The 288,358-nt window shown below is 39.9% G+C and overlaps 1 protein-coding gene across 4 annotated transcripts; it reads left to right on the top strand.

The window, feature by feature from the left end:
• Positions 1-116,385: 116,385 nt before the first annotated feature.
• On the top strand, positions 116,386-286,128 carry SPTLC3 (serine palmitoyltransferase long chain base subunit 3). Of its 4 annotated transcripts, XM_057502722.1 has the most exons (13): positions 116,762-116,877; positions 160,597-160,718; positions 165,962-166,147; positions 194,632-194,786; positions 195,391-195,539; positions 220,483-220,607; positions 222,585-222,678; positions 234,267-234,372; positions 241,843-242,062; positions 251,027-251,153; positions 270,780-270,915; positions 275,993-276,122; positions 280,333-282,176. In XM_057502722.1, exons 3-13 carry the CDS (start codon positions 166,031-166,033, stop codon positions 280,444-280,446), a joined length of 1,473 nt encoding a protein of 490 aa, XP_057358705.1. In that variant the 5' UTR covers positions 116,762-116,877; positions 160,597-160,718; positions 165,962-166,030; the 3' UTR covers positions 280,447-282,176. The 4 variants fall into 4 exon arrangements, with proteins under 4 accessions (XP_057358703.1, XP_036748148.2, XP_057358705.1 ...); XM_057502720.1 differs by lacking the exons at positions 160,597-160,718; positions 280,333-282,176 and adding an exon at positions 285,966-286,128 and having other exon boundaries at positions 116,386-116,877; XM_036892253.2 differs by lacking the exon at positions 160,597-160,718 and having other exon boundaries at positions 116,388-116,877.
• Positions 286,129-288,358: the final 2,230 nt, after the last annotated feature.

Genomic DNA, 288,358 nt, shown 5'->3' with positions numbered 1-288,358 from the left:
GGTGGTGGGGTGTGCGCAGCTAGGCAAAAAGAACACCATCACATTACAGAAAAACAACGAAGGAAAATGTCCAAATTAAGATTCTAAAGTTGTGTTTGTTTTTAGAGGCTTACCAATTCTGGCACTATCGACTTAGCACAGTTACCTTTGCCTCTCAGTTTTCTCATCTGTCATATGGAACAATAATTGTGCCTATATTCCAGCTTTGTGAGAATTAAGTTGAGATAAAGTGGGTTAAGGTATGTAATGCCATTAGGATAATTAACCAGGAAAGGAGTAAACTTTCAAGCTGTTAGATCTAACCCCAGACTGGTTGTTATCACTATTAATATTATTATTGTCAATGTTTTTCTCCACTAAGGACGTGTGAGGTATAATCACTTGTATAGGTATCACTAAACTACACCTAAATGTTAAGCTGAACCCCATGTATAGTTAAATAGTGCTTCTGTTTCTGGAGAATAGAATCTTTTTCTCTAAAGATGTTTATGTTCATATGGTCTAAAACAAGCTGCTGTGTCTCAAACACCTCTCACTTTCCCTTTCCTCCCATTTTCTGAATGTCATCAGTTTAGTTCACTCATTCATTTATTCATGAACTTTAAAAAGCTTTTTAAATGTATCAAGTGCCTTCAAAGAGCCAGGCCTTGTGCTAGATTAAGGTGCTAAAAGATGCCAATCAAGGGGTTTACAGATCCTCTGTTATGAATGAAATGAACTACCATAAGTACAATAACCTACAGTATACAAATACATTAACACACACACACACACACACACACACGGTAAACGGGTGTTATTATCTCCATGTTACAGACAGAAAACTGAGGCCTAGAGGAGGGAAATATGCCTCAAGCACTCAGCCTTAGGATCAGTGCAGACAGAGCAATATCCAAGCTGCTCACACCTCACTGCAGGACAATCCGTGCAAGGAAGGGCTGACTCATTCTCACCACGTCCCCTTTCTCAGGACTCTATGTAGGAAGCCATTCAGGGAAATGGGGTGACTTCGGTCAAAGATCCCAGTGAAGGACAAGTTTCCAGCTACTCCCCCTTCCCCATGAGACACCCTGTCAGTGGAATGAGAACTAAGAAAAGTCTCTGCAGTCAAAACGGGGTGAGCACAGCAGATGAATTACCCCTTATCTGAGTTCCATTTTCCATCCTAATGAATAAATGAGTAAATCAATACATCCCTGAGTCCTATACACCCCTTTCTTTTTAACTCCAAGCAAGTGTTGTTATTGTTTTTTGTTTTTTAAGCTAAGCAGCCTAAACAACCAGAGGCCATTTTCACAGTTTACCATCTAACAAAACACGGCAGTGGTAATTAAAACAATCTGGGGCTAGGGAAAAGTGGAAAGGAAATCTGTCACTACTGAGACTATCAAGTAGGAAAAAGAAGGTTCTGGGGAATGAAGCAGAAATAGCGACAATTTGTTAGATCTAACCCCAGACTGACATGCTGTGAAAGGGTGAGCAGAGATTGTCGCTGGGGGAAATGTCAGCTTTATGTGAGAAACCCATGGAAAACTCTGTTAAAGGTGCCCATAGATTTCATCTTCCAAATCCAGGGCTAGGCAAAAAGGTCTTAGAACTGATACCAAAAGCACGATCAATAAAAGGAAAATTTGGCAAATTAGACATCATCAAATCCCTTAAAACTAAATGCACAACTATCATACAACCCAGCAATTGCATTCCTGTGCATTTATTCCACAGAAATGAAAATATGCTTACACAAAAACCTGTAAATGAATGTTTATAGCAGCTTTATTCATGGTAACCAAAAAGTAGAAACAACTCAGATGTCCTTCAATGGACGAACGGTTAAACAAACCATGATACATCTATTCAATAGTTCCTACTCATTAATAAAAAGGAAAAATCTTCTGATACACTCATCAGCATAAACTAATTTCCATAGAATTATACTGAGTGAAAAAATTAGATCCCCAAAATTTATATAGTGTATGATTCTATGTATATGAAATTCTTGAAATGACAAAATTATAGAAACGAAGCACAGAATAATTATTGTCTGGGGTTAAAGAGAGGGTAGAGGCAGGAGGGAAGTTGGTGTGCCTATGAAAGGATGGATTCTTTGGTGATGGAAAGAGTCTGTATTTTGACTGTATCAATGTCAATAACTTGCTTGTGATATTTTACTATAGTTTTGCAAGACACTGCCATTAAGGAAAACTGAGAAAAGAATTATTTTTATGCTTTGTGTTATTACTGTATATATTTATAAGTATATTTCTTCTACTTATTGTATTTACTGTGGATTATTTCTTGCAAGTACATGGGCATCTATGTTTCTCTCCAAATAAAAAGTTTAAATTTTAAAAAGTCAACATGGGCTTGTTAGTTGTCGTTCTGCAACTACTCTTCAAAATGTATGTGCTCAGTTCTACCATAAGCTGTCAGGGTAAGCTGCTTCTCTGTGAGCTCACTTGGCATAGGAAGCAGATACGCTGCCATCTGTACAGGCACCATTCTCCATGCTGCCCACGCTCTGGTCTTCCTTCCAGACCCAGAAAATTCTGACTCACCACTTTATTTTGATCTTTCACTCATCCTAAATATATATATACAAATGCTGAGTCATGTATACATGCATATAAATGCTAAGTCACCACAATTCCTATTTTCCACTCAAAGTTTTAAATCAGAAGTATGCCACTGCCAAACACTGAGCAACTAAAACAGCACATATGCCACAACAGATGGCTCACAAGTCATGGTTTTTACCCTCAAAATTCTTCTGCCTACTAAACCTATCAGTAAGTATGTTACCAATAAGTACTGTAGAAGAGGGAGAAAAAGACAGCAGGTTTGATTGGATAATGGTATCTCAGAGAATGGAAGAATAGCATTCTAGAAAGTTTCAACTGAGGGCCAATTTTACAGCATCCGTATCCGTTATATGGCTCAAGAATCCTTAGCTTTTGTTCTTGGGTTTGTTTGTTTGTTGTTGTTTGGGAGGTGGGGTGGAGTAAAACAACTGCAAACACTTTTGAGAATCAAATAAAAAGTTTGGACCCTGTCCCCTTCCAAAATACACACATCTGTCAATTGATGAAAAAATACAATCACTGCTGAAACCAATTTCACTGACCTGTTTTAGAGAATGATCAAATATACGATAGGGTCCAAACACCTACATAACAATTGTCAAATGCATCTCTGAAATCCTGAGCCTGTGATTGCCAGATTTAATGCTAGGAACTTTAGGGATACTCTTAATTATAAACATCTCTGCTTTATTGTATTATTTTCTTCCTGTATTCAAATTGTTGATCTGCTTTACCTAATATGTCAATGATAGCTTAGTGAGTGATGTCTTCTCATTGTATTTTATATTAGTCAGCTATCCCCACAATTCTGTTGCATAAGCCGTCATCTCAAAACTCAATGGCTCACAACCAGGATGCGTTCTCATGCTCACAGATTTGCATATCTGCAGGCTATTCTCAGCCAGACAGCCTGCTTCAGGTTGCACATCAGCTGGGCTGTGCTTGGCTTAGGTTTGTGTATGATCTAAGGGTCTCTTGTATCCTTGGATGAAAAGGAACCTTAGGGAAGGTTCTAAAGGCAAATGAAAGAAGAGTAGAGGTAAACCAAACCACCAAGCCCAGTTAAAGCTTCTACTTGCATCAAAACTGCTAACATTCCATTGGCCAAAGCAAGTCTCGTGACAGATTCCAGCATCAATGAGGTGGCCACAAGTAGCCAACAGTAGAAGAGGGAAAGGGAGTGAGCATCTGACGAACTATAATACAGTATTTCATATGCCATAACTTTGTTCCTAGTATTACTATGAGGCAACAATGATGCTCTAGTGATATTTCAGCATAATTAAATGACTGAATCAACTGGTCAAAAAATAGTTACAACTGAGACCATTTTGTCTGACCTGACTATGTTTTAGAGCAGGGTTCCTCAACCTTGGCACTATCAATATTTTAGACTAGATAATTATTTGGGATATTTTTCAGGGATGGGGGGTGCTATCATGTTCACTGTAGAATGATTAGCCACATTCCTGGCCTCTATTCACTAACTGCCAGTAGCATCCCTAAGCAATAATAATAAAAAATGCCTCCAATCATTGCCAAATATCCCCTTGCAGTCAAAATTATCAGCATTTAGAATTACTATTTTAGAGAAATAGTCAAAAACATTCATGGTATGATAAATGTTGTCAATTGGCAAATAGAAAATGTCAGTAAAACATTATTTTTCTATACCAGTATAACTATATTTGCATTCAAATAAAGTTGATTAGGTCCTTTCATATGGTACACACTAGCTAATCACCCTCAAATTCTTATAACCATTCTGCCAGGTGGGTATCAATTCATGCAATTGATGTTGAAATTGAACTGCAGTTAAGTGAATTGTTCAAAGACCCAAAAACATAAAAAAGCAAATTGAAATTTTTATAGGAATATCATAATATTCTACTTTGAAATTAGTGGGTGAAAACCCATGGGGTTTTCGTATACGCTTGTTAAAACATCACCACAATCTATGCCATAAATATATCCTTTAGCTCCAAAAGTTTCCTTCCACCCTCTTATTATTTTTGTGTGTGTGTGATAAGAAAACTCAATATGATACCACTTATATGAAGAATCTAAATAAGTCAAATTCCTACAAGAAGGGAGAATGATGGTTGCCAGAAACCAAAGGGAGAGGGAAGTGGGAGATATTTGTCAAAGGGTATAAAGTTTCAGTTATACAAGATGAATAAGTTCTAGAGATCTACTGTATGTACAGCATAGTGTCTGTGATTAACAATACTGTTGTGTACTTAAAATTTTGTTCAGGGAGGGAGAAGCCAAGATGGTGGCATGAGTAGGGCAGTGAAAATCTCCTCCCAAAACCGTACACCTTTTTTGAAAATACAACAAATACAATTATTCCTAAAAGAGAGACCAGGAGATACAGTACAACAGTCAGGCTACACCTACATCTGCGAGAACTCAGCATCTCATGAAGAAGGAAAGATACAAGCTGTGGCCCGGCAGGACCCCAGCACGTCCCCCACCCCAGCTCCCAGGCAGGAGGAAAGGAGTTGGAGTGAAGAGGGAGTGGAAGCACAGGACTGCTAAATAACCAGCCCTAGTAATCCGCACCCAGAGCGCAGACATACATTACATGGTATGCTGGATACTAGAGAAACAGAAAAGTAAAATCTGTGAGCGGGTCCCGGCAGCCAGCTCCCCTGGGACAAAAGAAAAGTGAGTGCTTTTTGAAAGTCTTAAAGGGACAGGGGCCTCATGGCTGGAAGGAATCATTCTGGCACACTCAGCCCAGCAGGCTGGGAATCCTGAGGATCTTCAGGCACCCCAGCCCCCTGGATGGCAATGCAGCTCTGAAGCCCCTCACAGTGATAAGCAGTCTGCCGTACCTTCCCTCCAGCCAGCGTGGCCTCATCCACAGCGGCAGAGCAGCCGGAGAGCGACCTGGCCCACAGCACCTGCCCAGAGTCTCCTCCCAGCCTGCAGCCACCCGGGCCAGATCCAGAGGCCACCACCAGTCTGCAGCTGCCCAGTGCAAGCAGAGGAAGCAGGGGCAAGGCACAATGGGGTGCCCTTCTCACAGGAGAGCACACCCGGAGCTCCTGCCACTCCCCGCAGGGCTATGGGCTGACCCAACACCTGCCCACACACAGAAGCTCAGGGGAATAATGAGGATGATGCTCCAGCTGTGCAAGTAACGAACACAGGCAGTGGAGAAGGGCAAGGTGACAAGCAAGCAGGAAGGAACTTTGTTCTCCCAGCTGACACACACGCTAACTGCCTAGAAATACCTCTATCACCATGAAAAGGCAGAAGAATTGGGTCCAGTCCAGAATTTCCCAGACCACCCCTGAGAGAGGGCCTGGGAAGATAGATTTAACCAATCTCCCTGAAAAAGAATTCAAAATAAAGGTCATAACCATGCTAATGGACCTGCAGAGAAGTATACAAGAGCTAAGGGATAAAGTCAGGAGAGAGAATACAGAAATAAAACAATATCTGGAGGGACTTAAGAGCAGACTGGATGAGCTGCAAGAGACCGTTAATGGAAGAAAAATCAGAGAACAGGAATACAGAGAAGCTGAGGCAGAAACTGAAAAAAGGATATCCAGGAATGAAAGAATATTAAGAGAACTGTGTGAACAATCCAAACAGAAGAATATTCGCACTATAGGAGTACCAGAAAAGAAGAGAGAGAAAAAGGGATAGAAAGTGTCTTTGAAGAAATAATTGCTGAAAACTTCCCCCAAATGGGGGAGGAAATAGTCCCTCACACCATGGAAGCCCACAGATATCCCAACACAAGGGACCCAAGGAGGACAACACCAAGACATATAATAATTAAAATGGCAAAGATCAAAGTATAGAGTATTAAAGGTAGCCAGAGAGAGAAAAAAGGTCACCTACAAAGGATAACCTATCAGGCTATCATCAGACTTCTCAACAGAAACCTTATAGGCCAGAAGAAAATGGCATGATAAATTTAATGCAATGAAACCGATGGGCATTGAACCAAGAATACTGTATCCAGCATGATTATCATTTAAATATGAAGGAGGGACTAAACAATTCCCAGAGAAGCAAAAGTTGTGCGAATTTGCCTCCCACAAACCACCTCTACAAAATATATATATATACTTTTTTTTTTAGATAATTATTTTTTATTGAAGGGCAGTTGACACACAGTATTACATTAGTTTCAGGTGTACAACAGTGATTCAACATTTATATACATGATAATTCTAGGTACCAGCTATCACCATACCAAGTTGTTACCATATTTTCACCATATTCCTTATGCTATACATTACATCCCGCTTATTTATTTTACAATTCAAAATGTGTACTTTATTAATTTATTTTTTATTTTTGTGAGGGCATCTCTCATATTTATTAATCAAATGGTTAACAACAATAAAATTCTGTATAGGGGAGTCAATGCTCAATGCACAATCATTAATCCACTCCAAGCCTAATTTACATCAGTCTCCAATCTTCTGAAGCATAATGAACAAGTTCTTACATGGAGAACAAATTCATACATAGTGAATAAGTTACATGGTGAACAGTACAAGGGCAGTCATCACAGAAACTTTCGGTTTTGCTCATGCATTATGAACTATAAACAGTCAGTTCAAATATGAATACACATTTGATTTTTATACATGGTTTATATGTGGATACCAGATTTCTCTCATTATTATTATTATTATTAATAAAATGCTGAAGTGGTAGGTAGATACAAGATAAAGGTAGAAAACATAGTTTAGTGCTGTAAGAGAGCAAATGTAGATGATCAAGTGTGTGCCTGTAGACTATGTGTTAATCCAAGCTAGACAAGGCAATAAAACACCCAAGTATGCAGAAGATTTCTCTCAGAACAGGAGGCATGAGGTTCTAAGGCTCAGCTCTGTTGATCCCCAATTTCTCACCTGATGGCCCACCTGCAACTGTGCCTGTCTTAGGTTGTTCCTCCCTTGAGGAATCTTACACGTCTCTGGCTAACCAGTCATCTTCAGGAGCCATACAGGGAAATGTAAAGTTGGTAAGTGAGAGAGAAGCCTTATTGTTTGAAAAGGTTAGCTTTTTACTTCTTTGCATGTTTATGCCCTGTGGCTTCTATGCCCAGCATTAGTCTTGAGGTATCTTTACCACATGGAAGAATTATGATAAATTTGATACGAGGCATGAATTCTACTTAAGGGTTGTAATTAGGAAGGAAGAAGAAAAGCTATCGAAGTAGCAGGCAGAAGAAAACATGGGAAGATTGATTATTTCTTTGACATATCTTTTTGCAGAGTAACTTCAGCATGTATAGGTTTTAAACTACTCATTAAATTGTGCACACACATTAACATAATAGGAGTATAGTTACATAACCAAAGCATACCTGTAATTACCAGCCATCTACAGTGAAACCAAGAAAACCAGTTAGGCACCTTAGGCATTTGTGAAAACATATCTATGATATGGTGGATATTGTCCAACTGAACTTGAACAGTCTGAGAGAAATCAGACAAATTAAAACAACCCATTCCTGGGGATTGTTCACATCCCATATGTTCCTTTAACAGTAAATAGTCTGTAGTTGTAAGATTTTGGAGCGCTACGATTTGCACTTCTCCTAATTCTTGGTTGAGTTCCAACAGTATAGATTCAGTCAAATTTGTTGTTTTACTATATGCACAGGCCAGCTTAGATATCTCCTTCTTCATTCCCATGGCAAGTCCAGGAACTGGTGGGATGAGTGCATCTACACCTGTAGCAGTGCGTGGATCTTTGTTGGGGTTTTTTGATGATCATCTTCTGGCATGAGTCTTCCAGAGATTGCTGATGTTGGAAGTTATTTTTCATATCGTATCTTGGTTGATTTTCGGGGTAGCCCAAACTTGGCTTTGATCCACTGTTAGTCCATTCTTGAGTTCTGTGATTCTGCTGCTGTTTTGTTCCTTCAGTTTTCCTTTGTTCTTATATTCCACAGATGAGTGAAATCATTTGGTATTTCTCTTTCTCTGCTTGGCTTGTTTCACTGAGTATAATACCCTCCAGCTCCATCCATGTTGCTGCAAATGGTAGGATTTGCCCTTTTCTTATGGCTGAGTAGTATTCCATTGTGTATATGTACCACTTCTTCTTTATCCATTCATATATAGATGGACATTTAGGTTGCTTCCAATTCTTGGCTATTGTAAATAGTGCTGCGATAAACATAGGGCTGCATTGGTCTTTCTCAAACTTGATTGCTGCATTCTTAGGGTAAATTCCTAGGAGTGCAATTCCTGGGTCAAATGGTAAGTCTGTTTCGAGCATTTTGATGTACCTCCATACTGCTTTCCACAATGGTTGAACTAATTTACATTCCCACCAGCAGTGTAGGAGGGTTCCCCTTTCTCCACAGCCTTGCCAACATTTGTTGTTGTTTGTCTTTTGGATGGCAGCCATCCTTACTGGTGTGAGGTGATAACTCATTGTAGTTTTAATTTGCATTTCTCTGATAATTAGCTATGTGGAGCATCTTTTCATGTGTCTTTTGGCCATCTGTATTTCTTTTTTTGAGAACTGTCTGTTCAGTTCCTCTGCCCATTTTTAATTGGGTTATTTGTTTTTTGTTTGCTGAGGCATGTGAGCTCTTTATATATTCTGGACGTCAAGCCTTTATCAGATGTGTCATTTTCAAACATATTCTCCCATACTGTAGGGTTCCTTTTTGTTCTATTGATGGTGTCTTTTGCTGTACAGAAGCTTTTCAGCTTAATATAGTCCCACTTGTTCATTTTTGCTGTTGTTTTCCTTGCCCGGGGAGATATGATCAAGAAGAGGCCACTCATGTTTATGTCTAAGAGGTTTTTGCCTATGTTTTCTTCCAAGAGTTTAATGGTTTCATGATTTACATTCAGGTCTTTGATCCATTTTGAGTTTACTTTCGTATATGGGATTAGACAATGGTCCAGTTTCATTCTCCTACATGTAGCTGTTCAGTTTTGCCAGCACCATCTGCTGAAGAGACTGTCATTTCGCCATTGTATGTCCATGGCTCCTTTATCAAATATTAATTGACCATATATGTCTGGGTTAATGTCTGGATTCTCTAGTCTGTTCCATTGGTCTGTGGCTCTGCTCTTGTGCCAGTACCAAATTGTCTTGATTACTATGGCTTTATAGTAGAGCTTGAAGTTGGGGAGTGAGATCCCCCCTACTTTATTCTTCTTTCTCAGGATTGCTTTGGCTATTCGGGGTCTTCGGTGTTTCCATATGAATTTTTGAATTATTTGTTCCAGTTCATTGAAGAATGTTGCTGGTAATTTGATAGGGATTGCATCAAATCTGTATATTGCTTTGGGCAGGATGGCCATTTTGACGATATTAATTCTTCCTAGCCACGAGCATGGAATGAGTTTCCATCTGTTAGTGTCCCTTTAATTTCTCTTAAGAGTGACTTTTAGTTTTCAGAGTATAAGTCTTTCACTTCTTTGGTTAGGTTTGTTCCTAGGTATTTTATTTTTTTTGGTGCAATTGTGAATGGAGTTGTTTTCCTGATTTCTCTTTCTGTTGGTTCATTGTTAGTGTATAGGAAAGCCAGAGATTTCTGTGTGTTGATTTTGTATCCTGCAACTTTGCTGTATTCTGATATCAGTTCTAGTAGTTCTGGGGTGGAGTCTTTAGGGTTTTTTATGTACAGTATCATGTCATCTGCAAATAGTGACAGTTTCACTTCTTCTTTAACAATCTGGATTCCTTGTATTTTTTTGTTTTGTCTGATTGCCGTGGCTAGGACCTCCAGTACTATGTTGAATATCAGTGGGGAGAGTGGGCATCCCTGCCTTGTTCCTGATCTCAGAGGAAAAGCTTTCAGCTTCTCGCTGTTCAATATAATGTTGGCTGTGGGTTTATCATAGATGGCCTTTATTATGTTGAGGTACTTGCCCTCTATTCCCATTTTGCTGAGAGTTTTTATCATGAATGGATGTTGAACTTTGTCAAATGCTTTTTCAGCATCTATGGAAATGATCATGTGGTTTTGTCTTTCTTTTTGTTGATGTGGTGGATGATGTTGATGGACTTTCGAATGTTGTACCATCCTTGCATCCCTGGGATGAATCCCACTTGGTCATGGTGTATGATCCTTTTGATGTATTTTTGAATTCGATTGGCTAATATTTTGTTGAGTATTTTTGCATATATGTTCATCAGGGATATTTGTCTGTAGTTTTCTTTTTTTGATGGGGTCTTTGCCTGGTTTTGGTATTAGGGTGATGTTAGCTTCATAGAATGAGTTTGGGTGTATCCCCTCTCATTCTATTTTTTGGAAAACTTTAAGGAGAATGGTACTATGTCTTTCCTGTATGTCTGATAAAATTCCGAGGTAAATCCATCTGGCCCGGGGGTTTTGTTCTTTGGTAGTTTTTTATTACCACTCCAATTTCGTTACTGGTAATTGGTCTGTTGAGATTTTCTGTTTCTTTCTGGGTCAGTCTTGGAAGGTTGTATTTTTCTAGGAAGTTGTCCACTTCTCCTAGGTTTCCCAGCTTGTCAGCATATAGGTTTTCATAGTATTCTCTAATAATTCTTTGTATTTCTGTGGGGTCCGTCGTGATTTTTCCTTTCTCGTTTCTGATACTGTTGATTTGTGTTGACTCTCTTTTCCTCTTAATAAGTCTGGCTAGAGGATTTTCTATTTTGTTTACTTTCTCGAAGAACCAGCTCTTGGTTTCATTGATTTTTGCTATTGTTTTATTCTTCTCAATTTTATTTATTTCTTCTCTGATCTTTATTATGTCCCTCCTCTGCTGACCTTAGGCCTCATTTGTTCTTTTTCCAATTTCGATAATTGTGACATTAGACCATTCATTTGGGCTTGTTCTTCCTTTTTAAAATATGCTTGGATTGCTATATACTTTCCCCTTTTGACTGCTTTTGCCGTGTCCAACTGAAGTTGGGGCTTAGTGTTGTTGCTGTCATTTGTTTCCATATATTGCTGGATCTCCATTTTGATTTGGTTGTTGATCCATTGATTATTTAGGAGCGTGTTGTTAAGCCTCCATGTGTTTGTGAGCCTTTTTGCTTTCTTTGTATGGTTTATTTCTAGTTTTATGCCTTTGTGGTCTGAAAAGTTGGTTGGTAGGATTTCTATCTTTTGGAATTTACTGAGGCTCTTTTTGTGGGCTAGTATGTGGTCTATTCTGGAGAATGTTCCATGTGCACTTGAGAAGAATGTGTATCCTGTTGCTTTTGGATGTAGAGTTCTGTAGATGTCTATTAGGTCCATCTGCTCTACTGTGTTGTTCAGTGCTTCCGTGTCCTTACTTATTTTCTCCCCGGTGGATCTATCCTTTGGGGTGAGTGGTGTGTTGAAGTCTCCTAGAATGAATGCATTGCAGTCTATTTCCCCCTTTAGTTCTGTTAGTATTTGTTTCACATATGCTGGTGCTCCTGTGTTGGGTGCATATATATTTAGAATGGTTATATCCTCTTGTTGGACTGAGCCCTTTATCATTATGTAGTGTCCTTCTTTATCTCTTGTTCCTTTCTTTGTTTTGAAGTCTATTTTGTCTGATATTAGTACTGCAACCCCTGCTTTCTTCTCGCTGTTGTTTGCCTGAAATATGTTTTTCCATCCCTTGACTTTTAGTCTGTACATGTCTTTGGGTTTGAGGTGAGTTTCTTGTAAGCAGCATATAGATGGGTCTTGCTTTTTTATCCATTCTATTACTCTGTGTCTTTTGATTGGTGCATTCAGTCCATTAACATTTAGGGTGACTATTGAAAGATATGTACTTATCGCCATTGCAGGCTTTAAATTCGTGGTTACCAAATGTTTAAGGTTAGCCTCTTTATTATCTTACTGCCTAACTTAGCTCGCTTATTGAGCTGTTATATACACTGTCTGGAGATTCTTTTCTTCTCTCCCTTCTTGTTCCTCCTCCTCGATTCTTCATATGTTGGGTGTTTTGTTCTGTGCTCTTTCTAGGAGTGCTGCCATCTAGAGCAGTCCCTGTAAGATGTCCTGTAGAGGTGGTTTGTGGGAAGCAAATTCCCTCAGCTTTTGTTTGTCTGGGAATTGTTTAATCCCACCGTCATATTTGAATGATAGTCGTGCTGGATACAGTACCCTTGGTTCAAGGCCCTTCTGTTTCATTGTATTAAATATATCATGCCATTCTCTTCTGGCCTTTAGGGTTTCTGTTGAGAAGTCTGTTGTTAGCCTGATGGGTTTTCCTTTATAGGTGACCTTTTTCTCTCTAGCTGCCTTTAAAACTCTTTCCTTGTCCTTGATCTTTGCCATTTTAATTATTATGTGTCTTGGTGTTGTCCTCCTTGGATCCTTTCTGTTGGGGGTTCTGTGTATTTCCTTTGTCTGTTCGATTATTTCCTCCCCCAGTTTGGGGAAGTTTTCAGCAATTATTTCTTCCAAGATACTTTCCATCCCTTTTCCTCTCTCTTCTTCTTCTGGTACCCCTACAATATGGATATTGTTACTTTTGGATTGGTCACACAATTCACTTAATATTGTTTCATTCCTGTAGATCCTTTTATCTCTCTCTATGTCAGCTTCTATGCGTTCCTGTTCTCTGGTTTCAATTCCATCAATGGACTCTTGCGTCCTATCCATTCTGCTTATAAACCCTTCCAGAGTTTGTTTCATTTCTGCGATCTCCTTTCTGGCATCTGTGATCTCCCTCCGGACTTCATCCCATATCTCTTGCGTATTTCTCTGCATCTCTGTCAGCATGTTTATGATTCTTATTTTGAATTCTTTTTCAGGAAGACTGGTTAGGTCTGTCTCCTTCTCTTGTGTTGTCTCTGTGATCTTTGTCTGCCTGTAGTTTTGCCTTTTCATGGTGATAGGAATAGTTTGCAGAGCTAGGACGAGTTTACAGTTGGAAGAACTTCCCTTCTTGTTGGTTTGTGGCCCTCCTCTTCTGGGAGAACAGCGACCTCTAGTGGCTTGTGCTGGGTAGCTGCGTGCGGACAGGGCTTCTGCTTCCTGCCCGGCTCCTATGGAGTTTATCTCCGCTGTTGCTGTGGGCGTGGCCTGGCTCGGGCTGCTACTCCAAAGTGGTGGAGTCGCTTTGGAGGGGGAGCGGCTGGGAGGCTATTTATCTCCGTAAGGGGCCTCCGTGCTCCCTGTAGCCCAGGGATTAGGGTGCCCAGAGATCCCCAGATTCCCTACCTCTGGATTAAGTGTCCCACCCTGCCCCTTTAAGACTTCCAAAAAGCACCCACCAAAACAAAACAACGTCCACAAAAAAAAAAAGAAATTAATTAAATAAATAAATAAGTAAGTAAATAATAAATGGCTGCTCTTTCATCTTTATTCTCCGGCGCCAGTCTCAGGCATCTGCTCACCGGTCTTGCTGCCCTGTTTCCCTAGTATTGGGGTCCCTATCCCTTTAAGACTTCCAAAACGCGCTCGCTAAAACAAAACAGTAAAAAAAAAAATGGCCGCTCGTTCTTCTTATGTCCTCCAGCACCAGCCTCCGGTACCCTCTCACCGTTCTTGCTGGCCTGTTTCCATAGAATCCAGGGCCCTGCGCACGCACTGTGTCTGCACTCTGGCCCGGATTGCTGGGGCTGGGTGTTCAGCATTCCTGGGCTCCGTCTCCCTCCCACTGCCTACTGTTCTCCCACCAGGAGCTGGGGGGAGGGGCGCTTGGATCCGGCCGGGCCGGAGCTTGTATCTTACCCCCTTTATGAGGCACTGGGTTCTCGCAGGTGTGGATGTGGTCTGGATGTTTTCCTGTGTCCTCTGCTCTTTAATGTAGGAAGAGTTGTCTTTTTTATATTTTCATAGATATATGTGGTTTTGGGAGATTTCCGCTGCTCTACTCAAGCCACCATCTTGGCTCCACCACCTCTACAAAATATTTTAAAGGGACTGCTCTAGATGGATATACTCCTAAGGCTAAATAGATGTCACCAGAGAAAATAAAATCACAACAAATAAAGCAGACCAACCAAATACTAACTAAAAGCAAAAAAAAAAAATCAACTATTAACAAAAGCAGTCAAAGGAAACACAAAAGAGTACAGAATAAAACACTTAACCTGTAAAGAATGGAGGAGTAGGAATAAGAAGGAAGAGAAATAAAGAATCACCATAATAGCTTAATAAGAGAGTTAAGTTAGATGGTTAGATGGTTAGATAGTAAAGAAGCTACCCTTGAACATTTGGTAACCACGAATCTAAAGTCTGCAATGGCAATAAGTACATATCTTTCAATAATCACACTAAATATAAATGGACTGAATGCACCAATCAAAAGACACAGAGTAATTGAATGGATAAATAAGCAAGACCAATCAATATGTTGCTTACAACAGACTCACCTCAAACCCAAAGACATACACAGACTAAAAGTGAAGGGATGGAAAAAGATATTTCATGCGAACAATAGGAAGAAAAAACAGGTGTGGCAGTACTTGTATCAGACAAAATAGACTTCAAAACAAAGAAAGTGACAGGAGATAAAGAAGGGCATTACATAATGATAAAGGGGTCAGTCCAACAAAAGAATATAACCATTATAAATACACACTCAATACAGGAACAAAAACATATGTGAAAGAAATAAAAACAAAATTAAAGAAGGAAATAGAATGCAATGCATTCATTCTAGGAGACTTCAACACACCACTCACTCTAAAGGACAGATCCACCAACAGAATATAAGTAAGGACACAGAGGCACTGAACAACACAATAGAACAGATGGACCTAACAGACATCTACAGAACTCTACACCCAAAAGCAACAGGATACACATTCTTCTCAAGTGCACATGGAACATTTTCCAGAATAAACCACATACTAGACAACAAAAACAGCCTCAGTAAATTCAAAAAGATTGAAATTCTACCAACCGACTTCTCACACCACAAAGGTATAAAACTAGAAATAAACTGTACAAAGAAACTAAAAAGGCTCCCAAACACATGGAGACTTAACAACATGTTCCTAAATAATCAATGGATCAATGAAAACAGAGATCAATCAATATGTGGAGACAAATGACAACAACAGCACAAAGCCCCAACTTCTGTGGGATGCAGCGAAGGCAGTTCTAAGAGGAAAGTATATAGCAATCCAGATCTATTTAAAGAAGGAAGAACAATCCCAAATGAATACTCTAAAGCCACAATTATTAAAACTGGAAAAAGAAGAAGAAATGAGGCCCAGAGTTAGCAGAAGGAGGGACATAATAAAGATCAGAGAAGAAATAAATAAAATTGAGAAGACTAAAACAATAGTAAAAACCAATGAAACCAAAAGCTGGTTCTTTGAGAAAATAAACAAAATATATAAGCCCCTAGCCAGACTTATTAAGAGAAAAAGAGAACCTACACACATCAATAGAACCAGAAATGGGAAAGGAAAAATCATGACGGAGCCCACAGAAATACAAAGAATTATTAGAGAATACTATGAGAATCTATATGCTAACAAACTGGAAAACCTAGAAGAAATGGACAACTTCCTAGAAAAATACAACCTTCCAAGACTGACCATGGAAGAAAAAGAAAGTCTAAACAGACCAATTATCAGCAATGAAATTGAATTGGTAATCAAAAAACTACCCAAGAACACAACACCCCAGTCCAGATGGATTCGCTGCTGAATTTTATCAGACATATAGAGAAGACATAATACCCATTCTCTTTAAAGTTTTCCAAAAAATAAAAGAGGAGGGAATACTTCCAAAAACATTCTATGAAGCCAGAATCACTCTAATACCAAAACGAGGCAAAGAACCCACCACAAAAGAAAATTATAGACCAATATCCCTGATGAGCATAGATGAAAAAATACTCAACAAAATATAAGCAAATCAAATTCAAAAATACATCAAGAGGATCATACACCATGATCAAGTGGGATTCATCTCAGGGATGCAAGGATGGTAGAACATTTGAAAATCCATCAACATCATCCACCACATCAACAAAAAGGACAAAAACTACATGATCATCTCCACAGATGCTGAAAAAGCATTCAACAAAATTCAACATCCATTCATGACAAAAACTCAACAAAATGGGTATAGAGGGCCAGGACTTCAACATCATAAAGGCCACATATGACAAACCCACAGCCAACATCATACTTAACAGCGAGAAGCTGAAAGCTTTTCACCTAAGATCAGAAAAAGGCAGGGATGCCCACTCTCCCAACTTTTATTCAACATAGTACTGGAGGTCCTAGCCACAGCAATCAGACAAAACATAGAAATAAAAGGCATTCAGATTGGTAAGGAAGAAGTCAAACTGCCACTATTTGCAGATGACATGATATTGTACATTAAAAAAACTAAAGAATCCACTCCAAAACTACTAGAACTAATATCTGAATCCAGCAAAGTTGCACAATACAAAATTAATACACAGAAATCTGTTGCTTTCCTATACACTAACAATGAACTAGCAGAAAGATAAATAAGGAAAAAAATTTCATTCACAATTGCATCATAAAGAATAAAATACCTAGAAATAAACCTAACCAAGGAACTGAAAGACCTATACCCTGAAAACTACAAGACATTCTTAAAAGAAATTAAAGAGTACACTAACAAATGGAACCTCATCCCATGCCATTGTCAAATATGGATAGCCTACCTGAAGCAATCTACAGATTCAATGCAATCCCTATCAAAATACCAACAGCATTCTTCAACAAACTGGAACAAATAGTTTTAAAATTCATATGGAACCACAGAGTACCCCGAATAGCCAAAGCAACCCTAAGAAGGAAGAATAAAGTGGGGGGATCTCGCTTCCCAACTTCAAGGTCTATTACAAAGTCACAGTAATCAAGACATTTTGGTACTGGCACAAGAACAGAGCCACAGACCAGTAGAACAGAATAGAGACTCCAGACATTAACCCAAACATATATGGTCAATTAATATACCATAAAGGAGCCATGGATATACAATGGGGAAATGACAGCCTCTTCAACAGATGGTGTTGGCAAAACTGGACAGCTACACGTAAGAGAATGAAACTGGATCACTGTCTAACCCCGTACACAAAAGTAAATTCGAAATGGATCAAAGACCTGAACATAAGTCTTGAAACCATAAAACTCTTAGAAAAAAACATAGGCAAAGATCTCTTGGACATAAACACGAGCAACTGCTTCATGAATATATCTCACTGGGCAAGGGAAACAAAAGCAAAAAGGAACAAGTGGGACTATATCAAGTGAAAAGCTTCTGTACAGCAAAAGACACCATCAATAGAGCAAAAAGGCATCCTACAGTATGGGAGAATATATTCGTAAATGACAGATCCGATAAAGGCTTGACATCCAAAATATATAAAGAGCTCACGCACCTCAACAAACAAAAAGCAAATAATCCAATTAAAATATGATCAGAGGAGCTGGATAGACAGTTCTCCAAAGAAGAAATTCAAATGGCCAACAGACACATGAAAAGATGCTCCACATCACTAGTCATCAGAGAAATGCAAATTAAAACCACAATATGATATCACCTCACACCAGTAAGGATCACCACCATCCAAAAGACAAACAACAACAAATGAGGGTGAGGTTGTGGAGAAAGGGGAACCCTCCTACAATGCTGGTGGGAATGTAAATTACTTCAACCATTGTGAAAAGCAGTATTGAGTTTCCTCAAAAAACTAAAAATAGAAATACTATTTGACCCAGGAATTCCACTCCTAGGAATTTGCCCTAAGAATGCAGGAGCCCAGTTTGAAAGGCATATTCACCCCTATGTTTATTGCAGCACTATTTACAATAGCCAAGAAATGGAAGCAACCTAAGTGTCCATCAGGAGATGAATGGATAAAGAAGATGTGGTACATATACACAATGGAATACTATTCAACCATAAGAAGAAAACAAATCCTACCATTTGCAAAAACATGCATGGAGCTAGAGGGTATTATGCTCAGTGAAATAAGCCAGACAGAGAAAGACAAATGCCAGATGATTTCCCACATTTGTGGAGTATAAGAACAAAGAAAAAACTGAAGGAGCAAAACAGCAGCAGACTCACAGAACCCAAGAATGGATTAACAGTTACCAAAGGGAAAGGGACTGGGGAGGACAGGTGGGAAGGGAGGGAATGGGGAGGGGGTTGGAAAAGAAAGGTGGCATTATGATTACCATGTAAAATGTGGGGCGGTGCACAGGGAGGGCTGTACAACACAGAGAAGACAAGTAGTGAGTCTACAGCATCTTACTACGCTAATGGACAGTGACTGCAATGGGGTATGTGGGGAGAACTTGGTGATGGGGGGAGTCTAGTAAACAATGTTCCTCATGTAATTGTAGATTAATGGCACCAGAAAGAAAAAAAAAGCAAAAAAAAAAATTTTGCTCAGAGGGCATTATATTCTGTTGTAACTGAGATCCTCCAATTTAAAACCAACTTTGAGTAATAGCACATATTTTTACAGCATCTATAAGGAATCCATATTAATTAAATCATACCATTTATAAGACATTTATTTTATACAAAAGTTGTGATAACCAAAAGTTCATAGAAAATGAGCCAACATTTATGTAATATTTTAATTGAGGATTCTTTGTTATTCATAACACAAACACAAAATGTTAAATTACTCATAAAGTCTTCAACCACTAATAATAGTTAGATCATGTGCACTTTGTAAAAAGTACATTTGTTCTTATAAACTACATCTATAATAATCAGCATCATCAAAAGCATCATTTTCAGATGGAAATAGCATACAAATTTGCTTTTTTGAGTTGATTTATAGAAACCCTTTCAATGTCAAAACTCCTTAGTGAATCCTCTTGAGTAATCCTTCACAACACATCCTTGGTCAGACAAGGTCTCACTGCTCCCCCAACTACTGTCTTAATTCACACTCCGTCTTCTCTCTCCTAGACAATTACAGTGAATAAATCTATCTCTTTCTTCCACTTTTGCCTCCTACAGATGATTGTCTATGCAGCAGCCAGAGTTATCCTTTGAAACAATGCTAACCAGTAAATGTTCATCACACTCCTATTTATAGCCTTCTAATAGGTTCCCACCACATTTAGAATGAAACTCAAAGTCCTTTCCCAGAAGAGAAAAACTCTAATAAGATCGCTCACAGCCACATGTCAGCTCTCACCAACACCACCCCACCTCACTCAGTGACCTACAGCTGCCCTGATCTATTTGCTATTCCTCAGACACGTCAAGCAAGCTCCCACCTCAGGGCCTTTGCTCTTGCTATCTCACTGACTATTCACCTCGAAAGCTCCTATCCAGGATTTTTTTCAGCTCTGCTCAAATGCTACTTCCTCTGAGAAGCCTTGACATCCCTTAGTGGAAAAGCATCTCCTAAGACTACTCATTTCCCTTGCTTTATCTCGTATGCCACCTCTTAATAATCAACATCATGTTGTATATGTTGTCTTTTCTTTTATTAACTGTCTTCTCAACTAGAACGTAAACGCTACGCTTGTAGATACTAGGTTTGCTCATTACTATTTCCAGGATTTAGAAGAGTACATTGTAGGTCTTCAATAAATATTCGGTGAGTAGCTGAATGGATGAAACCTAAATATTAAGTGGGAACTCAAAGTCTTTTGAGATTTAGCTAAGGTTTTCCTAAATGCCCCTACTAACCCACCACCACCACCCACACATACTCTATAGATTACAGAACTCCCCCTAAGACTTCTGAGAATTTCCTAAGCTTTATGTTCTTGAGACACTTCGAGTTCTGACTGCTTACTTTCTCAGTTTATGAATCCTTTAGCTTTCCTACGTATGTCATCTTTCTCCCACTAAAAGCCTTCTTACATAAGGCAACTTGTGTTTTAGGTAAACTTAACTGAAGATTTATGGACAGTAAAAAGAAAGATTTTTACAGGATATTGTAAAGAAAAACTTGGAAGTAAACATTAAATATCCTTATTCTTAAAAAGCCTACAGTCACCACCCCACAGGGGTTTTTCATGAAACATGCTACCCTATCGGTTTTCCTAACCTCACAGCAACCTGGCTTTCCCTGCTTCACTCCATCCTACCTCCTCACGGCATGCTCGCCAGAGTAAAAACAAACTCTTCTGCACTCGTACAGAACAATTCAGTCTTCCCCTTTCTTGCCTTTGATCTTTCTAGCTTCATGCTTGGGGTCTTTTCTTCCATCCCAAAAAGTTCTTAAAGGCATTTTCTAAACAAAGATCCTCTTTTCTAAAGCAATTAAGGCGTCAGCTGTTAAGACAACACATCTGTTGTAGCTATAGCTATGAGAGACCCCAATATTCCACATGGACACCAAACATGGCCATGTGAATAAACACTTTATCTCACCCTTATATATGCTAACATTTTTTCATATACATATTTATATACATACAAATATGCATATGTACATACATACTGTATTCTGTATACACTATTATGAATCATAAAAGAAAAATTATTAGAAATTATTACTAAACTCACATGAACTCATAGGAACTCTTGGTCATTGAGTATTTTGTCAATCAGTTCTAAAAGATCACTTTCATCAGGCAGATGTCTGTAAACCTTTCTTATGTTAAAAACAGTCTCTTCATACTTGAGAGGACTAATAATTTTTGCCTATCCAATATCTATTTTTCAAATGGAACCTGAAAACTAAAAATGGAAAGGAACAAAGGCAGCCATCCTTGTGGAATCTTCATGCTTGTCCAGTATTTTCATCTTAGAAATTGCCACAGGGATGAAAAGAATACAAGGACTGCTCATTTATCTAAATTACATGGACCTATTGCTAAATGAAAAAAGTTACATGCAAACCAAAATTTAGTGTGCCATCCAAAAATATGAATATGTTTATATTAGCATTTGAGTGTGAGACATAGGTCTCACTTACATGGAAGAAGAGCCCCATTGCCTGGTAGGATGGGAATACCTGAAACCTCAGATAATTGTAGTGGTGCTGGTGATAAAAGGACCGGTGCCTACTGCTTGTCAGGTACTTGGATCCCTCCAGTGATTGTCATCCAGGTCATCCTGGATTCTTGATTACATTTCTAACTGTTGGAGACCTCTAATCCATTATGCTGTTGCATCTACCATGTGCTGGGTCTTGGGAAAAGAAGGTAGCCATTACCATGTCTCCTGAACTGCTGCCTCTATTATCCCCAGTATCCTGGCATATTCCATTGAATTATATCAGCCAGTACTTGCCAGTGAAGCTGATTGTGTGTTATCAATCAGGTCCTAAGGCCAAGAATGCTATACTTTCCCAATTCTAGGATGACATGGTCTTCCTAATAGTAGAAGAGATTTGAGATCCTTTCTGCTGGCCTAGGTGAGATATTCTTTTTTTTTTTTTTGAGAGGGTATCTCTCATATTTATTGATCATATGGTTGTTAACAACAATAAAATTCTGTATAGGGGACTCAATGCACAATCATTAATCAACCCCAAGCCTAATTCTCAACAGTCTCCAATCTTCTGAAGCATAATAAACAAGTTTTTACATGGTGAACAAGTTCTTACATAGTAAGTTCTTACCTGGTTAACAGTGCAAGGGCAGTCATCACAGAAACTTTCGGTTTTGATCATGCATCATGAACTATAAACCATCAGGTCAATTAAGATTATTCGTTTGATTTTTATACTTGATTTATATGTGAATCCCACATTTCTCCCTTATTATTATTATTTTTTAATAAAATGCTGAAGTGGTAGGTAGATGCAAGATAAAGGTAGAAAACATAGTTTAGTGCTGTAAGCGGGCAAATGTAGATGATCAGGTGTGTGCCTATAGACTAAGTATTAATCCAAGCTAGACAAGGGCAACAAAACATCCACGGATGCAGAAGATTTCTCTCAAAACAGGAGGGGTGAGCTTCAAAGCCTCACCTCTGTTGATCCCCAATTTCTCACCTGATGGCCCCCCTGCGACTGTGCCTGTCTTAGGTTGTTCCTCCCTTGAGGAATCTTACCTGTCTCTGGCTAACCAGTCATCTTCTAGGGCCATACAGGGAAATGTAAAGTTGGTAAGTGAGAGAGAAGCAATATTGTTTGAAAAGGTTAGTTTTTTACTTTTTTGCAGATTTATGCCCTTTGGCTTCTATGCCCAGCATTTGTCTTGAGGTATCTTTACTAGGTGAGATATTCTTAACTTACAAAGTATCAACTTAAGATGCAAGATTTAGCCACCTCCACACACTGCTTATATCCACCAAGGGGGAGAAGGGCCACTAAATGGTTGATTCCAGTGACTATATATGACACTTTCTTAACCGGTTATTGTCACTCCCCTGGTATGTTATTCCCATGTAGATCAACAGACCTTCCTGTACTGCCTCAGTTGAACATAATCTGAGCCCAAGATACAATTGGGCTTCTACCAGGTTCCCCTGGATCTCCTCCAGGACCCTACCTGTCCATTCTGGCCCAGGTGGGAAGAAACAATCTTCCTAGATGTCACTTTAGAACCTCCAGGAAGGAGGTACCAAGACAGAGTTAGAAGTACAAGAGATTTATTGAGGACAACATTTATGAAATGTAAAGGGGTAAGTGAAAGCCTTTAGATTGTGATGCAGATCTGATACTAGTGAGTGGAGAAGAAAATGAGATTGTATAGGAAGAGATTGTACAGCTTTGAGAAAGTCTCAACCACCCAGGGAGCTCCACTGCAAATAATGGCCATTGAGGGGTCCCAACACTGAGCAGAAAAGCCCAGTTCCTTTTACACCCATGCTGGTCAGACATTGGCTGGGAGAAGTGGGAGAATACTGTGGTCTCAGCTTAGAGGCCACAGCAGATCTTGGAGGTGCTACAGTGGGCACTTCCAGCTATCTGCATTCCTTGCCATAGGTTCTTCCTTGAAGAGAGATCAAAGCAGTGCATATCCATGGTTGCCCCAGGAGAAGATATAGCCTGCCCCAACCTTGACTGTAGTCTAATTCCTGGGTAGTGGATAACAGTGCTGATGACAAAAATATAGAATCTGCCAAATATCTAGGCCAAGTAACCAACAAGGTTCCCCATTCCTCAAAGACCCAGCAAATTGGCCTAAATTCTAGAGTCATCTTAGACAACAGAATCATTTAATTCTTGTTGGCCAATGAGGGAGCAACTTAGCCTAAACCAGCACATAATTCACATATGCACCAACATCAGTGGGGATTCAGAACATTCAGTATCGCAGATATGCAACAGGAAGAAGAGCCGTCCAAAGTTCTCAGCAACCTGGAAGCTATCCTCTGGATGGGGTCTGGGTTCCCTGACACTCTGCATTCAGCGAGGGCTTCAAGTAGTGTTCACGGCTTTTGTTTTTCTTTTATGTCATAACCATACTCTACTCCAGTGTCTCCTACAGCAATACCAGACACTAGCCTCATGAGTTTACAGATTAAAATGGTATATGGGTCCCTGGCTGATTGGGCAGTGACAGCATTTACCTCTTGGGATAAGAGGTGAATTGAGAAGTTGAACTCTTTTGATACCCTGTCAGCTGGCCCCTCAGAAAATATGATGGTTTTCCCTAGGGCACCACAAAACCTGTTAGCTTAAGGCAAATGATGATGGAGAGACCATGGTGAACATTTGGTCTTGTGGCAGCTGACCTATGACCTATTACCACAGTCAGAAGGTTTGGCCCCAGCCTTCTGTTCATGCCAGGGAAGGGAGTCATGCACCCCACAACTGAAGGGCTAGAGACCTGCTCCCAGATCTGGAAATCCACCCTTCTGGATCCCTGTCTGCCAGCTTGAAGAGTGATGAGTAAAGGGAGACACACATCTGCTAACTGCTTCTGTCTCTCTGACTTTCTCTCCCAGAAATGCTTTTCCAGATGGCCTGCTGTGTGCTCTCTGGCCATGTGCCCTTGTTTGCTAGATAGCTTCCCTCAGTTTATAAATAAACCGTGGAAGTACACAAAAAATTGATAAAAGTGGTCAACCAAGAGGTAATAAATGTGGACATATACTTAAAAGAAGGTAGATATGGACAGAGAAGAGAGAGTTCTCAATGCATGTGCTTGATGTTTGAACAATATGGATGTATTACCCAGTTAAAAAAAATACAAGTAAGCAGAGAAAAGGTTAAGTCAGTGAACTGCTGTAAATAAATAAATAAATATAGAAATAAACTAAATTAATGCCACACAGTTTCCCCCTCTGCTTCAAATTTTTTTACAAGGACTTGGAGGTGTTATCAATGTACAAAAGCATGCCACATACAAGAGAGGAAACATCCCCAAGTGAAGTGACATCATCATGGCAAAGGAGCAGGGCATAGATTTTTCTCAAATAACACATTAGGATTCAATTTTAGTTAAATCCAAAAAAATTTTGAAGATCCAGGGAAGAAAATTAAGTAAAAGTGAGAAAAATGACTATGGCTTGAGAGTGGTGGAAAGTAAACATCCCACTGGGGGTCAAGAAGGTGCAACTGACACTCTTCATCCTAGTTTTTCACAGCTTAGTTGGGGAGACAGACAACGTGGATAATTAAAATACAGTGTGATATTATACATAAAAAACAATTCCAGATAGATGGTTGAGGTAAATATGAAAGGGCAAGCAAGAAAACTTCTAGAAGGAAACATTCAATACTATGTTCTTTACTTCAGGGGAGGGCAAGGTTTTTTTAAACAGAACAGAAAGCAATGACTATAGAGGAAACAACAAAATTGGATAGTAGTAAAAATAAGAACTTGTGCTTGCCAAAAGACCTTAAAAGGTGAGAAGGTAGGCCACATAGTGAGAAAAGATATTTTCATCACATGTATCTGACAACTCACTCCTACATATCAGTAAAAATAAGGAAGACACTCCAGTAAATAAATGAGCAAGAGACGGCAACTGACAATCACAAAAGAGGACACCCACATGACCAATAAACATTTATGAAGTACCAAAGTACTTATGAAGTACCAAAATTATAACCACAATGAGTCACCAATGTACACCTACTATGATGGTTAAGCACTGACAGTGTCCATTGTTGGCAACGATGGAGAACAACTGGATCCTACTTATACTGCTAGAGAGAAAAAAAATTGCTAAGATCATTTTGAGAATATTTTGGCAGTATCTATAAAGCCAAACATAGACCCACTCCTTATTTCCTAGTCATATACCCAAGAGAAATGCATGCTTATTTCTACCAAAAGATAGGAACAAAAATGTTCATAGCACCATAGTTGGAATAACCAAAAACTAGGAACAACACACAAATGCCTGGCAATAATAAAAATGGATATATAAATAGTGGTCTATTCATTCAGTAGAGTACTACCAAGTAATGAGAATAAAATAACTATAGCTCTGCCCAGCAACACAGAAAAATCTCAGAGTCATAGTACTGAGTAAATGAAATCAGACATAAAATTGCATGTACTGCATGATTCCATTTATATGAAGTTCAAGAACAAGCAAAACTGTAATATGAAAAGTCAACACATAAAATACCTTTGCAAGGGGGAAGTATATTCATTGGAATGGAGCAGTAAGAGGGTTTCTGGGCTGCACACTATGTTCAGTTTCTTGGCCTGGGTGGTGGTTTCAAGAGTATATTCATTTCAGGATAAGCTATACAATATAAGTTATGCACTTTTCTGCATAAAAGTAATATTTAAATAAAATGTTTTTAAAAATAAAGTGCAGAGACAAGGAGCCAAGATGGCAGCGTGAGTAGAGCAGCAGAAATCTCCTCCCAAAACCACATATATCTATGAAAATATAACAAAGACAACTCTTCCTGGAATAAAGACCAGAAGACACAGGACACCATCCAGACCACATCCACACCTGCGAGAACCCAGTGCCTTGTAAAGGGGGTAAGATACAAGCTCCAGCCCCGTGGGACCCGAGCGCCCCTCCCCCCAGCTCCCAGCGAAAGAAGAGTAGGCAGAGCAGGAGGGAGATGGAGCCCAGGACTACCGAACACCCAGCCCCCGCCATCCGGGCCAGAGCGCAGACACAGTGCGTGCGCGGGGGGCCCTGAATACTAGGGAAACAGGGCAGCAAGAACAGTGAGAGGGTACCGGAGCCTGGTGCCAGAGGACATAAGAAACGCGAGTGGACTGAGGGGCGGAGCCAACATGGCGGCGTGAGTAGGACAGTGGGAATCTCCTCCCAAAAACATATATACTTTTGAAAATACAACAAACACAACTAGCCCTAAAAGAGAGACCAGAAGACGCAGGACAGTGGCCAGACTGCAGCTACACCAGCGAGAACCCAGCGACTGGTGAAAGGGGTAAGATACAAGCCCCGGCCCTGCAGGACCCGAGCGCCCATCCCCCCAGTTCCCGGCGGGAGAAGAATAGGCAGAGCGGGAGGGAGACGGAGCCCAGGACTGCCGAACACCCAGCCCCAGCCATCGGGGCCAGAGCGCAGACACAGTACATGCCCAGGGGGCCCTGGATACTGGGGAAACAGGGAGTAAGACCTCTGAGCGGGTGCCGAAGCTGATGCCCCTGTGACAAAGAAAAGCGGGGGCTTTTTGAAAGTCTTAAAGGGACAGGGACTTAACAGCTTGACGGAAACAACCCAGGTCACACTCCAGCAGCTGGAAATTACAGGTAAAACCGGGCGCACTAACACCCTGGGCAACAGCTCTGAGACCCCTCACGGAGGCAAACAGTCAAGCAGCCCGCCCATCCATTACCCCACCGGGGGCTGCGAAAGCAGAGAAGCAGCCTGAGACAAATTCTGCCCACAGAAAGGGAAATTTCTCCCTCCCGGCCAGGCAAGACACAAAGACCCAGTCTACACGCAATTACCCAACACAAGCCACTAGGGGTCGCAGTTGTCCCAGTAAAGAAAGGCCAGTAGCAAGTGAAAATTTTGGCCCTCCCAGCTGACAGTCAATAGCACCTGTCAACATGAAAAGGCAAAAAAATATGATCCAGACAAGACTAACCCAGACAGCTTCGGCATCTGCTACATCTTCCCCTGAGAAGGAACCTGGGGAGATAGATTTAACCAGTCTTCCTGAAAAAGAATTCAAAACAAAAGTCATAACCATGCTGATGGACTGGCAGAGAAATATGCAAGAACTAAGGAAGGAGAATTCAGAAATAAAACAAGCTCTGGAAGGACTTCAAAACAGAATGGACGAGATGCAAGAGACCATTAATGGACTAGAAAACAGAGAACAGAAACGCAGAGAAGCTGATGCAGAGAGAGATAAAAGGATCTCCAGGAATGAAAGAATTTTAAGAGAGCTGAGTGATTAAACGAGAAGGAACAATATAAGAATCATAGGTACTCCAGAAGAAGTAGAGAGAGAAGAGGGGATAGAAAATGTCTTTGAAGAAATAATTGCTGAAAATTTCCCCAAACTAGGGGAAGAAATGGCCTCTCAGACCACAGAGGTACACAGAACTCCCATGACAAGGGATCCAAGGAGGGCAACACCAAGACACATAATAATTAAAATGGCAAAGATCAAAGACAAGGACAAAGTATTACAGGCAGCCAGAGAGAAAAAAAAGGTTACCTACAAAGGAAAACCCATCAGGCTATCATCAGACTTCTCAACAGAAACCCTACAGGCCAGAAGAGAATGGCATGATATACTTAATGCAATGAAACAGAAGGGCCTCGAACCAAGACTACTGTATCCAGCATGAATATCATTTAAATATGAAGGAGGGATTAAACAATTCCCAGACAAGCAAAAGTTGAGGGAATTTGCCTCCCACAAACCACCTCTACAGGGCATCCTACAGGGACTGCTCTAGATGGGAGCACTCCTAAAAAGAGCACACAACAAAACACCCAACATATGAAGAAGGGAGGAGGAGGAATAAGAAGGGAGAGAAATAAAGAATCATCAGACTGTGTTTATAATAGCTCAACAAGCGAGTTAAGTTAGACAGTAAGATAGTAAAGAAGCTAACCCTAAACCTTTGGTAACCACAAACTTAAAGCCTGCAATGGCAATAAATTCATACCTTTCAATAATCACCCTAAATGTAAATGGACTGAATGCACCAATCAAAAGACACAGAGTAATAGAATGGATAAAAAAGCAAGATCCATCCATATGCTGCATACAAGAGACTCACCTCAAACCCAAAGACGCGCACAGACTTAAAGTCAAGGGATGGAAAAAGATATTTCAAGCAAACAACAGAGAGAAGAAAGCAGGTATTGCAATTCTGGTATCAGACAAAACAGACTTCAAAATAAAGAAAGTAACAAAAGACAAAGAAGGACATTACATAATGATAAAGGGCTCAGTCCATCAAGAGGATATAACCATTATAAATATATATGCACCCAATACAGGAGCACCAACATACCTGAAACAAATATTAATAGAACTAAAGGAGGAAATAGAATGCAATGCATTCATTCTAGGAGACTTCAACACACCACTCACTCCAAAGGACAGATCCACCAGACAGAAAATAAGTAAGGACACAGAGGCACTGAACAACACATTAGAACACATGGACCTAATAGACATCTACAAAACTCTACATCCAAAAGCAACAGGATACACATTCTTCTCAAGTGCACATGGAACATTCTCCAGAATACACCACATACTAGGACACAAAAAGAGCCTCAGGAAATTCCAAAAGATTGAAACCCTACCAACCAACTTTTCAGACCACAAAGGCATTAAACTAGAAATAAACTGTTCAAAGAAAGCAAAAAGGTTCACAAACACATGGAGGCTAAACAACACGCTCCTAAATAATCAATGGATCAATGACCAAATCAAAATGGAGATCCAGCAATATATGGAAACAAATGACAACAACAACACTAAGCCCCAACTTCTGTGGGACACAGCAAAAGCAGTCTTAAGAGGAAAGTATATAGCAATCCAAGCATATTTAAAAAAGGAATAGCAATCCCAAATGAACGGTCTAATGTCACAACTATCGAAATTGGAAAAAGAAGAACAAATGAGGCCTAAGGTCAGCAGAAGGAGGGACATAATAAAGATCAGAGAAGAAATAAATAAAATTGAGAAGAATAAAACAATAGCAAAAATCAATAAAACCAAGAGCTGGTTCTTCGAGAAAATAAACAAAATAGATAAGCCTCTAGCCAGACTTATTAAGAGGAAAAGAGAGTCAACACAAATCAACAGTATCAGAAATGAGAAAGGAAAAATCACGACGGACCCCGCAGAAATACAAAGAATTATTAGAGACTACTATGAAAACCTATATGCTAAAAAGCCGGGAAACCTAGGAGAAATGGACAACTTCCTAGAAAAATACAACCTTCCAAGACTGACCCAAAAAGAAACAGAAAATCTAAACAGACCAATTACCAGCAACGAAATTGAAGCGGTAATAAAAAAACTACCAAAGAACAAAACCCCAGGCCAGATGGATTTACCTCGGAATTTTATCAGACATACAGAGAAGACATAATACCCATTCTCCTTAAAGTTTTCCAAGAAATAGAAGAGGAGGGGATACTCCCAAACTCATTCTATGAAGCTAACATCACCCTAATACCAAAACCAGGCAAAGACACCACCAAAAAAGAAAACTACAGACCAATATCCCTGATGAACGTAGACGCAAAAATACTCAACAAAATTTTAGCAAACCGAATTCAAAAATACATCAAAACCATCGTACACCATGACCAAGTGGGATTCAACCCAGGGATGCAAGGATGGCACAACATTCAAAAGTCCATCAATATCATCCACCACATCAACAAAAAGAAAGACAAAAACCACATGATCATCTCCATAGATGCTGAAAAAGCATTTGACAAAGTTCAACATCCATTCATGACAAAAACTCTCAGCAAAATGGGAATAGAGGGCAAGTACCTCAACATAATAAAGGCCATCTATGAAAAACCCACAGCCAACATTATATTGAATAGCGAGAAGCTGAAAGCATTTCCGCTGAGATCGGGAACTAGACAGGGATGCCCACTCTCCCCACTGTTATTTAACATAGTACTGGAGGTCCTAGCCATGGCAATCAGACAAAACAAAAAAATACAAGGAATCCAGATTGGCAAAGAAGAAGTCAAACTGTCACTATTTGCAGATGACATGATACTGTACATAAAAAACCCTAAAGACTCCACCCCAGAACTACTAGAACTGATATCGGAATACAGCAAAGTTGCAGGATACAAAATCAACACACAGAAATCTGTGGCTTTCCTATATACCAACAATGAACCAACAGAAAGAGAAATCAGGAAAACAACTCCATTCACAATTGCATCAAAAAAAATAAAATACCTAGGAATAAACCTAACCAAGGAAGTGAAAGACTTATATTCTGAAAACTACAAGTCACTCTTAAAAGAAATTAAAGGGGACACTAACAGATGGAAACGCATTTCATGCTCATGGCTAGGAAGAATTAATATCGTCAAAATGGCCATCCTGCCCAAAACAATATACAGATTTGATGCAATCCCTATGAAACTACCAGCAACATTCTTCAATGAACTGGAACAAATAATTCAAAAATTCATATGGAAACACCAAAGACCCCGAATAGCCAAAGCAATCCTGAGAAAGAAGAATAAAGTAGGGGGGTTCTCACTCCCCAACTTCAAGCTCTATTATAAAGCCATAGTTATCAAGACAATTTGGTACTGGCACAAGAACAGAGCCACAGACCAATGGAACAGACTAGACAATCCGGACATTAACCCAGACATATATGGCCAATTAATATTTGATAAAGGAGCCATGGACATACAATGGCGAAATGACAGTCTCTTCAACAGATGGTGCTGGCAAAACTGGACAGCTACATGTAGGAGAATGAAACTGGACCATCGTCTAACCCCATATACAAAAGTAAACTCAAAATGGATCAAAGACCTGAATGTAAGTCACGAAACCATTAAACTCTTGGAAGAAAACATAGGTAAAAAACCTCTTAGACATAAACATGAGTGACCTCTTCTTGAACATATCTCCCCGGGCAAGGAAAACAACAGCAAAAATGAACAAGTGGGACTATATTAAGCTGAAAAGCTTCTGTACAGCAAAAGACACCATCAATAGAACAAAAAGGAACCCTACAGTATGGGAGAATATATTTGAAAATGACACATCCGATAAAGGCTTGACGTCCAGAATATATAAAGAGCTCACACGCCTCAACAAACAAAAAACAAATAACCCAATTAAAAAATGGGCAAAGGAACTGAACAGACGGTTCTCCAAAAAAGAAATACAGATGGCCAACAGACACATGAAAAGATGCTCCACATCGCTAATTATCAGAGAAATGCAAATTAAAACTACAATGAGGTATCACCTCACACCAGTAAGGATGGCTGCCATCCAAAAGACAAACAACAACAAATGTTGGCGAGGCTGTGGAGAAAGGGGAACCCTCCTACACTGCTGGTGGGAATGTAAATTAGTTCAACCATTGTGGAAAGCAGTATGGAGGTACATCAAAATGCTCAAAACAAACATACCATTTGACCCAGGAATTGCACTCCTAGGAATTTACCCTAAGAATGCAGCAGTCAAGTATGAGAAAGACCAGTGTACCCCTATGTTTATCGCAGCACTATTTACAATAGCCAAGAATTGGAAGCAACCTAAATGTCCATCAATAGATGAATGGATAAAGAAGATGTGGTACATATACACAATGGAATACTACTCAGCCATAAGAAAAGGGCAAATCCAACCATTTGCAGCAACATGGATGGAGCTGGAGGGTATTATGCTCAGTGAAACAAGCCAAGCAGAGAAAGAGAAATACCAAATGATTTCACTCATCGCTGGAATATAAGAACAAAGGAAAAACTGAAGGAACAAAACAGCAACAGAATCAAAGAACTCAAGAATGGACTAACAGGTACCAAAGGGAAAGGGACTGGGGAGGATGGGTGGGTAGGGAGGAGTAAGGGGGGGGCAGAAAAAGAGGGGTATTAAGATTAGCATCCATAGCGGGGTGGGAGAAAGGTGAGGGCTGTACAACACAGAGAAGACAAGTAGTGATTCTACAACAGTTTGCTACGCTGATGGACAGTGACAGTAAAGGAGTATATAGGGGGGACCTGGTATAGGGGAGAGCCTAGTAAACAAAGTATTCGTCATGTAAGTGTAGATTAATGATTAAAAAAACAAAAAAAGCAGTTCCTATGTGGTGACCTCTAATGAGTTCTACACAATGATATAAAGGGCATATAAAAGTGTAGGCAAAGGGTCTGTTTGTGTTTATACAGAGGATCACAGCCTAATTTGGATACCCCAAAAATGAACTAAGATACGATATGAAAAAGAACTTCCAACATCAGCACTCTCAGGAAGACTCACGACAGAAGATGATCAGCAAAAAAAAAAAAAAAACTCCAACAAAGATCCACGCACTGTCACAGGTGTAGATGCACTCATCCCACCAGTTCCTGGACTTGCCATGGGAATGATGAAGGAGATATCTAAGCTGGCCTGTGCATACAGTAAAACAAAAATTTGACTGGATCTATACTGTTGGAACTCAACCAAGAATTAGGAGAAGTGCAAATTGTAGCACTCCAAAATCTTACAACCACAGACTATTTATCGTTAAAAAAACATATGGGATATGAACAGTCCCCAGGAATGGGTTGTTCTAGTTTATCTGAATTCTCTCAGACTGTTTTAAGTTCAGTTGGACAATATCCACCATATCATAGATACGTTTTCACAAATGCCTAAGGTGCCTAACTGGTTTTCTTGGTTTCACTGGAGATGGCTGGTAATTACAGGTATGCTTTGGTTAGGTAACTATATTCCTATTATGTTAATGTGTGTGCACAATTTAATTAGTAGTTTAAAACCTATCCATGCTGAAGTTACTCTACTAGAAGATATGTCAAAGAAATAATCAATCTTCCCAGGTTTTCCTCTGCCTGCTACTTCTATAGCTTTTCTTCTTCCTACCTAATCACAACCTTTAAATAGAACTTGTGCCACATGTCGAATTTACCATGTATCATAATTCTTCCAAGTGGTAAAGACACCTCAAGACAAATGCTGGGCATAGAAGCCACAGGGCATAAATATGCAAAGAAGTAAAAAGCTAACCTTTTCAAACAATAAGGCTTCTCTCTCACTTACCAACTTCACATTTCCCTGTATGGCCCCGGAAGATGACTGGTTAGCCAGAGACGGGTAAGATTCCTCAAGGGAGGAACAACCTAAGACAGGCACAGTCGCAGGGGGCCATGTGGTGAGAAAATGGGGAGCAGCAGAGGTGAGGCTTAGAACCTCCCCCCTCATGTTCTGAGAGAAATCTTCTGCATACGTGGATGTTTTATTGCCCTTGTCTAGCTCAGATTAACACATAGTCTACAGGCACACACCTGATCATCTACATTTGCTCTCTTACAACACTAAACTCTGTTTTCTACCTTTATCTCGTATCTACCTACTTCAGCATTTTATTAAAAATAATAATAATAGAGAAATGTGGTATCCACATATAAATCAAGTTTAAAAATCAAATGAGTATTCATATTTGAACTGACTGTGTATAGTTCATAATGCATGAACAAAACCGAAAGCTTCTGTGATGACTGCCCTTGCACTGTTCACCATGTAACTTATTCACTATGTAAGAATTTGTTCTCCATGTAAGAATTTGTTCGTTATGCATCAGAAGATTGGAGACTGATGAAAATTAGGCTTGGGGTGGATTAATGATTGTGCATTGAGTATTGACCCCCCTATACAGAAATTTATTGTGGTTAACAACTATTTGATCAATAAATATGATAGAAGCCCTCACAAAATATATATATACATATATATATATATAAACACACTTCCAATTGTAAAATAAATAAGTAACCGGGATGTAATGTATAGCATAAGGAATATAGTCAAAATATTGTAACAACCTGGTATGGTGATACCTGGTACCTAGAATTATCATGTATATAAACGTTGAATCACTGTGTTGTACACCTGAAACTAATGTAATGCAATACTGTTGTCAACTACCCTTCAATAATAAAAAATAAAAAAAATACAAAAATACAAAAATAAATAAATAAATAAAAGCTTTACTGAAAAAAAAAAGAAAAGAAAAAGAAACGCGAGCGGCCATTTTCTTTTTTTTGTTCTTTTTTGCTCTTTTGTTTTGACGAGCAATTTTTGGAAATCTTAAAGGGATAGGAACCCCAATACTAGGGAAATAGGGCAGCAAGACCGGTGAGCAGATGCCTGATACTGGCGCCAGAGAATAAAGAAAAACGAGTGGCCATTTTTTATTTTATTTTTTATTTTTTAAATTTACAAATTTTTATTTTTTTATTTTTTTATTTTGTGGTCGTTGTTTTGTTTTGGCGGGTGCTCTTTGGAAGTCGTAAAGGGACAGGGCAGGACACTGAATCCAGAGGTAAAGAATCTGGGGATCCCTGGGCACCCTAATCCCCTGGGCTGCAGGGAGCATGGAGGCCCCTTATGGAGATAAATAGCCTCCAGGCTGCTCACCCTCCAAGGGGAATCCACCATTTTGGAGCAGCAGCCCGAGCCAGGCCACGCCCACAGCAACAGCGGAGATAAACTCCATAGCAGCCGGGCAGGAAGCAGAAACCCTGTCTGCACGCAGCTGCGCAGCACAAGCCACTAGAGGTCGCTGTTCTCCCAGGAGAGGAGGGCCACAAACCAACAAGAAGGGAAGTTCTTCCAGCCATCACTCGTCCCAGCTCTGCAAACTCTTCCTATCACCATGAAAAGACAAAACTACAGGCAGACAAAGATCACAGAGACAACACAAGAGAAGGAGACAGACCTAACCAGTCTTCCTGAAAAAGAATTCAAAATAAGAATCATAAACATGCTGACAGAGATGCAGAGAAATACGCAAGAGATATGGATGAAGTCCGGAGGGGTATCACAGAAGCCATAAAGGAGATTACAGAAATGAAACAAACTCTGGAAGGGTTTATAAGCAGAATGGATATGTTGCAAGAGGCCATTGATGGAATTGAAACCAGAGAACAGCAATGCATAGAAGCTGACATAGAGAGAGATAAAAGGATCTCCAGGAATGAAACAATATTAAGAGAACTGTGAGACCAATCCAAAAGGAACAATATCCGTATCATAGGGGTCCCAGAAGAAGAAGAGAGAGGAAAAGGGATGGAAAGTATCTTGGAAGAAATAATTGCTGAAAACTTCCCCAAACTGGGGGAGGAAATAATCGAACAGACAACGGAAATACACAGAACCCCCAACAGAAAGGACCCAAGGAGGACAACACCAAGACACATAGTAATTAAAATGGCAAAGATCAAGGACAAGGAAAGAGTTTTAAAGGCAGCTAGAGAGAAAAAGGTCACCTATAAAGGAAAACCCATCAGGCTAACAACAGACTTCTCAACAGAAACCCTAAAGGCCAGAAGAGAATGGCATGATATATTTAATACAATGAAACAGAAGGGCCTTGAACCAAGGATACTGTATCCAGCATGACTATCATTCAAATATGACGGTGGGATTAAACAATTCCCAGACAAACAAAAGCTGAGGGAATTTGCTTCCCACAAACCACCTCTACAGGACATCTTACAGGGACTGCTCTAGATGGCAGCACTCCTAGAAAGAGCACAGCACAAAACACCCAACATATGAAGAATCGAGGAGGAGGAACAAGAAGGGAGAGAAGAAAAGAATCTCCAGACAGTGTATATAACAGCTCAATAAGCGAGCTAAGTTAGGCAGTAAGATAATAAAGAGGCTAACCTTGAACATTTGGTAACCACGAATTTAAAGCCTGCAATGGCAATAAGTACATATCTTTCAATAGTCACCCTAAATGTTAATGGACTGAATGCACCAATCAAAAGACACAGAGTAATAGAATGGATAAAAAAGCAAGACCCATCTATATGCTGCTTACAAGAAACTCACCTCAAACCCAAAGACATGTACAGACTAAAAGTCAAGGGATGGAAAAACATATTTCAGGCAAACAACAGCGAGAAGAAAGCAGGGGTTGCAGTACTAATATCAGACAAAATAGACTTCAAAACAAAGAAAGGAACAAGAGATAAAGAAGGACACTACATAATGATAAAGGGCTCAGTCCAACAAGAGGATATAACCATTCTAAATATATATGCACCCAACACAGGAGCACCAGCATATGTGAAACAAATACTAACAGGACTAAAGGGGGAAATAGACTGCAATGCATTCATTCTAGGAGACTTCAACACACCACTCACCCCAAAGGATAGATCCACCGGGGAGAAAATAAGTAAGGAAACAGAAGCACTGAAGAACACAGTAGAGCCGATGGACCTAATAGACATCTATAGAACTCTACATCTAAAAGCAACAGAATATACATTCTTCTCAAGTGCACATGGAATATTATCCAGAATACACCACATACTAGGCCACAAAAAGAGCCTCAGGAAATTCCAAAAGATTGAAATCTTACCAACCAACTTTTCAGACCAGAAAGGCATAAAACTAGAAATAAACTGTACAAAGAAAGCAAAAATGATCACAAACACATGGAGGCTAAACAACACGCTCCTAAATAATCAATGGATCAATGACCAAATCAAAATGGAGATCCAGCAATATATGGAAACAAACGACAACAACAACACTAAGACCCAACTTCTGTGGGACAAAACAAAAGCAGTCTTAAGAGGAAAGTATACAGCAATCCAAGCATATTTAAAAAAGGAAGAAAAAGCCCAAAAGAATGGTCTAATGTCACAACTATTGAAATTGGAAAAAGAAGAACAAATGAGGCCTAAGGTCAGCAGAAGGAGGGACATAATACAGATTAGAGAAGAAATAAATAAAATTGAGAAGAATAAAACAATACCAAAAATCAATGAAACCAAAAGCTGGTTCTTTGAGAAAATGAACAAAATAGAAAATCCTCTAGCCAGACTTATTAAGAGGAAAAGAGAGTCAACACAAATCAACAGTATCAGAAATGAGAAAGGAAAAATCACGACGGACCCCACAGAAATACAAAGAATTATTAGAGAATACTATGAAAACCTATATGCTAACAAGCTGGGAAACCTAGGAGAAATGGACAACTTCATAGAAAAATACAACCTTCCAAGACTGACCCAGAAAGAAACAGAAAATCTAAACAGACCAATTACCAGCAACAAAATTGAAGCTGTAATCAAAAAACTAACAAAGAACAAAACCCCCGGGCCAGATGGATTTACCTCGGAACTTTATCAGACAGACAGGGAAGACATAATGCCCATTCTCCTTAAAGTTTTCCAATAAATAGAGGAGGAGGGGATACTACAAACTCATTCTATGAAGCTAACATCACCCTAATACCAAAACCAGGCAAAGACCCCACCAAAAAAGAAAACTACAGACCAGTATCCCTAATGAACGTAGATGCAAAAATACTCAACAAAATATTACCAAACAGAATTCAAAAATACATCAAAAGGATCATACACCATGACCAAGTGGGATTCATCCCAGGGATGCAGGGATGGTACAACATTCAAAAGACCATCAACATCATCCACCACATCAACAAAAAGAAAGACAAAAACCACATGATCATCTCCATAGATGCTGAAAAAGCATTTGACAAAGTTCAACATCCATTCATGATAAAAACTCTCTGCAAAATGGGAATAGAGGGCAAGTACATCAATATAATACAGGCCATCTATGATAAACCCACAGCCAACATTATATTGAACAGCGAGAAGCTGAAAGCATTTCCTCTGAGATCGGGAACTAGACAGGGATGCCCACTCTCCCCACTGGTATTTAACATAGTACTGGAGGTCCTAGCCACAGCAATCAGACAAAACAAAAAAATACAAGGAATCCAGATTGGTAAAGAAGAAGTTAAACTGTCACTATTTGCAGATGACATGATACTGTACATAAAAAACCCTAAAGACTCCACCCCAAAACTCCTAGACCTAATATCAGAATACAGCAAAGTTGCAGGATACAAAATCAACACACAGAAATCTCTGGCTTTCCTATACACTAACAATGAACCAACAGAAAGAGAAATCAGGAAAACAACTCCATTCACAATTGCACCAAAAAAAAAATAAAATACCTAGGAACAAACCTAACCAAAGAAGTGAAAGACTTATACTCTGAAAACTAAAAGTCACTCTTAAGAGAAATTAAAGGGGACACGAACAGATGGAAGCCCATCCCATGCTCTTGGCTAGAAAGAATTAATATCGTCAAAATGGCCATCCTGCGCAAGCAATATACAGATTTGATGCAATCCCTATGAAACTACCAGCAACATTCTTCAATGAACTGGAACAAATGATTCAAAAATTCATATGGAAACACCAAAGACCCCGAATAGCCAAAGCAATCCTGAGAAAGAAGAATAAAGTAGGGGGGATCTCACTCCCCAACTTCAAGCTCTACTATAAAGCCATAGTAATCAAGACAATTTGGTACTGGCACAAGAACAGAGCCACAGACCAATGGAACAGACTAGAGAATCCAGACATTAACCCAGACATATATGGTCAATTAATATTTGATAAAGGAGCCATGGACATACAATGGCGAAATGACAGTCTCTTCAACAGATGGTGCTGGCAAAACAGGACAGCTACATGTAGGAGAATGAAACTGGACCATTGTCTAACCGCATATACAAAAGTAAACTCAAAATGGATCAAAGACCTGAATGTAAGTCATGAAACCATTAAACTCTTGGAAGAAAACATAGGCAAAAACCTCTTAGACATAAACATGAGTGACCTCTTCTTGAACATATCTCCCCGGGCAAGGAAAACAACAGCAAAAATGAACAAGTGGGACTATATTAAGCTGAAAAGCTTCTGTACAGCAAAAGACAACACCAATAGAACAAAAAGGAACCCTACAGTATGGGAGAATATGTTTGAAAATGACACATCCGATAAAGGCTTGACGTCCAGAATATATAAAGAGCTCACATGCCTCAACAAACAAAAAACAAACAACCCAATTAAAAATGGGCAGAGGAACTGAACAGACAGTTCTCAAAAAAAGAAATACAGATGGCCAACAGACACATGAAAAGATGCTCCACATCGCTAATTATCAGAGAAATGCAAATTAAAACTACAATGAGGTATCACCTCACACCATTAAGGATGGCTGCCATCCATAAGACAAACAACAACAAATGTTGGCAAGGCTGTGGAGAAAGGGGAACCCTCCTACACTGATGGTGGGAATGTAAATTAGTTCAACCATTGTGGAAAGCAGTATGGAGGTACATCAAAATGCTCATAACAGACTTACCATTTGACCCAGAAATTGCACTCCTAGGAATTTACCCTAAGAATGCAGCAATCAAGTTTGAGAAAGACCAATGCAGCCCTATGTTTATCGCAGCACTATTTACAGTAGCCAAGAATTGGAAGCAACCTAAATGTCCATCGATATATGAATGGATAAAGAAGACGTGATACATATACACAATGGAATACTACTCAGCCATAAGAAAAGGGCAAATCCTACCATTTGCAGCAACATGGATGGAGCTGGAGGGTATTATGCTCAGTGAAACAAGCCAAGCAGAGAAAGAGAAATACCAAATGATTTCACTCATCTGTGGAATATAAGAACAAAGGAAAACTGAAGGAACAAAACAGCAGCAGAATCACAGAACTCAAGAATGGACTAACAGGTACCAAAGGGAAAGGGACTGGGGAGGATGGGTTGGTAGGGAGGGATAAGGGTGGGGGGAGAAGAAGGGGGGTATTAAAATTAGCATGCATGGGGGGGTGGGAGAAAGGGGAAGGCTGTACATCACAGAGAAGGCAAGTAGTGATTCTACAACATTTGCTATGCTGATGGACAGTGACAGTAAAGGGGATTATAGGGGTGACCTGGTATAAGGGAGAGCCTAGTAAACATAATATTCGTCAATAAGTGTCGATTAATGACACCAAAAAAAAAAAAAAGGCAGTTCCTGTGTGGAACCTCCAATGAGTTCTACACAAGGGTATAAAGGGCATATAAAAGTGTAGGCAAAGGGTCTGTTTGTGTTTATAAAGAGGATCAAAGCCTAATTGGGCTACCCCGAAAATGAACTAAGATACAATATGAAAAAGAACTTCCAACATCAGCACTCTCTGGAAGACTCATGCCAGAAGATGATCATCAAAAAACCCCAACAAAGATCCACGCACTGCTACAGGTGTAGATGCACTCATCCCACCAGTTCCTGGAATTGCCATGGGAATGAAGAAGGAGGTATCTAAGCTGGCCTGTGCATACAGTAAAACAACAAATTTGACTGAATCTATACTGTTGGAACTCAACCAAGAATTAGGAGAAGTACAAATTGTAGTGCTCCAAAATCTTACAACTACAGACTATTTACTGTTAAAAGAACATATGGGATGTAAACAGTCCCCAAGAATGGGTTGTTTTAATTTGTCTGATTTCTCTCAGACTGTTCAAGTTCAGTTGGACAATATCCACCATATCATAGATAAGTTTGCACAAATGCCTAAGGTGCCTAACTGGTTTTCTTGGTTTCACTGGAGATGCCTGGTAATTACAGGTATGCTTTGGTTATGTAACTATACTCCTATTATGTCAATGTGTGTGCGCAATTTAATGAGTAGTTTAAAACCTATACATGCTGAAGTTACTCTACAAGAAGATATGTCAAAGAAATAATCAATCTTCCCATGTTTTCTTCTGCCTGCTACTTCGATAGCTTTTCTTCTTCCTTCCTATTTACAACCCTTAAATAGAATTCGTGCTTCATATCAAATTTACCGAGTATCATAATTCTTCCAAGTGGTAAAGATACCTCAAGACAAATGCTGGGCATAGAAGCCACAGGGCATAAATATGCAAAGAAGTAAAAAGCTAACCTTTTCAAACAATAAGGCTTCTCTCTCACTTACCAACTTTACATTTCCCTGTAAGGCCCCAGAAGATGACTGGTTGGCCAGAGACGGGTAAGATTCCTCAAGGGAGGAACAACCTAAGACAGGCACAGTCGCAGGGGGGTCATCAGGTGAGAAATTGGGGATCAACAGAGGTGAGGCTTAGAACCTCACCCCCCCGTTCTGAGAGAAATCTTCTGCATACGTATATGTTTTATTGCCCTTGTCTAGCTTGGATTAACACATAGTGTACAGGCACACACCTGCTCATCTACATTTGCTCTCTTACAACACTAAACTATGTTTTCTACCTTTATCTTGTATCTACCTACCACTTCAGCATTTTATTAAAAATAATACAAATAAAGAGAGAAATGTGGTATCCACATATAAATCAAGTATAAAAATTAAATGAGTATTCATATTTGAACTGACTGTTTATAGTTCATAATGCATGAGGAAAACCAAAAGTTTCTGTGATGACTGCTCTTGTACTGCTCACCATGTAACTTATTCACTATGTAAGAATTTGTTCACCATGTAAGAACTTGTTCGTTATGCTTCAGAAGATTGGAGACTGATGAAAATTAGGCTTGGGGTGGATTAATGATTGTGCATTGAGCATTGACTCCCCTATACAGAATTTTGTTGTTGTTAACAACCATTTGATCAATAAATATGAGAGATGCCCTCACAACAACAACAACAACAAAAAAAGTACACACTTCCAATTGTAAAATAAGTAACTGGGATGTAATGTATTGCATAAGGAATATAGTCAAAATATGGTAACAACTTGGTATGGTGATAGCTGGTACCTAGAATTATTATGTATATAAATGTTGAATCACTGTGTTGTACACCTGAAACTAATGTAATGTAATACTGTGTGTCAACTACCCTTCAATAAAAAATAATTATCTAAAAACAAAAAAAAAACAAAGTGCACACATCTTCAGGACTGGCGTGCTGAATTTTGAAGAAAAAATAAAGTGCAATTCAGTGCTCCACTAGGATCCACTGAGGGAATACATGGGATAAAGTTCCAACACTGGTTTAGGTGATTGGAAAAAACTTCCTGGAAGGCTACACTGAATGCTGAAAGTGAGCTTTGTCAAAGGCAGTGAGTATGTTCCAGAACGAAAGGAGAAATTGTAGTGCCTTCCAGGGACTGTGACTATTTCTTTTAGCTGAAACACAGTGTTTTGGGGTTGTGGAGGAGAGAAGAGACAGGAATGCCTAAATTACTCAGATTATAAAGAGTAGAGTCTCTTAAGCCCCTTGAAGAAGTTGGACTTTGCTCTTTGGGCAATGAAGACCTGGCACTAAATAGGAAGTAATGTAAGTTGATGTGCTTTCAGAACCACGACTGTGCCTTACTAATGGAGTACTGAGAATATACGATTGAGATACTGGAAATTTCTAAGCTAAAGGAGGTAGAGAAAGAGAGACAGAAAGAATGAAGGATATTGAGGGATGTTTTTGATAACAGGACTTGACAATGATTCACTATGTATGAAACACTCAGAAGAGTCTAAGACGGCAACCAGGTTTCAGCCTATGTCAGTTTCTGAGGACAGAACACTGAAGAATGACCAGTTTGTATGGGAAAGATGGAGTTAAAGGATCGGCTATAACTGCTACTTCTGCAGGATGACATCATAGTGAGTGTCTAAACTTCCCAAGCAGGACTCTTATCTTGGTAAGGCACTTTTCGAATTCTCTTAGCAGTTGCACACCAGCCCTCCCATTTTTGTCCTCCCTTGCCTCTAGCATGGTCAGCACAAACATTACCATTCCACGCAGCAAGCTGTCACCTCCCCTCAGATCTGTGTGGCCATTTAGAGTTGGCAAAGCACCTGATGTAGAACAGGAAGTTGAATGAGCTCTTCGCTTATCTCTTTATGACACCATGCATCTCACTCTGCGGCTTTTATCTACACCACTGTGAAGGTCAACCAATGCACTGCATCCTGAAATGTTCTCAAATGCAAAACAAGCACAAAAAGGCTTTATTATCATTGCATCTGAAAAGTGTCTGTATTCTAAAGAAAACCCCAAATGAGCCATGAGTCATCTTCCCTGTCTCTCCAAACCCCTCGCTTTCCCTCCTCTCATGTCAACTAAAACGATCTGGGATGACCTTTGGCTCTGGTTTGTGTGGCTGTGCTAATTTGCATGGCTCTGTAGACCCAATTATCGATTTTCTGTAAGGGGCCGCTGTGTTCAGATAGGTAGGTGGCATAGCTATTTGTCCAACAGCATTAAGACAAACTCACTGACAGCTTTATTTCTTTGCCATGGACACCCAGACACAGGTTCTCGTCAAATGCTGAGGGCGCTTTGGCATCCCATGCTTGATGTCTCCCATTACCCCACAGATACACATTAAGGTGATGAATTCCTTGTCAACTCATTTCATATATCACCTCTGCAACGGACTGTTAAAAACCACAATTGTCAAATTTCTCATATATCTGTCACAAACCAAATAGTCAGGAAAAGTCCACAAATAGCTGACATTTGAACATTTTATTTCTCAAGGAGAAATCATTGAAAATTGCCTTTTCTCGAAGTTTAATGTGAAATCAAATCTAAAACTAAATATTTTTCTAGTAATAAACAGAAATGAGTATATTAAGCAGCAAATGTTAGCACTATTGGAATATAGGGTGATGGAAAGAGAGGTATTGCTGTGAGTCATTTTATTTAAAAAGAAATTTAAATGAAGATTCAAAGAACCAAAATGGATAACTAAAATGTCTAAGCAACAACATCATCATCTCAGAAATCTGAGTATCTATGGACAGATTCTCTAAAAGAATCTGAGATTTGCCACCAGAATCCATGTTATTTCTATATGTTTCTACCCAATCTTTGAATCCACATAGACATATAGCACATGAGAGAGCTTAAGGAAATTATTTTTTTTATCATCTATCACCTGTAAACCTATAGCAGAAAGAAAATCAGAAGCCTAGAAACAGTTTCATCTGAGACTCAGCAACTGATAAGTGTCACACATGGTGGATCATTGCAAGAGACTGCAGGCAGGACATGGGAAGAGCCTGTCACCAAGTAGCCATTGGTCAGAGTGTGGAGGTACCCAAGGGGGACGTGTGGCATTCCAAAGGAGTAACTATCATTTGGAGGTGTCCAAGCACAGAAAGCATCCCAATGTCACTACCCAGCTGGAAAGCACCCTCAGTATTATTGAACCTTGTCCCTTCATTTTACAGAGAAAGCCTCTCAGGATTGACTGAGAAACTGAGGCAAAATCATCCAGCTGTTTAGGGACTGTGCTAGGAGTAGAACTTGCAGTGTTTTGGGTCACTGCTGGTCACCCTTTCTCATATCAGCACCTCGTGCATTATATTCACTGAACCTGCAAAGCTTTATTGAATATTATGCATGATTAAGTGTTGTACTAGCTTCTGCAGGAATGATTTAACACTGTCCATCCTCATTTTGATCAAACAAATCAGGTGGTCTTCACCAAAGAGTGGGTGTCCGTGGGAACTTTAACATCACTGATTCTCATTCGTGTCATTCCTCTCCCAAACGACACTGCCTTATCACACACATGCTTTGGCGAGCATCCGTCTCATGACACACACCTGGTCTTTCTGGTACAGTTGCTCTTGAAAAGCTATCTCCACTGGCACCTCCTGCTCTAAAAACCACAACTAGCCAGCTCCCTTTTCTTCTGTAGAAACAGCCATTTCCCAGAAGGCTTTATGAGGCGATGATGTTTTAGACTGTATATCGCCAAGTGATTTTTCTGTCTTCAGTGTCCATGGTTGCCCCATTTATGCAGCCATGATTCAGCTCTTAGGCCATAGTGCTGTGTCCTACCCACAAGGCAGACAGAAAGGAGGACATAGGGAGCATGCATCTGGTCTCAGGGAAGGCCCACAAGACCACAGGAAAGCTGATCACCCCAATAAACCACAGCTATTGAATCCTACTATTCCACTGTTAAATATTCTATGGAATCCTGTGATGACATCATTAAATACGCCTTCTTTTTGTTGAGCACTACCCTTTCTTTCTAAATGCAAATATTTTGAAAGGGTTAGCACACCAAATTCTTAAGGGGATCAGACTGTATTCCTCCTGGATGGGATGAAGGGGGGAATTCAGGGCTGAGCCCCCAAGGCAGGTGTTGGCGCAGTCACCAGGATGACCTCACATGAAGCCAATCTTGTGAAGGGGACATGGATCCAGAAGGGCAGCCATTCTGTGCTGGTGAATTGGCCCTGTGCAGCCTTCTCTGGGTGATAATAACCATAATGTCATCATAATCATTAAAGCAGCTGATATTTATTGGGGGGCTTATTACATTCCAGATATTTAGTTGAGAGCATGAAACTGTTGAGGCCACAGACAGGTCTCTTTGAGAATCTAAACCTTCACTTCTGCCCCCTGCTATGCTGCCAAAGTATTATGTAGACATCTCTTGCTTTCACCTCTAAATGGAGTGACTGATTCTCTCTTTGTAGCACTGCCAAGATAAAATATATTAATATGTTTTTATATAATATATATGTAATTATATAATAAGTAATATGGTTACTTACTTAGTTGGTATGAATTTACACCTGCAAACTTAGGTGTACATGACCACACAAGCATGGATCCAATGGCTAAACTGTCTAGTTTGAATCCTGCCTGTGTGCCAGCAGTTTCCTTATCTGTAAAATGGGTTGTGAAACATCATCTCATAGAGTTTTTATGATGATTAAGTGAGTTAATATTTATAAAGTGACTAGAACTGTGGCTGGCACATAGTGCCTGCAATGAAAGAGAAAGCAGTTATCATTATAGTATCATTATCCAAAAATATCAACAGAATGTCTATGTAGAGTTCTGGCATGGCAAGGAGCAGGTGGAAATAGGATCTTTGGGCTCAGGTTACTGCAGACAAGGTCTTTCCCTTCATCAGCAAGACTCTTCAAGCCAAACAGCCTTGGTTGTGTATGAGCCACGCGATGGGCCCAGGAATCTTCCTGCGAGGCTGCATGTCTCCTGGATGCCCCACGTGGCCTTTCTCTCCAGGGCTATGATCCCTTCCAAACATATTCTTGGAAGGCTACTACAGACCCTGCCTATATTTTCCCCTCTCAGTCCTGGACAAGGAAAACACTTTTCTAATCTGAAGATGGGAGCAAAGCTCTAGTCATCTTTCATTTTTTTAGCTGCAAATGTTCCATTTCTCCTCAGAGAGTAGAAATTTCTAACACAAAAGCCAGGGAGATCTGCAGGCTATTTCTAGTTTTCTGGTCTTGCTTTATATACCCCTCCTCCAAGGCAGTAATCACCTGCATGATGGGAGGGAAAGGGAGAAATCCAGCTAAAGGAGAAAAAAGGAAAGATGAGTATCTCCATTTACCTCACCCTGCTTTAACAAGATGTCTTCTACAATGTGATTCATAATATCAGTAACTCAGCAGAAAGCTGTGTTCCCTGTCACTCATTCCCAAGAACCCCCAAACACCACCATCCTGCCATTGCTCACCTTTCATCTGTCCCCAGCTTTGGTCCCTCCAGGGTGTCCAGGCAAGAAAACAGATGCTGGTGAGTGGCAGGTGCTGAGGGCAGGCATGCAGCTGGCTCCCATCTCGGGCAGATGCCATAGCTGGGTTTCTGTAAACATGGGCATCTAACATCTCAAAGTGGCCTGACCACATGGCCACACTGTCAATCACTCCTTCCACCACCAGAAAACGAGTGAGCAATGGCACCAGCTCCTGGATGAAGTTCAGGCAAATTTAGGTGCCTCTAACTTGGTGGAAGTACTACAGGGGGAGGCCATTCCTTGCTTCAGTGAAGAAATGGGAGTCCAAGTGAACCTAAAGCCTTCTCTTCTGCATTTCTGGTAAGATAGCCCCCTTCACAGGTATGTGTATGTGTGTGTCCACATGTGTGTGTATGTGTGTGTGTGTGTGCACATAAATAGGGTTATGGCATAGAAGGGCACCTTGAAAGAGGCATTCCCAGCACTGGTATTCCACAGCCATCATCTCCACTCTTCACAAGAATCCCATAAGAGTGAGGCAAGATTATACCCACTTGTCTACAAAACAGTCCCAGGGAGGGCAAGCACCTATCATCACTAATAAAACTAGATTTGAATCCACATCCCTTTAATGCCATATTCAGGACCATAACCATATTGCTACCTGCCCTTTGATATTTTTCTTCCTGCTTAAATCCTGATGGGACTTACCAATGGGTTATTTAACAAAGCAAAACAAAGGTCTTAAGTCCAGACATGAGGGCTTCAGAGGGGGGCTGGCCTGAGGACTCATCATAAGGCCAGGATTTCTTACTTTTATAAGCCTTCAGCCTGTTCTGGATTTAGCTGTCACTGGGAAGCCACAGCTCAGCCAGTTTCTTAACGGGCATGACAGCCACAACACTCGGGGGCCTGGCAGAACACAGGTAGAATCTCAAAGTGGCCACTAAGGATGTTTTATAGAAGGACCACTTACACAGGTGGGGGCAGGCTTCAGGAAATCAGCTGGGGTCAGCGGAGCACCCATGGGTCAGCGGTGGCAGGAAGCTGATCCACATAGGCTGCGCTCAGGAGAAGCATTACCCGGTGAGGGCTATGGCTGAAGACACAGGCCCCTCTCTGGCTGAAGCTGGGGTCCCAGTCTCTCCTGTGATGTACAGTGCCTCTTTCTAGGGGGCCCAACAGGAAACCAGAGAGCAAGGGTGCCCAGGGGAAGTACCTGTTGGGGTCAGCTTCCTGGGGATTTGTAGGACAAAGGGGGCTCACGGGCCTTTCCAGTTGCTATTTTTCTCCAAGAACCCTCAGGCTTAGACAACTGGAGGGTTCCTGGTGGGCCAAACAACAGAATTGCAGAAATACATGGAGGTGTCAGGTCACAGTGTCAAAGAGCAGGATATAAGGGCAGGGTGCCGTCTGACATAAACCCCCACTTAGCGGTTATGAAATATACCTTCAAATGCTGAAAAACAGAGGCCAGGACCATCTCTAAGTTTTAAACAGCAGTTCAGGATGGATGTTCTCTACACACTGATTTAAACTTCTTTTCTCTTTTGCTCTAAACCCATAGAAGCCCTCTGAGAAATGGCAATACAAAGAAAATTTTTAGCCTTTTGGGTCACCTGCCAATCTCCTAGCAAATACTTTACAATTCCAAGTTGCCACATACCAGTGGCCTTATTTTTATGCACACATATATAGAAAGGCATAAACACACATAAACATAAAAACAGGACTCTGGTCTATTGACAATGAGACTCATCTGCACTGCTCTTCGCACTGTTCCTCTTCACTAGCACATCTCAGAAAGAACAATCCATCACCAGGGTGAGCAGAGCAGCCTGAGATCTCTGGACTTGACACAGTGGCTGAGATCTGCCCAGGCAAAATGCCACTTCCCCAGGTAAATTAAGTGCTATGGGAAAGAAAATAATTACTGACTTGTTCCCATTACTGACTAGTCTAAATATAAAATAAAGTACTAAACTAAATCTTCTCAGGGTGTAAGTCACTGAGCAGAAGAATTCTGGGGTCTGCAAACACTGGGCAGAGATCAAGATATGCCTAGCACTTCCCCGCAGGAACAGTGGGGGGCCTGCTCCTTAACAACACTGCCAGGTGAGATGGATGGAAAGGTGGGTGACCCATGCTGTAAGATCAGGGCTCACCCAGGCCAGAGCTCTGCTCTGTTGTAATGCCAGTCCTTTGTTCCCAGGAGAATATAAGCGGATTTGCCACTTTGATCGCCCCCTGTGACACTGATCACTCTGAATAGCAGACAGCCAATGTTTTGTTAGAGCTTCACGTCACTTTATTTATTTATTATTTTGTCGCCAATGCAAACCACTTTCTGTCGGTGAGAATCAAACCTGGGCTGACAAGGAAAGACTGACTTTTCACTCTGTCTTACCCCTGTTTTGAAAGTTTTGAGGGGTTTTTTTTTCACTCTTTCATATGTGTTGCATGACTTTCTCAATTAAAAACTGAGTTAAGAAGCCAAAAATCTACATGTTGCCTTCTACCATTCCTACCATCATTAGCACGTGCTAGACTTCCCAGGGCAAGGCCTGCAGTGGGCTGGAAGGGTTTGCTTTGATTCCAGCCTCTGGCTCAATCCCCTTCCAGCTACAAAGCAGGGCAGTGAGATGCAGCCACAGATTTGGCCTCCTCGGCTCCATTTATTCCAGGGCTGCAAAAGCATGGCTCCTTTAACTCCAGGAAGACCAGTATGTGGGACACAGCCCCAGTGGGCCTCCCTGCTGAGCTATTCTCTGACCCTACATGAGAGGTTGGGTAGGAGGAATTGATGTAAAAAACTAAACTTCACTGGGCCTATGCTCTGGCACCTGTAGGGAAACCTCTTGCCTGAAATACTGAGTACAAAGAAGTAAAATGGTATCAGATGGCAAATTATATTATGATGGCCCATTCTTTCATCTGGTCTGTAAGTTTCACATCTGATATGCTAAAACTCACAGGACTTCAAAGCCTCAATTTCCTTCTGGCACGTTTGCACAGGACCTCAGCATCCTGCCCTGCCTGTCACTTCTTTAACAGCATCTAACCCTCTCCTGGCCCATGATCGCTCTGCTCATTTGACCCCTTTCCTCTCCAAAATCAGTTATGGATCCAACTTTTCCCTCTGCTTTGATGTTCAGCTAGGACCCCTGCATTAAGAACAATCACAGAGTAAAAGGAAGGAAAATGGCTGGTTTAGAATTGGTCACAAGCAGCCAGAAGAGAAGATGGAAGAAAATGCAAGTGGGGGAAAGTGAGGCAAATGCTCTCCAGCTGGCAAAGATATTTTAGGAAAATGGGCTCTAATTTAGGCAGTATGGAGGTAGGTCTTGCATTTCACTATAAAACCAAGGCCATATTCTGAGAGTCACATCAGTTGAAGTTGGTTCCTTTTGAAATAAAGACCTTGTGCAGACTCGTTTTTATATAAATATTTTTAATTAATAGATGGCTTCATCAAACATGAGAAAGATTAAGCATTAACACTCACCAGAGACTCTGAAAATAGATTGATTATCTGCATCTTAATTTGCTTTTTCGACACCACTAATTTATTTTTAATAGGTCTGTAATTTAGCTTTATCTATTTCTTATTCTGCTCAGCAGACTCAAATGCCTTGAGCTTACCAGTCAGCCTCTATAACCTTTAGGCACTGCTGTCTGCACAGTATATTAATTTTTAAATTATCCAGCCCAGTGTGAGGAAGAACAGCAATTAATTTCCATACGGGAGGCAGGCTAACACCCCAGCCTCCCCCAGTAGCAGTGAAATTTAAATGAAGGAGCAGACCAGTGGTAGGGAGAATGTAGATAAAAACAGTGAATTCTCACTCTTACATTACAGAATCTGCTGCCCTTCAAGTATTTTCCACTTGAATCAGTGGCATCTCCATCATTATGGCAGTGAAGATAAATGTTCCTTTGTCGGCACCTGTTTTCGGCAGATTGACACAAGGAGTATTAGTGAACAGAAGGAAGAGACGTTCAGAGGACCTTTTCAATTCCTTCCCATTTCTAATGATAAGAACAGTTGGTTATTGTGAAAAATTCACCAGAATTTATCTATAGCAAGAAGCTGTCTTCACTTGGGAAATATCCTTGGTAACCTCATGGGGTAGGAAGACAGATCAGAAAGGTAGAATCCCAAATAACAAAGGGGAAGTTCGTGTCCATGCATGGGGGGAGAAAAAGAGGTTAAACAAGAGATTTTGGTTTTGCCTCTTATGGGGAGGGGGGAGGATATAAGAAAAAGAGTGCCCTTGAAGGAAATTGTCTAGGGTGAAAATTGGACTGTGAGATTTGCATGCCAAGGTCACTATGGGACCCACCGAGCCCCCAAGATCACTGATAGGCTATGTGGGGGGGTGGGGACAAGTCATGGGTGAACCCCCAGACTTCTGGCTTGAGCAACTGGGTGGCTGGATTTCCAGCCAACACTGAGAACAGCAACAGCAGGGGTGAGGGGAGGGTGGGAATAAACACTCCATATTGGACGACTAGTCTCAAATGTCTGTGAAATATCCAAATGGAAATAGCACACAGGCAGTTGAAAAAGTAAGACTAAGGCTCAAAGGAAAGATCTGGCTTAGAGAGATATTGGGTGCTATCGTTATAAAGTGGTATTTAAAATTATGAAAATGAATTAGATCCCCTAGGGAAAGGGAGAAAAGAGAGAGAAAATATGCTGGCTCAGTTCTCAGCCTTTAAGAAACCCAAAATTGGACTGAGTGAAAGAAAGAATGAAGAATTCTACCTGTTTCCAGCAAGAAGGAAAGGGCCTCCGGAGAGGAAAGGGCATGAGGAGGGGGTAATATCAATGCAGTCAAGGTAGCAGAGACTGTCCCGGGAGGAAGGTGAACTGTGTCAAGTGTTACTGAAAAACCAAATAACACAGGAACAAAAAAATCAACTTTGCCTCAGTACATCTGATAAATTGTGTAAGTCCTTTTGAAAGCACGAGAAGACTGAATACTGAACTTGGAGGGCAGACTTGGACTGTGATAGGAGTATGGATGCTTCCTCCACAGGAATAAGAAGAGGGGTGCACTTATAGATCCCCCCATCTCCACAGGAGATAATGTCCCCACAGGCTGAAACTCTCTGAGGCAGGAAGCAGCTAATGATGTCACCTCCACGTACCTCAAACGCCTACGGTCCTCATAACTCTGGACCCCAGCAGCAAGGTGTCAGCACGCTCTGCATGGCACACCTCCTGCACTCGTCTTCAAGAACGTAAATTCCTTGAGGGGATAAACAATGCTTTACTCAATTCTGCGTTCTGGGCAGTGCCCAGCACAGACTCTAGTGTTCAGTTTATACCTTTTGATTGCGGTCATAGATTTTTTTTTAAACATTTCTGAACAGTTCTTAGCATCACCAGGACACTATAAAAGGTGGAAGAACCTGGCCCGAAATTACTACAGTAAGAAGTGGATTAATCTGTAAACATATTACTTTTCTAATTTAAGGGAAAGTTCTCACAAAGACTTAAGAAGGAAGAAAAAAAAGGTTTAGTTACAAAAGGACAGGACTGCCTGATAATATATGAGTAGTTGGGTAAGAGAAAAGCTCAGAGCTGACCTCGGTATTTCTTCCAAATTGAAGATCATAAATCAAGCATGCCAGGAACCAGAGCCTACAGTGTTTTCAGAAAACGTACTTTAAAATAATTTACTCCAGGCTCCTAAATAGTGATGCTTACTCACAACACTAGGATCTGGAGATCAGGAGAGGGCTGTGTCAGATCATGTTGCTTTTGTGTCTCACTCAGAGTAACTAACCATGGTCTTCTGATCCGAGGGCATTGTTTCAAGAGTGGCAAAGAAATCTTGGGATTTATTGGAGAGGTTTACGCAAAGTAATGAGGCCAGAGGCAGGAGGAAGATTTAGAGAGGAGGCGAGAAAGGACTAAGGGAAGGAAGAGAACAGGCAGGCAAGATGAAGCTATTCTAACAGTCTTGAAAGAAGTAGAAGGATGTGGTCCTTCATCCAGAGGAAGTCAGGGGCATCTGAGAAATGACCGAGAGGCTACTTCAGTGGCTGACCGCAAATCTCACCCCCCATTTTCCATGCAAAGTAATGTACAGTTCCTCAACTCACCACTTTTCAAAAGCCTGTAGCCTGAGCCCCCACTTTCTTGAGTCTGCAGAAGACAGTCCTCCTTCATTGCCGCTCCCCCAGGTCCTCAGAGCCAAGGTCCCAGATGGTGCTTTGGGCTCTCCCAAGTGCTGGGGACCATGTGGAGCTGTTGTACCAGGCTTACAGGCTCTGTGGAACACTGAGAGCCATCTCATCTATCCTCCTTGGAAGAGATCACAGAATGTACAGAAAATACTTGGAATATTAGAATCTAGAACCTTCCTCCAAGAATCCACAAGAGCCCTAGTCCAACTCATTCATTTGACCAAGGAGAAAAATGAGATGGAGATGCCTCAGGTCACACAACTGGTTAATTACAGAATCGAGACCACAGCTCCTAACCCTAAATGGTATCATGAGTTAAGTTTCTCACCTTTTGCTCAGTTTCTTCATCTGTAAGTAGAGATGATCATGATCATCTTGCTGGATGGTGGGGGACAAAATAACTAATGTGTATAAAATATCTATGGCAGTGATTGGCTTGATTGACACATAGCAGTTGTCAATAAATAAATGCCAAGAAGGTTCAATAAATCATTCTCTGCCCTTTATCCCTTTCTTGCTGCTCACAATGTGATACTTTACCTAATGATGTCAGAAACAACAGACTGAAGCAAACCCAAACCTTTTCCAGTTTTAAGGACACCTAGAGAAGGGAATTTTCACACACTCTGCTTCATATTTCAAATGAAGCATGTTTCTCTTTATTCCATCCACAGTGTATTAAGTTTCTTGGAAACTCTTTGTGTTGCTTCTTTAATATGCTTTTACACTATGCCTTTCCCTGCACCTTCTCTTACAGCTGTGATACCCTCAGGGTGATAGGAAGCTCTGGGTAAGAGCTTGTGGCTCTCAGGCCCCCAGCAGCACCCAAGGTACAACCCACTTGGCAAACTCAAAGAGAGGAATGGCTACTCCTGTCTAGATGAGAAGTGACTTTGCTTCTCTCTGCAGCTCCCCCAGGTCCAGAAAAAATAATGTTCCATAATGCTCTATAGGCATATGGACCCACCAGTGGTTTAGACATTTCTTTGTGGCCAACAGGGACAGAAACACAGTGAGAAATGTATTTTATGTCTATAAATTTTGACAGAAAAGAGAGGCATATGTACAGGGACCAGGGAATATACAAATCTTGGAATCCACCTGACTATTCCTCTCACATCTTGAATACATGGTTCCCAAAATCTTGGTCATCACATTGGCTTCCCTCTAAATCCTGATCACCACCTTCCTCTTAGTTTTTAAATCCTGAAAAATATAAAGGATAATTAATATACTGAAGAATAAAAATATGAATACATGCTTATATAGCTTAATTCAATTCAACCTTGTTTTCTATGAGGAATCCCAAAAGTTGCATTGCAGGGATCCAAACACAGAAAATTCCCCAGAGACAAAAGTTGAAATAACTCATTCTCAGCTTTGTTGTAAATCAAAAGAAGAAAAAGAAAGTTTTACCAAGGTTATTTAAGTTTCACAGAAGACATATTGACTTCAGGTATATCTGGATTTCATCTAACTTGAAAAAGGCTTAGATTTCAAAAATGAAACTATGCAAATGATTAGTCAGTCATTTTGTGTAAATGCTTTAGGCTTTAGATGTTACTGCGGAAAATAAAGTAAAATATAACAGCTTTAGCACAGCCTCAGTGAGCTCAGTCCATGGACAGCACATTAAATCCTGAATTACATACTCCACCAAACCTTTCCTAATGAGCCATCCAAGTCTCTGATGTATATAATGCGCCTTTTTAAAAATGCATGAATACATATTCCACCCACAAGTTTGGATGGCTCCTCTGGGTTATTTAAGTTTCAAAGGAGTCCATCAGTCTCCTAGGTATAATGTTCTGTGAATGCCTTAGAATGGAAAATTCAGAAATTAGAAGCTCAAAATGCCTTGAAGGGAAACAATGTATCAGCCCAAAAAACCAGGCCAGTCAAAAAACAAGGCTGATGAGGCATCCACCTTCCTGAATTTCTCATCTTTTGTCAGTTTGGGTCACAACCCTTAAAACAACTGTAACTCTGTTCCAACCTAATTATACAGCTCCAGCTTGCTTTATTTATAATTAGAATCCAGTGACCCCTTCTGACTCTTGTCTGTGCCGCTTTTACAGGGCTGTTCTTGGATGTTGGGATGTGACTGTACCGAGCAGGGAGGGACAGGATGTTCAAAGGCCCTGGATGGAGTCCCCATAGGCTGTTCTGCAAAGAATTTGAAGGTTGGGGCATTCCAGCCTAAGGTAGTGAATCCAGAAAGGACATGCTTGTGGGTAGAAAAGAGAGAAAAAATGGTAAAAGGGGATTATAGAGGAGCAGCAAATAGAACAAGAGATAAACAATGCACAACTTAGCAAGCAAAAGGAACCAGGTGGAGGGGGAAGAGAGGAACATGGGAGAGGGAGGAGCATGGGAGGGAAGGAAGAAACATTATTTGGGAAACTTCATTTGCCAGACACCCTCAACAATCCATTTTGCCCCCATTGCAACTTGCCATGAAAGTGGAATTACCTTCATTCTATAGAGAAGGGAACTAAAGTTTAGGGAGTTTCAGAAATACACCAGAAATCACACAGCTAAGGAGTGGAGCCAGAACTCACACTCAGGATTAGGTAACTCCAAAGCCTGTAGCTTTTGGTCCTCTGCTTGGCTGAGGATGCAGTGGAACTGAATTCCAGGGATGGAAAAGAGGCAAGGGTATGTCTGGGGTCACCCCAGGACCATCCAGCACAGCCTGACTGCCCATATGCAGTGTGTTTTCTCCACTGCAGAAAAAAAGCCCACTTGTTGTGATGATTAGGAGTTAATATACACAGAGCACATGACACATGTGCCTGGCACATTGAAAGCATTATATAAGGGGAAGCTACTTACTATCATGGTTCTTGCTAGTGACTCATTTCCCCAATCTGCCAGGAGAGGTTTATATACACCCATAGCTGGGTGTCTACAAAAGCAAGTGTGTGATGGTGTTTCAAGTTTCTACACACACTATTCATATTTTTGCCCAACAGTATAGAAATCATAAATTAAGATGGTCCAGGTACGATTTGAGCAAGACAAGCTGGTTAGGAAATTGCAGATCATGACCTGAGTTTGATAAAGCAGGACTTGGGAAGCTGGTTAATTCCAAAGGTTGAGGTCAAACATAGAAATGCATTTATCATCTCTGCATAATTTAAGTCTATAAAGAGCTGATTAAAGGCAATCTCAACAAAGGGGAGAATGAGCTCATATAATCTGTGCCCTCATTTGGCATGAGGGACCTGGTAGTTCAGTAGAGGCCAGTGTGTCATAACCAAGTCTGGACACCCCTGCTTTGGGGTCTGGACCATGCTAGCTCCATTATGCTAGTGCCCAAGTGGTATTTGGCAGTCACCCTAAAACACATGTAGGCATGACACCCTGTCCCTGAGTCAGCAGTAAGACAGTGCAGGTTGTTCATGGCATTAGCCAGTAGACCAGATGCATCAGTGACAATAGGCATCCCTGTGCTCCAGGGGCATCCTTTCCAAGATTCCTCAGAATTAGAATGAATAGGGACAAGAACTCCTCCACCAGAGCCTCACAGAACCCAGGCACGTGCCCACAAATGCACAAGTTAACTTGAGAGCACGCAGTTCTCTGTCCTTGTGTAGAGGTGACTTCCCACTGCAGCACGACACCTGCCTGGATGGCAGAGACCATTTTGTATGAACAATAGCTAAGATTTACTGTATGTTTATCATGTACAAGAAACAATAAGAGCTTCACAAGTACCATCTTATTTAACTCTCACAGTTCTGTGAGATTGATATGAATTCCAACCCCATATTACAGACAAGAAAATTAAGGCTTAGAAGTCAAGCCAATTAACCAAGATCACAGAGAGTGGGGAGAGGGTGCACGTGTCTTCTGTCAGCTGGAGTGCTGCCCACACAGAGAGGCAAAACCTTCAGAGCACCCCAATCTATGAACCCCCATTTACCTTCTCAAATTCTCCTCACTCTTTTCCATGACTCTTCTGTCTCTGAAGATTTTAGACTGTGATATAAAGATGAGATAGAAAATAAAAACAGAGAGCTTTCTTCTCATTTTATTTATTTATTTTTCCAAATTCTAAGCTCTGGACACAGACTAGGCACCATTTTTTCAAGTTGCTTTCACCATCTTGCCTATTGCCTTGCCCAAGCTGGAAGCTAGGGACTATCCCATGCATCCCGGAGAGGTGCATTCCTCAAGCCACCATGTGCCTTTGCCCACTCCATCCTGGCACTGCAGTGGGCACTTTGGGTCATCAGAGAGGCCCAAGACAAAGCCACAGCTATGGTAGGAGACAAGAAAAAACAACTTTGAAGATTTTCCTTGTAAACTAATCTGATGTAATACCAAGATTCTGGAGCAAAGAGGAAATATACTTTCCTTAAATTGAATGCCCCAATGTCAATGGGTTAACTGAAATTCAGACTAGCTGCAGGTGTCAGCCTGCTGAGCTAGAGACTGTGCTATTCACTTGGGGCTCACGTCACTGCTCGCCCTGCCCTGCCTTTCTGGCTTCAAGTCCTCTAGAGATGCTCTAGGTTAACAGCCCACCTCAGATGGTTTCCTGGGTTCTGAGAAGTTCACTGATGCCCAGACAAAAATCTGCTCAACTCTTCCCTGGTGCTTGAAATCATTTTATCAAGGAGGACAGAGGAATTTTACACACAAATGCCCCTAAGAGCAGCAGGCCAAAGATTTCAATTCCTAGAGTAGGAATGACATAGAGAAAAGATGCCCGCCTCTCACAAACTTTTTAGGGAGATCAGAGAAGGTGGTGGAGATGAGGCAAAGTGCAGAAGGAGAGACCAGGACTGTGGAGAGAAGCTTCACCTCCTGGCTGATGTGACCGTTGACTGGCCTCAGGGCACAAACTATTCTCCCGCAGCCTTGCTCTCCGGAGCTCTGCCGTGGGAGGGACTCTGACCCGTTTGCTCAGATTGTATCATCTCAGCAGCACTCATGGCGCCAGCCCACTCTGGGAGTGGATGGGTCTTGAGAAGAAAAGAAATAAGATTGACTCATTGGTCAGTCTTCTTAGCTTTGGTGTTTATTTGTTCTCAGCGTAGTTTGTACTGAGTTTTCTTTCTCTTTTCTTTGGTCGTAAGTCTCTCCATCCAAAATGAAGTGTTTTGAAGTGCCACCCAGCCTGTTCTGAGCTATAAAAGACTGAGTTAAGTAACCTCTCATCAGCTGATTACTTCCAACCATTCTGTTGGCACATGGGGGAAGTATGTTCATGGTTACTCATTAAGGGTATTGAACATACCTTCACACTTTAAATTCTTATGCTCCTGGAACTCAGTGGATTAAGAAGAAAGAGGAGAAATTTTCTGTGAATTTATCCTTGAAAACAGCTAAGAGAGACTATAGAAACAAACAAAAACAGAAAGAGGGAAGCTTTGACCTTATTCTATAATGCATCTGTGTAATTGAAGCTTGGGGCTTGAGACCATTTTGTATGAACAATAGCTAAGATTTACTGTGTTTATCATGTGCAAGAAACAATAACAGCTTCACAAGTACCATCTTAGTTAATTCTCACGGTTCTATGAGATTGATATGAATTCCCATCCCATATTACTGACAAGAAAATTAAGTCTTAGAAGTCAAGCTAATTGCCCAAGGTCACAAAGTAAGTACACCCCAGAGGAGGGACTTAATGAGGGTGGTTTGTCTCCAAAGATGATACATTTAATGTCAACAATGTTGACCTAACTGACTATGTAATCATTATTTTCAGAGTTGAAGGGAACCAAAAAGTCCACTTGCATTCATTATTGTGCAGCAAATTTAATCCCAAACATTTATCATCTCAATCTAGGAGCAGCTTTCCTAGGTAGTCTGGCTCCTCACAAGGCTGCAGTCAAGCTAGTAGCCAGGGTTGCAGTCATTTGAAGGCTTGACTGGGGTTAGGACACTTGATTCCAAGCTCACTTATGTGATTTTTGAAAGCTCCTTGCCAACTATTGGCCAGAGAGCTCAGTTCCTCACCATGTAGTCTCTGCATAGGTGGTCTGAGTGCCCCCAGGACATGGCAACTGTGTCTCCTGCAGAGCACGTGATCCAAGAGGGACAGAGCCTATGATAGACACCGGAGTCTCTGTAGCCTAAACCTCAAAAGAGACATACCATCAATTCTGTCATATCCTACAGGTCACACAGATCAGTCCTGGTGCAACGTGGGTGGAAGAGGGACCTAAGTGTATGAGTGCCAACGGACAGGGATCACTGAGGGCCATCTTGGAGGCTGTCTCCCATCCTTGCCTTTCTACACTGCTGTCTCATCACAGAATGCCCTTATTCCATCCTGTCTGACTGTCTTAGTTCTGCTCATCCTTAAAGATTGATTCAAATGTAAGTTTTCTGTAAAGAATTCCCTGGTTCCCATGATCCTGATGATTATTAACACACTGATCACAGTGTCTTGTGATGACTTGTTTACAAGTAATCTCAGTTTCAGATCTCCCAAAAAAGTGATCCCAAGGAATGTGCATGGGGATCAGGAAGAAACACAACAGGAGAGAAAATCAATCCAAGAGGTAAGTACTGAACTGATTGACACTGTAGGCTGCCAGGCTCTATCCTCTGGGGATCCTCTGATAGACTCTGTGCGTAGAATTGTGTGCTTGAAAAAAAAGAAGGTTATTTACTCTCCAGATCTTGTCTGCCTAATGATCAATGGTAGCTTCAGAACATTTTGACAATGATGCCAAAAGCAAGAGATATGGGGTACAGCAAGGGTACTCAGAATACACTGGTATACAACAGGTGTCCATAGCTGTGGCCAGAACAAAATGTTGAGATGGCAGGGTGCATGTATCCAACATATATGTCTGGATCCCAATTATGGCCAGGGAAATGCCTCATTTATCTTTGTATCCCTGTGCATAGAACAGAGCCAGCAGCTGAAACACCTGTGCTATCCCTTGCAACCATCCTGGAGACCCTTATTCAACAAACACATACTGAGTATATACTATGAAGTAGGCGCCATGCAAAGTACTGATTATCCTATTGGAGTGATTTATTAGAAATCTGATAACAAGTAATGCACACAGACACTGACCAATCAAAATGAACAATAGTCCTTCATATGCAGTAGGATTATCCTGGGATGTATTGGATTAATTCAAACCTGGAAATATGGATAATGAAGTATAAACCAAAAATATTTACACACACATGTCCAAATGATGGGCCTTTTGGATTTGGGGATGGAATATGGAGGAAAGATATCTCGGGGTGCCTTCAAGAGAGGGAAAGGAAAAGGCATTTCAGGGGCGGGAGGGAGTAGGGGGAGAAACAGTGCACATGAAAACACAGATCAGTCATTTCAAAATGAATGAGCTGTCCCTTTATGCAGCTGAAAATAAACCAGAAAAAAACAATAAAAAGTCTCAAGAATTATCAACCATCAAGATAGAGAAGTGCAAAGTATAAGACAGCATGTAAACATGGGACAACCAGGGTCCTATTAATGATGTAAGTTCTTACACTGTATGTGAAAAACATAAAATCACGTAAAAGTGGACTGTGATCATGTTACATCTTTACCCTAATAAATTGAAAGGAAAGCTTTATGCTTCACTGTAATATGGATACTAAGCTTTTGGAAGGGCTGCTCAGAAATGTTGATTGTTCAAATAAATAGAGTTTAACTTGCCACTTTAAAATGATCAAACTAAATCTGCACTTCTGTTTCAGATTAAGAAAGTTTCAAAGCACTCTCACTCCCACCCTAACCAAGAATGCAGAAAAGGTGAACTCTGAAATCCATTTTTTTGAACCCATCAGAGAGCTCAAGACACAAAGACACCAAAATATGTTAAAATGCAGACAGTAATCATCTCTTTCTAGGAGACACGAGGGTCAAGGCTGCTCTCATTCCCAGCTGAGTGCTGGAGGCAGAGGATGCCTCTATAAACAGGGACCTGCACTACAAGAAAGGCTAAAAGATCTTTTACAGACAGAAGGAAAATATCAGATGGAAACTCAGATCCCTAGTGATGAACAAAGAATACCAGAAAGGGTAAACATAAGTACTTTTTCAATTATCGTATAATATTAAATGTCTTAAACGTCTATTGATTAAAATAAAAACAATAAAAGTATTCTGTAGGGGTTGTAGCTTATAATGGGAAGAAAGCATAACAAGAACAGAGAGGGCAAGAGGAGAGTAAATGTAACTACAATGTTATAAATTCTGTTCCTGTGTGTGAAAGAACATAATATCATGTAAAAGTGGACTGTAGTCATTTAAAATTGCTTATTATAATCAACTTAACCACTAAAAAAAGAGTGACATGAAGAAGAATAGCTAAGAAAAACTGAGACATGAAATAAAATGGACTACTGAAAATAATATTTGATCCACTCAAAAGAAAGCAGGAACAGAGATGTGAAAGAAATATCGACAGATGGGATAAACAAAAAGTAAAAACAAATGGTAAAGGTAGATATAAACCTGCTAAAACAATAATCATGTTAAAGTTAAACAATTATTTTTTAATTGAAAGTATCTGAGAGGACAAAAAAGGAAAACTGAAACTACTTGCAATCTAAAAAACTTCCTTTAAGTATAACGACACAAACTGGTTGAAAGGAAAAGGATCTAATATACAAACAATAAGAAAATGAAAGCTAGAGTGGCATATTAATAGCAGACAAAGTAAATGTCAAAACAAAATGTATTGTAAGAGATAAAGAAGGACATTTCACAAAGATAAAAGAAGATATTTATCTGGAAAACACAAACACTCATAAATAACTGATGCATTCAATCATACAACTTCAAAACACAAAATGCAAAACCGTAACTGAAGGAAGAAATAAACAAATCCACAATGACAGTCTAAGATTCAACACTCAGCTCTCAGTTTATAGAACAATCAAGGAAAAAAATATTTGCAATACACATATCTGATAAAGGATCCGTATTCAGAACATAGAAATAACTCTTACAACTCAAGAATAAGTTAAAAAAAAGCCAATTAGAGAAATGGGCAAAGGAATTAAATAGACACATAAAGAAGATATAGTAATGGACAATAAGCACATGGAAAGATGCTCACCACCATTATTTAGCAAGGAAACAAAAATCAAAACTACAGTGATATACCACAGCACATCCACTACAAGGCCCAAAATGACAGACTGGAGACACCAAGCATTGCCAAGCATGCAAGCATCCCAGAACTCGGACACATTGGTAATCCAAGGTAATATGGTTTAAGCAATTTGGAAAATAATTTGCCCTATGACCCAGTAATTCTAGTTTTAGCTCTTTCTTACAGCTACTCACTTTCAGGAATAAAAACTGATGTCCACACGAAGCAGCTTTATTCACAGTAGCCAAAATCAGAAAACAACCCAATTGCCTATCACCAGACAATTGTAAAACAAAATTGTGGTGTAGTCACACAATGGAATACTAGTCAGCAATAAAAAGAACAAATGACCTATGCAGGCAACATGGATGAATCTTTAAAAAACCTTATGTTGACCAAAAGAAGCTAGACACTAAGAGACTGCCCCATTAGATACCCAAGAACAGACAAACTAAACTATAGTGATAGAAATCAGAAAACACTCGCACCTTGAGTGAGGAAAGTGGAATTGCTGTAAAGGGACATACATGGATTTGCTGGAGTTATGGAAAATACAATGATGTGTTTGGGGTGGCACCTACAAGCGTATACAATGTTATCAAAGTTCAGTAAATACAGTAGGAATTTAAGATCTGTTCATTGTATTGTATGCATTTAAATTATACCTCAGTACCCCCACCTAAAAAAAAAACAAACCCACCTAAATCCAAATAATATTAAGAAACTTGAAAGTCTTTACATTATTCCAATATTACTATAATAATGCCTAATGCCAAACAACCCCAAAACAAAGTGGCTTGCAACAGCAAACATTTGTTTCTTGCTCACAAGCATGCAGGTTGACCAGTATCCTTTGGGACTCGTCTTATCCAGAGATTCCAGCAGCCACCCTGGGCAAGTTCCTTTCATGGTGCTCATAAAAGTAGAGCAGAGAACAATGAGAGCCCTCCAAGTCTCAGCTTATAACTAGCATTCTGTCGTGTCCACCTTCCCTGGGCCAAAGCAAGTCTCCTGATCCACCCAAAGCCAAGGGGGCAGGAAATAGTCGCCCCCAGTGAACCATAACAAGGGTGTTGAGGGAAGCGAGAATGGTGGAGATGTAATACAGTCTCACTGTCTCCAGGGAGTTTAAGAGGTGGACAATAACCGGGTCTGCTGCCCCGTACTGTCTCGGTGTCATCTGGAAGCCACCAAGCTCAGCTCCAGCTGTGTTCCAGAGGAATGTTCCAGCACATGTCCTCACTCCCTAACAGAAGTGTGATTCAACCGGAATGACACAGTGCTCCATGCAGATCTGAGATGGCAGGCCTCGCTCCCGTTTTTCTGGTGTTTGATACACAGTAGGGACACTGCCTCCCTCCAGGAGCTGCAGAGCTCTCCGTGCTGGGAGAAGAAACATCTGTGGATGGAAAGAAATGCAATACAGCCATCTAATGGATCCTGGGTGTCATAGGCCTGCTTCTGCCCTGGGACATCTGAAGTAGATCAAAGCACAAAGGGACACTGAGTGCAGACTTCGGTGGTTTGAGTCTGAGCACAAGTGTCAGCAGGCCGGCAGGCACCTGCCATGGTGGGAGGCAGTAGTTGTGTGAGCTGTCACCGGCCGTGCTTAATGGTTTGCAGTAGCTGCTCTACAACTCTTTGGGGAGTTTACCTGAGCCCGCCCTGCATTAACACCCAAGAACAAGGTTAGACAGAACCCTGTTCCCAGAAAAGGAAAGAAACTAGGCCAATTTTCCCCTCACCTGCATCTGGTGGAGACCAGGTCTGTGGACAGGTGGTGCATATACCGAGATAAGCCAACCAAGCAGGAACTTCAGCCTCTATGGTCCTTTCAGAAACACCTTCTCTCTGACAAACTGCGGACACAGAGTCAGCACAGCAGGAGCCTCTGAGCTCAGTCCCTTTCCATAAAATCCTGGTCCGTCCCAGGCCAGTGACCTAAGCTTACCCAAATCCTCCTGACTGCAGGCTTTTGTCTCCTACTCCAGTCAACTGAAGAAGTTATTCGATTCCATTCACTCACCCAACAAACAGTGATTGCTGATCTGCCAGGAGTCAGGAGCTCTGCTAAGCCCTGGGGAGAAAGCCGTGAAGGAGAAAACATGTTGCCTTCCTTCCCAGAGCTTTTGAACAGGTAGGTAAGATAAGACATTGACAAAGTAGGTTAAGTGTAATGGGAGTTGAGAGCAGAATTGCATGGGCGTCTTCGAAGCCCTTAGAGCCACAGAGGACTCCTGCTTTCTCCCAGGGGCAATGCAGAGCCATAAAGGGTGCTGCCCAGCCACATGCTTTGGGGGCAGTGGTTTTCCTGAAAGCTGCCAGGTAACAGGGCAGTGCTTCAAATTCCACATCCTTTTGTGAGCTCCCTCCTTCCTGGCTGTGAGGTTTCAAGCACAGGAGCGTTCAAATGCACTTAGATGTTTACAAGTGAAATAAATGGGCAAGTTGAGGGTGGACGCAGGTTCTCTGACCACACCCCACGGAGAATGGAAAAAGCTTTGGGGGACCTCAGGGGCATCTGGCTGCAGTGGGCAGTGATCCCAGAGACCACGCAGCTGGCCAAATGTTGTTAAACCATATTTGAAAATCACCAGCGGAGACAGAGTGGGGCTTCTTGATTCAGTCATATACTTTGCACCCAGTCCACCACATAGAATTAGGAAAGAGACTTAAATCTTCATCTCCTTTTTTAGTTTCCTTAAATCAAATGAGTAGAGCAAACCTAAAACTCTAAGATCTAGCTCACATTAGTGAAGTATCACAGGAGCCCCATCAATAAGAAAAATAAAATTAAAAGTAATTCTCACAGATAATGTAATAGGAAAAATAGCTTCCAGTTTCAATCATTCATTCCTCAGAAGGTTTGTCCATGTAATAGCTTAGAGCCAGGACCCCAGAAAAGGTCAGCAACAGTGGATTATTTTGGGGGCATGGAGGTTGGGTTTTTTCTGCCCAAACCAGAACGTTATATTTAGAAGAAACTACCATTAGCTAAATTGGCATTTGGACAGCACAGACTTCTGTTCACAAAGAAACACACAGATTAGGCATGTTTCATTTAGCTCCCTAAACATGAACAGCTTTGCCCTGGTTAGGTTTAGAGAGTGATTGATGGTGATGTGCACAGAACAGGGAGAATGTGGGGTGTGGGGCGGGGGCCTCAGAGGGACTTAGGGGCTTGACACCTGAACCAGCAGAACTAGTCAAGGTAGATTTCATCTCTCCCAACTGTGTGGGAACTCTAGCAAGAGAGGGCATGTGGGAAAATGATTTTTATAACTTGATCCCAGAATAAACCAGGATGAAAGCTTTGCCCTGCAGCTGAAACTCAGCCACTCAGGAAACACCAGGCCTCTGGAAAGAGGCCATCACATCACCAAGATGGTGTCAGAGTTTTCCCCCAAGCCAGCTCTGATCCTTCCTCAAGCTGAAAGTGGGATATGTACAAAAATGCCGGACAGGTTGGGGGCTGAGACTCCCTGGCTCCCCCTTCCCGCACTCAGTGCTCGACATGTCAGCACCGAGGGAAAAGCATAAGAGGAGAGGGATTGGGTCTGCCCAGGATTGACCTGAAATAAATCACAGAGCTGCTGACTTCTGCTTAAGGGCTCCGGGCTGGCCCTCCTCTTGGTTTATGTGCAGGGTTCACTCTGTTGTCAGAGGAAGTGAGTGTGATCACACACCCACATGTGTGCACACACAGGCACACACACACACACACACACACACACGCCTCCAGCATTCTCTGTGTCCTCCCTTCCTTTCTTGCAGCAAATATTTGGGGAACACCTGTCCTGCACCAGGCACTTTATGTGATCTAGAAGTCACATTGTCGGTTTAGAGGTGTGCAAACAAGCTCTCAGCAGAAAGGGACTTGCACACGAGGGTGGAGGTGATTTGAACCCCTCTCAGCATGTGGGAATCAGTGAGAGAATCCTACTCATCTTTAGTTGGACTCGCCATTTCAAAGACACAGGACCTTTCATTTTTCTTTATTTGACTTTGCTTTTAAATCAAGTAGAGAGCAAGAAAGACAATTTATTCTATAAAAAGGGCAAAATGTTTTCCTGTGGAAGATATTTGTCCTTCCCTGGCTGGTCAGTGTCTACATCCCCTTCCTGAAGCCCTCCCACTCCTGAATAAAGGCTGCAGCCTGAGGCCTTCCCCGGTGCGGGGGTGGAATAATGGTCCCTCAAAGAGGTCCGAGTCCCAACCCCTGGACCTGTGACAATAGGTAGACAGGGACTTTGCAGAGGTGAATAAGGTAAGGACCTTGAGATGGGAAGTTCATTTGGATTGTCACAGTGAGCCCAGCATAATCACAAAGGCCCTTAGAAGAGGGAAAAGGAGTGTCAGTCAGAGGAGGAGGTCATGTGGCAATGTGAGAGGGGTGCAGAGTCAGTGGGAGGCGAGGCCACTCTGCCCGCTGTGAAGCTGGAGGAGGGGCTGTGAGCCAAGGAAGGAAGCAAGCCGCCTCTGGCAGCCGGAAAAGGGAAGGAAATGGATTCTCCCCAAGTTTCCAAAAGGAATGCAGCCCCTCATCACCCTGATTTTAGACTTCTGAGCTCCAGCATATAAATTTGCATCTCTGGCCACTGAGTTTGTGATAATCAGGAAATTAATAGCACCATAATAGAAATTAACAGGAATTTAATAATAGAAACTAATACACCACGTTCATGCACTACGGCTTGCCTTCCAGCTGCCAGCCTCTGCTTCGGTTCCCTGAGACCACTCGACTCCGACGCGTGAGATGCCGGACGTGCCTGAGGAGGCAGTCCCACCACCGCCCTGCAGCAGCCACTAGGCAGTCCCTGGTGCCAGGCGCTGCATGCAAACCCCGCCTCCCCTGCCCTTGGGTGGGTCTTCACAGTGTGGGTTCCGCAGAGGATCCCCAAGCAGCCCTGTGGGGTTAAGCCCCAGGAGCCCAGGGTGGCACCAGGTCAGGCCCCCTGACTCCTTCCTTTTTGTGTCTCACGTTCCCACTGCCCTCCAGGCGCCTCCTGGGGTCACCTCCCCAACACAGTACCTCTACTTGGAACCTTGTCTCATGGTCTGCCCCTCAGGAAACTCAGACTGAGAAGGGGTATAATCAGAATCCTGCTTCCCTGAGCTAGAGTCAGGTGCTTGAATGAAGTGACTCAAGCCAGAGAGCTACAGCCTGGAGCTCAAACTTTAAGCAGAGATGTGAGTGACTTAAACCAAGGAGTATTCAGTCCTGAGGCAGCCTCCTACCCCACCCTGCTCCTGCCAGCATCTCAGTCCACCTGCCTTAGGTTCTGTGAGCCCCGGAAAGCCTTCCAAAGAAAAGCTTCCTCTTAAATTAGTCAATGTTGGCTCCTTTGCTGTCAAAGAAGCTTAACAAGGAATTGGGAAGGAGTGAAGGGAGGAGGTACTCTCTTTGAAAAACAGGAAGGAAACTGCCCCGGAAGTAGGATGGCAAAGCAGCAGCCTTGTATTTTTAAATGGAAAGCTCCAAGGTATTCATTTTGCTTTTCCTTTGCCAAGATGAGGCCCTCGCTCAAGAAAGGCAATGTCTAGGTGTGGCCATGTGATTATGCTGTGAGGGTTGTCTAAGCTGGAATTTGGCCAGATGACTTAGGGATAATTTTTTAATGAGAAGAAAAGCAAGGTGCCCAGACCTGCCATTGCTTGGAAGTGACAGGGACCCCTCTTCAGTTATTCTGGGTGACCCATGATGGGCTGAGTCCAGGATATTTATAGGTTGAGCCTGCATATCAGAAAAACAGTGCAGAAGAGAAGCACAGCCATTATCCCCAGCAAGTCTGTAGTGAAGCTATTCCATGGTTTAGGGACAACAATTGAATGTGCTGGAATAGTGATAATGACACTTAGATTCTGGAGAACTGGTGTCCAGTTCTAACTCTGCCACTAACTGTGTTACTGTGACTTTCCTAGGTCTCCATTTCCCTCAATAATCAGATGAGAGGATTGGACAATGCAGTCACTCCCCAGCCCTGTGGCCACAGAAGAACATCATTCTTGGGTGACCTGGTACCAGCCGACCTCTCACGGCCAACTGTCATGGCAGTGAGGTCGAGTAAACATGTGCCAGCCCAAATGGCTGCCTCCTCATCATATTCAGCCTTTAAGGACCTGGGACCTGGAACAGGGAATCCAAATTCTTTTTTTTTCTCAAGATGAAATAGAAGCCAGCGGAATCAGGGTATAGCACCAAGCTGATTTTCACTTTCAAATAACTGGTAGACCACTGTTAGAATTGAATGCATTGGCTTTAAAAGGGGGAAGAGTTAAAGGAACATCTTATTACTCATTAGACATAAAGTGCAAATATCTCTGCTCCCTCCAGAATGCAAGGGCATTTAGTTTCTTAATGCTGCTTTAAAAGAAATATGTTCATTTTGGGGATACTTAAGCTTATGGTTTTCTGTAAAGCTCTACTCCTTAGGACTCTAGCTAAGACCTCTAATCTGCTGAACCAATTAATTTAGCAAGCATTTTGAGCACTTGCTATATACCAGACACAGGTAAGCAATGGAAGTATATAAGACCATCTAACAAATAATCCCTTTTATTTAAAAACTCACCTATATTCATTTAGTCCACAACTATATCCTGGGCACCTGTTATGTACTAGAAACAGAATTAGTCACTAAAGAGGCAAAAGTAGAAGAGATACAGTCTCTACCTTCAGGCACCTCCCAGGCCAGTAGTGGAGAAGTTCAACAAAATGGGCTATTCTTATATTATACAGAGACTTTCATATGCAGAGACCTGAGAGTAAGGAGTGGTTGATGCTTTGTGGAGGGATCAGGAAAGACCCTCAAAGGTGCTGACTGTTCAATAAACGTGTAAAGAGGCCAGATAGATGGGGAGCTGGTTGAAATGATTGAAATAAAGTTGGTGAGGAGAATTCTAAGTAAGGAGACAGAAGAGTGAAAAAAAAATTGGTTCCCTTGTTAAGAGTTGCAAAGATCAAACTTGTCAGGAACAGGAAAAAAGGAAGACATTGTCTGCCTAAAACATCTTTTTCTCCCTCTCCCCATAGATATAAGAACCATTCACACAGCCCTGAGCAGGTGAGAAAAGTCAATTTACAAACATGAAATGGTGGGTGGGGTTGGCTGTCTTCCACCACTAGGAAGGAGAAGGCAAGGGCGACACGCTGGGACTTGGCATCTCTTGGGTCACCCACTTCTTAGTTCCAGAATCCTGGGTAAGCTACTTAACTCATTCGTAAAATGAGATCAAAAAGAGGATTCTCCTAATGTTGTTGGGAAAATTAAATGAGAAAATGACTACAAAAGTATCTATTAAGTGATCAACAAATACTATAATTATTTCAAATGTTCTTTTGATCTCTTGTAATGAGTAACTGGTCCCAGTGACAAATGTTTGTAGTTTTTAAGTGTGATGAGTAATAATTTCACAGACTTATTCTTTACATCAGCATGTTGAATATGGAGCCAGTCTTAATCATTCAAAAATATGCAAATATTATAAAAGAGATCTTGGTCTACATTCCTGATTAATTTTATTTTTATTTTATTTAAAGTGTCACCAAAATGAGGAAAACTGATGTAAATTTCTCCTTTCCAAGTGGTAGTGCTTGAAGCAGACATTCTTGTGTACAAATCCCATTTTTATTATAAAGTCCTGACATGGTTCAAAAAATGATTCTGTAGAACTTTGTGGGGTGTTAGACTTGATAGAGTAATGCTTGCACTTGATTTTTTAATTTTCATTTACCGCTCACTAGCTGTGTGACATCATGCACATTACCTCACCTCTCTGTGCTTCCTTTTACACATATTTAACATTGAAGTTATGGGGTTGCTGTGATAATTGAATGAGTTAATTCATTCAATGCACTTAGGACAGTGCTTGACAAATACAAGGTCACAATAAAAGTTAGATAATATTGTTATTATTACAAAAATCTTAGACACTCAACCAGAATGGGTTGTAAACTAATTAGTAGAGACCATAGTGATTATTGACTGTGAAACTTCCTATAGTTATTGAGTGCAATATAACATGTCACCCCAAATCTTTGTGGCTTAAAAAAATCATTGATTATTTTTCATTATTTCTGTGCTTCAGAAATTTGGAAGCAGCTCAGCTGAGCAGTTCTGTCTCAGGGTCTCTCATAAAGTTGCAGCTAGCTGGTGGCTGACTCTGGGGTCATCACATGTGGCTGAGCAGCTGGGGCTCATTGGATGACCATCTCTATGTGGTCCTTCCACAGGGTCTCACAAACATGGCAGCTTCAGGTGGCCAGACTTCTTACACAATGGCTCAGGGTTTCCAAGTCTCTTGTTGAGAGGGAGAGAGAGAAGGAAGCAGGCAAAGCCCTATCACCTTTTCTGACCCAGCTTCAGAAGTCAGGTAGCCTCACTCCCACCACATCTATTGTGGTGACAATCCCACCAGAACAAGAGGAAGGAACATAGCACCACCTTTTAGTGGGAAGCATGTTTACACATAATAAGAAGAGCATGTGAATAGGAGATATAGATGATAGATAGATGATAGATGATAGATAGATAGATAGATAGATAGATAGATAGATAGATAGATAATAGAAAGAACTTTAAAATTACACCTCTGACACCTTTTCTCTGTGGTCTCTTTCTTAGACCCTTCTTCCAGCCCCAACACAACCTTATTCACTGACTTGGAAAAGACACAAAGCCTTGTGAGTTTGGGGACCTGAAATTCCTTGAAATGAGAGACAGCGCAGGGTAATAGACCCTAGAGAGGATCTGTCTGCAGTTCAGTCTGAATTCTATAACATGTAACCAGGTAACGTTGGGCGAGTTACTGCATCTCTTTGTGCCTCAACCTGCTCACAGGTGAAGTACAGGTAATAATGATACTCACCTCAAAGAACAGCTGTTAGGATGAAAGATGTCAGTCCATGCCAGTGTTTAGAGCAGTATTTGGTGGGCTGTAATCCCTCAACCATATTATTTGTAAATTATTTATATATCCAAATTATTATTACATATATACCCAAATTGTCATATTATTATATAACCAAATTATCTGCATAAAATAACCTTTTTAGGATTTCTTTTCACAGACAAAAATCACTTGTGGGGAACCCAAAACGGAACTTGGTTCAAGCAATCTATTGGATTTGGGCAGTTTTCAATTGACAAATGAATACGGATACGTTGGATGCCAAGAATTCACACTCTGAGGGAGGAAAAAAAGAAACTAACTGAAATGCATGGTGAGGAGGTACAGCCTGACCCACCCCTTTCAGGTCATCCATGATTAGGAACAAACTGATTTCTCCCAGCCATTCTCTTACCTCAGGGGCTGCCAAACTCATGTGAGCAGTGGAACACTTACCTGAAATGAAATTTGACATAGACCCCCAAATACCGAACAGGCTCAAGCAGAGCGTTCCTGAGGAAGCAGGCAGGGCAGTGAGCCCGAGGGTGTGCCCCACCCCACCACATCATCTCTGGGAGCCCCTCACACATGTCCCGGGATGGTCACGGAAAACACTTTGAGGATCTCTGCACAAATACACAGAAGTAGGCTCTTGGGAGGGAAAATTATTAAAAGTTTGTGTTATACTTCTTTTCTTAAACTTATTTTTATAAAAATAACCATATGTCCTTCCCAAGATAAAAATAGTTCATGGCCATTAGGAGATAAAAAGTGTCTTTGAATTTTGAAAGTGTGTGTGAAGTCTTATAGGGAATCAAACTAGCTAATGCTGACCTCCTACACCCAGTCCTGCTTTGCTTTGAGCCCATCAAGATGCTGCTTTAGGTATATTTCATCTAAACTCCACCCTTCCCCCAAATCTTTTCATGGCACTTTTTTCTTTATTTGGTAAGCCATGCCATGCTTCCTCTAGTGTGCATGCTCCCTTGTTGCAATTAGTCAGTAATCTGATTTACTAAGACTAGAGGTTTGTCACTGGAGATCTTAGGCTGGCTGGGCTAGAACAACTTTACTTAAAACGCAGCCTGGCACATGACAATACTTGATTTCACCTTATCTGTTAAAACAAATGTAATAGTAGTAATTATTATTATTATCATAAACTCTGTGGGTAAATGCAAATATAAGGGCAAAGATGCTGTGCCAGGCATTGAAGCTGTGAACAAGCCAATTGGAAAAAAATAATCAAATCGCCATGTCCTGTGTCTGTAGCAATCCCTACAACAGCGGAGATTTTCCAAAGGCAAATTTCCACTTCAGAAACCTCTCTTGCTGTCGTATGACAACACCCTTGGTGCCGGAAGAAGCTGTTCAATCATCTGAAATACCTCTTCAGCATGCAGCACAGCATCATATCTGCTCCTCTGGACTATGAGTTGAAGCTATTAAGCCACAGCATATAAGTCTAAAAATTGTTTTGAATCAGCCCTGTGACTGATGCACTTGGAAAAATAAGTCAATCTCAGAAATGTTGCTCACTTTTTCCTACTAAAAATGTAACAGGTTTACATTTTTTAGCAATAATTATAGGTAACCATAGTTTAATGTAAAAGGCTCTGGGCTTTGGGGATCTTTTAGAAACATGCCAGGGATTCATTTGGGGTTCAAGGGGGACCTGGTGTGGAAGGAGGATATTAAGCATCAGAAGGAGGTCCCTCAGGGCACCCCCATCTTTCTGGCCCACCAAGGCAAAATTTCTTATTTGGGTAATTAATATTTAGAAAAGTACACTCAAAAGCCATTCATCAAACACTTGATTTTAAAAGAGTTGAGTCAGTACCTAGCAATGTTTGCCACATAATAGACTCTTAATAAATATCTGCTGAATAGACAAGCGGGCTCTAATATGTGCTTCAGACATAATACCACCCTCTAGAAATGTAAACATGAGAGAAAATGCTGGCATGAACATAAAAAAGGGCATCTAGCCATCAGTGTAAAAGTAGTTCAGACATAAATGGATAAAACCTTCCCAAGGGCCAAAGAAGAACAAAATGTTTTGTGAAATTCAGACTAGACAAAGCAGTTCAACTCACATTGGCAAAGCTAATCACTTACCGGTTCTCAGGTTAACCGTTCTGCCTTCCACAACTCTATGGGTGTCCGCTGGTGAACACTGAATGCATGAATCTCCAGTGGTGGTTTAGCAGAGACTCAAGCTCTATCCAGACTTTTTGCAGTAACACTTATTTTATTCAATTCTCAGGGTTTATTAAGTTAACAGAAGTCATTATTCACAGAAAACAAAAACACCTGATTTGCTAATATGTTATTTGCCCTTTTCTGTTGCTGCGTGCTAATGTATTTAGGGGGCACAATTTATACAGCTAAAGACATAAAAAGTGATTTAGTGAGCACCCAACTTAAAATAACTCTGATTATAGACCCCACTTCCCCCACCAGAATTATCAATAATCCTGAATTTGGAGATTATTATTTCTATATCTTCTTTAAGCTTTTGAAACATTTATAATAATACCTTTTAAAGTACATACAATATTGTCTGTATATTTTAGTCTAAATGGTATCATACTTAATTTTTCTGAAAATTGTTTTTAAATCAATGATACATGTTTGAGATTCATCCCTGTTGATACATGTATTACATTGGATGAATATATCACAATTGATTTTTCCATTCTTTTTCTATGAGTTACTTGCTATTATAAAACAAAATTTTTTGCTATTATAAAACAGTGGTTTTCTATAGTGCATAATTAACAAGAATAATAAAGATGCTATTACTATTACTGCAACTACTACTAGTTATGACAATGAGAGTTAACTTTTATCAGTCTATTTAGTGTTAAACTAACACATTTAATCTAAAGATTCTGTGAAGTAGATACATTATTAACTCCACTTTGCCAATAAGGAAAACATTGGAGGGCAATTATAGAGTTGCAGAATGCAAATTTTCTACCTTAAAAAATATACCAAATTGTGAAAATTTATATTCTGATCAGGCATATGTAAGAGTTTCTATTGCTCCACATCCTCATGAAAATTTGGGACAGTCAGATTTAAAATTTGTCTTCAAATATGTATATACACACTGATAATGTAAAGAGTATATTCACTGACTATTTGAAATACGGATCAAGAAATATTGAGAGAGTGAGATTGAAAGACAGAGAAATTAGAAAAAAGGCTAACCTATTTTAGGAAAGAGGAAAAGCACTGGAAGAATTTAGGAGTAGAAAACTCTGTAAAAACACCCTACCAGAAGCACTAGCCTAATTGGTAGTCAGGCACACACACACCGCAAGCTGTATACATACCCATTGTTCTTTTGCCCAGTACTCGTTTGGCTGTCAAGGACTGTAGAGGGGTATCTGAACCAAAGATCAGAGCGCGACAAATCCCTTTATCTCAACTCTCAATTCGTCCCCACTCTTCACATTATGACTTTTCAGTAAATTCTGTGTCCCTAAGCGTCTCTGCTTTCTCCTTTTTGTTATGAATAATTCATACAGCAAATCAATAACACTTCCTTTAACCTAAAGTCACCACTTTTTACCAGCATTCATGCATTTTCTTTTGTCTCCTCCAGGAAGAAGAAACATTTCTCATGTATGCTTAATCAATGGGAAAACACACCCAAACTATAAGTATGAGAAAAGTGAAAGTTTTAGTGCAAATCATATGGCACCCTCCCCCAAAAAAGAAACCTTTACAACAACTCCCTAAGCTCCAGGAGACACCAGTTTTCACTAGCTCATTAGTGTCCCCCCTTAAAGCTCATAGGGACTTGAAGAGACGCCAACTGGAAAATCCCCACCGTGTGGGAAGTGGGCTACTCACCACAGCTTCTGCAGATGCCTTCCTCAGAAAAGGACCTTCTGTGTAGAGCAGACTGCAGAAATTAGGGCATTTTTGTAAGGGAGCTATGAAAACATGTTTGACTGGATAAAAGGATAGTCTTGTTTTACTAAAAAAATTAATTCAGTTCATGAAAAGTTAAGATAGAAAAAAAAAAGTTAAGATAGGCTCTAACAACAAAATAAATTATATTTCAGTTATACATCCTGTGTTTTTTATGGCCAGCTCCTTCCTACACAGATAAACGTCAAGGTATTATCACCTCTATAAAACACTACACCCTAATTCCAAGACGGGGGACTGCAGACCTCTGAAAATTCTAGGTCCCTATTAAATTTAATGTAAGAATTTTTACCAGCTAAGAACCATCCCTGATCTTGCAATTCCAGCAAAAACATCAGCAGTGATCCAAACAGTGTCCTTCTTTTGTCTCTCAGACCCACCCATTTTGAAACAACCTGAGTTCTTACAATACCAACCTGGATAGTCCATTGGGAAACACTGAGAGAAGTCAATATCGCTTTTTGACATTCCACTTTCAAAGAGAAGCTCAGGTTCGGAGTCACTGTCACAGACAAATCCAGTGAGACCCAGGGATGGAAAGGGTGTCTCGCCTTTCCCTCTTTCATGAAGCAAAGTAAAAATGTTTCATGGTAAACTGTTGGTTATTGAGAGGTTTTGCAAGCTTCTTAGCTACTGTAAGCCAGTCTTCATTCTTGCGTGAGACCACTTGAAGGTCAAAGGAATCTGCCATGATTTTCAAACAAACAAAAAAGTGTACTCTCCATCTGATACTTGATCAAGCCAGGTGTATCTATTCTCCTTTAGGAAGTTTAGTCTACTCAAGCCTCTTAATTTACTCAGGACATACAGCTACAACTCATGACTCTCAGAGCACCACGCAACTTATCAATAAGATTCTAACTATCAGTACTTGACCTCTTTCCTCAGAATACAATGTCTTTTAAAATATTTTAGCATAAGGTAAGGATATAAGGAGGGTGTTACTGTGCAAAAATGTGTTAACCCTTGGGTGGGTGCCTGGAGGAAACATGGAAAACTTTGTCATCTCTCTACAGTATTCAGGAGGTTTGGGAGAGGCCCAGAAAAGATGAAGTGTGTGGAAGGAATGCGGAGTGAAAAAAAAAAGCAGAGGAAGCAAGAAGAAGGAGCAGTGAAGAGAGCAGAACAAACACCTGCTGCATTTTGTCTCATACAAAATCACAGTTCTGCCTGATAAATGAATAGGATAAGAAAGTGGACCATTTTCCCTAAGGAAACATACAATTTTTCTTTCTTTGTGAGACCCAGAGATGAGGAGAGGGAAAACCCATCTTAGAGGAGAGGGAGCTAAGAGATGTATACACTACATCCTATAGGTCATTGGTTTCTTTAACACAATTAGGTTCATTTATTTAGGGCTACACTAGTCTGGAATATCAGTTTGGATGTATCTGTATTCAGAATACGGATCAGTAAGGGAAAAGCTGTCCCCAAAAGGCTAAATAAATATTTAGTTTTGGAAAATGAACTGGCTGTGCACACAAATACACAGATTCACACACATCCACACACATCTACCAAATAAACCAAGACCCCTTCTTTCTCCTTACCTTTCTTATGTGTGGCCCCTTGGACACAAGACATGGCAGTTGTGAAGACAAGATGCTATATTTCAGGGACAACAGAAATGAGATGATGCATTCAAATTATGAAGACTTTGTTTCAGTGCATTCAGTTCATAGCATTGTTTCAGGAAGTTTTCTTCAGAAACATGCTGGTTGAGAATTTATGGGAATTGAGTTTATTTGAGTGATAAAGGTAACACCAGGGAGAGGAGTAGGGAAGGAAGACAGGGAGGAAACACCACCAACTGTCACCAGGGTGACTTGGAGAAGTCTGGGACCAGTATAGAACATGATGTCTTAGAATTAACCCATCTTAGAGGAGAGGGAGCTGAGAAATGTATACACTACATCCTATAGGTCATTGGTTGAGGCTGCTGGAATGAGCAGAAGGGGGTGTTAATTGCCAGGCATCGCCAGTGTGTATCTCTCTTTATTTCATTTGTTCCTCATTTGTATCCTTTATAATAAAATTGTAATTAATCGTAAGTGTAGCCCTTTCCTTAGTTCTGTGAAACATTCTAGCAAATTATCAAACTGTTAGGGATAGTGGGAAGCCCTAAACTTGTAGCCAGTTGTTGAGAAGTGCATATGGCCTGGAAATCACCAAGGCTGAAGGACAGCCTTACGGAGGACCTCACACTTAACCTGTGAAATCTGACCTAACTCCAGGTTGTTAGCATCAGAGTTATATATGTTAAAAACAAAGTACAAGGGAGTAAATCTGAAGATCTAATTATATTTATTATGTGATTCATGAGGGAGTCAGCATCTCATCCAGCAAGGGGGAACATGCTCCAAGGAACAGTACAAAATGGAAGGTTTTTATAAGAGGTCGAGTAGAGCAAGAAGTTATTAGCGAAAGAAAAGAAAGGGTAGTTTCAGGCAAAGTCAGTCTCTCTTTTGGGGATGAGGAGGGGGTCTTACCATGGAGATTATCTCATTTTGGGGGGGAATGGATAGGGCCCACGTGACAGATTACCTCAATGGTGCAGACCCAAAAATTCCTGATATCTACTGAAAAGTCATATTCTTGGAATAGGTTGAAAGTGTAATTAAATATTGGTTCGGTGAGGATGTGTGACAAATAACTTCATTTGGGCTTGTTTACTATTTCAACACATAGCACAGCCCAGGGAGTTACCCAATTCATTTAAGGTCTTTTGAATGTGCCACTGGGCAGATTCCAACACAAGACCTCCTTGCTCTAATTGCAAGTACTTTCCATCACACCTTGCTGAATTTTAGCCTATGCCAGGGAAGGTTCAGGCTAGAATTAGGGGATATTGTAGTTAAGGCTGGCTTAAGACTATTATTAAGTATGTGATGTTTCTACAAATATACAAAAATAACTATAAAAATTAATGAAATTTGTTTTGATAAGGGAAAACTCTGAAATGTTCTACATTAAGTGATACAGGACCAGAGAACGAGGGAGAGAGACAAGGGAAGGTAATCAGTCAACAGCTGTAGACCATCATTTATTGGAAACTCCATTTTCCTGGATGAAGTTGACAAATCAGAACCATTTCCTGGATGAAGTTGACAAAACTAGAGACCAAGAGATCTCCGAAATAAAAGGATTTATTGAGCCTTTACAGATGCAGTCAGATAAGGACTGAGTCCTGGAGCAGAAGTTTCTACTTCACCAGCAACAAGGCCAATGAACAACAACAACTTGTCCACCAGACTCAAGAAAGAGTCTCAGGAAAGCAAGTTCTCTAAATTCACATTGACTACAGATAAGGAAGGTGGGGTATCATGAAGTGGGGAAAGCCCGGGAATAGGTGGTTAGTCCACAGAGAAGGCTCATGATTGGCTGTTGATGATGGTCAAACACTAGTCTCATGCAAGGGGGATGCGGTGATCCTGGGGACCTTCCAGATGATTGTTGAAATGACTTTATCCAGGAACGTGGAGTTCCTGGTTAGCTATGGCCTGTGGCTATTGACTGATGACCTTCCCTCACTCTCTGGTCATTATGTTACTTAATTTAGGACATTTAAGAGTTTTTGCCTCATCAAAGTCAGTTGGGCAATCATCTAGAAGGTCCCCAGAACCACAATCCCTGCACATGCCAAGTGTCTGGCCATCATCAACAACCAATCCACGTGCCTTCTTTATGGACTAACCACCTATCCCTGGGCTTCCCCCACTTTGGGTTAACCCACCTTCCTTATCTGCAGCCAGGGTGAATTCAATGAACTTTCTTTCCTTGAGACCCCTTATACACGTGCCTTCTTTCTGGAGTCCGGAGGGCAAGTTGCCTCTGTTCACTGCCTTGCTGCTGGTGAAGCAGAAACTTCCTGTCCCAGGACTCAGTTCTTATCTGGCTGCATCTGTAAAGGCTCAGTAAACCCTTTTATTTCAGAGATCTGTCTGTCTCTAGAGTTTTTGCTTTGTCAGTTTCAAAAAAAAAAATCCTCCCATATGCAATACAATGATGCCTAAACTTGCTCTTAAACTGCTATAGCCTGAAATTTCTACACAACTTTAGCTGATTCTGTCCTAAAATTAAATATCAAGCCAGCCTAAGTTTTTCCTTAGGGTATCTCTGCCATTCTCTTTTGGAAGTTTTTCAGGTTCACTGATTTTTGTTCCACACTCTTTAGCAAAAGTGCATGAAGTAAAGTCATACTTTCGCTCACACTAATCTCAAATGTGCAGAAAATCTGATGAATATTTTTTACTTCCCTATGATTCACTTCATGTTTCTCACAACCTGCTGATATGTATGTGTAGTTTTTCATTTTGTGGGGTACAGTGTGGATAACTTGTACAGATTTTTTAAATAAGCTGTTCTTGAAGTATAATATACATATAGAAATATGCACAAATCATTAGTATACAGCTGCATGAATTTTCAAGATTCTTGCTTGTGGCAGAGGTGAGGGGACCCTGTATTTTATATCAAGAGCTAAATGTTATTTTTTTCTCATTAAATATCTGCTAGAATAATCCTAATCCTAATTTTTCTCTCTGCCCCCACAATTTCCTTTCCCTCCTGTGAGGGAAAAAAAATAACTGCCCCAGAAAGAGGGAAGAGATGTCATTTACTTAGAACTATATAATAAAACATATAGTCATGTATTTCAAAATAATAATCCAAAATATGTTTGGCATATTTCCCTCAATAAGACGGTTTTTTAACAGAACCACACTTGGTACCTAATGAACTTGTATTCATCAACTCTAGAAGCACTAAGTCCATTAACTCTGAAAACAGAAGGGAGACAACAGTAGCTTGTCTTCATAGAGTATCGTACATTTTGTGATTCACTTTTGAATACTTACCTTACTGTAACCTTACAACACTTGTGGAATATGTTTAACTCTCTTCATTTGGAAGCTATAGCAGTTCAACTACTTGTCACCAACACAGAGCTATAATTTAAGAACAAAAACCAACATATTTAAGCATGTCTTTCTTGTGATTTTATTGTTGGGCAATCCACTCTGGGGTGATCTCCTGTGGGCTAGGTAAGACTTCAACCCAAGAAAGGGTTCTTGATTTTGATCAAGAAAGAATTCATGAGCAGGCCAAGCAGGTACAAGCAAAGAGTAGTTTAATCAAACAAAAATACACACTCCAGGAGGGAATGTGGGCCTGCTCCAGAGGCAGGCAGCACAGTGGAGCTCAGGGTGGGTGGTCATAAAGCTAGAGTTTAAGCAAAGGATGGAATATTCACTGGGATTGATGGGGTTTTCTTAGAATAGGGAGGGTTTCTGGAAAATAGGATGACATCTTCTTTTTCTCTTAGATGTTCTGCCTTGAAACTGTCATGGCTCCAAGGGGTGTGATTTTTAGTATGCTAATGAGCATATAATGTATTTTGAGGTTTAGTCAGGGTCAGCTTCTCCTCCCTCATGGGACCCGTCAGTTTTGGCAGGCTGTTATCTACACCCTCACTCCCCACATCCTGAGAGAAGAGTTTACATCCAATGTTTAGAATATGAACAAGTATCTAACTGAATGTAAACACCAACCAAAGTCCCCAGCCCCCTCCCTGCTCATGTCTGGCTATCTACCAACTATGACAATTTTAAAGATAGAAATGAAATGCATATTTAGGGAAAAATTCCTTGCTTTTTGAAGAGACCCTTTCAGCAAGCCCTTTCAGCATTTAGATGGTTATTGAGCACAAGGTCATCCCAGTACTCCAGAGAAACACCCAACAGGCAAAGTAAGCTTGATGTAGATTGTGTGGGCTATGTGTGAAGTATCCTGTTTAGAAACATAAATGGCCACCTCTTCACAGCAGAGTGTTCTCTTTACAGGTTGTTAATGTGAATGGTGTTTTGCTTCTGACAGAGATCAGAAGCAGGAGTTGGGGGTCTTGCAGTATGGAGGATCCTGAATACTTGAACCCTTGGATTGAAGGCAGGGAGTGTCGCAGAGAAGAAATTGCTGAATTCTAGGAAAAAGGCATTTGGTATTTCATTTACAGTTTCCCTTTTCTGCACTGTAATTCCCTTATATTATCTTTTAGTGTCACAGTGAGGTCTACTGAACATCAAAGCCATGTGCTTATTGTTCTTTGGTGAATCAGTTTTGTCCACATTCTTTCACAAAATGAACCAGAGAGAATAACTACAGGAGGAAAAGGGGTTTACAGACCTACCAGAGGAAGAGAGGGAGGAGACAGAGCCTCAGTGTGGACCACAAGGCGTTGAGGGCCCAAGTGGACCCACAGAACATTCCAGCACTCCCCAGTGTCCTCAGAAATACGGCTGGCACTCAAAGGGGGCTCCACCTTGGGACCACTGGACAGTAAGAGGGCCTCCCACAATGCAAGGAACCTAGTGTTAAAAGGAAACAAACCCAAAATGGAGTCATTTTGTTGCCGGGCAGCTGCGTCTAGGCAAGTCTCTCCCTGAGCACCAAGTAAAACCTCAACCTGGACAGGGGAATGTTCTTTACTCTGAACGAGAAAGAATTCTCCAGCCGTTCAGACAAGTGTTATTCATTAAAGCCGGAGTAGCAGGGAATGGCAGCTGACTTGCAGGCAGCAGAGAGCAAGTTAGCTGAAGTAGGATGGAGTGAGTGAAGACTTGTGCTAACGTCTAGAAAATCGAATGGAATAACGAAGTAACAAAGAGTTTACCACTGGAAGAGCACAGAGACAAAATGCATTAAGTTGAGCAGGTAGAAAGCTTTATTTAAAAGTGTGCACTTAAGGAAATGAGAGTGTGGGCAACCTCAGAGAGGAGGTGCACTGAAAGGCTGGGGATTCTGTCTTTTAAGGGTTTTCAGGAATGTGATAAAGGGCTGAGGGTGTAGACTTGTCAAGAGTCTTAAGATGCTTATCTCTCTGGTGAGAGACATTATGTCTTCTCTTGTCTATTATTAATTTTCCAGGTACTTTTGCGAAATTAACTTAACACAAGAAATTGCTCAGTTCCTCACCAGGATAGCAGCTTGTCTCCAGGAACATATCAATCAAGACCACCCATCCAGTGCACAAAGTGGGTTGAGTTATTATCTGTTTACCAAAGAATATGTTAGGAATGTCACCTCCTAAATTCCTGGTTTTTAAAATGGAATCTTAGCCTTACTATAGAATCCCTCCTGTTCTTACTATACTGTTATATCTTGGCTTTTTGGAAAATTTATCATGATGCTTGTCCCATGTCTCTGTGCTATCTAAATCTGATGCCCAAGGACAGCAAACCAAGACCTATAATTTCAACCTATTCCAAGAATGTGACCTTTTAACAGTCAATCTGAAATTTTCTGATCAGCACTAGTGAGGTAATCTGCATGATAAAAAACCCTGCTGTTCCCTTCACCCCAGGAAAGATGTCCTGGCCAGAAACAATCCTTTCTTTCCTTTTGCTATTAACTCCTTGTTCCGCCCTCCTGCCTATAAAACCTTGCATTTTTTGCACCCTAGGAGCCTCTGCCTACATACTAGAAGCAATGCTGCTGGATACACAAATGCCTTAATAATGCCTATTGGATCCTCAAATGTACTTGGTTGAATTTTTGTACTTAACACTGGGTCCAACAGCAATTAGCAAGAGGGACTGGAGTGCCTGCTCAAGGCCTCTGTCTACCCTTCTTACCATGTACTACAGAAGGGGAACAATTTTAAAAATGAAGAGTTTAGAGCTGATATTTCACTTCACTACAAACAAGTGAGGTTAATACTATGAATTTGTCCCAACTCAGATCCCAACTCTGTCCGTACCAGTCATGCAACCTCGCACAGGCCACCCAGGCCCTGTGACCTCTCATCTGTAAAACGGAGATACCCATATAGCTCACAGGTGTTTCGTGGGGACTAAATGAGTTAATTTAGAAAAAGCACTTAGCATGGGGCCTGGTTGCCTGACTGTGATACTGTGATTTATAATGAGAACTAAATATTTGGTCTTCATCTCCATTGCTTCTGATGCAGATTTCCTAAACCCTTAGAATTTCCTAAGGGATAAGTGTGATAGAGGTGCCTTGATACCCATAACACACCTCTTTTGACCATCTGAGTGTACGTTACTGAGGTGACTTGTGGAAAACACCTAGGGGATGGGGCTGGTCACCAGGGAAACCCACTGTGAATGGTGTGTTGAGACTTTCAGTCCCTGATTTCCAGGCAGGGGAGAGGGGCTGGAGATGGAGCTCAACTGGCAATGCCTGTGTAACAAAGCCTCTCTATTAAACCCCATAGGACAGGACTCTAAGAGCTTCCCCTGTGGTGAACACATGGAGATTTGGGGACAGTGACCTGCTCACAGAGGGCATGGGCAGCTCCCTGTCCTTTTCCCCATACCTCACTCTATGTATCTCTTCAGCTGGCTATTGATTGTGTTAAAAAACAAAATTCAACTGAGTACATTTGAAGATCTAATTCACTTTATTGATACATGAATCAGCAGCACCCATCAGGCAAGTAGAGAGATGTTCCCAGTAACTGTACAAAATGGAAAGTTTTCCTAGGCGGGAAGGTGAGGCAAAACATTTTAGCGAAAAACAGAAAGGATTGTTTCAGACAAGGTCACCTTCCCTTAGGAGAAAGAGCAGGGGGTCTTAGGCAGATACCTCATCTTTCAGGGGGTGATGGAGAGGGCCCATGTGACAGGTGACCTCATTGGTACTGAACAAAAAATTCCTTATTGACTGTTGAAAGTTCACATTCCTAGAACAGATTGAAGCTTTAAGTAAGTCTTGATTTGAGGGGCAAATAACTCCATTTGGACTTGCTTCTTTTTTAACAATTTGTATACTTTAATATCCTTTGTAATAAACCAGTAATCAAGTGAGTAAATTACTTTCCAGGGATCTGTGAGCCCTCTATCAAATAATGGAGCTCAAGTAAGGTGTCATGGGAACATCTGATTTTTAGCCAGTCTTAAGCACAGGAGACAGTCCGGACTTGTGAGTGGCATCTGATATGGGGAGCAATCTTATGGGACTGAGCCCTTAACCTGTGGAATCTGATGTTATCTTCCAGTAGATAGGGTCAGAACTGAGTGCAACTGTAGGACACCCAGCTGGTGCTGGAGAATTGCTTGGTGTGGAGATAGAAAGAAACCACCGCATTGGAACTGAGTACAGAATCTTACTTGCTTTAATAATTGTTCCATGAGTGTTATTCTCTGCCGTGGACAATATTGTACACCAGCTCACTGGCCACTGTTTTTTAAATTTTTCTTAGGAAAAATGAAAACCGTAATTGGAATTAAAATGTATGGCCCTTTGCATTTTGGAATTATAAAGAAACAGTTTTTCAAAATAATAAAGGAAAGAAAAAAACCCTCTGTTTGCTTTCGGGGCAGTTTCCAGCTCTTCTCAGGTGCCATTTGCATTGGTCTGATGATAAATCCACCAGAATGGCAAGTAAACAACTTCTTGCCTCAAGTTGGATTTTCAATTATACCAGATATGTGAGCTGATGTCTGGAAGCCCTAGGCTGCTGAGGACAGGACTGTCTTTGTGGGGTTATTTAAAGGAGAACTTTGTTTACCTGCTTCCCAAATGCCCTCCCTTCATATATTTCCTGCAGTCTGACATGTTGCCTCTTAATCCCCAAGGCTTTCTGTGTTCAAGAGCTCCTTATCTATTATAATGCAAATGTTCCTGGGGGGTTAAAAAACAATAATTCTTTATCAACTAATATTTCAAGGAGAATCCTAGCAACAAAGGCTAAAGACAATTCCTGGAAGCCCATGATATAGGGGAGGTTTATATAAGATAAGGAGTAAGGCCCAGGGAGAAGGACAACTGGAGGGTGGATGATCTCTGAAAATGAGGGCAGGTGAGAAGGATGGGTTTGGAAAATAGGTGGCTCAAGGTTCCGATTCCCATGGAGTCAGGCTCCCTGACCCTCAGTTTCCCTTCCTCATTTGTAAAGTGCGGGTCACAGCTTGTACCTCACAGGGTGGTTTTAAAGATTAAATGACACAATATGGAGACTTGGCTTATTGTCCTATGCATTAGAAGGAAGTCATGACCATCAGCTCCACCTCTGGGATCTAAGGGACATACGTTCAAGGCCGCCTGTACCACGTGCTGGCTGTGTGTGACCTCAGGCATGGCTTGGCTTCCATCCAGGGAAATTGGGGAGAGTCTGCTCTACTACATATAAAGAAGGTAAAAGTGTGAGGCAATCCTTTGAAATTTCTAGTTAAAAAAAAAAAAAACACAAATCACTCAAGTCCGTTGCATTGTGTTGACCATTTAAAGAAAGGGATCCCCCAGTGCCATTTAGGGGTATGGCTGATAAATCTGAAGCAGAATTAGTCATATAAATAATTTATTATTTGCTAGGAATAAGTTTGCCTCTAGTCATTATAGTTAAAATATGATCTTATTGCTATGCTGAAAAAAGACTATTGAAGATATTTGACATATAAAAAAAGGACTAAAGAAAAACTGAGGGTGAAACGAAAAGGAAAAAGAAAAACTTTTCTTGTTAGACCGCCTGCCTTGCCAACCTCCCTCTGCTGCGCCAACTACTGAGTGAATTTTTTGGAGAAACGCCCTTTGCAGGCTCGGCCACAAGATGTCAGTCTACGCTTAGTCATTTCTGCATCTTTCCAGGCCGTGTACTTCTTTCTTCCTTCCCGTCACTTCCTCTTCTTTTTCTCTGCTATTCTGATAAATCACCTCTGGGGTTGGGCGTTAAATGGCTGACAACGGATCCCCCCCATGAAGAGCTCCAGCAACTTCAAAAGGGCCTCTGTGAGCAGAGTCCAGTCCCCGGAAGGGCCGCCTTTCCTTCCCGCCGGGTCCCAGCCTCGGGCGGCCTCTGGCGCCTCCCAGGGACAAGAACCACGAGTCCGCGACCCACGACGGGGAGCCACCACCCTCCCCCCGCCCCAGGCACAGGAAGGCAGCCCGGCGGCTCTGGGGGGAGGGGCGTGGCTTTCCCGCCTGCAGCCCGCGCTCCCCGGGGCGTCTGCACAACCGTCCCCGGGGCGTCTGCACAACCGTCCCCGGCTGGGCGAGAGGCCTGAGGCTGCTCCCAGAACCGCGTTCCTGCCATAGGACGCACGGAGAGGGCGCACAGTGGGCGGCTTTGCTCTCCTCGTGGGTGTTTGTCAGGGCAGAAGGAACCTCGTCCAGATAACCTCCCAGCCCATGTGGGCACAGCTCATTGGCAGCCTGTCCCCCACATGGTCACCAGCAAGAGGAGTGGGGACACCACGACCCGTTTAGATTGCTTAGACCCGTCCTCTGGGACACGAAACCTCCCCTGCTTGAACAAAATAGGGCTCCATTATTAAAGCTGTTGGGGAGATGGTGGTAGAATCTGCTTCCCAAGATTAAAAAAAATAATAATAAAAAGACCTGCCAAAAATCCACATAAACAAATTCTGTAAAATTTATTCTAAGTCAACACTAAAAATACATACAGTGCAGGTGACTTACTATGAAACTTTTTTTTTTTAGTGTCCTCTTTAATTTTGTGCAGCTTTTGAGTACATTCAAGAATAATTTGTGAAAATTTTATTATTTTGAATGCACTTTTGGTCAGTTCATTAAGTATTAACACAGTGGGGTAAAAACAAGAAAACGCTTTCTATTTCCAACATTATTACTTTCTTTGGAGCTCTACCAGATCACCCTGTCGAGGCCCTTTAGGTTCCTCTTAGACTTTCATTATTCCATGACTTTCTAGTCACTTTGAGTTACCAGGATTCCATTCCTTTTAAAATTTTAACCTAAATACCCATTTAAATCTTGCCTTTCCTCTTCTCCAAGAAAAGGCACCTTCAGAATGGGTGAGACTGTGGTCTTCTCTTTCCTTCTGCTCTGACACCACAGAGGTGGTGAATGAGAAGATACAGCCCATCTCTGGGGTCACTGGTGACCCTCTTTCTTCCAGCCTCCAACCACTCTGACGTTGGATGAGGAGGAAGGGATCAAAGAAAATAGTAAAAGCCTTTCTATGGGGTAAGTTTGTCATTGTTCCTCTTCAGTGACTACCACAGACTGGTCACCAACACCATCCAAGTGAAAGAGACCTTTGAAGGCTGGCTCTCTCGTGTTGCAAGCATGAAATCTTCAAAGGCCTCCCTACTAATTTGCTGATGTGGCAGCTTCACTGTCCCTTATCTTCCTTTCTGGATAGAAAACCCCACACACTTTTCCTGGTGGACAGCCTTGGCCTTTTAAGCAATCATCTTCAGTGGAGAATTGACAGGATGACACAGAACTGGCTCTTTTCTGCAATACCAGCTCAGGAAACTCTGCGTTTGCGTTCCGGTTGTAGGTAGACTTCTCTATCAGTCCTTCCTCTCTCTCCTGCCCTCTTGTCTTTTTTCTCCCTTTCCAGTTAGGCTGTGGGAAATAATTGGCAAGCCTGCTTGCCTTGGGAGATGCCCACCTGGAGGCTTTATGTGTGATTCTCCTAGAAATCCCATTATTTGACTTTGGAGATCAGTGAGCATTATTAGCATGAACATATGCTTCACCAGATTGACACCCACACCTTTTATGAATCTCTAACTTCTCTCAATTCATTTTTAATAGACTGGGAAGGGGTGCATGGATAGTAGGATGTGTTTCCTCTTGGTAAGCCTGGGAGGCAGGGCCTGGCCACAACACGTTTAGAAGGTGGATATGCAACTCATGTTGTCCTTAGGTTTGATTCATTGTTGCCAATACGGGGCCATTGTGAATGTCCTCCCCGGCATCTTTTACATTTTACATAGAAAACAATTATTAAAGAGAAAGTTAGATTTGTGGATCAGCATGCTGTATTCAAGAAGAAAACACACATATTCTGAGTACTTCATCTGATTGCCACAACAAGACAATGAAGTAGTATCTTCCTCACTTGATAAATGAGGAAAATGTAAGCTCAGAAAGCATTCAGTGACCTGCTCATGGTCTTGCAGCTAGTAAATGGTGCAGAAACACATGTCTGGTTCCAAAGCCCGTGCTTTTACCATTTCTGCTGCTTTTTACACAGACAGTGTCTGGTCAATGGGTCTGATAGCCTCTCTGAATAATCAGTTTTAAATAAGCTGACACCAAGATAAAATGCAATTAAAAATGAGTGATGCCCAGCCCCCTGCTTTAGAAATAGTGCTCACCATTTCTACAAACAATGCACACAGCTTATTCATCCCTTGGGTGAAAAGTTACTGAGGGCCCACTATGAGCAGAATAGAAATGGAATACATATTCTCACCTTCAAATATGCTTGCAACTAGGAAGGAACTTAGAGGCACACAGGAAATGAACTATAATAAAAGGTGAAAGTCAAACATTCCTAAAACAAAGGAACAAAAACAAATTCTAAAGGGATTCTGAAGTTCAACTTCATGTCTACTGTAATGGATGCCCTAGAAAGTTATAATCTGAGCTGAGTTCTTGGGAAGGGACAGGCTCTGGAGATGAAGGATGTCAGGATCTGAGAGTAGAGAACATGAAAAAAAACAGAGTGGAAGAAATCAAGCAGAATTGGGGTAGAGTCAAATAACTAGCTTGGCTGGAATGTAAGGTGTGTGGAACTTATCTATTAGAGATTGGGAGATAAAATTAGAAATGTAAGTAAGGATCAGATCACAGAAAATCTTCAGTGTCAGGCTCAGGTTTCTGACTGGGACACCACTGAAAGAATTTGAGCTGAGTATTATTTCACTAGAGCTGAATCTTAGAACAGTGATCCACTGTGTAGGATCAATTAGCAGAAACCAAAAAACTAGAAATAAAAAAACAACCAAGCCACTATTAAATTGTCATGGGATGCATGATAAGAATTAATTCTGGCAATGTGTTCACAATGGATGTGGAGCAACAAGAACCTTTGTGTACCTCTGGTTAGAGTATAAAGTAAAACAATCACTTTTCAGAGTTGTTTGGCAATTTATAAAGATTAACTATACCTTATGATCTAGCAATTTCACTCCCAGGCACTTAACCAAGAGACATGAAAACATATGTCCACCAAAAGATCTGTTAAAAATAGTCCCAGCAGTTAAAAATAGACTCAAAATACTGAAAACTGCAAACAATCCAAATGTCCAACAAAGAATTAGATATTCAAATTGCAGCGTGTTCATATAATGGCATGCTGTTTAATTATAAAGGAATGAACTACTGAGACAAACAGTGACATGATTGAATACCAAAAATAGAATGTTAAGGAAGACAGGTAAGAGTATGTACCATGTGATTCTGCTTATTTCAAATCCAAATTCAGGGAAAGTTAATCTGTGGAAACAGAAATCAAACAGTGGAGGAAAAGGAAGGGAATGAGAATGGACTGGAAAGGTACATGGAGCCTCTTGCTGGAGGGGGGTGCAGATGTTCTGCATATTACTTGTGGCAGTGTTTACACACACTGTGCAACTATCAAAAACTAATCAATCTGAACATGTGACACCTCAGCATTTATGTTAATTATAACTCCATTAGAAAAAATTCTAGGGCAGTGAAAATGTGGCATCACTCAACCCCCCTGAAAAAAACAACCTGAACAAATCACAACACTGAAATATATCACCTGAGAGATCAATCAAAATAAAGTGGAATGGCTGAAAAAGGTCTAATGATGAGCAACAAAACCAAAAAAAAAAAAAAAACCTATAGTAAACATAAAATACTATGCTTTGATTTTTAAAATGAATAGTGTTTGTAAGAGATAATGAATGTTATAAAATTCACATTGTAATATGTTACATCTCAAATACTAAATTAGCGCAAAAAATTCTGAAAAGTCAGTGGAAAAGATAAAAAAGTAATGTGTTTAAAGAAATCTGTATTTATAGGGACTAAGTTCTGCTACAGAAAAAGTCAGTATTATTTTCAAATGCTATATTTATACATTTAAAAGTATTCATCATAAACATTTTTTAAGGAATTTTTTTCAATTAAGTTCATGGTTCATAAAATTTGCTTTGGAAATAAAACTAATTTGGCTGCATTATTTCTTATGCTGAAAAGTAATATAGTGCTTACTGAAGTGTGTCTTATCTGTTGGATAGATATGCTCTTATAAAAAAGGCAGCAGATAGCTTTATGTAATTAGCTTAGAAAGCAAAATTAAATTGCTATTCATCATCTCTCACCCAGATAAGTTCTAAGAAGTGTATACTTAAGGTTACCTGTTTGGGGAGTCATAAATTATATTTCCTGTTCAAAAGCAAGATAGAAATCTGTAGAATCTATCATCCTGGTGACTTGCTTGGGAAGTGTGAGTTAAGTCCATTTGAAAAGGAAAATACAGCCTTACATCATGTATAACTCATGTATCCCTCTATAGAAGGAAAGATAAGCTGTTACCTTGAGATATATTTTCAAGTGATAAGAGATGATGGTTCTGTGTAGAAATACCAGACTTTTATACAGATACTGTGTAGAAAGTTGATATGGAGTGACACACACAGTGCAAACTCTCGAGATACATGGTGAAAAATTGGGGTCTCCTCAGCTCCCCACTCAGGGTATTTGTTAATTCTCTGGGCATCTACTACTCTAAGAGACTAGCACATAGTTACTAGAAATAAATGGAATGACTTGTAGGGGGCAAGTGGTTGAATTGTGGTAAATGTCTACAAGGAAATATTAGACAGCTAATAGGTAGAGTTAATTAGATACATATTGACATTGTGTACTGTTTACATGTTAAATGAGAAGTTTCAAAATAGCATGTATTAAGTGTTCATTTTCAGGAAAACAAATAACAAGGGAAAAATTTCCAATGTAAGATATGAAAACAGACCAGGAAATGCTATACTAGAAGAGCTAAGAATATTCAGATTTGAAAGGAAATACTTGGCAGATCTGTTTATTATGCACATGGAAACTGCTATAAGGAAATAGCTTAAGAAATGTATAGACCATAAAAGAAAATTCAGGAAAGATGAGTTAACATGGACAGATGGATGGATGGACAAGTGGGCAGTTGACGAGAGAAGAAGAGAAGAAAAGGAAATGGAAAGAAAGGGAGGAAGGCAATAGTTTTCTTCAGAAATCTGAGAATATTGTTTTATTATTTTTCTAATATCTGATGTTTACAAGAACTGTATTGCCAAAATTTCTTTTGTTCTATTTATTCTTGGTGTTCTGACATTTTGAAATCAGTTGTAGATGTGACCCTTTTCTATTTAAAGAGTCCTTCTCCACTTTAGCTCTGAAAAAATATCTTCATTGCTTCTCAGATTATTTAGATCTATTTCCCCTCTCTTTCTTGCACTACTGCTTGCTGGCCATTGGACCTCCTGGATAGATCTTTTTGCCTCTGTTCGTCTAAAGCATCCCATACCCTTTTCTTGTTGCTCAACATTTTGAGATTTATTTTTCAAATTTTCCTTTTTAACTAAAGGGGTTCCTTTATATGCTCTGTTTCTTTTCATAGCATTCTGTTCTTATTTTATGGATACAGTATTGTCTTAAATCATTGTATTTCTTTAAGTTCTCTTCTGTGCTTTGAATGATCTCTGCATCCTCTGAGGTCAGCTTGTGTTTTTATGTGTGTGATTGTATTATGCTAAAACAAAGAAGAGAATAGGGAGTGAGATTATAGTTAAAGGACAAGAAATGTCTGCAGATTTATGGAAGATAGAAAACATATTAAGGATTACTGATGAATGAAGAAGAGGTGAGGAGGGAAAGCTCCTACTTAGAATACATGCCAAGGAAATTAGGTGGAAGAAGAGGTCAACTGACCTGGTAGAAATGGGTTGCAACTCCTGCACTGCCACTTATAACCTAGATGATCCTAGGAATTTTACTTAATTCAGAACTTTCACTATGATTTAATGGATCAAATATACAAGAAGATATAAAGTATATATATGTATATTTCCTATGTATTTAGTAAGTATATATATATATATACTTATATATTTTAAAGCTTACTTGTGTTTCCATCACTGAATTTAAGACATTGAAGACACAATATTGTAGAAGCTCACCTGTATAGATCATTCAGATCACATCCCTCTCTCACCCATTACTTGTGTGTTACTCATTCTTTTCTTTCAGTATTTTTTAAGTTTTGCCACCTATGCTTATATCTCAAATATACATATATAAATATAATATATATAAACATAATGATATATAAGGTATACATTATATAATATAATTTTCCTTGTTTTTGAACTTATATAAATAAAATTATGCTATAAATATTATGACTTGCTTTTTTCACCCAACATGTTTTTGAGTTTCATCCACATTGAAGCATGTAGCCGTCATTTATTATTTTTCACTGTTGAATTGTATTCCACTGCATGATCTACTTTTATGAAAATTAGGTTGTTTTCAGCTTTTGGCTATTATATATCATGCTACTATGAACATACTTATACACATACTCTGTTATATTGGTGCACAATTATCTCTTTCTTATTGGAATATAGTTGATATACAATATTATCTTGTTTTCAGCTGCATAACATAGTGATTCAATGATTATATACATTACTAAATGCTCCTATGGTAAGTCTAGTTACCCCCATTACCATACCAAGGATTAGAGTATTATTGGTTATATTCTCTAAGCTGTACTTCCATTCTAGTGACTGATTTATATTATAATTTGACATTTGTGCTTACTTATCCCCTTCACCTATTTTGCATCCTCACCCCCTCCCCCTTAGTAACCAACAGTGTTGTTTATATGTGGATCTGTTTTTGTTTGGTTTGTTTTTTAGATTCCATATATAAGTGAAATCATTTGGTATTTGTCTTTCCTTCCACAATTATCCCTTTAAGTGGATTACTGTATTATAGAAATGCATAGGTTTAATATCATATTTGATGCTAGACTGGTTTCCAAAGTTGTATCATTACACCCAAACCAACAGTGGATGAAAATTCTAGTTCCTTTACATCATAGTGATCATTTGATATCATTAAATATTTTAAATCTTATCAAGCTGGTAGTGCACATGGCATCTCATTTGAGTTTTAATTTGTATTTCTATTATTACAAATGAATCTGAGCATCATTTTCTAGTATACTGTGGTGTTTTTTTTTTGTTTACTATGAGCTGCTCATTTTTATCTGAAATTTTGTCTTTGGGAGTTTTTTAATGTGAGTTTAAATTTGAGATTTTTATGGAAAGAATATGCATTTCATCACCAGGTGCCTAAGATCATTATTAAAATGCTGTCACTTAAATTATCTGATTGAAATTTTCCAGACCACAAAGGTATTGTGAGTATGGACTAAAACCCATGTGAGAGCTGGCTTACATATTTTCAGAGATGTTTTTATTTCCCATCTACTACCAAGGTTAAAAAAAAGACAACCTTTATTGATATCTCTTTCTTCAGAGTGACATTTCTTTCTAGTTCACCTTACCTTCAAGGGCATAACCTTGAAGAATTCTAGCATTATGAGAAGATGTCCTAACAGGCTTCCACTTTGGGTGGTCCCTAAGATTCATATCCTGTGCTCTCTGTTTCACAAAGCCAAATAAGAAGCTCAATACCCAACTTTCAAAGGCCCTCCTGGAGTAGTTCCAACTATGGCACTTAGCCAAATTCACAAGGCCACTGCTTTCATTTCAGTTTGGAAACTACAGATGCGTTTTTTTAAAAATGATGACTCAATAAGGCACATAAATGAAACTTTAAAAAATACTCCAACATTTTCATTGTTTCAGTCAGGTGTGTCATTCAGCACAGCTAATATAATCTGGCCAGTTATATAACCCCACTTCTCTCATCTTTACCAAGTAAACTGTACAATAGAACTTTCTGTGATGATGGAAATGTTTCCTATCTTCACTGGCCAATGTGGAAGCCACTAGCCACATGTAGTTAGTTGTAAAGCTCATGAAATGTGATTCCTGTGATTGAAGAAGTGAATTTTTATTGTTATTTCATTGTAATTGTTTTAAGTTTTAATTTAAATGGCCACTTGTGGCTAGTGGCTACCATCTGACAGCAGAGAAATAGACTTTTATTCATGTGTACATAAGTGCTCTTATGAGGTATAACTATTAGAATTATATATAAACCAGGAGATAGGATTATTGGCTACATGATTGAGAATGACATAGCCAAAGGAAAAATAGTATAAAATGAAGTTAAAAGAGATCCAGTCTTCCTCCTGAAAGTACTAAGCTTCTGGAGTCATTTCTTCTTTTTCCTTTTTTTTTTTGTAAAGAATTATTCTGGATGTGTGGCATTCACCTGACTATGTCACAAAAAAGGATTTAGCATATGTTGTGAGAATTGCACAAATCAAACACACAAACAACACAGGAAATAGAATGAGGCACTCCCAAAAGGTTACCTTAGACTAAATCTTATCTCTGCTGCAATTACCTTACCTACGAGCCTTAATGAGCTAGCTCTGACTCATACTGGCTTCTTGAATTTATACCAAAGCCAGTACATACTCACCACTGGGCTCTCACCATGCAGCCTCTTGTTTTTGTTATCTGTAGCCCTAGACTTCTCTTTGGATCTTCAGAGAATCAGCCATTTAGCACTAGAACCATCTATAGAGGGATGACTTCTCCCAAAGTTATTGCTAATAGACACATAAAATTTACATTTCCTTTTAAGAATATGGATGAATATTTAAACTATTCCTTTTCACATGATTATATTCTTCACAGAATACGCAGTCTTGTGAAAAAGGCACTTGACTTAGGATCAGGAGAAATGGGTTCATAGCTCTACCATCAGCCAGCTGTGCTCGTCCTGTGCCAGTCACACTACTGTTCCGGACCTCAGTTTCCCTGAGTGCAGAAGGACAGGGTTCTACTGCAGTGACATTAAGATCCCATGTTGCAGTCTAGATAGGAAGTTTGAGTTACCCAGAACCCACCCACATAAGCAGGTAGGAGATGGGACAGACTGAGGGTTGTTTCCATGCTGCTAAGGTCTCACAGTAGGACAATCCAGTAGAAAGAAGGCCCATCCGGTAGCTGGTGACTTGATGATATAAGGAACTCTGAGGACACAGGTCTGTGACCAGATTACACAGTTAGCTACTGTACCTCATAAGACTCCTCAGTGACATGCAGAGGAAGCCAGCACTAACCTGGCAGGCCCCAGGGTTTCAGCAGGCAAATAGCTTCCTCCTTGGCTACACCTGGAGCTTCTCAACTTGTCATGGTTGATGGTTGCTCAAGCTCTGTGTCACTATAGGCATCTTCCTACCACACGATCATTATTAACCCTGTTTATCTTTGGTCCTTTGCACTTTATCCCCCATGGCCAGTTTTCCAGTTTAGGGAAGACTAATCACTCAGAATTTCTGAGAATGTTTCTGGGTCGATTTCTCATGTTTATGTTCTCTGCCTTTAAGGACACTATTTAATTTTCCATTAGCATTCATTCCTCTATAGGGTCTCTGAAAAGGTGGGAATTATAGGAAAAACATTTTGAAACAGTATATCAATCTCATTTTCAAATATTAAGTATTAAATTTTTTTTTAATGGGTTTGTTAGTTGGAAAAAATATAATAAATCCACTGCAAAGTGCCCCAAATTCTGAAAACATAGGAGATACAGTCTATTTGTCATATATTATACAGAATGGAAAACTCTCAAAATTGCAAAGAGCTCAGAGTTGGACAGGAGAAGATCAGACCCAGAATTTAAGCCCATGTCACCCTGCCTCGAAAACTATACAGCTTTTCCCTCACTAGAGTAAGCATCTCAAATCAGAACCAGTTCCCTGACACATATATACATATTTTTCTCATTGAAAGATTTTAAATAACAGTTCAACATACCAACTACCAACTAACCCGCCTTGAAAGTGTTTGGATAAAGTAGTCTAGATGCTTTTCATGAATGACAGAAGAATCTAACTAAGCTTTTCTCACCAAAACACACACACACAAATTTATCTTTCAATTATTTTCTTCAAGAATATCCTGAAAATACATGTATCGTATTCAAAAGAAAACTTTTTAATCCTGAAGTCCATTTTGTGCACGATGCATGTGCCTTCATTTTATGACATTAAGTATGTGTGCCTTTGCTGATGTCAATGGCCTTTGCTTCAAGTAGAAAACTAAATGCAGGTTGCCAAAGTGTCTAACTTGCTCATACAGCATATGGCACAGTATCCTGAGCACTAACAATGAAACAAGCCTAAAGAATCTTCAAATGTTTGGGCTGGATGAGAGCCTGTAATAAGCTACTCCAACTTCCTCACTGCACAGACGGGTAGACAGGCTTATTCTTTCACTCAGCACACCTTTTTTTGAATACCTGTTGTATGCCTCCCATAGGATTCAGTACAATGGGTGAGAAAAAGAAAAATCAGCTCAAAGAAGTCAAATAATTGCCCAAGAACACTCGAGGCTCCATGCCACATCTAGGATGATGATCATGGGAGAATTGGTAATCAGAACACTTAGGATTTAAATGAGGTAGCAAACAAACGCTTGACATAATTTATGAAGGTGCTATTTGGAAGAGGCTAATATAACAATGCAAATTCAGTATCAAGGAAAGGAAGTCTGAAAGACTGTTTTTAAATATTTGGATTTGAGGACTTCAAAAAAATATTTTAAAGTTTATGGAGCAATGCCACTTAAGTTGGAGGGAACAGTTTGGCATTTAACACAGCATTCAGAAATGACAGGCTTTGGGGTGGTATGGGATAGGACACACTGGAGCACATTAGGTCTCCAGCTTTCAGACATCAAAAAGTCATTTCTTGAAAGACCTATACCCCAAAAACTACAAGACATTCTTAAGAGAAATTAAAGAGGACACTAACAAATAGAAACTCATCCCATGCTCTTGGCTAGGAAGAATTAATATTGTCAAAATGGCCATCTGGCCCAAAGCAATCTACAGATTTAATACAATCCTTATCAAATTACCAACAGCATTCTTCAGTGAACTGGAACAAATAGTTCTAAAATTCAAATGGAACCACCAAAGACCCCGAATAGCCAAAGCAATCCTGAGAAGTAAGAATAAAGTGGGGGGGATCTCGCTCCCCAACTTCCAGCCCTACTACAAAGCTACAGTAATCAAGACAATTTGGTACTGGCACAAGAACAGAGCCACAGTCTGGTGGAACAGAATAGAGTCTCCAGACATTAACCCAAACATATATGGTCAATTAATATATGATAAAGGAGCCATGGGCATACAATGGGGAAATGACAGCCTCTTCAACAGCTGGTGTTGGCAAAACTGGACAGCTACATGTAAGAGAATGAAACTGGATCATTGTCTAACCCCATACACAAAAGTAAATTCAAAATGGATCAAAGACCTGAATGTAAGTCATGAAACCATAAAACTCTTAGAAAAAAAAATAGGCAAAAATCTCTTGGACATAAACATGAGTGATTTCTTCATGAACATATCTCCCCGGGCAAGGGAAACAAAAGTAAAAATGAACAAGTGGGACTATATCAAGCTGAAAAGCTTCTGTACAGCAAAGGACACCATCAATAGAACGAAAAGGCATCCTACAGTATGGGAAAATATATTCATAAATGACAGATCCCATAAAGGGTTGACATCCAAAATATATAAAGAGCTCATGCACCTCAACAAACAAAAAGCAAACAATTCAATTAAAAAATAGGCAGAGGAGCTGAACAGACACTTCTCCAAAGAAGAAATTCAGATGGCCAACAGACACATGAAAAAGATGCTCCACATCGCTAGTCATCAGAGAAATGCAAATTAAAACCACAATGAGATATCACCTCACAGCAATAAGGATCGCCACCATCCAAAAGACAAACAACAACAAATGTTGGCAAGGTTGTGGAGAAAGGGGAACCCTCCTACACTGCTGGTGGGAATGTAAACTAGTTCAACCATTGTGGAAAGCAGTATGGAGGTTCCTCAAAAAGCTCAAAATAGACATACCATTTGACCCAAGAATTCCACTTTTAGGAACTACAAATTTACCCTAAGAATGCAGCAGCCCAATTTGAAAAAGACAGATTGACCCCTATGTTTATCGCTGCACTATTTACAATAGCCAAGAATTGGAAGCAAACTAAGTGTCCATCAGTAGTTGAATGGATAAAAAAGATGTGGTACATATACACAATGGAATATTATTCAGCCATAAGAAGAAAACAAATCCTACCATTTGCAACAACATGGATGGAGCTAGAGGGTATTATGCTCAGTGAAATAAGCCAGGCGGAGAAAGACAAGTACCAAATGATTTCACTCATATGTGGAATATAAGAACAAAGGAAAAACTGAAGGAACAAAACAGCAGCTGAATCACAGAACCCAAGAATGGACTAACAGTTACCAAAGGGAAAGGGACTGGGGAGGATGGGTGGGAAGGGAGGGACAAGGGGGGGAGAAGAAAGGGGGCCTTATGATTAGCATGTATAATGTGGGGGTGGGGCAAGGGGAGGGCTGTGCAACACAGAGAAGACAAGTAGTGATTTTATAGCATCTTACTACACTGATGGACAGTGACTATAATGGGGTTTGTGAGGGGGACTTGGTGAAGGGGGGAGTCTAGTAAACACAATGTTCCTCATGTAATTGTAGATTAATGATACCAAAAACAAAAAGCTGGGAAAAGAAGAGCAAATTAATCCCCCCAAAAACAGAAGGAAGGAATTAACAAGGACCAGAAAGAAAGAAAAAAAAAAACATTTCCATGGTGAACAAAAAGCAGCCCGATTGTGTGTACATGTAGAAACATTTGATGGGTCCTACTCAGTTTGGTTTTCTCATGAGGTGGTCCTGTTAACATCATTTGGATAGAATAAAGTAAAACTCCTTTAAGACAGACAAAAAAAAAGTCCTATTTTTTCTGCAGATAGAACAGTTGTTTTAGACTCACATCTTTCTCTCCTCCACTCCAATCTGAAAGTAGAATCTAAAGGCATTATGATTTAAACAGATACAGAATTACAAATGAAATCAAGCCTCTTTGGGAAAATCAAGAGGTTAAGTGGAAAAAGTAAAAGCAAGCCCCTGCTTTTTTCATCTCCCTGATAAGGCAGCAAGCCCACAGTAAGAACACAGAACACTCAAGGCTGTAATGAAAGCCTCCCTCTCTCATTCTAGAAAAAACTAGGAGAGGTACTCCAGGCCACTGTGGCCCCCAGAACATCACTGAGTCCTCCAAAGGACTCTTGGCTGCTGGGCAGACCCAATTTACCCTTTAAGAAGGATGAGATTAAATTGCTGTGTGTGTGTGTGTCCTAAGTCTACTCACTGTTAACTCTGGGGGTAGGGTTTCTCTACCTGGGTGACGTTTCCTTTGGACTACTTATGGCCTCAAGAAGGTTGTCTTTGGAACTGGAATGCTTCCAGTGACTGAGAATGTACTCTGTGTAGAAGACCAGTTGGAGTCTAAACTGTGTATGTTCTAAGGACTCCAGTGTATCTGTATGTGTTTGGAGGACTTCCCAGGGTAGATTTTACTGGAGGTCTCAGAAGGCCCAAACCACAACTTTGGTTCAAGAATAATGGGGCACAGTCACAGAACAGTGTCAGTATGGTGCCCCCTGTGTATGCTGAGAAGTCCTAAGGGTAAAGAGAGACCCTCATAAAAGGGCAAGTAGAAAAGTAAAATCACTTCAGTGTACTCTCCATGAGACTGAGAGAAGAGTGAGCAAATAGCATCGAGGTCAGCAGGATCTGGAAAGGGCACCCTCAGCATAAACGTTGACACCCTTTATAGCATAGATCAGCTGCCTCTGTGAGGATGCTGCCAGGTCCTGGAGCAGTTGCATTGCCCTACGACAGATGGAGATTGATTAGCACAAGGGAATCAAAGCACTGGGGGAGGAAATGCAGAGTCTATGTACTCACACATCTTCTTCAAAGATAAGTGGATTTATCTGCACAATGCATGTAAGAAACCTGCGTTTCTCACCCCCAAAAGATTCAGTAGGAATTTGAGAGAAGTTATCCTTCTGGCAGAGACATTGGATGGTGGAGCCAGAAAAATACAATTTAATGGCTATTGTCATGGGCATTATTCTGTGCTGCAGTAGCTTCTAACATAGAGGTTAGTAGGAAAAAAGCCTTTACTTTTTTTTCTTTAATAAAGTGTATTTGTGGAATTCTATAGCTTGATGAATTATAAAATAGCATTTGCATCCTCTGAGTCTTCTTACGGCTCCTCCTGCATCTTCTGTGTATTGCTGTGTGAATTTCCTCACAGAAAGAGCAGTCTACATCAGAACAATCATATTTTGTGTGTATAATAATGTCAGTGGACTCCAAAAAGAAGGTACAGCATTTTTGTTGCATTGATCCATCACCAAAAAAGCCACATAATTTATTCTGTTACTGTCAAAATGTATCTGCTGCCCTTTAAGTATTCTACTTGAAAATTACTTCTACAATGATTTCCTTTACTACATCATTAATTACGAATATGTGCTATAAGTATATATATATATGTGTGTATATATATATATAGATAGATAGATATATAGATATATATATATATATGTTACCATTTATTATTGTTCCCTCTGGTGAGTGTGTTTATTCAGCTGTTTCCAGCACAAACTTTATTACAAACAACCAAGCATGAACAAGAAACAAAGGAGTTTAGGTGTCAAATGCCACACCTTTTGGCCCCAATTCAGGATATTATTAAAGTAGGGAGGTTCTGGGCCTTAGTTGTCAGAGAATTAGCTACTGATTTGGATTCAGAAGTATCATACTTTCCCCATATGTTATTGAGTAGGGGAGATTGCTTCTCATGCTCCCAGATAAAACCATGTGAGCACCTTCTTTCACAGAATGAGATCTTAGGCAATTAGCTTAACCTCTCTGGAGGCAATTTTCTGAATCATAAAAATAAAATATATGCCTGTCTCTCCCTCATATGTGAGATAAGATATTGTTGTAAGATATCATCACATAAAGTAGAACATTACAATAAAGATATATTTCTATTTTACTACAATTAGCCTCATTTTTTAAAAAAGAAATTATCACTTAAATGTTAAATGGTCCTTGGAAACATCATGGTAAGTGACATCAGTAAGATGGCAGAATAGGAAATCCCAGTCTTTAATCACCCCCAGAAACAGACTTAATAACGATATATGGACCAAAAGACCTTTATGAGAAGTCCAGATTGCGTGAAGATATTACAGGACTCCAGAAGAGCCAACCTGGTAGAATGGCCATCATAATATATATATATACATATATAGGTGTTGACAAGAATATGGAGAAATTAGAATCTGTGTTCACTGCTGGTGAGAATATAAAATGGAGAAATTACTATGGAAAATAGTATTGAGCTTCCTCAGAAGATTAAAAATTAAATTATATGATCCAATAATCTCACTTCTGAGTATTTATCCAAAAGAATAAATACCATGATCTTGAAGAAGTTTATACATTCCTACAATCATTGTGGCATTAGTCACAATAGCCAAGATATGGAAACAAACTACATATCCACTAATGGATGGATGGGTGGATAAAGAAAATGTGGTGTATACATACAATAGAATATTATTCAGCCATAAAAAGAAGGAAATTCTGCTATAGGCAACAATATGGATGAACCTTGAGAACATTTGCTAAGGGAAATAAGACAATCACAGAAGAACAAATAATACATGATTCCATTTATTTGAGGAATCTATCTAATATAGTCAGACTCAGAGAAACAGAAATTAGAATGTTGGTTGCCAAGGGCTGGGAACTCCCAGATGTAGGAAATGGGAAGTTGCTTTCAGTGGGCATAAAGTTTTGGTTATGCAAGTTTGAGTAAGTTCCAAAGATTCACTGTACAACATTGTGCTTATAGCTAACAAGATGGTACTGTACACTTAAAAATTTTTTAAGAAAGTAGATCTTATGTTATCTATTCTTATTACCCACACGCACAAAAGTTAAGTATGGCCACTTTTAGGACAACTTCCCCTCACAAAAAACTTCCTCTAAAGTAATGAATAGATAAACTTTGGGAACAAAGCCTCATCATTAGTCAAGGACAGATGAGAGGGATATCTGGTGGGACAGGAGGAGAACATTTAGGTCAAATGTTTCCTGAGATCTGAAGTATTAACTCCTCTTTTTCTGTAATTTAGACAGTTCATAATTCAGTGTAATACACAACATAAACTTGTGCCCTGAGATTTGCAAGATTAAGGGGTGGATGTCACCTGTTAGAGTGTTCTCACCTGAATAAAAAACATTAAAAAAGAAATGTAGGTTATAAAACATTAACCAAGTTTGTACATATAGGTAACCATTTATCTGGTGCATCAACAATGCTCCATGAGCCCCCTTGACTGACAGCATGAGGTTCTTGGTCAGGTGCTTTTTGGCAAAAGGAACATGTGAATCCACGGACCATTTCTTGTGACAGATGCTGGGGGCCAGACACCCAATTTCTATGCATCTAAGAAGAGCTTCCTCTGTTCTCTTTATGGCTCTAATACTGTATTTGCTGGCAAACTAAGAGCTCTTATCTCATCATCACCAAAAAGCAGGTGGTTTCTGGGGACAAATCTGATGGGAACCTTGCCTCTCTAATAAGGCAAGTTTGGAAGATATGAACAGGGTTGAAAATTGGGAATGCTAGCAACCACATTTGGATGCTGGTCCAAGGTCCTGCCCCACCAATTCTAAGTAAACAAAGGAAGGGGGGTGGGATTTTACAGACTGAAAGTGAGGCTCAGATATTTGTGGGTGTCAGAAATCAAGTTAGGCTTTTCACTCTTTCACTTTATCCCATGAATATGTTCTTGGACAACATTTAGGAAAATGTAATCTTTAGTGAATATTTAAGTTAAGATCTTCTAATAGGATCTCAAGGATGTTCTCATTCTGGCTGCCAAAATAATCACATGTCAATAAGCCACCTAACACTTTTATCCTGTGGTAGATTTCCTGGATTCAAAATCTAGGAAAAAAATATATACAGTGAATTTTTAAGCATTAATAATTCAAAACTGCTTTGAAAAACTAAGAATAAATAAAGTTCAAAACACAGGTGAAAAAGAGAAACTAGACTTCATCAGAATTAAAAACTTTTTGCTCAAAGGATGCCATCAAGAAAGTAAAAAGTCAATTATTTGGTGGACACTTTAAGGTTTTCTATATATAAAACAATGTTGTCTACAAATAGTGACAGTCTTACTTCTTCCTTTCCAATTTGTATACCTTTTATTCTTTTCTCCTGCCTAGGACTTCCAATGCTGTGTTGAATAAAAGTGGTGAGAGTGAGCATCCTTGTCTTATTCCTGATCTTAAGGGAAAGTTTCTTTGCCATTAAATATAATGCTAGCTGTGGGCTTGTCTTATACAGCTTTTATTGTGTTGATACATGTTCCATCTAAACTAACTTTGTTTAGAATTTTTATTATAAAAGGATGTTGAATTTTGCAAATGCTTTTTCTGCATCTATTGAGATGATCATATATGATCATTTATGATATTCATTTTGTTAATTTGGTGTATCACAATGATTGATTTGCAGATGTCAAAACATCCTCACATCCCTAAACTAAATCCCACTTGATCATGGCATATATCCTTTCAATATATTGTTGAATATACTTTGCTATTCTGTTAAGGATTTTTGCATCTACATTCACCAGGGATATTGGCTTGTAATTTCCATTTTCTGTGGCATCCTGTCTGGTTTTGGTATCAGGGTCAAGCTGGTTTTGTAAAATGAATTTGGAAATATTCACCCTTCTCCAATTCTTTACCAGAGTTTGAGTAAGATAGATATTAAATCTTCATTGAATGTCTAGTAGAAATCACCAGTGAAACTATCTGGTACTACACTTTTGTTTGTTGGTGGTTTTTTATTACTGATTCTATCTCCTTATTAGTGCAATTGATTTATTCAAATTTCAAATTTTTCATGATTTAATCTTGGAAGATTGTATGTTTATAAGAATTTATCTGATTCTTCTAGGTTGTCCAGTTTGTCGGCATATAGTTGTTCATAATAGTTTCACTTGATCTTTCTTATTTCCTTGGTATCAGTTAAAATGTCTCCTCTTTTATATCTGATTTTATTTATTTGAGCCTTTTTTCTTAGTCTAGCTAAAGGTTTGTTGATTTTGTTAATCTTTTCAAAGAACCAGCCCTTAGTTTCATTAATCTTTTCTACTGTCTTTTTAATCTCTATTTCATTTATTTCCACTCTGACCTCTACTTTTTCCTTCTTTCTACTATTTTTGAGCTTTGTTCTTTTCCACATTACTTCAGGTGTAAAGTTAGATTGCTTATTTGAGATTTTTCTTGTTTCTCAAGATAAACCGATATCACTATGAATGTGCCTCTTAGAAATACTTTGCTACATCCCATACATTTTGGTAAGTTGTATTGCAATTTTCATTTGTGTCAAGGTACTTTTTGATTTTGTCTTCCGTTTCTTTATTGACCCTAATGACTCCACCAAAAAAAATTTTAGAATAAAGAAACTCAGAAAATACTCAGTGTACAAAATCGTGAAAGACCTGTATACAAAACTATATGACTTTGAGAAAGAAATTGAAGACACAAATAAATGGAAAGATATTCCATGCTCATGGATTGGAATAATGACTATTGTTAAAATCTGTATTACCCGAAGTGATCTACAGAGTCAATAAAATCCATATTAAAATTCCACTGGTATTTTATACATAAATATAATAAACAATCCTAAAATTTATATTGAACCACAAAAGATGCCAAATAGCCAAAGCAATACTGAGAAAGAATGATCCTGATTTCAAACTATACTACAAAGATATAATAATCAAAACAGTATGGCATTAGCATAAAAACATCCATATAGGTCAGTAGAACAGAATAGAGTCCAGAAATAAACCCATGCATATATAGTCAGTTAAATTATGACAAAAAAGGCAAGAATATATGGTAGGGAAAGGAGTCTCTTCGATGAAGAGTATGGGAAAACTGAACAGCCACATGCAAAGAATGAAACCAGACAACTACAATATACCATGCATAAAAAAGTAGCTCAAAATGGATTAAAAACTAAAATATAAAACCAGAAACCATAAAACTCTTAGAAGAAAATATAGATGGTAATCTCCTTGACATTGCTTTTAGCAATATCTTTCTGCATCTGACTCCAGAAGTAATGGCAACAAAAGCAGGAATAAACAGGTGAGACCGCACCAAGCTAAAAAGCTTCTGCACAGTGAAGAAAGCCAACAAAATAAAAAGGCAAACTACTGAATAGAAGAAGATATTTGCAAATCATATATCCAATAAGGGGTTAATATCCAAAATATGTAAAAAAAAAAAAAAAAACCTCATGGAACTCAATAACAAAAAAAACAAACTCTAATTAAAAATAAGAAGAGGATATGAATAGATATTTTTCTAAAGAATACATGTAGGTAGTCAACCGGCACTTGAAAAGATGGCCAACAAAACTAATCATCAGGAAAATGTAGTCAAAACCACAATGAGATACCACCTCACCCTTGTCAGAATGGCAGTTATCAAACAGACAAAAACTAACAACTGTTGGCAAGAATGTGGAGAAAAGGGAACGCTCATGCATTGTTGGTGGGAAGGTAAATTGAGGCAACTACTATGGAAAACAATATAGAAGTTCCTCAAAACGTTAAAGATAGGGCTGCCATATGAGTCAGCAATTGTATTTCTGGGTATTTATCTGAAGAACATGAAAACACTGATTTGAAAAGATATGTGCACCCCTTTGCAGTATTATTTACAATAGCCAAGATATGGAAGCAACATTAAGTCTGTTGTTGGAGAAATTAATAATATGTGGTATATACATACCTATTCAGCTGAAGAAAATAATTAAATATTTCCATTTGTGATAACTTGGGTGGACTTCAACAATATCATGCTAAATGAAGGCCAGATTAGTGGTTGCCAGAGGGGAAGAGATTTGGGGGTGGGAAAAATGGGTGAAAAAGAATAAGAGGTACAAACTTTCAGTTATGAAATAAATAAGTCCTAGAGATGTAATGTATGGCATGATGACTATAGTCAATAATATTGTATTTCAAATTTGAAAGTTGCTCAGATGGTAAATCTTAAAAAGTTCTCATCATAAGAAAACAATACTGTAACTTTGTATGATGACAGATGGTAAATTGGTGACCATTTCACAATGTATAGAAGTGTCAAATTATTATGTTGTACACCTGAAACTAATATAACATATCTCAATTATATTTCAATAAAGGAAATTAAAAAGACAACCTACAAAATGGGAGAAAATATTTGCAAATCATATATGTGAAAAAAGACTTATATCAAGAATATATTAAAGAACTCCTACAATTCAATAATAAAAGACCAAATCATTTAAAATGGGCAAAGGATCTGATTGGACATTTTCACAGAGAAGACTTACACATGGTAAATAAGCACATGAAAAGATGTTCAATATCACTAGCTATTAGGGAAATGCAAATCAAAACCATAATGAGATATCACCTCATACTTTCTAGACTATCAATAATAAAAAAATGATAATTACAAGTATTGGTGAGTAGGTGAAGAAATAAAATTAACATATGGCCCAGCAATTCCACAACTACACATATACTCAAGAGAAATAAAATATATTTTCATATAAAACCTGTACACAAATGATCATAATAATAAACAATTGGAAATAATCCAGATATCTACCAAGTGATGAATAGATAAGCAAAGATGGTATATCTATGCAATGGACTACTATCAAGCCATGAAAAAGGAATGGAGTAATAAACCATTCAGAAAAAACCACATTGTATGTTTCCATCTATATGAAATGTCCAGAAAAGGTGAAACAATGGAGACAAAGAATAGATTGCTGATTGTCTACCTGGAAGCAAACAGGGGGAAATGAAGAATGACTGCTAACGGGTGTCACATTTCCTTTAATATTTTCATTAGTTCTAAAATTTAGTGGTAATTGCACAATTCTGTAAGTATACTAAAAATTATTGAAGCATATCCTTTAAATGGGTTAGATATATGGTATACAAATTAATAATTAATAATACTTCTAAATTAAAAAATAAAAATAATAAAGTTCAATCTTGGAAACTTCAAAAATATTAGAAGAAAATACTTGGTGACATATCCATGCAATGAAAATAAGCTAAGCTGTAATTGATGCACATCTTACTTATGATCTGTTTCTGTGAATTTTTCCATATGGCATTACATACATGCGATTTTTTCATGCTGATCATCATGCTAACATAGTAAGAACTGGAAACCGACTAGCTCTAAATGGAAAGAGGGAGTTTCAGCTTCCCAGAACTGGAAAAATGTTGAATATAGATTTGGCATGTCACCAGCTAAAGTTTCATGCACTAACTCATTCACAGGCAGAAAAAAGTTGGCATTTGGAAGAGAAGACAATGTGATTAAATGTGTCAACCAATATCTTCTGGAGATTCAACATATTATGGTTATTGGGCAACCTACACACCAAAGGTGAAGGCCCAGTTGACATACAACCCTACCTTCGTTCATTCCAGTGTGTGTGTGTGTATGTGCTCTCATGTCAGAGAAAAGATCTGGGGAAAAGGGAGACTAAGTATGATACTAGTAGAAACAATTTTAAGATTCTATAAAATGAATGTTATCCATCAAAAAGAATAAACAAATTACAATTCCATGCAAGGATGGAAAATCTCATGATATTGATGTTGAGCAAAAGAAGCCAGACACAAAAGAGTACATTTTTCATGATTCAATTAATATAAAGTCAAAGAGAGGCCAAGCTCATCTGTTAGAAGTCAGAATAATAATGGTTATTCTTAGGAAAGTTATGAAAGTTATAACTAGAGGGGGCATGCAGGAGCTCCTGGGGTGTTGGTAATGTTCTGTCTCTTGTTTAGACAAAGGGTTCACATTCTCATTTTGTACTGGGTCTGCCTGAAAATTGGGTGAGTATTCCTTCCTTTAGGCCTACTTGTTTGACATATTTATTCTGTCTGGAAATTCATGAAGTAATGTTTACAACAGCTATGCAAAATATGAATCACAAGTTCAGGGAAGGAAAAAAATAACTTAATGACAACAAGCCAGTCTGAAAAAAGCCAGAATTCTTACCTATATTTTAACAAGTTCTCCAGGACTGGTACCATTTAAGTTTAAATCACACCTTCCTTGTGGTTTGCAGAAGGGAGAAAAAGGGAAACTCACACTTAGGAGTCCAAATAAAATGATCAGTTTGGAGCCTGAATACCAAGCCAATGCACAAGATATTTTTTGCAGTTTTATATATGAGATATAATTGACATACCTCAAGTATAAGTTAAAGTGTACAGTACAATGGCTTAACTTCCATATATTGTGAAAATATCACCACAATAAACTTAGTTAGCATCCATTCTCTCATGTGATACAAAAAAAGGAAAAAGCAAAAGAAGAAAAATTTTTTTTCTTGGGATCTAGTCTCAATAACTTTCATACAATCACACATCCATTTCAAATGCAATAGTAGGCCAATACATTTGCTTTCTTTCTTTGTATGTCTGTTGTCTGTATATTGTCAGGATGGATAGGAAGGTAGGTAAATCCTTATTGTAGAATATTATTCTACAATAATAACTGATGGGTATCACTCTCCTCTTCACCCCTCATCCTAGCTATTCAGCTGCTCTATTCCCATTAAACTAGGAAAGAAGTTACAGAACAGGATACAGAATAAAAATAACCTGCTCTGGACTTTTGTGTTCCAATAGTAAAGACCTTATGGGAACACAAAAGACTTGCATGAGTGAGAGCAGCATGTCTGAGAAAAGAGGGATATACTCGAGGACTAGGAGAGAGGCACTTCCCAGTTGTAAAGACAACAATCAGAAGGGAAGTAAGAGCAGAAGTATAGGTTGGTGGCAGTGGGAGGGTTTGCCCTGTGCCCCAGGCAGTGCCGCTTAGAAGAGGGAAGTCCCTGGAGAGGGAACAGCTGCAGAGGAAATCTAGGTGGATGAGGTCATAGGCAAACTTACAGAGATCCCTGATAGGGATCCAGGTGGGGGAAGGAGCAGAGTGACTCCTTCGCCTTCCTGCACTGCACAGGGAAAGCAGAGGGGGATCCACTAGAGCTGAAGGGGGCAGGAGTGCGGAATGGCAAGATGCTTGATCACATATGTCAGTGACCAAAGACATGGTCATTCTTCAAGCCTTCTCTTTCCAGAACAACCTGAGGTCAGAAAATCTCCCCAGAATTAGATCAATGAACTAAGATTATCTCAACTACCTCACAGAATTGGGGAGGGTCCTCAAAATTAAAACTAAGGTCTATAAATATGAGTTGTGGGCTGTGATTTCTATGTACTTTATTTACAATTGCTATGCTTAGAAAGATTCAGCCCTGCAGTAGGTCCAATGCTCATCATCAACTAGGATTCACAGTGAGGATCTTCTTATTGTCATTGTCAAAAAGGCTCAGCCACAAGCCCCTTGGAAGCTTAGAAAATGTTTCCATCTCAAGACACCAGAATCCCCTGAGGGTTTACCTTCAGGGCCAGCCATCTGATCTGAGTTTACTCTTCAAGTATCTGGAACCAAGTGGGCTTTTTCAACCCTACCACACCCAACAGATACATAAAATTATCTAGTCACACTTAGGAGTCCAAATAAGCTGCCTAGCAAATTGAGAGATGGGCAACATTAATGCCTCCCACAGAGTCTTTGTGTTAAAGAAGTCTAGAAATAGGTTTTAAACAATAGGACTAAAAGTACTTTATGTATACTCTTTGAGAGCCTCTAATTTTTACCTATACTGCTGCAACAGTGATATGGCTACAACTATATTCCCATGAACATGGGAAAGGTTACTCCAGGTCAGGTTATTGGCCATGTGTGGCTGAGGTTGCTAATGGTCATCAAAATCTACATGCTTCTCTTCTTCCTGGAATCAGAGCTAGGTGGCATACTCCAGCCTCCTTTGCAGCTAAATGTGGCCAAATTACTGAGTTGCAACCAGTGGAAATAGGAACAAATGATATGTGCCACTTTCAAGCCTGGCCCATAAAACCCTCCCAGAGGTACTGCTCTCTGCCTTTTCTCCTTTGGCCAAGGAAAAGGTGATGAGAACAGTGGCTTTGGAAACCACAGTCTGAGATGGAAGAGCCTGAGTCATTCAGCATGGACATCACACCTTGACTGGATAATATACCTGCCAATGTCCAGCCTCTTTCTGGTTTCTTAGGTAGAAGTTCTAAGAGGAGCAGGATGTTCTGGAGTCACAGGCCTTCCTGCTGAGCCTTCTTTATTGATGGCTTACATCAGTCAGACTTACAGTGTCTTTGGGCTTTCTTTTTAGCTCCATGAATACTGTTATATAATCACTGACAATCTTCATAGACAAAGGAGCAGGCACTAAACTTCTGTGTTCTGTGCTTCCCTCATGTTCTCCCGTATAATTCTCATTATAGCCCTAGGAGGCTATTATCATGGTTTATAGATGGAAATAAACAAGATTCAGAGAAATTCATTTGCCTAATCCCAGCAGAGCTAGTTACCCACAGCACCCAGGCTCTATAAGGCACTTATTACTGAAGTAAAAGTTGAGGCTGTTTCATTTGACAGAGAACATCCAGGCCACCATCTTTTTATCAGCCAAATGTTTTTTCCATCTTCTTTACTTGCAGGCAAACTAAAACTACATGGCACAGTTCCTGTAGTGAACTTAAGGATGAAGCATCAGGGACTGTGTGTGCCAAGGGCATGGGGAAGAGAAGGTTAACCATGACATTAATACCTAGTTACACATGACTCATACTGAAATGTGACAAAAGCAAAACAAAAAAAGGAAGGAAAGAAACTATTTTAAGTCAAAGTTTTAGGGTTCATTCTTATCACAGATCTGTGGTTTGACAACTGCAACAAGAGCCTGTAGCCAAACAGGCAAACTGTCTTGATGGCAGGTTACTGTGCAGTGTTACTGAGACTTGCAGGCTGCGGTTTTGCCTTTCCTTCTCCTGGACGAGTTTCCCTGAGGTCAGTAGGTAATGGCCTCTGAGATAAGCAGTGCATACTAACTCAGTCAACCCAGTTGTCCACAGACCTGACTGAGTGCTCATCTGGGTCTGTGTATCACACGTCCCACTAGAAAGAGTGGATTAGGAGCACAGTGAATATAGCTTTCCCTCTTCAGCTGCAAGAAACTGAATTCCTCTACAACCCTCTTGAAAAAATGTACAATTAAACAACTTGAAACCTTTAAGTTCAAATAAATCTAAGATTTGACAAAATTCATTGAATTGCACCCTTAGGATTTGTGCATTTCACTGCATGTAAATCTACCATAAAATGAAACAACAAATGAACAAACCACCATGAGATACAACTACACACCAGAATGTTAAAAAATCGTTTTGAAAGAATGACCATATTAAGTGTTGGTGAGGATGCAGAACAACTAGAAGACTCATGGTACAAACATTGGAAAGCTGTCATTATCTTCCAAAATTGAACACATGTATACTTTATGCTCCAGTGATTTTATTCCTAGGTACATACCCAACATTAATGCATGTATACACACACACACACACACACACACACACACATATGTTTACTGAAAGATATACTAGAAAATTCACAGAACAAGAATTTTAATAGCTAGAAACAACCCAAATGTCTGCAAAAAATTATAGTATGTTCATAGAAATACTATACTCCAGTCAGGATGAGCAATTTACGCCCACATGCTCAACATGGAAAACTATTTCAAACACACTAAGAGTGAAAGAAGCCACACACCCATGAATATATGCTGTACTATTTTGTTTACTTAAGATTAAAGGGCAGAACTCACCTCTAGTGGTAGAAACCCAGATAGCGAGTCCTTTTGGGGAGAAAAGAGTAAGTAATAGCACCGGGCATGAGAAGGTTCTGTAGGCTAGACTGTCCTTTTCTTAATCTAAGTGGTGGTTTTCAGATGCAATTACTTTTGAAATTTATTGAGTTGTACACTTAGGCAGTTTTCTTTCACCTATGTAATTCAGACTGCAATAAAAAAATTGCGAAAAAGTATTTGAGATGCTCAACTTGAGGAATAAACCCATGAAAACCTTTAAAAATACACATTTACTATATTCATGTTCTAGAAAGAGTAATAAACTAAATAAAAAGACCCTCTGTGATTTCATAGATTTTAAGTTAGTAGGAATAGATCAGTGGTAGGCAGAATAATGCCCCCCAAAGATTTCTGTGCCCTAATCCCTGGAAGCTGTGACTATGTTACCTCACCTGACAGAAGGGACTTTGCAGATAAGACTGAGGTTGTTCTGAGGTTATCATGCATTATCCAGATGGAACCAATCTGACCATATGATTTCTTGATAGCAGAGAACCCTTCCCAGCTCCAGTCAGCCAGAGGTGTATGACTGAAGAAAGGCTGGAGAGAGGTGACATTGATAGCTTTGAAGATGGAGGAAGGGAGCCATAAGCCATGGACTGTGAGTGGCCTCAAGAAGGTGGCAAAGCCAAGGCAGCCTATTCTGCCCTAAAGCCTCCAGAAAGGAATGTAGCCCTGATGATACCTTGATTTCAGCCCAATGAGACCATGTCAGACTCTTGACTTAAAGAACTGTCGGATGATGAATTTGCTTTGTTACAGTCAATTTTGCAAGAATTTGTTATGGCATCAGTAGAAAGTACAGATAATGACTATATATTTTCCATTTACCCCTCTTTGCTGACAAGAAACAAAAGGATTTCTTTGCATCAAAGCTTTAAAGAAAGGATAAGTTAGTTTTACTTTTTCTGTAGATAAAACACATTCTAAATGACTTTTGAGAGCCTGTTACTCATTTGAATGCTTAACACTTTTCTGATATTATAACTCAAAGTTTATGGCTTTCCTTCCTAAGGTGGCAGAGGCTCTCTTATATATCCCACAAACGTCTCCTATGGGAAACACAAGTATACAACTTTCTGTCTCTCTCTCAAGTGTATTGAGGTTTTACTCAGTGAACATACTGAATTTTTCCATATGCATCTCTCTTAATCTTCAGAGCAATCTAATACCAACCGTTTAAAATATCCAACTAAATCTCTGATGAAGAGATCTGATGGGCTAACTGGGGCTTAACTGTCTTTGTTGAGATTCCCCCAAAACAGACTCTGAGAGAAGAATTTGGGTTCAAGCGGTTTATTTGGCAGGCATTTTCAGAAAGGTGAATATGAAAAACAAGGAAGGAAGGAAAGCTAACAAATAATAGGTATTTTCACAAGAAGGCTACTGCTGAAGGTAACAGGGACACAATCCCAGGGAGGACTTGAGAGACTGAGAACACACCTCAGAATTTCTTCTCCCATAGAGAAGAAAAAAGCACTAATGGACTGGTTTCTTTTTACCTTCCCTAATGAGATATCCTGAGCATACAGGTGCTGCTAACTCAGTCCTATTGAAACAGGGACCATGGACTTAGACAGAATAGGGTGAGGGCCTCTGGTAAAAGCAAGGCAGGATATTTACAGTCAGAGCAATGTAACTAGATGCAAGGAAACCCCCTACCAAAACTCCTCGTTAAACACTAAGCTCTAGAGTCATTCTTCAGTAAGATGAGTTGATATTCCCCAGATAAAGGAAAGTATCTCAGCATAGCCCATGTTTTCATTATGTTAATTATTTGTAATCATGTGCAGGATTCACTTTAGCATGCTAAAAGGGACTTAATGTCTCATCAAGGACAAATATCCTAAGACCACTTTTAACAAGTTCACACCCCTAAGCCCTTTATCAGTTCCCAAAAATCCTCAACTGCCTATAAATCCCCTAGACAATGCACCACCCCGGGCTCTCTTATCTCCTCCTGGCATGAACCGGGAGCTCTGTCCTCTCACTGTATCTCTCAATAAAAGCCTCTCCCTGGCTTTCTTACCTTGGGTGTTTGCTAAGTTCATTCTTCAACTCTGCAAACAAGAGCCCCAGCATCACTGTGTGAGTAGAAACCACGTATGTCTTGTTCACTATTGTATGGAAGGACCTAGCAAATAACTAACAGATAGTAGTTATTCAAACATTTGTTCAGTTTACTGGTTGATCTGAAATTTATGTAGTTATTCAGAGACATCACCTCATATCCAATATTTAGTCTGTGTGTTAGTGTTAATTGATGTCTTAGTTCTTTCCAGATGCTATAACAAAATAGCATAAAGTAGGTAGCTCATAAACAACAGATATTTATTTTTCACAGCTCCAGAGGCTGGAAGTTCAAGATTAAGTCACTGGAAGATTCAGTTTCTGGTGACGGCTTACTTCCTGGACACACATCTGTTCACTGTAAACTCACACGGCTGAAGAGGCAAGGGAGCTCTGTGATTTTAAGAGGGTATTAATCCCATTCCTGAGGGCTCCCCCAGCATGACTCATGTCCCAACAGCCTCACCTCCTAACACCATCATCTTGGTGGTTACAATTTCAATATATAAATTTTAGAGAGACACAAACATTCAGACTATGGTAAACTATATTCGTAAGCTCCAAGCTACCACTCATTCAAACAGACCTCCACACTTATTCTGGCTGGAGACGATGTGAAACAATGAGCCACCACTGGTTATACACATTCACAGTGCCTGACGCCAAATGGTTAGTGCTGAAGATGTTTGTGTGCACACAGCGATTCCCATATATTCTAATACAGCAAGTAAAGTGGAAACATGACTATTTCAGGAGTGAGGATGTGCTGTAGATATATCCTGAAGATTGATGTGTAATTACCCTTGGCAGGTGGAAGTAGAAAAAAACACAGATTCCAGCTGTGTTTTGAGATGTTTTCTTTATGTATGTCTTTTGTCTCTTTGTAGAAAGAAAATAAAAACAAGAAGAAGAGCGGAGGTGGGAAGGGGAAATTGGAAATTCAAAAGAGGGGGAAGGGGAAGGAAGAAGAGAAGAAGGGATAGAAATATCCAATATTCAGAATTCAGTTTATCTCAAAAATCTTATTTAAAAAATAACTTTGTGCAGGTCAATAGTGTTCAGTCAAAATAATACTGTGACTATAACATGTCTAAGTAAGCTGAGGCAATGGGGCCAACAGCTATCAGCGCTCCATCCTACCTATTCATCTTGTTGTAGGGATAAATCTAGAAAGAAACCAGCCAACACACAGATTTGGCCCCTAACTCCCAGTGTTACAGCTGTGGAAGAGAAGGACCAGTGAAAAGCTAGTTCTACTCTGATGACAAAGATTGGGAGAGCCTAATAAAAAGTCTGAGCATGAGACACAAAGGGCTGGGCACACATGATATTAACTCCATCCCATCATTTGGCCCAAGACCTTATTTATTGCTTCAGCTTTCTCTGAGGCGGAAAAAATGGCAATCCTCACATACGAGGCATGGTTAAGGGCAACATTGTCATCACCTCCTCTGTAAGCCACATCTTTCTGGAAGGGAAACAAACCCTTCCAAAGAGCTGAGAACCAAGAAATGGAGCTCTGACAACAGAGGCCATTTCTGTTTTATTTGGGTTTGTTTTGTTTTTGTTTTGTTTTTGTCTATTTTATGTGAGTGTTCAGTTTTGTCCATTGACCCAATAAATGGCTTTCTTTTTGAAGTGCCTGATGTTAACAAAGAAATCTCCGTTCAGAGAGCCACAAGGGTGAGCTTGAGAGGACTCAGAAAGCTGTAAATGACTGACGCTATCTAACAAATCATGATGCCACAAATGCTATTTGATGCTGATAAGAGAAAGCAGGCCTCTGGTGACTGGTGCATTGAAGGAATAAGAGTTAATTAGTAACCAGAGGAGCTCAGGGGCTGGGTGACATACCCAAGCTACAGTTTCATTTTCCTACCAGTCCATCGTACATTAACTCACTAACAATGTTTTGTCTTATTTTATAGGTAAAGAAACTGATTTTAAAAAAAAAAAAAGAGAAAGAGAGAGAGAGAGAGAGGGAGAGCATAAACAGCTCCCCCAAGGGCACATGATAAGGATAATGCAGCCCTAACAAGAAACCAATATTCTGTCTCCCAGAGTTCTGTCTTACTGGACTTCTCAATGACTTAGTAGCTCTCATTATATGACTGGTTTTAACATCAGGGGAATCCTGAACGTTTTTTTCCATTTTTATGTTATAAAATATACATCACATAAAACTTAACATTTTAATCATTTTTATGTATACAGTTCAGTGGCAGTAAGCATATTCACATTGTTTTACAAGCAACAACACCATCAGTGCGAACATTCTGCAACCTCCCCAGCTGAGATTCTGTGCCCATTAAACACTCCCTTCTTGTTCTCCCCTCCCTCTAGCCAGCCCCTGGCAACCACTTCTGAATGCTATTTTACAGCGAAAAGAAATGTTGACTTTGAGCTTGGTTTACAACTAGAAATAATAATTAGATGCTGGAGGCAGGGGTGGCGGCAGGGGCTGGGGGATAGAGGTAAATTCAGGACGGCTGTACTGAGAAGTCTCCCTGTGCCTGGTGTGTGTGTGTGTGTGTGTGTGTGTGTGTGTGTGTGTGTGTGTGTGTCTGTGTGTGTCTGTGTGTGTGTGTGTGTGTGTGTGTGTGTGTGTGTGTGTGTGTGTGTGTCTTTAAAAGATTCCACCTCCCAGCCCGCCTCTCCCAGTTTGTCACTGGGTTTTGCAGTCTCCTGGTTTCTGCTGGCCAACCAAGAAGCCAGCATGGACAATCTCCCTTATAGTTTCAGAAGCAGGCTTGTTGCCATGGAGGCCACATTCTGAGTTGAGGAGTGCAAAGGTAACCATTTGTTTTTAGTTTCAAAGATCTGCCTAGAAGATTGGCTACTGCTTCTTCTGGAAGAAGAAGAGGCTGATTGGTGCGATTCCTTCAAGGGCTCAGCCCAAAGGGCTTTCTTCTATTCCCTCACCCACTTCAAATTAAAACTTGCCAAGAACCTCTGGAGGAAAATCTGCCAGATTCCATCATATCAGACAAATGGCTAATCCTGGAGGTGGTGCTGTTTGCAACGGGAATCTTCACAATCACAGGAAACAGAAAGACAGTTCGCAAAGTGGAAACTGCACCAAGAACGGGATAGTGAGAAAAGCCCAGGTAAGAGGCACCCCTCCTTGCTTCCTCTGAATTACCTGAATGTTGAAATATTTCTTTGCACTGCTGTTTGAAACAGTCCTAACCTAAAGTATTTTTTATGAAGCATTTTATGTGTACTGACTCTGCTTCAGCTCATTTCAAGTGCATGGCTAGCAACAAGTTGAGGTGTGGGGAAAGGAGAGCATTTCTTTTCTATACAAGACAGGACACACATTAATTCTAGACCCATAAACTCCCCAAAATACAACCATACCTACTAGACATCTGTCTTTTTGTGGGTGCTTTAGGGGGCAGAGTTGGGAGGGCACAAACTCTTCAGCCAAATTTCAGTCCATCAGGAAGTCACAACATGCTGCCTTCATCATGCTTCAGAAGAAAACAAAGAAGTGAAAGTAAATGAGGCTGAGATTATGTCCCACGCCCAGGTGGCATTTTTCCCTGGGACATGAGAAATACCTCTCTGGTTGAAAGGCGAATTCTTTTTTGTATTCAGTGCCAGAGTCCTCGTCTCAGACTTGACATCACAGATATTCCTTTGCAAGGTAATTATTGTTACACTCTGCACCCGGGAACAAAACAGACTTTGATTGTACTATGTGAGGCATTTTTTGGCCCCTGCTATGACTGAAAGTTTGATGGGGATGTAAAGGAGGAGGAGGAACTCAAGCAATGTCAGCTTATTCTGAGAGGAAGCCTGGGTCTGAGAGGTACCTGTAACAAGACATGATACCTGGGCCCTTGGCTGGGAGAAGAGGCTCAGGGCTGAGCTCACTGGCCTCAGGAGCAAATTAGCATGGCCAAACAGGTAGCTTCACTATTGGGAAACAAGAAGCTGGCAGGAACCTGAGCAGTCCTCCATCACTGGTCTAGCCCCCGAGAGCCAGCAGCCACCCAGGGGAAAGGTCAGATCGTTATAAGATCACAGGACAGGAGGAGCTGCCTGGGGGCCACTCCACCACATGGTTGATTAAATTTGTGTGTCAAGATGGAAGAGGTGATGGTGCAGGGGGCCCTCTGGAGCCTGGGGTGTGTGTGAAAAGCCTGTGGTCCCATCTTAACAAAAGGCACTACCCTAACCTTAGAAGTAACTGCCAAAAACCTAAGGCCTGGCCTCTTCCAGCTGAATATCCAAAACCTAGTGTAACAAGAAGAGAAATCACTTGGCTGCTATTGTTGGCATGAGGGCAATCATAACAATAGCCACCATCTGTTTTGCCACTAAGTGTCAAGCCAGAAGGCTACTATCTAAGATGCTCGTTGGCCCTGAACGTTGGCAACAGTGACTTCTCACATACCCTCTGTACCATTCTGATCCTGAGGGCTCTTATTTGGGCGGAAATGCACTCAAAGCTGTTCTTCTGTTTCGTCACCTTGTTTTTGTAACCACCTTCTAATGGCTGAGTTTAGAAACTGAGCTGGATAGATACAGCCACTCCTAAGTAAGGATGAAACCCAGGATCCTACAGGTTCATTAATAATTACAGTCTTGTAAATATCCTTGGCTCTGGAGGCTTCCCTGAGAGCAGATCTTTCTCAAAGATGGTCCAGAACCTCCAGCCTCAGACAGATTTAGGTGCTATTAAGTTGAAATTGACTTCCACTAAGAGCCTCACTTACGCGTCAAATAATGTTTTCCAGAAAGAATGAGCCCTCCTGAGATCTTAGTGTGGTATGGCAGACAAGATCTTGTTTTCCCCTCCACTATGTGGATGAAGTTGTCTTTACTATCATTATCTTCAGTTACTAGTTTTAGTACATTTTGCTTTGGGGATCTTTAACAAACTGGGTCTTAACCAAAAACCTTGCCAGTTAACAAAAGCAATAAATAAAGGCTTTCTGATACCCTCAGCTGGCTGTCTCCCCATTGTGTTCCTCCAGGCCTAAGGTCCTATGAATCAGCACCTACAATTCCACCAGCTCCTCCTAAAACCCCTCTCCCTTTCTCTTCAGGCTTATTTACAATCCTAGAGCAACACAATTGTCTCTTTTACATATTGTGGGACCCTGTGAGATTCTGAACAAAGAGTTCTCTGGTGTAAAGACAGTATGAAAATCACTATTAGTCTCTCAAGAAACTTCCTCCTCTTTGGTCCAATGGTGCCTGGTCTCAACACCCTAGCTCTTTTAATAATGTATGTAACTAGTGAATCACTGTGTGGCATACTTAATTTGGTAGATCAACTGTACTTCAATAAAAAATATAAATATAAATAAATAAATAAGGAAAAACAAAGTACAAAGAATAAAATAAAACAAAAAAACCCAGGAGTGGGGTCAACTCACTACTCCAACCTCAAGGTTGGCAAGGGGGCCAGACTCTTTCCATTATGGCAATCTTCTAGAATTCCTTTCTGGAGCTTTTCTGGAACCTGACCATATTGCCTGTTGTTTCCCCTTTTAACTGCGCCTGACCTGAGAATGAACTGGAATTCATTTTCATCACTGATTATGTCTGTTTATTTCTTCCCTTCTAATCTGTCATGCTACCTCTTGCTTCTGATGGATGGATCCTCAGTCAGGAACAGAATGCTGTTGTCATAGTGGATTCATTCTCTCTCCTCCTGAGTATATCCGCATAACAGGTGGAAAGGCCCCTACTGTCTTAGTCCAAACTTGATACTTCCTGTAATTTCCTATTGATTTATTAATCACCATATAATTAATTGGGGATCATTACTCACATAATTGCTCTTTCACTCCCACTCATTATTTTTGACCTGGCCGTGTATTTTAATTGAGAAAGACTGTAGACCTTGTGTCTTCATTGCTTTTAATACTGCATTGCTTCTGAAGTATCTTTTTGGGATCGGGGTCTGCATTTTATTCACTATATAGACGCTATAGATGAAGGAGAACTTTTGAACTTTTCCCTAATCATTTTTTTCCCAGGAAACAAAAAATGTCCAAGAGTTAGAGTTACTCTAATTCAGTGAGTTCTTGATGCTGAATGTAGTAGCTTTCAAAATCCAGTGTACTGAGCCTTAAGAGGTTGTTGCTCATTCATTCATGCACCAATATTTATTAATAATCTATTATCCTTGGGATATTTAAAGGTATATAAATGTAACAATTTGGCTATCAGGAGAAAGCTTATATTAAAATTAAACAATAATATTAGAGTTAAATAATACTGCAAGGTCAAGAGCTTTCACAGAGCAGTTATGAATTGAAAACAAATGACTGGTATGGATATTAAGTACCAGAAATTCAGAGAGGAGAAGAACATAACACATATCAATGCTGTGTTACGTGCCAGGATGGGGCTTAATGTAGGGGTCTCCTATGCCTTTAAAACATGAAGTGGTAGGATTATACCCAGTTTACAAATGAAGAAACCTAAGAGATAAAGGAACTTGTGCAGGATCACAACCAGCTTACCCAGGATTTAAATCCAAATCCATGTTGCTCCCAAGCCAGTTCCCTTTCTGGTACATTCTAGGAAACCACAGGTTAGGGTGAACAGTGACGGCTTTGCAGAGTCAGTAGGACTCAGACTGGATATCGAGTGGCAGAGCAAATGGGGAGTTCATTCTTGGGGGGGTCAAATATTTTTAAAAAGAGAGAGGAGGCCCAGAGATGACAGTAAGAGTTGCTAGGTGAAGGCATGGGAAGCACGGGTCATCAAGCATTCCAGGAAGGAGGGAAAGAAAGTGCAAAGGCTGTGAGGACATTTGAGAAGCTTCTGTCAATTTGGTGGGGCTTCAGCTCAGGGAGGGAGAGGGAGAGCCGTGGCTCAGGGGGTGCTCCGTAGATGCTACATGAAGGGATAAGGTGGACACAGCTTGTCACGGAGATCCTTTCTCGTTCTAGAACCACTGACACTGAGCCTGCTATTCTCCCCAGTCTCCGTGTCCTCTTGAGGCCCACAGTGTCCTGGTACATCTGCTTTTCTGTTACAGTGTATACTCCTGGAGAACGGGAGCACAGTTTACCTGTGCACAGTGGTAGCTGCCTGACAGGGTCTTGTAAATACTCATGTCTTTAGGGCTCCTTGGGGCTACATACTGATGGAGGCAGAGGTCAGTGATCTCACCGATTACTAGGAGAATTCATAAATTGTAAGTTTTGGAGATCCCCTTCAACTGCTCTGAATTTTCATCCCTTTCTTCCCTTCTAAACCATTCTCTAGTACCTTTTATTTTTCAGTTCTCATTTCCTTAAAAAAAATCTCCAATGTAACAAGGCTTTTCTTGTCACACTGATCTCCCTGAGAAGTCTCATTTTTTCATGGGCTCATTGTTTTAAAGCATTCTGTATGTCAGGTGCTGCAGTTATTCAGAGAAAATATTTTGTTTTTGCTTATAGACAAATAAATAAGTAATTATAGTATTTAACAATAAGTGCTACAATAGATGTTGCAGTTATCTATTGCTGTGTAACAATCACCCCAAAATTCAATAGCTTAAAACAACTATTGTTTTGTCCATGATTTCTATGAGCCAGGAATTTGATCAGGGCTTGGTAGGGATGACTTGTCTGTGGGCTGTACGGTGTTTGATGAGTATCCAAGATGGACCCACTCACATTTCTGAGACTTTGGTGCTGGCTGTTGACTCTGATAACCTATGTTTCTTTCACAAGGACATCCTTTCCATCTGTTCTCTCATTATCTGCAAAGTAGCCCAAGCCTCTTTCCATGAAGGCTGGCTTCCAAGAGAGTGAAAATGGAAACTGCCAGTCTTCCTAAAGATTATGTTCATTTCTGCCACATTCTGTTGTCAAAGCCGGCCACAAGACCAGCTCAGATGTACAGGGAAGGGAAATAAATTCTGTTTCATAACGGGATGAGCAGCCCAAAAATTGGAGTGATTTTGTACTAACAAACACACAGATAAATATTATGTTTAATTGTTAAAATTAATCCACTGTAGTTCTAGAATATATAAATAAATAATCAATTGGGAACTCTATTATACCAGTATTCTTTAGATTGGGAAATTTATGGGCAATGTTTCATAACTTCTAGAAACTGATTCTTCTTCATAGTATAATCTTTCAATAAACTATAATACATGTTTAACAAAAGACCCAAGTGTTTCTTTAGCTTCTCTGTAATAAGAAGAAAAAAGTAGGTAGACTTGTTTAGTAAGTAATGTTTCAATATTTTATCTTTTGGAAATGTTCTAAATCCCCAAGGAATTTAATTTAACTCACCACTTAGAAAAATTTTAAGGTTTGGGTTTACCAAAAAGATTTGGAGAAACTATTTTTAGAGTTTACCTAAAAATGTTTTATCTTATTTATACCTATTCGATTTACTTGTTCTTAATTATGTTTAGATTACCCACAAAGACTTTATTGAACATTAGACAAAATCAGCTGTTTTTCTCAATAACTTTTGTAATAGAGGTAACATGAACTTATTCTTAGTAAATGGTAGAGTAAAAGTATACTTAATATTGATAACTCTAAAGACGTGTCTGTTTTTATTAAGCTAACAAGCTTAAGTTAGCTTTTATCTACTGAAAATTATCCTAGATCACATGAACTTGAAAAACATTTGGGTTAGTTTCTATTGTATTTCTGAGATTTAGAAATGCTTAATTTATGTGCACTTATTTTAAATCAATTAAGTAGAGCTCTTCACAAACTAATTTTGGAACTATCACCTGGAGATAAAAATACCACACCTCTACAATACATGAATGTACAGACATATACAAACAGAGACTTTATAATTAGTTTTAAAATTCTTAGTCATGAAACAGGTATGAAATGTAAAACTCACTAATTTCTAAAAGAAAAGTTGCATCAAAACTGTTTTTCTGACACATGTAATACATTTCAGTTACCTGCTCAGATGGCTAATCTTTTTTTCTACTAATACTAGTGGAAAAAAACACAAGATTTGTATTTATCCTTGACAAGCACCCTTATGGAAGCTGTGGGCTTCTGGGCAAGAGTTCTTCTATAGCCATTTGCATTTTTAAAAGACCTCTTTTTCTATTTTTGTCTTCAGTCTTAAGATTTGGAGATGATCTACATAAGAATTCCCAAAGATGTTGCAAGTTCTTTTGAGATAAATAGGGGAGATTTGGGGAATGGTAAAGATAGGTGGGTTTGACCTGTTTCTAGAGTTGTATTTCTACTTTCACAGATATTTGTAAGATTAAAAACAGTTGTTCTAAATTCCTCAAAGAATTGGGTTATAATTTAAAGAACATCATAGATTGATCCACCTATCCAACTACATTATTCTCAATTTGCTTCTTTCCTTTTGGTACATAATACTAATTTTACCTTAGGGAAGAAAGCCTTAAAAAGTTCCTATCAGTTTCTAAATTCAGCTTCCCATCTGGCCAACTTTTGACTACAGAGCTACAAAGAAATTCTTTTAAATATCTTGTCAGTTTTCAGCTGAGACAAACATTAAATATTTTTGGCAGCACTGAGCAACACCCTCACATGACAGAGGGGTCTGTGAGGAAGGCGCAAAGGATTCTACACTCCCAAGAACCAGAGCCACTCCCAAAGACAGTCAAATGGAAGAGCCAAAAACGTGTGTGTCCCAGGCAGGCAGAAAGCCAAGCCCAGTTCTCAGGATGTGAAACAAGACCAGCAAGAAGGTAATAGCTATCACTGGGAGAGAAAGGATCAATAACCAATGGGTCAGGATTGGAAAGTAAGAGGCAATGTAAAATTTTCTTTTCCTTTCTTGACTGATCATTATGGAAAGAAATTTGGAAGAACCGATTCTGGTATGAATTTTTACCCTTTTGCTGGCGTCTGCCAGTTTTTCCAGAATCCCCTCTACGGGTATGGTATCTACCAGAGTTTCATCTTGGCTGTGTAAGGGAACGACATAATAGTTCACTTGAAAAATCCTTGTTTTGTCAATGCTGGGAGGAGCCCATATGGAGGTGTCTATAAGGCCATTAACTTGATGGACTTCTGTTTACAGTTATGTAGTTTTTTTTTAAGTGGAGGAACAATTCAGACAGAGGATCCCCAAGTTGAATACTCCAAGGAGGATAGAGAGAAACAGTGAGAGTTATAGCAGTCTTAATGTCTTTTGTTTGAGGCACCTCAAGTCTTTAATTTCTCATTAGCTTTTTGCAACAAAACTTTTAATGAAGCTATTCTGGAATTTTGAAGGTTGCTTTTAAGTGCACTTCTTAAATTATTTTATCTAATTGGAACATTCTTTGCACCAGCCATAGTTAGTCTAGACAGCGTTTCCTCTGAGGCAGGAAGAAGTATGGGAAGACGCTAGCTGCAACTGGAGTTTAACTCACGTGTCTGCTCAGCCATCTTTGGCTGCAAATAGGGTATAACTCACATTTTTGTCTGATCACAAGGCCCCCAACCTGATAGGCCAAGTTCTCAGGGCACAAAAGAACCTAATAAGATTTTGCCATTTTCTCTAGATAGTCACAGCTTCCAGAACCATAGTTTTTAGTGCCAGAAGGTGGGACACTTGACTCTTCAGAATTTAAAGGATCGATCCCCTTAGCTAAAGCATTTATTTACACACAACAAGACAGACAACCATGTACACCACAACACACCAACTGTAACCCAAAGATGTCATGTGGGTTGTCCAAGAGAGGGCCACAAGCACCACCACCAGCATGGGCTAAACCGCAGACTCCAGTAAATGCAGACTGGAACCGAGGAGCGGATTAAGCCAGAACCCCAGTAAATGGGGACCGTGGACTGGATTTAAAGAAAGGGAATTCAACATGGAATGGCAGACTAAACCAAGGGCTAAGAATTGGATTTCTGTTACAGCCTCCTGTCAGTCTAGACTGACTCACTAAGCCTGGACTGGAAATACAATTAGATCAGAAAGTTGACACAAAAAGAGGAGAATTCAACCAAAAGCAATTCACCAATGGCCCTCAGAAACACTGAGAAAGATGATGAATGCAAAGCATTCATAGGGTACCATGCCTGTGTTTCTCATTGTCCATGAATGGAATAGGAGGTTCACTTTGGATCCAGTCACTGTAACCGATTCTGTCAAAAAACAAAATTCAACCAAGTAAATCTGAAAATCTATTTGGCTTCATTAAATGATGCATGAATCAGGCAGCACCCCATCAAGCAAGTAGAGAGACGTTCTGAAGGGCTACAGAAAAGGAAAGTTTTTAAAGGTGGGGCAAGGAAGTCATAAACAGGAAAAAGGATTATTTTAGGTGAGGTCACCTTCCTTTGGGGGATTGAAAGGGGATGTGTGACAAATTACCTCATTGATACTGACCAGACAATCCCTAACTGACTACATTTCCAGGGAGGTTCAAACTGCAATTGGTTAGGTATTAAGCCCCAGTTTGGTGACTTGGCCTAGCAGAAGTGATTCCATGCTGGGCCTGTGGTTTTCTTTTTAGAAATAGTAAGGATAATAAAAAACATTGTTGGTAGCAGCCAGGTCTTCTTATACAATTTGCCTCATTTAATTCTCATAACAATACTGCCAAATGGATATTATTAGCCATGCTTGTACAGATGAGGAAATTGAGGCTCTTCCCCAAGGTCATCCAGCTGGAAGAAAACAAACATGAACTCTATACCTTAGCTAAACTTCTTTTTACTCCAACACACTGTTCAGGATCCCATGGTATTATCTGCTTTCCAGTAAAATAGACCTATAAACTCTTATTTTAAGAACTAAACAGAATGCTAAGTTGCCTAAGGTATCAATAACCTTTAAGAAAAAAAGGGCTATGCTTTCATTGTGACCGCAAATTTTCAATATCATGTGCCAACGCTTAATACATGTTGGCCTATGGTTTAAAAACCTTGGGAGAAAATAGTCAAGTATGGTAATCCCAAACATGTAGTGAGTCTTTCTAAATGCCAAGCATTCTAAGATTTGCATTCATCTCACAATATTCTTGCAAAGTATACACTTTTATCATCAGACACATTTTAGAGGTGAGGAAACAAATTTAGTAAGTTCCTAAAGAAAAAAGCAAATTTGAAAACCAGGTTTGTTCAGGTCTAGAACCTAAGTTCTTATTCCCCAGCCCACATTGCCTCTCTAAACATAAGATGTTTGCGGGAGTGGGATTCAAACCTGCTTCCACCAAGAAGGGGCAAACTGAATCAGCCTTAGAAGGGCAAAGTCGGTGTGAGTTACAGGTATTGTGGGTTGTTTAGCTTGCCTGCTTTATTATGATTAATGAAAATTTGTCATCACAAATGACACCACACTGTCACTACCTGAGCTTTCCATATGCAACCTGTCCACTCACAGACACACATCAGTGCACTGGCCAACCCCCTCCCAGCCCCACCCCTATCATTCTTCACTTTAAACAACTCTAAATTTAAAGAAAACTGACCCCATGTGAATCCGATTCATATGGGCCCAGACTAAGCCCCAGGTGGAGCTCTAGAGATAAGCTGACTTTCAGGAGTTGTCCTCAGGACACATGGCCACCCTAAGCAGGCAGTTCTCTTAGTACAGTGTTTCCTGGTAATACCAATCTCTTAGATGTGTAATGTGGTGGATGAAGGATAGTTGCAAAATCTTTGGTGTATTTCTCATTGAGAAGTGGAATCTATCCCACTCTTCTTGAAGCTGGGCTGGACCTAATGACTTGCTTGGCCAATGAAATGTGACAGAAGAGGTAATGGAGGACTTCTGAGACTAAGTTAGAAGAAGCCTTATAGCTTGAACCCAGGCCTCTTAGAACACTCATTCTTGGAGCCCAGTCACCATATTTGGAGGAAGTCCAAGCTGAACTGAGGAGAAGCCCAAGTAGAGATATCAGCATGAGAGAAAAGAGAAGAGGTGCGAGGACTGAGTCTTGGGTCACTGTTAGTTAAAGGTCAGGGAGATGAGAAGGAACCAGGAATAAAAACTGCAAAGGAACAGCTAGTGATACAGGAGTGTCAAAACCTAGAAGCCAAGAGAAGAACATGCTTAAAGGAGAGAGCGGTTACTTACGTCAAATACTGACAGGCCAAATAAAATAAGAACTGAGAAGTCACCGTGAATGAGAAAATTTAAAGGTTTAAGACTATCACTTATTGGGCATCATGTCAGGCATTGTACTGAACCCCCATATATCAGTAGAGGAGGAAGAAACAGCTGCAGGCTAACTTCAATAGATAATAGCTACTATTTACTGAGTATCTACTCTATATCTGACAGCTACTCTATATCTGACAGCTACTGGGAGCCTTATAAATACTATCTCATTTAATCCTCACCATTGCCTTGTGGAGTATGGATCAGAGACATGAAGCCACTTCCCTGATGTGGCACAGCTAGTAAGGGACAGAGCTGAGACTCAAACACAGTTCTACCTAATGTTGAAGCCAGTGGTCTTCCTGCTATCATTCCTCCTTATGGGGTCCACTGGGGAATCCAAAGGGACTGGGGTGATAAAAAGCCACCAGAAAAGAAATACCTTTCTAAACTTTAGTTCAGTTTTATTCCAGATTTTGAGAGAGGATATAAAAGTAATTTGATACTAAAAGAAATATGAATGTATTACAGAGTAAAATGCAAAATTCTAATGTAAAAATTTTAAATAAATGACTAACACATGTGGGACTTGTTGCCTAAGTGGCTTTGGGTTATGTGTGGTTTTCTCTTTTTGGTAGATAAACTTGTGAATCTCTTACCTATCTTCTCTGGAGAGGTTGATTTTCCGGTTTTTCTGGTTGGGTTGTGAGAGCAGAGGTAACTTAATAAAGGCATTCCAGAGCTGAGATTCTTAACCTGGGCATCTGAGAAAGCCAGAGAATATATGAACTCTCTACATGGAAAATTTTGTGACTATGGACATCGTAATTTTTCTATAGAAAGTATCTATCAGCTTCTCAAAAGGATCCTTGATTTCCAAAAGGCTAACCTCACATGGCAGAGAAAAAACAGCCAGGTATAACTTCTAGTTACAAGGATAATTATGATTTGCACATAGCTTTTAGCTTGGTTGCTTGGGCAACTTTTGAAGGCCTGGTTATACCATATCAAGAGAATACAGCTTTATTAATGCTTTGTCTAACAAAAGGTTTGTGTGTTACTTCCTATGAAGCCTGAGAGATGAGGTTTGGTCAGTAAAATACTGTCCAGTTTTATGACATTTTGACAAACACTTTGGGACCTAATATTCGAAATCAGGGTGTGGATAAAATGAGATTTCTGTTCGCCAGGATTCTCACCTGGCCCTGGTTGACTAGCCCACTGCACACCTGTGGGCAATTTGACTCTATATAAAGAGCTCCGCCCAGTGCCCTGGGCGTGACATGGTGGCAGGGCTGCAAGGCTGCAGGAGAGCAGAGCAGAGGCTAGCGTGGTGGCAGCGCCAAGGACAGAGGCCCAGAGAACAGCTGTGTGGGAAGACTGTGCAGAGAGACCCAGAGGACTGCTGTGTGGACAGAGGGGCCCAGAGGCAGAGACCGGCTTGCTGCATGCAGACTGGCTCTGAGTGAATGGGATTCTAGTGACTGACCTGCCACCTAGAAATAAACCTAGGTATAACCCTTTCACCCCAAGAACATTTTGATGTCAATTTCTTTGGTCACACTGAATCCATAGTGAAGTTGCCCGGGGCTGAAACCCATTGGCAAGACACAGGGTTAGTCAGGGGAATCACGTTCATATGGTTAGTCATACTTGTTCCTCAAATTTGCCCATACCAGGATCAAGTGTCAAGACAACAAAACAGGAAAATAAAGATGTAACATTCATTTATTACTTTTTTAAAATACATAATAAGTCTAAATTAAGAGAAGCCAAATTCCCTGAACCATTCTTCCTAAGTGCATATGAGAAATTAGAACTCTGTTTATGACCTCTTATTTTCTTACCCTATATTCCTTTAGTTCAGAGGTTACAGCTTTCTGGCTGGTAGCTATGGTTCCTCAATATCCACACTATTTGAATTTCTAAAGATTATGCTAATAACTCAGGAGATTTTTCTCTCCACCACCCCTCCATCCATACCCAATTTGGATTTCCGGCTTCTTTTGAAAACCATAAGATCTGTTGACATGGGACCTGTTTTCCCTCATGGCTACAATGACCTCTATTCAGATATAGCTTTCCTGTAGTTTCACACCAGGCCCTGCCAGCCTTCTAGGCATTTACCATCTCAGCCTCTGCTGTAATCAAATGATACTCATTGTGGCAAAACTTCGAGTGAAATGAGGTTTGGGTGGCACTATGATGGGTAAATTGTGGGGAGTAATTTTGAATACTTCTCTGAGCTATACCTACAGTGTCTTTTCCCAAATGTTTAATCTAAATTTCAAATTTGTTTCTAATACAGTGGCAACAGCTCCTTCTCACGTGAATGTACAGGTTGGTATACTTTATAACCTCAGATAAACTATATTAACTCAGGCCCACTGAGACAAAGTTGAGAATACTTAGTAAAAAGAATAAATTAAGCATATTTAAAATTAAATGCAGTTGATTTCTTGCAAGTAATTAAGTTAAGCTCAATCTCCCTCTAGCACTGTTTCCAAAGAGAAGATTTTTTTCTAGGAAACTTCAACAAATAGATGAAATTAATTTGTAACTGACAGATATTAAGCATAATTAATTTAAAATGTGTATTCTTTTAATTAATAAAACAACTGCCCCTAAACACACTCTCCTGAGCCATCTCTTCCTTCATAAATAATTCAATAAATCACAGGTTTCCTCAGGTTGGATAATTACATGTCAGATTTGGCAGCATTCAGATCTTCCACTAATTGCATTTGACTTCATTGTGTTTGGCTACACCAAGTACAATCTTAAGCAGAGAGTCCTTATGCCAAAACACAAAATATAAGTGTACAGCTTGGGAAAGACATCTTTGCCGAAGTCTGAAAGCTAATGGAGGATCAACACAAACTCTTCCCTCAAAATGTGAATTCCAACACTGACAGTGGGTATGAAGTGAGTGGTTTTTCTAGGCATTTAAAAAAAAATGGAATAGCCACATGTTCACATATCTATTGCTGCTTAACAAAAGCAACACCACAGTTAAAACAATCATTTATCTGCTCAGGAATCTGTGATCTGGGCACAGTTCAGCAGGGACAACTACTGTATACTCCACGCTTTCTGATTCCATCTCATCACTGTGTGTGTGTGTGTTTATGACATATCTATGTCATTTCCAACTATCTACCTGACCTTTCTGCTTGGGTAACCCAAGGCATCTCCCAACATTACATCTCCAAAACTGAGCACCTGATCTTCCATCCCCAAGCCTGCTCCCCTTCTAGCCTCTTCCATCTCAATAAATAGCAACTCTGTCTTTCCCATGGCTCAAGCCAAAAACCTGGGTATCATTCATGACTTGTCTCTTTCATTTTACATTCAACCGGCCAGTAAATCCACAATCCTGCTTTCACAGTATATCCAGACTCTGACCACTCCTCACCTCCTGCACAGCAGGCCCCTGCCCTTCACCACCATTACTGTTCAGCTGGATTGTTGCAGAAGCCTCATACCTCTTCTCTTTGTGTCCCAGTTCTCTACTCCTGCATAACCTACCATGCCAACACACAGTAGCATTCAACAACAGTCATTTTATTGTGCTCATGGATTCTATTGGTCAGGAATTCAGACAGACACAGTGGAGTCAGTTCTTTCTTGTTCTATGATGTTTGGAGCCTCAGCTGGGATGACTCCATCGTCTGGGCCTGGAACAGGAGGATGCAGGGCATTGGGGCATGGGGAAGGTGCCTAGCAAGAAGAAAGGAGATGAATTATCGTTTAGTAGATACCTGTTGTGTACAGACTCTGTGCTAACTACAAATAAAAACTCTCATTTCAACTTCTTTTGTTTGTTACTTAAATTACCCTTTGCTGTCCACATGCTTAGTTGTGTAAAAGATGGAAAAAGCATCTCTTGCATGATACACTGGCTCACAGGCTTTTGTAGACTTCTAAGTGTATTTAACCTCTTGTTAATTAATTTACAAGTTTCTTTGTTGGAGAACTTGACTACTAGTCACTGCTCCTTTTAAGAATCACTAAAACACTAGATTATTTTGTATGATATGCTTTTATATTAATACACAGATATTACATTTACTCTAAGCCTAGGATCAGGGAACATGCTTTAAGCAAGTGGAACTTTTGGAAGGAAATGAAAACAGAAATTAAATATTATTGATTCATCCTAATGATTGCTGCTACCTCTTAGTAGAAGATGAAATATGCCTGGATTAGAGGGAAAATGATGAATACCTCAGGGAGTATAGGCCTGTCATCTGGTTTTAATAGAACTCTGCATTCTTAGGATTGAATGTCCAAGGAAAGCGAAAGTAATCTGTTTCCCACCATCTCTGTATGTGAGATTTTTAAAATTACATTTAACAAACTACTTTTACATCACACTACATAAAAGAACTTTACAAATATTAACTCATTTGAACCTTAGAAACACCTTATGAGTTTGATACTGTTACTATCCCCATTTTTTAGCTGAGTCAACCGATTGTAAGTAAATTTGCCTAAGATTAAATATCTAGTTAGTAGTTAAGGTCTGGCTTCAGGGTCTTTATTTTTTTTTTTTTTACTAGAACAAATACTTTTTCCTCAAACATATGATTGTGAATAGTTATAAACTTACATAAAAATCAAAAGAGTTATACAGTAAATATTCATAAACCTACTACCTAGATTCTACAATCAACATTTTACTGCATTTGTTTTATCACATGTATCCACCCATCTCTCCAGGATCCTCCCTCCATCCATCAATCCATATGTTTTATGCATTTCAAAGAAAGTTGTAGAATCAATATACTTCATCCCTAAACCCTTCCACATGCATATCATTAACTAGACTTCAATATTTGTTTATAGCTCATTTTTTCTTTCTTTTGAGGTAAAATTCAAATATAATGAGACACATAAATCTGAGGCATACTATGCTCAGTGAATTTTGAACTAAATATATGTCTTTTGATTATTCTTACTGAATAATCAAAATTATTAGTGAATTTTGACCTAAATATATGTCTTTTGATTATTTTTATTGGAAAGAATTTTATAATATAACTTTGACTGTAGAAAGATGTTATAAAACCATCCACACTGGAGAGTTTAACTCTCTGGAGGAAAGCACTGAGTAGTATGGAAATTGACATCTAACGGAATAACAAAGAGCTCAGCAGAAGGCTCTCTGACTAGAGAAAAACTCCCCTGTTGTATGCATGAAATTCTAAAGTTATTGAGAGCCAGTTTCCTTTCTTGTCTTTAGTATAATCCAGCTAGGAAGAGGGGAACTTGGTTTGGAAGCTCTATCAATTCCCCTCTATCCCCTGTCTTCTTACACATGGTGGAATGAGGCTCAACAAAGCTAAGAGGCTACCTCCAAGCTCACACCAATGTTAGATCCCTGGGTCCCTTGATACCCAGACTGCAGCCCTTGCTGGGAAGCTGCATTTTCTGGAAACCTCTCACCTGTCAAAGCAAACTTCCAAGGGCCACAATATTTGATGACTCCAAGTGGTATCTGCTATCGCAAATTCTTTAGTCTCAATTTCAAAATTAATATTGCAAAACTGCATTTGTCTCATGTAAGAAGTACAGGCATCTCCTTTCTTCCTATTTACCAAAATGAGAGTTAGATGTAGACAACTTCCTTTACTGCATGTCTCAGAACACCATCAGAGATATCAATATTATTTAGTTAATGATTGCTACCTTGCATAAGGACCTACCATGTGTTTGAGCTTTTTGAAATATTATTGTTGATCCTCACAATAGGCTTTAATATTTCACATATAAGGATTCATGTTTCAAAGAGGTCAATCACCCTCATGCTTGTAAGCAGTGAAACCAGGATTTTCTGAGTCCCATATCATATAACCTGTTACCACACCCCATATCCCTAAACCTGAATCATCACATAGAGATTGGGAGTAGGGCTTCCTCTTGGCACTGCCTACAGTAGAATTCTAGCTTCATTCTGGAAGTTCTGTGACCTTGAGCTAGTGACATAATCTCTCTGTGCCTCAGTTTCCCCAGAGAAGGTGAGGATAATAGTAATGCCTGCCCAATAGGGTTGTTGTAAGAATTAAATATGATGGTGTATGCAAAGACTTAGTACAGTGTCAAAGACCAGAGGAAATTCTCTATACATCTAAGCTGTTATCAATTTTGGCCCAGGAATCTGCCTTATTTTTATTGCTTGTCTTTCTTTGGTGAAGCAGTGCCAGGATGTGATGAGATGATGCATATTGGACTGTTCATTGTCACTGCCTTTAACACAGGGACAGAAATACTTGAGTAGAAGTCCAGCAAGTCTTCAAATACAAACAAACTGGATATTTGAGAATGATCATATGGAGACAGGAAGGTTACATGTAAAGGGGGTGCGGTTATGAAATCAGGATGACAGGAGCAGACCCTGTTGGCCCATGCCCACTTCCTTTCTGGGCTCTTACCATCGCCGTGCACACAGCCTTCCTTCCAAAGGGCAGCTCCCATGTCTTTGCCTGAGGACTTTCTCTGACCCCTGAAGCTTGTTCTGCCTTAGTGTGCATCAGGCCACAAGTGCCAGAAAATCAACATCCCCAGTGGCACTCTCAACCATTGACTGCTAAGAGCAGGAGGAAAAACACCCCCACTCCCTCACCCCTCAGTTGGTAATTCTGAGGCACGTTCTACGCTGTCTCCCAGAGTCTGTGCTAGAAGTGAGCTCCAGTTGCCCCAGCAGTAAATGGCTTGATAGCACACTCTTCACTGGTTTCCTGCCCTCTCTTGTCTCACCCCCTCTCCTCTACCAGTGTTTCCTAGGATTACCATCTAAATAAACAACTTGTATTTGAATCCTTTACTCAGGGTCTCTTCTGGAGAACCCAAAGTTAAGGCAATGATTTCTTAAAAACTTAAACCCATTCTTTGACCTTTTTAACTTCAGCATCAACTACACTGATCCTTATACCCAGAATCACATTGGACCCTCATAACATCTCTGTGAAATAGACAGAATGACTGCTCTTGACCCACTTTAGGGATGAAAAACCAAGGCTCAGAAAAATAATGAGACCAAATCCACATGGATAATGGGGACAGAGCTGGACAACAATCCCAGATATTTAGACTCCAAGTTCAAGGGTGTCTCCAAGGATTGGCTGAAGTAGACATTCATCCAGCACTTATTCAGTACACATAAAATGCTCCTTACAAAAACAGGTAGGAACTGAAAATAGCAGAGCCTCTATCCTTCAGTAGTTAAATTCAAAATAAGAAAAAAAAAGAGATATTTTGGTTATTGTACTTAGAATAGCCTTGGGGGTCTGTCTTATTAAACTTAAAAAAAATCCACAAGATTCTAAAAGCCTTGAAAAATGTTCTACCTTAGTTTTTCATAACCAGGCAGCAAAGTGATTTTACATGGCACATGGTATAGCACAACTTTCTGTGAATTTCTTTCTTTGAAAATCTTTGTCTTCACATCTTTATGTTACACAGCATATGCATTCCTTAGAACTGCCTTCTTCTGAGCCCTTGATAGCTTCAACTCCATTTGCAAATACATGGTACCATAAAACATGAGTCAATTCACTTCTTGGTTCCTTTGCTTAGCTTTCCTGAGGCAGCAACATTGGTGACATGGTAGGTGCTCTTGGGTTCTTGCAATGTGGCATGGTTCTCCATCACCTATTCTGATAGTCCTGAAGAAACGAGGATCCAGATCTTCACCAACACTGGAATAATAGTGACAGAATTGACCTCAGATCTCAGAGAAGCATATTATCTCATTTTCCAGATCTTGTGACACATTTCTCAACAACTGAGACTCAAATAGGTTCCAGAACCTGCCCGAGATCTCAGAGTGCCCAATCCAGGGCAAGACACACCTCCGTCCACTTCCAGTTTCTAGCACCTCTACGCAACAACGTTTGTCACATCATAGAACCAAAAACACAAACCCCATAGTAGCCCTTGGCCCTACCACTTTTTGTCAACCCATGCAAATTTGAGGGGACACGTGGGAAAATCCCACAACTGATGTACTTCAGGATTTGCCTTGTTAGCTTATGGAAGAGGAGCTGGCATTTTCTCCAAGGGGCCATGCTTCCCATTGGTCAATTCAAGCAAGACCACTCAGTCAGGTGCCTGTAGACTGAGAAACAATTTATTCTACATGGTGGCTGAGAAAATGACTCAAAGAAGCTGAAATACACAGGTGGCATGCAATGTGGCATGGTTCTCCATCACCTATTGTTGTGAATATCAATTTTCTTCTTTGAAATATAATATAAATCTTTTTACTAATCAGATCACACATGCCTTGCATTCATCCATTACTTAAAGCTCAGAAACAGTGATGGATAAAAACATTATCTGGATCTCCTAAGCTGGTTGATTCACAAGTATAAGTAAAAACTAGTCACAAATAGCCTTGCTCTGGGAGAAGTTACTTTTGTTCTACTTTATATGCCACATTATAAGAAAAAATAATTAGGTAATTATAGCTCTGACCATGGATATTATCAGATTTTTGGAAACAAAGAAATAATGTTAAATTCTTGGTAAATTGGTTGTTTAGAGACAGTATGCTTATTTTTCCAAGGAGCAAAAAGTTTTCATGGAAAATACAATGACATATACTGCTTTCCATGAAAACAATAGATTTCAGCCATGTTCAGCTGAGTATTATTGCTTCACAGACACAGTCTGTCTTTAAAGGCAAGCAACATATAAACTAGGTAATAAGTTCCTGGTTGTTTTAGACATCCATAAAATGTGTGTGGCTTTACAGAGTGAAAGGCAGAGAAAATGGGCAAAGAAGGAAGGAGAAGAGGTACGTGCAATCATGAGACAAACCCTAATTAACGTGCAGAGAAGAAACAGCAACTGGGTTCTTGGCAAGTTTCTCCCCTTCTCAGTAGGAAGGCTTTTAGCATCTTCATGTTGCTGAATGGCAGGCACTGTGTGGTCTAGCTTCAAGGGACAGGAAGTTTGGGGTGAGCTCCAGGTACAGTAGTTCAGCATCATTGAGATGCAAGAAGAAATGTGTTCAATTTGATTCAAAGAGAAAAAATGTTTTTTATCATCGAAGCTCAGTCCACTGTACTCAGCCAAATGACTCTCAGACTGCATTTTGGGTGCTTCCAGGAGCCACACCCTTGTTTCAACTCATCCATGAGTCATTTGCTGCTTGGCATGGTAAAGAAATACCACAGTGCACACTTCACCTGATGTGAAAGCATGCCTTTATTGGTGGTTCATTCTCATGCAGCTTAGGAGACTTTCTTCTTTTGATTTTTGGTTCTAAATTCAAATTTTCAGAAACAACTGATTAACCTTGCTTAATTAAATATTCCACAGTGGATATGGGAGGGATCTTAAACTTACCAACTACACAACTGCAAATCACTGTGAGTCACTGAATGTGGGGGCTCCTGAAAAGCCATTCTCAACACAGCCTTCCAAGGGCCCTTTTGGGAACACATTTCTGATCAGGTTGTTAAGCCACTAATTTCCTTAAAAAATCTGTTGGTGGCTTCCCTTGTCATGATCAAGGCTGCAATCCTAAACTCAGTGATTACTTTATTGGATAGCACACATATAAACAATGAATATCATGTGGTCCTTGGTAATCACTGTCACCTGGGCCCAGTACAGCTCTGTGTAACCTCCCCAGCCTATTAATTCGTTCATTCATTTATTCATCAGATATTTATTGGCTTTCTACTACATATCAAATGTCATTCTAGGCACTGGTATACTTGCAACAGACAAAGTGGATGGAGTTCCTCTCCCAGAGCTGACACTCAGCCATGCCTGCCACCTCACTATCCATGCCAGCCAAACACCACCCTTCCTCTTCCCACAGTTCCCCAGGCTCTTCTCTCTGCTGGGAACATTGTTTGCACCTGGTAAATTCATACTGGTGATTCAGATCTCATTTTAAACACTGTCTTCTTTAGGGAGGTCTTTCTCTTTTCCTGAACTAGGTCAAATTCCCATCATATCTGCTCCACAGGAACTTACTTAATCACCATTTCCTTTTTCTGCATCTGTGTTTCCATCTAGACCAAGGGTTGGAAAAATTCTTCTGTAAAGGGCCAAATAGTAAGTATTTTTCAGCTCTGTGAGCTATATAGTCTCTTTCACAATTACTCAACTCTGCCACCACAGTGTGAAAGCAGCCATAGACAATACATAAACGAAAGTGTGTAGCTGTGTTCCAATAAAACTTTATTTACAAAAGCAGGTGGTGGGCCAGATCTGGTTGATGGATCACAGTTTGCTGACCTCTGAACAACAACATCCTGTGGTTATGGAAATGCTTCACATCTGTCTTGTCCTGTAAGGTAGCCACCAGCCACATATGGTTATTGAGCACTGGAAATGTGGCTAGTGCAACTGAGAAAGTAACTCTCTGCATTTATTTAATTTTCATTATTTAAGTTTTAAAGTAATCTCATGTGGCTACTGATTACCATATTGGATATCACCCACAGAAACCATGAGTATCACAAGGTCAGGGATTGTGTACTTCTTAGTAATCACTCTGTCCCCCAGGGCTAGTACAGCAACCAGAAAAAGCAGATACTCATTAGGTATTTGTTAAATGAATGAATGAACAAATGTGTAAATACAGAATGACTTATCAAACTTCTTGCTTGCATTTTACCACTAATAAACATTTGATTAGATGTTGGCACTAATTCTTGCTTTCTAGTCCTGAAATGGTATGTTTTTGCATGCACATTTTATTTCCCCATAAGCCCATGAGCTTCATGAGGATTGGAGAAATGAGAAAGACTACCTGAAAGATCTTCCCGGTGTCCAGTGTAGGTACATACACATGGCAGTCAGCCTTCCCATGGAGCATTTGCAGCTACCAGTACCCACCTAGAAAGGGAAAGATTCAGCCCACGGCTATTTTACTTCTGAAATATGTTCCAGTTTTTCGTGTCTCAAAGGTCAAGCTTTTCTACTTCAGCCCTGGTGTTGTGGAGTTGAGAAATTCACCTTAGGACTAAGTATTTTCCTGCTTTATAACCTTGGAGATGTTGCTTAACGTCCTCTGTCTCTCTAATTAAGTGAAGATAATTCTATTATAGCTATCCACCACCTACTTCTTAGGAATATCATGTAAATAAATAAGATTATGGCCACAAATGATCTGAGCATCTCAGAGATGATCATGGTTCTCACATGGCACATTATGACTGATCAAGAAGATAGCAGGTGACAGTTATTCTCAGTGATACTAAACCACTGGTGCATTGTTTTCCCTGGTATATCAGGATGACTTAATAAGAGTTCTGAGCTCCCCATTGACCTTAGAGCCTCCTCCCTAGCTGTCATCCCAGGTGAGATCCTGGGATCCTACATATATTTCTACCATGAATTCCTCCTGAAGTTCTGATAAGGGGGTATTCCAGTGAAGGTATACCTTTCTTTCACTGTTACCTGAACATACCTTTCCCTAGAAGGCCTACTCAATTCCAGGGGGCTCAATACATCCCATCTCCAAGAAGATAACACACGAGGCCCAGCCAGAGGTCCAAGCAAGGTCCTCCTGTTCCTCATTTCCATCCATCAACAAGTGCCTGGGCTGGTCCTGCTGTGCTAGAAGGCACTTGGCTACTCTCCCACCCTTTCCCAGTTTTAGCTTTCCATCTCTCATTCATTCATTTCTACAGTAGATAGTCACCGGGAACTCTGCTAAGGATTCTGTTTAGACCCCTCCAAACAATCCTGCCTTTTCTGTGAAAAGGGTCTGTCCTGAGGGAGCCCGTGGCTCTCTCCACAGGCTGCCTAACTTATTAGCTAACATCTCAGGTGGTGAAGGGGAAACCAAGATGATGAGGAAGAAACTTAACCTCAGAATAACTGAACTTGATCATCAATAGAAAAAAAGTGTTGGAATAGTTACTATATAAAGAACTTGTCCCCTCAAAAGTTTCCATGCTTATAATATGTCTCTCTGATTTCTTCATTCACTAAAGCCAAATATTGTAATGCTTTTTCTATCCTGCACCACCTAACACACAGGGATGCTTGATAAATCAAGAATTAGATTTTTGGCTCAAGTTGATTTTCAGGCATAAGCTTCCCCAGATTTAAATTTGAATTTTGGTCAACACAGATGAGTTCTGATACACCTATTTCCTTGGAGATATAACTCAGTTCTCTGACTTCTTCCAAATCCTTCTATGCACTTTGGAATATTATGTAAATAAATAAAGATTAGAATGGAAAGAATTTTAATAAAATTCCTATAATCTGTATTCATTAAGACAATGTTAGATTTCATAACAAATAAGCCACCAAATCTCAATGACATAACCCTAGAGAAGTTTATTTCTCACTCTTATTAAGTTTAATTAGCAGTGACAGGAAATTGGAGCAGAAGGTCGTGAGAACTCTGCTCCACACAGTTATGCAGGCAACTAAGCTAACAAAGGCTCTACAATCAATGTGTAGCTTCCAGTGTCACCTTGGCCATCAGCATTCAGATGGCAATAGGGAAAGAGAAAGAGATGGATCATGAGAGAGGTGTCCATAGGCCAGGCACTGAAGTGGCACATTCCACTTCTACCCATTTTTCCTTGGTCATAACTTAGTCAAATGACCACATTTTTCTTCAAAGGATGTGGGGAATGTAGTCCAGCTGTGAGAAAGAGGAAAGGGAAATGGGTTTGGTGAACAGATAATCTTTTGCCATACTGGATAATAAGGTTAAAATATTTGAAATATTTGAAAGGCCTGAGAGATAATGAAAACTATTATTTTTGCAAGTGATCCTTTATTTTCTGTCCTTTTATTAAATGACTTTTCTTTTAAAAATGTTACTGTAATACAATGTGGTAAGTGTAATGATGGTGTTATGCAATGAGACCATCTAGCTTGGATCATTTTAGGAAATGAAGCCAGAGCTGGAACATAAGCAGTGAATATTAGGCAGGCAAAAGGTATGTGTATGTGGGTGCAGATGAGAGAGACACAGTAGCAGAAGACAGCTAGGAAAAGGAGTAGAAGCTGAAGAAATTACAGAAAAGTGGCAGCATGAGAAAAGGGTTGGAGGGATACAAATCAAGGTGTGAAATGAAAACTGTTTGATGTTTGCTTAAGCAACAAATCAAAAGCAGGAAATCCCAGAACTATAGGTAGGTCAGTATCTTCCATGGTAAAAAAAACTTAGTTTTATGCTGAAAACAACACTTGCCAAAGAGCTTTTGTCATGACATAAGAAGATTTAGGTGAATGGTGAGAAATACATCTGATACCTGTGCTGGGTTTCCTAAGTGAAATGATTTTTCACTTCAGAATTTTAATAGCATTCAGTAAGCTGATTCAATCAGCGGCTATATATTCAGTTTCTACCATGTGAAACTATGTGCTGACAATGAGGATACAGTGACAAATGAGAAGATGTCACTCCTGGCTCTCACATCCTAGCTTTCATACACTCTGAATACCCAGTAAGTGTAGAGCTTTGTAGCCTTTCCAAAACCCCTTTGGTGAATGGTCACGTCCAGGGAGCATTTTGGAAATGCTTGGATGTTATAAATCATTATAAATGATGCTTGGATGTTAGAGCTAGAGCTGAAGCAATCTAGCAATAGCAGATTTGAGGAATCGGGATGGAGTAAAGAGACCGTGCAGGGGGTGACCATAGTGGTCTAGAAGACAGGTTGTAAGCATCTCCCCTGATCTTTCTCTCTATCCATTGCTCCCACCTTTATCCTTCCAGACGCCATGCTTCAAGCTTTCAGTCAACTGTTTTCATTCATGAAGCCTCCCCTGCCTCTTCTGTCCAGTATTAGATGATCTTCCTCCCAGTTCCCACAGTCCCCTGAACATCTCTCTACAGTACCACTTCTCAGTATGTACTCTGTCTGTGGGCATATCCGTTCTCCTGGCAAAGCATTTAGTAACACAGGCATTCAATAAGACTTGGTTTAGTGTTGAAATAGGAAGACCACAACTATAACAAGATATTTTAGATAGATGTGAGGCTGGAGTTTTAAGGTGGTATGAAAAGAATTTTAATCCAACGTGTCATATATTAGTATACCTCAGCAGTCTGAACATCTTGAGTTGACCAAGAAACTCAGTTTCTTCTACTTCAGCTGTCCTACTGGGGCACCCTAGGTGGGAGGTTTCCACTTGGATTTTACCATACAGAACATGATTAATTATACCAGGTGTCTTAAAAATCAGAAATAAAATTATAAGGAAGGTGCTTATGTGCAAATTGAACATGACTGTATACATATCGAATGAAAAGACATATTTTAAGAGTAAGTGGCTCACCTATTTGTGATGAGTCAGACCAGACTGAGACATAAGAGTTTCATAAAGCATTTCTAAATACTTCTATCTACAAAACACATGTCATACAGCTGTGTTTAAAATACTCATTTTTTAAAATCCCCAGGCAACTTGAAGACATGAATTACTTTCCCAAAAAGGTAGAACTGTATTCTCATCATTTTGTACTATTCCACTTTCATGAGCTTTGGTGCCGCATCACTGGTATAACTTCAGCCATGTTCAACCATTCTGAGTGAAATAAATTCCAAAGTATTTTAGAAGAGAAATAAATGGCAACTTTGTAATGTATAAGACACTCAATTATTTTAAAATAAGAGATTCTACTGAAGAAAGAGCAACTTTGAGTTTACCTATCATTAGGGTTGATTTATATATATATATATATATGTCAGAACAGAGCACTCATTAACCGATCAAAACAGAGGGATGCTGGGCATAAACACATGAGATAAGTATATCAGTACAAACTAGAGGAGTGTCAGTTTTGTTCCCCTCCACCAGCTTCTCATCTAGTCTACAACTCTTTTTACTCCCTTGCCTGGGGATGAAAATTGACCTGATGAGATCCTTTCAGCTGAAAGTAATGGAAAATTCAAATATAGGTAGATCAAAAATAAAATTTTTGTTACTCTCACATAATAAGAGTCTAAAGTTGGCAAGAGTCTAGGGCTGTGTGGTCCCTGGACTGGTTGATTCAGTGACTCAACAATGTCATCACTTACCACAATACTTTCCATCTCTTCTTTCTACCATCTTTTATGCATAACCAAATGTCTTCTCCTCATGGCCACAAGATGGTTGCTGCAATTTCAGATGTTCCAAGGAGACACATAATGCCTAAAGAAGAACAGAGAGATTGTTCTACTTCTATTTTTGGTCTTGAGTGAAGCCTTCATCAGTTTTCAGTGGCCAGCACTGATCCACATGCCCATGTCCAAACTTGGAAAGAACTACTGTGCTAGTAGTTGGATTAGCCGTGCTTTACCTCCTGAGGCTAGGGAGAAGTCACCTTCAGCTGAACACCAATGCTCTGCCGGCAATAAATGAAAAGTGCAGGACATTGCTATAGAGCAGGTGGCCAACAGTGTCTGCATCACATAACAAACCCCACCAGATGATCCGTTTGAAAGGAGAATTTATGGTCCTTGCACACACTTGCACTCAAGTTTCAGAGTTTAAGCCCTTGAAGACCAAATTACACCCCACCCCCATGTTCCATTTCTTCTTCAGTAATGGCAGTCAGACCACAGGGCTTGTTCAGGATTCTGAGGGAGTAGGCTCCTACATAACCACGCATGAAGTGTGGACCTCTTACTAAAAGCCCATCCTCAATAACAATATTCACTTGGGGCATCATGAATTAAATGTCCCTAACAAATGCAGAAGGCTTTTATCCTTGAAAGCATCTTTATATTTTGTCTGTACAAACAGATAGATTAAACTGGAAAAATAATACTAACTGCTAGAGTAGGCAAGCCATAAGTCTGACTAGCTCAGCACTGTGAGTTATATTGGTTCCATATGTAAAGTCTATTACAGATCAGGCACCCCTCTTCCATCTGTAGCTTCATTATCTGGATCAGTGGCCTGCAAGAATCTCATGGTGTAGGAAAAGAGAGACGGATAAGGCACACTAGCTCTTGACTGCCTCAACTCAGGAGTGGCATAGCCATCTCCATTCACAATCAGTCAGCCAGAATGAGTCACATGGCCCACCATACGTGGAAAGAAGACTAGGAAATGCAGAAAACATGATGAATATATGTTAAATACTATGTTCTGCTGTGTGGTGTTTGAAAATCATTTTCACCAGACTATTTGATCTTGCCAATGTGTGTGCTAGCTTTGTACTGTGACAGCTTAGCCTAGCTGGAACTTTATTTTTATTTTTATTTTTTTTAAATAATTATTTTTTATTGAAGGGTAGTTGACGCACAGTATTACATTACATTAGTTTCAAGTGTACAACACGGTGGTAGAACATTTATATACATAATTCTAGGTTCCAGCTATCACCATACCAAGCTGTTACAATATCTTGACTATATTCCTTATGCTATACATTACATCCCGGTTACTTATTTATTTTACCATTGGAAGTCTGTCCTGTTTTTTTTTTTTTTGTGAGGGCATCTCTCATATTTATTGATCAAATGGTTGTTAACGACAATAAAATTCTGTATAGGGGAGGTAATGCTCAATGCACAATCATTAATCCACCCCAAGCCTAATTTTCGTTAGTCTCCAATCTTCTGAGGCATAACAAACAAGTTCTTACATGTAGAACAAATTCTTACATAATGAATAAGTTACATAGTGAACAGTACAAGGGCAGTCATCACAGAAACTTTCGGTTTTGCTCATGCATTATGAACTCTAAACAATCGGTTCAAATATGAATACTCATTTGGTTTTTATACTTGATTTATATGTGGATACCACATTTCTCTCTTTATTATTATGATTTTTAATAAAATGCTGAAGTGGTAGGTAGATACAAGATAAAGGTAGAAAACATAGTTTAGTGTTGTAAGAGAGCAAATGTAGATGATCAGGTGTGTGCCTGTAGACTATGTGTTAATCCAAGCTAGACCAGGGCAATAAAACATCCACGTATGCAGAAGATTTCTCTCAGAACAGGGGGGGTGAGGTTCTAAGCCTCACCTCTGTTGATCCCCAATTTCTCACCTGATGGCCCCCCTGCGACTGTGCCTGTCTTAGGTTGTTCCTCCCTTGAGGAATCTTACCCGTCTCTGGCTAACCAGTCATCTTCTGGGGCCATACAGGGAAATGTGAAGTTGGTAAGTGAGAGGGAAGCCTTATTGTTTGAAAAGGTTAGGTTTTTACTTCTTTGCATATTTATGCCCTGTGGCTTCTATGCCCAGCATTTGTCTTGAGGTATCTTTACCACTTGGAAGAATTATGATACTCGGTAAATTTAATATGAGGCACGAATTCTATTTAAGGGTTGTAATTAGGAAGGAAGAAGAAAAGCTATAGAAGTAGCAGGTGGAAAAAAACATGGGAAGATTGATTATTTCTTTGACATATCTTCTTGTAGAGTACTTCAGCATGTATAGGTTTTAAGCTACTACTTAAATTGCGCACACACATTAACATAATAGGAGTATAGTTACATAACCAAAGCATATCTGTAATTACCAGCCATCTCCAGTGAAACCAAGAAAACCAGTTAGGCTTAGGCATCCTAGGCATTTGGGAAAATTTGTCTATGATATGATGGGTATTGTCCAAATGAACTTGAACAGTCTGAGAGAAATCATACAAGTTAAAACAACCCATTCCTGGGAACTGTTCACATCCCATATGTTCTTTTAACAGCTGATAGTCTGTACTTGTAAGACTTTGGAGCGCTACAACTGGCACCTCTCCCAATTCTTGGTTGAGTTCCGAAAGCATAGATCCAGTAAAATTTGTTGTTTTACTGTAAGCACAGGCCAGCTTAGATATCTCCTTCCTCATTCCCATGGCAAGTCCAGGAACTGGTGGGATGAGTGCATCTACAGCTGTAGCAGTGCGTGGATCTTTGTTGGGGTTTTTTGATGATCATCTTCTGGCATGAGTCTTCCAGAGAGTGCAGATGTTGGAAGTTCTTTTTCATATCGTATCTTAGTTCATTTTCGGGGTAGCCCAATTAGGCTTTGATCCTCTGTATAAACACAAACAGACCCTTTGCCTACACTTTTATATGCCCTTTATACCCTTGTGTAGAACTCGTTGGAGGTTACCACACAGGAACTGCCCTTTTTTTTTTTTTTTTGCTTTGTTTTTGGTATCACTAATCTACACTTACATGACGAATATTATGTTTACTAGGCTCTCCCCTATACCAGGTCTCCCCTATATACCCCTTTACAGTCACTGTCCATCAGCACAGCAAAATGTTGTAGAATCACTACTTGCCTTCTCTGTGTTGTACAGCCCTCCCTTTTCTCCTACCCCCCCATGCATGTTAATCTTAATACCCCCCTACTTCTCCCCCCCTTATACCTTCCTACCCACCCATCCTCCCCAGTCCCTTTTCCTTTGGTACCTGTTAGTCCATTCTTGAGTTCTGTGATTCTGCTGCTGTTTTGTTCCTTCAGTTTTTCCTTTGTTCTTATATTCCACAGATAAGTGAAATCATTTGGTATTTCTCTTTCTCCGCTTGGCTTGTTTCACTGAGCATAATACCCTCCAGCTCCATCCATGTTGCTGCAAATGATTGGATTTGCCCTTTTCTTATGGCTGAGTAGTATTCCATTGAGTATATGTACCACATCTTCTTTATCCATTCATCTATTGATGGACATTTAGGTTGCTTCCAAATCTTGGCTATTGTAAATAGTGCTGCAATAAACATAGGGGTGCATCTGTCTTTCACAAACTTGATTGCTGCATTCTTAGGGTAAATTCCTAGGAGTGGAATTCCTGGGTCAAATGGTAAGTCTGTTTTGATCATTTTAATGTACTTCAATACTGCTTTCCACAATGGGTGAACTAACTTACATTCCCACCAGCACTGTAGGAGGGTTCCCCTTTCTCCACAGCCTCGCCACCATTTGTTGTTGTTTGTCTTTTGGATGGCAGCCATCCTTACTGGTGTGAGGTGATACCTCATTGTAGTTTTAATTTGCATTTCTCTGATAATTAGCGATGTGGAGCATCTTTTCATGTGTCTGTTGGCCATCTGTATTTTTTTTGGAGAACTGTCTGTTCAGTTCCTCTGCCCATTTTTTAATTGGGTTATTTGTTTTTTGTTTGTTGAGGCGTGAGAGCTCCTTATATATTCTGGACGTCAAGCCTTTATTGGATGTGTCATTTTCAAATATATTCTCCCATACTGTAGGGATCCTTCTTGTTCTATTGATGGTGTCTTTTGCTGTACAGAAGCTTTTCAGCTTAATATAGTCCCACTTACTCATTTTTGCTGTTGTTTTCCTTGCCCGGGGAGATATGTTTAAGAAGACGTCACTCATGTTTTTGTCTAATAGGTTTTTGCCTATGTTTTCTTCCAAGAGTTTAATGGTTTCATGGCTTACATTCAGGTCTTTGATCCATTTTGAGTTTACTTTTGTATATGGGTTTAGACAATGGTCCAGTTTCATTCTCCTACATGTAGCTGTCCAGTTTGCCAGCACCACCTGTTGAAGAGACTGTCATTTTGCCATTGTATGTCCATGGCTCCTTTATCAAATATTAATTGACCATATATGTCTGGGTTAATGTCTGGATTCTCTAGTCTGTTCCATTGGTCTGTGGCTCTGCTCTTGTGCCAGTATCAAATTGTCTTGATTACTATGGCTTTATAGTAGAGCTTGAAGTTGGGGAGTGAGATCCCCCCTACTTTATTCTTCTTTCTCAGGATTGCTTTGGCTATTCGGGGTCTTTGGTGTTTCCATATGAATTTTTGAATTATTTGTTCCAGTTCATTGAAGAATGTTGCTGGTAGTTTCAGTGGGATTGCATCAAATCTGTATATTGCTTTGGGCAGGATGGCCATTTTGACGATATTAATTCTTCCTAGCCACGAGCATGGGATGAGTTTCCATCTGTTAGTGTCCCCTTTAATTTCTCTTAAGAGTGACTTGTAGTTTTCAGAGTATAAGTCTTTCACTTCTTTGGTTAGGTTTATTCCTAGGTATTTTATTTTTTTTTGATGCAATTGTGAATGGAGTTGTTTTCCTGATTTCTCTTTCTGTTGGTTCATTGTTAGTATATAGGAAAGCCACAGATTTCTGTGTGTTGATTTTGTATCCTTCAACTTTGCTGTATTCCGATATCAGTTCTAGAAGTTTTGGGGTGGAGTCTTTAGGGTTTTTTATGTACAGTATCATGTCATATGCAAATAGTGACAGTTTAACTTCTTTTTTACCAATCTGTATTCCTTGTATTTCTTTATTTTGTCTGATTGCCGTGGCTAGGACCTCCAGTACTATGTTAAATAACAGTGGAGAGAGTGGGCATCCCTGTCTAGTTCCCGATCTCAGAGGAAATGCTTTCAGCTTCTCGCTGTTCAGTATAATGTTGGCTGTGGGTTTATCATAGATGGCCTTTATTATGTTGAGGTACTTGCCCTCTATTCCCATTTTGCTGAGAGTTTTTAACATGAATGGATGTTGAACTTTGTCAAATGCTTTTTCAGCATCTATGGAGATGATCATGTGGTTTTTGTCTTTCTTTTTGTTGATGTGTTGGATGATGTTGATGGACTTTCGAATGTTGTACCATCCTTGCATCCCTGGGATGAATCCCACTTGGTCATGGTGTACGATCCTTTTGATGTATTTTTGAATTCGGTTTGCTAATATTTTGTTGAGTGTTTTTGCATCTACGTTCATCAGGGATATTGGTCTGTAGTTTTCTTTTTTGGTGGGGTCTTTGCCTGGTTTTGGTATTAGGGTGATGTTAGCTTCATAGAATGAGTTTGGGAGTATCCGCTCCTCCTCTATTTTTTGGAAAACTTTAAGAAGAATGGGTATTATGTCTTCCCTGTATGTCTGATAAAATTCCGAGGTAAATCCATCTGGCCCGGGGGTTTTGTTCTTTGGTAGTTTTTTGATTACCGCTTCAATTTCGTTGCTGGTAATTGGTCTGTTTAGATTTTCTGTTTCTTCCTGGGTCAATCTTGGAAGGTTATATTTTTCTAGGAAGTTGTCCATTTCTCCTAGGTTTCCCAGCTTGTTAGCATATAAGTTTTCATAGTATTCTCCAATAATTCTTTGCATTTCCGTGGGGTCCGTCGTGATTTTTCCTTTCTCGTTTCTGATACTGTTGATTTGTGTTGACTCTCTTTTCTTCTTAATAAGTCTGGCTAGAGGCTTATCGATTTTGTTTATTTTCTCGAAGAACCAGCTCTTGGTTTCATTGATTTTTGCTATTGTTTTATTCTTCTCAATTTTATTTATTTCTTCTCTGATCTTTATTATGTCCCTCCTTCTGCTGACCTTAGGCCTCATCTGTTCTTCTTTTTCCAATTTCGATAATTGTGACATTAGACCATTCATTTGGGATTGCTCTTCCTTTTTTAAATATGCTTGGATTGCTATATACTTTCCTCTTAAGACTGCTTTTGCTGTGTCCCACAGAAGTTGGGGCTTAGTGTTGTTGCTGTCATTTGTTTCCATATATTGCTGGATCTCCATTTTGATTTGGTCATTGATCCATTGATTATTTAGGAGCGTGTTGTTAAGCCTCCATGTGTTTGTGAACCTCTTTGCTTTCTTTTTACAGTTTATTTCTAGTTTTATGCCTTTGTGGTCTGAAAAGTTGGTTGGTAGGATTTCAATCTTTTGGAATTTTCTGAGGCTCTTTTTGTGGCCTAGTATGTGGTCTATTCTGGAGAATGTTCCATGTGCACTTGAGAAGAATGTATATCCCGCTGCTTTTGGATGTAGAGTTCTATAGATGTCTATTAGGTCCATCTGCTCTACTGTGTTGTTCAGTGCTTCCGTGTCCTTACTTATTTTCTGCCCAGTGGATCTATCCTTTGGGGTGAGTGGTGTGTTGAAGTCTCCTAGAATGAATGCATTGCAGTCAATATCCCCCTTTAGTTCTGTTAGTATTTGTTTCACATATGCTGGTGCTCCTGTGTTGGGTGCATATATATTTAGAATGGTTATATACTCTTGTTGGACTGAGCCCTTTATCATTATGTAGTGTCCTTCTTTATCTCTTGTTACTTTCTTTGTTTTGAAGTCTATTTTGTCTGATATTAGTACTGCAACCCCTGCTTTCTTCCCACTGTTGTTTGCTTGAAATATGTTTTTACATCCCTTGACTTTTAGTCTGTACATGTCTTTGGGTTTGAGGTGAGTTTCTTGTAAGCAGCATATAGATGGGTCTTGCTTTTTTATCCATTCTGTTACTCTGTGTCTTTTGATTGGTGCATTCAACCCATTAACATTTAGGGTGACTATTGAAAGATATGTACTTATTGCCATTGCAGGCTTTAAATTCGTGGTTACCAAAGGTTCAAGGTTAGCCTCTTTAGTATCTTACTGCCTAACTTAGCTCGCTTATTGAGCTGTTATATACACTGTCTGGAGATTCTTTTCTTCTCTCCCTTCTTGTTCCTCCTCCTCGATTCTTCATATGTTGGGTGTTTTGTGCTGTGCTCTTTCTAGGAGTGCTCCCATCTAGAGCAGTCCCTGTAAGATGTTCTGTAGAGGTGGTTTGTGGAAAGCAAATTCCCTCAGCTTTTGTTTGTCTGGGAATTGTTTAATCCCACCGTCATATTTGAATGATAGTCGTGCTGGATACAGTATCCTTGGTTCAAGGCCCTTCTGTTTCATTGCATTAAATATATCATTCCATTCTCTTCTGGCCTGTAGGGTTTCTGTTGAGAAATCTGATGTTAGCCTGATGGGTTTCCCTTTATAGGTGACCTTTTTCTCTCTAGCTGCCTTTAACACTCTTTCCTTGTCCTTGATCTTTGCCATTTTAATTATTATGTGTCTTGGTGTTGCCCTTCTTGGATCCTTTCTGTTGGGGGTTCTGTGTATTTCCATGGTCTGTTCGATTACTTCCTCCCCCAGTGTGGGGAAATTTTCAGCAATTATTTCTTCTAAGATACTTTCCATCTCTTTTCCTCTCTCTTCTTCTTCTGGGACCCCTATAATACGGATATTGTTCCTTTTGGATTGGTCACACAGTTCTCTTAATATTGTTTCATTCCTGGAGATCCTTTTGTCTCTCTCTATGTCAGCTTCTATGCGTTCCTGTTCTCTGATTTCAATTCCATCAACAGCCTCTTGCATTCTATCCATTCTGCTTATAAACCCTTCCAGAGTTTGTTTCATTTCTGCGATCTCCTTTCTGGCATCTGTGATCTCCTTCCGGACTTCATCCCATTTCTCTTGCGTATTTCTCTGCATCTCTGTCAGCATGTTTATGATTCTTATTTTGAATTCTTTTTCAGGAAGACTGGTTAGGTCTGTCTCCTTCTCTGGTGTTGTCTCTGTGATCTTTGTCTACCTTAGCTTTGCCTTTTCATGGTGTTAAGAATAGTCTGCAGAACTGGGATGAGTGACGGCTGGAAGGACTTCCTTTCTTGTTGGTTTGTGGCCCTCCTCTCCTGGGAGAACAGCGACCTCTAGTGGCTTGTGTTGCGCAGCTGCACGCAGACAGGGTTTCTGCTGCCTGCCCGGCTGCTATGGAGTTAATCTCCGCTGTTGCTATGGGCGTGGCCTAGCTCGGGCAGCTGCTCCAAAATGGTGGAGTCGCGTTGGAGCCGGAGCTGCTGGGAGGCTATTTATCTCCGTAAGGGGCCTCCCTGCTCCCTGCAGCACAGGGGTTAGGGTGCCCAGTGATCCCGGATTCCCTACCTCTGGATTAAGTGACCCACCCTGCCCCTTTAAGACTTCCAAAAAGCACCCGCCAAAACAAAACAACGACCACAAAAAAAAATAAGAAAAAAAAATTTTTTAATTTAAAAAAAAAAAATTTTTTTAATTAAAAAATAAATAAATAAATAAATAAAAGGTGGTCGTTCGTTTTTCTTTATTCTCCGGTGCCAGCCTCAGGCCTCTGCTCACCGGTCTTTCTGCCCTGTTTCCCTAGTATTGGGGTCCCTATCCCTTTAAGACTTCCAAAAAGCGCTCGCCAAGTCTTAAAGGGACAGGGACCCCAATATTAGGGAAACAGGGCAGAAAGACCGGTGAGCAGAGGCCTGAGGCTGGCACCGGAGAATAAAGAAAAACGAACGACCACCTTTTTTTTTTTAATTAAAAAATTTTTTTTTTTTTTAATTAAAAAAATTTTTTTTCTTGTTTTTTTTTGTGGTCGTTGTTTTGTTTTGGCGGGTGCTTTTTGGAAGTCTTAAAGGGGCAGGGCGGGCCACTTAATCCAGAGGTAGGGAATCCGGGATCTCTGGGCACCCTAACCCCTGGGCTGCAGGGAGCAGGGAGGCCCCTTACGGAGATAAATAGCCTCCCAGCAGCTCCGGCTCCAACGCGACTCCACCATTTTGGAGTAGCTGCTCGAGCCAGGACACGCCCACAGCAACAGCGGAGATTAACTCCACAGCAGCCGGGCAGGAAGCAGAAACCCTGTCTGCGCGCAGCTGCGCAGCACAAGCCACTAGAGGCCGCTGTTCTCCCAGGAGAGGAGGGCCACAAACCAACAAGAAAGGAAGTCCTTCCAGCCGTCACTCGTCCCAGTTCTGCAGACTATTCCTATCACCATGAAAAGGCAAAGCTAAGGTAGACAAAGATCACAGAGACAACACCAGAGAAGGAGACAGACCTAACCAGTCTTCCTGACAAAGAATTCAAAATAAGAATCATAAACATGCTGACAGAGATGCAGAGAAATACGCAAGAAAAATGGGATGAAGTCCGGAAAGAGATCACAGATGCCAGAAAGGAGATCGCAGAAATGAAACAAACTCTGGAAGGGTTTATAAGCAGAATGGATAGAATGCAAGAGGCCATTGATGGAATTGAAATCAGAGAACAGGAATGCATGGAAGCTGACATAGAGAGAGACAAAAGGATCTCCAGGAATGAAACAATATTAAGAGAACTGTGTGACCAATCTAAAAGGAGCAATATCCGTATTATAGGAGTCCCAGAAGAAGAAGAGAGAGGCAAAGAGATGGAAAGTATCTTAGAAGAAATAATTGCTGAAAACTTCCCCACACTGGGGGAGGAAGTAATCAAACAGACCACGGAAATACACAGAACCCCCAACAGAAAGGATCCAAGAAGGGCAACACCAAGACACATAATAATTAAAATGGCAAAGATCAAGGACAAGGAAAGAGTGTTAAAGGCAGCTAGAGAGAAAAAGGTCACCTATAAAGGGAAACCCATCAGGCTAACGTCAGATTTCTCAACAGAAACCCTACAGGCCAGAAGAGAATGGCATGATATATTTAATACAATGAAACAGAAGGGCCTTGAACCAAGGATACTGTATCCAGCACGACTATCATTCAAATATGACGGTGGGATTAAACAATTCCCAGACAAACAAAAGCTGAGGGAATTTGCTTTCCACAAACCACCTCTACAGAACATCTTACAGGGACTGCTCTAGATGGGAGCACTCCTAGAAAGAGCACAGCACAAAACACCCAACATATGAAGAATCGAGGAGGAGGAACAAGAAGGGAGAGAAGAAAAGAATCTCCAGACAGTGTATATAACAGCTCAATAAGCGAGCTAAGTTAGGCAGTAAGATACTAAAGAGGCTAACCTTGAACCTTTGGTAACCACGAATTTAAAGCCTGCAATGGCAATAAGTACATATCTTTCAATAGTCACCCTAAATGTTAATGGGTTGAATGCACCAATCAAAAGACACAGAGTAACAGAATGGATAAAAAAGCAAGACCCATCTATATGCTGCTTACAAGAAACTCACCTCAAACCCAAAGACATGTACAGACTAAAAGTCAAGGGATGGAAAAACATATTTCAAGCAAACAACAGTGAGAAGAAAGCAGGGGTTGCAGTACTAATATCAGACAAAATAGACTTCAAAACAAAGAAAGTAACAAGAGATAAAGAAGGACACTACATAATGATAAAGGGCTCAGTCAAACAAGAGGATATAACCATTCTAAATATATATGCACCCAACACAGGAGCACCAGCATATGTGAAACAAATACTAACAGAACTAAAGGGGGATATAGACTGCAATGCATTCATTCTAGGAGACTTCAACACACCACTCACCCCAAAGGATAGATCCTCTGGGCAGAAAATAAGTAAGGACACGGAAGCACTGAACAACACAGTAGAGCAGATGGACCTAATAGACATCTATAGAACTCTACATCCAAAAGCAGCGGGATATACATTCTTCTCAAGTGCACATGGAACATTCTCCAGAATAGACCACATACTAGGCCACAAAAAGAGCCTCAGAAAATTCCAAAAGATTGAAATCCTACCAACCAACTTTTCAGACCACAAAGGCATAAAACTAGAAATAAACTGTACAAAGAAAGCAAAGAGGCTCATGAACACATGGAGGCTTAACAACACACTCCTAAATAATCAATGGATCAATGACCAAATCAAAATGGAGATCCAGCAATATATGGAAACAAATGACAACAACAACACTAAGCCCCAACTTCTGTGGGACACAGCAAAAGCAGTCTTAAGAGGAAAGTATATAGCAATCCAAGCATATTTAAAAAAGGAAGAGCAATCCCAAATGAATGGTCTAATGTCACAATTATCGAAATTGGAAAAAGAAGAACAGATGAGGCCTAAGGTCAGCAGAAGGAGGGACATAATAAAGATCAGAGAAGAAATAAATAAAATTGAGAAGAATAAAACAATAGCAAAAATCAATGAAACCAAGAGCTGGTTCTTCGAGAAAATAAACAAAATCGATAAGCCTCTAGCCAGACTTATTAAGAAGAAAAGAGAGTCAACACAAATCAACAGTATCAGAAACGAGAAAGGAAAAATCACGACGGACCCCACGGAAATGCAAAGAATTATTGGAGAATACTATGAAAACCTATATGCTAACAAGCTGGGAAACCTAGGAGAAATGGACAACTTCCTAGAAAAATATAACCTTCCAAGATTGACCCAGGAAGAAACAGAAAATCTAAACAGACCAATTACCAGCAACGAAATTGAAGAGGTAATCAAAAAACTACCAAAGAACAAAACCCCCGGGCCAGATGGATTTACCTCGGAATTTTATCAGACATACAGGGAAGACATAATACCCATTCTCCTTAAAGTCTTCCAAAAAATAGAGGAGGAGGGGATACTCCCAAACTCATTCTATGAAGCTAACATCACCCTAATACCAAAACCAGGCAAAGACCCCACCAAAAAGAAAACTACAGACCAATATCCCTGATGAACGTAGATGCAAAAATACTCAACAAAATATTAGCAAACCGAATTCAAAAATACATCAAAAGGATCATACACCATGACCAAGTGGGATTCATTCCAGGGATGCAAGGATGGTACAACATTCGAAAGTCCATCAACATCATCCAACACATCAACAAAAAGAAAGACAAAAACCACATGATCATCTCCATAGATGCTGAAAAAGCATTTGACAAAGTTCAACATCCATTCATGTTAAAAACTCTCAGCAAAATGGGAATAGAGGGCAAGTACCTCAACATAATAAAGGCCATCTATGATAAACCCACAGCCAACATTATATTGAACAGCGAGAAGCTGAAAGCATTTCCTCTGAGATCGGGAACTAGACAGGGATGCCCACTCTCTCCACTGTTATTTAACATAGTACTGGAGGTCCTAGCCACGGCAATCAGACAAAATAAAGAAATACAAGGAATCCAGATTGGTAAAGAAGAAGTTAAACTGTCACTATTTGCAGATGACATGATACTGTACATAAAAAACCCTAAAGACTCCACCCCAAAACTACTAGAACTGATATCGGAATACAGCAAAGTTGCAGGATACAAAATCAACACACAGAAATCTGTGGCTTTCCTATATACTAACAATGAACCAACAGAGAGAGAAATCAGGAAAACAACTCCATTCACAATTGCATCAAAAAAAATAAAATACCTAGGAATAAACCTAACCAAAGAAGTGAAAGACTTATACTCTGAAAACTACAAGTCACTCTTAAGAGAAATTAAAGGGGACACTAACAGATGGAAACTCATCCCATGCTCGTGGCTAGGAAGAATTAATATCGTCAAAATTGCCATCCTGCCCAAAGCAATATACAGATTTGATGCAATCCCACTGAAACTACCAGCAACATTCTTCAATGAACTGGAACAAATAATTCAAAAATTCATATGGAAACACCAAAGACCCCGAATAGCCAAAGCAATCCTGAGAAAGAAGAATAAAGTAGGGGGGATCTCACTCCCCAACTTCAAGCTCTACTATAAAGCCATAGTAATCAAGACAATTTGGTACTGGCACAAGAACAGAGCCACAGACCAATGGAACAGACTAGAGAATCCAGACATTAACCCAGACATATATGGTCAATTAATATTTGATAAAGGAGCCATGGACATACAATGGCGAAATGACAGTCTCTTCAACAGGTGGTGCTGGCAAAACTGGAAAGCTACATGTAGGAGAATGAAACTGGACCATTGTCTAACCCCATATACAAAAGTAAACTCAAAATGGATCAAAGACCTGAATGTAAGCCATGAAACCATTAAACTCCTGGAAGAAAACATAGGCGAAAACCTCTTAGACATAAACATGAGTGACCTCTTCTTGAACATATCTCCCCGGGCAAGGAAAACAACAGCAAAAATGAGTAAGTGGGACTATATTAAGCTGAAAAGCTTCTGTACAGCAAAAGACACCATCAATAGAACAAGAAGGATCCCTACAGTATGGGAGAATATATTTGAAAATGACACATCCGATAAAGGCTTGACATCCAGAATATATAAGGAGCTCTCACGCCTCAACAAACAAAAAACAAATAACCCAATTAAAAAATGGGCAGAGGAACTGAACAGACAGTTCTCCAAAAAAGAAATACAGATGGCCAACAGACACATGAAAAGATGCTCCACATCGCTAATTATCAGAGAAATGCAAATTAAAACTACAATGAGGTATCACCTCACACCAGTAAGGATGGCTGCCATCCAAAAGACAAACAACAACAAATGTTGGCGAGGCTGTGGAGAAAGGGGAACCCTCCTACACTGCTGGTGGGAATGTAAGTTAGTTCAACCATTGTGGAAAGCAGTATGGAGGTACATCAAAATGCTCAAAACAGACTTACCATTTGACCCAGGAATTCCACTCCTAGGAATTTACCCTAAGAATGCAGCAATCAAGTTTGAGAAAGACAGATGCACCCCTATGTTTATTGCAGCACTATTTACAATAGCCAAGAATTGGAAGCAACCTAAATGTCCATCAATAGATGAATGGATAAAGAAGATGTGGTACATATACACAATGGAATACTACTCAGCTATAAGAAAAGGGCAAATCCTACCATTTGCAGCAACATGGATGGAGCTGGAGGGTATTATGCTCAGTGAAACAAGCCAAGCGGAGAAAGAGAAATACCAAATGATTTCACTTATCTGTGGAATATAAGAACAAAGGAAAAACTGAAGGAACAAAACAGCAGCAGAATCACAGAACTCAAGAATGGACTAACAGGTACCAAAGGGAAAGGAACTGGGGAGGATGGGTGGGTAGGGAGGGATAAGGGGGGGAGAAGTAGGGGGGTATTAAGATTAACATGCATGGGGGGTAGGAGAAAAGGGAGGGCTGTACAACACAGAGAAGGCAAGTAGTGATTCTACAACATTTTGCTATGCTGATGGACAGTGACTGTAAAGGGGTTTATAGGGGAGACCTGGTATAGGGGAGAGCCTAGTAAACATAATATTCGTCATGTAAGTGTAGATTAGTGATAGCAAAAAAAAAAAAAAAAAAAAGGGCAGTTCCTGTGTGGTAACCTCCAACGAGTTCTACACAAGGGTATAAAGGGCATATAAAAGTGTAGGCAAAGGGTCTGTTTGTGTTTATACAGAGGATCAAAGCCTAATTGGGCTACCCCAAAAATGAACTAAGATACGATATGAAAAAGAACTTCCAACATCTGCACCCTCTGGAAGACTCATGCCAGAAGATGATCATCAAAAAACCCCAACAAAGATCCACGCACTGCTACAGCTGTAGATGCACTCATCCCACCAGTTCCTGGACCTGCCATGGGAATGAGGAAGGAGATATCTAAGCTGGCCTGTGCATACAGTAAAACAACAAAATTGGACTGGATCTATACTGTTGGAACTCAACCAAGAATTTGGAGAAGTGCAAATTGTAGCGCTCCAAAGTCTTACAACTACAAACTATTTATTGTTAAAAGAACATATGGCATGTGAACAGTCCCCAGGAATGGGTTGTTTTAATTTGTCTGATTTCTCTCAGACTGTTCAAGTTCAGTTGGACAATATCCACCATATCATAGATAAGTTTTCACAAATGCCTAAGGTGCCTAACTGGTTTTCTTGGTTTCACTGCAGATGGCTGGTAATTACAGATATGCTTTGGTTATGTAACTATACTCCTATTATGTTAATGTGTGTGTGCAATTTAAGTAGTAGCTTAAAACCTATACATGCTGAAGTTACTCTACAAGAAGATATATCAAAGAAATAATCAATCTTCCCATGTTTTCTTCCGCCTGCTACTTCTATAGCTTTTCTTCTTCCTTCCTAATTACAACCCTTAAATAGAATTCGTGCCTCATATCAAATTTACCGAGTATCATAATTCTTCCAAGTGGTAAAGATACCTCAAGACAAATGCTGGGCATAGAAGCCACAGGGCATAAATATGCAAAGAAGTAAAAAGCTAACTTTTTCAAACAATAAGGCTTCTCTCTCACTTACCAACTTCACATTTCCCTGTATGGCCCCGGAAGATGACTGGTTAGCCAGAGACGGGTAAGATTCCTCAAGGGAGGTACAACCTAAGACAGGCACAGTCGCAGGGGGGCCATCAGGTGAGAAATTGGGGATCAACAGAGGTGAGGCTTAGAACCTCACCCCCCCGTTCTGAGAGAAATCTTCTGCATACGTGGATGTTTTATTGCCCTTGTCTAGCTTGGATTAACACATAGTCTACAGGCACACACCTGATCATCTACATGTGCTCTCTTACAACACTAAACTATGTTTTCTACCTTTATCTTGTATCTACCTACCACTTCAGCATTTTATTAAAAATAATAATAATAAAGAGAGAAATGTGGTATCCACATATAAATCAAGTATAAAAACCAAATGAGTATTCATATTTGAACTGACTGTTTATAGTTCATAATGCATGAGCAAAACCGAAAGTTTCTGTGATGACTGCCCTTGTACTGTTCACTATGTAACTTATTCATTATGTAAGAATTTGTTCTACATGTAAAAACTTGTTTGTTATGCCTCAGAAGATTGGAGACTGACAAAAATTAGGCTTGGGGTGGAATAATGATTGTGCATTGAGCATTGACTCCCCTATACAGAATTTTATTGTCGTTAACAACCATTTGATCAATAAATATGAGAGATGCCCTCACAAAAAAAAAAAAAAAAAAGGACAGACTTCCAATGGTAAAATAAATTAGTAACCGGGATGTAATGTATAGCATAAGGAATATAGTCAAGATATTGTAACAGCCTGGTAGGGTGATAGCTGGAACCTAGAATTATGTATATAAATGTTCTACCACTGTGTTGTACACTTGAAACTCATGTAATGTAATACTGTGTGTCAACTACCCTTCAATAAATAATAATTATTAAAAAAAAAAAAAAAAAAAAAAGCGCTCGCCAAAACAAAACAGCAAAAAAGCAAAAAAAAAATGGTCGCGCGCTTTTCTTATGCCCTCTGTCGCCCAGCCTCCAGTGCCCGCTCACTGTTCTTGCTGCCCTCTTTTCCTAGTATCGAGCGCCCTGCACTCTGGCCCGGATGGCTGGGGCTGGGTGTTCGGCAGTCCTGGGCTCCGTCTCCCTCCCGCTCTGCCTGCTCTTCTCCCGCCGGGAGCTGGGGGGAGGGGCGCTCGGCTCCCGCGGGGCCGGGGCTTGTATCTCACCCCCTTCACGAGGCGCTGGGTTCTCTCAGGTGCGGATGTGATCTGGATATTGTCCTGTGTCCTCTGGTCTTTATTCTAGGAAGGGTTGTCTTTGTTATATTTTCATAGATATATGTTGTTTTGGGAGGAGATTTCCGCTGCTCTACTCACGCCGCCATCTTCCGCCCTTCCTCTGGAACTTTATTTTTAAGAATTTCTAGAGTTGGGTTGGAACCAAGAGAAAGTTGTGTAATGTTAGGAGGATGAAGGTAGAGGGTAGTCATTATAATCTAACAGCCGGCACAGGGCACAAGATACAGTTGCAACGTGTAAACTTCGTTAGCTATCTATGGGCTCCATTTGTTGGCAAGAGCAGCAAGTAGGCTTTTGACCCTATCTGATCCTGCTGGATCTCTTTCAGCTTCAATAAATCCTGGGGCTAATGTGTGTGCATATTCATGGCAAAGAGCTCCGACATTTTGTGCAACACGTACTTATCGTCAAGGTTGACAGTGGTACCAGATAGCCATGGACGCTAGTTTGTCCTTCTCTATTCTAATTGTCCTGGTGGGACATGTGTCCTCCCTTGTCTGTTTTAGGTCTCCTTAATTGTTGGCCTTGCTACTGACCTACAGCAACTTCAGTTCAACAACCAGATGCAGAAGCAGCAGCTTTCCATGGACTGTATGAATATGCATGCTTATTGTTCAAATACCACAAAATTCATCCATTTCAAGTGTACAATTGAGTACTTTTAGTTTATTTGAAGAGTTGTGCACTGTGAATCAAGCCCACTAAAATAAACTTTAGAACATTTTCATCAACTCCCTGCCCAAAACTCATACTCATTAGCAGTCACTGTCTATTTTCTCCAGCCTCTACTCTTCACCCTGAGTCAACCACTAATGTGCTTTCTGTCTCTGTGGATTTACCTATTTGAGTATTTCATGTAAGTGGAATTATACAATATGAGGGTTTTTGTGCTATTTTCAAAATTCATTCATGTTAGAACATGTGTCAAAAATTCTCCTTTTTTATTGTCAAAAAATAATCCATAGTGCAGCTATATCATATTTTATTTATCCATTTATCAGCTAATGAATTTAATTTGAGTTGTTTTCACTTTTTACCTATTATGAATAATACTACTATATTATTTAATAATATGATGATGATATTAAAAATATAGGTTTGAGTACAAGTTTTTGCATGGACATGTATTTGCATTTCTTCTGGGTTATATGCCTAGAATTTTTGGATACAATAACTCTGTATTTAAACTTTAGAGGATCTGCAGTATGTAAGGATCATTAATTTCTTCACATCTTTAACACTCGTTATTATCTGTGTTTTTATTATAGCCTTCCAAGTGGGTGTAAAGTGGTATCTCATGTGATTTTAACTTCCAGTTTTCTAATGGCTAATGGTGTTGTACAACCTTTCATGTGCTTATTGGCCATTTGTATATCTTTAGACAAATATTTATTCAAGTCCTTTGCCCATTTTTTAATTGTGAATTCCACACTATTAATGAGCTGGGGCAAGAGCAATGGAGGCCCTAGTATTGTCAGCATGCCATGCCTAGGGTAGGAAGCCTCCATCTAAGGGTGGTTGTTCAGTAGAGGAATAGTAGTCCCATCTCAGTCACACTTGTGTGGCATTAGCTCTGAAAAACAGCTAGGAGTAATGAGAAAGTCTGGCAGCTTGCTCTTCTCAGGGAAATAGCATAGCCTTAGACTAGAGCTGGGGGATGGGGAGCCCCATCTTCTTGACCACCTCTGCTGGTGGATCTCTTACCATGCTGAGTGAGCAGCACAGGGAAGAAACAGGTCATGGTTCAAATGCTGATAGATGTTTGCTGTACTTTTTGATACTCAGTAGATTTTCTTGAGTAAATGTTTTACTCTATGCCCTTCAAGACAATTTCCAGATAATTTAAATGGTTGTATTTTTATACTTTTTACCAGATATGGTTGTTTTACTGCAACGATGGTCTATAGGAGTTCTTCCCTGCACCATTATGGAAATGGTCTCCATTTCCACAGATCTCTAACCAGCTCCCACCTTTGAGCACAGCATACTCTCTAGAGTAAGTCTCTTTTTCCTTATCATTCACAATGGCACCCTAGTGCCAACCTAGAACCACAATGGCACATTGTGCCAACCTAGAACCACAATGGCACACAACCTAGAACCTAAAGCCACAATGGCACCCTAGTGCCACCCTAGAAACCAACAATAGTTTCTGCTGTATGTTATGGTCCCCTTCCCCCCATCCACCATTACACTATCAATTATTCTATCGTAATACTCTGGGACAAAGGGACTGTATTTATGTTTCATTGTCCCTCTAATCTTAGCCCAGGAGAATGCAAAACAGGCAGCCAGTAAAAGGACTGCTAATTTGGATAGAAGAGTAATGATCTGTAAAAGTGGGCCCTCCCAGCCTGCCCCAGCACCTTGTTTATTCCCAGATATGACAGGGATGCAGGAAGTAGACGAACACTGGGGTGTCACCCAAGTGACCAGGCATTCTGGGCAAGGTGGCTCAGGATCTGTTTATTTTTAAGGCAGTGAAAGAAAACATAAAACATAGAAAGTGCGTTACAGATCACCATGCTGTGTGAGCCTCAGCCAGCAAACTTAGTAAGCAAGATTTTATGCTTCATTTACTTTAATGAAACAAAATCTCATATTTCAAAATAACTACCCAGCCCCACATGAATAAACCTTTCCCAAGAGGTATGACTGACTTTGGTTTTAAATAAAAGAATATAGTGAATGAGTCACTTTCCATCTGTTAAAAAAGACCTATCCATTTCCAGATAATTTTGCTCCCCATGAAGGTATCTCATTTTTCTCCCTGCCAAATAAGATTACCTAAAATTCCTTTAAATTAAATTAAAACAACTAAAATCATAGGAAAGAGAGTAATGTAGATATTGGTTTGGGCTAATGGACATTGTTGAAAATTTCTCCTTGGTATTATAACTTTATTCTGGAACAAGTCACTGGGGCAAACAAAATAGTCACACAGGCTTAGCTTGTACACCCAGCAAAGGGTTTTATTTGCATCTAGGTAGATTTGTCTGTTATGTACAGTGCAGGCTTGCCTGCAGCCAGTTCACACAGGAAGTTCCCATGGATTTCAGAGGAAATGTTCTGTTTGATTTGGCTACATATGAAGCTTAGAAAGGGATATGAAGCCAGGAAAGGAAAACCTTTTGTGGATCTTCAAAGGATGGCCTTGAACATTCCAGCAGCCTATCTCTTTATATGCACCTACATAATTTAGCCTCCTCTGGGTCAACCAAAGGGGTTAATTTGTGAGCAGGCTAAATCAAGTTTCTGGAAGCCACCCACATCAAGCCCCCTTCACTTACCTTTCTTCTTCTAGGGTGCCCTTAAAAGCAGTGGGTCCCAAATCCTGTCCCAAGCCTACTTCTCTTCTCTCGTTATAATTTGTCCTTTAGCACATTCACCTTCAACCATGGCATAAACTCTACCTCATGGTAACTGACTCCCCAGTCCTCTACTTTAAGCCAAGGCCTTTCAACTATTCCAGCATCCCTAACTACTCAGCAAATAATCCCACTTCAGCAAGGATCACCACTTCCCACCCAGCACCAGTTGCTACTCATTGCCTTTCCCCTGTAAGTAGCCCTCCTTTTCATTCCTCCTTTCTTCTTATCAGCAATACTATAATGCTCCTTGCAGATATTTATTCATTTTCCTCTTCCTTAACCTTGTGCAGAACCAGCCATCAAATCTTCCTTCATGAGGAACTCAGCCCCTTTTGTGGGAGTCTGACAAGTCCAGGAAGGACACTAATAGTGTGTCACCATGGTGTGGAAGAACCCAGCAGATGGATCTTAACCAGGTCAAGAGGTCACTTGGAATGCTGGAGACAGATACAGTCCAAAGTTCAAGCACAGAGCAGAGCCAAGGAAGGGAGCCAGAGGTCAGCACTAGAATAGGAAGGTCAGCTGTCCATCAGACCCTCCAGGACTAGTGTGAGGACATGGTGAGCGGGAGGTCGCTAAGTCAATAGCAGAGACTGGGTCTGTCGTCTGCATCTTTGAATCCCCAGACATTAGCACATAGCTGCTTATAGTGAGCACCCAATAAATGCCTGTATTCACAAATCCAAGACATTTATTAAAACCTTTCATTCAAGACTTCATATAAAGCAATGTTCTCTCACTTTCATTATTTTAAGCCACCAAGTAGTGTTTGGGAAAGACACACTGGATACGAGCAACATCCATCCATGTTTGGGGTGTCTAGAGAAGTAACCTGGTAGAATGGATAAATAAGGAAGTAGAGAACTTTCATATGATATAATAATATTTCATGGGGTTTTGGCTTAACAATTCAAGTGTTGAATCAGTATGAAAAGGCCTTCTAAAAATTGCTTTAAAAACAATGTAGAGATCAAAAATGTTCTACAGATAGATTTTTGTGATGGTGACTTATTTTTTTGGCTTGGGATAAAACTTCCAGTGACTAAGTCACCTAGCAGTTCCAAGGGTACTGCACTTCAAACAACATAAAGGAAATGAAGGCAAATTGCTCTTGAAAACTGTTGATGGAATCAAACAGTGCCTGTAATGATGATAAACATTATGAGAACAGCAAAAAGAGTGGTTCCAATTAAAATGATGTTATATAAGACATCATTCTAAATATATATGTATAAACTAAATTAATACATTAAGTATTAGTAGACGTTTGGCACTTTCCTATAAATAACTAAAAGTTATTCCAAGTGGTCAAAACACTTCTTATATATCATCTCATTGGAAAATGGGGAATCTGTGCCATGCATTATATTTGTTGAATGAAATAATGAATGTATAAAAGTTTATTACAGACTAAACTTAATTAAATATTAGCATTAGGAATAATTTACTCACTAATCCATCGAACCAACATTGATTCAGCTACTGTGTGTGAATCGATTAGGCAGGGATCAGAATGATGTATTATATACATCACTGGTACTAAAAATCTACTTTCTACTGGAATGTTGACACCTAAAGTAAGAGAAATATTTTCTTTACCTTCTTATGATGAAAAATTTCAAATATGCAGAAAGTAAAAAATAATCTAACAAACATCAATATAACCTCTATTGTCAACAGTTATTAACATTTTCCCAAAATCGCCTCATGTATATATTTAATTTTTGATGGACCATTTGAAAGAAAATCACGACTGTCATAACACTTCACCCTCCTAATACTTTGGCATGCATCGACAAAGATTAACATTCTCCCACGTAACTAGGTGTATACGTTTTCTACCAGTTAAATTAATACATTCTACCAGTATACACCTAGCAAAATCAACAATAATTCCATAATAAGATATATTTCCAGTCCACATCTGGATTTCCACAGTTGTGCAAAATATGTATTTTTTAACCTTTTTTTTTTTTTTACAGAAACAAAAGAATAGGATCCAATTAAAGAACACATACTACATTTGTTTGTGGCTCTTAAGTCCCCTTCCCCACCCATTTTCCCTCTTCTTTTATTTTTCCCAGCTTGATTGAGGTACAATTAGACAAATTAAAATTCTATAACATGTACATGACTTGATATAGGTATACTTTGTAAATCAAGCTAGTTAACATATCCATCACCCTCACCTAGTTACCATTTTTGTCTGTGGTGAGAACACTTTAGAGGTACTGTCTTATTAAATTTCAGTTATATTATACAGTATTCTTACCTGTAGTAACCATGTTGTACAATCAACCCCAGAATTTTTTCATCCTATAACTGAAGGTTTATGTCTTTTTACCAACACCTCCCATTGCTCTCACCCCCCAGTCCCTGGCAACAACCGTTCTACTCTGCTTCTGTGAATTCAGCTTTTTTAGATTCCATGTATAATTGAGATCATACAGAATTTGTCTTTCTGTGTCTGGCTCATTTCCTTTAGCATAATGAATGTACTCCAGGTTCATCCAAGCCAGTGCAAATGGTGGGATCTCCATCTTTTGTATGGCTGAACAATATCCTTTAATATTCAATATATTCTATATAGCATGTATGTGTGTATTAAAATATTAGCATATTCTAGTATATTCCACAGTGTGTGTGTGTTTATGTATAAACACATATTCTCAATCCATTCATCCACCTGCAGACACTTAGATTGTTTCTGTATCTTCACAATTGTGAATAATGATGCAACAAACATAGGGTGGCAGACATCTCTTCAAGGTACTGATTTAATTTCCTGTGGATTGTACCCAGAAGTGAGATTGCCAGATCATGCAGTAGTTCTATTTTTTAATTATTTGAGGAAATTCCATACTGTTTTCCATAACAGTTGTACCCATTTACCTTGCACCAACAGTATACAAGGATTGCTTTTACTGCACATCCTCACCAATGTTTGTTCTTCCTTGTCTTTTTGGTAACAGTCATCCTAACTGGTACGAGGTAGTACCCCTTAGTGATCTTGATTTACATTCCCCTGATGATTAGTGATGTTGTACATCTTTTCACGTGCCTTTTGGGCTTTCATATGTTTTCTTTGGCAAAATGTCTATTTGGGTCCTTTGCCCATTTTTAAATCAAGTTATTTGAGTTTTTTGAGTTGTATGAGTTATATGTTTTGGGTATTAACCCCTTGTCAGATAGATAGTTTGCAAGTATTTTTTTTCCCATTCCCTAGGTTGCCTTTTCCTTTTACTGATTGTTTCCTTTGCTGTGCATGAGCTTTGTTTTGCTATGGTCCCATTTGTTTATTTTTGCTTTTAAAGACCAGGTCAGTTATCATATAGAAATTTCCACATTGTGGATCATCTGATTGTTGCCTCATGGAGTCATTCACCATGTTCCTCTATCATGATATTTCTTATGAAAAGGAAGTTAGATGTAAGAGCTTGACTAAATTCAGGTTAAATGTTTCATTAATGTATTGAATATTACACCATGAGAGAGCACAGAGTAGCTAGTTGTGATGTAATCTGAGTAGCATCTGTGATGTAATCTGATCACCTGGTTAAGGTAAAAACCTTAGTTTTGTGATTAGGGAGTAACCTGTGGGGTGGGTGATACTTTAATTTTTCACTTATTGAGTCTAGCCACTGTTGAGAATTTTTGCCTGAATCAATGATTTCATTAGAGAGTTGTAAAATAAAATGTATACTTTTGATTACCCTCCTCAATGATCAAATTCTATTTTTTTCCAAGCACCTTTTACAATCTTATATATGTTCTTGGAAATTTAGAAGGTTGAAAGTCCATGATTTTAAGCATCATAGCTTATTGTAATGGAAGAGACCTAACCTTCTGTTTTCTTTTGTGTTTTCAGCAAAATGGGAAGCCACATATTTATGATAAACCAGTTATTGAATCTTTTGAAGAAGCACCTCTTCACGTTATGGTTCTCACTTATTTTGGATATGGAGTTGTAACCCTATTTGGCTATTTCAGAGACTTTTTGAGAAACTGGAGAATAGAAAAATGCAACACAGCTATAGAGCGAGATGAACAAAAAGTACGTAAGTACACTTCCAGCATCTTTGTCAATGCTGTTTTCCTCTAGTGTTCTCAAAGTAATGGTGCATGCACAGATACTGAAAAAGAGTGGGGCACTCAGGAAATACTCAGGGTAACTTGTACTCATGTCCACTCCTGAAACACCATCCCTTGCATTTTCATGGACTTGTTTCTACAAATGATTATTGAGCAACTACTATATTCCAGATACTGAACTAAGGGTTTTCTCATACATTAGCATATTTATTTTTTATGATAATCCCATGATATTAATATTTAAATACTGTTTTAGAGATGAATAGATCAAACTCTAAGTGCAAAGACACATGGCTAGGACTACACTCTGATCTTCTCATTGTAAATGAGTATTGTCTATGATCTATTCTGAAATAGAAAAGTATGTCTGAGTGAAATGCGAGATTTTTAATTCATCTAGGTCAGAGCTTCTCAACTTTCGTACTATTGATATTTGGGCTGGAAAATGCGTTGGTGTGGGAGGCTTTCCTGTGCCTTGTAGGATTTATAATAGCATCCTTGGCCTGTACCTATGGCTGCCACTAGATTCTCCCACACACTTGTGACAATCCAAAATGCTTCTAGACATTGCCAAATGTCTCACAGAGTGCAAAATCTACCCCCTAATTAAGAACACTGGTCTAAATACTTTCAATAGTTAACCTATGAAAGTCTATGCCATCCTCTTTTCAAATAGAGCTAACAGGACAACCTGGAAATATTCAGAGGTCTGCAAACAGCCTGCATTTTATTAATTTGTTTTCCAATTGGTTCAAATGATTTATGATGCCATGAATCTCTTCTTCCTAAAAATGGCTTTGGAATGCTGTGCTTATTATAGTCATGGCTCATTCCACATGATGGAACCTTGAACATAGCTAAACACAGAACTTAAGTGAGGCATGAATTTAAATCTAATGAGAGAACCTTAAATCCTGTAATTTGATGGCTAGTACCCATGGTAAGATAAACACTTATTACAGTAATGCATCCATGAAAAAATCATGAAGAACACTTTTTTCTGGAATTGTTTTAAGTCAAGGAGGTTACCTTCAGAAGAAAAGCAGGCCCATTTTTATTATTATAGTCCCTCCAACCTTTAGCAAGTATTTGAACACATGCTCTATATCAGGTAATGGGTGCTACTATGCATGGAAGGCAGGTCCTATCACAGAATTTGAGGTCTAGCATATAAAAACAGACTCATGAGGAAAACATACGACAAAAAGTGATGACAGGGAGAAGGGTGATCTGTGCCCTGTGATTCCCTTAGCAAATCAACAAGGCACCATATTATGGCTTGAATGGTGAACAGAATTTGACTAGTGAGCAAGGAAGAGATTCTCAGAAGAGTGCACTGCTTGTGCCAAGTCATGCATTAATTAGTTAATCAAGGCCAGATTCTTTTTGAGCATGTACTTTGTGCCAGACACCAAGCTACTCTCTGGGGATACCAGAATAATCAAAGCAGATATCATTCTTGCCATCAGGGAGCTAACCATAAAAAAGGCAATTGCATTAGAAGTTGGTAAGAGACATTTTAGAGGTAAGTAGAGAGCATGAAGGGAGCAAAGAAATGTCTAAACTGAACTTGGTGTTCATTGAAGGCTTCTGGGGAAAAGAGAACATTAAATTGAGACCTGAAGATTGAAGAGTAAATAATAAGATAAGATCGACAGATGGAGTCTTGAGGGAGTGGAAACATGCTGCCAAATGTCCCAGGGGCGAGGGAACACATTGTTCATGCGGGAACCAAGGAATTCTGATCACTGACATTTTTGTTACTGAGAGAGGGAGTTTGTGGGGAGAAAGACTGGGAGGCAAGTTGGGACCAGACCATAATAGGTTTTTATAAACCATAGGTATTTATTATAAGAACATTGGGAAGGCATTGAGAGTTTTCAGGCAGAGGAATGCAGATTTGAATATGAGAAAGATCATGTTTATTGCCCCGTGGAAAAGCAATTGCAGGAGGACACTATGGAGACAAAAAAAAAAAAAAAAAACAGTTAAGGGGCTGATGCAGAATCCAGGTTTAAGAAGAATGCAGGTGAGACCTTGGGCTGGGACCAGGGTAATGATAGTAAGTTGGTGATAAGAGATAAGACCAAAAAATGTTGTTTAAGAAAATGGAATGAAAGGGATAAAAAAAAATAGTGAGAATGCTTGATATATTGATCTGGTCAATGGTTACATGAGTGTATTCACATGTCAAAATTATCTGTACATTAAGATTTGTGCATTTTATTGTATGCACCTCAGTATCAAAACTTTCTTTTTTAAATAAAACTAAATTTTAAAAAGTAAAATGGAGTTTGGGATGGCTGGTTAGACTTGGGGAATTAGGGAGATAAACAAATCAAAGATTGGACTCAGGTTTATGACTTGGGCAGCTGGGTTAAAAAGAAGGTGGTATTACAATGTTGCTCATGTGAAACCTTCATTAAATTGTATACTAATGATACCTTAATAAAAAAAAGAAGGTGCTATTATTTATTAACATGGGGAATAAAGGAAGAAGACCAGTTAGAGGAAGAAAGTCACCAATTCATTTTTTGACAAGTTGAGTTTGAGGAATTGGCAGTGAGATACAGATGTCCAGACCTCCAGAGAAAAGTCTCATATGGACATGGGGGCATCTTTAGTAAATCATGAACATATCAACATTAATCAAAACCACAGAAGTAGTGAGATCTCCCAAGGAAGGCCTATAGAGAAAAAAATAGAGAAAGGGAGAGAAGAACTTGAAAGAATTTAATAGATGTTAGAGATGGAATTGCATTTCAAGACGAGAAGCAATGTGACAATTAAAAGCCTTATAATAATTTAGGAAAGAGATAATTTGTGTTTAACTAGGGAAGAGGTAGATGGAATGAAGAAGAGAGAATTAGGGAGATATTTAGGAAATAGAATCAACAAGTCTGGGTGGGTGAGTACACAGAAGTTAAAACAGAGAAAATAAGGGTAATCCAAATTTCTACTGTGATCAGACACGAGGATGGCAGTGGGACACGCATCATAACAGAATGGTCCTCCATTGGCAAAAAGATCGCCACAGATACCGTTTTGAGGATATAAAGGTTTTTGAATGGTTAAGGTTATAGAAATGGTTCCATCAAGCATGAAACAAGGCAGCATGCTCCCAGAGAAGGAAACAGTTTTCCCAGGCCTTAGCGGAGCTGATCATAAAACTGGGAAACTGGAATGAGAAAGCAAGTTCCCCTTGGTTATTCCCAAAAGGATCTCCACAGCCCTTTCCTGACACCAGCTGTCCTGGTCTAGAAGGTCTCATCACCAATCAGTCTGCTCCCCAGATTTAAGTAACAGGTGCACAATAAATCAACACATTCTAGACTATTTACTAGAACAAATGGGCAAGTCAAATGTAAATTCCTCAGGTGTGGCATCTGTTGACAGGCTTAGGCTTCAGATCTGCCATCTCTTTTCTAACCTGTTTCAATATTTTTGCTCTACCCACCCAACAGGGCTATTCATTTTGGCTTTACTAAAGCATTGCTTACATTTCCAGCAGGATGGATTTATATACAGGCAAGCAGGTTCTCAGGCAAGCAGCCTCTGAGATTCAGGAATGGAGGCAGGAAGGTGACTGGCTTGCTCCAGGGGTCCACACCTATTCACCTGTGAGGGGGCAAAGTGGGCAAGACAGGGCAGATGGATGATGACCCTGTCTCAGCACAGGCCTCTGTGGACCCCACAGGGAGCTTTAGGGGTGGAAAGGCCCTTCAGAAGCATTCTTGATTGAGCAAAGGGGATTGAGACTTCCATGATGATAGATGGGATTGTGAGCAGAAAGGGATGTGATCGTGAACCAGGCAGCTCCCTTCAGCAAGCTGTCAGCCTCCAACACTCCCAGCATCAGGAGAAGGAGTGCTTGGGTCCTGAAAAGTGGGACACAAGCAGCACACAGCGACCTGTGCTGCAAAGCATGTCACTGTTGCTGCAGAACGGTTCAAACCACTTCCCAGGAGCAAGATATTGTGTCAAATAAATCGGCATCATGTATTTCTTCACAAAATTTGTGATTTCCCTCCTGTGAGATCTCTATGAAGTAGAAAGCATCAGCCAGTAGACTTATCTTTTATAGGGGATGTTTTTTATTATGTGTTCCTTTCTTTTGATCCCTTTTAGAGATTTAGAGCCTTGCAGAGGTAATAGGTCTGATAAGCTGCCATGAGTACAGTTGCTGTATTCTTTTCCATGGGACTTGGTCTAGTGAAACCCTGTCTTCAGGCTGACCTTGTCTTTTCAATACTACCTCCTGCCACATACTTTGGACAGTCACCTTGCTTTAGATTAGCAAGCTTTCTGAGGCATAGCTTGAAGTTTCTTGCTGGAGACATGGAATATGCTGCTTTCCAATGACTCCTAGTTCTTTTTAGCAGAAATGAGCATTGCTTTATGCTAAAAACCAGTCACTGGGAGGTTTCATAAGATAAACCATGAGATCATCCCATAAGACAAGCCAGCCCTGAGCAAAATGACTAGGAAAGAGCACATCATCCATGATGTGGTGGAGAAAACAATTATGGTTTTAAAGAAGATCATAAATGGATGTTTTTGTTTCCAATTATAGTCTTTTACTGTATGTTCATTCTTTTATTTTTATTTTTAATAGAAATCATATATGTTTAAGGTATACAACATATATATATACAAATAGGGAAATGATTGCTATAGTACCCAAGCTTATTGACATGTCTATCTCCTCAATTCTTTCTTTTCTTAAATAAAATATAAGGATGTATTAATCCAGTTTCCCTATTTTCTCTTTCACTGGAATGACTTCTCTAATACCAAACTACCCATTCAAACTAAAGCATTGCTCCAAATTTAGGATCTCTTTTCTTCTTCTTTTGATTCATAGCCCAAATACTGAAACTAACTGCAAAACATGAAGGCTCTGACCACCCCCTGTACTTGAGTACTGATTCACTTAGCATTACTGATACACTTAGTCTAACCTAGTGAAAAGAATAGAAAATAAAAATCTCCCTCCAAGAAAGCACTACAAAAATCACAGGCCCAGGCACCTGATAATCTCAGATAGACTCCCCCAACAAGCAGAAGACACAGATAAAGAAAAGGACAATACAGATTGATAAGAGATTTAAATGTTTTTGCTTAAATTCTTCTTTTAACTCTTAATTTTAGGGACATATGTAAAAAGTAACTTCAGAGTTGAATTGCAATTTATTAAAGACCCCTAGGTAAATTACTTTCTCAATATGTAATGGCCCAACTTTACAGAATCCAGAAGTTGTCAGCAAATATAATCAAATGAATGTCAAGCATCATCAGAGACTTTAAAAACATTTCTCAATCCCTATGGTTTGAATAACAGGTTCAGCAAGACCCACCCCCCACAGCCCCAACCTGTTACCAAACATTCCATTTGCAATTCTGTGTTCAGGCTAGATCCGGATGGTCCCCAGTGTTCCTACAAGTAAATTTCAGACATTTCTGGCCATCCTTAGAGATTTTCACTCCCACATGAAACAAAGAGGTATCAGCAAGTTGTAACTGTAGAAAATTTTAAGACAAATATCCAGTTGTTTGCATGAATAAAATGTAACATTTTGCACCCACCTTTTGCATCGTGATACAGCAGCAGGATTCACCTAAAGAGCTTTCCTTCTGAGTAATTTCAAAGATAGGGTCCATTAAAGTCACAGGGTGTGAGGTATAATATCCAAAGCAAAGAGATGGCCAAAGCACTGGTCTTCCTGTTTGGACTTGGGTTGGTCTAAAGTCACAGAGCTTCACTTGGGTTTCCCTGGGAACTTCAGTTATCCAGTACCCAATGTGTGATGGTAACAGTAGGCCAGTACTTCTCACCCTTAGCTGCACATTGGAATCTGTTGAGAAGCTTTAAAAGCTAATATCTGGGCTCTATCCACAAATATTCTGCTTTAATTGTGTTGTGGTGTTCCCTAGCTGGTGGATAGCCTATGAGGTGATTCTCGTGTGTAGCCAGAGTTAGAAACCAGTGTTTTAGAGCAATGTTTCTTAAACCTTCCTGTACATACAAATGGTCTGGAGATCATGCCAGTTCTTCTTTTGGGTGGGACCAAGACTCTACGTCTCTAACATGCTCCCAGCTGGTACCAGTGCTACTGGCCCAGGGACCACATGTTGATCCTTCTCGCCTGTAGTACATGAGAGCTTGTTAGAAATACAGGCTCTCAGGCCCAGCCCAGAACATTTGAAGCAGAATTGTTACTTTATCACTATCCCTAGGTAATGTGAAACATGCTGAAGGGTGAGAAGCTAGACGTTCTATTGGAAGTTCAGTTAACACCTGCATCCAGACGGCAACAGCTCAGTTCTTTCACATGCACAGACATCTACTCGGTTCCAGGAAAGGCAGTCCTAGCCTGCCTGTGCCTTATTACTGTGGCCCTGGAAACTTAGCTAGATGAGCAACTTGAGGGCTGCTTAGACTACATTGGTGTTCTCAACCTTGGATGCACACTGAAATCAGATGGTCTGCTCAGACGGCCTACTCAGGCATTGCCATTACCAGCCCTCTCCCTCCAGCACTGCTTCCATCTCCTCTTACCCCACCCTGTCCCTGGTGCCTGTGATACCTTAATGCTCTTTCCTCTCCTGTACTCCCCCATTCCACTTTTTCTTCCTTTTACCCAGCTTAAATTCCAGGGGGCCTCAACTGGATCTACCCCACCGCATGCTGATGGGTCTCCCATTAAGTTCAGGACCACTAGCCCCAAGGAGACCTCCAGTGCTGTTTGCCAATCACATTATGTTACCTTAGCACCTTTCATCACCAATTCCTGAGGATGACAATATCATACCTTCTCCTTTCCTCCCAAACCACCAACATTTCTTGATCTACCTGACGTTCAGTGGATAATTTTGCTTCCTATTTCATTAAGGAAATGGAAAAATGCCAGAACTTCCATACATCCCCACCACCACCACTTACTTGCTCCTATTCTCACACCCTGACCTCCCCCTACCTCTCATCACCATGGAGTAGACATCTGGGCTCCAAGAGCCAAGGGCCAAGCCTTCTACCCGTACAGTAGATCCCACTCACCAGCTATTACTCAGTCTTGGCACATCCAAAACTTTGTGTTGTGGTGTTCCCAGGGTGCACTTAAGCTTCCCCTCCAGACTTGGTCCTCTTACAGTCTTTCCCAGATCAGTAAAGGTTATAAGCCAAAAACCTCAGAGTCATCTTTGACTCCTTTTTTTCTTCCACCTAAGTCAAATCTGCTGCCAAATACATGCCAAAAATGCATGTTCAAAATGTATTTGTTATTGGATTATTTCTTACCACCCCAGCTGCCCCCAGCTTTGTCCAAACCATCTTCTCTTGCCTAGGTGTACCCTGCTTTCACCTCAACCCTTCTCAACTAATAACCAATATGATTCCTTTAAAACCTACATCAGGTTTCAAATCCTAAAACCCTTTAATGCCTTCCCATTTCACTCAGGATACCAGCCAGGCGCTAACTGAGTTCTGCAGAATGCAGCCCTCTTAGGTCTCCATCTCATCCCTCTAACACTGGGACCACTTGCTTTTCCTCAAGTACAGCTCACAGGAACCTACCTCAGGGATTTTTCACTTGCTTTTTCCTCTGCTGGAATTGTTCTTCCTTGGGTATTGGCACAACTTTCTTTCTCACTTCCTTGACTTAAACATCACTAAGAAACCAATAGCTTTAAATGCAGCAGGAATTGCTGGCCAGAGAAATCCCCCATATTCCCAACCAGGCTTGGACCAAATGTCTTCTGGCTGCTTCTAAAATCCATATGAACTCTCGCAAGGGATGCATATTCTCCACAGTTGCATCTAGCAAGGGAACATGTGCCACAGATTGGGAAAACAACTCCAAAATCAAAGTTTTAGAAATATTTTGTAAAATAAGACCGTCCGTAGAATCAGATCACAGATTCCCCACAATGAATACTAAGATCAACATTTATTCGTGTGTGTGTGTGTGTGTGCGTGTGTGTGTATATATATGTCTATATTCTCGACATATATATGTATATACACATGTAATCTCCAATAGATCATTAAAATGTTAGTCAAATAGTTTTTAAATTATTTTACGATATAGACCTCTCCACTTCCCTTAGCATGAAGGAATCTACAATAGTAGGCAGGGCTGATTGACTTTGATAAGGTAGAGCTTTGCTAACACATACCAGCTGGTACTCTGCCAATTTGTAAAACAGGCAGGTTATGACAACCCCTAGTGAAGAACCCCTTCTCAAACTCATGTCTATTTTCCCTTTCCTTTTTATTATGGAAATAAATACTAAGCAAAGGCAATGTCTTTGTGCATCCTGCCTGGCTTTTTAATGCACTTAATTACACATACACTCATTTGCACTTACTCTGTGCTTTTCTTAATTAAATGGAATCATATCATACATACCGTTGTGACTAATTTTTTTTCACCTACCTGTGTGCCTGGAGATCCTCACATGCCAGTACAGGTTTACCTCACTCCTTTTGATATTGTATGGTGAGATTCCATAATACGGATATTTGATTATTTACATTCCCATTTTTTATTACTGCAAATAATTCTTCAGTGAATAGTACATGCATTTATTTGAGTATAATTTATTTAAGTGACTTTCTGTGTCCAAGGATGTACATTTTAACTTCTGAGAGATTGGCAAATTGCCCTTTCAAAAAAGCTCACCATGGTAAATTTCAGTCAACAGTACCTGAGAGAGCTTGCTTCCTCACTGGCACGTGATATGTTAGTATTTTCAACATTTTTTTTTTTGCCAGTCTGATAGGTGAACATGTTTTTTGTTCTGTCTTAATTTTCACTTTTCCTGATTAATAGTGAGCCTGAGCTTCTTTTCATATGGTTATTAGTCATTTAAATTTACTCCTGAATTATTTATTCATATCTTTTCTCATTTTATTAACTTGATTTTTCTTACTGACTTAGAGTTCTTTCTATATATCCTTATATCAATAATTTGTCTTTTAAATGTATTTTAAGTATTTTTCTAATTCTGTTTCTTGGCTTTTAATTTTTTCTGTTATGTTCAATTATACATATATTTTAAAGTCATATGTATACCAAGCATTTCTTTTATGTTTTCTTTGGTACTTTTGGCATTATTTTTTCTTTTGGCATGGGAAGTTCATCATGTTTGGGAAGGCATTTTTTCCACCTTAAAGTTACAACAAATTTTCCTATAACAGCATTCAGTGTTTTTATGATTTAGGGTGTTTATTTATACATTTAATCCACAAATCCAACAAGAATTTATTTCTATGTGCTGTGTAAAGAGGGAAAATTTTTTTCAATTTTTATTCAAGTATGATTGATATGCACTCTTATGAAGGTTTCACATGAAAAAACAATATGGTTACTACATTTACCCATATTATCAAGTCCCCACCCCTACCCCAATGCAGTATGGGTGAGGACTTGATAATCACTGTCCATCAGTGCAGCAAGATGCCACAGATCCACTATGTGCCTTCTCTGTGCTACATTGTCCTCCCCGTGATCCCCCACACCATGTGTACTAAACATAATACCCCTCATTTCCCTTCTCCCTCCCTCCCCACCTGCCCTCCCACAACCCTCCCCTTTGGTAACCACTAGTTCATTCTTGGAGTCTCTGAGTCTGCTGCTATTTTGTTCCTTCAGTTTTGCTTCATTGTTATACTCCACAAATGAGGGAAATCATTTGGCATTTGTTTTTCTCCACCTGGCTTATTTCACTGAGCATAATGTCCTCCAGCTCCATCCATGTTGTTACAAATGGTAGGATTTGTTTCTTTCTTATTCCATTGTGTATATGTACCACCTCTTCTTTATCCATTCATCTACAGATGGACACTTAGGTTGCTTCCATATCTTGGCTATTGCAAAAAGTGCTGCAATAAACATAGGGGTGCATATGTCTTTTTGAATCTGAGAAGTTGTATTCTTTGGGTAAATTCTAAGGACTGGGATTCCTGGGTCAAATGGTATTTTTATTTTTGGTTTTTTGAGGAAACTCCATATTGCTTTCCACAATGGTTGAACTAATTTACATTCCCACCAGCAGTGTAGGAGGGTTCCTCTTTCTCCACATCCTCACCAGGATTTGTTGCTCTTAGTCTTTTTGATGCTGGCCATCCTTACTGGTGTGAGGTGATATCTCATTGTTGTTTTAATTTGCATTTCCCTGATGATTAGTTATGTGGAGCATCTTTTCATGTGTCTGTTGGCCATCTGAATTTCTTCTTTGGAGAACTGTCTCTTCATATCTTCTGCCCATTTGTTAATTGGGTTATTTGCCTTTTGGGTGTTGAGGTGTGTAAGTTCTTTACATATTTTGGATGTTAACCCCTTGTCAGATATGTCATTTACAAATATATTCTCCCATACTATAGGATGCCTTTTTGTTTTGTTGATGATGTCCTTTGCCATACAAAAAACTTTTTAGTTTGATGTAATCCCATGTGTTCATTTTTGCTTTTGTTTCCCTTTCTCGAGGAGATGGGCTCAGGAAGAAGTTGCTCATGCTTATATTGAGGAGATGTTTGCCTATGTTGTCTTCTAAGAGTTTTATGGTTTCATGACTTACATTCAAGTGTTTAATCCATTTTGAGTTTACTTTTGTGTATGGGGTTAAACAATAATCCAGTTTCATTCTCTTGCATGTAGCTGTCCAGTTTTGCCAACACCAGCTGTTGAAGAGGTTGTCGTTTTCCCATTGTATATCCATGGCTCCTTTATTGTATATTAATTGACCATATATGCTTGGGTTTATATCAGGGCTCTCTAGTCTGTTCCACTGGTCTATTGGTCTGTTCTTGTGCCAGTACCAAATTGTCTGGATTACTGTGGCTTTGTAGCAGAGCTTGAAGTTGAGGAGCATAATGCCCCCAGCTTTATTCTTCCTTCTCAGAATTGCTTTGGCTATTCAGGGTCTTTGGTGGTTACATATGAATTTTAGAACTATTTGTTCCAGTTCATTGAAGAATGCTGTTGGTATTTTGATAGGAATTGCATTGAATCTATAGATTGCTTTAGGCAGGATGGCCATTTTGATAATATTAATTATTCCTATCCATGAGCATGGGATGAGTTTCTATTTATTGGTATCTTCTTTAATTTTTCTTAAGAGTGTCATGTAGTTTTCAGGGTATAGGTTCTTTCACTTCCTTGATTAGGTTTATTCCTACGTATTTTATTCTTTTTGATGCACCTGTGAATGGAATTGTTTTCCTGATTTCTCTCTCTGCTAGTTCATTGTTAGTGTATAGGAATGCCACATATTTCTGTGTATTAATTTTGTTTCCTGCAACTTTGCTGAATTCAGATATTAGATCTAGTAGTTTTGGAGTGGATTCTTTAGGGTTTTTTATGTACAATATCATGTCATCTGCAAACAGGGACAGTTTGCCTTCTTCCTTTCCTTTCTGGATGCCTTTTATTTCTTTGTGTTGTCTGCTTGCCATGGCTAGGACCTCCAGTACTATGTTGAATAGAAGTGGGGAAAGTGGGAATCCTTGTCTTGTTCCTAATCTTAAAGGAAAAGTTTTCAGCTTCTCGCTGTTAAGTACGATGTTGACTGTGGGTTTGTCATATATGGCCTTTATTATGTTGAAGTACTTGCCCTCTATACCCATTTTGTTGAGAGTTTTATCATGAATGGATGTCGAATTTTCTCAAATGCCTTTTCAGTATCTATGGAGATGATCACGTGGTTTTTTTGTCCTGCTTTTTGTTGATTTGGTGGATGATGTTGATGGATTTTCAAATGTTGTACCCTCCTTGCATCCCTGGGATGAATCCCACTTGATCTAATGATCTTATTGATGTATTTTTTAATTCAGTTTGCTAATATTTTGTTGAGTATTTTTGCATCTGTGTTCATCAGGGATACTGGTCTGTAATTTTCTTTTTTTGTTGTGTCATTGCCTGGTTTTGGTATTAGAGTGATGCTGGCCTCATAGAGTGAGTTTGTAAGTATTCCCTTTTCTTCTACTCTATGGAAAACTTTAAGGAGAATGGGTATTAGGTCTTCACTAAATATTTAATAAAATTCAGAAGTGAAGCCATCTGGACCAGGTGTTTTGTTCTTATGTAGTTTTTTTGATTACCAGTTCAATTTCATTGCTGGTAATTGGTCTGTTCAGATTTTTTGTTTCTTCCTCGGTCAGCCTTGGAAGGTTGTATTTTTCTAGAAAGTAGTCCATTTCTTCTAGGTTATTCAGATTGTTAGCATATAATTTTTCATAGTATTCTCTAATAATTATTTGTATTTCCGTGGTGTCCGTAGTGATTTTTCCTTTCTCATTTCTGATTCTGTTTATGTGTGTAGATTCTCCTTTTTTCTTGATAAGTATGGCTAGGGGTTTATCTATTTTGTATATTTTCTCGAAGAACCTGCTCTTGCTTTCATTGATTCTTTCTATTGTTTTATTATTCTCGATTTTATTTATTTATGCTCTAATCTTTATTATGTCCCTCCCTCTACTGACTTTGGGCCTCATTTGTTCTTCTTTTTCTAGTTTCATTAATTGTGAGTTTAGACTGCTTATCTAGGATTGTTCTTCTTTCCTAAGGTAGGCCTCTGTTGCAATATACTTTCCTCTTAGCACAGCCTTGGCTGCATCCCACGGATTTTGCAATGTTGAATTATTGTTGTCATTTGTCTCCATATATCGTTTGATCTCTGTTTTATTTGGTCATTGATCCATTGGTTATTTAGGAGCATGTTGTGAAGCCTCCATGTGTTTGTGGGATTTTTCATTTCCTTTGCGTAATTTATTTCTAGTTTCATACCTTTGTGGTCTGAGAAACTGGTTGGTACAATTTCAATCTTCTTGAATTTACTGAGGCTCTTTTTGTGGCCTCATATATGATATATTCTTGAAAATGTTCCATGTGCACTTGAGAAGAATGTGTATTCTGCTGCTTTTGGGTGTAGAGTTCTGTAGGTGTCTGTTAGGTCCATCTGTTCTAATGTGTTGTTCAGTGTCTGTGTGTCCTTACTTCTTTTCTGTCTGGTTGATCTGTCCTTCAGAGTGAGTGGTGTGTTGAAGTCTCCTAGAATGAATGCATTGCATTATATTTCCCCTTTTAATTCAGTTAGTATTTGTTTCACATATGTAGGTGCTCCTGTGTTGGGAGCATAGATATTTATAATGGTTATATCCTCTTGTTGGATTGACCCCTTTATCATTATGTAATTTCCTTCTTTGTCTCTTGTGACTTTCTTTGTTTTGAAGACTATTTTGTCTGTTACAAGTACTGCAACTCCTGCTTTTTTCTCTCTATTAGTTGCATGAAATATCTTTTTCTGTCCCTTCACTTTTAAGAGGAAATTTTTTAAAGAGACTTTTTAATTTCCTTGATATCATTAATTGGAAAGTTCACCTTTTTTTTACCCACTGATTTGAAATATTGATCTATTTATTATTTAGGCAAATCTGTAAGTTTTAGGTAAATCTTAAAATTTTCTCTGTGTGTATACTTTAGGATTCATTTGTCAGGCATTGAATTTTAAAAAAAGAAACTGTTGCCATTCTAACTGGTAATACATTAAATCTACAGGCACACATTAACTGTGGAAAATTTGACATCTTAATAATATTTACTCTTCTCATTCAGAAACATCATCTGTCTCTCCATTATTTAGGTATTCATTAAGTCCTTTACTAAATTTTATAATTTTCTTTAGTCTAATGTCTTACCATTTCCTCTTATGATTATTTTTTGGGTATGATGGCTATGCTGCTTAGATACTACCTTTTCCCCTATTGCATGTTCTAATTGTAATCAATAGCATATAGAAAAGCTATTGATATTTTCATATTTTAATTTGAAATGCTACCACCTTATTGAATTCTCTCTTTGGTTGCCACAGCTTCTCAGATAATTGTACTGCAATTTCTTGTATTGGAATTTTCCATGTACCATGAAAAACTAAATATTTTTTTAGGTATATTACAACAAATTTGTTAATTACGTTATTTGAACCCTCTAGATTTATTTATTTTTTGTCCACTCAAACTTGTAACTTCTGAAAAATGAGTGTTTATTCTCTCCATTATGATTGTGGGTTGTTAGTTTTGGGGTTTGTCTTTATGTATTTCAATGTAACTTTTCAATGTAGAAAAGTCCATGGCTCTTATAGTTCTTGGTTGATATTTTCTTTTTATCATACTTTCACCTTATATTTCACCTGATGTAAATATTTATCCACCCGCTTTTTCTTTTTCTTCAGTAACCACTCTTTATTTTCACCCTTCATTATTTTTAGAAATGTCTTTTATAAGCAGCTTAGAGATTTATTTTTAAAACAAATGTGAGAGCTTCTGTATTTTAATAAGATAATATGATCTACAAACAATTACTTGCTTGAACCATATGAAACTGCTGTTTTCATAGGTCAAAAACTGTCACTGGCAATTCTGTATGTTAAAACTATATTTTCATTACTCCAATGTTTAAACTTATTCCTGCCATCTTTCTTTTTTTTTAAGATAATTATTTTTTATTGAAGGGTAGTTGACACACAGTATTACATTAGTTTCAGGTGTACAACACAGTGATTCAACATTTATATACATGATAATTCTAGGTACCAGCTATCACCATACCAAGTTGTTACCATATATTGACTATATTCCTTATGCTATACATTACATCCCGGTTACTTATTTATTTTACAATTGGAAGTGTGTACTTTGTTGTTGTTGTTGTTGTTGTGAGGGCATCTCTCATATTTATTGATCAAATGGTTGTTAACAACAATAAAATTCTGTATAGGGGAGTCAATGCTCAATGCACAATCATTAATCCACCCCAAGCCTAATTTTCGTCAGTCTCCAATCTTCTGAAGCATAACGAACAAGTTCTTAGATGGAGAACAAATTCATACATAGTGAATAAGTTACATGGTGAACATTACAGGGGCAGTCATCACAGAAGCTTTCGGTTTTGCTCATGCATTATGAACTATAAACAGTCAGTTCAAATATGAATACTCATTTGGTTTTTATACTTGATTTATATGTGGATACCACATTTCTCTCTTTATTATTATTATTTTTAATAAAACGCTGAAGTGGTAGGTAGATACAAGATAAAGGTAGAAAACATAGTTTAGTGTTGTAAGAGAGCAAATGTAGATGATCAGGTGTGTGCCTGTAGACTATGTGTTAATCCAAGCTAGACCAGGGCAATAAAACATCCACGTATGCAGAAGATTTCTCTCAGAACAGGGGGGGTGAGGTTCTAAGCCTCACCTCTGTTGATCCCCAATTTCTCACCTGATGGCCGCCTGTGATTGTGACTGTCTTAGGTTGTTCCTCCCTTGAGGAATCTTACCCGTTTCTGGCTAACCAGTCATCTTCCAGGGACATACAGGGAGATGTAAAGTTGGTAAGTGAGAGAGAAGCCATATTGTTTGAAAAAGTTAGCTTTTTAATTCTTTGCAGATTTCTGCACTGTGGCTTCTATGCCCAGCATTTGTCTTAAGGTATGTTTAGGACTTGGAGGAATTATGATACTCGGTAAATTCGATATGAGGCACGAATTCTATTTAAGGGTTGTAATTAGGAAGGAAGAAGAAAAGCTATAAAAGTAGCAGAAGGAAAAAACATGGGAAGATTGATTATTTCTTTGACATATCTTCTTGTAGAGTAATTAAAGCATGTATAGGTTTTAAACTACTAATTAAATTTCGCACACACATTAACATAATAGAAGTACAGTTACGTAACCAAAGCATACCTGTAATTACCAGCCATCTCCAGTGAAACCAAGAAAAACAGTTAGGCACCTTAGGCATTTGTGAAAACTTATCTATGATATGGTGGATATTGTCCAACTGAACTTGAACAGTCTGAGAGAAATCAGACAAATTAAAACAACCCATTCCTGGGGACTGTTCACATCCCACATGTTCTTTAACAGTAAATAGTCTGTAGTTGTAAGATTTTAGAGTGCTACAATTTGCACTTCTCCTAATTCTTGGTTGAGTTCCAACAGTATAGATCCAGTCAAATTTGTTGTTTTACTGTATGCACAGGGCAGCTTAGATATCTCCTTCTTCATTCCCATGGCAAGTCCAGGAACTGGTGGGATGAGTGCATCTACACCTGTAGCAGAGCGTGGATCTTTGTTGGGATTTTTTGATGGTCATCTTCTGGTATAAGTCTTCCAGAGAGTGCAGATGTTGAAAGTTCTTTTTCATATCGTATCTTAGTTCATTTTCGGGGTAGCCCAACTAGGCTTTGATCCTCTGTATAAACACAAACAGACCCTTTGCCTACACTTTTACATGCCATTTATACTATTGTGTAGAACTCATTGGAGGTCACCACACAGGAACTGCTTTTTTTTTTTTAATCATTAATCTACACTTACATGATGAATATTTTGTTTACTAGGCTCTCCCCTATACCAGGTCCCCCCTATAAACCCCTTTACAGTCACTGTCCATCAGCATAGCAAAAAGTTGTAGAATCACTACGTGTATTCTCTGTGTTCTACAGCCCTCCCCTTTCTCACACCCCCCCATGCATGCTAATCTTAATACCCCCTGTTAATCCCCCCAGTTATCCCTCCCTACCCACCCATCCTCCCCAGTCCCTTTCCCTTTGGTACCTGTTAGTACATTCTTGAGTTCTGTGATTCTGCTGCTATTTTGTTCCTTCCGTTTTTCCTTTCTTCTTATACTACACAGATGAGTGAAATCATTTGATATTTCTCTTTCTCTGCTTCGCTTGTTTCACTGAGCATAATACCCTCCAGCTCCATCCATGTTGCTGCAAATGGTAGGATTTGCCCTTTTCTTATGGCTGAGTAGTATTCCATTGTGTACATGTACCACATCTTCTTTATCCATTCATCTATCGATGGACATTTAGGTTGCTTCCAATTCTTGGCTACTGTAAATAGTGCTGTGATAAACATAGGGGTGCATTGGTCTTTCTCATACTTGATTGCTGCATTCTTAGGGTAAATTCCTAACAGTGCAATTCCTGGGTCAAATGGGATGTCTGTTTTGAGCATTTTGATGTACCTCCATACTGCTTTCCACAATGGTTGAACTAATGTACATTCCCACCAGCACTGTAGGAGGGTTCCCCTTTCTCCACAGCCTTGCCAACATTTGTTGTTGTTTGTCTTTTGGATGGCAGCCATCCTTACTGGTGTGAGGTGATACCTCATTGTAGTTTTAACTTGCATTTCTCTGATAATTAGCGATGTGGAGCATCTTTTCATGTGTCTGTTGGCCATCTGTATTTCTTTTTTGGAGAACCATCTGTTCAGTTCCTCTGCCCATTTTTTATTTGGTTATTTGTTTTTTGTTTGTTGAGGTGTGTGAGCTCTTTATATATTCTGGACATCAAGCCTTTATGGGATCTGTCATTTTCAAATATATTCTCCCATACAGTAGGGTTCCTTTTTGTTCTATTGATGGTGTCTTTTGCTTTACAGAAGCGTTTCAGCTTAATATAGTCCCACTTACTCATTTTTGCTGTTGTTTTCCTTGCCCGGGAAGAAATGTTCAAGAAGAGGTCACTCATGTTTATGTCTAAGAGGTTTTTCCCTATGTTTTTTTCCAAGAGTTTAATGGTTTCATGACTTACATTCAGGTCTTTGATTCATTTTGAGTTTACTTTTGTATATGGGGTTAGACAATGGTCCAGTTTCATTCTCCTACATGCAGCTGTCCAGTGTGGCCAGCACCATCTGCTGAAGAGACTGTCATTTCGCCATTGTATGTCCATGGCTCCTTTATCAAATATTAATTGACCATATATGTCTGGGTTAATGTCTGGATTCTCTAGTCTGTTCCATTGGTCTGTGGCTCTGTTCTTGTGCCAGTACCAAATTGTCTTGATTAATATGGCCTTATAATAGAGCTTGAAGTTGGGGAGTGAGATCCCCCCTACTTTATTCTTCTTTCTCAGGATTGCTTTGGCTATTCGGGGTCTTTGTTGGTTCCATATGAATTTTTGAATTATTTGTTCTAGTTCATTGAAGAATGTTGCTGGTAGTTTCATAGGGATTGCATCAAATCTGTATATTGCTTTGGGCAGGATGGCCATTTTGACGATACTAATTCTTCCTAGCCATGAGCATGGGATGCATTTCCATCTGTTAGTGTCCCCTTTAATTTCTCTTACGAGTGACTTGTAGTTTTCAGAGTATAAGTCTTTCGCTTCTTTGGTTAGGTTTATACCTAGGTATTTTATTTTTTTGATGCAATTGTGAATGGAGTTGTCTTCCTGATTTCTCTTTCTGTTGGTTCATTGTTAGTGTATAGGAAAGCCACAGATTTCTGTGTGTTGATTTTGTATCCTGCAACTTTGCTGTATTCCGATATCAGTTCTAGTAGTTTTGGGGTGGAGTCTTTAGGGTTTTTCATGTACAGTATCATGTCATCTGCAAATAGTGACAGTTTAACTTCTTCTTTACCAATCTGGATTCTTGTATTTTTTTGTTTTGTCTGATTGCCGTGGCTAGGACCTCCAGTACTATGTTAAATAACAGTGGGGAGAGTGGGCATCCCTGTCTAGTTCCCGATCTCAGAGGAAAAGCTTTCAGCTTCTTGCTGTTCAATATAATGTTGGCTGTGGGTTTTTCATAGATGGCCTTTATTATGTTGAGGTACTTGCCCTCTATTCCCATTTTGCTGAGAGTTTTTATCATGAATGGATGTTGAACTTTGTCAGATGCTTTTTCAGCATCTATGGAGATGATCATGTGGTTTTTGTCTTTCATTTGTTGATGTGGTGGATGATGTTGATGGACTTTCGAATGTTGTGCCATCCTTGCATCCCGGGGATGAATCCCACTTGGTCATGGTTTATGATCCTTTTGATGCATTTTTGAATTCGGTTTGCTAATATTTTGTTGAGTATTTTTGCATCTACGTTCATCAGGGATATTGGTCTGTAATTTTCTTTTTGGGTGGGGTCTTTGCCTGGTTTTGGTATTAGGGTGATGTTAGCTTCATAGAATGAGTTTGTGAGTATTCCCTCCTCTTCCATTTTTTGGAAAACTTTAAGGAGAATGGGTATTATGTCTTCCGTGTATGTCTGATGAAATTCCGAGGTAAATCCATCTGGCCTGGGGTTTTGTTCTTTGGTAGTTTTTTGATTACCACTTCAATTTCGTTGCTGGTAATTGGTCTGCTTAGATTTTCTGTTTCTTTCTGGGTCAGTCTTGGAAGGTTGTATTTTTCTAGGAAGTTGTCCATTTCTCCTAGGTTTCCCAGCTTGTTAGCATATAGGTTTTCATAGTATTCTCTAATAATTCTTTATATTTCTGTGGGTTCCGTCGTGATTTTTCCTTTCTCGTTTCTGATACTGTTGATACTCTTAATAAGTCTGGCTAGAGGACTATCTGTTTTGTTCATTTTCTCGAAGATCCAGCTGTTGGTTTCATTGATTTTTGCTATTGTTTTATTCTTCTCAATTTTATTTATTTCTTCTCTGATCTTTATTATGTCCCTCCTTCTGCTGACCTTAGGCCTCATTTGTTCTTCTTTTTCCAATTTCGATAATTGTGACATTAGACCATTCATTTGGGATTGTTCTTCCTTTTTTAAATATGCGTGGATTGTTATATACTTTCCTCTTAAGACTGCTTTTGCTGTGTCCTACAGAAGTTGGGGCTTAGTGTTGTTGTTGTCGTTTGTTTCCTTATATTGCTGGATCTCCATTTTGATTTGGTCATTGATCCATTGATTATTTAGGAGCGTGTTGTTAAGCCTCCATGAGTTTGTGAGCCTTTTTGCTTTCTTTGTACAGTTTACTTCTAGTTTTATGCCTTTGTGGTCTGAAAAGTTTCTTGTTAGGATTTCAATCTTTTGGAATTTACTGAGGCTCCTTTTGTGGCCTAGTATGTGGTCTATTCTGGAGAATGTTCCATGTGCACTTTAGAAGAATGTGTATCCTGTTGCTTTTGGATGTAGAGTTCTGTAGATGTCTATTAGGTCCATCTGTTCTAGTGTGTTGTTCAGTGCCTGTGTGTCCTTACTTATTTTCTGTCTGGTGGATCTGTCCTTTGGAGTGAGTGGTGTGTTGAAGTCTCCTAGAATGAATGCACTGCTTTCTATTTCCTCCTTTAGTTCTGTTAATATTTGTTTCAGGTATGTTGGTGCTCCTGTATTGGGTGCATATATACTTATAATGGTTATATCCTCTTGTAGGACTGAGCCCTTTATCATTATGTAATGTCGTTCTTTGTCTTTTGTTACTTTCTTTATTTTGAAGTCTGTTTTGTCTGATACCAGAATTGCAACACCTGCTTTCTTCTCTCTGTTGTTTGCTGAAATATCTTTTTCCATCCCTAGACTTTAAGTCTGTGCATGTCTTTGGGTTTGAGGTGAGTCTCTTGAAAGCAGCATATGGATGGATCTTGCTTTTTTATCCATTCTATTACTCTGTGTCTTTTGATTGGTGCATTCAGTCCATTTACATTTAGGGTGATTATTGAAAGGTATGAACTCATTGCCATTGCCGGCTTTAAGTTTGTGGTTACCAAAGGTTCAGGGTTAGCTTCTTTACTATCTTTCTGTCTAACTTAACTCGCTTGTTGAGCTATTATAAACACGGTCTGATGATTCTTTATTTCTCTCCCTTCTTATTCCTCCTCCTCCCTTCTTCATATGTTGGGTGTTTTGTTCTGTGCTCTTTTTAGGAGTGCTCCCATCTTGAGCAGTCCCTGTAGGATGCCCTGTAGAGGTGGTTTGTGGGAGGCAAATTCCCTCAACTTTTGCTTGTCTGGGAATTGTTTAATCCCTCCTTCATATTTAAATGATATTCGTGCTGGATACAGTAGTCTTGGTTCGAGGCCCTTCTGTTTCATTGCATTAAGTATATCATGCCATTCTCTTCTGGCCTGTAGGGTTTCTGTTGAGAAGTCTGATGATAGCCTGATAGGTTTTGCTTTGTAGGTAACCTTTTTTTTCTCTCTGGCTGCCTTTAATACTTTGCCCTTTTCTTTGATCATTGGCATTTTAATTATTATGTGTCTTGGTGTTTCCCTCCTTGGATCCTTTGTCATGGGAGTTCTGTGTACCTCTGTGGTCTGAGAGGTCATTTCTTCCCCTAGTTTGGTGAAGTTTTTGGCAATTATTTCTTCAAAGACACTTTCTATCCCCTTTTCTCTCTCTTCTTCTTCTGGTACCCCTATAATGCAGATATTGTTCCATTTCGATTGGTCACTCAGCTCTCTTAGAATTCTTTCATTCCTGGAGATCCTTTTATCTCTCTCTGCATCAGCTTCTCTGCGTTCCTGTTTTCTGTTTTCTAGACCATTATGGTCTCTTTTATCTTGTCCATTCTGTTTTGAAGTCCTTCCAGAGCTTGTTTTATTTCTGTATTCTCCTTCCTTAGTTCTTGCATATTTCTCTGCAAGTCCATCAGCATGGTTATGACCTTTGTTTTGAATTCTTTTTCAGGAAGACTGGTTAAATCTATCTCCCCAGGTTCCTTCTCAGGGGAAGATGTAGCAGATGCCGAAGCTGTCTGGGTTAGTCTTGTCTGGATCATATTTTTTTGCCTTTTCATGTTGACAGGTGCTATTGACTGTCAGCTGGGAGGGCCAAACTTTTCGTTTGCTACTGGCCTTTCTTTACTGGGACAACTGCGACCCCTAGTGGCTTGTGTTGGGTAATTGCATGTAGACTGGGTCTTTGTGTCTTGCCCGGCCGAAGTGTAGGAATTTTCCTTTCTGCCTTTCTGTGGGCGTGTTTTGCCTTAGGCTGTTTCTCTGTTTTCACAGCGCCCAGAGGGGTAATGGACGGGGGGGGCTGTTTGGCTGTTTACCTCCATGACGGGTCTCAGAGCTGTTGCCCAGTTGGTTAGTGCGCCCGGTTTTCCCTGCAATTTCCAGCCACTGGGCTGTGAACTGTGTTGTTTCCATCTAGCTGTTAAATCCCTGTCCCTTTAAGACTTTCAAATAGCACTCGCTTTTCTTTGTCACAGGGACATCAGCTTCAGCACCCGCTCAGAGGTCTTGCTGCCCTATTTCCCTAGTTTCCAGCCCTTCACACATGCACTGTGTCTGCACTCTGGTGCGGGTGGCTGGTGCTGGGTGTTTAGCAGTCCTGGGCTCCCTCTCCCTCCCACCAGGAGCTGGGGGGAGGTGTGCTCGGGTCCCGCCATGCCGGGGCTTGTATTTTACCCCTTTCACCAGGTGCTGGGCTCTCGCAAGTGTGGATGTAGTCAGGCTTTTGTCCTGTGTCTTCTGGTCTCTCTTTTAGGCTTAGTTGTATTTGTTGTATTTTCAAAAATATATATGTTTTTCGGAATAGATTCCCACTGTCCTACACACGCCGCCATGTTGACTCTGCCTCTTCCTGCCATCTTTATATATTACATTCACATTTTCTGGTGTTTGTTTATTTTTTTATTTTAAATATTTCTCCTTTCATACCTTTAGTACATTTGATAGAGTTTTCTTTGTTCTGAATTTTTATTTCCTTGTCACTGTTAGGAAGCTGTAGATGTTATTTCCCCTACCGTTTTTTAAATGCTTTCTTATTGAATATTTAACACATATACTTAGAATTTATACACCATTATTCAGTGAGTAGTCCCCCTCACTGAAGAATTTAATAATTTCATTCTTTCTCTCACATACTCTTTTTCCAGGGTGTTGTTGATTTATTTTTTAGCTTCTGTTGCTTATCCTACGTCTATAATACTTGGGCTAACCTGTTTTCCATCAGTTTCTTCACTCCCTGTATTTCTGGGTATGTCTTGTCTTCCTCCTTAGTTATTGCATCATTTGTTTTGCTGAGGCTCATGCTCAGTGACTACAAGGACTGTGGGAGTTAAACTCATGACTCCTTCATATATTGGAATGTTTTATTTGGCTTTCTCATTGGCTGAGAACAGGATTTTAAGTTCACAATAACTTTCCTCATAATATTTTCCTCTACTGTCACCTAAGAAACATCTGAAGCAACCTAATTCTTATTCCCTGCTATGTAAACCGCCTTTCTCCTTCTCTGAACATGTGTGAGATTTTTCTCTTTGTTCTTAGAGATGAGAAGGTTAACCAGGATGTATCTTGGTATGGGTTTTTATATTCTCTATTCAGTACCTGATAGATGATGGACATCTTAGAATTCAAACCTTTTTCTTCCCTGGAATTCCCCCTTCTCCTCCTCCTCCTCTTCCTTCTCCATCTTTATCTTCTTTCCCTCCTCTTCATCTTATCTTCCTCGTTCTCTTCCATTCAATCTTGCAACTCCTGTTAGAGAAACACTGGATCTTCTGAAACTGTCCTCTGTATCTCTTGACTTTTCCTTCATATTTTCTTTTCTCATCCCTTCTCATTATGTCTGGAAAAATTAGTCAACCTTAGTAACTAGCTGTTTAGCTGTGTCCATCATACTCTTGAACTCTTTGTATTTTTAAAGTATACATAGTTCTGTTGTGTCTCTCTAAAGATGTTCCTTACATATTTTAAAAATTCTTTTTCTGTTTGCTCTATTACATCTTTTCACTGATGTTAGTTCTTCCTCTTGTTGAATTTGGCACCTTTTTGTGGGTTAGTTTTCCTTAAATAGTAGTGACACTCTTTTATGCTTATTTTTTACTTAAGAATCCTTATTTTCCTATGTATTCACCTATCAGTAATCACCTGAGTGATTACAGAGCTGGAATAATGGGTTGCCAGGACCAGTAGCTTGTGTTCTTACTGTGGGCTCCCCACTTCTCTGCACTGGGGCATTGCTCTTCTGCTCAGTTCTTGGTGCCCACAACAGTGCTTTGTCCTGTTAATGATATAACTGCTTCTTACTTTTTTACCTAATAAAAGGAGGGCAAAAAGATCTAGCTTCCCAGTAAATCATCCCTAGCATCAATTTCTTATAGTTATTGACTCTCAGCTTGAAGCTGCCCTACATTTAGCTTATGTCCACACCTGTCTTCTCTGTAATTTCAGAACTATGGTTACTGATGGTCTAATTTCTCTGTTGATCAGATCTTATTATGTTCCATCTTTTGTGATCTGATCCTTCAATATTTCTGATTCATTGATGATACTCTTTTATCTAGTGAGGCATTTATGAGTATATTTTGTTTTCTTAATATCTATTTTTTTGTCATTTCCCACCACTTTTAGAGGAGGGAGTCTGCCATCTTTATTCAACCTCCTCTATTTTCTAAATAAGGAAAATTAAATTTAGCCATCTTTACTTGGTGTTTCTCATGCTTCAAAAACTGTTTATAATACAGTTACCCTTTCCAACGAAATAAATAAATAAATAAAAACACTATTGTTCTGAGAACAACCCTGGAAAGAGAAATACCTGTTTCCCAAAAGGAAATAATGACATAAAATGAAATATTAATTGAGAACACAAGCATCAGTATAGGCACAAATGAACAGCTGGTGTTTGGTAGTGAATCTTTCTCTCTCTACAAATCCATGATATCTACAATTCTATTAGCCACTGAAAGGGCATATAGTTAAATCAAATAAGAAGGGACAGGCTTCCAAATTTGGCAGTATTTTTTTATAATGGGCCATGGATATGACTTCTTCACTTCTTTGTAAACACCTAGTCCTACAGTATGGTTTATTGAACATAGCCTTTGTTTTAGAACTGGGTACATTTCAGTTTGTCCACTCATATTTTTTTACTTTCCCTTGATTTGTCTATAAATGTTGGATTAAAAATCTATAACATTTGGACAATTATAAAGTACCGTACAAACTTGAAGGTGGATAAAGAAAGATTGTCATATTGCAAAGGAAACAAAGCCATTTTTGTGGCTGCATTTGCAGGTTTTGCTCAACCCTCCTCTACCCTACCACCCAAAATGATTGTGTCCTCATACCTGGGATTCACTCTCACATCTAGCCATTTGTATCAGGAAGAAAAAGAAAGATAGTGAGTAGATCAACTGAGAGTTAAATCTACAGATGTATGAAGATATATCCTGTTCCAATGAGTCTCTTATTTTGCAATATCTACTCCAGTTTCATTCTCTGGTCTAGCTCAGGTGCCATGAGAGGCTTGCCTAAGACTAGAGGACACTGACATTTGGAAGGTGTTGACTGCTCCTGAGGAAACTTTACTGGTGCTCAAAGGAATAGGGTGGGGTGAATATACACCCATGCAGAGTTAGGAAGGCTCACTGATACAGAGGAAGAGGGGGAGGACACCCCATAAGCAAGAACAGTTCTCCCCCAGACCAGATCTTGACTTCAAAGTAGTTTTCCAAGCTCAATTGTTCCTCTCAGGAATATGTAAACTGCCAAGCTTGTATTTCACATCTAGGTTAGTGCTCACACAATATGCAAAGAAATGACTCTGTGTGATTAAAACACTGGCCCATCCCTCTGGCAGAGAAATTTCAAGTATGTAATTTGTAAAAATTTATATTTAGTGTGAATGTTATTCCCTAGAAGAAAGTCTTCCCTGAGCATGCAGAACAGGTTAGAATCCCTGTATTTTGCCCTCAGAGTATTTATCTCAATAAAAGACCTAGCTACCCATTTCCTCATAGGTAGAAAGTATGGATCTCTGGGCCAGAAGCCAGAAAGGTTGGGCAGAATGGAGTATTTTCCCACCTTTCCCCAGAGGGCCATGATGGCACATCTCTAGGAGGAACTGATGACAAAAAAACCCAGATTATTTCCCCAAGTCACTGCCAAGTTCCTTAGATAAGTGAACATTCCTCAATGGTCTGGCAATCTGTTGACCTTAGTTGCCCATATTATGGGTCACATTTTTTCTCATCACTGATGATTTAGAAAGAAGGTTGGGCAAGCTGGGGCAGGTGCCAGCCTGAGGTCACTCTGATGTGACTGCTGAGATTGGTATCCTGTGTATTTTGTGGTTTCATGTCTGAAATTAATTTTGTTTTGGTTCTTTTCTTCCAAAACCAATGGTTTTCCTGAACAACTGTTAAATTGTCTCCTAAACTGTCAACATTATTTTGAGTGAGATTTGTCATAAACTCCAAAACTATAGTTCCATTCAGAATCTAGAAATATTACTTACAGGCTTATTCTCTCTTTTTGATAGGAAGAGATTATATGATGTCATTTCAAATAAGAAAATAAAAAATTGAAATAGAAGGACACAAATAACATTAGGGGATATAGAGTAATCCACAATCAGTAAATAGTCTGAAAAAATATTATTAAATCAAAGAGAAAATAGTTTGGAAAAGAGTTTCCTGGAACTACACAACCTCTTTTTCTCTTTGTTAAAACATAAAAAGGTTTAACTGATTATCATAACCTTGTAGCTTTGAATCATAATAAAACCTATATCAGGATATTTAGCGATTTGAGAGCAAATGTATTTGGTATGTAATGTTCAACCCATAAATGTAACCAGTCAAGTTGCCCAACCATCCCTCAGATTCACATGCAAGAGTCCCCAGTAAGTGGTTATGCACATTCTTTCTTGTAGATAATCATAATTCCCTCCCAGAAAAGATGTCATTGTCACTGAAGGGTGAGGTGACAAAAAAGACTGGCATGGATGCAGCCACCAGCCATCAAAACCTTCAGATTCTACATATTTTCCTCTGGAACTGACCTGCTCAGGAGACAAGTGGGCCAAATGAGTAGCACACGGTCTTCCACAAAGCCTTTCCCCATACACCTCCTTGTTCCTTCAGCAAACCAGCTCCAGTTCATAAGGAGAAAAGGGAGCAGAACACTCAAAGAGGCTGGGAGAGGGGATGAGGATGCTCACTCCCAACCACTCCATGGCTCCCTTCTGCCTCCAGGGTAATGTGTGAGCTCCTCATCTGGACACTTCAGGCTCCCAGTTTCTGTGCCTGGTTGACATTACAGCCTCACTCACACCACAGGGAACAGCAAGGGATGGGACCAGAAAGGTAACAGGCAGCCAGAGCAGTCAGGGTGCAAAATGGGGTGGGGGTCATTGCAGATTCTGAGCAAAGAGTTATATGCTTCACCTTATGTTTTACTCGCACTTATTCTTCTCTCATGCACCCTACATTTCTAGTAAACAGTTGCTTTTACCCTGAGGGCCCTCTCCAACCATCCCTGCCTGTAACAATATTACTGAGCCAAACAAAGCTGGGTTCACTTGCCCAAAGTGCAGCAAGCCCAATACTGATGGAGGAATGTAGGGGGACAAAGTGGGTGGCTACTGCATGGCACCATGCAAAAATGGGTGGCTAATGTGTAGGGTCTCAAGCTCTGCATTGACTTACAAGCAAGGGATTTTAAAGGCAAAATTATGGAAATGGGTTGTAAGGTATGTGATCAGCTCTTACCCATTCTTTTGATTGGTTGGCGGCAAGGTGACAGGGGATTAGTTCAGCAATTTTAGTCATCAGTCTCCTTGCTCCACCTCCACCCAGTATGGGATACACATGCTTGGGGTCAGCAGGTGGATCATCTGGTGAGGGTCTAAGATCCTACAGAACATCTCAAGGATTCATGAGTCAAAAGTTTATCTATGTCCTTGAGGGGGAACTAAGAGTCCTCTGTCTGTTTAGTTTGCTTTACCTTGGTTTGCAAACTCTCATTTTCATTAATCTTCAACTACCCAATCTAATTCCCACACCCTCAGTGGTAATTGAGGGACTCAGTATTCCCTTTGATTTGTTAATGAGAAATCTGAGAGACACTCCAGAGAAGGCTGTCTGTGGGAGTCCACATCCTACCCGCTTCCGGGGCTTATCTTCAAAGTCCCTCCTACCCGAAGCCACCCTGACTCCCTCCAGCAAGATGTGACTCTCTCCAGCTCTACTCTTACAAACACTCAAAGTACTTGATTTAGACCAAGGTCTTATATTTTCTGCCTTGTACTAATTATTAGGAGTTAAAGACAAAGTTAGATATGTCATGCTTTGAGCCTCAGCTGGATTGTAGATCCCTCAGGCATGGATTACCTTTTATACAGCAAAACATTGCTGACATTTCAACTAGGGGAGAAGCCAAGTGCCCTTGTAAACTCATCAACTTGGTTTCTAGGCCCTCAGCTATAAGACAGATAGCCACCTGCCAGGAGTATTACCAAAAAGTCCAACAGTTCAAGTTTATCCATATTTCTAAAAATATAATGAGTAGGGATATTCATGTTTAATAAAGTTAAGACCAAATTATCGTTCAACCAATTTGTTCCAATGAAAGTGCTTTGGGCATAAACACTTAATCTTACCCTTCAGGTGGAATTCTGCAGAGATTCATTGTCTGCACCATTCATTTTGGAATTTGTATTGTACTATCATCTTTGCTACCTTTATTTGCCATGTTTTTACTCACCCACTAAAATGTAAGTTCTCTGGGGATGGAGGCCTCCCAGTGTTAGTCATGGACCCCACCTGTCCCGTTACACACAGACAATTGCTCAAAACGTATTTGCAGGTGGAATATTAGCATGACTCTTCCTGGTCTTCTCCTGGCCATCAGTTGCAAATGACACACAAAAAGAGGGACCAAAGGTAAATGTCTGCCTCTGTTATAACAGGATTTTGTGCCAATGTATCAAAACTTTGAGAATTTTTACAAACGGAACCTCTACATGAGAATCAGGGACAACTGGAACCGCCCCATCTGCAGCGCCCCAGGGGCTCTGTTCGATGTAGTGGAGAGAGTATCGGATGACTACAACTGGACGTTCAGGTGAGGTACTGGGTGGGTCTCGATTGAAATAAAATCTTTTCAGGGAAATCCTAGCACAGACACCAAATTGCAAATTTGGAATAAACCAAAGCATGGAAGCAGCTGGTCTCCATCAACTCAGCCAACATCAAGTCACAGCAATTAAGTTACCCAGGGCAGCTTGTTTGTTTTGTAACTAAAGTGAAACCTGTGCTAAAAGGTGCAGGATATACAGAGCCATCCAAAAAGAGCCCTTTTCAGCTTTATTGATAAATTATACCTTCCTACTTCTTACTGAAGGAGACAGTAATGGTCATGGCTCTTCTCATGTCCAGAGTTCTTGCAGAGCACAGATGTCACAAAAAATAAGTGTCTAAGGACATCAGGGCTGAGTAATAGCCCATGGCTCAGTATACCTCTTTTCAATGCTCTGCCCAGCTTCACTTGGGGTTATTTTTCTGTAAGTGCAAACTATTTCGTGGTGACAACACTGCAAGTCAAAAGGCAAAAATAAAACATACGATCTGGGCCAGACCAAAGACCTCTTTGTAGGAGACTTTTGTGGGGCACTCGGATGGTATTAAATGAGAAGACACTTTGTGCTCACCTGCCCTTCCTTCTGCAGGTTTACTGGAAGAATCATCAAAGATGTCATCAACATGGGCTCCTATAATTTCCTTGGCCTGGCAGCCAGGTACGATGAGTCAATGAGGACAGTGAAGGATGTCTTAAACACGTATGGTTTAGGAGTGGCCAGCACCAGACATGAAATGGGTATGTATTGTCACTGTTTTGACATTTTGTCCACTTGGGTCTCAGATTTCTTGTGGCTACTTCTCAAATCTAGACCGTATGCTTCAAAATGCTTTTATAAAATGCAAAAGGTAAAGGGCTATGAAAGTCTTTGGAGAAATTTCTAACATAATGCTCTTTCCAGGCAGATTATTAATTATAGATTTTAATCCTCCAGAATAAATAAAATTGGAGCTTTCTTGACCATATTATCTAAAATAGCAATTATTATTTCTCTCCCATATAGTTCTTTTCTGGATCCTATTTTTCTTTTTAGCAGCATTATTGAGGCATAACTAGGATTTTTAAAAACTGTGTTTACATAATGTGTACAATTTGATGAGTATGGACATACACATACACCCATGAAATCAAGGCCACAGTCAAGGCAATAAACACATACATCACTTCATAAAGTTCCTCTATGCCCCCCCCACCCCTGCTTTGTGGTGAGAATAGTTAACATGAGATCTACCCTTTCAACCAAAATTTTAAGACCACAATACAATATCAACTATAAACACCACGTTGGGCAAGAGATCTCTAGAACTCATTCATCCTGCATCGCTGGAACTGTACCCACTGAACAACAACTTCTCATGTGGAGTTGGCTCTTTCTCCCACTTTTTTTAATGATGTCCCTCACCAATCTTATTTCTGCTTTTGTCTATTTCCCATCTCTGCTATTCAAACAAGCCTCATGGAAGAGGAACTGGCTTAGTTGGCGATTGTGTTGAATAAATGAATGATGAATGGATGGATGTAAAAAGTAAAACAGACTGCCTATTTATGTTTCTTTTTGCTGGAACACTTTTCTCTTATTCAGAGGCGTGAAATCTGTGAGAAAGAAACTTCTGCTTGTCTTCCCTTCAGGGAGAAAGAGTAATGCAAGCTTGCTCCTCCAGAATGCTTTGCTATTCCTGGCACATGGTTTACATGGTTTTCTTATATATCATCTATTTACTTCGCACAAAAATCCTGTTCTGCCGGCAGCAGTGCAGGTGGTGTTCCTCCCATTTCTCACGGAGGAAACGGAGAGTCACAGTGACTAAGACATGTGCCCGAGGAAGCTTTTTAACCACTGTAACACCCAGTCTAGCTTGGCTTCTTCTACTAGAGCAGTTTCCCATCCATGATAACATATGCAGGGGTCACCAGGTGGGTTTCAGCCCTGTCTGGGAATCAGAGGTAAATCTGCTAAAATGAGATTTATCATTTATGAAAAATGAGGGGCATGCCTCTCAGATAAAAACATGTACGTTTTCAGACCTGTGCAACAAAGAACAACTCAGTTTGAACAAAGTAACTGTTTTATCCACATATTAAGTAAACCCTTAGCCAAAGCTCCAGAGCCTACAAGTGGTTGCCCAGAGTTCTTAAAAAAGACGTATTTCTTATCTTCATTTTGAGGCACAAGGGCTAGAAATAATAGCAGGATGCAGAAGGAAGGCCCTACTCCACTTAGAAGAATTGGTTGCCCATGATGGCCCATTTGGAGGCGGGGTGGAGACCGGGAGAGCACCCCGTGACAGGAGCAACCTTCGGCCATGTTTCCTCTGGTGGTGGTGATGCCGAACATCAGGATTATTAATGAACGAGACAGAAAACACACTCGTGAAGATCCCCAACTCACTGAGACAGAACACCTCCCCTCGCAGCCACCAGAGGCTGGACGGAGACAGCCTGACATGGGCAGTGGTTTGCCTCCAGTGGAGGCCAGATCTGAAGTGTGGGTCCCTGATTCTGCAGGCTCAACAAGCCCAGAGAAACCGGCAAGAGGTACAGATCCTGGTTAGGACTGCCTGCAGCCTAAGTTCTTCCTCTACCTACTCATCCCTCTGAATTGCAGGACTTCTAATATTTACCTGCTTCAGTGAGTTACCCAGCTCAAGCTCTAGAAAGACCTTAGCAGTTTTTAAGTAAACACTGAGAGCAAAATAGAAGCCACATACACTAATTTCAGGCAAACAGAAGTACTGGAAACAAGAATATAAGCAGCCAAAAAAGTAAGTAAACAGGGCACATTTGAAAGTTTACTGAAACATAAATAATAACCCTAACTAGGCACACAAGAATTAGTAGCCCAATTTCTTTATTTCAGAAAACATATGCTATATATAGACAAGAAAATATTTACCAATGCCAATGGATTAACAATGAAAACTTGGGAATACAGTGGCATAACAATTTTCCATAACCAAATAGCTTCTTGAGGAACCAGAAGTTTAAGAATGTTTAATCACTTGAAAATACTTCCCAGAAGCTTTTAACAATAGTTTGCCATGTTCTAAGGGGAAAAAAACACAGAAAGCATATTACAAACTAGGAAAATTAAACAAATAACAAATCAAAAAGAAGTATTGAAAACATAATGAGAGGATAGAAGATCACACATATTATTTTAATGAAAAAAATATGTAACTAGAATATATCTGCCTATTGAGAAAAATAGGACTGAGATTTGGCCAAAAACCCAAACTCAATTAGGTGCTGTAATCAAAAACAAATACAACTAAATTAAAGTTATTTTAAAGGGTAGAGAGTAGAAAGATAGGTCCCAGGCAGGCATCTGGTTCCTGCCTCCCTGCTGCAACCACCATCAAAATTCCCTCAGTGCCCAGAAGGAAGAGTGGGTCAGTGGAAGGAACAATGAATAAGGAGCCCAAGAGTAAGGTTGTTGGAAAGTCTGCACCTGCAAATGTTAAAACCAAGTCCAAAACACAGCTGGAAATGACCCATTTACAGACAGATATGTATAGAATTGCAAATACTCTTTTTAAGACATGAAATGATATGCCACTGTTTATTTTCATGGACAACTAAAAAATAATAGGAAATGGAATTAAAGGAAGCTTTGACTCTGTTGTGGGTCAATTTAACATTCCACAGGCTGATGCAGATGGAGCAGTGTGCATTTTTTTATATTCACCATATGAGACAGAGTGAAATGGCAATGTAAAGTCATAATCAAGCACTGAAAATGTCTAACACATTTTAACTTTGTAACCTCCTGCTCATGTTTGTTTTTGTTAGAATGTTCCTTGAACTGGACTGTCTCCTTCAAACTGTGTGCCATACGTGACATCTTTGGTAATAACAGCCTAGTTTTTCCTAATAACTTTGTTAATGTGCTGTGAAAGATTAGAAATTTTTGTGTTTGGCGTGTGTGAAGCTACATTGTGAATTAGCGAACTCTAGTCTCAACAGCTTACCAAAAGTTAAGAGACATGTATTAAGGTATGCCTCTTTTCAAGGGGGCTTGCCTCCAAAATATTAGCTGGGAAGTTGCTAGAATAGCTGTTTACAGATTGTAAAAGTACATGGATTTTTAGATTTTCAGCATGGGGATTGAGAATTGTGTTCAATTGTTGACAATGCCTGACTATTAACATCAAACAATAATCAGTAATATCTCCATTAGGCAATATATTTCCACACTTGATGTTTAGATTTCTTTATCTGAAAGAATTATCAGTGTTTCCATATGTGAAAGATGTTTATTTGAATCTATTTTTTTAACAATGGACAATGTAGAGCAACAGGCCCAAGGGACAGTAAATGCTACCTCCTTGCTCTTCTTTCATATGAATTAAGCTTCACATAAAGAATAAGCTGAAGCCTTAAAAATAAATAAACAACCTGTGTGGCAAAATGCAAACAAAAAGGAAAGCAGAAGTTAAGCTTAAAGTTATGAATCATAAAACATAATGACATTCACCTTATAAAAATTAGAGATCCCAAAATAAAGATAGGTACACCTCCTCTATGTGTTAAAGCAGAGACATACATGAGTGCTTATTTCTCTGTATAACTGGAAATTAGCAGGATTATGAATTATAGGAGGCTTTGAAAATCATGTGATGCAAATTAAATGAAATGGTGATAGGAGACCATAAAATACCTCGCAGTCCTTGAAAAATGAAGAAGGCAAAAATAACAATCAATAGAGGCATAGAGGATATTAACAGTGTAATTGTTGAGTTTAATATTTATATATTGAATACTGAGCCTTAAAACATATTACCAATATTACTTCATCTTTTTAAGTAGTTAACAAATTTTCACAATTTAGTCTATATTATACCATAAAGAAAATCTCATTAAATTTCAAAAATTGGAATCTACATAGGTCACATCCTTGGATCACAGTGAAGGTTAAAAGTTAATAACAAAATTAGAAACAAACTGTAAGATAAATTCTAGCCGGAATAAGCAGGCAAAGAGAGGCAACAAAGGGCCAGGTAATTTATGTAAATACCCCCGGGTGAGGTTCTGTAGCCTTATTGTCAGAGGCCAGAGAAGTCACGCCCGGTTAGGGAGGTGGGGCGCTTATAAGGGATTAGGAGGGGTAGGGGTGGGCAAGCTATCCTAGGGGGCGTGGAGAGGTATGATTGGCTAAAGGTGACATAATAGTCAACTAGAAACTTTTTTCCTTCCAAGAGGGAGGAGGCTGACATCCGGGTCTTAGTTGACACATCAGGATGAAATTCAGGAAGAGCTGCCCCCTTTCCATATACGGCACGGACTTTGGGGTCTGGTCTGTTCTCCCCCTATGGCATCTTTCTGTTCTGCTTGCATGTCCTTGTTTTTCCTTTCTCCAGCCCAACACAAACCATTTTAAAAAATCATTTGAAGGTTTTAAAAACCTCTTCTAAAAGACTCTTGAATCAAAAAGGACATAAAATTACAGTTGCATCCTATTTAGAAATTAATGATTATGAGATCACCATAGGATCCAGCTATTTGTGCACTCTGAGGAAAATACGTATTCTTACTTTGCTAGAGAAGAAAGACTGAAGCTCATAAACTAAGCAACCAATGCAGTTAGGAATAAAAGAAAAGCAAAAGCACTGAATTCTTAAAAGTAAAACAGAAACTTATGAATTAGAGAACAGTAATTTCCATTGGGTGGAGCCATCTGTATTTTAATAAGTCACTAGAAGTGATTCTGGTGAACAGCCAGAGTTAACAACCACTGAGCTAGCATGACCCTGATCCCCAAACCTGACAAAGAACATTTAATAAAAGAAAAATTATAAGGCATTATTACTTTAGGAAAAAAGTTATTTAAAAAATTGACATTGTCAAACCAACTGTGCATTCAAATAACAGGACCCCATGATCAAATAGTTCTATTTAGGGATTATAAAGAAAATTCAGTAATAAGATAATTTATAACATCAGAATATCCAAAAATTAAACATGTGCTTACCTTGATAGATGTTGCTGAAGCATTTATAAGATCAAGTATCCATTCCTCATAAAACTTTTAATAGAATAAAAATGGGAGACTCCTGCAGAGAATTAAAAATATCTACTTCAAACAAAGAGACTTCACTGCACTTTGTGGTGAAGCTTGCATTTTAAAATCAAGAAAAAGGAAAAGATGTGTTTTTACCACCATATTTCCTTTGGAAGTACTAGACCATGTAACTGATTCAGTTTTCATTCTTTAAGTCAACAAATATTTATTGAATGACTACCATGTGACAGAGTAAGTGCACATATAATAAAAGAAGAGGTAAAACTAACCATTATTTGCAGATGATCTGATTGTTCAAGCTGTGGTCTGTGAGGAGCAAAGAGAACTTCTGGAGGGACTACTCATGGGGTCTTCACAGAGATCAGAGGGAGCTGAGCAGAAGGGTCAGAATTTTAATCCACTTTCTTCCATTTAAATATTTAAATAATCAAAATTCATTAGAAATAATAAATATTCAATAAGGAATTCAATAAATACCTACATTCAATAAAGAGCAAATTTTAAAATTCATGAAGTCAAGAACAATCAGTAAGAAGATATATAAGAAAAAGTGGTGTAATTAATAAATCTGAGCAAAAATATCAAACACCTGGGGGATAAACTTATTTTGAAAATGTTTAGAACCTAGCTGAACAAAAACATAAAACTTTCATGAAAGATTCAAAAGAAGACTTGAAAACAACAGATAACACACTCTTGAAGGGAATGACTCAGTATTGTAATTCTATGAATACTTCCTCAAATGAATATGTAAATTGAACACAATCCCAATGACATTAATGGACAGAATTGGGGTGGGGTCTAAACTGAAAATTTACAGACAGACACAACTTGGCATACTTATTTGTATTTAATAAGGACAATCAATATTTCAAATCAGTTGGAAAAGGATCAATTATATCATAATTAATGTAGTGATAATGGGCTGATCATATAAGGAAATTAGTTAGATTCCTATCTCACACATGACACTTAGGTAAACTGCAAATGCCTTTGAGATTGAAATGTACAAACAAGAAGCACCACCAGAGATAACCATATAATAAAGTTGAAATTGAACAAGTATCTGAATTGGTGAATGAATGAACAAATGAACAATAAAACTAGTCAGACAATTCAAATATAAAATGCACCTCTGTGCATCAGACTGTAGTTCCTCCATTGTGAGCAATGCCTCTTAGTTCAGGCCGCCATATAAAAATACCACAGGCTGGGTGGCTTATGAATAACAGAAGTCTCTTTCTCACAATTCTGGATGCTGCAACTCCAAGATCAGGGCAGTAGTATGGTCAGATGAGGGCCCTCATCTGTGTTGCAAACTTCTCATTGTATCCTCCCCTGGCAAAAGGGAAGGGCTAGCTCTCTGGGGCCTCTTCTATAAGGGCACTAATCCTATTTATGAGGGCTATGTCTTCATGACCTAATCAGCTCTCTAAGGGCCCACCTCCTAACATCACCACTGCAGACATGCAGTTTTCAACACATGAATTTGGGAAGACACAAGCATCAGACTACTCCACCCTTTTTTCTAGTTTGTCACTTACGATCGCCCCTCAGTTCAACATCCTAAAATGACCTCCCGTCTTTTCCAGTGGAAAAGAAAGCAGAAAGCCTGCTTACTTGGGAGGGATCCATTTTAAGTGACTTTCAGGCTGATTCTGTGCAACACAGGCCCCCCTGGTCCAAGAGAAACACACTTCTTCCTATCCGAGGAAGGGCAGTCTGCTTCCAACCCAACAGCTAGCCACAGTGTTTGCCTTTCAGACTTCTCAAGCCTGATCCAGACACTAGTACACTGTGTTGCACTCCAGACAACCAAACAACAAGCTCCCCAAAACCTTAAGGGAAAAGATCCAACAAAATGCACCAAACTTCCCTACAGAAAAACGTGAACAAAGTTCAAGTCAGAAAACAAACCTAAGTTATTCCCCATATATATGACAAAACATAAATACCCTTAACATGCATAGACACTTACAAAATGAAAGAAAAAAGAACATCCCAATTGAAGAAGTGGGCCAAGATTTTGACAAAGTTCTGCACAGACAAAACTGCCGTCAGGAGGGTGTGATGTGTGTCAGCCTTTTTTCATTCTCATCCCTGCCCATGACATTCTGATACCACAGATATACTGTGTATGTCTACTTAGATGTCTCTGTTTTATACATAAATAGAACAATATATCCCCCCAATCAAAAGCCAATTTTCAACCCTTTGGGGGCAATATCACTCATGCTGAGAATGCATAAGGTAGTGGTTACCTTCAAGGGGAAGTGGATGTGACCAGAATGGGGTTCTACTCATATTTTTTTATCTTGATGCAATCATATGTGTGGGTTTATTTGATGAACTTCATAGAGCTCTTCTGTTGTTTGTTTCCTATGATTTGTTTCCTTTTCTATACATACGTTATAGTTTAATAAGAATTTTACATTAAAAGGTAGATCCAGTACACAAATTAGCAATTAAGAGAAAAAAAGGAATATAAGTGGCTGATGAGCCCTGTGGAAAATACTCTGCCGCATTAATAATCAGAGAATGATTAAGACACATAATTACTATTTTTAACCTAACTGGCAGAAATCAACAAATAATAATATTGCATAGTTTCAAAGGAGTCATGATGAGAGCACCCTTATATACTATTGATAGAGTAAATTGAAGGACAATTTGAAAATGGATCAACAGCAAGCCCTTTAACTCAGCAATTCCATTTTGAGAAATTTTGCCTTAAAAAAATTTGAATAAGTGTTCAAAAATGTAATTGAGAATAATCATTACACTGTGTTTAATAATAGTAAAATTTGGGGAAATAAGTGAGTTTTAAGCAATAGGAAATTGATTAAATACACTTGGTAGATTTTTTTAACATAATATTACTTAGCTGTGTGACATTATAATGTAGTTGCTTAGCACCATGGTTGAGAGCAACCTCTGGGACAAGGTTGCTCAGGTTTAAAGCCTAGTTCTTCCTTTTAACTGGCTAGAGCCTGAAGTCAGTTACACACCTTCTAGTCCTCCATTTTCTCTTCTGTATAATAGAAGATACATTGTTATGAGAAAAAAACAAGCTATAGAACACTATGTATATAATAAGTCCATTTTTTAGAATCTCTTTTACATGAATATCTGCATTGATAAAGGTAGTTATATTTCATTTTGTAGTATTTTCTAATTTTTCCACTATGATCTCATAGTTCTTGGGTTAATTATGTTCTAAAAAACAACAGAAGCCTAAAATGAGGGAACAATCTCATGAAAACAGTTCTGACACTTCCAAGGCATTGCCACTGAATCAGACAGACCAAATTTTCCAGTCTAGTGGAGGGAGTAGGTGGATTATTTTTAGTTTAAACCAATTGTTCTCAAACTTTGGCTCACATCAAAATCACCTACAGAGCTTGGGAAAACACAGGTTGTCGACCCCATCTACAGACTTTCTGGTTCAATCTGTCTAGAATAGGACCCAGGGTTTTGCATTTATAATGAGTCAGTCCCTGTGTGATGTTGATGATGATGCTCCGGTGACCACACTTTGGGAATCACTGGAAACTAACTAGTAAGGCTGACCTCCTTGACCAAATTAGTCAAAAAACTTTCCAAAATGAAATGGTCTTTTCCTTTCCATGAAGTGGTCCCTACATATGCATGGAAGATAGCCTATAAATAAAAGCTGGAAAGTATGTAAGAGACACCCCAGGAAATCAGTGAAGCAAGTTGGTTTGATCTGTGTGTGTATCCTGACACACACCATCCCAATTTACAAACTCAGGAACAGTTAAAGTCAGGAAAACTAGAGAGATACTTCTGTTTTCTTTTTTCCCCTCCCCCACAACTCTTTAAAATGTTTATGTAACTTTAATTAAATTTATTTTTTAATTGGAGTAAAGTTGATATATAATATTATATTGATTTCAGATATACAACATAGTATATAATTATATACATTACTAGATGCTTGCCACAATAAGTGTAGTCCCCCTATTACCATATCAAGATATTACTTTATTATTGGTTATACTCTCTATGTTGTACTTCCATTCCTATGATTAACTTATTTTACAAGTCATGGTTTGTACATTTTGATCCCCTTTACTTATTTCATTCATCCCCCAAACACCCCCACCTGGTAACCAAAAGTCTGCTGTCTATATTTGTGGGTCTCTTTCTTTTATTTGCTTGTTTTGTTCTTTTAGATTCCCCATATAAATGAAATCATATGATATTTTTCTTTCTGTCTGGTTTATTTCACTTAGAATGATACCCTCTAGGTCCATCCATGTTGTCACAAATAGCAGGATTTCCTTAATTTTTATGTCTGAGTAATATTCCATTGCATATATGTACTTCTTCTTTATCCATTCATTTATTGGTTGCTTCCATATCTTTGCTATTGTAAATAATGCTACAATGAACATAGGGGTGTATATATCTTTTCAAATTAGAGATTTTGTTTTCTTCAGTAAATTTGCAAAGGTAGAATTGCTAGGTCATACAGTATTTCTATTTTTAGTTTTTTGAGAAACCTCCATACAGTGGCTGGACCAATTTACATTCCTACCAACAGTGTAGGAGGGTTCCCTTTTCTCTACATTTTCACCAACACTTATTTTTTGTCTCTTGGATAGTAGCCATTCTGACTGGTGTGAAGTAGGTACCTACCTCATTGTGCTTTTGATTTGCATTTGTCTGGTAATTAGTGATGTGGAATATCTTTTCATGTGTCTGTTGGTTATCTGTGTGTCTTCTTTGGATAAATGTCTATTCAGGTCCTCTGCTCATTTATTAATTAGATCATTTTCTTTTTTGGTGTTGTCATATGAGTTCTTTATATATTTTGGACATTAACCTCTTCTTGGATGCATTATTTGCAAACATATTCTCCCATACAGTAGGTTGCCATTTTGTTTTCTTGAGGGTTTCCTTTGCTGTGCAGAAGTTTCTTAATTTGACGTACTCCCACTTGTTTATTTTTGCTTTAGTTTCCCTTGCCCAGGGAGAAGTATTCATAAAGAAATGTCTCATGCTGATGTTCATGAGACTCTTGCCTATGTTTTCTTCTAAGAATTTTAATGTCTCGTGTTTCACATTTAGGTTTTTAATCCATTTAGAGTTTACTTTTCTGTATAGTGTAAGACAGTGATCTAATTTCATTCTCTTTCATGTAGCTGTTCAGTTTGTCCAACACCATCTATTGAGCACCCCCCCCTACTTTTATTCTATAAAGGTGTGTCATTTCTTGGTCTCTCTTTCCCTGAGCACTGGATGGTAAAGAACAATGAGCAGTAACAGTATATTATTTGAGTAATTTGCTCTGTAAGCCCTTTGCACTGCCCTTGTTTCACCCTGCAGCTGCTAGTGAGAAGTTCACTTCTAAGGAAACAAATTCATGGAATGCCACAGACCAATCCTGTGCCTAAGAAAGCTAATCTCTACTTACAGAATTTTCTTCCTTTGAGAAGACAAGCCTTGTGCTTGATTCATCTCAGCAAGGAAACTGAATGCATACCAAACAACTACCCAGTTGCAAGCATTCATGCAAATTACAATTGCACTCAGGAGCCAAGATGGTGGCATGAGTAGGGCAGTGGAAATCTCCTCCCAAAACCATATATATTTTTGAAAATACAAAAAATACAACTATCACTAAAAGAGAGACCAGAAGATACAGAACAACATCCAGGCTACATCCATACCTGACACAGAGTAATAGAATGGATAAAAAAGCAAGATCCATCCATATGCTGCTTACAAGAGACTCACCTCAAACCCAAAGACATGCACAGACTTAAAGTCAAGGGATGTAAAAAGATATTTCATGCAAACAACAGAGAGAAGAAAGCAGGTGTTGCAATTCTGGTATCAGACAAAACAGACTTCAAAATAAATAAAGTAACAAAAGACAAAGAAGGACATTACATAATGATAAAGGGCTCAGTCTTACAAGAGGATATAACCATTATAAATACATATGAACCCAATACAGGAGCACCAACATACCTGAAACAAATACTAGCAGAACTAAAGGAGGAAATAGAATGCAATGCGTTCATTCTAGGAGACTTCAACACACCACTCACTCCAAAGGACAGATCCACCAGACAGAAAATAAGTAAGGACACACAGGCACTGAACAACACTAGAACAGATGGACCTAATAGACATCTACAAAACTCTATATCCGAAAGCAACAGGATACACATTCTTCTAAAGTGCACATGGAACATTCTCCAGAATAGACCACATACTAGGCCACAAAAGGAGCCTCAGTAAATTCCAAAAGATTGAAATCCTAACAAGAAACTTTTCAGACCACAAAGGCATAAAACTAGAAGTAAACTGTACAAAGAAAGCAAAAAGGCTCACAAACTCATGGAGGCTTAACAACATGCTCCTAAATAATCAATGGATCAATGACCAAATCAAAATGGAGATCCAGCAATATATGGAAACAAACGACAACAACAACACTAAGCCCCAACTTCTGTGGGACACAGCAAAAGCAGTCTTAAGAGGAAAGTACATAGCAATCCAAGCATATTTAAAAAAGGAAGAACAATCCCAAATGAATGGTCTAATGTCACAATTATCGAAATTGGAAAAAGAAGAACAAATGAGGCCTAAGGTCAGCAGAAGGAGGGACATAATAAAGATCAGAGAAGAAATAAATTAAATTGAGAAGAATAAAACAATAGCAAAAATCAATGAAACCAACAGCTGGTTCTTCGAGAAAATAAACAAAATAGATAAGCCTCTAGCCAGACTTATTAAGAGGAAAAGAGAGTCAACACAAATCAATAGTGTCAGAAACGAGAAAGGAAAAATCACGACGGAACCCACAGAAATACAAAGAATTATTAGAGAATACTATGAAAACCTATATGCTAACAAGCTGGGAAACCTAGGAGAAATGGACAACTTCCTAGAAAAATACAACCTTCCAAGACTGACCCAGAAAGAAACAGAAAATCTAAGCAGACCAATTACCAGCAATGAAATTGAAGCGGTAATCAAAAAAGTACCAAAGAACAAAACCCCCAGGCCAGATGGATTTACCTCGGAATTTCATCAGACATACAGGGAAGACATAATACCCATTCTCCTTAAAGTTTTCCAAAAAATGGAAGAGGAGGGAATATTCACAAACTCATTCTATGAAGCTAACATCACCCTAATACCAAAACCAGGCAAAGACCCCACCCAAAAAGAAAATTACAGACCAATATCCCTGATGAACGTAGATGCAAAAATACTCAACAAAATTTTAGCAAACCAAATTCAAAAATACATCAAAACGATCGTACACCATGACCAAGTGGGATTCATCCCAGGGATGCAAGGATGGCACAACATTCGAAAGTCCATCAACATCATCCAACATATCAACAAAAAGAAAGACAAAAACCACATGATCATCTCCATAGATGCTGAAAAAGCATTTGACAAAGTTCAACATCCATTCATGATAAAAACTCTCAAAAAAATGGGAATAGAGGGCAAGTACCTCAACATAATAAAGGCCATCTATGAAAAACCCACAGCCAACATTATACTGAACAGCGAGAAGCTGGAAGCTTTTCCTCTGAGATCAGGAACTAGACAGGGCTGCCCACTCTCCCCACTGTTATTTAACATAGTACTGGAGGTCCTAGCCACGGCAATCAGACAAAACAAAGAAATACAAGGAATCCAGATGGGTAAAGAAGAAGTTAAACTGTCACTATTTACAGATGACATGATACTGTACATAAAAAGCCCTAAAGACTCCACCCCAAAACTACTAGACCTAATATCAGAATACAGCAAAGTTGCAGGATACAAAATCAACACACAGAAATCTGTGGCTTTCCTATACACTAACAATGAACCAACAGAAAGAGAAATCAGGAAAACAACTCCATTCACAATTGCATCAAAAAAAAATAAAATACCTAGGAATAAACCTAACCAAAGAAGTGAAAGACTTATACTCTGAAAACTACAAGTCACTCTTAAGAGAAATTAAAGGGGACACTAACAGATGGAAACTCATCCCATGCTCGTGGCTAGGAAGAATTAATATCGTTAAAATGGCCATCCTGCCCAAAGCAATATACAGATTTGATGCAATCCCTATGAAACTACCAGCAACATTCTTCAATGAACTGGAACAAATAATTCAAAAATTCATATGGAAACACCAAAGACCCCAAATAGCCAAAGCAATCCTGAGAAAGAAGAATAAAGTAGTTGGGATCCCACTCCGCAACTTCAAGCTCTACTATAAAGCCATGCTAATCAAGCCAATTTGGTACTGGCACAAGAACAGAGCCACAGACCAATGGAACAGACTAGAGAATCCAGACATTAATCCAGACATATATGGTCAATTAATATTTGATAAAGGAGCCATGGACATACAATGGTGAAATGACAGTCTCTTCAGCAGATGGTGCTGGCAAAACTGGACAGCTACATGTAGGAGAATGAAACTGGACCATCGTCTAACTCCATATACAAAAGTAAACTCAAAATGAATCAAAGACCTGAATGTAAGTCATGAAACCATTAAACTCTCGGAAAAAAACATAGGGAAAAACCTCTTAGACATAAACATGAGTGACCTCTTCTTGAACATATCTCCCCGGGCAAGGAAAACAACAGCAAAAATGAACAAGTGGGACTATATTAAGCTGAAAAGCTTCTGTAAAGCAAAAGACACCATCAATAGAACAAAAAGGAACCACACAGTATGGGAGAATATATTTGAAAATGACAGATCCGATAAAGGCTTGATGTCCAGAATATATAAAGAGCTCACACACCTCAACAAACAAAAAACAAATAACCCAATTAAAAAATGGGCAGAGGAACTGAACAGACAGTTCTCCAAAAAAGAAATACAGATGGCCAACAGACACATGAAAAGATGCTCCACATCAATAATTATCAGAGAATTGCAAATTAAAACTACAATGAGGTATCACCTCACACCAGTAAGGATGGCTACCATCAAAAAGACAAACAACAACAAATGTTGGCGAGGCTGTGGAGAAAGGGGAACCCTCCTACAGTGCTGGTGGGAATGTACATTAGTTCAACCATTGTGGAAAGCAGTATGGAGGTACATCAAAATGCTCAGAACAGACTTACCATTTGACCCAGGAATTCCACTCCTAGGAATTTACCCTAAGATCGCAGCGATCAAGTTTGAGAAAGACAGATGCACCCCTATGTTTATCGCAGCACTATTTACAATAGCCAAGAATTGGTAGCAAATTAAATGTCCATCGATAGATGAATGGATAAAGAAGATGTGGTACATATACACAATGGAATACTACTCAGCCATAAGAAAAGGGCAAATCCTACCATTTGCAGCAACATGGATGGAGCTGGAGCGTATTATGCTCAGTGAAATAAGCCAAGCGGAGAAAGAGAAATACCAAATGATTTCACTCATCTGTGGAGTAAAGAACAAAGGAAAAACTGAAGGAACAAAACAGCAGCAGAATCCCAGAACTCAAGAATGGACTAACAGGTACCAAAGGGAAAGGGAATGGGGGGGATGGAGGGAAGGGAGGGATAAGGAGGGGGAAGAAGAAGGGGGGTATTAAGATTAGCATGCATGGGAAAGAAAGGGGAGGGCTGTACAACACAGAGAAGACAAGTAGTGATTCTACAACATTTTGCTATGCTGATGGACAGTGACTGTAAAGGGGTTTATAAGGGGGAACTGGTATGGGGGAGAGCCTAGTAAACATAATATTCATCATGTAAGTGTAGATTAGTGATAAAAAAAAAAAAAGCAGTTCCTGTGTGGTGACCTCCAATGACTTCTACACAATGGTATAAAGGGCATATAAAAGTGTAGCCAAAGGGTCTGTTTGTGTTTATACAGAGGATCAAAGCCTAATTTGGCTACCCCGAAAATGAACTGAGATACAATATGAAAAAGAACTTCCAACATCTGCACTCTCTGGAAGACTCATACCAGAAGAATACCATCAAAAGATCCCAACAAAGATCCAGGCGTTGCTACAGCTGTAGATGCACTCATCCCACCAGTTCCTGGACTTGCCATGGGAATGAAGAAGGAGATATCTAAGCTGGCCTGTGCATACAGTAAAACAACAAATTTGACTGGATCTATACTGTTGGAACTCAAACAAGAATTAGGAGAAGTGCAATTTGTAGAGCTCCAAAATCTTACAACTACAGACTATTTACTGTTAAAAGAACATAAGGGATGTGAACAGTCCCCAGGAATGGGTTGTTTTAATTTGTCTGATTTCTCTCAGACTGTTCAAGTTAAGTTGGACAATATCCACCATACCATAGATAAGTTTTCACAAATGCCTAAGGTGCCTAACTGGTTTTCTTGGTTTCACTGGAGATGGCTGGTAATTATAGGTCTGCTTTGGTTATGTAACTGTACTCCTATTATGTTAATGTGTGCACGCAATTTAATTAGTAGTTTAAAACCTATACATGCTGAAGTTACTCTACAAGGAGATATGTCAAAGAAATAATCAATCTTCCCATGTTTTCTTCCGCCTGCTACTTCTATAGCTTTTGTTCTTCCTTCCTAATTACAACCCTTAAATAGAATTCGTGCCTCATATCGAATTTACCGAGTATCATAATTCTTCCAAGTGGTAAAGACACCTCAAGACAAATGCTGGGCATAGAAGCCACAGGGCATAAATATGCAAAGAAGTAAAAAGCTAACCTTTCCAAACAATAAGGCTTCTCTCTCATTTACCAACTTTACATTTCCCTGTATGGCCCCGGAAGATGACTGGTTAGCCAGAGACGGGTAAGATTCCTCAAGGGAGGAACAACCTAAGACAGGCACAGTCGCAGGGGGGCCATCAGGTGAGAAATTGGGGATCAACAGAGGTGAGGCTTAGAACCTCACCCCCCCTGTTCTGAGAGAAATCTTCTGCATACGTGGATGTTTTATTGCCCTTGTCTACCTTGGATTAACACATAGTCTACAGGCACGCACCTGATCATCTACATTTGCTCTCTTACAACACTAAACTATGTTTTCTGCCTTTATCTTGCATCTACCTACCACTTCAGCATTTTATTAAAAATAATAATAATAAAGAGAGAATTGTGGTATCCACATATAAATCAAGTATAAAAATCAAACGAATATTCATATTTGAACTGATTGTTTATAGTTCATAATGCATGAGCAAAACCGAAAGTTTCTGTGATGACTGCCCTTGCACTGTTCACCATGTACCTTACTCACTATGTAAGAATTTCTTCTCCATGTAAGAACTTGTTCGTTATGCTTCAGAAGATTGGAGACTGATGAGAATTAGGCTTGGGGTGAATTAATGATTGTGCATTGAGCATTGACTCCCCTATACAGAATTTTATTGTTGTTAACAACCATTTGATCAATAAATATGAGAGATGCCCTCTCAAAAAAAAAAGTGCACACTTCCAATTGTAAAATAAATAAGTAACCGGGATGTAATGTATTGTATAAGGAATATAGTCAAAATATTGTAACAACTTTGTATGGTGATAGCTGGTACCTAGAATTATCATGTATATAAATGTTGAATCACTGTGTTGTACACCTGAAACTAATGTAATACTGTGTGTCAACTATCTTTCAATAAAAAATAATTATCTACAAAAAAAAAAAATTCAAAAAGATTGAAATTTTACCAACCAACTTTTCAGACCACAGAGGAAAGAAACTAGAACTAAATTGTACAAAGAAATCAAAAAGGCCCACAAACACATGGAGGCTTAACAACTTGCTCTTAAATAATCAATGTATCAACGACCAAATTAAAATAGAGATCAAGCAATATATGGAAACAAATGACAACAACAACATAAAGCCCCAACTTCTGTGGGACTCAGCAAAAGCAGTCTTAAGAGGAAAGTATATAGCAATCCAGGCATATTTAAAGAAGGAAGAACAATCCTAAATGAATAGTCTAATGTCACAATTATCAAAATTGGAAAAAGAAGAACAAACGAGGCCTAAAGTCAGCAGAACGAGGGACATAATAAAGATCAGGGAAGAAATAAATAAAATTGAGAAGAATAAAACAATAGAAAAAATCAATGAAACCAAGAGCTGGTTCATTGAGAAAATAAACAAAATAGATAAGCTTCTAGCCAGACTTATTTAAGAGAAAAGAGAATCAACACACATCAACAGAATCAGGAACAAGAAAGGAAAAATCACGATGGACCCCACGGAAATACAAAGAATTATTAGAGAGTACTATGAAAACCTATCTGCAAACAAGCTGTAAAACCTAGAAGAAATGGACAACTTCTTAGAAAAATACCACCTTCCAAGACTGACCCAGAAAGAAACAGAAAATCTAAACGAACCAATTACCAGCAAAGAAATTGAAGCTATAATCAAAAAACTACCCAGGAACAAAACCCCCGGATGAGATGGATTTACCTTGGAATTTTATCAGACATACAGAGAAGACACAATACCCATTCTCCTTAAAGTTTTCCAAAAAATAGAAGAGGAGGGAATACTCACAAACTCATTCTATGAAGCCAACATCACCCTAATACCAAAACCAGGCAAAGACCCCACCAAAAAAGAAAATGACAGACTAATATCCCTGATGAACGTAGATGCAAAAATACTCAACAAAATATTAGCAAACCGAATTCAAAAATATATCAAAAGGATCATAAACCATGACCAAGTGGGATTCATCCCAGTGATGCAAGGATGGTACAACATTCGAAAATCCATCATCATCATCCACCACATCAACAAAAAGAAAGACAAAAACCACATGATCATCTCCATAGATGCTGAAAAAGCATTCGACAAAATTCAACATCAATTCATCATAAAAACTCTCAGCAAAATGGGAGTACAGGGCAAGTACCTCAACACAATAAAGGCCATATATGATAAACCCAAAGCCAACATAATACTGAACAGTAAGAAGCTAAAAGCTTTTCCTCTGAGATCGGGAAGAAGACAGGGATGACCCCTCTCCCCACTGCTATTCAACATAGTGCTGGAAGTCCTAACCATGGCAATTAGACATAACAAAGAAATACAAGGAATCCAGATTGGTAAAGAAGAAGTTAAACTCTCACTATTTGCAGAAGACATGATATTGTACATAAATAACCCTAAAGTCTCCACTCCAAAACTGCTAGAACTGGTATCGGAATACAGCAAAGTTGCAGGACACAAAATTAACACAGAAATCTGTGGCTTTCCTATACACTAACAATGAACTAATAGAAAAAGAAATCAGGAAAACAATTCCATTCACATTTGCATCAAAAAGAATAAAATGCCTAGGAATAAACCTAACCAAGGAAGTGAAAGACCTATACCCTGAAATATGTAAGATACTCTTAAGAGAAATTAAAGAGGACACTAGCAAATGGAAACTCATCCCATGCTCTTGGCTAGGAAGAATTAATATCATCAAAATGGCTATCCTGCCCAAAGCAATATACAGATTTGATGCAATCCCTATCAAGTTACCAACAACATTCTTCAACGAACTTAAACAAATAGTTCAAAAATTCATATGGAAACACCAAAGACCCTGAATAGCCAAAGCAATCCTGAAAAGGAAGAATAAAGTGGGGGGATCTTGCTCCCCAATGTCAAGCTCTACTACAAAGCCACAGTAATCAAGACAATTTGGTACTGGCAAAAGAAAAGAGCCACAGACCAGTGGAACAGAATAGAGACTCCAGACACTAACCCAAACATATATGGCCAATTAATATATGATAAAGGAACCATGGACATACAATGGGGAAATGACAGTCTCTTCAACAGATGGTGCTGGCAAAACTGGACAGCTACATGTAAGAGAATGAAACTGGACCATTGTCTAACCCCATACACAAAAGTAAATTCAAAATGGATCAAAGACCTGAATGTAAGTCATGAAACCATAAAACTCTTAGAAAAAAACATAGGCAAAAATCTCTTAGACATAAACATGAGTGACCTCTTCTTGAACATATCTCCCCAGGAAAGGAAAACGAAAGCAAAAATGAACAAATGGGACTATATCAAGCTGAAAAGCTTCTGTACAGCAAAGGACACCATCAATAGAACAAAAAGGTACCCTACAATATGGGAAAATTTATTCATAAATGACAGATCTTACAAAGGGTTGACATCCAAAATATATAAAGAGCTCACACACCTCAACAAACAAAAAGCAAATAATCCAATTTAAAAATGGGCAGAGGAGCTGAACAGACAGTTCTCCAAAGAAGAAATTCAGATGGTAAACAGACACATGAAAAAATGCTCCACGTCGCTAGTCACCAGAGAAATGCAAATTAAAACCACAATGAGATATCACCTCACACCAGTAAGCATCGCCACCATCCAAAAGACAAACAACAACAAATGTTGGCGAGGTTGTGGAGAAAGGGGAACCCCCCTACACTGCTGGTGGTAATGTAAATTAGTTCAACCATTGTGGAAAGCAGTATGGAGGTTCCTCAAAAAGCTCAAAATAGACATACCATTTGACCTAGGAATTTCACTTCTAGAAATTTACCCTAAGAATGCAGCAGCCCAGTTTGAAAAAGACATATGCACCCCTATGTTTATTGCAGCACTATTTACATTAGCCAAGAAATGGAAGCAACCTAAGTGTCCATCAGTAGACGAATGGATAAAGAAGATGTGGTACATATACACAATGGAATATTATTCAGCCATAAGAAGAAAACAAATCCTACCATTTGCAACAACATGGATGGAGCTAGAGGGTATTATGCTCAGTGAAATAAGCCATGCGGAGAAAGACAAGTATCAAATGATTTCACTCATATGTGGAGTATAAAATGAAAGAAAAACTGAAGGAACAAAACAGCAGCAGAATCACAGAACCCAAGAATGGACTAACAGTTTCCAAAGGGAAACAGACTCGGGAGGATGGGTGGGAAGGGAGGGATAAGGGTGGGGAAAAAGAAAGGGGGCCTTACGATTAGCATGTATAATGTGGGGTGGGGGCACCGGGAGGGCTGTGCAACACAGAGAAGACAAGTAGTGATTCTATAGCATCTTACTACACTGATGGACAGTGACTGTAATGGGGGGGGGGACTTGGTGAAGGGGGGAGCCTAGTAAACATAATGTTCTTCATGTAATTGTAGATTAATGATAACAAAATTTTTTAAAAAGTGAAAAAAATTACAATTGCAATTTCTAGAAGTGACCTTCAAATATTTCATCTTAAAAACCTCAGAAGGGATATATGACTTAGGAATCAATGCTACTGGATATGATAGGAAATTCTCCATTCTCAAGTTTCAGATGTTATTTTCATGCTAGTTACACCGTACAAATTTGCTGCAATTTCTATTTCTCTGTTCGAGAATATTGTCCTTAATCATTAGATAGGACATTTATCTCCCTTTTTATCTTCCTGACAAGTTCTCTGATATCAATTAATTCAAATTTTTAAGGCTCTTCTGTTACTTCTTAAGCCTTTGTATGTAGACCCAGGGAAACATGCAGTCTCACTAACTTAACCCATTGAAGAAGGGGCCAGCCTGAATTTGCAAAATGTCTAAATTAAAGTATATGTCATATAAATATCAGCATATGGCCTTCAAGCTCTTAGGGTATCAAGTAGTTTCTATGTAACTGTTACCAATTAGAGATCTTACTTTCTTTAAAAGTATATATATATATATATATATATATATATATATAATTTTAATTATCATGATCTTATGCAAATCAATGCTATAAACAGTGGATTCAATTAAATAGGCAACAAACATCCCCACCTCCATTAGTTTTACTTTAATTTACACAACAAAATCTGTCTTCATAAATAGTGCCAGTTCATCTCAGACCAAATTATCATAAATTCTGATTAATAAGATTTCATTGCATTTCTCTCAGGCTTCTTTATTTTCCGGTAAGAGTATTTAAAAGGGAAGGGGAGTCCTCAGAGGAATTGTTTGGGAGCAGGAAAATGAAAGTATCTTAGTTTCTGAAAGCCTTTTGGCAATTTCCTAATACCTGTCATAGTTCTGACAAGGTAATTGCCCTTCTCTTGACAGTGATAGAAATTATAGTACACCCACATTTCAACTAGCAGGGATATTTCTGCAAATGTAGAATTTGGTCCTGTGTGTTCAACAAAGCGAAGCAAGCAAAACAATTCAACAAGGTAGGCTAATAAGTTTTGTATAATACTTGCCAGCAAAATCATACCTGGGATGATTGAACAAAGCTGAAATTCATAGAATTTCAGAATATGTAGATAGATCATCTATTACTGACCCTCTACCTACACAAACGCCATGAGATGAGATACATAAGCCTGCCCATCAATGTTGATGAAATCAGTAGGTTGAGAAGTAAAGACTAGACACCAGTTCCCACATCCCACTGAAGACCTCTTTGCACAATGGTAGAACACCAGAGGCCGTCTACATCAGTGTACTTGAACTAATTAGCTCCTCTGACTAACATCACTTCTGTATCTATTTCCTCACTGATAAAATAAAGACTAGGGTGCCTATCTTATAGTTGAGAGAGAGAGAGCGTGTGTGTGTGTGTATTTAGGTATGATGATTAAATTAAATAATCATGTACATTATTGGACACTTCTAAGTTGCTTCAATCCACTTATTCCTCCCACCTCATGGTTTTAGAGGTGGGTTTTAAAAGTGAGAGAATCAAATATGAATTAGCTCTGTAGAGTAGATAACGGTATTGTAGTAATGATAATACTACTGTGGTTACATAAAAGAATTCCTTACTTTGGGGAAATATACATTGAAAAATTCAGGGCTAAATGGGGTATGATGATTGAAATTTATTACGTAGTTCACAAAAAATTACACATATATGTATGTTTATACTTGATATAAATTATATATGTCGTATGTATAGAGATAAAAAGGAAGAAAGGAGGTATTACTATTAATCAGTGTCAATATGAAGGCCAGTAATCTTTATATTCTGACTGAACAGTATGAGCCAGTTTATATCAATACAAAATACAGTAGAAGTATATAGTCCATAAACACATATTGGTACTTTACCCCAAATATGATTTTTATTGATGTGACTGACTGTGGAAACCCCAATGGCTTGGCACAGGAAAATCCTGCTGAAAGAATAAAATATATCCAGCTTGTATTTATTCTTTTATTTACAAAGCATGTTTTCAGTATCCCACCGAATAAATAAACCTTCAAAATGAGAACATGTCAATATGTGCAAAATACAGCAATTCAGAGATTCATTGTCCACTAACCAATTGGCGGCTGTTACTGACCTACAAAGACTAAGGAAAAGACTGAAGTCATAGAGAGAAAGAGAACTAAAAATGATTGTGGGTTTATTTGCACTCTCCATTAAGACAAAGCCATGCTTTCCTGTAATTAAGAAAATGCCCATATTTATATAGCGAAGACAACTCCTGAGTATAATCACTGGAACTACTCAAGAACAGACCATCAATTGCAGCTTGATATGTATGACTCAGGCACCTCTGCTCGGGCACAGTCTGGCCTGAAAGTTTGCAAAAAGCAAGCTAGTTTGGTTTCCAGTAACTTCATTTCCCCGAGGTCTTCCTTCATTTTTATTTCTCCGAAGTCAAAAGCAGGAGGAGGAAAGTGGCACTTGATGCAAACGAGCCATACTTTTTATTTTTCCTTAACAAACCCCACCCCACCCCAGACCAGCCCAGTCTAACTTTGAAAGTCATGGCTTCCTTAGGTAGAAAATGTCCAGCCATCCTAGGAATCTCTCACCTTGGCTTATGAAATTTGACTTATGAACTCAACAGAGAAATTGCATGATAATGAGGGTTGCAAGTGAGGACTATTGTTTTCTACAAGTGAAGTTAAGCCCCTAAATACAGAATCACTCACAGCTCATAACCCAGCTGTGAGAAATCAGGGAATATAAATTGTTATATTTGAAAATTACTCTTGTAAGTAATTTCCACCTGACCAATGGAACTCCACTGAATTTATGATTGGTACAAGTTTATATATAAATAATTTATAATGCAATAAAATGTACAAAAGATACAATTTTTCTCTTTTCTCACCCCACATTTCACAATTAATTAAACGCTCACTCAGAGGTTCCCACATTTAAATGTGAAAAGATCCCAGAAGAGGGCCACTATCTGGATACCCAATATGGAGACAAGGACAATCTTCCTTTAACTTAAATATGACTTAAATCCACTCCTGTGTTCAATGGATGCAAATTATAGCATCCCTCCACTTATACATTTTTCTGTTCTGTTAAGTACACTTTCCAATAAAAATATTATGCAAGACACTGTAATTTTAAATTTTCAAGGGGCCACATTAAAATAAGTTAATAAATGATAAGTGTAACTTTCATAATAAATTTTGTTTGATAATATATAAAATATTATCATTTAAGTGTGTGATCAATATAAAAAAAATACATTACTTTATTGCTGTTGTACATTGTGGTGTACATTTTACCCTTACAGCACCTCTCAGCTCAGGAGGGACATGAGTGGAGTATGATCCTACCAAAATAATGAAGTTGTGCTTAGTGGAAAATATTTTATAGTGCTTTAGTTATAAAATTTAAATTAACTAAAATTAAATAAATTCTGAAACTCAGTTCTTCCATTGCATTAACCATGTATCGCTAATGGTTACCATGATCAGGGCAGATCTAGCAGTTAGAGCGATGGCAAACAGAAAACTATGGGGATCACAAACATTTACTTCCAGTAAGGCATGGGGGGTTATATATATGAGAAGCAGGTCAGAGGGTAAGCACAGAAAAGGCCGTAGAGTGGTGAAAACATGAACTTTGGAGTTACACTAGATTATTTCTGTTGCATTTTATCTGGGACCTCTTTACACTTCAGCTTTCTTATCTGTAAAATAATGTCACCTGCATTATTTGGCTCTTAACATGAGATGAGATAACCTGAATAGTTGGCTTTGGAATCCAGCACATTCCTAAGGTTCAATATATGATAACTAAGTTTACTAGTATCTATGAAAGCCATGGGATCTTTTCACATTTAAATGTGGGAACCTCTGAGTGAGCGTTTAATTAATTGTGAAATGTGGGGTGAGAAAAGAGAGAAATTGTGTTACCTTTTGTACATTTTATTGCATTATAAATTATTTATATACAAATTTGTACCAATCATAAGCATACAGCTCAGGGGATTTTCACAAACAAACATACCCATGTAACCAGTGCCTAGAAACAAAATATTTACAGAACTCAAAGCTTTCCTCATGTTCCCAACAAAATTAACCACTATCCTGACATTGAACACTAGGTTAATTTTGTCCGTTTGTAAAGTTTATATGTGTAAATGGTCTCATACAGCCTGTGTGAAGGTCTGACTTCTTTCACTCAACCACACATTTGTGAGATGTTTTTCATTTTGTTGTGTAGAGCAGTAGTTTGTTCTTTCTCATTTCTGTGTGGAATACCACAGGATAAGTACCCCACAGCATGTTACCTGTCCTACAGTAGATGGACATTTGGGTTGTTTCTTAAGATCCCACGGCTTTCATAGGTACAGCTGCCATGCATGCTCTTACACATGCCTTTTGGTGGTGGGTATGAACTGGCATTTGAGTCTTCAATCCCGAACTTGTTGAGAAGACCCACTCATCCTATCATTTCATGTGCAGGAACCTTGGATAAGCATAAAGAGTTGGAGAGCCTTGTGGCTAAGTTCCTGAACGTAGAAGCAGCAATGGTCTTTGGGATGGGATTTGCAACTAACTCCATGAATATCCCTGCACTCGTTGGAAAGGTGAGAATTGTTAACATAATTATCTTCTGCTGTAGTATTCCTAGGAATTATAGCTCAGTGCAGATCCTTTGTTAGAGTAGAAGTATGGCTGAGAAGATCCTTTATTTTTTTCTTTCAGAAAATGCTGATTGGATGTCCAGCCTTTTGAATAAATGTACCAGTTTAGTCTGTCAAATCTCTTCATCATGACATTCTAGCTATGGAAGTACAGCCCTAGATATGGGTCAATTGCATCTTTGATGATGATTTAGCAAAATCAATTAAGTTTTTAGGTGCCCAAGTTCCCATTTACAATGTAGCAAACACTGAGCATTTATTTGAGCAAAGTATTTTGTTCGTGTCATTCATTCATTTATTAATTCAATAAATCACTGCTATGTCCTCATAGAAGGCAAGATACAGGGCATACAAAGATGAACAATTTATGTAGTTTCAGTCTAGTGGGGAAAACCATACACTGAATTAAATAGGATGAATACTATAGAAAAGGCATGCACCTACATGGGGAAGGACAAAAGAGATGCCCCCAAGCCCTTCCTGAGAAAGGCTAGGATGCCTGTGCAAAGTGGGTGACATGAGAATTGAATCTGTTACTTATCTGTTGAGGTCAATGTTAACTTCCTTAAGATAAGGCAGAGGGAGCAGCGTAAGTAAGGCACTGAGGTTTGGAAGAACTGAAATATAGAGTTAGTGGATGAAGAGATCAGGGACAAAGGCAGGCACCAAACTGCTAAGAGCCTGATAGTGTAAATCATGCTAGAGTGTTTGAAAGTCTTCCTGAGAAAAATACAGAGTTGGTTGGTTAACTTTAGGTAAGCTAGTACCATAATCAGATTTATGTTTAGAAAAATCTGACTGATGACAGCTAACTGCAATGTATGCTCTTTGATTGGATTCTGCATTTTAAAAATAGAAGGAAAGAAAACATCTATAAAAAACATTCGTATGACATTATTAGGACAGCTGGGGAACTATGAACTTGAACTGTATCTTACATGAGAGTATTATGTAAGTGTTGAAATTCTTGGATGTGACAACTGTACTGTGATTTTGTAAGAGAATATCCTTTCTCTTCATATGCTTAAGAATTTAGAGGTGAGATACCACAAGGTTTATAAGTGACTCTCAAACGCTCATGAAAAAAATGGTAAATATACACAAACACATGTCTAGAGTATGGAGATATGGGAATTTCACTGGCTTTTGCCTCAAAAACTTCAAACATGTCATGTGTGAAGTTTCCAAAATACAAAGAAGAACTCAAAGATTCTGGGTGGCCATGAAAGACAAATGACCACCACACTTTCTGCATTTTTGGTATGCTTGGGCAATCTCATAATTTAGAAATTTTTAAATAAAAAAAGGAAAAATAATTTTACAAACATCATTTACAATCAGTCAACCAAATTGACCTTTTCTACTTCCCTCAGACTGAATTGCCATCCCTACTTTTTTTCCAAATGCCAAGTTTCTAACTTTAAAGCAGTAATGCTTCTGCCTACAAGGATGTCAATACAGAGGGGAATGAGAATCAGAAAGCACAGGCTTGCAATGTCCTCCAGAAAGACCCCTGTCTTCCAGAAGGAGTACACCAAAACAGTTCCAAATAATCCAGTATGGAGCTGAAGAGCCCTAGCAAGTCCACAACCAACCCAAAAGTGTATCCATTTTCCTATCAAACATCAGTCATTTAGAAGATGCTAACTGGTACTTACTTAAGGTCTTGAATGACCTTCTCTGCTGAAAACTATATGCAAATGACTAAAGATGTAATCCCTTAAAGAAATCCATATCTCCATCAATGAATTGCTCTACAGGACTTTATCCATATAGACATCAGATTAAACTCTTGGCTTTTAAAATTAAAGAGGGTTTGGGGAATCTGTGCTATAGATCATGAAGTGCCTTCCTGTTTCCATATGCTGTTTTTCCTTAATTTTATTTATTGGCCTGTGTTTTGTGTGCTTTTGTGAACAGGGATGCCTCATCTTAAGTGATGAACTAAACCATGCATCTCTTGTGCTTGGGACCCGGCTTTCAGGTGCAACTATAAGGATCTTCAAACACAACAGTGAGTATTATTGTATTTCTCCAGCATGCACCATACCACTTGCTTCTAGAATAAAGTAAAGATTATTGATGGGGCTCTGTCCTTGCTCGTCAAACTGGGAACTTAACCTAATGAAACACAGTTATGTTTATATTCACTACTGGCTTGTTAACCTCTGCTGACCCAGAATGGTTAACGTACATTAAACACCCAGATTGCTAAGTGTAACCCAAACACATTAGTGTCACTGGTATTAGTGGTCTCTCATTGTGGCTTCTAAAGAGATGACTGATCTCTTAGAACTGCCATTTAATTATCACAAGTGTCATAATGCTTCCTTTCCAATAACTCTGCCTTGGGAACATTCGAAAACTTCTTGAAGTTTTATGCTGTAGTTACGTAAAAAATGCTTCTTCCCAAGCATAATGCCTCCATTCATTATTCCCCACCAACTGCCTTCTCAGACACCATCCAACACACACACAAATCATCTGTTCACCTTCACTGAAATGCCCATTCAGACTCCAAGTTGTGTGGTTGAGTGATGAGGAGAAGGCAAAAGGCTACTTGTTCTTCAAAATTTGGTGGGGCAGCATGGGGAGTATTAGGAAATACTTAGAAGTCAGTGGTGGTGGACACCTGAGGTCTCTCATCCAGCTCTGTCCCTGACTTGTCGCAACACCTTGTGTAAATCCTCTAATCGTTCTTGTACTCAGTTTTCTCACCTGTAAAATGATGGTGTTAAACTATATGATGTGTAAGGCTCCTTCTAGTTCAAAGTTTCTGATTCTAATTCATCATTACTCTCATCAGGATGCTTCCTTCTTCTTGTATGTGTGTATTGCACACATGTGTGTATGCACATGTGTACCAACTTGTTTTCTCTCTCTTCCTTCTCACCACCTTTGTCTCCTGCTTTCCCTTCCTCTCTACTTTTCCCTGTTCCTCTTCTTTGGCATTCTCCTCTGTTCTTTGAGTAAGACATATACACAAGCTAAAAGGTATGGACTTCAAGAAGTAACTAAAGGTGCCTGGACAGTTCTACTTTACTCCATGCTGTTCTCTGGATGAATTTGACTTTGCTGGATGAAAAAAGCATTTAGTATCCCTCCCCCATGTCTAGTGGTGATGAAAACAGAGATTTATCCTTTAAGTTAAAGCTTTCAATAACATCAGACAGAAAATACCATCTACTTATAGATTGTAAACATCAGCTGTCCCCAAAGCAATTACATTATGCCTTTTCTATCCTGCATTTGTAATTGTTCAGGCCCAAATTACTAGACCATTCACTATTCTTCCCGTGGAAGTTCTATACAGATGACAGATAGATGGATGGATAGATAGAAAGATACATAGATAGATAGGTAGGTAGGTAGGTAGATAGATAGATAGATAGATAGATAGATAGATAGATAGATAGATAGATAGATAGACAGACATGCATAGATACCCAACTAGGAGACTAAGTAAAAGCTTAATTAATCACTAACCTAGTATTTCCTGCTCTCCAGCTTAAGACTTTTAGGGTAGTGATTCTCCAAGATGGCCACCAATGATACCCTGTACATTCCTCTCCTACATTTTCTCAGAATTAGTTTAAGTAACCAAAGAATACATTGGAAGTGGTGATTTGCCATTCTTTAGGTTAAGTGTTCGAGAAATTATGCTATCTGCCTCTCTTCTTTTGGATCACTAATGAGGGCATGTAGGCAGCCTATGCAGAAGTGGGGCCTCTTGCCAGCAACCATGTAATGGGACATCTTGACTGATCCTCTGCCTTCATTCAAATTACTGTGGCCCCAGCCAGCACCTTGGCTGCAGCTTCATGAGGTTCTGGAGCAAAAACACCCACCTAAGGCTCCCAAATTGCTGAACTGCAGAATCTATAGATGACACGTATTTTGGTTTGGGGGCAATTTGTTACACAGCAATAGATGACTAACACAGATTCTCTGGCTACCATTGCTGGGGCAGAAGCTGGACAGCCAAGTGGGACTTCTTACTTCCTCCTCTGTTGAATCTAAAATGAATGACTTGGTAGACCCTGAATCCTTTTACCCAATTACTTTACCCACCCAGTCACTGTCAAAGAAGCCAAAATGTGACAAGTTGGAGAAAGAGCTGTTCTTGGTTTGCATGGAGACAAGAAACTTGAGAGCCTGCAGCACATAGGTTAAGAAGTGAAATAGGGTTTGGCTACTGCTTCTTGAGACATTGTTTCCCATGGCAGACATGGCCAAGGAATGTCAGGTCCTGATCCACCATGTTAACAATCCCTCTTTTGAGGGATGTGGGGCAAGGGATGGCTTGAAGTGATTGTTTTCCTACTGATCGAGACTGAAATACAAAGAGAAGGGATAATCATCACCTGCATTTCAGTCCCACAAACAATGATCAAAAATACCTGCTTTATACATGAGTATATGGAGTAGATGCCAGCAACATGAACACATCAATGCAGACTATTTCCACATTCTTATTCAAACACAAATATGAAATACAAATGATTAGCAGAAAGCAGAAATACAATGAGAACATTTCCAAGCAGAGCCCTACAAAACAACTTCATCTTAAATATTCAAAGAAGCTGATGCTGTTCAGCTACAGACTGAATCTTTCATTAGTTTCAACTGCTCAGTAATTGTTCCAGAGACACAGACCAGTTCAACCTGCTCTCCTGGTCCAGCCCATGCCATCCTATGCAGCTATTTCATATTCCAATCTCAGAATGAATTCTAGTGAAATCATCCATAGAAAAGCACTGTAACTACATAAGAAGAAGTCAAACAACATCTGGACAGCTGATAAGAATTGACATCATCAATGAAAGCAAACAATGTAGCATGTCTTCAGATATGATACCCTGAGAAGGACTCAACATCATTTATAGAGTATTTGCATCAGAATGCTGAATTTTAGCATTAGACAACCCCAAACTAGGAATATTCTACTAAAAAAGAAAAGGAAATCTATTCCCTAATTATGCCAATATCATAAAAGACAAAGAAAGACTAAAGAGATGGTCCAAAATATATTATGCTACAAAGGTGAATTAAGGTTGCAGGTGGAATCTAATTTCAAATACTGAAGAGTCATGACACCCAAGGCCAAAGCCTGACCCTACACTCGATTCTGAAAGAGACAGGGAAGTGCTGCCAAGGAATTGCTGATTCACAGTGTGGAAACGTGGCTAGTGGGTTAGATAACAGTAGGTAAAAGTCGTGTGTCAATGGAAAACATACTGAGGTGGCTAACTATAGTGTGATCCAGGGTAGACAAACCATGGTCTCTGGGCTAAGAATAGTTTTACATTTTTAAAGGATTGTATAGAGAACAAAGAAGGTGTAACAGAGACCATATGTGATCCACAAACCTAAAATAGTAGTACTATCCAGCCCTTTACAGAAAAGTTTCACTGACTCCTGCTGTAGTCTTATAAGAGAATACCCTTATTCTTAGGAAAGACTGTAGGCTTTAGAGGTAAAGACCATGGTAAATGAAATTTCATCTCAATTCAGAAAAAAAAAATGTGTACAAATGTGTACACACACATATATACATATAGATGGAAATAGATAAAGAAAGGTAAGTAGGTAGATAAGATGATAAAGCAAATGTGGTAAAGTTAATAGATGAATCTGAGTAAAGGGTATGTGGGTGTTGTAGCATTCTTATTCTCACAATTGTTTTATTAAGTTTGAAATTATTTTCAAATAAAATTTTGCTTTAATTATTTAATCTTTGCAGAAATTATAATTCGGGAATTTCATTTTATTTTCCAATTTTACAAAGCTCTTAAAACATTCAGCAACTTATTCCTCATGCCTTCCCTTTGTACTCCTGGAAAATAGATAATAGTTCTTATCTATATCTTTATAATAAATGTTAGGTGTGGTAATTTCCCAGCACCAACTAGCACTATTGAGAATTTACTTTCTACCAGATGCTGAGCTAGGTTTTTTCTCTTGTGTACTTTTTTAATTCTGTGGATGACCTTATGGGTACTTATTAGTTTACAAAGCGGGAGATTCAAGCCAAGAAGTATTAAAGGATTTGTCCAAAATCATACAGATGCTCAGTGATGTAGCCTGGCACTCTCTGCATAAATGCAGCCCTTCCCAACTCATTGAAAACAGTGTGCAGCTAGAGTCAGCATTCCATTATCTAATCCAGAAAATTCTATTATGTAAGAAACACTGATGCCCTCTAACTTTCTATAGGAGGTAGAAAAGTGATCCCAAAAAATGTCTGTGTCCTAAGCCCTAGAATATATTATGCGATAAAGTGTATTAAGGTTGCAGGTAGAATCCAGGTTGCTAAAAAGCTAACCCTGAAATAAATGGATTGTCTGCATGTGTCTGGTATAATCACAAGTGTCCTTAAATGTGGAGAAGGGAAGCAGAAGAGTGAGTGTCAGAGTGAAGCCATATGGGAAAGACTGTAATGGCCATTGCCAGCTTTGAGGATGGAGGGAGGTCACAAGCCAAGGAATGCCAGAAACTTCTATAAGCTGAAAAAAGCAAGGAAATGAATTCTCCCCTAGACTTCCCAGAGAAGAAAGCAGCCCTGTCAACACCTTGATTTTAGCCCACCAAGACCCATTTCAGACTTCCAGCCCCCAAAACTGCAAGATAATTGTGTTGTTTTAAGCCATGTTTTTGTGTTGTCCTACTTACATTAGCAGTAGGAAGCTAATACACTTTCATTCTTAGATACACAAAGCCCTTGTTCGTTCCTGTTTGCTAACATGCTCCCCAATACCCACCTCTGCAAATGAGCATACTCTCCCTGCTGTTCTAAGTACATCACAAAGACAGCCACCTTTCAGAGTCCTGCTACCTCCGGGATCCTTTGAATGACTTCTGAATGGGGAAGTGAGATGGTATTTGGAGGGGAAAGATTAAATGGATCCATAAAATGTCAGGTATCAGTTGCTGCTGCCTCTCTTTCCTGGGATAATACTGCATACCTTAGTAAACAATGATGCTTTCATCCCTAACATGCATCCACTCAGACTGGAATGAAAATGTGGAGATTTTTTAAGATCTACAGAAGATAAATGTTGCCCTCCTGTGTGTATAGGAGGCATGCAACCAGCCCAGACAGAAGCTAATAATTTGAGACAAATTCTTAAGGAGGGCCATCTAAACCAGAATGTTCTTAAACTTCAGGATTATGGGATTTCATACAACTATGCTTATTCAGCTCTCCTGGACTTTCATCTACCTGTGTCCTCTGCCTATTCCTTAAGGATACTCCCAGACTTTTGGGGGAGAAGAGGTTCTGTTTTTATGTAGGTCAGTATCAGAGGATACCCCTTAGATTTGCAGCAACTGTAAGTGAATCAGAATTCTGGGCCCTTGAGTATTTGACTTGTGTACGGGAAAAATATACCTAAGATGCAGTTAAGCCTATTCAGAACCTCATAATAAACTTAGAATCCTATCTGAACAGGCTTGACACTTAACATCAGCAACTCATCATTTCTCTAGTTCCTACAAAATCAGAACAAGGGACAAAGAAGACTGAACAGAAGGAAAGTTCTGAAAGGGAACAGAATCAGAACACCCAACGGGTACTGTCCAGGGGAACACTGCAAGGACTCAGAAGTGCATGATTAGCAGTGCTAAATTCAAAGTTGGGTACCAGAATCCTTTATCGCCATCAATTAGTTCTTCCTGATAGGGAATATGGACAATTACTGAGACCATAACTACCATTTCTTCAGCATTCACTGGTACCAGGCACTATGTTCAGTCCTTTACATAATTAGTTCATTTAATTTTAACAAACATGCAGATTAACAGTCTTCATCATTAGGCCCACTTATGAAGAGAAAACCAAGTGATTAAGTGACTCTCCCAGGGTCACACAGATGATAAATAGTGAGTCAAAATTCAAACCAAAGTCTGTTGTTCACATCTTTCTTCATGTTTCCTGGGAGTGAACCCTGAGAAAAGCATTTGAGTGCACGTCATTTAGTTAGGAAGTGATCCCAGGAAGCACCAGCAGATGAGCAGGGAATGCAGACAGAGAAGGGAAGGCAACCAGTGATGGGCATGGTGGCAAGCAAGTTGCCATAATAGACAACTGGATTCAATCCTATTAGGACATGCTGGGTGCCGGTGGACAGACTTCATTCTTACTCCACCTGAATGCTGAAGGAGCTGGGGTATATATCCTCCAGTTCACTCCTGCAATTGATTGAGGGCTGTCCCTGCTCAGGCTGAGGTTGCTCCCTCAGCCAGGGGAAGAACGCTCCAGGACAAAGAATGGCTTGTGTTTGCAACAGGGAACCAGACTGAGGGATAAGGGCAGGGCAGGTACAGCATTGGTAATACACTTACCCACTGGCTAAGCCCAACTAAGGCTAAGCCAAATACAGAATCCAGAGAGCTGTGGGTCCCTGTGCTTATCAATCTAGTGTAATGGCTTTTCCTGTTAGTAGCCTGAATTTCAATACAGAGTGTTGAAGTTTGGCCTCTGAATTCCTCTAAGTGCTAAGAATATCTTCTTGCATTTCTCCTGTGGGCAGCTCCCTTGACATAGCCAATCCTCAGGGTGCCTTTGTGACTCATTGGGTGCCACAAAACAGATTCTCTGGCACATTTCACAGCCTAAGCTGAGGAGTCAGCTCCAACCCAGAACCAACAAGTTTATCTCCACAGCAATTCTGGTGCATTTTGAGGAAGTAGGCCAGAGCCCCACTGGACACCTGGCTGCCTTTGGTAAACATATCCTCTGGACGGAGTGTACAACACCCTGAGCATTCAAGGACCTCAAACCCTAAGGAAGTATTAACTCTCTGAAAAGGTTGGCATCTTCTTTGGGGAAATCAAGACTGAGTTGTTTTTTAACCCCCGAGTCTGCTCACTTTACTAGTAGTTACATAAGATCCTAGATTCTGAACAATGTTTCTCAGATTTTAATGTGCACAGGAGTCCCTGGTGGGGGGTGGGTTATTAAATACAGACTCTGATTCAGATCTGGATGGGGCCTGGGCTTCTGCATTTCTGATAAGCTCCCAGGTGATGCCTGTGCTCCTGGTGCAGAAGCAGACTTTGAGGCTATAGGAAATCTCCATCCTCAAGTGAGTCACAACAGGCCTCTTAAGCTAGTCTTGGAGAGGAGAAGCAGTCTTCAGCTAGGACAGTCATCACAAGATCAGAAGTCTGGGCAGGTCAAGAATTCAGAGTGGGTTTTAAAAAACAGGTGGAAAAGAAGGACCAGGATTCTACCTCAAAGCATTTAAGGCCAAAAGGAAGAAGAACAAAGAGCACAGTGTTTGTGGGAAAACTCTGAGCCCTACCTCATCTGCAGAACAAGGGCTCATGAGTGCTGTTTGAGGGGAAATTCAAACCTACTACTTTATAAGCCATGATCTTATAGATCTTTAGGTATGACTTGGACTCCTGAACTAGGCTGTTCATTTTAATAGATGCAGCTATTGACTCTATATCTTTAACAATAACTACCAGTATTGAATGCTTGCTGTAATGAGCCTTTTACATGCATTAACTCAGGTTAACCTCTCAATTGCACAATGAGGCATCTGCTATGATTATCCCCTTCTTATAAGGTGAAGAAATGGGGCACAAAGTGAGAGGTGACTTGCTTAGAGACACAGAGCTAGTAGGAGGCAGAGCTGCAATGTAAACATTTGAGGGCCAACTCCAGAGTCCCCATTTGTTAAGCACAGTGCACCTTTACCTCTTTCCCTGCCTCTTTCACCCCATCTCCCCCAGGATGGTAAAGTGGTGTATGCAAAACTTAGCAGAGCCTCCACCTCTGACACAGCTCTCATCAAGTCAAGTCAGGGCAGCTGCCCAAGGCCAATACAATCAGCGTTCACTCTGGTTGCCCTCACTGCCACCCTGAGCTAAAACGCAGGATCCTATCACCAACCTGTGTGCCCCCACACAGTTCCCTGAATCGCATGTCACCACTGAGGAGCCCATCTCAGTACTTTGTCTATTTCCACAGACTCTCCCACCCCCACAGCATTAGGACAAGAGACTGAGACACTGTTTCCAAGCATCAGGCTCTGCCTGCTCTTCCTCTGGTGCCCTCCAAGGTCAAAAGTTGCTGGTATGTGGACCTTCCTCAGGGTCCACAGGCCCTGCCCCAGCACCTGCCTCACCCTCAGGCCCAGCCCAGGTCCTCTGCTCCCAGTTGCCTTTTACACTCTTGCAAGATCACCTTGGTTCTTTGACCTACAGAAGACCATGCCACACCTTATCTTCAGGAAGAGGCTCTTTGAACTACACCCAATCTCTCTTCTAGAAGATTACTGCTTCCTCGTTTCCTTGTGCCTTCTCTCCAGAGGACTCTATCTGCAGTTGCAGCATTCCCAGACCCCAGAGGCATGCTGATATTATCTGGGCTGTGAGTGTACGGACAGGCCCAGAAATAGGCTCTCAGCATGTGTTCATCGCCTAAGCCTGATTGTAGCTTTTGGCATACAGTTGAGTTATTCTAGGTATTTCGTAATTCATGAATCCAGTCAGCCATTCCTGTGACAGACCAGGACTTACTTTGCACCAGCCACCAGAGCATGGCCTCCATACTTTCATTTTTGACATCTAAATGTTCGTCACCCACCATGCCAGCTCGCTCCTCCCAGCCCCTCCCAAAGCAAAGGAAACCGCCTTGGCGAGCCAGACTTGGTGAATAATGTCTGAGGCACTGTTGATTCTCACATGTGGCAATTACAAGTCCCATAGTCATTATACACTTGTAACAACATTATGCAATATAGCTGTGTGTGTGCCTTGATAGCATCAAATTTATTCTTTTGATTTCCATATCCCAGTATTTTCTTTATAACCAACAAGAAACTGGTATGGTTGGGTTTGGGATTTTTTTTTTTGTTTCTGGTTTTGGTGGTTGCTTTGGGTTTCACAAACCTCTGGCGTAAATTTGCTCATCAGACAAAAAAACCTAATCTGATCATTCCTCCCTACTTTTCAGAGGTGTCACGAGGATTAACATAATTCAAGTGTAAGTGCTTTAATAAGCATTATTATTTAAAAATCCCTAGCTGATGTTAGCATGGGGCTTGTGAAACAGTAGAATTCCACAGGCCTGCTGCAAGTAAACCAAACCCCCTGAATTCTACCAGTCAGTGACCCACACACTTAGCCTTGCAAGGCAAGACCCCAAGAACCAGGGAGGGACCATCAGACACTAGAACAGGTCTGGATCCACCAAGGTGATCTTGCAAAGTCACCCATTTCTCTGTCCAGCCTCTGTCACCCTAAGAAGTCAGCAAGTTCCAGTCTCACAGGGGAAAAACAGCTGATTGATTTTCTTTTTCTCAAGGACCCCAGTGAGTGGACACCAGAGGCCTTGTGAAATCCCACCAATAGCCTCCCCCCAGGGAACTGTCCATTCAGGATGAGTCCCTGCCACTAAGAGACTGGGAATCCTCTCACTTCCTTCCGCAAAATGCATAAAACATATCGTGACCATTTAAAGGCTTGTTTTCTCTTCCACTTGTTTTCTGTCCCACTTGTTAATAAAACAGGGGGGAGGAGTTTCTCCTTTCTTTAATGGAGTTCATTTTAAACATAATCCCACACAAAGCCTATATTATGTACGTGACCTTTTTGATTGGCCTAAACTTTACAGTAATCTCTGCATGTAGATTTTTCAAAATCCTTAAAGATTCCTTTTTAAGCAACTGACAATTTAGGTCACCTGGGTTTGTTTTTATTCCTGTGTCATTGGAACCACTCTCACCAGGTGTTGCTTCTGCATAAAATTGTATAAACTCCAAGTCCCAGAAAGAAGAACTATCTTTAAGTAGCATAAAGCACAATGTTCGTCATTTCTTTTTTCCATTCAGAGACTAACAAGCCTGAGGTAGATGACAGGAAAGGGAGCTGTTTGTCCCAATCACAACATCTGAGGATCCCAGCCTAAAGCAAATGTCTATACAGGCGAAGAAGTTTTATTACCCCAGAATTCTCAGAATAAGACAGTTTATTTTGTTTCCTTGGCTGCCATCTAGTGGTAGAATGAGGTAGTGTCACAAAACATGCTACCTCCGTGAAGACTCAGAAAGAGGTATCTGCCTATCTTTAAAACAAAAGCAAAACACTGTTAAAGAACTGTTGCAGACACAAGGCAATCATCCTTTCTCATAATTACTATCTAGATCTAAAAGAGTCATTCTCTTTGCTGTTTTCTGGTTCACATTCTTTTCCATGAGAAGACAACTGATTCAATCATCAAACACTGACTGAGTCCTAACACTGTACTGTGAGGACAGGGCTCAGAACAAGTGCTAAAACAGACCCAGCCACAGATTGGAGACTAACAGCCAAAGTCACAGGGCTCTGCATTGACACAAGGAACCTCAGCTCACCTGCGCCCAGACCCTGATAACCCAATGAACATCTGCTTCTGCGGCACACTGCTTCCTGTGTGCAGTGACCAAAAACCGATATTGACTGTCCTGCTTTGGATTTATCTAAAGGTTGTGCCTGTGAGCATTCTACTTGGGATCACTAATGCCTGTTGAACATTATATAACAGTTATTAACATTATATAGAAGTTCAGTAGCATCTCCACCTGTTCAAATTAAAGTTGGTTTCCAGAATTAAAATACTTCAGTTTCAGATTCTCAAAAAGAGAAAGCTTAGGGGGGTGCAAAGAAATGTAGTGGAAATATGATGAGTCTAGAAAACATGTACATAAGCTTCTACCTTTTTCTCTCTTTCTAAGCTTTGTATACACACACACACACACACACACACACATAAAAACAGCTGGACTGGTAGGCAAATCTTTCCCAACTGTTTCTCAACTCCTGGCTCTGCTGTTTACGGTCATAGACCTCAGGCAATTTACCAGAACAGTTTGTGTCTCTGTTTTCTGAAACATAAAGTGGAGATACCCCTCCTTAGGGTAATTGTGAGGACTAAGTGAATTATTCCCATTTCAGAATGTTCTCAGAAGGCTACCTGGAAGGCAAATGGGGCTCAGTAGTTATGAGGTCTTATTTAATGTGTCCAGAAGCCTATAAAGAACTTGCAAATGAGTGCTCATTGTTCCACTGCCTTGAAGTTGTGAAACCTCCAAGGTTGGGGGATGTTGAAAGTCAAGTCCCAAAGGTTAGGAAATGTGACCCCTCTCAGCAACGTGGTTGCTCAGTGTAAATTAGGCTCAACTCTAATGTGCTCGTGGCTAAACACTTGGTGAGTGTTAGTTAATGATACCTCTCAAAGTTCATTTTAACCTGGCAATGAAGCTAAAGCCTAAGGGATGCATTTAATGTAGAATTTCAATCTCTGCTGACACAGGAGATGAGAGCCTGTTCATCTCCTATAACCTATGAAACCAAGTGCCTCCAGTGGAGGTTCATTCTTCCTGCTATAAAAACGTGACATGTCATCCTGTCATTTAAATGTTAAATTTTACCAGAAAATAGACCTCTCTTTCCTACCAGGTGTTCTCTGATTCCCCCTTTGCTCTCAGAAAGTTCAGCCTAAAATAAAGTTAGCCTGAGTCTAAAAAAACTCATGCCGTCTCAAAAAAGAAAATAGGGAAGGAAAAGAAAGACCTACTTATAACTAAATTTCTTTATCGGTGTTATTTAAAGACATACCAAACCTAGAGAAGCTCCTGAGAGATGCTGTGATCTACGGCCAGCCGCGAACCCGCAGAGCCTGGAAAAAGATTCTCATTGTAGTGGAAGGCATCTACAGGTATGTAAGCCACCAGAGGCATTAATGCGGAGGCCCACAGCAATGGGGAAAGGCTTACCTGTCCTAGCTAAGTGGGAAAATGACTCACATACAGGTATTACAGAGGGACCTGAGCCAGAGCTATCAGTGCAAGCTGTCAGGCCTAGGGTCACCTGTCTTCCCAGTGGCTGTACAAAGGGCAGAGCACCTTGGAGGCTGGCATGCTTCTGAAGGTGTCCTCAGAAATGCCCTCACGAAGCATTGCTAACTTTCATTGCTTTTTCCATTATATCTGGCTGTCCCACAGTTTCAAAGGCCTTTGGAGGCTGGGCTGTTTGACATTAGAATGCTCTTTGCCTTTATGGCAGTATTAGATGTTGCTGCTGGGTGCCCAGATGCTCCTAACTGGACAGTGCATGCAAACTCCAGATGCTAGACTTGGCCAATTACTGGCATCAGAATACAAAAGGCCTGCATATTTTCCTCAAGGTAAAACCAACCTAGAGTACAATTCTTGATCCTGAGCTGGGCAGGCTTGGGAGCATGGGTGTGTGGGATGGTCTTGGTATCTGAAGGTATGCTTAACTTTCTCTGAACTCCTAGCTGAGCAGATAATACAGCCACTAAGCCATTCAGACCTGCACTTTTGTATTGCAGGTTGTGTTGAATTTGATTCATTCTCTGTCTGAATTGATTACATTACTGAAATAGAAATTGCCTCCAAGGTTTTCTTCTGTTGGATGACCTAGTCCATGAGTTAGGGAAACATTGTCTCAGAGTACTCACTCCTAAATCAATTCTCAAACAGTCCTAATTTAGAGGAATCAAGGGAGATGTTTCCTATGAGACAATTATAGAAAAGGGACCAATATTGGAAGCCGGGAATGAGGGCTTAACTACCTATCAAGGAGGAGGACAACTGCAAAGAATACTTGACATCAGAGTAGCATTTCTTTCCACTAATCTAATCAGTGCCTGAGTACTCATCATTTCCATCATATGAATAACTAACATGCAGCAGAAGAGATATGTCTCCAACCCTTTTGCAAAAAGGAGGTGCTTTCCCTCAAATTTAGAATAATAATAATAAGTGTAGCATCACTGATTGTTTTTCTCCAGTCCTGCTGCCCCAATGGTTGGTGTTCTGGGTGTTCCTAGTGCTAATGTAGGGTGGCAACATTGTTATTTCTAGTTTTTGGTAACCTGCTTTCTGCATAACCTGCAAAGACCTCCTCAAGCCATCCCTGAGAGGGTGTCCTTTCATGAAGTCAGAGATCAGCCAAAACAGTGTTCTCAACCAAGGTGGTTTCTCCCCTACAACCCACTCTGACCTTAGATGCAATTAGCAGTTTTCAGCTGTCAAGACAGTAGCACACTCCTGGCATCTAGTGGGCAGGGGCTAGAGGTGCTGCTGAACACCCTGCCATGCACAGGACAGTCCCCTACAATGGAGAATTATCCAGTTCAAAATGCCAGTGGTGCCAAGGTTGAGAAACCTGGCTGCAGAATAATTTAAGTGCTCACTGGCCCTGAATTTGCTGCTTTTAGGAAATAATCTTGCACTGACTCTGGGCTGTCATAACTTCAAGCATGGGTCTTTCTCCCTTGTGATCTGTGCCAGCTGCCAGCCTGGGAAGGAGCCCTTATCCAAACACCTGTCATTCAGGCCTGGACTAGTGGGTGCACAGATCAGCTGAGGGAGAGCAGACTGGGCATCTCCTTTGATCAGAGTAAACAGAATCCAGCTGCAAATAAATAGAACTTGGCTCTGCTGAAGGAAAGTTGCATTTTAAGCACTTTGATCATGGCTGAACTTAAGTGGACCACCAGCATTTTACTGTCAAATATTCCCTTCAGCTACACGGAGAAACCACCCCAGCAGCAGGACTTGTTCATGGCTGTGCTGGGCCTGTGTCCTACCATCATGTCAGGAGGACAGAGGGGCCCGGCGTGGACTTCTGGCTCCAAGCCAGCATGGCACCAGCGCACACCTTGGGCTTCACTAGCAGTGATGACCACCCAAAGCATAACGGCCCGCACAGCAGGGTGCTGTTATTTCCCGCACCACTGTGGGCTGTCTGGACCAGCTGGGTGGTTCTGCTCTCATTGTGCTGGATGGGGCCATTCACGGGGCTGCAGTCAGCCAGGAACTCAGCTGGAGCTGGAACATCCCAATTGCTCTCACCCATACCTTTGGGCTCTTGCTGTGGCTGCCGACGGAGACACCTTGTTCTCTTCCCTTCTCTGGGGTGCCTGCTCTCTGTGAGGCCGCTCTCATTTCGTGGGCTAGCCAGAGCTTCCTTCCAGCATGGCACTGGCTTCCAGGAGAACAGAAGCAGAGGCTGCCAGCCTTTTAGGGACTGGGCCCAGAACTGCTACAGTGTTACTCTGGCTGCCCTCTATTAGCCGAAGCACATCACAGGCCAGCCTAGCACCAAGGGGTGGGGAAATCCTCTTGATGGGAGGACGGCTTGTAGGGGGGGAATGGGGAAACCTGCAGGCATCTTTGGAGGCAATCTACCACAGCAACTCAGGCAGCCTGGATTTGTACCCAGAAGTCTCCATGGACTTGCTGTCCCAGAGAGTTTCTTTCTGTCTCAACCATAGAAAAATCTTGTCTTAAAGGCTTCACTCACAAGAAGCAGTGGCCATCTGTGAGGCAGTCTTCAGTACCTCCTGGGCCTCAGTTTCCACACCTAGAAAATAAGGCAGGCTACCAGAGGCTGGAACATAGGGATGATCTCATTTGCTATAGAATAATTTATACCAGGTCTTGGCAATGAGTTTTGGCCCCGGACAAGTTCACTATGGATTCAATGTGACCAAAGAAATGACAGCAGAACGTTCTTGGAGTGGAAGGGTTATACACAACTTTATTCCCATGGTGGCAGGTCAATCACTAGAATCCTGTCCACTTAGAGCAAGTCTGCACACAGCAAGCTGATCTCTGCCTCTGGGGCCCTCTGCCCCCTCAGCTGTCTCAGTCTCTGTCCTCAACGCTGCCACCACTCCAGCCTCTGCTCTGCTCTCCGGCAGCCTTGCAACTGTGCCGAGTCATCCAGAGCACTGGGCAGGGCTCTTAATATAGAGTCAATAACAATGTATTGCCCACATGTGTGTAGTGAGCTAGCCGACCAGGGCCAGGTGAGAATCCTGGCCACAGGAACCTTCACTATCCACTTACCAGAAAAGGAAATTAATTTCCACAAGATTTTCCCAAGGGCCAGGGTTAATAATGTGAAATCAGTAGTTCACAAATGCACTTCCAACTTCTTAGAGATGTATCATGGATACGTACCTGGTTGATATCTACACAAAGCATCCTTTGAATTTTCACATGCAGATATTTTTGTCCCTTGCTTGTGACTTACCACCACGGGCCCCCCATCACAGAGAGCTCATATAAATGAATTTTTTCATAATTCCAGAAGAGAGCAGTCAACCAAATCAAACAATTTCAGGCAGGTATCAAGGTATAAAAGACTAGATTCTAAATCTGAGAAGTCAGTAAACTCCACAAAAGCAGCTAGGGTAATGGTAATAGAAGATAGATCATCTAGGTATTACAATTTATACATAGAATACAGAGGAGTCAGGATTTGGAGGGAGGTCTGGAACCTGGGTTCAAATCCTGTTATTGCTTTGTGCCCTTCCTAGGGTTCTTTTGTAAAATTAATGAGATCACATCAGCTAGTCCCTGGCAGAAGCCCAGCCCATAGCAAGCTCACAACCAGGACAGATAACTAGAGAAAGCAGAGCTGGGATTCCAATCAAGCAGGCCTGAGACGAAGGCCCAATGTAAATAAGGAGTCAGCCCTGTGCCTGACTCCTGCTCTTACCTCTTTCTCTCTTCCCACGTTCCTTTCTTCTCTTGGATTATATTTGGGGCCTACCAAGGTGATTTTTCCACCATAAAAGTTGGCAAACTAAGGGCTTCATTCCCAATCCTGCTGGTATATAACACTGTTTATATGTGGATAAGGTGGAGAGAGGGAGATTTCAAAAGGAATCTTGTCACTTAGCTAATACGTATGTCATAAAAAAGATATATAGAAATTATTCACCGGTTTGCTGATTTAAGAATAATTCAAGCACAGAGCTTCAAATTAACTGGCAGAATTATCTTTACCCACAGTTGTATTTTAGTTGTTTTTATTCTACTGAAGTCAAAAGAAATTACAACCTTCCATTCAAGAAGAAAAAAATAAAATACTTCTCTTGTTTTCTTTATAATTTTGGCACTATTTTTTGACAGCAATTTATGGGAATAACATAGATAGCCTTTTTATACAAACTCAATATCCCACTATAGGAAAAGATTCAGTTCATATTGGGTCACATTGAGAAAATGAAAACTTAGTGTGGGTGAATATAATTCTTTATAAAAGCTGAGTTCTCTCTAAGACTCATGTGTACCTGCATTAACTCCAGAAATCAGCAGTGTTGTAGAGTCATTAATCTTAGAGGAAGAAATATAAACCAGGTGGGCAGACTCCTAACATCAGCTAGACCAGCCCAAGAGAGGATGGCTAATTAGCTGCCCTGCATGTCTGCAAACTGTTCAACATTAACTCTGGCTGGGTCCTGCCAAATTCAGTTGCAGCACAAAGAATGGCTCTATGTGGCATGTAAGGTTTTTAGATATTTTTGTTACTAAGTTATGACATTTTAAAGATGGGAAGAAAATTCTAGAATTTTGAGGGCATACAGCCATTTATTATGTATGACTCCCATATACCTCTTTGCTAAAAGACTCAACACAGAGCATTGTCAAGCGATCCCTATTTCTTAAGTTAGACTTCATTGCAACCATTTCCTCCTAAGCTCCCCCTAAGAACAAGAACCCACTGAATGTTCAAAATGTGCCAGACACTTTATAAGCATTACTCCCAGTCATCCTCATAAGAGATTCCATCATCATGCCTATTTTACACGTGTGGAAACTGAGGCAGAGAACTCCATGTAAGTTGCCCAAGGCCTCAATAAGTGGTATGGCTGCCAACTAAGCTAGGCAATCAGTTGGCTGTGCCATCTCCTCCTCAATCAAAACTATTTTAAGAAGGAATCAATCTAAGAAAATGTTGGATTAACTCACAAACTTATCTAAGAGGACATGACAGTATTTAGTCTTCATTTTATTAAAATTTGAAAACAGCTCTTTAGAAAGAACTTGTGAAAAACACAAATGTAATAATCTGGACTTCATTAAAATTAAGAACTTCTGCTCTGCAAAAGATGACATCGAGAGAATTTGAAGATAAGTCACAGACTGGGAGAAAATATTTATGAAAGGTACATCTGATACAGGACTGTTACCTAAAATATATAAAGAACTGCTAAATAAGAGTTTTAACAATGAGAAAACAAAATTCTGATTTAAGAATGGGCCAAAACCTTAGCAGATACTGCACCAAAGAAGAAATACACATATGAAAAGATGTTCTACATCATATGTCATCAGGGAAATGCAAATTAAAACAATAAAATACCACTACACTCCTATTAGAAGGCCAAAATCTGAAACACTGACAGCATTAAATGCTGGCAAGAATGTGGACCAACAAGAACCTTTATTCATTGCTAGTGGGAATGCAAAATGTTAGTCTCTACAGAAGACAGTCAGATGGGATTTTTTATTAAACTAAATTTACTCTAACCAAACAATCTAGCAATCATGCTTCTCAGTATTTACCCAAAGGAGTTAAAAACTTGTGTTTTCACAAAACCCTGCACAAGGATGTTTATAGCATCTTTATTCATAATGACAAAATTTGGAAGCAACCAAAATGCCCTTCAGTCAGTGAGTGGATACATAAGCTATGTTACATCCAATGGAAAATTATTCATCACTAAAAAAAATGAGCTATCAAGCCATGAAAAGACATGAAGGAACCCTCAATGCATATGACTAAGTGAAAAAAGCCAATCTAAAAAAGGTTACATAGTGTGTGATTCCAACTATAGACATTCTGGAAAAGATAAAACTATAGACACAGTGAAAAGATCAGTGGTTGCCAAGCGTTGGGTTAAGCTTAGGCAGAGCACAGTGGAATTTTTAAGGCAGTGAAAATAGTCTGTATGGCATTATAATGAGGGGTACATTGCATTTTACACTTGTCTGAACCCATAGAATGTACACCACCAAGAGTGAAGCCAAGGCAAACCACAGACTTAAGGCGATGATGCATCAAGGTAGGCTCATCAATTGGAACTAATGTACCATCTAGGGGAGAATGTTGATAAGGGGGAAGATTATGCCAATCTGAGGCAGGGGGTGTAGGGAAATCTCTGTACCTTCCCCTCAGTTTTGCTGTGAGCTTGAATAAAGCTGCTCCAATAAAAAGTCCTTTAAGAAAAAGGAAAAGCATGAATGTTGCCATCGATGATCATCTTACCCCTCCAAACCGGCACCCATTGGTCTGGGTAACTGCACAGCCAACTGGGCTGTTTTGACTGAATTGACATAACACTTCAGTTTATTATTTTTAAATACATTAAATTTAATAAATAAACTAATTAGGAAGAAGAGAGAAGTTCAGATCTCTGTTTGTGTCAATTGATTAGTTCTTGAGTTAAATTGACCAGTTGCTTGAACTGTTTGACAAGTGCCTTTGTGTGGTGATGGTGAGTGTGTGTGTGTTTTTATAGAACTGGCCTGTCAGCTCAGTCAAAACTGTGTGCAGTATAGACATAGCCTACAAAGTGCTCTGAGAGCTGATTTGAGTCAACAGTTCTTTTAAATCCATTCATCTCTAGAGATGAATTTTAATTTTATGTATTTATGTACTTCATATTTTTTCCTTTGCTGGAGGACATGATATATATTTTTGCAACTTATAATTCCATGAAAAATTAAGAGCTGAGGGCTAAAACAAAGGAGTTAATCTGTAGCGGTGGTTCTCAAAATGTTGTCCCCAACCAGCAGTAGGGCTTCTCCTGAAAGCTGGATAGAAATGCAAATTCTCAGCCCATGCAGATTTACTAGCCAGAAAGTCTTGGGGTGGGCCCAGTAATCTGTGTTTTAACAACATTCAGGAGATTTGGATGTTCACTTAAGATTGAGAACCATTGCCCTAAAGGAACAGAAAGAGGCAGGCTAGTAAAGATTTTTATTGCCATAGAGCAATTTAATCAAAACTAGCAAAATGCCTAGAATCCAAATGCTCAGTCTAGTTACACTAGGTGGCTTAACAAGTAAATTGATCAGCAAAGCAGTGAGACAATTGTTTACTTGGAAATTAGCTATAACAACTCAAGCACTTAAATCCATTGGATGTAAATTATTTTTTCGAGTAAAACAATGTCATATTAGCCTTACAAGATTGAGAGGGTTATCTCAGCCAAATAAAATGTGCCTTAAGAAGAAAGGAATGGCATGGCCCAGTCATCCCCGACTGGCATCAGGGCAAGGCTAAGTATTGAAAGGGAGACCACCACAGTGCTTCCCAAAAGGGTACGCACTAGTGACAAGCATTTCTCCTTATGCCCTAGCATGGAAGGTTCCATTGTGCGTCTGCCCCAGATCGTGGCTCTAAAGAAGAAGTACAAGGCTTACCTCTACATAGATGAAGCTCACAGTATTGGGTCCATTGGTCCCACCGGCCGGGGTGTTGTAGAATTCTTTGGAATGGACCCAGGAGATGTTGATGTGTACATGGGCACATTCACCAAAAGCTTTGGAGCTTCAGGAGGTTACATAGCTGGAAGAAAGGTAAGAGAGGGACTCCTTATGTCTATTTAAAATCTGAACAGTCTGGGGACACAGTCTGCAGGGCTCCCCTGGGTGCCAGAGAGCTTCAGTTCAGTTCAGCATTTTGACCACGATTGATCACTGCAGCCCAGATGCAATGGGTTCACTGCTGAGCAAGGCCCCGAATGTCAAGGGGCTCACCTTCTAGCAGTGTAGAGGAGCATGTGATGAGGAACCACATTCCCTACTCCCCCCTTATCCGCGGTTTCGCTTCCACGGTTTCAGTTACCCCGGTCTGGAAGCAGACGCTGCTCGTTCTGATGTCCGCAGGTCATTAGTAGCCTAACGCCTCATCACAGTGCGTATGACACTCACCTCCCTTCATCTCATCACAGAGGCATTTTATCATCTCACATCGTAAGAAAAAGAGGAGCGAGTACAGCACAAATGAGATGTTTTTGAAAGAGAGGAGACCACATTCACGTTACTTTTATTATAGTATGCTTTGTAATTGTTCTAATGTATTATTAGTTGTTTTTGTTAATCTCCTTTTGTGCCTGATTTATAAATTAATCTTGATCATAGGTATGTATGTATAGGAAAAAATATAAACCTGTACATGCTTATGTTACTCTACAAGAAGATATGTCAAAGAAATAATCAATCTTCCCATGTTTTCTTCCATCTGCTACTTCTATAGCTTTTCTTCTTCCTTCCTAATTACAACCCTTTAGTAGAATTGGTGACTCATATTGAAAATTACCAAGTATCGTAATTCTTCCAAGTGGTAAAGATACCTCAAGACAAATGCTGGGCATAGAAGCCACAGGGCATAAATCTGCAAAGAAGTAAAAAGCTAACCTTTTCAAACAATAAGGCTTCTCTCTCACTTACCAACTTTACATTTCCCTGTATGGCCCCGGAAGATGAATGGTTAGCCAGAGACGGGTAAGATTCCTCAAGGGAGGAACAACCTAAGACAGGCACAGTCGCAGGGGGGCCATCAGGTGAGAAATTGGGGATCAACAGAGGTGAGGCTTAGAACCTCACCCCCCCTGTTTTGAGAAATCTTCTGCATCCATGGATGTTTTGTTGCCCTTGTCTAGCTTGGATTAATACTTAGTCTATAGGCACAGACCTGATCATCTACATTTGCCCTCTTACAGCACTAAATTATGTTTTCTACCTTTATCTTGCATCTACCTACCACTTCAGCATTTTATTTAAAAATAATAATAATAATAATAAGGGAGAAATGTGGGATTCACATATAAATCAAGTATAAAAATCAAACGAATAATCATATCTGACTTGGTTGTTTATAGTTCATGATGCGTGATCAAAACTGAAAGTTTCTGTGATATGACTGCCCTTGTACTGTTCACCATGTAAGAACTTATTCACTATATAAGAACTTGTTCACTATGTAAGAACTTGTTCATTATGCTTCAGAATATTGGAGACTGTTGAGAATTAGGCTTGGGGTTGATTAATGATTGTGCATTGAGTCCCCTATACAGAATTTTATTTATTAACAACCATTTGATCAATAAATATGAGAGATGCCCTCTCAAAAAAAATAAAGTCCTAATCATAATATATATATATGATTCAGTACTATCTGTGGTTTCAGGCATCCACTGAAGGTCTTGAATGTATCACCTGAGCATAAGTGAGGACTGTAGAATAAAATAGAGACACTAGCGGAGTACCCAGGGAAAGACTTGGTACAAAATAAAAGGATGATTAACTGCAGAATAGTATGTCTAAGAAGTCTTAGAATGAATGTCATTCTAGCAGGCAAATGTGGAGGGGTGGGGGCATTATATTTCAGAGAGAGGAACTAAACGTATACCAAGTCACAGAAAGGATAAGGGAATGTTACACAGCTGTAAGTAGTTTGGGGTTTGAAGCAGGTAATAGCCACAAGTGGGAAAAGGCCAGGTATTATGGAGGTTGACCCTGTAAGTTGTGGGATTTAAGAGTTTTAATCAAAATTATAGCAAGATCAGAAAGGTCCTTTTAAGAGCTTTTCTCTGCAAAACAATTCTCTCCCCTAATTTTGAACAAGCCACATATCAAATCACATCATCCTCAGATATCTTACCTACGTGATTTAATTAAATTCTGAAGGGATCAGACTGGTAGTGAGTGTGATCCCTGTCATTGTAATGCCAGTATCACCATGAGTGATGCCAATGTAAACCAAAAATCTTATAAAGAAACTAAAAAGAAGAGGGAAGGGACAGGGGAAAATAAAATAAAATATTCAAACCTGGGTCTGAGGGTTAAAGGAGCCAGTTGTCTGTCCTATTGTGTCACAGTTTTATCCAAATCCTGACAGGTATCTCATGCAAGCCCACACCCATCGCAAAGAGACTGTGTGACAGTTGGTGTTGGCTCTGCCCAGCAGCGCACAAACTCCAAACTGGTGCACCCAGGTGGCCTCAACAGCTTACCTAAAATTCCCAATTCCTTACTACTGTGACCAGCAGGAACAAGAGTTCAGACTCCTGGTAAACCAGTTAGACAAATCAGGGAATGCAGCAGAAAACAGGCTGGTCATTGAAAGCCCATGATTCAAAATATAGTTTCATTGTGGTCACTCACCCTGCCATACAAAGCACAGAAGCTTAAAATGTTTGGACTTTTCAGTGTTCTTTACCCTCAATAAGCACTACTTCCTGCTGAGCTCAAAGCAAGGTTTTCCATCCTCCCTCCACTGGGAATTAGCTGGCTAATGCTAAAAACATAGGGAATGATCTGGTCCTCCAGAACTCAGCCAAATCTGGTGAGAGTTTAAATGCTCCTTTCCTCAAGTGTCAAAGCAGCAGGATCAGAGGGTCTCAGATTTAGGAGGTCCGTTACCCGGGTTGCATTGCTGCATAAGCTTGTGGCTTTGTGATTACTTTAGCAGTTCTGAGCTACAAAATTGTTAACCAAGCGTAACTGTTTCCTGAACCAAAGACACCTGAATAAACTGAAGCAAGCTGATCCTTGAAATGTTGTCAAATTTGGTAGATGTCACATTTTTTCCCCTTAGAGATCCTTCATTTGATGCCCATTTTAAACAAAGGCTCATGACTTGCTTGAAGTCAGGACTAGCTCACTATGGTTCTCTTTCATACTCTCCATCCTGAAGTTGGCTTACCATTTTTAAAGTGTATTTGCTTTTGTCTGTGTAACTTCTATTCGTTTGGGGTAGATACTGAGCAATTGTGAAAACTTTTACTTGCATTCATCAGGATGCAGAAAAAGTATGTACATCTATTCATTTCCTTGTTCTTTAAAATCTCATTCTGTGGATACTTGGGTCCCGGGTGCTGCAACATTTCTCCTCCCTCCCATGATCCCTCAACCCCTTTACCCTCCCACTCTCCCCTGCGCCCTCCTCTTCCAGCTCCATATCACTCTGCAGTCTCTGAATTTACCACTAGATGGCAGCAAGCACTAGAGCATGTTTGACAGTCTCACTAGCCTATGCTGAGACCCGTGCGGTGAAATAGCAAATGAGAAACCAAAAAAAAACATCGGGCAGTTTTCAAGATGGGAATGGGGAGCAGGAGATAGAAGGCTACTTGAGAATGTGCCTCTATCATTCCCTGATGATTTAAAAATCAGTCAGATATACACCTGTCTGGAGTAGTTCTGATGAGACTGTGATAAACCCAGATAAACTGTGTGGTTTCCCTCCAACCTAATGAGCCCCAGAGTTAACAAAACTTTTGTATCTGCTCCTCTATACCTTTAATTTTTAAACTTACGTTAATTTTAAGCTATCTGTACTTTGAATTTAAATCATAGCTTTTATTCCCCTGGACTTTGAATAACTTTATGAAGAATGTTTATTTTTAGTTTGTCTTAAATTATGCTTTTTAACTGATAGGACATAGAATTGGACAGCTGCTAATAATTTTTGTTTGAAAAAATCTGTTTAAGTAGAGTACAGTTTTCAGAGTTTCAGCATAAATTTTTTTCCTGCATATTTTGCAATATATATCTCAATTTAGAGGGTGCTGCAGAATATCCAGGATTCTCACCAGTAGGTACAAAATTAACCATAAAAAAGTTAAAGTGTGCATACTAGGGCTTTGCATTTTTCTGAAGCCTTAATAATTGCAACTTCACTGTGCTTACAGGGATCTTAGTTATCTTGAGATTTGAAAAAAATTACTTGGTCTAAAATCTAGAAAAAGAAAAAACTGTCTGGCTCTTAACTCTCTTTGTCAATGTCAATGATAGAGTTAGTAATAGAGAGAAGACTATTCCCAGAACAGTTTCTAGGAGGTGTTAGAAATATCTGTGGAGTTGGTCAAGGTCAGAACTGTATGCATTAGCAACCAGATGTGTCATATAAGAAAAAATATTGGACACAAATAAGAAGAGACAAAATTGGTTTGGTGTGAAGATACCAATCAGATAGTAGAGATTTTTGACTTGGCCTCAGACTTCTGTCACCTACAAATTCATCTCTGCTTATTGGAGTTTACTGCCCTGGCCTTACCCTTCTCTTCCCACCTCAGGGAAACTACCAGGCAGTCTCTTAAGAGCTAGCGAGATGTCGCTATTTTGTTCACTTTGAGTTCGGAGCTTCTGTAGATGATCTGTGAACAGCCCATCTCAGAGGGCTGTGTCCTTTCAAGACCTTTGAGGTGAAAAATCAGGTAATTATTTCTCTGTACCTGTCAGAGTTCCATGCCAAGAATGGCTTCTTTGAAGAATGTCTGAATTGATGGGGCTAGTTTTCTTTACTCTTTTTCTTTTTATTTATCCAGTTGCTGAGGAGATGTGGCCAACACTGCAGACCCCAATTTTGAGGGTCCAAGTTTTTCTAAGGCATGGATCCTAAGTCCTCTTGCATACCTGGTGCCAGCCACTGGCTTTCACAGCCTCCACAGGCTGACCGGAGACTTGCAAATGAATGAAGCAAAGGTGGACTTCCTGACTGATAGGTTGCAGGGCTGGAATTCTGGGGGAGGAAAGTAGGGCAGGACAGCCAAGTTTGGGGTGAGCATTAACCCCAGAAGCCTGTGTTCCAGATGAAGGCAGGCTTCTCGCAGAAGGCAGTTCTGCCCTGTGTGCTCAGCCCTGGCTGCATTTAAGAGCCCTTTGAAGTAAATGGGGGTCATGGAATGAATGCCAAGATGTTTACTCTAAGAGCCTCCTGTCTGATTTTCTCAGAAAAGCCACCCTTGCCCTTGAACTCCAGGCCTATGGGTAGAGAAAATAATCAGGGTTTTGAACTTACAAATGGACTTGGAAACTTCTGTTGGGGAGACCTCTAACCCACCCTGAAAGAAGACATAACCCAGACTTGCCTTGAAAGACCAAAACCAACTGTTAATTCATGGCTCATGGAGCCCAGTAGGAGAACGAAAGGAGGGAGGCGGAAGCTGGGACTCAAGGCTTTCCTTGACGCTCCGCAGAAGTCACTCAAAGAGCCCACTGTCTGAACCATGCAAAAAATTAGCCCCCATCCACACACCCAGCCCCTCGGAGAAAGCAGACTCCGTCTAAAGAGGGCTGTAGGTGAGATGGCCTGCATGTTACAGGGGATGATACTGTACTGATTCCGCGTTTATTTGAACTGAGAGTTCACGTGACCTTGGCTCTTGAAGCTTCTCAATTTGCGAAGGAAAATTGGGGGTTGGGAACTGTGAGAAGAGTCTTTGGGGATCATGGAAGCTTTGTTTTCTGCATTTGATCTTTGCCAGTGATACCCAAGGCTAAAAGAATCTTACTACCCTTGTTCCTAAGAAGGCAGTTGAGTGGCTGCTATGAACTTCAGGCAATGTTACCATCCTTTCTCAGTCCCTAAAACTCCTCTGCTTTCCATGAAGTCATCAGTATTTTCCAAGTCTCTGCTAAGTACCCACACTGTGGATTTTAAGAGGAGCATGTAACTCCATCCCTGCTCTCAAGGAGGTTTGGGTGTTATTGAAGAAATAAGAGTAATGGACATGAAACATTTTGAGACTAATGCAATTCAGTCCATGGTTTAGTACCACAAGCACTTGAGTGAATGCTTCCCTGATACCCCAAAAAAGAGGAACAATCTCTGTGGATTAGGGGAAGCACCACAGGGTTAAGCAGAAGTGAAGATAGTCTTCTCTGTGCTCCCCTGGCCTCTGCTCGCCAGGCCAGCTCTTCTGCTCTGGAGAAGTCATACAGTGCGGGACTGAGGGTGGAGACCCTACAGCCAGCCTGTCTGGGTCCAAATCCTTGTGGTCCAATCACTTTTTGGTTGGAAAATTTTCCAATTGGCTCTGTGACTCAGTTATCCCATCTATAAAATGGAAATAAAAATAGTACATACCTCACAAACTCTGTGAGGTTAGGAGTTAACACATGTAAAATTCATAAAACGGAGCCTCCAGCAGCCAATGAACATCAGCTATGGTGTTAGCTTCTAGCCCCATAGCCTCCTCAGAGTCATGCAGTCTGGCGGGTCTGGGTGCTCCTGTCTTTAAAATGCCTTTCTTTTCCTTTCTTTTCACTGCTACCATTACCACCCCAATAAAGAAAGAGAAAGAACTGGGCTGAAAATCTTCAGTTTGATGTCTGGGTCTACCAATGTGTAGTTGTAAAACCTTAGAACATTACCCTCTGCAAAATGACGCAGCTGGGAAAGTGACACTCCAAGGTGTTTCTGTATTTTGCTCTCCTCCCAGGTCTAAGAATCTCTGAGTTGACAATCCATTAACAATATTTGCCAACCACATGGGGTTTTCACTATGTTCCAGGCACTCTTTGGGGCACCCTATATGTATTAACTCATGTAATTGTCATAATGACTCTGAGGTCAGTATTACTATTATCTCATTTTCCAGAGAACATAAGTTAAGCACAGAGAGGTTTAGTGACTTAGTCACAATCATGTATCAGTAAGTGGCAGAGCTGGGAATTGGACCCAAGCAACTGGGTTCCAGATCTTGTCCCAAGGCGCCAACTGCCCACCACCTTGCCTTGGAAGCACTAGTTTCTCCCTCTACTCCCACTGGCTCCTCCATTCTTTGCTGTTAAGATGCCATCCTCAGTCCTAATTTTAGCACATGTCCATGCCTCCCCCCTCCTTTGCATCTATCCAAATCCACACATCTTTCAAGGCCAGACCGCCTCCTTGAAACAGACCTTTCCTGACCTGGTTCACGTGAATCCCCACTCTCTCCTGGGGACGGGTGGCTTCCCCAGCATCCTACTGGGAGGAACCTGCTCTCAACAGAATAAACAAACCCCTGGAGCTGCTCACAGGGGTGCTGAGCCTGCAGCTATGGAGGGCAGCCTGCCTGCAGCTACCCGGGAAAGTGCTGGCCTCTCTCTCTCTGGGGCACCCCCAGCCCTCCAAAGTGGACTTCCCAGATACCTTGTGGCCAGTTCCTTAAGTCAGGCCATCATTCAGCACATGCTCTTCACATAGGGTAAAGCTCCCAACTGTTTCTAGGAGAGTCACTAAACAAAAGAATACACGGAAACTTAATTTTAATGGAAGCGGACAATGGCTGCCAGAGACTAGCCTTTCTGCCCTCTCGCCCAGAGCAAGTCCTTGTACAGACTTGCTGGAAGGGAAGGTGGAGGGAGGAAAGGGGGAGGAAGGGAGGAAGGGAGGAAGGAAGGAAGGAAGGAAGGAAGAAAAGACTTAGAAGTGGAGAGAAAAAAGGATTACATAGGGGGTGAGAGGGAATCCGAGTTGAAAGAAATGGGGAAGGAAAGAGACAGGAAGGGAGGGAAGAAACAAAGATATGAAGAGTGTGAAATGAAAGAGAGAGAGAAAGGCCACCAGGGGGAAGGATGCGGGGACCAGAGCAGGGATGAAGGGTGTACTGAGAGGGGCAGGAGGGACAGGACGCAGCTCCCAGATCCCCACGGGCCGGGCAGAGGCAGCACAGCGCCAACCGCCTGTGAGACAGGCCACTCTCCTCACTGCGGAAGGTGAGCTGCAAGCGTTTAAAATGTTTGTGAATAACCATACAGCCCACACCCCCAGGGTGATAGAAACGTGAAGGGCCAGGCAGTCCCAGGCTCAGAGGTGGGAGGATGCAGCCGGTGAGGGGCTTTAGGGGGAGCCATCATCAGCCTCTTAACCTTTCCCCAAGGTTCCAGGCCATGAGCCAGCATAGGTGGGCTAACAGATGGTCTGCCCAAGCCAGGGCTGGGCACCCCCAGATGCCATCTCTGAGGCCCTCCCCACTGTGGCATTTGTTTATTGGCTCCTTAGGGCTCTCTTCAGGCTTACCTGGGACCTTATGTTTGGCCTTAGGAGTCAGGCATGCAAGTGAAGAATTGTTCCTACACTGAAAACCACCATTCTGGAGCCTTTTCCAAATAGCACTGCACAAAAATTCCAATAGTTCCCTACTGCCCAAGGTATAACCAGAGCCTATCTGTTTCTACCCAACTCTCTGGTTTAATTTACCACCTCTCTCACCCCAATTTTCTCTTATTCTTTATCTATCTTCATCCCCCAAGGCTTAATTCCACTCACTCACTGGAGCCCTCTCTATCTTCTCCAGCTAGCAATACCCAATCTCTTTCCTCTGCAGACTTGTAACCCTGTTGCATGTACTAGTTTGCAAGTTTTGTCATATTTCCTACCCTTACTTTTCTCTGGGCAAAATCTTTTCAAGGGCAAGAACCATATCCTGTATTCTTTGGACCCTCTTAAATACTCAGCCAGTGCTCATACACACTAGGAACTCAACAAAAGTTTGGGAAACCATTTCTCGTTTATACATCTGGTTTTCCCTTACAACCCTTAATTCCAAATTTTCAGCATCCCACTTTTGCATAGTTTTGAGGTTTTTGAGCGAGACACTAGGAGAAGGGATAGAAAAAAATGAACAGCTTGGTGATGCCCGTTGAAAACTGGGCCACACTGAGGATTCAAATGTCTTGCGCCGTGATGGATGGGTATGGGTCTAGAGTGGTTCTCACAACCAACACTGAGACTTACTTGCCTTCTTTTTGGATTTCCCTCCTTTGTTAAAGGACCTTGTGGATTATTTACGAGTTTACTCACATAGTGCTGTTTATGCTACATCCATGAGTCCCCCGATAGCAGAGCAAATCATCAGATCAATTAAATTGATCACAGGACTGGATGGCACCATGCAAGGTAAGAGGGTCTGCAGTGAGCACGCCTCCCATGAACTCCTCTCTGAGCTCTCTCCATGTCCCTTCTGCCTCATCAGTCTCCTCTCTTCTCAAATAGACAACTTTGCCTTAATGTGGCCCAAGTCACAAATCAAGCCATAAATAGTACACAACACATAATCATACATGGTACATAAATGTACTAGAACTGCTGTAACACACACACACACACACACACACACACAAACACTTTTTTAAAGCAGAGGAAACTTTCTAATTCATGTCTTTAAGTCATCAGCATATTTGGTTAACTTGGTGTAATCAGTCATGACAAAATGAACAGTAGTGTGGGTATACCTGTGCTTGCTTGGGGCTGCCACTTGGGTTTCCCTGAGAACAAGTCAATTTAATATTCATTTTTTAATTTCTTCACTTGTTTATTTCTTTCTTTCCAGCCAGATGTTGGGGAAGGGAAATTTACCACTGCCCATGTGAAGCTATTATGACAAAATACACACAATTATAACTGTCCAGCCATTTCTTTGACAGAGCCACGGTGTGCTACTCTGCTCAATCCAAATGAGTTTAATCTTCTTTTTAAAAAGTTGCATCATCAAAACCTCTTAGAACTCTGCTTCTATCTTTCAGATATTATTTATAAAGCTTCTATTACATATCAGAGTGGGGATACAACAATGACTAAGACAGTTCTTGCTGCCACGCTGTCTCGTGAGTGCATGTATGGGAGTAGCAAATTAGTCTGGGTCCAGGACAGGTCACTGAGCTAGGCAATCCATGTTCCCCACCCCATCTCTCAGCTGATGTGAAGCCCTACATTGTTTATGGCAACCATCCAAGCCTGCTATTCCAGTAAAAGTATGGAGAGATCCATCATTTTCCGATTTCATTAAAGCAGCAGAATACTTTATTCACATACAAATTTTACCCAGAAGCCTAGTACGTAAAACAGATTAAAACAGGGCTGAGCTGGTTGAAGTAGTGTCTCCACTTACCTCCATACTGACAGCCCTGGGACCCTTCTACTGAGCCCTAGTGCTCCCCATGACATTGGTTTGAAAACCTCCAAGACAGAACTTTTCTTCTCAGTAAAGCAGGAAAATGGCTTGCAAAATGATTTTGCTCCTCCAGGTATAATGCAGTGATTGAGGGACCATTAAAGTCCCAACCTTGTCTTTTGGGTTTTATGATTCAGTCTCCTGTTGAATAGTCAGTCTGAAAAGGAAATGAAAATCCAATCTAGGGAGGACACATGATGCAATATTTCAGAGCACAAACTGAAAACTGCCTCAATTTGTCCCTTGGGATACTACCTACTCGCTGTGTGCCCTTAGGCAAGTGACTTAACTTATCTGTTCAATCCTGAGCAAATTATTTCTCTGTGCTTCAGTTCCTCCAGCTGTAAAATAAGGAAAATGCTGACCACTTGATATTTTTGTAAGAAATAGGTTAAGTAAGATGTATAAAATACTTAAAACTATGTCTGAAAATGATTATATAGTCAGCATGATATCATTGCTTGCTACTGTTATTTGCTATTATTCCTGAGGGGTTTAAGAAGTAGTTGGCCCATTTCAGGAATGCTGTAGGAAGGATTCTTATGATGGAAGTGAGGTAAGACTAGATGTCCTCCAAGGTCATGGATTAGTCAAGATAAGTGAAGTTATGCCACCGTAACAAATAAACCCTGAAAATCTCTATGGCTTACCAGAACCAAGGTTTATTTCTTGCTCATATCATGTCTAATACAGATCAGAAAACTCTCTTCACAGTTTTCCTCCAAGGGGACAATATTCGGGCTACTTCTAGCTTGAGGCTTGGCCATCTTATCGTGTGGCCCCCATGGTCACCACAGCAGAGAACAGGAGAACATTGGTCTGGAAGTGACACTTACCACCTTTATAGTCCATTGGGCAAAACTAGGCACATGGCCACACCCAAATTTGGGGTGGTGGTAAATTAAAAGGCAGGGGTATGGATATAAGTAAGCAGATATCTTTCAACCTTTCAAAACTGAAGCTAGAAATAGGACTGTATCCATTCCCACATAAGCCATCAGGTTGTATGGAAAAACTGGTCTGAAACCACTGGCTCCTCATGAAGCCATATTAATGATCTTCTTGAACTTCATGCATTCATATTGCAAAACAATTATCTGAGATTTCAGCTAAAATGCAAGTTAAATGGATTTTCCTACAATGACCAGAATTATCCTTTGGTCTTCTTTTAAAAATAAATAACTAGGAAAAAATTATTCTGAAATTAGTCTATGTCTCAATTAGGATCACTGATTTCTTAAAGCTTTTAATATATGTACTATCAGAATCAGTTAATTTACATGAACCCAAGTTGACACTCATGTCTTTCCTCTGGATTGGTTTACCACTTCATCACTGAGAGAACCCAGTCCATTTATTCAATCACAGTTGAAAATCTGCAGAGAAATTACATTGAAAAGTTATGATCATTTGTCTTTTGATAGTAACCTATCATCAGTTTTTCTTCTTCTGAAGGGAAGACAGCTCCCTTGGTTCTCTTTCTTAGCCTTACAATTAAAGAATTCGTTGGTGGTTACTTTTAGCCTCTGGAAGTTTCTCACTTTACTCCTCTTGCCATTTTAAGAGAGAAAAGAAATAAACAAATGAGAAGGCTATGTGTAGTCTGTTTTCTTGAAACCAAGATAAGAGAACCAGAGAGGAAGATAGGACAATTTCTTTTCAAAGGCAGGAACAAAGAGAAAACAGTAAAAAAGAAAATTGACAGAAACATCAGCCAAGTTTCAGATGGTTCTGCCTGACACATCTTTTGAAGAATTCAAAGGTTCACAGTGAGTGATCGTGCTGGCCTCGTTTATGACAATGCCTGCTTTAAATAAAATGAACAGGACAGGTTGGAACTATTGCATTACCTCGCCCCTTTCCACTGCGATAGACCGACTCGCAGGGGAATGTTACCCAAGGCTCAAAGGGATGCACTGTGTGGTGCCAGAGCCGCCTTTCAGGATCTGAGGGTAAGAGCCCAACTCTGAGGCTTCGTCCTCAGCCCGCTCTGCGGCGGCTGTGATCGGAGCCTTTCAAGGCTTTGTTTCGGGTTGAGTTTGGGGAGCGGTTGGCCAGATCTGTTCCTTGATGAATGTCTTCACTTTAATCTGCAATGCAAAGCCGTACGCTTCAAAGGCAGGCTACGGGAATAAGGTCAGTGTTCCTTTGAAGCCAAGGTTCAAAGATGAAATAGTAGCCCTGGTGAAATGATGTTTATGCACAGTCACCTTCGCTCCGCAGCTCGGCTGCTCTGGGAGCTAATACACACGGCGGTGGGAGCTGCTGCCGCGCATGCGTCCCTCCCGCACCGGGGCTCTTTTACTCTCCTGGCCTGTCACCCGGTGCAGCTCGAGGAGACCAAAGTGGACATTTGGTTTCTCCAACCTAATGGGTGTTGGGCGGTCCACCAGCCAAACCAATCCTGTAAGCCCCATAAGGGCAAGAAATGTTTCTTGATTTAATTTAGTGATCACCAAACCCAGTGCTCGGCTTAATAAATATGTCATGACTCAACTTCCATCTCATCCCCTACTTGATTTCAGGTCCATGTTAATGCTAAACAAGGTCAAGAGGATGTTTATCTCATGGCACTGAGAGCCAGGAATTGGTTCCACACAGTGGCTGAAGGGGCCACTCAGTGTTCAGGATCCCTCAGTGATTGACATTACTTTTGAGGAGGCCCAGAAAGATCATAGCTCACTCATTTTTGTCATCTACACATAACACAAGCTGCCACTGGAGACTGAGCCCCAAACCATGCCAACAACTCTCCTAAAGAGAGCATTAGCAATAGTTGTTTTATTATAATTTATTTAAATCTTTGATGCATAATTTCCAATTCATCAGTCAACATTCTTTTTGAACTCCCGCTGTGGGCCCTCCTTCCCCACACTCCCTTTCCCCAACTCTGGGTAACTTTTCATCTGAGAGAAAATAAGAGGTTGTACCTCGTGGAGGCTGAAGGATGTGTGCTCTGCAGCCAGATACGGTGGGGGCCCAGCCCACAGCATGTCATTTGCTCCATGACCAGCAGGCTGCTTACCCTCTCTCAGCCTCAGTCCCTGCGTTGTAAATGGGGGTTGTATGCGAGATTCAACAATGTGATCTAGCCAATGAACTTAACACGGTGTTTGATGTGTAGGAAATTCTCAAGACAGATTAGCAGTTACTGTTATTTCAAAATCATCTGCTTTCTTCCTTTCCTTCTCCAAATTCTCCAATAGCTTTTACTCATCCTGGAATTCTCCCTTTCTCTCAGACCTCACACCTACACTTCTCCCTTCTCACCAGCTCCACCACTACCTCTGTCTGCTTGCACCTAGATTACTGGAGTAGCTCCCTGAATATTCTCTCCACTTCTGCCCTTGCCTTTTTACAACTTGCTTTCCATTCAGAAACCAATACTATCTTAAAATATATATATGACTCAGAATAACCATCCATGCAGAACCCTTTAAAGCATCCTATCTTACTGTAAAGGCCAGACTGTCCAGTGTAAAGTCCAGACCACAGGTCTTCAAGACTTCTCATGATACGATCTTCCATTTTTCCACCACTTTGCTTTGATGCTTATAACAGAGTGGCCAGGGTGTCCCTAGAAAGGAAAACAGTAGTGGAAATTTACTTACAAAAGAAAATACAGAATTCCAATTCCTAATGTATAATGTCCAATTCTAGTAGAAGACACCTGCATCACTGCTAATAAAATCTCCTATGCTTAAACTATAGTTAAGAAAATAGAATTCTTTATTTCTCTTCAAAGTCATATGTGTCCCTCTTTGCCCTCAAACAGAATGAGTTTCTGGGTTACAGGGGAGATGTGTCTGGATATTGTGTGCACAGAAAAAAAAACTAAAGGAAAAACTAAGATGAAATAATGAATTGTGTTTTTCCTGAAAATAAGGAAATTAGCTATGCAGCATACTCAAAACTATAGGAATTTGACAGGATAGAACAATAGGGTGTTTTAGCTTTCTAATTTATATGTTTTCTGAATGTAGTGTGCAGGGGTTATTGCTCCAAAAAGATGACACAAATAGTCACAATATTACTAATATCCTTCCTCAATCATCTTAGCTATTACCAATCAAGCTTAGCTATTTTCCAGATAATTCTTCACTTTCAATATGGAGATAAAGCTGACCAAGCCTATTAGAGTGTATAAGTCTAGGTTTCAGTGAACTTCAGCAATCATACCAATAAGAGGATGGGGAAACTGAGTCTGCAAATTAGGGCTAAATACCCCAGCTGGTACAAGGAGTTCTTTCTCAAGCTGGGCTTCCTTTGCTCTTTAGATAATCAAACCTGTGATCAGCCCAAGATCTGAGAAGGAAATATTAAATAGACATGATCCCCAATAGAGGGCCTCTTCACACTGAATCTCTCTGAGGTTCTGTTTTTTGCATGACTTGGGAAGTATTCAAACCATTCCATCTGCAAAGAAGTTGTTACCTTGGCCATAAAATTCTGCACTTCCCGTGAGGCTTCAGCAAGACTGGGGAATGAAGGTTCTCAGCTAATTAGATGGCGCTTCTTTCTTTCTCTGAGTATCAGCCCCTGGGAGAGAGAGGCTCCCCATTCCTGAACTGGGGAGACAATGGTTTTTAAATTCACATGTAGTTCTTTTATGGTGACATTGCCTGTTCTAAAGTTAAAATGGGGTATTCTTCAATGGAGTTCTTCATTGCAACATCCCTGGTTCCATTCACTGAGAACATCTGAAGAGCTAACAACTGGTTTCTATACAACAAAGAACAATCATTGGAAAAAGAGGCGTATATTTTATTAGCTGAACAAGTTCAAATATGTAAAAACACAACTAAGTCAACAATTGTCAGTGATAAAATTTTTCTTAGCCCCCCCAAACGGAATATCTCTCTACAAAGTCAAACACACAACTAGTGGGTCTCTGGGTCTCTGATTCCCCAGAAGTTTGACCCCTTTGCTCACTTTTGACTCCTTGACCACCACATAAGACATTCTTTGCTCCTGACTCCAGATGCAAATGCCTTGTGCTTTCTGCTACTCCAGAACAATCTTTCAGAACAGGCTCAGAACCAGACTTCTTGGAATGGAGGTTCATGTTGGAGTGATCCTTCTAATTCAAGCCAAGAACCCAGAGGGACCTTCCCTCACCACCATTTCTAAAATATCACCTCCTTCCTTGTGGGCTGCTCTATCTGCCCCCTTATTCTGCACCATTTTTATTCATAGAACTTATTATCACCTGGAATTATGTACTTGCTATTATGTATTGGCTATTGTCCGTCTCCCCCAGGAGAATACAAATGCCATGGGGAAAGGCATGCTGTCCCCAGCTGTGTAGCTGTGTACGTTGACTGAATGAATGGTCCCACTCAGTGTAAACTTTGGCAATGTCCCATCAACTATTCACCAAGCACTGTTACTTCCCTTCTGCATGCTCGTGGTATTTCCTCTATCTGGAATACCCTCATTTCTCCCCACAACCCACTATTCTTCATCTCCTACACCCCTGCTCAACCTCCTAAGCCCTAACTCAATGGCTGCAGCCAGGAAATAATCCTTCTCTACTCTGTCTCCTGCAATGTTTTGCTCCTACTATTTTAGTCACACACCCCTAGCCCAGCCCTCGAAATAGGTGTGATTGGTTAATGAATTGTGCCTTAAGCATCAAATAGGTGAATGAATGAATACTGAATGGCTGGACTTGGGGCTAAGCGGATTTCCTAGATAAGGCTTGGAATCTAATCACTATCTATAAACAATTAAAATATCATTTCTTTAGAGGTAACCTCTAGAATTATTTGGGTTCAAGTACTGAAGTTATAGTCACTTCCTTGGTATGGGCCAAAATCTAGAGTTCCTTTTCTATTCTTTTGATAAATAAATGGTTTTCTGTATTGCATATACTAAGGCTTTGCCTAGACACCATCCAATATAGAGGTATGCTGGGTAATTCAGGCCAGTTCTACTCAAATAGCAGAAGCAAAAATTGAGTTTTCCCTTTAATTATACAAGCAGTTAGCTGAATTCCTCACTTAAGATTTCCTAGGAGGGCATCATCCAAAGCTCAAAAGTGCATTTGACTTATTTTTCCACAGTAATAATCAGCAAGGACAGGGCACCAGCTAATCCTCTCTGTCCGAGTTGAAATACATTTCTAAAATAGAGAGAGTAGGTTGATTTTTAAGCATCCAAGTGGCATTTTCCAGTAAGGTATGCTAGAAAGAACTCTCTCCCTCCCCTCCCTCTCCTCCCTCATCTGAGTGATTTCCACATAGGATCTTTTTTTAATCAAGAAACTTCATGTTTTTATTACTTGGCGACTAGTAAGGAGAGGTTGAGAAACTAAAACTCTTGCATAAAAATTATGGTTTCCCTTTATACCACATAGCCCATGGAAAAAAAAGAAAAAGGCATTGGGATTTTGAATTCTTGAAAGTTTTCATGGTATCTTTCTTTATAAGACCAGTATTAGTTAAGGTAAATTAGTTGTTGCAACAGACAAGCCCTATCATAGCAGTAGCTTAACATAATAGAAATTTGATTTTTGGTCATATAAAGTCCAAAATGGGTCTTCTTGTGAGGCAGATGGTGCTTTTCCAGGAACTCAGCCTCTTTCCATCTTGTAGTTCCTCCAGCTTCAACATATGGCTTCCAAGTTTGCCACCAAGGGGTAAGGAGCATAGAGGATCGTGTGTATGATTTTCTCATGGGCCATACTGAAAAGGCACATATAATTTCTGCCCAGATTCTACTAGCCATAACTCAGTCACATGACCTTGCCTAACCACACAGAAGCCTGGGAAATGAAGTTAATTGCCTGCCTAGGAGAAGGAAATGGGTTTGGTGAACAACTAGCCAGTCTTTTGCACTGTACTTACCCTCAGTCCAGAACATTCTTCCCCTGACTTTCTGATGGATATACACTGCAGGGAGACACTGAAAATTTTAGACAGTTTACCAGTCTTTCCCTATTGAGTTAGTAAATAAACTCTTGACCTGGTTTGGAATAAAAGTAGATAAGAAAAAAGAGAAAAAGTCCACAGGTCTGAAGATGAATCTCTTTTCCTTTCATAAAGCCTCTCAAGGCTTCTAGTCTGGATTTTGCCACCACCATTTCTGCTTCTTTTGGACAGAACCTAAGCCCAAGCCATGGCAGATACAGAGATCATTATTATTATTATGTTGCTAAATTCCCCAGTGCTGTGTGCTTTTTAGAGGCAGAACATGCTTCCCTACAAGAAATTAAAATGCCATGAAATTGGAATAGCTTCGAAAGTCAGGCCAGAATGGGAGAGAATGTAAATCTTAGAAATAGTAACACTCTCAGACATTCAGGATAATTTTCTTGGAAGGATATGATGAGACAGAAAACTGTAAATTGCATCATTATCAGAAAATTTTAAATTGCAATTTAACACATGCAATTTTCAAACATGGATGTTTAGGCTAGGTATCTAAAATGGATGGGTTTATTTTGTGTCACCCCCAAATCCCCCCCTCAGCCACCCATGGGTTTTTGGGGGACCAAAAGATGGTTAAGGAACTTGAACAAGGACTGCCCTGTGACATCCATCACCAGCATCCAGCACTTGACCTGTCAAAGGAGCCAGTCACAAGAGAAGACTGAATTCGGAGCCAAGGCAGAAAAATAAGACTAGAGACTTCATACGAAAACTGAGTTCATATGAAAATAAGATCCTGCTGAACAGCATTTTATGCATTTCATCTACTTTGGGAAGAAGCACGAGAAGCCATTTGCTTCTACAGTTGTGTTTATGTGGACAAGTTCACTCCAGATAGCTGGGAATTGTTTTCAATTCTGAAGCCTTAAATTCTGTTTTTTATTCAATTATCAAGAGAAAGAGTTGAATAAAATGTCAAGGTCTTTCAGTCACTTGATTAATATATGAACTGTCATCATTTTCTTTAGTCTCTGGAAAGAAAATGTAAGGATAAAGGAAAAAACTGAGATTTACAATTCATTCAAACTGGAAAATAGGACCATGCCTCCTTTTGCATGGATTATTTCACTCATCCGGATCATTGTGAAGTTTCATCACGAGATTGGTGGGTGATGTATTGACCCTGCCTCTAACCCCACACGGACTTGGAGAAAGTGGCACCGGCACCTTCCAGCTGTGACCTTGGACCTTTGCTCTTGTCCCTAAAAAAGGGCACACATATTTTAACACTTGAGTTTGATAGGTTTAAAAAATGGGAGTGACTATCTGGGAAGATTTAGAGCTTTGAAGGCAGGAAAAGGGGAGTATATTGGGTGACAGCAATTCACTCTCAAGAGCAGAATTTTCTCCCTTTCCTACTGTTTATGTTTGACATGAGATATACCCACAAGCTTTTCTCATAAGATGTTGCTTTTCTTCAGTGCAAGCTGTGTAGGACTGCAAACTACACTAATCCATCTGCACCAGCAAGCTTATCCTGCGGCTGTTCTTGCTAATTTACTCTTCACCTGGAATTCTGCCTCCTTCTCAGAGGAAGGGTCAGTGAAAACCAAAATGGGCGGGAGACTAGGACGGAGACGCTATGATAATTAGATACGGGGTTTTAAAAGGTCGTCTCACGTTTCACAGCATCTACCTTGGCAGAGAGTTCAGCGAATACAAAACTGGCTTCCTGCAATGTCTTTTCTCCCCTCAAATCCAGCAATGGATTGTTATTTCTGTCCCTCTGAAGTGCCTTAATGAGCGCAAGGGAAGTCCCCAGAGAATCCCACCTGGATGTGCCATGTTGGCATTGTTGAGGGAGGAACTATCTGCCTGCTGCTTCCTAAATATATTTGCCACTTGGTTACCAGCTGGAGACAGAGAGAGGCAGAGAAAGAGACACAGGGCATGGAGCGCTGTGTTTTCTAAATGGTTTCAGGCCACTGGCATTTCAGTGATAGCTAATACAAAACAGATGGCTGGCGCTACGCTCTGCTGGCTTTCAACTGAGGGGCTGCCTCGGTGCATGATTAATCACCTGTGCTGGGGGGGGGCAGGAAAGTCCTACCTGGTTTGTGTGTGCGGACCTAAGGTTGGCCTTAGCCAGCAAAGAGACAGGCATTGCCTTTCTGCCCTATTGTTGCTCGTATGCCTGTAAAATAACCTGGGTTTATCCAGTAAACAGAATTAGCCAGCAAATTGAACCCTAGCTAGGAGGGAAAGTCTGGTCTTGCAGAAATGGCTTGCAAAATGTTCTACACCTTCTTCCCCTTCATTTATTTCACCTTAAGAGTTAGCTAAGGGTGAATTTTATGACAGCTCAGTAAATTCCGCACTTGCCTGTGGCCTTAAAAAATTTCCTAGCAAGAGTGTAATGGGAATGTTTGTCTTTTCAGTGATACTGGGGCAAAAGGATAATGTGGCCACTTCCTTCCACCCATCCTACAAACAAGATATCCTTTTACACCATGAGTCTTGGGGAAGCATCCTCTTCACTTGGGTGACCGCTGGGCGGATGGACTCTGGACCGGGAGTGGTGATGTAATGCGCATGGAATTTCACGCTGGTTCAGTACAACTGGAGGAGGGAAGAACCTGATTCCAGCTGTAGCGGATCTTTGAGGGTGCAGGGGAGCTGCTGGTCCACATTGCTCTTTGTTTTTCCCATCCCTGGTTCATTTTCAGCTAAGCAGCCAAGCCCCAAATGCAAACGGGTGCCGTACCTTAGCCCACACTTGTCTGGAGATGTTTATGGAGAAAACCAGCTACCCTACCAGCCACAGCTGGGGAGGATTAAGCAGGTGGATTTGTGCCTGGAGAGGCCAGTGTGTGCTCCGGGCTAAAGAGAATGTATTAGTTTTCTATTTCTGCATAACAAATTACACAAACTTAGCAGCTTAAAGCAACGCCACTTATTCTCTCACAGTCTGGAGTCTGGGCACAGTGTCCTCTGCTCAGGCTCTCACAGGCTGGAATCAAGGTGTCAGCAGCTGCCCTCTTTTCTGGAGCTCAGGCTCCCGTCGCACTCTCACAGAGTTGTGGCAGACTCCAGTTCTTTGGGGCTGCAGGAGTGAGGTCCTTCTTCCTTTCCAGCTGCCAGCTGAGGTGCCCAGTGGACACTCGGAAAACCAGAGGTTTGAGGCATGTTAGGTGGCTGCTTTGGATGGAGCTTATTTCACTTGCACTGTTTCTCACAGCCCTTCCAGGGGACCCAGTTAACACAGTTACTCGGCCCCAGGCCTGCCCTTTGCTGACTTCTTTGTCTTCTTGCCACAAATCAGAACAGTTTCTCACACATCTCATCACCTGCTTCAGACATTTGCTGCCTCTCTGGCTTCCTACCCTCCCTCGCCTCCCTGCCTTCACACAGGCAGTACACACTATGAACACCCTCCCCCTAAATCCTTCAGAACGTGGCTTCCTGATCCTGATGCTACCACAGCTGCCTCTTACCCCGAATTCCCAGCCTTAGGGTGGCATTCACACCTCTCAGTGGTGCGACTCCACTGACCTTCCTCATGACTGTATCCATATGATCTAGGCCAGCGAGCCACCCATTTCCCCAGTGCTCCCACCTCCACATTTCCATGCACAAGATGTTAACTGACCACCTTCCAGGTCTTTGCTCCAAACTCCCAGAACATTTCTTTCATGGAACATCTGATTTTCTACCTTGTGTTATCATTACATGAATCTTTCTAGTCTATGAGCTCCTTGAAAATAGTAGATATGCAATATTTTAATCCTCCACGGAACACAGCAGCTACAAAACAGCATCCTCCCCAGAGTCCTGGAAAATACATAGAGCAGCTATGGTCATCATCCCCATTTAACAGATCAGTAAATTAAGGCTTGGGGACTGAGTGATTTGCTCATCTTCATAGAAAAAAGGAAGTACTAGATGGAACCTGACACAGATCTGTTGATCAAGCGCAAAAATACTTGGGAGACAAAATTGCTTTCTGGTGTCTTCAGTTAAAATCAGTTCTACTATCTTTGTAGAACCAACAGCCACAGAATAATTTATAACTTCAAGTGTGCTTCTTAACTGGACTCGCACACCATATTTACCCAGGTGTTTTTCTAAAAGGTGCATGCTAGTCCTTCTGGAGCAGTCCCTACAGAGGAGGTTTTACTGCACATGTCCTAGAAAAAAATATTCCCAGATGACTCTGGTCTTTTCCATTGTTAAAGAATTACTGATTTGCAAGGTTCCCAAAAGACCCTTAACCTCCCAAATTACCCCCATTTAATGTGTAAAATTCCATACTTAGTCACTTGCCAAGACACCGCTCTCTATTTACATACAAATTAACATTAAATCTTATCTATCAGTCTATAAGTGTTCATGAAGCACTGCTCTGTGAAAAAGCCTGCTAACTCTGTATCTATGTCCTTTCCTCTTTATTGTGTATTATTTGCTATCTGCTCTGTGCTATTAGAGCATTTCTTTCCAAATAGCCTCAGAATTACTTAACCTTCTACTCCTCCTTAGCAGCTGGCCCAGCTCCTGAACATAGTGAGCGCTTTTACCTCTGTGAAACACATGAATCCATGAAAGATGGAATTCACACCTCATCAGGAATAAGTTTACCAGCATCTTTCTAAAAAGCAGACTTTGATAGGCTTGGCTAATATATTAATGATCTTCTAGCCTCAGTTTTTTCATCTGTGAAGGGGGGCTGCAAACACAGTTCCTGGCTTATAATAGGTGCACATGAAATGTCCATTCAACCCCTCCTTGTGGATTAAACCCTGGCTGGTGCATTACAGTGCGGGTGAGGAGGTGGACGCACTGTAGTGGCATCTTCCCAGGGCCCTTGAAATCAGGCAGTGAAGACTGATGTTCACTCTTGAAGCCTGCTCCTGCACGCATTCCCCAGGGAAGACTGAGTGGCCTGGAGAGTCCTTGGAACATGTGTCCGTGACCATAAAACATGCTGTAACCTTGGAATCTGGACATCAAAAGGGAGAGCTTCAGTGCCTGATAAAAATGTGCCTTCCTCCCAGCAAACCACTCCAAATACTGTTTTCTCCATCCCACTGGGAAGCTTGTCACTGCTAATGCCATTCTTATGATTCTTGCCTCTATGTAGCCTCTTGATCTTTACTGAGATCTCTCTGCCCCTGAGTGTGTTGCAAACAAAATGTACTGTCTGGTGTCCAGAGCTTAAAATAACAGACGCTGGGCTCCTGCTGCCACGTTGAAACTTTACTCCAAGGTCTCTCCCCAGTACCTTCCGCCCCCTCCCCAAGCTGGCGGGGGAAGCCAAGGGTGAACAGGCAGACTCTTAAGAAGGGGAAGAGGCAGGGCAATTAGGCCTTCTTAGACCACTGCAGGCATTCTTAAATATCAATTTGGTTTTTCAGAAAAATTGACTTCTTAAATTGTGAGAAATGGAGTCCTCTCATCTCTAAAGAAAAGAACCACATTTTCCAAGTGATGCTGTCTAGTAGCATGTTAGAGGCTGTGTAATCTGTATTCTAAGCATGGTGATGTGCTGAATAATTTTAGGAGAGAGCAATGTGGATTTCTGTATGCACACTCGTAGGCCTGGGAAATAGTAAAATAAGTTCCCCATGGTATCTGGGCACATTCATGTTTCCTCTGTTGCAAAGTCTATAGAAAATAGAGAGTGGGGCCGGAGTTGGTATACAAATATGCCTCTTTACTTAGTCGTACAGGGGAAATGCCTTTCTCTTTTTTGGCATGCCAATGGTTCAAGAGAGAAGAAATTTTCCTTCTGTAACTTTTGACAGGTCATTTTGGAAGTCCCCATTGCTTACAATTCCTTCTAGTCCTTTAGAGATTGAGTTGTCCCAAACATATTTTTGGAAACTCCACAGACGATTGTTTTTATTAGGGGACTGCAAAGCTTTGTAGTGGGATGCTTTGTATTTTATTTGTTTTCCTTCCCCTGCCCCAGCTGTTTTTGTTTTAACAGCATTGGAGAGAAGGTTAAAGTATTCACGGCCTCTGTTAACCTATCCATACCTCAAGTCGGCAGAGCTAGAAACCTGAATGGATGCAATGGCAACATACAGGCCATCTGCCTCGATGAGTTCATCCATGACTCTATTCAGGCTCATGAAAGGGGTGAGATTGGTGAGGGGTTGATTTGAGGAAGCACTTTGGAGCAAGTAGCTATCAGGGGAACAGGTGTTCCCCACAAAACATGCTATCCAAGCTCCCATGTACTCAGTAACTTCTGGGATGTGATCATTCCAAACAAGATGTTACAACATATGCCCATCTTTGATTTTCCGCATCCATCCAAGGAGCATGACTCAGCCAGGACACAATCGGGCACCTGACACAGCTGTGCATGGCCTCAGGCTCAGACTGGTGCAGGCAGCTATTTCTAAGCCATCTGTGTCTCCGTAGCTGCACATTGTGAAAACCAGCCCTTATGCCTGGTCCCATCCCCAGATATCCTGATTTAATTGGTCTGGGGTGCTGTCTGGGCATGGGGTTTTCCCAAGTTTCCCAGATGATTCTGAGGTGCCACTGAGACCACTACAAACTATTACCCCATGGAGAAAGGTAATTCATTTTTCAAGCACCTATTGCATGCCAGGTACAGTGTTAAGCACTTTCCTGCATCAACCCCTTTATTTCTCCTAATCTTCTGGTGAGATAAACATTTATCTCTATTTTGCAAGTAAAACTGAGCTTTCAAAACCTTAAGTTGTCCAGGTGGAGTGTGGTTTCTAGTCCATTTCACCCCAAAGGCTATTCCTTTTCCAGAGAACCTAGAATATAGCAAAATAAACACTTGTATGAACTCTCTAGAATCCTATTGAAGAGATCAGCTCATTTGTTTGTTTATCTAAGCAGGAACATTCCTGGTCTTCTGTGTCGTATGTGGAAGAAGGATCAGAAACTATTTAACTAGGGACTTTGAGTGTTAGGAAGGGGATATGACTGTCATGCCCAGACTCATGCCAAAACAGTATGACCATCCCTGTACAAAAGTACAGGTGCTGAACAGTCTTTCTGCTTTTACAGAGCACTCTTCAAACAAGGATCTCAAAGCATATCATTAATAAAATCACCCACATCCTGTCTAGATGAGTAGCATTTCATACAAACAAATTCCTCTCTGCCCCCAGGCCCCCCAAGAGTGAGAGAATGTTTCCAATTTTAAAGAGTGAGAAATAGAGTAATTGAAAGGAGCTGTATCTTGGCCACCTCAGAAGACCTCAAAGCATGTACAGTGACCTGCCTGAAAAAACATGGTGGCCACGAAGTGTGTCATAATGGCTAGTGAGCATGCTGTGCTCCATGGGTCAGATACGGGAAAGACAGGGCAGGAGTAAAATGTTCAGTTCATAAGAGTCATCTACCCCTGGGGTCAATTGTCTGATCTATTTGGTCAACTCTCCAAAGAATCTAGAAGCAGTAAAGTGATGACATCAGCTGATGATCCAGTTACTTGGGTTAATCAAGGCAGAGGAGACAAACAGGCCTGATTAAGTAGCCGGGCAGCCCAATGATAGATGAGTCATTATCGGCAAATGCAAAGATAATGCCATTGGGAAAAGCAATTTAAGTCATTCAAGCATTTCCAGACCAGGAAATCCTCCTAGTCTTTGAAGGGGATCATTTAGGAATCGTCAGACCCAGGCTGATGAAGTCATCCATTCATTGTGCAGTTAATGATCTATAAAAGTACTGAATACACAAGGCAGCAGGCCATATGGAATACATTTTAGTCACTGAGATGTATAACTGTGCCTTCATGTGAGTCACCTTCTTTAAAACAAGTCTTACTCCAGCCCCTCTTTATCTTCTCCTGTCCTTAATCCCTTGTACTCTCATCTCCCTAAACACAGTCTCAATGTATGGATGAAATTTGTTTTAAAGTAAAGACAAACATTCTCCTTTCTAATTTCTAGTTCTGTCCTTCAAATAGGTTGCCCTCTGTACACATATAAGTTTCCAAAGGACACGTTAGCATGTTACAAAACAATTATATCTTGAAGCAACAAAAAAGCTATCTATGTCTATGCAACAAAATTTGTATAAATGGTTCCTCTCTGAATCCCTTACTTGTATTCAGGTTGAAAATCTGGAATTTGAGGGGATAGGGCTTATCTTTTTTTTGAAGGAAGTGGATGGGGAAATAAAAGCTTACCTGAATTAAAGTAAACTGTACTAACAACTACCTATTTCTTCAAAAGCAAAGCCCCAGGCAGGGACCCCAAAGTAAAGGATGACTGACTGTCACATTGATAAGCCCAATGAACACTATTTCATCTCCTGATGTATCTTCTCCCTCCCTGATTGCTCCTGTTTGTCTCCCTTTAAATTCATTCTCCTTTTCCCAACCATTCAATGGTGCATTCTTCAGTCCCTTTCCTTCTTTTTTTTTATGCAGTCTACCCACCATTCCAGCCTCCTCTTGCCCCACACTCAACCACATCTTGCCTGGTTCTCAAACACTGTTATTCTACAAACCATAGGACCATTGAATCTGGTTTTGGGTGCCTGGAATGCTCTCCTCTGGTTCTTTACCTGATTAACATGTCCATCCTTCAGATCTCAGCTCACTCATTATTTATCTACTTCTCAGACTTAGTTCAATCTTTTTAACATGGGCTCTTATAGCACTATGAAGCATTATGCATTAGAGTTGAAATTTTACATCCATTTCTGTGGATGCAATGTCTGTCTCCCCAACCAAATTATAAGCTCTTCCCTGTTTCTGTTTCTTCTCTTCCAGTTGCTACTGACTGACCTTGAACTGCCCACTTCTTTTCTTCATGGGTCACCATAGCTTCTACTGACCAATGGCTTCCTCTGTCTCATAGATTCTGTCGACAAGCTTTTCTATGTCCCTCAATTTATAGTCTTCCAATTGTTGGTTCTCTCTAAATGCTTCACATCCACATTCTACCAGCAAGAAGATCTTATTGGTTTAATTTCCATTTATTGTCTCTTTGGTGAAGTTCCCATAATAAACCAATTCATGGCTCCCTGACCAGCACCCAGATGGACCACACCTGGGTCAAGGATGACCTGCATCCTATAGCTGTATCCAGCATGGTGGGGTTGAAAGGTCAACTTTCCTGAGAAAGTACAATAAGCCAGATACTTTCTCCATCACAACCTGCTTTCTGAGAGTGGGCAGAGTTGGAGAGGAATATTCCTTGAGAACTGGGGTTGGGTGAAGAGTAGCAACAGAAAACAAGCAGGGGCAATTGAAGCATTCAATATCCTCCCTTCATTGATGTTCTACTCAACTAAATCTCTGTTCCTTGGCATGTATTGTTAACACATTAAAGATGTCACAGAAGTCAAGTAGATTTCAGCCTGATGAGCAAAGAAAAACTCTCCAAAGATCTTGAGGCAGTTTGGGAAGACATAGAGCATAGTGAAAACTGTTAGATGATTGGCTAAAGAAAGTACCCTTTGGGGGCCCACCTACTTCTGGTTCACCCTTACTTCTCAGGAGTAGCCCTCCAGGCCCCCAACTCAAAGTAAATGGGGTTCACCAGTCCTCCCCTGTGGCAGGCCCCAGACTCTGTGCGAGATGCCCTACCCACTCCCACACAATGTGAGGCTGTCAAAAGTTTGCTCAGCCCTCAATCTCTGAAATGCCTCTACTCGAAAAACTTGGTACAGCAATGATCCTAACACCTGGGAGAGGTAAATTGTATTGAGCTTGTAGAAAAGAGATGACCATCATCCATTATCTCTGTACACATCCATTGGATGGATTTATCCAGATACCATCCATTATTGCTGTTAGGAAAATTCCATAATGAAGTGGTTCACAGCACAGATTCTAGAACCCAATTACCTGGGTCCGAATTCTGGCTCTGCTACCTCCCCACTCTGAACTTGGGTAGGTTACTTGGCTCCTTCTCCTGGATAACGTGAGATCACAGCATTTACCTCAATACAGTTGAAGGCTAAATAAATTATCAAATGACAAGTGCTTACAATAGTAGTGGCACTACATTTTTGTGAGCTACCATTATTGTTGTTGTTATTTTTTTTTCTTTAGAGGTAAGACACAGGGCACACTTGGTTATAGGTTGTAGAAATTCAGCTCAAAGAAGCTGAAATTCAAACAAGAAATATATTGGTTCAACAACAGGGACAGTGCAAAGGTAGACTGACTTAGGCATGGCTAGATTGAAGGGTTCCAATGACACCATTAGGAACTCCGACTGCCTTGTGTTTTGGCTTTCTTCTAAGTCAAATCATTCTCAAGCAGGTTTCGTCTGTATGGTGACAAAGACGTAGCTGAAAGATGACTTCGTTCTTACACTTCTTCCCCAGTAGATCTGAAAGATTTTGATAGGCCTAGATCGTGTTTGGGGAGATGGAATATTCCAATTGGCCAGGCCCTGGTCACATGCCACGCTTGTAGCAAAGAAGAATGGCAGAGCCAACTCTACCTGAACATCTTAGTTCCCTGGAGGAAAGATGCTGAGCAGGAGATGCCTAGTGCTCAGTGCTTTTTCAAAGCACAATCTAGGGCCATTTCTCCAAGAAGGAGCAAGAGGACAGTGATTGACATGTTTACTGAAATTTTTATCCATTTTCCATCCAAGGAGTTACGGACATCCAGAAATGATGTTCAAAATATTGAATAACTGGTAGGGAAGGCTCTGATCTGCTTGAATGAACATTGGACCAATCAGAATGGAAGTCAGCTATAACAGCACATTCCTGTGAATTAGCAACCTTGCAGCAAATGCAAACATTGGCTGATTTTTAGGGGACTTAAATATCCAGTCTCATCAATTTTCTTCATTGAGCAAACATACTCTGGTTTGGACTGGTATACTCACTTGATTAAGAAGCAGGACTGGAGGGGGCAGTTGTCAGGACTCTTTCTGCTTTGTAATTCCCTTTGTCACTTCATGTGTATGGCCTCCCCCTTGGGACGCACACAAGGGATGGAGGATAAGCCTTTGAGCTGAAGCACCAATACTCTGGACATGGATCCATGTACCTTGCCTGACCTTCTGTTTGGAGCCAACACTGTCAATTTTTCTGCTTGGGGAAAGTGAGGGGCTCCTCTTTCCTTCCCTCTATTACTCTGCCACTACCAAATGCCTCACAAAACAATCCCAGACTCAGTTGGACCTATTTTTGGTCAGGGACGTGCTACCCCTTCCAATTCAGGTGGGTGAAGTGTTCTTTGTTGAGAGACTTAGATGAGAGACAACTTAATGGGCCAGCTCAGCTTGGCTAAAAAGCCTCTACCAGCAACTGCTGTGTGTGTGTGTGTGTGTGTGTGTGTGTGTGTGACTTCTTGTCACACTCCTTTCTCCATAGTTAATGTTTTTAAAGCACTTAGCACAGAGTTTGTATGCAATAGATACCTAATAAATGACTAGTTCATCTTTTTCTTGCTAGACACCCTCCCCACCCCCACTTCCCTGCAGCCTAGCCCACCATTAGTTGCTAGCAGTACTTCACAGCACCATCCCCCCATATCCTGCCTTCTGGGGCTCAGGGTTGTCAGGCCTCAGCACGCACACCTACTCACCAGGGGATATATCCTCGGCCTACTTTGACCACCTCCCAGCTAATGATACAAGCCTGCAGAAAGACTCAGGAACACTGGATTAGTCAATTTGACCTTTGCTTCCCTTTTCCTGGTGGGAATTGATGGATTTCATGCCTGTCTCTTTTCAGGATTGCAGAGAATACAGCAACTTGCAAAAAACACAAGATACTTCAGACAGAGACTGAACGAAATGGGCTTCATCATCTACGGCAATGAGGAATCTCCTGTAATTCCTGTGCTCCTTTACATGCCTGCTAAGGTGGCGTGAGTATCCAAGAATAACACCTAAGTCCCAAGGTGATCTGACCAACATGGTGCTTTTGACTCTGTGAGGCTCCTTCTGCAGAGGCTTTGATTTTGCACCAGGAACAGGGTGCCAAGTTCAGAATTCCCTTGTAGAAATTTTCCAAGCATCTACCTGCCAGCCCACAAGCAGGGCGTTTTCACAGGTCTTACAGGTAGGGAACCAGGTGTGCAGAAGGCCCACCACTTTCAAGCTCTGTGAATTTGGATGAGTCCCTTCTTCCCACAGGCCTCAATTGTACATTAACGATGATCCTGCACCCCACCCCCAGATCATTCTCATGGGGAACTTCTGAAGACCATCTCTCCCAACATTTGAAAACAGCATTACCATTTCTCCCACTGACCTGTCATGTACATCCCTGGAAAATGGAGCCTCATTGCAATTATGAGGGAACCTAAGGCTGAGAGCAGTTAACTTGTCCAACATCACACAAGTCCAGCACTAGTAAATTCAAGAGGCAAACCCAAAACTAGGCTCACTCCAAAGCTCCTGCTCTTGACACAAAACTGTAATGCCTCACCTGAAAGTCTATCTAGGGTTGTTTTCCATGGATGGCAGCTCTGAAACTGAGCATTAGTGACAACTCCAGAGAGATAAAATTACTTTTTCTCAGTGTGGCCTAGACAATTTTATACATGAGCCATTCTCCAACCTGCTGGAGACTAATTACCTCTGTAATGGAAAGGAAGTTCATTACGATCCTTTCTAAATGTAAAATGTTTATTTGTATGTCTGACCACACTCATGGTGGAAAGTAGTAACATATATTTATGAGACGCTAAGGGTCCTGATTCTCCTCCAGTGTAACCCCATCGTTGGAGCTTTCTGTTTGACTCACTAATGGTCTGAATAAGATGACAGAGTATTTGAAGTATAAAAAAGAGGGCCTGGGGCTGTTAGTAGAGAACTTAGGGTGCCTAGGACTGAGTTATCTGTTCCCAAAAGATTGATTCTTTGGAGTACACGCTTGTGTTGTTTCACCACAGCAAAACAGCAAGTAGCTGAAACACACACATGAGTTCTCCAGTGTGCCATACCACTACCACCAGTCAGCCCTTTGTTCACAAATCTAAGTCAGGATAACAGTGCATGGAGTGGCCAAGAAGACAGTGAGTGACAGAAATGTCCACTGGATACCTCTCTGTACTAATGGCAGGGAGGACTGACAATGACTCCGAGTAGCAGATAATCCAAACCTCTTTACCATCTGATTTTGGAAAGCACAAAAGAAAACTTTTATTTAGAGTGGTAGTGAAATGATGTGTTCTAAAAGAAAGATTTCACACTCAGCCCATGTCTATTTAGTACTTTTATCATTAACCCAAATGAAGACACCAAAAATAAACTTGTTTTATTTTTTTGAGAATATTAAGTGTACAACCCTAGAGCATGGCAGTAGGGGGTATACTTGATAGTTCCAACTTGGACGATGGAAACTGGAATTAGAATCGCAACTGGTTAGGAAAATGAATCAATCCAATGAGAAGATCCCATGAAAAGTTAAAAAAAAAAACATTTAAATTCAAGAATTCAACTGTACAATAACAGAAAGAGAGAGGGAGTTTCCTGCTTCTTTATATGCCAGGAGTCCTGACTGGACAACAGCTAATGTGAAAAATGAAAGTAGAACAGAGAGGGAGATTCATGTAAAAGTTATATTATATGGCACAGTGAGATGTTTGCAAAGCAAAAGAATTTGACTCTGCCTCTTCTCAGCTAGGAAGTTACCCAACCTTCTGAATATCCGGTTTCCTTATTTTTAAAATGAGACATAAGAGTACCTACTTCACAAGGTCATAGTGAAGATTAAGCAAGATGAGGTCTATCAGCATTTGGCATGTTGTCTCCTATACAGGAGCTACTCAGTGTTAGCTGTTGTTATCAGAGTATCAATAATGTAGATAAAGCTCTTAATATAGTGCTTCATGTACTGTAGGCAATCAGTGGTAGCCATTATTATTACCACTACAATGATTATTATCATTAGTTTCAACTGAGTGCAAGATTGAACTACCATGGTTACATGGCTCTCCAAAATAGCTATTGCAATCATTGGTTACCTTAATAAAAATAGAATTTCCAGAAAAATAACAGATTAAGATCCTACTATTCTCTGCATCAATTATGCTATGTTGGACACTAGATGATATATCAAACTATCTAGTGCCTTCCAATTTAAGATGCTTTTTAAGGAGAAGCTAATATGGATGAAGGCTACTTACATGCTGCATAAGGCTCTTAGACCCAGTGATCACCCAGTAAGGGTAGAAGGCTCAGATTTAGTTTCCAGATGAGACACTAAGACACACAAAAGCCAAACTACTTTCTAAGAATCACTCAGGTTGTAGGTAGTAGAGCCAGTTCATATTTTCTTCAAAGCTAGTTCCCTATTTTCTTCCTAAACCAAAGTTCTTTTCAATGAACAGAATAGTCTCTCCAGCTTTAGTCCACAGGGAAAAAATGCACATCACATTAAAGCAATAGAGAGTGTAAGTTTAGCTCTCTTTTATGTCGTCTTTGGTGAATCAAAAGGCATCAGTCACTAAAATGGGGAAAAAAATAACTAATCGGGTTATCTGAAAAATTTTTGAACAGGTTAATTACAAAAGATAGTATCATCTCTTGTTGGCAAGAATTACTGACAAGAGCTTCCTGCTACCTGGCCTTGTCACCTTCTCTGATATTTCTTCAATGGAAGGTTTATTCATAGAGAAGCTTTTGAGACAAGGGAGTTCATTACATAAGCCAGCCTAGGAGCACATCTTTCATTTTCTCATTCTAAAACCTTTTATTTTAATAAAAGCACCATGATTTCTCCACATGTCCACCTGCTGCAGAATGAAAATATAATCTCCAGCCAGTTATCCTTTTGAATGAAGTTTTGTTGCAACTTTACCACTGGAATCTTCTATGGAGTTCAGGATAATGTGATTTTCCCCATAAAAGAGTCACTTAGTCAATAATGTATTGTGTTTACTCTTTAGTACTAGGTTTATATTTTCTTCCATGAGTCTCATGATACACTTGGAGGATGGTGGGACACAAGATGCAGAAATGCTGCATTCAAGGCAGTACTGATGTTTTATTATTATTATTATTAACATAGTTTAGATTCTTTCAGCCTACACCAGCTCTAATCTTTGGGGAGTACAAATCAGAGGTTCATTATATAAAATGTCTGGGGCAATCGCGCACATTAACTGAAGGAGGCTAGGGCTAGTAGTGTAAATTTTAGGCTCCAGGGAGGCCGCAGATTAGCCTAATGAATCAACAGTCCTTTGCTTTGTTCTACATTCTTTGGCAAAACACACTTCCTCTGGCAAAAAAAAGAAACATGCAGACAATGAAAATGGTCTTTTGGGAATCCCAAATACTAGCCTGAGATCATGGGTCAGGTGGTTTGTTCTCTAGTAATAAAAGCACTTGACTTGTTTCTCAGACAAGTACAAGCTCTCATCCTGTGCAGTTCCTTGGGCAGCCTTCCAGAGGGTGATCAAGAAAAAGAAAGAACAGCTTCTGTTTTCAAGCTTTCTCACTTAGAAAGCTTCATCTCCGTGTAACCTTCCCAGTCCAAATCAAGGGGTGAATCTTGCCTTGCCCAAGCCAGGGGGCCAGAGGGGCTGTGTGTTCAGTACATCCTGAAATCTCCATTGCTTCATTTAATTATCTGCATTCTGCATGAGGCGTCCAAAAGTCAGACAGCTAAACAGCAGGAGGAATGAATGAACAGGCAGGCTTACTCTCCACATCTGGTTTAAGAATTTTTCCTGAGTTATGACTGGAAGGTTTCCGTGGTGCTATCAGTTTCCAGCCTACAAGAAGACACCAGCAACCTCTGAATGCCAGGAACAGATCTGAGATATTTGCCTCACTGTGGACAGAGCCACCCAATCATTCAGGTTTCCTGCGGAAAGCAACAGAGCACAAAGGGGAAAGATTCACTTGGGACATGTGCTTTTTTTATCTGACCTTGGTTCTGGGCACAAGAAATTTACAAACTTTGAGAGCTTGATATTCCAAATTGCTATGGATATTAGCTCTGGGAAAGAAAGAGGCTAGAAGCAGGTGAGGGGAAGGAATCATGACTTAAAAAGGTTTTACCCTGCATCAAAGAGCTTTGTAGTCATATGACTTATGACCTGCAGGCTGCGTCTACTGGCCAGCCTCTGCCATGCACCTTTCCTTCCATCTTCCTGCCCCATTCCCATTAACCTAGCCAGTGGGTATTATCCCTGAACATACCTGGGTGTATTCATGCACATGTTAAAAAATAAGGAGAACCTTGCTATTTCCTATCTCTGGTTTGAAGGAATATAAAATCTTTGGCTCTAGAGTGAAAATATCGCATGGGGTTGGCTTCTGCAGACCCTCTGATTCTGGTCTTCAAATTAGAGTGACCAAGTATAGACTTCTTGAAATTTCCATGCTACGTCATTGGTATTTAGCTTTTAAAACATATGGGTCTGCATTTTATATATATATATATATATATATATATATATATATACTCTTTTGTTTATTTATTTATTTATTTATTTTATTTTGGTATCATTAATCTACAATTACAGAAAGAACATTATGTTTACTAGGTTCCCACCTTCACCAAGTCCCCCCCACATACCCCTTCACAGTCACTGTCCATCTGCGTAGTAAGATGCTTATATACTCTTTCTTTATATAATTGTTAGTTGTTTGGTTTTTCCTAGAAACCTTGCAAACAAAGGATTTTACATCAGTGCAGACTTGTTAAACCAGGGTCACATACAGCAGAATTTTCTGCTCAGTGTCAAAGACTCGGTACTCACAATTGTCTAACGACAGTGCCAGGTCCCATAATATACACATTCAGTTATGGGTGCTGTCAGTGACTGACTACCCCATTTCCTTGTCAATTATATTTGACATAAGTTTAATAACCTCAATCATTTTACTATTTATTGTTACAAAAAAAGATAAAGTCAATAAGCCATATCCCTTTTTTCGCAGGATCATTTTGTAATCTCTCAGTTAACCTCCTTCTTACCTTTCCCCTAGGGCTTTTGCAAGGCATCTACTAAACCGAAAAATCGGAGTGGTGGTGGTTGGATTTCCAGCCACTCCCCTCGCAGAAGCTCGGGCCCGGATCTGCATTTCAGCCGCACACACGCGGGAGATGTTAGACGCGGTGAGTCCACCATAGGCCAACAAGACCTCCAGTACTGGTTCCTCGGATTCTGAGCACATTCTTTTAGTGAACTAGCTTGGGTTTCCCTGGGTCTCTTCTGGGTAGTTTAGGAAAACAGTAATAAAACTCACTGATTAAAAACATGGGTATGCCAACGATGTCCAACAAGTGATGAATTCAGGGACAGAAAAGAAAATGAGTTTAGTGAACAGTTGAGTCAAGTCAATGCTTTGGTTTCATAGAAAAGATTGAGCAGCCAAATGTAGCACTATTGACTTGTTCTTAAATGCAAAAGTGAGTCTAACATGTTATTGCAGCATTAGTTGCCTGCGTCCTGACATTTTTCATAGCCACCAGATCCATCATATTAAAATACACTTGAAAACCAGTAATACAGACAGATATATCATATCAACCAGACCTATATGAGGTGTGAATTATTTTAAAACCACATTTCATTGTCCTTTGACTTCAATCTATCTTGTGAATGAGTAATATCAGAGAACTAAGCCATCTCAATCAGTTTGGGGTTGAGTTATATACAGAAAACCAAATCAGTTATATATACACATTTATATATTACATATGCTATTACACATATACATATACATGTATTGTGATATATATATATTTCACAAATACACATAACTCATTCCTGCCTCTGTATTTAATAACTGATTTACATATAATGAATAAACTCATATATAATAAATCAGTCCCACCTTCATATAATTCATTTACATATAATGAATGAACATATATATAATAACTTCACATGTAATAATTCATTCCCACTTTTATGCTCCCACAGTTTTCTAAATTTATTTTCCAAGATTAATTTATTCTGTTTGGGATTATAATTAATTGTGTGTGTGTGTGTGTGTGTGTGTGTGTGTGTCCCAGGTTTTGAACTAGGCCTTTTTCTATGAGGGCTGTGGGACATCATCCAAGTTTTATGACCAAGGGAATGACATAATCATGTCATTACAAACCAAATGTGAGAAATGGATCCCAGAGGAAAGAAGAAGAAGAAAGGACCTAAAATGGAGCTATCTGAACAAATCAAGAGATGACAAGGTTAATGATGGATCTGTGAGCAGATATTATAAATGCATGGAGCTGCCAAGATTTGGCAAATGATTGGATGCAGGGCACATGTGGGAAAAGGGAATCTAGATAATTCAAGGTCTCTAGACCTGGTAATGAAAGGATGCTAAAGCTAAGACATTTGTGTATAATAAGGTATACAATAAGGAAAGCAGTTTATCAGTTGAAACCAGAGGAATAAAATGCACTCAGTTCTCAGCATGTTGGGTTTATGTGTCTATGGGCCATCTTTGGAAAAGAAAATCAGATTCTCGAGTTTAGAAGAGTATGCAAGGCTGGAGCTGCTACACTTTGAGAAATTGACGGGTCTTTAAGGTCAACAGGAGAACATGTAATTGTCCAATGCAAAGGAACAGGAGAAGGGCAGACTCCATGGAGCACCTACATCCCAGGGTGAATTTAGGAATCACATGTGAGAAACCAGCTTTTGACATAGGTAGAACAGTCTGAAAAGACTTGAGCCAGTAAAGTGGTAAATACAGTATAAAGGGAAAAGTTTCAAGGATGGAGAGGATCAAAATGTCCCCATGAAATTGCAAAAGTTCAAGTGGGGTGAGAGATGAGAAATAAACTATTTATTAGCTTAAGTAATTAGTAGGAGCTTAAGATTCCTCAGAGCAGACAGCTTTAGGGGAATTCAGGTAACAGAAATAAGAATACAAAGAATTAAAAAAGTGAAAAGGATACTTTGAGCTCGAATTACACACACACATGCACACACACAGCATCCATGTCTTCCTGCTTCACCATTACATTTTTAGGGCTTAAATTAGTGTATAGTACACAGTAGGCACACAATAAAAACATTGAATTCCAGATGAATAACTGAGCCAACCCTGGATTTTGAGATGATGAGTGAACTTTGCTGTTATTGTTCTTTATACCTTCCTATGTTGTCCAGGTGAGTATATATTTCTAATACATTAATTTTAACAAATTCTTTTAAATGGTATAGGTTGGTGGTAAGAGCAGTTAGGCAAATTTTCAAAATGTTCACTGTAATAGCAAGAAAAATAGGTTTAGAAAAAGCCATTGAAAAAGGGGAAGACTTGAGCATGCTTACACATTTAGGGAGGAAGAGAGGGAAGAAAGGGTACCTGCAGGCATGGGGGAGAAGAGGACATGGCCAGGGAAAAAAAAACCCAGAGATGACAGGAGAGGATGGACAGCATGGGTGGGTTTGTATTTTTTGTGATCCATCAGCACTGAGGTGCTCATGAACACATGCTTCTGTAGGCATCAGATCTTATAACTCTCCCCAAGTTCTTAATTCCTGGAATATCTGGCTTGAAGGGAGCACTGTGACATCATCTTGACAGATGCCTCTAAACTTTCTAGATCAGGCACCCATATTAATAAAAAATTTTGAGCAGATTCCTTGATATACCCATAAAAGAAAGTAGAAAATGACCCATTGAACAGCCAGGGCAGTAAGGTAGCAATTGAACATAAGCAACACTCACAGAAAACACATAATATTACACAAGTCGATCCTATGGCCATTATTGGAACAAGACAGAGATGAGGCCGCTTGACAAACACAAATGACTTTAAATTTCCCTCTTCTTACACGAGTGGTGGCTGTTCCTTAGTAACGGCAGCTCTAGCCTTGCTTTAATTCTCCCCATGTCCAGGTAAGAATTCTCCATGCAACCAAGTTCTGAACTTCTGCATCCAGGCAGCATGCAACCAGAGCTGGTCCTTGCTTCCTTAGAATTGTCTTGGCCACAAGGCCAAGTGTGATAAGTAACCCTTCCCATCTCCCTACTGAGATGGCTCTTCTGGAGTGTACATTCCCAGGCTGTAGCAGCTGGATAAACCTAACTTTGCAGACAGGTGTGTTCTGGGTAGTCTTTGATCAGTGGGCTTCAACATGAGCCCACTTACAAATTATACATGCATTACCAATGTGTTACGTCAATTTTATAACAGACACAAAGACAGACATTAAAAACATTGAGATGAAAACAAATAGAAACCCTATGTTTTTTGCCCACATCCTCCATGAATTGTCTGGCATCCCTCCAAGTGTACTCCACTTTGAAAACCACTGAGCTACTCCAATTCCCCCACCTTCACCAAAGAGCAATAGAAACTCCCAGACCGATGTCATTTAAGATACCATCTTCCTGACTTTTTCTTAGTGCTTAGGTTTCATTCAAAAATTTAGAAAATACTTTGAAGTAAAAACAACATTTTAATCATCCATAATACTACTACCCAAATATAAACTACTCTCCCCATGTTAGTAGATATCTTAATTGGTGTCAGTTTGAAAAACTTCCGAAGAGGGAAGTCCACAAACTTCACTATTCATTCATGCTAATGTTAACAATGTTAATCTTTTTCAAAGCACTAGACCCTATATTGTCTTCCTCCTTATTTGACGGGTTATGAAAAATAGGCCCAAAAAGTTTAAAAAGGCATGCCCAATACCATAGGATTAGTACTTTACTAGAAGTAAAAATTACATTTTGTATATTCTGGGATCTCAGTTTTATTTGTAAAACTGAAGGTGCATTTACCTCCCTGAATTAAGAGAATTGAAACAGATGAGCTCTCTGTCCCTTGTAATTTTAAATTCTAGTATTCTGTGGAACATAGCAAAGAACATTTAAAGAACAGGGGTAGGAGACCCATGGGTAGGAATCATGGGAGAGAGGGGAAGATGCTGATCAGCTGCCACAATGCCCCGTTTTGTCCTTGGCCAGGCTGGTTTTCTGTGTCATAAAGGCATGACTGAATGTGACCTGTAACCTTATCTTTTTCTTCCACAAGGTTATATAAGTCATTCGACTTTAAAATAAAGCCTTAAAGAGTAAGCATGGGTCAAATGCTTCTATTCTGCTCCTCACACCCCAAAAATCAAACATTCATAATGTGGAGTTAGACTATTAAAGAATACAAATATTAAACAAAATGAATTAGCATGTAACATTCCTCTAGGGCCAGCTTACCAACCACACCTCAGTGATTTGGATTTTCCATTTTTTCTTTAAAATTAAAGAAGCTGGCAGAAGTAGACTGTGGCTGTCTGTGAGGCTGCAGAGCACTGAGCCACGAGGGGTCTGAAGATAACTGATGGAAAGCTATATCTTTGCAGGTGCTGGACGCCCTGGATGAGATGGGTGATTTCCTGCAACTGAAATATTCCCGGCACAGGAAGTCAGCACGCCCTGAACTCTATGATGAGACAAGCTTTGAACTTGAAGATTAAGTTTCCTAGTCCTGAATTGGACCTAAAGACTTTGCCAGAAAGCCCTCCCTCCTTGCCTCAAAAGGAATATAAATGGATTTCTCCCCCTTTTTAAGGATAATTTTGGTTTCCAAACCAGCTTCAGTGAACTGAGAGAGACTTTGTGTTTTTAATATCTCCAACTAGGGACTGTGGAGACAAAAACGTGGTTCCAGATTTTACTTTTCTACTCTCCCAGATATCCTGCTACAAATACACACACACGCTCACGCGCGCGCGCACCCACACTTCTTAGAACATTTTTAATGGCAATGAGGCTGTGTTAAAGTCATTACTGTGCAACCTCTGTGGTCCAGACTCTTTCAGGAGTCCTAAACAAATGAGAGGGTTTTGATCTTTAATTCAGTAGACCTCACTATGGGTTTGCCTCTTTCGTCTGCAGACATGGGCAGGGGTGGTGAGCAGTAGCTGACCTCATTGTTTCATCCCTGAAAGTACCAGCTAGCACTCAGCCGCATCGTGGGAAGATCCAGGCAGGAAGGTAAAGAAACGTTGCTTCTACCATTTGCCACATCTGGACTTTTTCCAAGGACAAGTGTCAAAAGCCATAGTTAACATTTTGAGGGAGAGAGCAGAACTAGCCAGCAGTGCCTAGAGAACTCTTTGAAGGAAACTTTCTTTTTCTTCATGCTGGTCTCCTACAGTTTTATAGCTGGGTTGTTGAGGTTTGGAAAATTTAAGACTTTTGTTTCATAAGGAAGGGTGCAGAAAGCAGGCACAAACCAATTTTAGACCTAGACTAAGACTATAAAGTTATAACAACTTGAATATTGTTGGTGCCATGTGGAGTGAATGTTCAGCAGGCATAGCCTTTATTACTTTAAGATACGAGTGGTTGTTTTCCTATTGAATTTTGGGTAAATGGTGAGATTCAATTTCCTTTAGAGTTGACCCCCAAGACTACACTTGAAGAATGTATTGATTCAAAAATGGCATTTAAAAGCAAATTCTACTCAACTCTTTCAAGAATGACACCCCCATTCAGGCAGACTTGCCCACTATCAGGCAATTCACTGTAATTTACTTGAGCTCTCTTTGTCTCTCTGTCTGTATGTCTCTCTCTCTCTCTAAATGTGAAAATAAAGTTCTCTGGAATAGTACCCCTTTGCTAATGGGATCTAATTGGTATGGAAAAAGCCAGTGGAAAGCCTTATCTTTATTTAACAAATTCCCAGATGGTGCCCAGATTTGGAAACTCTAAAGAGCAGTGGTGACCTTTTAGCAAAGCTTCTGAAATAGTTCAAATGAGTTACAGAACATTCCACTCCATCAAGTAACACTATAAACAAATCACTTCAAGAGAGGTTTGACTTGGTGTGACACAGATGGACCTAAACTTTCATGCTGGGCATTGAGATAGAAATTCAATCCAAAGCACCGGTGTTGGATGGAGCAATATGCCCTGAGCTTATAGCTTATTAAAGGATAAAGGTGATAAGTGTGGAAAGCTTTTTATGGGGAAATTATAACCCCCAGTAGATGTAACAGTTTGAAAGTGGATCATAAGTTCCTCATGAATATTTGTAAGGAGTATTCATAGTGGAAGAGGAGAAGTGGGTTCTGAAAAGCTTCTCCATCCAATAACTGGTTTTGATAACTAAACTCCAACTCTTCTCAATGAACTGGTACAGCATTACTTGTGCAAAGAAAATATATGTTCTATAAATGTGCAAATAAAAGGAAGATATGCAGATCTTTTCTCTTGAAAATGTGTATTTAAGTGAGTTTGATCCTAGTTAATTGTCCAAAATGCATGAATGCCTTCAGTCCTATAAAACAAACAGGAGGGTAGTGAGCCATCCAGGTACAGCAAAAAATAAAAAATCCCCTACCGTTATGGATATCTGTGATCTTCATACACACCTTCACCCCCAACCTTTGAGTTTTAAGCCTCTGGAGGGGTGTCTTTGAGAACAGGAAAGTCTACCATTATTATTTGGGGGGGGGAATCTTGAGTCTGACTCCTGATAGGAAACTACCCATACAGCATAGGCAGCAAGAGGGCAGGTTATCCTCTCTTCATCAAGATCCTAGAGTCCTGGGGAAATTTGTTACATTCTCAAATACAATATGAACAACCTATCAGTCAGAAAGTCTGTTGAATATACACTCATGAGAACTGTAATCCAAGTGGAATGCTTTCTGAGCATGGCAGGAGGGACCCAGGTCTCTCAGCACTGGGTACTATATGAGGATATGTCATATATGGTTGAGGTTGGTTAGGTGGCTGAACATGAACATTTTTTATTTTTATTAGAAAAAGTCTACTGCTAGGTTAATAAAACCATGATTTCAATTCAATAGAGACTTTGAATGCCAATAACTATAGCAGAGACAAAAAATGTCCCTTTGGTTTGTTCTGTTGGGAGAGAGAATTTTCTAACAGAACTGTAATATTCTGAATCCCCAACCCTTCCCATTGCACATGTGGGCATGTGCGCACACATGCACACACACACACACACACACACACACACTTTTTCCTTCCTTTCCAGAGCAAGAGTATAAAGGTACAGAGATGAGAATCTGACTGGTTAATGGATGGAAGATGTTGTTCTAAAAATGGCCTTCAGGAAGCAGAAGGTAAAGGATCCAGATGAGTATTTGTAAGGGGGATACATTTGCATAATAGGGAAATGGCATAGACACAGCCGTAATCATATCACAAAACTGGATGTTTGGCTATACTGCCTTTCAACATGTTTTGGTTTGACAAAGACTATGGGCTTCAGAATTTACTAGGAAGCTCGCTGAAATGCAAATCCCTGGATCCCGGGCCAGACCTCCACTGAATTAGAAAAGCTGTGCTACCCAGGAATCTACATTTTAGCCTGCCTTCAAAGGGATTCTAATCCATTTCATAATTTAAGAGCCATTATTGGAGATTTTGTTTTGACGTATCAGCTGGCTCTCATACATAACAAGGAACTTGGTTCTGATTCTCTGTTGATACTTAAGGATGTTTATACTACTAAAGTAAAGTGAATTATTCCAACTTTTTTTCTCCTCAATGGGACATTTTGTTCACATTTTCCAGGCATTTTCTCTTTCTACAAAAATGGATCCAGTATTGAAAAATAATCTGTCCTTCATTTGGACAAAATTATCCCTTCTCTAGTTTTCCTCTGTATCATTTCCTACAAGATGTCCCTATTCTATTGAATGTGGTGTCTTATTTATTTTCTTCTTATCCTTAAAAAATCTTCAACTTCTGATATTTATTTATTCCAACAACAGCTGTTAAATAGATTGAAAGTCTTAACAGTTCTTGAAACATACAATGCTCCTCTGTATTTTTCTTCAGAGAGAGGAAAAATGACTTAGTCTGACTTAAAAGTTCTGATGAGGAAACCTTAACTCTTTTAAATATATACTTTGATTTATAGCAATAATAACAACTGTATTTTGAACTCATCTGGTGATTCATTGGCAGTTTTTCCTGGTCTTGGTAAGAACAATATATTTGAAGTTTGTTCTTTCAGAATTCCCTATGAAGTCATGTAATGCTTAGGAAATTAGGTGGAATCATCTGTATTTTAAATATTTCTAGGTAATTATTGTGAAATGTCTTACAGTGTTGTGGTGGTGGTGTGTGTGTGTGTGTGTGTGTGCACATGTACATGCGTGTTTCATTGAGACATTTGAGGTACCAGTTTCATTTCATTTTCCCTGTGAAATGTTAGTTTTTTTAATAAACAAATCACCAAGATTGACAACATAAAAAAGAATTGATGGTTTTGTGTTAACTTAGTTTGGGTTACCCTAAAAAAAAAAAATGGAGATGGAATTTGCATTTAAGAGTTGCATTGAGGAAAACTGCAAAGATGGCTAGTGCTGGCTTGCACAGGTCACAAGAACCAGTTGTGCTCATCTGTTCTCAACTCCACATCTCAACTCTGTGACATCACACTGTTAGCTTGAAATTCGCCATGTGGGGAGTATTTACACTATGGAAATTGGCAAACAGTACAAATTAAGGATCTGGAGAACCAGCTGGTAAACATCTACCAGCACATCACTGAGGCCACATACAATGTGGAATTTTTGTGGTTGGAGCAAGGGCACAGGATTGGAAAAGGGAGAAATTGAACTGTGATGTCATCATAGCAAAAGCCTCAGTTGATCTCATGTACAGCTATGTAATTAAGATGGTCCTTTAGGGTGGTCTCAAAATAAGGCAAGAGAATCAAGTCTTTTCCTCCCCACCGAAAGAGTGTCACTGGATACAAGCTACCAGGTCAGAGGCTGGGGAGGAGGGTGTTATCTTTGCCAAAACAATTCTATTTAGCTGAAGGCAGGCAGTTCTTGAGAAGGAACTCAAGTTTGAGCTGAGATTATTTCTAATCCATCCACTTAAAAAAGTTTTATCATAGAAAATTCAAAACATACAATAGAACAGAATAGAATAATGAGCCCCCTTGTACCTATCACCTAGCTTCAAACATTGTCAATTCTAGTTCCCCCACCCACCAGATTATTTTGAAGCAAGCCCCCAGAAATCACATTTCATCAATAAATATTTCACTGAGTCTCACTAAGAGGTAGAGATTTGTTCCTTAATTTGTTTCAACTGCATTAAAAGACAAGCTTTCAGGGTAACAAAGGCATCAATGGTAACTTTTTCTTTCTCTATCTCAACCCTGCATGCAAACTTCCTGAATCAAGACTAGGGATTATTTTTAAGATAGATGTGCAGTGTCTCAAAAGATGATAAATCAATTATTTTTTGGACACATCATGTGCCAAGCACTGTACTAAAAACCCTAACATATTATCTTCTGGGGACCCTCACAGAGATTAGTAATGGACTCATCTTAGAAGACAACAGTTTGAAATTGTCAGGGGATTAGCATTATTATATAAAGAAGATTTCCAAGACTCTGACAGGGGGCTACTTTTTGCTGAAAATACTTTCTTCCTTATTAAATCAAATGTTTTAAAAAGTTAGTCAGCTAAACTTTATCTTTTAGCAGGGTAATACAAGCAGGAATAAGAGAACAAGTAAGAACAGCTTATACATTTGGAAAAGGTCAACACCTAAGACAGGATTTAAGGTAGAGCTGGTCACTTTTATTGTCACTGCATCCCTTGGGCCAAATCAGAGGTAAATCTGACAGTTGCAATTCAGATGCTCTCAAAAGTTATCACAGATACAAATCAATAAAATATCCAGCATCAGGAGGTCAGAATGGAAGCTAGAAGGAATGTTTTGCTGTGGCATGAAACAGTGTTCCCTTTTATTCAACCCAGATGCTAATTTTTATATCAAAAATATTGATTGAAGGAGCTAGTGATTTTGGCTCTCACCCAAGTTTATTCAAGATCTTTCTTAATTAGGTTTGGGTTGGCTGCAGTGCCATGGCCAGGGATAGGTCTGGCTCCAATCACCACATCATGCTCTCTTCATCAACAGCCAAGGAATAAGGCAAGGAAATTGCTGCTTCTTTGTTTCTCCAGCCCATGAGTATGTTTTTTTCCAGATTTGAAGCATTCATGGAGCAAATGTGTAAGGAAGACTGAAAGAGGGGGAATGGCTTCATGGTGCTGAGATCAAGCTAGCCTACAACTTGACTGTGATCCCCAGCATGAATAAGTCTCTGTGTGTGAAAATAAATGGGCAGCAATGTGAGATCATGGAAAAAGATCTTGGCATCTTTTAAATGAAAAGTCTTCACCAGGCAATGTAGCCGATCAGTATGAGTTTTTTAAAGGGAAAAACAATCTCTTTTGCCAACAATAGATGATTTCCTCATAATGTATCTATTTTGCAAATAGCTTTAGTTAAATCATGCAACTATTTTAATAGTATCCATAGCAATTCTATATACTTTATACCAGTCATTTAAAAACAACTCTACATACATAGTGTCAATAAATCACAAATCATAGAAACCTATGACAAAATGGATTTTCCTTTACATATAAAATAGTAGTGGTTTGATATTTAAAAATTCAATTCAGTTCCCCTAAAACATTTTCAACTAGATATCTCTGAAGAGTTTTTAACTCAAAAGCTTCTTAGATAAAACTTCAGAGTATACATTTGTAAGATATTTTATTAATGAGACAACTTTAAGTGGCATCAACCAAATGTTAAAGATTTCTTATATAGATAAGTCTAGAAATCCTATAGGTAGATAATCAATGTTACAGGCACATTATACAGAAAAATTAAAATATTTTATTAAAGTGGGTCCCTTTCAAATAAGATGAACACTAACTCTTGTAAATTGTGTTGTTATTTTTTACTGTGCATTTATTATTTATAATAGCCAAGTGGAGAAGAAACATTTCAGCTATTCTAATTAATCAACATGGACTTGGATTGTGAATAAGGATAGATTAGGGATTACCAGGTATTTGAGGAAAACCAACAACCGACAGGAACCATCATGGAAAAGAAAACTTTTAAGATACTCTAATTACCCTTGTTGATCAACTTGATTGTATGAAGATAACACATCCACAAAAACCAGAAGAGGCTGATATGGAAAGGAAACAGAATTCATGAAAATTAAAAATATTTAATATTTGAATGTTCGGTGAAATAGAAAGCAAAGAAGAAATTTTTTTTAAATCTCGGAATAGAAAACAAAGGACAAAAATGATAGAAAACATGAGCGAAAATTTTAAAGATATAGCAGATCCTTACAGAGGACCAATATTCATTTAATGAAATGCTGAGAAAGAAAGAATCAGGAAAACTGAGAATAGGAAAAGACATCAAAGAAATAACAGAACTATTTCTCTTAGGCTGAAACAAAACAGAGGTGGAAACAACCCAGTAAGGGCTTAGCTGATGAATAAAAATATATTTTCCCCTAAACCCATCTTCATGAAACTTTGCTCCACCAAAGATAAAGAAAGAACTAAACAGTTTGCAGCTAGAAAAGAACAAAACAATCTCACTCTAAATAATAGGTTTCATTTCTGAATTTTACAAATATGTGCTCCAGAAAGTTTATTCTGATTTTCACACCCATCAGCAGTGTATAAGAAGCACTCATTTCCCCAAGTCTGCACCAGTGCTGGGCACTGCCATTTTTCCAATCTGCTGATCTGATAGACAAGAATACGTGTTCTTATTTACTAGCAGTAACATGTTTTGCATGTGTATAATGGCTGTTTATATTGGTCTTTTGCACATTTTTTGTTTGTATCCCCTGCCACTTTTTCTGTCATAAATATCTCACTAGCAGGACTGGATGCTAGAAGACAGTGAAACAATGCCTTTAAATTCAGAGTGAAATCATTTTGAATCTAAAATCCTATAGCCAGAAAAATATATCTAATCAAGGGAGGAAAAAATAGGACCTTTGTTTTTACATGAGAGTTTTAGAAAGCTTATTTCCTCAGTACCATTTCTTTAAAAAATTACTTGGCCAGTATTGCAATAAACATACCCAAGCAAAAAGAAGATATGTCATTGAGAAAAAAGTAGAATTAATCCCAGAATACTGTAAAGAGCAATCCCAGGTGGTAATTTATTGGTTAAAATAGATTAAACTTCCATAACAAAAAGCGATGAGCTGTTCTTCTGCTCATACAGAAGTCTGCAGTGGGCCAGCAGCCTCCTGCACAGGAAGTTTCAAAGAGCTGCACTATTTTCCCACCTGTGACTCCACCAAGCCCTAGGTCTTCATCATTTCAGGCGTGGCTGAGCCTCCAGGTTCCAACCTCTGAGAAAGGAAAAGTGAACTTTGAGGAGGCCGACCTCTCATCCCTCACCAGTGACTAACTGAACTCCAGCTCTTTGGCTGCATTCTGAGGGTGACAGACCCTGATTCTGCAATCCAGGAGACTCCAGAAATCTGTAAGAACCAGAGCTGCCACAGATAACACCCTACCGTCTCAGTTCCCCAGGAACTAGCTC

This window comes from Manis pentadactyla, chromosome 5 (assembly GCF_030020395.1).
Source record: "Manis pentadactyla isolate mManPen7 chromosome 5, mManPen7.hap1, whole genome shotgun sequence".
NCBI classification, from domain to species: Eukaryota; Metazoa; Chordata; class Mammalia; order Pholidota; family Manidae; genus Manis; species Manis pentadactyla.
Note: the sequence above shows the minus strand (reverse complement) of the source record. Positions and strands in the feature narration are given on the sequence as shown.

Coding starts and splice junctions, on each gene's coding strand:
- SPTLC3 (XM_036892253.2), top strand. CDS start 116,761: ATGGCTAATCCTGGAGGTGGTGCTGTTTGCAACGGGAATCTTCACAAT. Junction 116,878..165,961: donor GGATAGTGAGAAAAGCCCAG/GTAAGAGGCACC, acceptor TTGTGTTTTCAG/CAAAATGGGAAGCCACATAT. Junction 242,063..251,026: donor GTTACATAGCTGGAAGAAAG/GTAAGAGAGGGA, acceptor CCTTTGTTAAAG/GACCTTGTGGATTATTTACG.